This window comes from Magallana gigas, chromosome 8, assembly GCF_963853765.1.
Source record: "Magallana gigas chromosome 8, xbMagGiga1.1, whole genome shotgun sequence".
Taxonomy (NCBI): domain Eukaryota; kingdom Metazoa; phylum Mollusca; class Bivalvia; order Ostreida; family Ostreidae; genus Magallana; species Magallana gigas.
This window is the reverse complement of record NC_088860.1, coordinates 14004297-14292654: the sequence shown is the minus strand read 5'-3', so window position 1 is coordinate 14292654 and position 288358 is coordinate 14004297. Positions and strand designations below refer to the sequence as shown.

The 288358-nt window shown below is 33.0% G+C and overlaps 15 protein-coding genes and 2 long non-coding RNA genes across 33 annotated transcripts; 11 read left to right on the top strand and 6 right to left on the bottom strand.

Moving 5' to 3' along the window:
- The first annotated feature begins 9711 nt into the window (after positions 1 to 9711).
- LOC105329600 (nucleolar protein dao-5) lies at positions 9712 to 19753 on the top strand. The gene is made up of 16 exons (XM_066068532.1): positions 9712 to 9816; positions 10760 to 10842; positions 11152 to 11281; positions 11715 to 11817; positions 12375 to 12544; positions 13129 to 13256; positions 14323 to 14539; positions 15641 to 15696; positions 15834 to 15904; positions 16222 to 16450; positions 17065 to 17114; positions 17263 to 17379; positions 17901 to 18020; positions 18525 to 18666; positions 19052 to 19205; positions 19592 to 19753. Exons 1-16 carry the CDS (start codon positions 9764 to 9766, stop codon positions 19668 to 19670), a joined length of 1902 nt encoding a protein of 633 aa, XP_065924604.1. The 5' UTR covers positions 9712 to 9763; the 3' UTR covers positions 19671 to 19753.
- A 984-nt stretch (positions 19754 to 20737) lies between these two features.
- On the bottom strand, positions 20738 to 22610 carry LOC105329599 (transcription factor IIIB 50 kDa subunit). Its single transcript, XM_011430899.4, has 2 exons — positions 22522 to 22610; positions 20738 to 22365 (listed from the first exon to the last, which is right to left on the bottom strand). Exon 2 carries the CDS (start codon positions 22345 to 22347, stop codon positions 20842 to 20844), a length of 1506 nt encoding a protein of 501 aa, XP_011429201.3. The 5' UTR covers positions 22348 to 22365; positions 22522 to 22610; the 3' UTR covers positions 20738 to 20841.
- A 3969-nt stretch (positions 22611 to 26579) lies between these two features.
- LOC105329598 (uncharacterized) lies at positions 26580 to 34208 on the top strand. Its single transcript, XM_066069125.1, has 10 exons — positions 26580 to 26629; positions 27404 to 27423; positions 27555 to 27581; positions 28104 to 28204; positions 30940 to 31011; positions 31735 to 31891; positions 32227 to 32321; positions 32598 to 32666; positions 33655 to 33784; positions 34098 to 34208. The coding sequence occupies exons 2-10, from the start codon at positions 27408 to 27410 to the stop codon at positions 34154 to 34156; spliced, it is 726 nt and encodes a 241-aa protein (XP_065925197.1). The 5' UTR covers positions 26580 to 26629; positions 27404 to 27407; the 3' UTR covers positions 34157 to 34208.
- Positions 34209 to 40878: 6670 nt separating this feature from the next.
- On the top strand, positions 40879 to 46623 carry LOC105333981 (uncharacterized). 3 transcript variants are annotated; one of them, XM_034471435.2, is made up of 11 exons: positions 40880 to 40988; positions 41496 to 41513; positions 41621 to 41647; positions 41768 to 41862; positions 42377 to 42448; positions 42741 to 42864; positions 44096 to 44190; positions 44827 to 44895; positions 45261 to 45411; positions 45819 to 45899; positions 46485 to 46623. In XM_034471435.2, the coding sequence occupies exons 2-10, from the start codon at positions 41498 to 41500 to the stop codon at positions 45893 to 45895; spliced, it is 726 nt and encodes a 241-aa protein (XP_034327326.2). In that variant the 5' UTR covers positions 40880 to 40988; positions 41496 to 41497; the 3' UTR covers positions 45896 to 45899; positions 46485 to 46623. The 3 variants fall into 3 exon arrangements, with proteins under 3 accessions (XP_011435536.3, XP_034327326.2, XP_034327327.2); XM_034471436.2 differs by having other exon boundaries at positions 45819 to 45907; XM_011437234.4 differs by lacking the exon at positions 45819 to 45899 and having other exon boundaries at positions 40879 to 40988.
- A 9676-nt stretch (positions 46624 to 56299) lies between these two features.
- LOC105333979 (uncharacterized) lies at positions 56300 to 63379 on the bottom strand. Of its 2 annotated transcripts, none has more exons than XR_010708835.1 (3): positions 63261 to 63379; positions 62730 to 62881; positions 56300 to 56403 (listed from the first exon to the last, which is right to left on the bottom strand). It is a non-coding gene; the product is annotated as an uncharacterized lncRNA (long non-coding RNA). The 2 variants fall into 2 exon arrangements; XR_901050.4 differs by lacking the exon at positions 56300 to 56403 and adding an exon at positions 61904 to 62041.
- Positions 63380 to 63417: 38 nt separating this feature from the next.
- LOC105333980 (uncharacterized) lies at positions 63418 to 80406 on the top strand. 2 transcript variants are annotated; one of them, XM_011437230.4, is made up of 10 exons: positions 63418 to 63531; positions 64097 to 64115; positions 64776 to 64802; positions 64927 to 65021; positions 70993 to 71064; positions 72668 to 72788; positions 75193 to 75269; positions 75959 to 76027; positions 76985 to 77138; positions 80293 to 80406. In XM_011437230.4, exons 2-10 carry the CDS (start codon positions 64100 to 64102, stop codon positions 80349 to 80351), a joined length of 690 nt encoding a protein of 229 aa, XP_011435532.3. In that variant the 5' UTR covers positions 63418 to 63531; positions 64097 to 64099; the 3' UTR covers positions 80352 to 80406. The 2 variants fall into 2 exon arrangements, with proteins under 2 accessions (XP_011435532.3, XP_011435531.3); XM_011437229.4 differs by having other exon boundaries at positions 63419 to 63531; positions 75175 to 75269.
- Positions 80407 to 85290: 4884 nt separating this feature from the next.
- LOC105333978 (uncharacterized) lies at positions 85291 to 108084 on the top strand. The gene is made up of 10 exons (XM_034471441.2): positions 85291 to 85353; positions 86929 to 86997; positions 87693 to 87719; positions 87994 to 88088; positions 90054 to 90125; positions 93375 to 93498; positions 95712 to 95806; positions 96498 to 96566; positions 107595 to 107745; positions 107946 to 108084. The coding sequence occupies exons 2-10, from the start codon at positions 86982 to 86984 to the stop codon at positions 107984 to 107986; spliced, it is 690 nt and encodes a 229-aa protein (XP_034327332.2). The 5' UTR covers positions 85291 to 85353; positions 86929 to 86981; the 3' UTR covers positions 107987 to 108084.
- A 16802-nt stretch (positions 108085 to 124886) lies between these two features.
- Positions 124887 to 128155, bottom strand: LOC105333977 (galectin-3). The gene is made up of 5 exons (XM_011437228.4): positions 127998 to 128155; positions 127331 to 127729; positions 126892 to 126977; positions 125860 to 126043; positions 124887 to 125183 (listed from the first exon to the last, which is right to left on the bottom strand). Exons 1-5 carry the CDS (start codon positions 128001 to 128003, stop codon positions 125067 to 125069), a joined length of 792 nt encoding a protein of 263 aa, XP_011435530.2. The 5' UTR covers positions 128004 to 128155; the 3' UTR covers positions 124887 to 125066.
- Positions 128156 to 130811: 2656 nt separating this feature from the next.
- Positions 130812 to 135337, bottom strand: LOC105333976 (probable E3 ubiquitin-protein ligase DTX3). 4 transcript variants are annotated; one of them, XM_011437224.4, is made up of 4 exons: positions 135114 to 135337; positions 134362 to 134730; positions 134017 to 134234; positions 130812 to 132639 (listed from the first exon to the last, which is right to left on the bottom strand). In XM_011437224.4, the coding sequence occupies exons 1-4, from the start codon at positions 135135 to 135137 to the stop codon at positions 132531 to 132533; spliced, it is 720 nt and encodes a 239-aa protein (XP_011435526.3). In that variant the 5' UTR covers positions 135138 to 135337; the 3' UTR covers positions 130812 to 132530. The 4 variants fall into 4 exon arrangements, with proteins under 4 accessions (XP_011435526.3, XP_011435527.3, XP_011435529.3 ...); XM_011437225.4 differs by having other exon boundaries at positions 135123 to 135337; XM_011437227.4 differs by lacking the exon at positions 135114 to 135337 and adding an exon at positions 134972 to 135098.
- A 211-nt stretch (positions 135338 to 135548) lies between these two features.
- On the top strand, positions 135549 to 147254 carry LOC105333975 (tyrosine-protein kinase Tec). 2 transcript variants are annotated; one of them, XM_011437221.4, is made up of 13 exons: positions 135549 to 135786; positions 139571 to 139656; positions 139768 to 139896; positions 140010 to 140112; positions 140345 to 140468; positions 140940 to 140998; positions 141625 to 141755; positions 142257 to 142337; positions 143073 to 143137; positions 143262 to 143332; positions 143649 to 143712; positions 145004 to 145057; positions 146467 to 147254. In XM_011437221.4, the coding sequence occupies exons 2-13, from the start codon at positions 139593 to 139595 to the stop codon at positions 146599 to 146601; spliced, it is 1080 nt and encodes a 359-aa protein (XP_011435523.2). In that variant the 5' UTR covers positions 135549 to 135786; positions 139571 to 139592; the 3' UTR covers positions 146602 to 147254. The 2 variants fall into 2 exon arrangements, with proteins under 2 accessions (XP_011435523.2, XP_011435524.2); XM_011437222.4 differs by lacking the exon at positions 135549 to 135786 and adding an exon at positions 136212 to 136287.
- A 3866-nt stretch (positions 147255 to 151120) lies between these two features.
- LOC105347546 (ADP-ribosylation factor 4) lies at positions 151121 to 198105 on the top strand. 6 transcript variants are annotated; one of them, XM_066069165.1, is made up of 7 exons: positions 189137 to 189292; positions 190629 to 190812; positions 191120 to 191319; positions 192312 to 194646; positions 196084 to 196261; positions 196574 to 196761; positions 197434 to 198105. In XM_066069165.1, exons 4-7 carry the CDS (start codon positions 194581 to 194583, stop codon positions 197602 to 197604), a joined length of 603 nt encoding a protein of 200 aa, XP_065925237.1. In that variant the 5' UTR covers positions 189137 to 189292; positions 190629 to 190812; positions 191120 to 191319; positions 192312 to 194580; the 3' UTR covers positions 197605 to 198105. The 6 variants fall into 6 exon arrangements, 2 of the variants coding, with proteins under 2 accessions (XP_065925237.1, XP_034327336.2); XR_010708541.1 differs by lacking the exons at positions 189137 to 189292; positions 196574 to 196761; positions 197434 to 198105 and adding an exon at positions 151121 to 151184 and having other exon boundaries at positions 191120 to 191367; positions 196084 to 196228; XR_010708542.1 differs by lacking the exons at positions 189137 to 189292; positions 196574 to 196761; positions 197434 to 198105 and adding an exon at positions 165923 to 165955 and having other exon boundaries at positions 196084 to 196228.
- On the bottom strand, positions 155331 to 171176 carry LOC117689727 (uncharacterized). The gene is made up of 3 exons (XR_004601931.2): positions 171036 to 171176; positions 169206 to 169233; positions 155331 to 157619 (listed from the first exon to the last, which is right to left on the bottom strand). It is a non-coding gene; the product is annotated as an uncharacterized lncRNA (long non-coding RNA).
- Positions 170588 to 179303, top strand: LOC105347548 (homeobox protein Nkx-2.5). The gene is made up of 2 exons (XM_011456691.4): positions 170588 to 171167; positions 178325 to 179303. The coding sequence occupies exons 1-2, from the start codon at positions 170711 to 170713 to the stop codon at positions 178846 to 178848; spliced, it is 981 nt and encodes a 326-aa protein (XP_011454993.1). The 5' UTR covers positions 170588 to 170710; the 3' UTR covers positions 178849 to 179303.
- Positions 198106 to 198817: 712 nt separating the features above from the next.
- Positions 198818 to 202950, top strand: LOC109617057 (ADP-ribosylation factor-like protein 3). The gene is made up of 4 exons (XM_011456684.4): positions 198818 to 199042; positions 200311 to 200488; positions 200727 to 200911; positions 202536 to 202950. The coding sequence occupies exons 1-4, from the start codon at positions 198863 to 198865 to the stop codon at positions 202701 to 202703; spliced, it is 711 nt and encodes a 236-aa protein (XP_011454986.3). The 5' UTR covers positions 198818 to 198862; the 3' UTR covers positions 202704 to 202950.
- A 1075-nt stretch (positions 202951 to 204025) lies between these two features.
- On the top strand, positions 204026 to 238058 carry LOC105347544 (uncharacterized). 3 transcript variants are annotated; one of them, XM_034471450.2, is made up of 31 exons: positions 204026 to 204087; positions 204601 to 204808; positions 204927 to 205017; positions 205330 to 205437; positions 205918 to 206004; positions 206361 to 206452; positions 206773 to 206841; positions 207261 to 207340; positions 208305 to 208423; positions 208696 to 208748; positions 208895 to 208958; positions 209083 to 209253; positions 209607 to 209674; positions 209930 to 210040; positions 216205 to 216298; positions 216438 to 216557; positions 216841 to 216929; positions 218466 to 218634; positions 224109 to 224169; positions 224337 to 224466; positions 224736 to 224821; positions 225029 to 225144; positions 225427 to 225504; positions 225963 to 226097; positions 226494 to 226657; positions 227692 to 227868; positions 228068 to 228150; positions 233697 to 233780; positions 234318 to 234423; positions 234808 to 234955; positions 237153 to 238058. In XM_034471450.2, the coding sequence occupies exons 2-31, from the start codon at positions 204618 to 204620 to the stop codon at positions 237693 to 237695; spliced, it is 3687 nt and encodes a 1228-aa protein (XP_034327341.2). In that variant the 5' UTR covers positions 204026 to 204087; positions 204601 to 204617; the 3' UTR covers positions 237696 to 238058. The 3 variants fall into 3 exon arrangements, with proteins under 3 accessions (XP_034327341.2, XP_034327342.2, XP_065926490.1); XM_034471451.2 differs by having other exon boundaries at positions 237150 to 238058; XM_066070418.1 differs by having other exon boundaries at positions 204053 to 204068; positions 237150 to 238058.
- A 3285-nt stretch (positions 238059 to 241343) lies between these two features.
- Positions 241344 to 253417, bottom strand: LOC105347545 (cholinesterase). The gene is made up of 5 exons (XM_011456683.4): positions 253160 to 253417; positions 252783 to 252833; positions 245393 to 246941; positions 242451 to 242644; positions 241344 to 241531 (listed from the first exon to the last, which is right to left on the bottom strand). Exons 3-5 carry the CDS (start codon positions 246913 to 246915, stop codon positions 241392 to 241394), a joined length of 1857 nt encoding a protein of 618 aa, XP_011454985.3. The 5' UTR covers positions 246916 to 246941; positions 252783 to 252833; positions 253160 to 253417; the 3' UTR covers positions 241344 to 241391.
- Positions 253418 to 262773: 9356 nt separating this feature from the next.
- Positions 262774 to 287020, top strand: LOC105347543 (UDP-glucose:glycoprotein glucosyltransferase 1). Of its 2 annotated transcripts, none has more exons than XM_066068283.1 (41): positions 262774 to 262897; positions 264472 to 264584; positions 264803 to 264888; positions 265211 to 265341; positions 266273 to 266385; positions 266509 to 266683; positions 267022 to 267118; positions 268920 to 268992; positions 269261 to 269361; positions 269695 to 269794; positions 270120 to 270180; positions 270583 to 270742; positions 271168 to 271250; positions 271399 to 271518; positions 271915 to 272136; positions 272283 to 272414; positions 272809 to 272973; positions 273360 to 273483; positions 273595 to 273687; positions 273872 to 273966; positions 275665 to 275871; positions 276187 to 276318; positions 277455 to 277585; positions 278091 to 278186; positions 278279 to 278381; positions 278609 to 278688; positions 278815 to 279004; positions 279340 to 279391; positions 279743 to 279849; positions 280066 to 280151; positions 281312 to 281396; positions 281664 to 281746; positions 282098 to 282184; positions 282309 to 282393; positions 282863 to 282972; positions 283128 to 283200; positions 283606 to 283709; positions 283898 to 283954; positions 284274 to 284505; positions 284895 to 285063; positions 285201 to 287020. In XM_066068283.1, the coding sequence occupies exons 1-41, from the start codon at positions 262850 to 262852 to the stop codon at positions 285230 to 285232; spliced, it is 4593 nt and encodes a 1530-aa protein (XP_065924355.1). In that variant the 5' UTR covers positions 262774 to 262849; the 3' UTR covers positions 285233 to 287020. The 2 variants fall into 2 exon arrangements, with proteins under 2 accessions (XP_065924355.1, XP_065924356.1); XM_066068284.1 differs by lacking the exon at positions 262774 to 262897 and adding an exon at positions 263202 to 263223.
- The last annotated feature ends 1338 nt before the right edge of the window (positions 287021 to 288358 follow it).

Genomic DNA, 288358 nt, shown 5'->3' with positions numbered 1-288358 from the left:
CCATGTGATTTATCACCACGAAGTCTCATAACAATTACATTTTTAACTCGATCAATAAAATCATTATGAACAAAAATGTAATAAACCCTGATTCTTGAATTATTTTTAGCATCACATCATGTCAAGCCATTTTAGTAGGATTCTAATAAAACCATACATCAACTAAGTCTAGCTTAGTTTTAAATAGTTTGCTCACCTATTTATGGGGTTTGTTTTTGTCTTTATTTATGTTGCAGTTGAAGTCTTTAAAATTTTACTATCTTGTTAAGAATACTATTGTATTGTATTGTTTATTAGTCAACAGCTGTACAGCTCATAGACATATACAATTAATATACACGTTATAATACATATACTGGCAAGTTTATACATGAAGTTTTCTGATTACAAAAGCATTCTTAATATATTTACCTAAATTGCACAAATCCTTTACATTTTGTGTTGACAATAATAGAATTAATTTAAAGACAGAGGGTTTAATATAATAAAACTTCTTAAGGAATTTTTCTCTTAAGTTACAGTAATAGGGACATTTCAATATAAAATGATATTCATCTTCTATATCTAAAGTACATAGAGGACATAAACGTCTTTGTAATGGAACATTGTTATATCTGCCAGTTTCGATGGTAAGACAATGGGATGATAATCTTAATTTACATATAAGTTTCTTATATTGTAAAGGAATTCTTTTTGTTAGATATGACTGCAAGGTACAATGATCAACTAAATATCTATAGATTGTACATTTGGAAGAGGCATTTATGTCAGCTAGTAAAGACTGTTTAAAATTATCAAAAATACGTTGCTTGGCGATCGTTAAAATAATTTCTGGCTTTTCAAAAAATTGGTTTTCCCATAAGTTCATTAGCCCAATACTTGTTAACATATTCTTGATCTCTGCAGCCCAGTTTTTACATTTGTTTTTACCTAAAGTTTCATTATACATATTAACATAACATGAATTCAAAATGCAATTTCTTGATGATAAAAGTTTCATCCAGTATCTTAAAATACGTATCTTTCTGATACATTGCAGAGGCATTCTGCCCAATTCACAATAAATAACTGCATTAGATGTGCCCCTTTTAACATTAAGTATGTTTTTACAATAATTAAGATGAATTTTTTCTATATCTGGGGCAGAATGAAAGCCCCAGACTTCACAACCGTAGTAAGCAATGCTTCCTACATAAGTGTCAAAAAGGGACAAAAGCGTAGTAAAATTAAGACTCATATTACAACATTTCCTTTTCAGTGCAAAGAGAAAAACGCATTAAGAAAACTAAAACATGCAGACCTGTTTGTCTCTTTATTGGGTGCATAAATATTAATGAATGTATGAAAGTTGTTGTCTATTTTAGCATTGAATGATTAACAAGAAGTGTTTTACCGTCATTAGACTTATGTATATTAAGAATATCTACGTTACATTTTATGTTGAAGAAAACTGAAACACCTTTACAAAGAGGGGAATCAGAAAAAAACATGTACAGCTCTGCCGTTCCATTTCCTGTCATAATTTTCAGTACGTTTTCAACACTGTTCATGTACATGAAACATCTTTAATGATTGAAAGAAAGCGCAAGATGACTAGTAATCGCTCATCATCATTATCACTGTACGAAACAAACATCAATGAAATGTCATCTTTGACGTCAGAGTACAGTGTACATGACGGCGATTTGTTCACAATCCATTTCCTAATTTTACTTTTGATTTTCATAGAACAAATAAAAGTTGACTTTTTTTCGGTCAACATTATTTATGTGTCTCAAAAGATTGCCCTCAGTTTCGTATTTGGCAATATGTCGTCCAGTATTAACTCATATTATCAATGCTGCCCTCGATCCACCACATTTAACATTTAAAATACGAAAAACCAATATAATATGACGACTAAAGATAGTGATAATCATCTTAAATAGGATGAAAATAAAATGCAAAAACACATAGTTTACCATTGAACAATGAACACGTGAGTAGGCGGTGCTAAAAAGTGCTTTATATTATGTCCACTTTTGTAATTTAGAGTCATAGGAAAATTCGGTAAGAACACTGTAACAAATTTGTAATTTTTATCATTATAGCAATTATTCATATTATATAGTAATGTCAATCAAAACGGAACTCGTTTGAATAAAACAAAATTGTTACAAACCAGATCAGATTTCAAAGCATTATTTTTCAAAATGTGTCTTCATTCAAGCTCATTACAGCTCTTGAGAGCTTTATCACAGTTAGATGTATATAACCTAATTATAATAATATGATATATATACTTTCTATTGATTCAAACTAATTTGCATTACTCTTTTTGCTATACATGATCTACATTTAAATATTCCTTTTATGATTTTAACGAAACGTTGGTGACAACAATTGCGAATATGTGTTTTCATCTGGTTAAATAATAATACCCATATACACACATAGCTATGTAATTATTTCAAACTTGTTTTTGAATACGATATAAGATGATTTGGAACAGTTTACGCTTTTTAATAAACCGCTTCGCGGTTTTCAGGGTGTAAACTGCCCCAAACCATTTTATATCGTACAAACAAACAGATATTGAATTCATTCCCTAAATAACTCATATATACAATATATGAAGACTAGTTTAAAATGAATGATGAATATGGCGTACATGTACCTATACTACGTATACTACCAGTTAAGATTGTTGGCGCGGCCATATTGGCCGCCATAATTGTGCGATAAATTTTACGTATTTATGGTTTCCGAACCTCAGCCTTAAAATATTTTTTCATCATTCAATGTTATTTATTCTTCAAAATTTATAGATGAAATAAAATAAACAGAATTTCTTTATGGTTTCCATGCATTTTATGAAGTTATTGCAATTTTGGCCACGATGGATATAATGGAATCAATCATACAAATTGAAATCAAATTAGAAAAGACGGTTGTTCAGGTGCACCGGTCGCTCGAATCCCTTTCCTATAGTCAAGTTGGTCTCAGCGAAGCCATTACGTCAAACAGTTTGTTGTACAACTATGAGTAATATTCACACCACAAGACTAATTAAAGAAACAGAGCGTTCAATGCCTGTCAAGAAAACTTTTAAACGACTTATGTAATCTCTTATATACATTTTTAAAAAATCGTACATTTGAATATGTGCAATAGTATATGTAATGCTATAATATAGAACTTAATTGCCTGATCATTAACAGACATACATTTAATTTACTTTTCTTCTTATGTTTTGGGTTTTGTTTTTTTTTTTCGTCATGTGACAGGTTTAAAATATTTTCCAAAATAAATCTATTGTATCAAAAAAATAAAAAAAAGTTTATCTAAAAGGAAGCAAACACGCAGAAATTAAAAAAAGAAAATGACCACTATGATTCAAACACCCTCTCCGCCGAGAGGCGCTGTCTACAGTCCTCCACCTATCACACTGAGCTACATTGACACGTACTAATCAGTGTAAAAAACTTTAACAATTTGACAATTATATATAAAGTGTTCAGTTTGTGTGAAAACCACGAGTTTTTACCCATAATGGGTCTAGACTCCACTTTAATAAATCAATAATAAAAAACAGTGAAAACTTATCCTCTTATCAAAAGTATATTTAGGATGGAATCCAGACCCATTCATACCAAAATATAGCGCAGTAAATGATTAAGATTTATGCATTTAAAACGTCGTGTGGTCTAATTTGGAAACCTAGATCTTTTGTGTTTACAGAATTGAAACAAGTTATTGATTTGCGTCGTTAAATTTATGATAAAAACAATGTTTACAAGCCAAACTTTTGTAGCTCAGCAACATTTGATCAATTTTTTTTTATTGCTCCAAGATGGGGGATATATATCGCCTTGTACGCCCCTGTCCTTTGTCTATATTAAAGACAGGTTTATGGTACGAATAAAAAAATTCGGATAATATAGGGTTATCGAACATTGCTCGGAGATTGCTAACGTTAACATTTGTCCATACGAAGTAATGACTTGTTTTCAATAGCCATTACAGCATTTCACTATTCCGTGCACTGCGGTGTGAAAATAATAAGCTACACAAAAATTCATTTCTCTCAATTAATTTAAAAAATAAATTGGGGTCCACACATCAGATGGCAATTTAATAAATTGAAAAACAACAACTTGTCTCCGGGTATCCAAATTAACATACACATGTACACCTCCACTCTGACTGTGATATATTTTATTAATTTTAAAGTGCAATTTACCAAAAATGTTACATGAAAATATTCAGGCACATGTCTTTTTGTATTTTCCATAGATATGGATGCGGGTGAAGTAATGAAGAATGTGGTCGAACAGACAAACAACGTTACTACCGGAAATGAAACAAACAGTGAACTAGAAACGGTTCCTCCAAACCGTTTTACGCTTCTCTTTAAAATCCCTTGCATATACGACAAATGCTCATCCGATATGTACATTGTTTTTTGGATTGGCAATATAATGTTATTAATGGGAATCTTTGGAAACGTGTACACTCTTGTCAAAATCGTTCGATCTAAATTGTACAGGTCGACTATATACGCGTGTATTATTATGTTGGTGACCACCAACATGGTTGTCTTAGTTGTGCATCCTTTCAGGTTTTCTGTTTTTATAAACGCTCACCTTTATCACAAACCGAGCCCACCGCGGGTCTAATTGCTCTTTTATTTGGGGGAAACATGACGTATATTCCTGTCTTTTGGTCCGCCATGAATACGGCATATTTTGCTTACGAGCGATTCTTCTTAATCAGATATCCTCATCTATATTTTGTCCACCACACGTCCAGGAAAATTGTCAGACGTTCTGTGGCTACTTTGTTGATCGCCATAGCGTTATGGTCAACACTTCTAACCGGTGTACATTTCCTGTTCCGGGAATCGATTGAAATTAGTATTGCAGGCTTAGTGGCAGCCATTCGCTCCGTAAATCTTCTGACCATTCTTATTTTGTTACCGTTCTTCCATAAGTCCAAGACCCAGCACCTGCGAAACGAAGAGACGGGCCAGCAATATGAAGAATTGGCACGCTCAATGACTGTCAGGATTGTGATTATTCTTATTGTGTATATTGTCTCGCAGATTCCAGAATATGTCTATGTTTGGGTTCATTTTTACGACATACTTAATCATACAAAATATTCAAGACGGATGGTAACCATAGTAACCGGCTTCTATCAAATCAATTTTTCAATCAATCCGTATATCTACTTCATCATTCAAGCCAAGTTCACATGTAAGCCTTTTTAGTTGACAAATCATGTCACTTGGCGATTCGTACATTAAGATTTTACTTGTATGAAATAAACATTGTATCCTCATTTATTTTACATGTTCCAAAGTTATACTCCTTCATTTTTATTTTTTTTTAAATTGAAACCTATCTGGTAATATTTACATTTTCAACTGTCTTCGTCTGTGATAACATTACGAATCAATTTTGAAGCCTTTAGCCCAATAATTTCATAAAAGATGAGCGACACAAAATGGGCGTGTCTTATAGCATTATCGAACAACAGTATTGGCTGCACCGCTTAGTAATACATATATATATATAGCGTGTGCTACTTGAAAAATAGTGTTTTTAGAATGTTGCTTTAGAGAGTAGAAACTAGAAATAATATAAATATAAATAATAAGGAATCATTCATCTTCGGGCTTATTGGATTTGACCACGCTCCGACCGAAACTATCACCTCATAATATACTCAAAAAATGGTTCCTTATTACTATATTAAAATGTCCAGGTACTACTTATTTAGTCGTTCACAAGATATTCAGTTGCATGTGTGGGATAGTGAAATGTATAATTCATCAGAATGAATATTAACTATATAATTTTTGAAATCCCGTTATCCTTAGGAAAATACTTGAGGATCTGCCTATTAAATATCAGAACTTTTTTGGTATTTTTTAGAACTAGTTGTGCAAAATTGCCCATAAAAAGAGGTTGATATGATGAAATACCTCGTGAAAACCGTATATGTATGTACCATATACAGTGTATGTAACTGTAATGTGATAAGAGACGAATTTCATAATTTATTTCATTGTACAGATATAATATTTATAAAGATAAGAGAGTTTAATGCATACCGTTATATTTCTACGCACAACAAAATGTTTACAAATTGTAACAACTATTTAATATTAGTAATACAACAATATTGAATAGTCTTTGTAAATACGTTGAAATTATAATTGAGAGAGTTAGCTCTTTAGGTTAAATGTCAATTTTACCTTTTTATCTTGTATGTCTTTTTTTTTTCTATTTTCACCCTTCAGCCCATTTATTGTATTATATGTGTTGTTGTTAATTGGATTTTTCTCGATCAACACTGTAAACTATGCAGTTCAAAATTGGACCCCGAATCGTCTATGCCGACTTAAATTCAAAAGTGATTGCAAGAAAATTTGCACTTCGTGTGATATGCACAAAACTAGAAAACAGTGGAACAACCAACAATGACACGTCTCAATTACTCGCACCTTTGGAACACAGACATAATTTGCTATACCGAAGGCCTCAAAAGACAAATTGAATCTTGATTCGATCCATGTTCAAGGTAAAAGAAGCTCCATAAAATGAAATAAAGAAAAATCACCAGGTCAGGAGATTACCCCCGATCACGTGATCGAAAAACAAATCCTGACCATGCTCGTTTGATGAACGCAACTTTTAACAAAAGTGATCCCAGTATTTATACAAAATCAATTAATTAAAAACTCGGGAAACATATTTTAAAGCAAGAAATGGGTTTTGTAACCGTTTGAAAAGTACTTTTTTTTTATAAAGTGTTTTGTTTAAGTTTTTATTGGGTTTATCTTATTCGTCGAGCAACTTTTTGTGCATTTCTTTAATCTCAATTATAAAAAGGTTTTTGGAAATTATTTGTGATTGTTAAAAATGGAATGTTTCTATTAACTTCATTATGTACAGAGCTACCAATATTCTGTGTTTATATATTAAACACTAATTTAGATGTTTGGATTTTTGCCAGCGAGCCTTCTATTAATGATTCAAAGGAACCTAGACACGATTTAAGCACGCAATTATCTAATTCAATTTACCATTCTTAATATCTAAAATGTTTAATTTTGGATTTTGTAATGTCCAAATTTGAAAGACAGAAATCGAGTTATAGTGTATAGACAAGATACATACATGTAGTTTGAAGTTCTTTGTTATGTAAACAGAGCTCTCAAGTCTTGTTATTGTTTAATCATGTGTTAAATTGTTTTTGTATAAATTTAAATAAATATATCTCTTTCTTTTGTTAATTGATTATATGAACTTATGAACACATTGGATCATCTTGTCTTCCACGAGCTATCTTGTCAAAGAAATGGTAATCTGTCTACTTTACATAATTTGTAGACAAATGAAAGATTCCGGCTTTGTTTACCTAAGAATTATTTCCTACCACTGTATCTTGCTTGTATCTTGACTTTCAACATTCAAATTTTTGTCAATCTTTTTAAACGCACAAGTAAACCGTTTTAAAAAGAAATGGTAGAAAAAAAAACTCGTGTGTAGGTCCCGTCTATGAACATGCTAAAATACTTCTAAAAAATATACAATTTGTTATAATATTGTACTATAAAATAAATATTTTTTTTATTTTGAGTTCTTGTCATCTTTCTAAAAACTCCCCACATTGCCACTAACTAACAAGCCTCACTATGATACATTTTGCCACATTTGGTAAATACATCAGCCAGGGTCCTCAACTCAGATGCCATTCCACATAATCATTGATGACAAATTTTTAGTCAATATTCTAAATGAGTCTTGGGATATTTTAAAGAAAATTATTATTGTATTAATAGCATCAAAATTTCTACTTCACACTTGTATATTTGCCTCACGCGGGGCACTGAAGTTATTGTAAATATACATGTATTGTATGTGTAGATACAATATAATAACAAAAAATTCAAGTGCCAGTGATTTGCCTTGATTTTGCTACCTTCAATAAATCGTTGATATCGGGCTCGTTTAGGCCTAAAAAAAAATCCTTTTCTGTAATAACTTTTATCGATCCGTCCAAATACATTCCATTATATTTCCATATATACATGTACATGTAACCCTTTAGGCATTTTGGAACTCTTCTTATTGGCGTCTTAAAAGCTAAGTATTACCGAGAGCTATGATTTTATTTGTTTACCTTCTTTCCATGTAAGCCAAAAAAAAAACAAAAAAAACAACAACAAACAAACAGAAATTTTAAAAAAAACTAGATACGATCTCGTTACGAGTAACGAGTAGGTCTTCCGTTCAATTTTTTAAACGATTCGATTAAAATATCAATGAAATTTCAGAATTCTCCCTCAACCACCTCCTTTTAGATAATGTATACGATTGTCAATATCCTTTAAAATGCTTAACAAAGAGTTTTGCTTTTTAACATACAGCACATTAAAGATTTAAGATTTTAGTCCCCTAAAATCTCTAATTACGTCATCAATGGGTTTGAAAATGAGTTTTACAAACGGATATTGCTGCTATCAACAACTTTGCTTCTATAATACATTACAAAATCTTGATCATTTTTAAGGTATGAGTAATAGAGTTTGGGAGTCTATTGGCCCCTAATTTAAGGGGCCAGCCCCTTTTTCTTGATTTTATACGAAAGGTCTCATGAATACTAACATTTTTTGTTCTTACATCAATCTAAAATTGTTGATCACTTTTGAGATACAAATGATTGAATATTTTAGGGGCCAGCCCTCTAGATCCTTAATGGGGACAGAAATTTGTGTTTTGATAAGGGTAATCAATTTAAATCATTTTTTCAAACATTTTCTCTTCTATGATGTCTAACAAAATATGTATACTTCTCTAGTTATATTGCGTCCAAGTTTAAGTACTTTGGCCCCTAAAAATCCCTAATTACGTAATAAATGGGCCTGGCAATGATTTTTTCAAATAGATATTGGTACGATCAACAACTTTGCTTCTATAATGCATTACAAAATCTTTATCGTTTTTAAGTTACTTGTAATAAAGTTAACGGAGGCCTTGGCCCCTAAAAAAAGGGGCCAGCCCCTTTTCCTTGATTTGTTTGAAAAGGTCTTAAGAATACAAATATTTTTTGTTCTTACACCCATGTAAAATTGTTGATCATTTTTGAGATACAAATGATTGAATATTTTAGGGGCCAGCCCTCTAGATCCCTATTGGGGACAGACATTGGTGTTTTGATTAATGGAATCGATTAAAATCTTTTATTCAAACATTTTCTCTTCTATGATGTCTAACAAAATATGTATACTTCTCTAGTTATTTCTCGTCAAAGTTTAAGTACTTTGGCCCCTAAAAATCCCTAATTACGTAATAAATGGGCGTGGCAATGATTTTTTCTAATAGATATTGGTACAATGAACAACTTTGCTTCTATAATGCTTTACAAAATCTTTATCGTTTTTAAGTTATTTGTAATAGAGTTTATGACTATCTTGGTCCCTAATTTAAGGGGCCAGTCCCTATTTCTTGATTTTGTTGAAAAGAACTTTTGATTATCTACCACTTTTGTTATATATGTTTTAACAAAATATCAACTCATAAAAAGATACAGATCAAAACGTATGAAAAATTTGATTCGAAATTCGTACCCAATTTTCGAGCCTAGGCGAGCTCATAAAAACGAAAAAGCGCTTGTTCGATATAACCGAATTTTCTAAGAACAAGTTATTCTTCACATCTCCGTTCCTTCCATTTCCGGTTAGGTAAAATCGAAATTGCAGAGGAAGAGCGGGATGTACAAACGGTCGCTGTACACAGTAAATAATGCTGGTCAGAGACCGAAGAGGTATTTACGTTATACTGATATCTAGTGTTAAGGCTGCACATTGCACTGCTGACGTTTCGCTTTATAATCCGAAAGCGGAATAAGTATCGCAGTGAACAATCATGTTCAGTCTACAGCAATGTTATGTGTGTAAAATGTCAGGTAAAGTTTTATGTACATTCTACGGGTGATACTAAAACAAGTCCCACGGAGAAAACAAGTCCCACCTAAGTCCCACGTAAGTCCCACGGCAAATGCGGCTATATATCAATATAATTATGATTGAGTATGATTAAATGTGATAAAATAATCATAATTAAAAACAACAAAATATTTTTATAAGTTTTTATTACGGATTTAGAAGAAATCTGTATACCCGCCGTTTATTGATGGATAATTCAAATTTTCTTTAAAAAAATAAAATCTAATAGCAATAAAAAAAAATGACTTTATATTCATTAAATAACACAAACTAAGTAAAAGTTGGGTAAGTAGACAACTCCTACGCAGAATGCATTCGCCACCGAGAAAAGAGCACTCTTGCCGCTTACCTGATGGGTTATTTTAATGTTTTATATTTTTTAACTTAAAAATGATCATATTAATACAAATTTTTTATTAAGCCTGTCACCGAGGCTTTTATGATAAATTATAATACAGTGAAAGATTTAAGAACTAGTCTATACGAAACACACAAGCCTGAAGGAATGTACATGTGTACGCTTAAATTACCCTTGTCGAATACCTACATGTACCTATATTAACGGATATGATTTTTTCATTCTAAGAAAAGTATTATGACGTATTGATAGATAGTTTTATTCATGGTTATCAAATTCATTGATCAATACTCTTGGATGCATTTAAACTTCTTTGATGAAAAAATCCTTACAGTGACCACTTGTAATGAAAATGTTAAAGCATAAACATGATAAAAACCCAAATATTTGCCTTTTTTTTTAAGGAAAACTCTTGCACAAGGCCGACTAGTGAATGATTCAGGGCATTCTTCAGGGAAATCTCGAGGAGTTCTGGCACATGGAATAGGTACTGAACAGAGCATTGCTTACATAAACTAATGATAATGGCTAACTGTAAATTTCATACTTTGCATATGATTTACAGATCATAATGGGTTACACCAATTTCATGGCTGAAAAATCAAAAATTCAATCATGCAAATATAACTCTTTCAAAAAGTTATTTAAAATCTAAATACACGTACTAGTATTACTACTTACAAAACAAGCAGCTTTTTCTTACATGCCTTTAACAATTTGTGAAGATATGGAAAAAAATATTGATAGTGTAATAAATACATGTAAATTCATGAATGATTATAATGTGTATATTTAGATGTACATGTTAGAAGTGTTGATGAAAGAGTACCTCCACAAGTACACAATGAGATCCCTGCACGCAAGATGGTTTCTGATTCCACCAACAATGAGGAAAATGAACCAACAGCAAGCATAACACCAAGAAAGTTAGTTTGAATAGCAAGTTTTGTATTTTTAGTTTCCATCTCCATTATTTTAAGTAAGGAGATATTGGTTGTATTTTTTTTTTATAGTATTCATCATTATTTGTACAGGGTATATTCGGGTTGGGGACAACAAGATTGGGGATATTTGTGTTCAGTAAATTATGCACAGAAATTGATACAGTTCTTATAAACGTTCTACAGGATTGTACATGTATAAAATCCACTCATATTTTTAAGTACTTTTAAAGTAATTGTCCAAATAAAAACCCCAGACTGCTCATGATGTCATTTTTATAAAAGCAATAAAAATTAGATTTGTGTAGATAAAATAGTTGAATAAATCAATTTATTTACGTTTGCATCCACTTGTGTATTTGTTATGACTGTTGTGGGAAATGAAAAATGCTAATGTTTCTCTGAAACTCTATTTTAGAAAAGCACCATGCACCACTGAGCAAAACTCACCGGCACGAGTTCGAAAAACGGACTCGTTGGATCTCTCGGACAGTGACGAGGAAATTGATAATGGATCAAAGGTAGAACAATAACAAAAGTCTCTCCCATGAAGCTCTCAGTGAAAATGCTAAGTTAGATGGAATCATTTTCATTTTACAAAAGCAGTTTGAAGTGAGTTTTCTTATCACCATTAGTCAGTGAGCCAATTTCAATCAAAATTTGCATTGTGCAGTCTTTAATAAAGTCTCAGGACTATTAGATTATTTTGGTTTTTAGATAAAGGTGTGTGTGTGGGGGGGGGGGGGGGTAAGAGTAGGATTTGGATTGTTAGATGAAATTATATAAATTATATATAAAATTATGCAAAAAAAATTCAAGTTTGTTTGTCTCATGATTCTTGTGTGTCAAAAAGTAACTTAATTTACATAGAAAAACTTGGAGAAAAATTCTTTAAATTAAATGGAATTTATATTCGGTGAAACTGATACACTGTATATGAAACTTATTTAAGTAGATACATGTACCAAAGCTTGTCCTTGATAGTGATATTGGCATTAATGTTTAAATATGTGACTGTAAAATGACAAAGAGATCTAATTGTTAAATAAATAAGTAACTTTTTTGGTTCTGGTTTTAGATTGATATTTTGGGTCACCAGAAAATGACCACGGATGATGTAATGGTTCTGGATGCCTCTTCTCGCCTGGCTGACCCAGATCAAGTAGAAGTGGACACGGTGGTTGGTTACAGCAAATCACCCGCCCGTGTCATCTGTCACTCCCCTGCTGGGGCCAGGAGACAGCTCAGGTGCTTCTAGTGCTTCTAGCTAATTTTCTTCACATTTTTTAAATATCAAAACATGATAAAATAAAGATGTTTTCTAAGACTGATGTTTTACCATTAAATTGAAATATAATGTAGTTATGTATTTGATAAGTTGAGTCTATACTTTCCAAATCTTTTGTTCCTTAGTTCAATAGTGGCCTTCTTTGAAATTCTCACAGTGTAATCTTTGTAGGTTTTCACGCCAGGCTCTGTAACATTTTCATTCTATATTGGGCTATTCATTCTATTAGGTGTTCATCAAATAAATTGGCAGTTTAAAAAGTTCATTGTATTAAGATATCCATATGTCTTTTAACATGAAGAAAAAGATATCGTTTTCCTGTGGGCTGACCCAACAAAAGGGATGCAACTGAATTCTGATTTTGCAAAGCAGGGGTTGAATAATCCTTAAAGGGGTTAATAATCCTTAATCCTTGTACATGTTGTAAACCTAAAAAAAAACTGCACATAATTTTCCTTTATGACACTGTAGAATTGTGTAAAATTCAGAAAGATGGTGGGAAATCTTTGTAATATTCATATAGTCTAAATGTTGACATTTTCAGGAATGCTGCAGTAAAAGGTGAATCCAACAAGGTGCCAGTGACCAGTGTCCCAGCGGTCTCTGTCTCTGCTCCTGCGCCAAGTTCCCCCAGTAACCATTCATCCCCTGCAGTCAGAGAGAGACAAGCAGGTTTGTTGGTTTACTTCACAAACGAAAGGCTACATAGAAATGAGTGAATAAGATGAAACAATTGCCTTTTGTTTTAACCATAAAATGCAATTTCAGATTGCAATTTCGAATTCTAGAAGATATATTTGTAATGAGAGATTGTAAAGGACTATATATGATATGGGCCATTTTTATGGGCCTAAAATGGCCTCCTAAAATGAACATCATCATTTTACTGTAATTCTTTGTTTTCTTTGTACAGATATATATGTGATGTTTTTACATAATATTCATTTTGATTCAACTGCCCACAATTTAAAAATATGGCATCGTAAAGACAACCTTTTCCTGCCATTTTTGCATTTTTAGCATAAAACAGCTTGTTTTCAATAAGTTTTTCTTTCAGAAAACATAGAGCACATGCTTGAACAAACAAAATATCTAAATCAGAGATGTATCTAGCCAAGGCTAATAAGTGACAAAAAAAATTTTCTTGTTCAAGCATGCGCTCTATATTTCCCATTCATAAAAAGATAAGAAAAATGTCAATTTTTGACTGATTTTGATTGAATTATAGAAATAGCATCACTTCTGACGTCATATACTGCCAGTGAGTGCAAATAAATCAAATAAATAGGTGAAAAGTATATTTTACATCAACTCTTCTAAAATATAACAAAACATTTTATTGTGCCAGAAACACTTTAAAAAAAATGGCAAATTATGGGGGCAAAATTTAACTCATATCATATGTACAGTTCTTTCCAAGGTAATTTTATACTCAAGTCAGTGTTAATTTTCTACAAACATAAAAAAGAATCTGATATTTTTGATGGAACAAGTTCAATTTTTTTCCATTCAACTGGTATTGCATGCAATATCGACAGTCTTACCACCACAGTATCCAGAAAAACACTCTAAAAATTGGCGTTAAGTTTTGTTCTTATGTATAATACAAACACCCCACTTTTTATAAAATTTTGGTTGGAAAAAATGTGTACATTTCACGAGACTTTACAGTCACCCAAATACTATGCAGCATGTTATCCATTAAAGAAAAATCCATAGGGTTTGGATGTTGTTTTAGAATCACCAAAAAGCCATCATCATATGTTGGGATCACTTCCTGTTCTGACTCAGATGGAGAAGATGATGGGATTGTCACAGCCCAATTTCGATGATTCAGGTGATTCGGATGCTCTCCTGCAGCCTCAGGATGAGAAGTCTGATGTCATGTCTCTTATAAGTGAAAGTGATGCCTGCTCAATCTCAGACTTTGTCACAAAACCGGTCAACAAAAAAAAGTAGGTGTTGGTAATCAAATGCAAGGTTTTAATTATAAGACCAATTTTGTAAGAGTCACATGTCAAAAGTTAATTTCGTTTTGCTTTCTATGTCTAGACTAAGAAAAACTGTTTGTAGAATTGTTTTTGTTTTGTTACTGCATTTAAAAAAAAAAATAAATCCTTATTGAAATGGTTCCTCTCACAAGTGCATGTGTGTACACTCAACAACACTTCTGAGTGTTCACCCTGATAAATAGAATAATTTGAAAATTTCAAAATAAAATAATGTGAAAGGACTGTGTGTGGTATTATGCATTCCCGCCCCCAAAATCAAACTTCCATACAGTATTTTAAAAATAAGGTTAAAAATAGTTGAAATCATATTAAAAATAAGTATGTAAAAAGTGATCACCCCATTGATGTCATAATGTGTAAATGAGGTCATGAAGATTGTCTTATATTGATAAATTAATGTTATGGAGCTAAAACTGGGTTTTTTTCACATTTTTTGACTGGGAAACATCGAGCGCATGCTCGCTCAAGTACCATTTTTAACTGTGATGTGTATAATTACAAGAGCAAAAACATATGTAAAAATCATACTTGAGCAGACATGTCTGCATTGTTTCTATGACAGACTGTACTCACTCTAAATTTGGTGTTTATTTTATCATTGACATTGTTTTAAATATTAATCAAACTGAAGTAAATGCTATTTTTATATAATTTTTCTCTTCCATAAGTGAATGTCATTTCAATCGGCAACTTAAAAAATAATCCAAAAGCACTTAACAAAATTTAACCAAATCAGAAGTGTTTGTGATATTTAACAAAGGTCTCGGTCACAACCAAAGATCAAGGTCAATGCATCGTTCTTAACTATTTGGAAGTAAAGTCAAACTACAAGACAGCAAGACAAATAAATGTGCTCATTTCATATAGTAGATATATTATATTGGGTGACCTCTTGGAACTTTGGTTCAGTGTATATGAAATAATGAACAAACCACATTAGGCATAAATGTACATGTACATAAACCCACATGTACAATGTATTTCTTAAAACTTAATATAAAATTTCAATGATATGCAATTCATGAATTATAATTTTTTCTTCAGACCTGTTAAAAAAGCAAAAGCAGGACCAAACACTCCAGGCACTGCCAAGAAAAAAAGTGAGAATGACTGTTTTGATTTGTGTACCCATCTTGTAAATGTACATCTATTAAGTAATTTTATTGGAACTACATGTATAATAAATACATTTTTATTTAATGATGTACATTTACTGCATGTAGCCATTTTTTTGTAGCTAAAGTTGTGCCATCCAGATACATGCAAGCTGCTCAGGCCAAGGCCTCTGTGTCCGTTCTCATGGATAAGGTAAATAACATTATGTCTTTACATTATATCTTGACATACATGTACATTTAAGAACATCTTGTCACTAAGGGAACATTCACTTGTCAGTGCAGCTTGTTAACTTTTACAAATATGCTGTTTGCAAAATTTTATGTGAATTCCCTTTTACTTTCCAAATTTAATTTCCAATTTACTTTTTGTACATCATTTTAATTATAGAAATATTGCTTAAATACCATAATCATGAAAACAAATCCCATCGTATTAACTTATTCATGAATAAAATAGGCTTTACAATTAATTGAATTAAGCAGCTTTAATTGTCTATTTCATACAAGTCTTCAAAGGCAGACAGAAGTAAAGTAAGTCGGAGTCTAGAAGTACCCACGTCCCACCCCAGTCAGAGGGCAAAGAAACAGATTAAAGAGAAAAGGCAAATAGAGGTCCAGAAAAATCCCAGCACCCCAGAGAATTCCCAGAACAGGAAAACGGGCAAAACCTCCACCCCCACCTCAGATGTGTCATTCTTTTCCACCCTGCAGACAGACTTATCAGCAATATCAGCAGGTAATGAGCTTCATTAGTTATATTGTAGATGGAATCTATAGTATATGTAGTATGATAAGTAAATAGTCTCAACGATATCAGAAGATGTACAATTTTTAAAAAAGTTTGTTATACATGTATGTATTAAGAAACATTTCTTCCCCAGAAAAACAATTGACAGAAAAATTGAAATTATAATTAGTTACAAAAGTATGCAAGTACATGTAATATGTTGAAAAAAGTGTGCACTTGAGATTAATCTTTTTTTCCATTGTTACAACAGTCCAAAGAAATAGTCAAGTTTGAAATCTTCATGAAATTTGATCCCCTAATGTTATACCATTAAGAATTATATACGTGTATGTTACATTTCAACCTGTAGGATGATGAGACAGTTTCATAGCTTTTACGTTACAATCCACCGTCACCAACTTTCCTCAAGTCAATACTCAGCATTAAGTCTGAGTTTTTACCTCAAGTTCATGCACTTTTCTGAAAGTTAAGTTGCATAAAGTTGAGTTAAGGACTGAGTTGAATGATTTGCAAATTTTGGTGAATGTGGGGCCTGATGTAATGAAATATGTAATGTATAAAGATTGTATTCATGAATCTAATGCATTTTTATTAAATTTTAGCTGGAGATGTATCAAAATTGAATTCAGACTCACATCAATCAAAATCAAAGGTTTGTGCAAATGTACTTTTTACACAGCTTTTTAAGTACTGGTACATGTTTGTTAAAGACTTTCATATTTCATTGCAGCTGATAAATACTTTTACAAATTATCTACCTATTTGAATTGATTTTGACATATTGGTACACGAACTTTCAGCCCAGACCCAATATAACACAGCAGACTTTGGACTTGCTGTATGGCAGGTTTGTACAGTGGGAGTTTCTCGCTTGTAAGGCCAGGAGGATCAAAGAAGAACAAGAAAGGAAAGCAATGGTATAATATATATTTATTAAATGATGTGATATATAGAATTATTTAAACAATAAAATTCTTTCTTTGGTGACTCATGCAGAAATAAAGCTTAAGGTGGCAACATTGCAGAAAAAATACATAACAGGAAATTTTTTTTTGCAATGATCGCTACCTTCATAACTCGCATAATTCATCAAGGAAAGCATTTTATTGTTTATATTTACATCTTTCTTTTACTTAATTGATTGCAAACAAATTAACTAATTTACTAATAATATACATCAGTACGTTAGCTAAAAGAAACAGTCAAAACTTCTATGGGAATTTCAATAATAGATAGATAGGGTGTGTAGGTTTCAGTCCTGTCGGTTTCCATAGAGCTATGAATTAACAATAAGTTTCTGTATGAAATAGAGGGAATCATACTTGGTAGATGTAAACATAATGAGATAAAATAATATCTTTTACGTCATTTGGAAAAGAGGTTATTGATTTTTTTGTTATATATAATCTGTGCTAATCTTTTTAGGATTTTTTTACAGTCTCAAATGCTCTGGCTACAGGAAGAGTTGCAAAAACTCCGGAAGCTCAAACATGACAAAGACAAAGAATTAGCAAGACTGAAGCATTTAAATGAATTAGATGAACAGCTTGATATTCAGGTAAAGGGTGTCTTATGTACAGTTTACTTATAAATTAATATGCACAATGTGGAGCGTCACATTTTCTTTCAAATGTACATGTCCATATACATGAACATAGGTGTTGGGTGACCACAGAATCTTATTTCAAATTTTTAACGGGATTTTCCAAAGGTGAAAATTGGGTTTTGGTTGGGTGTGCATTCTGCTGCCAGGTGGATACCCCTATTGTACGGATAACTCCTCCTACAGGTCTTATGATAGGAAATTGTTGTTTTGCAGATCAATTATGCACATATTAGAGATGTACATATTACTGGGATTTTGATTTTTGGTTATTTATGGAAAAATACCAGCTGTTGAACATATTAATTTTTTTGCAAAATATTGCATATAGTGTACCCCCTTTCTCTGTAAAGGGAGTGTTTCTCAATTCAGGGTTGACAAATTGATTATTGATACTGTTCACACACAAAAAAACCTGGTAAGCTGTCACATTGACAGTTTTTCTATTCTTTTTATTAGAGAGAATGTTTGGAACCTGTGGTCAGTCATCTCCCAAAACTTACCAAGCAATATGAGACACTGGCACAGGCCTTGGATACGACTCGTCATCAAATCCCAACAAAGGGCATCTATATTCCACAAGATGAGGCCCTTTTCCATAGTAAGAGAGTTTTTCACGTACATGCTTACTAGAAAAGCTGTAATTTTATCTATGATATTTATGCCAATCTGGACTGATTAACTATATTTAGAAATTGTGATACATTAGTACTGATAGTATCTGATGTAAATGCAAATAAAAAGTCTGATCTAGTTCATCTACATACATGTGTGTATCATACACACATGTATGTACATGAACTAGATCAGACTTTTTATTTGCATTTACATCAGTAAATTCACTCTCTACTACCATTATGAAATTAGGAACTTTTCGTTACCCATTACAAAATACTTGTTGAATATTTGTGATTATTTAAATATTTCTTAAACAATCAATAACACTTGCTCTATGTTATAACATTGTTAATTTTATCATTATCTAGGTCAGCTTGAACAAATTTTACAGGAGAGTGAGTATCTCCTTGGAAACCTATCTGCCAGTACAGGGCAGCAATTACATAGTGCCACAGCAACAGTTGCTAGGCATGTAGCCTCCTTAGAAAAACACACCAACCAGCAGTGTCAGCAGTTAAAGAGGTGAGATCTCCTTGTGTTATATAAAGGAGTCCTTGTGTTATATAAAGGAGTTCTTGTGTTATATAAAGGAGTTCTTGTGTTATATAAAGGAGTTCTTGTAATTAAAATCCATCAACACAAAACATATTTACACGTATTTTGATACACAATGAAGTTGAACATGTGTATCTATTTTACTATAGAGAGACTAGAATATTAAACCACTGACAAATGTATTATAACAAAGATGTAGTTAACCTTTAAATGGAAAGGGATTTTGTTTATCGTTTTCAAAGATAGTTGCTGATCCTTACTTAATAGAGAATATATTATAACAATATTCAAATCGTAAGATCACTTGTATTATGAGATTTTATGGAATCATTACGACTTTCTTGTAATTTCAGTTGTAATGAAATGATTGCTGCAACACAAAGTTTGACTGTTGAAGAAAGTTCCCTCCTCATTCAGAAAGAAGTGATGTAACAAATGAAATCTAGGACTTTATATTATATACTTATAATTTATATACATGTATATTGCAAAAATAAATACATGTAAATGCACAATCAATTTTTCTTCCAATTATTTCTATTGGAATTTGTACAAATCTCAGAGAACGCCACTACACTGTACATAGTAGTTATGGACATGTGTACACATCAGAGTACAGGTACCAGTAATACAATTCCAATAACTAGGCTGTAAGAGCAACAGTTCTTTCAACCCATGTACTTATGCACATGTACAGTGCCTATGCTACCCATGCGTGTAGTCGAGATGTTAAATGCATCTATGCAATAGATTACCCAAAATTGCTTTTTCAAGATGCATTCATTTTATAAAGCAAAACTTTCAATTTTGTTAAAATAATAATACATGTATTCAATGGGAGTGAACCTTTTATCATGGCAACAGAAAATTGATTCAAAATTCAGGAAAGTGTCACCAAAGATGTCTTGTAGATGTAACACAGAAATTTACCAAATTTCAGTAAAAAAAAAAATATTGAAAGTGAATTCTTTTAATCTCTGTCAATGTAAAGGTTGTAAGCATTGCAGAAAAAATTGCTGCTTTATTGCCATATGTTTATATACAGTCATTCTTCTGCAATGATGGCAGCCTTCATATCTTGTATGTGTACACCAACAAGAGAGCATTTTATTGCCGATATTTATGTCTCCCTTTGATCTATAATATTGATCAGTGTAGTTTCCAAATATGTATTTTTTTTCATTCTCCTGACTGTAACAAAATCAAACTTAGCTTGTTTTTCATTTTGCATCATGTGAAAGAAGCTCATTCAATAACATGCACCTACCAATGTTCTGGGAATCATGAGTTTGAAGGTGAAAACTTGTGGTGGAACATGTATTATATGGAGCTCAAGATATCAATATTACCGGTACAATATATTGTAATTAAATTGGCATAAAACATTCCTCTAATTCAATGTGAAAATGTAAAAGCCCCAGAAAGTTTTGGAAGTCCGGACTTGCATTCAGAAAGGAAGCTGTCACTTTACAAGTTATTAGAGGAAATAAATTAGGTACTTAAAATATCAAAAACTTTTATTTGGCACGAAAATTGTAAAACAACATTTATACCACTCTTTTCAAAGTAACTAAGTTTTTCTGAACTTTAAAATTTGTTTAATTCAATGTTTGAGTTGTTTGATTTCCTTAATCTCTTCTTCTGATCGGATGTACTGATCAACGTCATGTTCATGGGCTTCTGACAGTTCATCATTACAATTCAGTCCTTCAGTATCTTCAACAGCTTCATAGTACAATCTTTTTCGTGGTTTTTTCAATATTGGAGGAATAAATATATTTTTCTGAAGGGTGGAATCACTCTCATAAACAACTTCATGAACATCTTTTGAAGCACTTAATTTTCCATAGACTCTGTCACAAGATTTACTTTCCATTTTACAGCCTGATGAACAGCTTTCTTGAGTGTTCTGAGAATGTTCGTTGTTGGGCTGAATATCTGTAGGCCTTTCATCAGCGGCTGAAGCCCCCTGGATATTATCATCTTTAGAATGAGAAAAGATTTTGTTCATGTCAGAGGTGTCTTTTACATTAGAATTGGAAAATGATACAGTTTTCTGGTTTGGACACAATTTCTCAGTATTGATGCTAGAATTATCAGAGTTTTCAACACCTTTTTCCTTAACATCTGAAGGACTTGTGTTAGATTTCATGTCAATTACAGGTACGAGTTTCTCAGTCACTTCTATCTGGTGATTGTAGAGCAGACTTTCCCTGTATTTCACAATCTCCAAAAGGTACTTCCTATTGAATAATTTCTTATCTTTATAACTGCCAATGACCCATGGCAAACTCTTTCCAAGCTCAAAAATTGTTTCATGAATTTCACTGCTTCGATCAGAAATGGGTCTTGAATATGAAAACTTAAATTCCTTGCAATAATCTCGCAGTGATGACTTCCTGCCTTTGTTCTCAGTCAGAGTATACCAGGCAATATGAGATGCCGCTATAATTACGGGGGAATGAGAACGACCACTCACAATCCAAGCCTTTTGACACAGTTGAATGATTTCAGCAGTAAGGTTCGTGACTTTTGAGCCTAATTTGGCAGGTTCCAACACAATATCAATTTCTGACTCTATGCTTGGGTAGTTCAACTTGATGTCCATGCATTTGAGCACAAACAGAAAGTTTCTTGAAAAGTCGTTAGCACATATGCCTGAAATCTTACAAAACCAACGAAGTGGAAAAGGAAGATCATTCTCACGCATCTTAATATACACACATGCTGCTGCTAGAAGGAGTTTGTTTGACATGGTCTTGTGGATAATATCTGGATGCCTAAACAACCTTTCATACAAATTCGCAGCATCATCAATGAGGGAAACCCCTAGCTTGAAGGTCTGTCCAACAATTGTTATGCGATTCTTGCCCAATTTCAGGCCCTGTGGTGTTGTTACTTGGAGAGCATTTCTCGCTGATTTAGACAGAGACTGTTTGAAGTCGAAAGCAGAGGTGTTATCGAATCCCCTGGAGAATGGTGTCTCATCGGAAATAAAATTCTCGTCATTCACTGATCCGCATTCCTGACACACTCGCATGGAGACAGATGGTGCATCATTTGTTGATATCACAGCATCTTCCCCACAGTATTTGCACTTAGAAGCCATCGTTATTGCTTGTTATCTCTGTAGTGAAACAAAACTTTAATTAGAAAAGGGGATTTCCAAAATTTATAACAGATACAAAAGCCATAAAAATCATGATTTCATATCAAAGTACACACAAATATCATCTACAACATGAAATAAGTACCGAAATAAGTTTATCAAATTAAAAGTTACCTGAATGCTACGTAAACACCAAGATCTGCTACAGTCGCATCGCCATCGTAAGCGCATTGAATTCTGAATTCCGCGAAACATACTTTTACTTTCGATTTGAAAAATGGAGACGGTAGCAAATAAAAAAAACCACTTATGACCGGACAAAAACGGAAATTGTTAAATACATTTACCCCCACCCCCTTTTCCGTTCTGCGGAACATACTATTTAATTTTTTCATTAAATAAAAGAATTATTTATGAACCGTAAAGCATCTATTCCCTCTGAAAAAAAATTCCCTAAGACCCCTTCCCGTTTAATTTAGGACGTTGGATCCTGCGATCATAGGTCTTAAATTTTTTTTCTAAAGTAATTTTTAAAGCTCTACATACATAGATAGACCAAAATTCAAAACAAAATTTTTGAGTCTATATGCTCCTTTCGGTGCTATAGTGTATTTAATATGACCTTTCTGCACTGAAAGTGCAAATTGCACATAAATCGCTTTTCCCTCTATAATTTTTAATCGGAATGCACCATAGCATAAAATACATATCAATATTATTTAAAATTAGTGAAATTAAAATTATCATAAAGAAAAAGTTTGCAATTTCTTCACCTAATTGATATTTTGACCTTATTGCACTGATAAACTACTATTTTTATCCATTAACGATTCAACATGCAATAAATTATTTAAAAGTCTCAAACTTTTTCTCAAATTTTAATAGACTTGTCAAAAATATCTTACAAATTCAGAAAATAAAACCAAAATTATGGGTCTATGATGTAAATTTTGAGATATAGCAGGAAATAAGCTAATTTTAGTCAAAAATTGGCATTAATTTTTTTGGACTTTTATGAGATATTAGTTAAATGTGCCAATATATGTGGATAGAAATATTGAAATATTGTTAAAATATGTTTTTGAAACAACACAAAGATACCCCAATGCATAAACTAGCTGGAAATTGGGTCTACACTGAAAATAAGAATGTTCATTTTCTTCTTAAAAACCTTCCGCCGCAAAATATAGTCCCTCACTAAACTCTTTAAATATGTAATTTTCCCGTCACTATTTTATTCAATATAGTTTATTTGGCATTGTAAAATAGGAATTTACAAGTATAATTAATATGTGACACAGAATTTCCAGACTAGAGGTGACCCAAAATGGCTACCCAAAATCAGAGGAACGAACCTCTTAAGAGAGTTCCTAAGAATTGGCATATTTAATCTTATAAGACAACTTCTGACTCTTTTTGGAAAGTACGTGTTTCTCTTTTATCTCTGACGGCCCAGAGAGACAAATTCATCACGTGGTATATAGAATCCGCTGCTATACAACACTGTTACTATCACCCGAACATGAAAACGTCACCGAGTTATTGTTTTTTATTCAGCATCCTACTATGTATCAATTTTATTCAATTTTATTATTGATAATTTCACAAGTACAAAATGTAGTTATGTGTACCACAAATACCTAGAAATGTACCCAGGTAAATTTATAGGAATTTAATTGATTTTCATATCATCGCATACATTTACAACAGAACGTCAATCTTTGGATTGAAATGCTGATGAAGAGAGAGGTCGGGGGACCCTGGATTTTGCAGAATTAATGAATTGAATATGAATATTAGAAACAGAGAAATGTGAGAAATAAGTATTGAACCCGGTAACTTTAGTCGAGAAAGACAGAAAGACGAACACCATTATATTTGGTAGGAAAAAAAAGAGAAAACTGTTAGTTAATATAGACATGTACATCACATACGGAAGCGTTTGTCCAAGAATGTAAGTTTAAAGAATTGAGAGAAGGAGAAAATGGGTAATGGTTGGAATTAGGGTACCTTAAAAAATCCTGGATCTCTGGGCAGGCACCTAGAGAGAGAGCGAGAGAGAGAGAGAGAGAGAGAGAGAGAGAGAGAGAGCACAAGTTATGTGAGTTTATCTGTATACCATTTTTTTTCACAGACAGTACAAATTTTCAGGGATGATCGATGGACCTCTGAGATATGTCTCTTGATTATTTGTCGCTCATTATTGAAAATCATTTTTTTTTAAATACAACTAGCTACTAGTATTTTGATCAACAGTTTTTATCGTTAATGCTTGGTGTCTTTTTTATATTTCAATTATAGGGAATACGGTAGGGATATCTACTTGGCGCGCGACTTATAGTAATTTTAAGGATACAATAGAATTATAGAGAGATTCTTAGTGTAGCCAATGTAATCTTTTCAAATACATATGTAAATTAGTTTAAAGGAATACTATAGTCTGTCCCAAGATATTTATGCAGCACATTTGGATGATTTTTATTAAAAATACACATACGTGTGAAAGAAGTGCAATTGAAATAGTTGAAAGGGATATTTTCCAAGATAATTTCATTGACACATTATCATCTTTCACTCGGAAAAATTCACAGGAACGAAAACAGATTCCTTACGGAGATTTATAATTGGGAATGTTTACATCTTTTCTCCATTCGGAATACACTCGGAATACATCGCGCAATTTTTCAACGTTATCATCCGGGCTTGCTGCATTACAAAATCTCCGTAGACATCACATTTTTTTTGCATTGTATTGAAACCTGATAAGCTAACAGGGGCGTTTCGACTGAGAAATCTTGGAAATTTTTCATACTTTTGAATGAACATCGTTTGAATCCTGAGGTACATGTATTTATAAATATCAACCAATTAAGCCAAATGTGAATCCAGAATATCTTGGGACAGAGTATAGTGTGAATTTATTAAACATATATTGAATCAAGTACAATATGATTCTATTAATTATACCTGTTTTTTAAAAACATAAATCATGATACTTATGATTTTAAATTTTAAAATTCTTTTTGTGTCTTTCTATTCTTTCTCTTTACTTTTCCTCAAATTAGTTCCATTTCCTTTAATGTTGCAAAAGCATGTTTCATAATCAAATTATAAATATTATGTATACTAGAAAAAATCACGGACTGCACGGAATAATCATATGACGATGTCAGACTCAAAGTCTCACAGGAGACGATTTGGCTGTTTCTTTTAGCAAACGTACTTACGTACATTGACAGTAATTTAGTGAATTTTACTTACTTTTCATAATCAATTTATCAATAAGCTAAATGAAAGATGTTAATATAATTGATCGCTACCTTCATATCCCGAATGAATCACCAAAGAAAGCATTTTATTGTTTAAATATACTTATTTTACATGTACTATTATACTTACATAGCTTAAATGTGGTTTAATATCAGTTGAAACTTTGATCCTCGAGGAGAGGACCTACATAGACCCTTCCTGATGTCCTATCCTTTTATGTATCTTTTTGCTTAATAAAATATTTATTAAATTAATTTAAAATTATGATTTCAAATTATCGTTTTCCACATAAAACACCTACCTGAATCCTCTCGGATGGCTGTTTGATTTTAAAAAGACGTCTTACTTTACGATGTTCCCAAGTCAGCATTAATATTCTCCCAAACTTTTCCTGAGATTTAATTGTGTTTGGAACATTTTTAGGGAGAATATTAGGACATTTTCGTGAAAAAGTATTTTTTTCTGCAATTTCGAAACCTTCATATCAAAGAAAGCACTTTATCGTTAACTCTTAATATCAGAGTGTAGCAGTATTGATATTCATCAAAATCAGACTGCACCAGGTATAAACCCTCAAAGCAGCTGAAGAAATTTAACTGAAGTACATGTTCACTTCAAATAGCGGTACGATAACTGTACGAAAAAATACATTATATTTTTTGGTCCTTAAAAACGACTCTGAAATACCTGATAATTTTCAAATAGAATTCTATTTGGCATACAGCCAAATAAATATAAGATTCTAACATTGAATATCAATACAATTCCAAAACAAAGGTGCTGATACACAAAAGTGAGACATTTGCCTCCATTTAATGTTAATAACGTTAGAACCGTGAACTGTCTTTGGCGGAATCACAACCTCTAGCCGATACAGTTGGATTCTTACATAACATCAGTGCATTAGTGGGCCGTAATCTACAGAATCACGCTCTTATTTGAACTATTATACAGATAAGAATGTGTTCTGTACGCCATGAACTTTTCTTCCTCGAGCCTCGTTCTAAATAAGGTAAAATGTTATGGTTTTCTTTTTCCCCTTTAAAAAAAATTGCATTATGCAACAAAAGAACACAAAGATAACATATATAGGCAAAGGTCCCAGGTTGTGGTTTGATCTTTTAAATTTTAATGTTAGAAGCTGAATTCAAAGAATACTAGGATTTTTAAGATTGAAAGGTAACATTGAGGCATGTTTCTCTTCTTGAAAAAAATTTATTTAAAAAAAATGTGGAAGAAGAATGATATAAAACCATTTTAACAAGACCTTGGACTTTCGGTAGGGTGTAACTATCTTTTTCTTGCGTCAAAACAAGTTAGAAATGACGCTGGTTTCAAGTGATATATATACAAATTGCGTAGTCTTAGCTCAGGAGTTTTTATTGCTCATTCCTCATTGAGAACCTTCTCTACTGATGATTCAGCACTAAATTGCTGATCGAACAGTTGTATAAGTCAACACATGTTTGTAAACACATTTCGTGTTTACTCGACTTAAAACCTGACTTAAATAGGAGCTGGGACTTTTGGAAGTTGTGTCAGGCAGCAATGTGACGTAGACCTTTCTATTTCATTGCTGGCCACTCAGTTATATTATGACTCTTTGAAATCAACAAGATTTGAATGTAACAAGTGTCTTCAAAACATTGATGATTATTTCATCATTCATTTTAAGCATGGAGAGTAAAAATTTTGATTCCTTGTATTGAAAAAAATATTACGTACATGTATGCTCTTTTTAACGCTGTTTTGTATATTTATTCGCCTTCATTATTTTTTTTTATAGAATTATGAGAAATTCTGTTGGTAAGATTAAAGAATAATTGTTCTTAATTTCTAAGAAACAATTATATATTGTATGAGAAATTCATTTCGTTCACATATCTAATGAATATACTTTGATGATAATGCTACAATATTTTTATTTGACGAAGCGACCCTGGTTGTCACATGCTTAACCTTTGGTGAGTTTTTACTCTATTTATTACAATGTATGTGTTATGCGAACATACCAATAGCTAGAGGAATTATTAAATTATATTTTGGTCTGCAATATTTTATTTTTTTTACACACTATTGATGAGAACAAAATTTATATGCTATATTCTTCAAAATGTATTGGATCTTTCAACGTTCAGGTCATTGTGATGTAATGGTGTACCTGTGGCATAACCACTCGATTTTCTCTATAAACCAAAAAAAAAAAACCCAATCAAGCTTTTTAATGTCAACTTCTCAATACTCATGCGTCTCATTAAAAGCACCAAATTGAATATAGCAATAGCTAACAAATAATATTGTTTAAACCACAGGGGCATCCTATCTGCTTTGCTCTGAATGACATATATATAAATTAATTATGTATAATTTATGTCACAGAGAGCAGAGGGGATAAGATATCCCTGTGCTTTAACATAAATCTGTAAGGCAACAATTCTTGTAAAATAATTAATACTCTCGCTATATAGCATAAATGTTCTTTAAAGGGTACGTCATTGGAGCTGGTCCCCTTTGCTTGAAATGCCAAGATGCCGCGTCCATTGAGGAATGTAGACAGCAAAGCAGAGCCCCTTGTGGAGAGAACGAGGTATGTACAGATTGTAAATAAAGACCTTATTGATTGGAGACTATATTATTAGGTTTCAAGTAGTTGTTATATTTAAACTTAAAATTGAATTTAATGGGTGGGTGATAATACAAATTTACAAAATGACAACTTTGTCATATTAAAAATTTTGTATTTACACTCACCGGGTGAATTCAAAATATACAAAACGACACAATCAACCTTTCTACAGTTTAACTTCTTTTTAATCAAATACTTTTCTAAATATACATGTAGTTACGAAAACAATTGAAAAATTTAAAATAATTTACTTAAATTGCCTCACTACTTTTTGAAATAGTTTCTTAAATCAGCGGAAAAGCACTTAATAATGATAGATAGCGCGATGTCCCTCATTTTTAAATAATTACTGGTATTTGCATTTAAACAAGTTCATAGCCAAGAAATCAAAAGACTTTACCAGGCTCTTTTGGGAGTTGGAATACTTTGAATTTTCTTTTAAAGGGGCATGGTTACGATTTTCGTCAAAAATAATTTTTCCGATTTTAATGTTTGCAATGCTCCGGTAAGGCATTTTTAATAGGCAATCAAAGATTGAATGCCATTCGTTGAGTTATACGCAAATTACAAAGCTCATTATTCTTTGCAATGTAAACAAAGCTTATGTTTACATTTTGAATGTTGAAGTGAAAATTCCAGTTTTAGACCTAAAACGAATGTGTTAAAAGTTAGGAACTGTTTAAGCTTAAAATAAATAAGACAGAGAAATCAGCTTTAAAAGATTTTTCACTGGTATGTTGAACCTATGTAAGTAAAAACATGGCAGGAGCCTTGTTTACATGACAAAGAATTGTGAGCCCTGTATTTTGCTTATAACTCTACGACTGAATCTCAAATTTCATTTGATAATTAGAAATGCATAAATTCTAAAGCACTGTAAATAATAAGAACAGAAAAATAAAATTTGACTAAAATCGTGACATTGCCCCTTTTATAATCTGCAAAATGCAATACAATGCTTATAAATAATTATTAAAGTCATGGTCTATTTGTTCAATTGAAACTACATCTATATTTGTTTTCCTTCGGACTAAAATGTCGCACATTCATTGGTTGAAACATAGCGCGTGACTGCTTGAGAATTAATATTCGGCAATAACCGTCATTGCCGATCCGACGCTTCGCCTACTCATTTCGACATTTAATATCATTTAATTCAGAAACTGCAAGTCGTGAGTTCTCAAATATTTAGAGTAGTTGACTTTTGAAATTCTTTAAAATTTGAGTTGTTGCCCTTTAAATTTCGACGTCTTATTGTTGTGTATGGAGCAGAACAAAATGAAAGCGTCAAGATTTGCTCAAATCTATGGTGGCATAGATCTGCCACCACTTGTCAGATAATTATGTCGACTTGTCAGATCTTGATGTCGACTTGTCAGATAATTATGTTCACTTGTCAGTTCTTTAAGTCGACTTGTCACTTATTCACGTGGTTAAGAATTCAACACTTTAACCTTTCCACGCCCAATTTGTGCCACCCATTTGAAATAATATTTTCTGACAAGTCGACATAAGGATCTGACAAGTCGACATAATCATCTTTTAAGTCGATATAATTATTTAACAAGTCGACATAATTATCTGACAAGTCGACATAATTATTTGACAAGACGACATAACATCTGACAAGACAACATCATTATCTGACAAGTCGACTTACAATATAAATGATAATTTTCTTTAAACTAGTGGCCATATTATTTTTTCTGTCAGATAATTATGTTAACTTGTCAGATCTTTATGTCGACTTGTCAGATGATTATGTAAACTTGTCAGATATTTATGTCGACTTATATGGTATTATGATGACAAGAAAATGGCAGTTGGTTGCACTATCACGCTTTGACAACAAAATGTTGAGTCTCTATAGTCACTATGGTTATTTTCTGACAAGTCAACATAAAGATCTGACAAGTTGACATAAATATCTGACAAGTCGACATAATCATATGAGAAGTTAACATAATTATCTGACAAGTGGTGACAGATCTATGCCACCATACAAATCTTTGCAGAAAAAAGAGAAAACATTTAAAATTAAATTGCATTAAAACATTGTAAGCAAACATGGGTGATGCGAAGATTTTCAAATAGTATTCGAACGGTGAGATTGATAATTTTGAAGAGTTTAAATGACTTAAATTGGGAGAGATGTTAGGCAACTTGTACATAGGTTTGCGAAGATCATTGCTTTATGTGAATAAATGTGTCACTTGATAGTCCACGGGAAACAAACACTTATTAGGTTTGTTACTGACTGACTACAGAAATATTTCGGGTTAATCAATCTCGTAGACGGCTTCGCCTCGCCAGATATGAAATTTACTAACCATGTATCATCCCGTTCCCAGTAACTACATGACTTTGTAACAATTATATCTTACCGACTGCCTTTATGTAAATGGCATAAAGATAATTAAACAATGAAAATCAAGCGTTTGATAACAAAGTTACAAGTTTCAATTCGGGTACAAAACTTGACGTCACAATACTCAAAGGGGGGTAATATTTCGTACTGAATGTGTATGGAATATACACGGTCTCCACGTGACAACTGTTAGCCAATGATTTCCTTACAAATTAGCAGGAGGTAAGATATTAGTATAAACAACAGTATGCGAATACACAAATGTTTAAATGCATAGCATACAGGAATATGCAAAGAATCGTTAATTACTATTTCTTTTTCTTTTTAGAATTGCTTTTTGAGGAAATATACAACAGATAATTTGGAAATCAGATTTGAAGCTGGCTGTCTTTCCAAAACGGTATGGTTTTAGTTAACATCGTCAATACGTGTATATGCACTCATTATAGTAATATTTTATATATCTTCAACGAATTTTAGAAATACAAAAGTTTAAGGTAGGCACTTTTTTACTTTAAATACTCAACCATTTATGATGGCTTATAACATCCTATATGACGATTATTTTTGAACAGATAGGGTATATATTAGCATTGTTATGCTGTATCTTATAAAATGGTAATGTACATACTAGTAGCTAGACCTACATGTAATATGTAATGATAACATGATACATGCAATTCGCCGTCTTGTTGCATGGAACGCGCAAGGTGCAAGTTTTATGAAACATTTTATCACAGTTTCCTTGCTTGATAACACAAAAATGCTGCATTTGAACAAAAAGGCTGCATGATATTAAATAAAAGGAAATAATGAAATAGCATGTCATCATGAATAGAATTGTTCCACTTTTGATTATTTGCACCTTGCATGTTGGATGCCAATTCAATGTTATTGAGGGTGTTTTGATATTTCTTTGTCAAGTTATATTTTATACTGTAAAATATATCTAACTACCTCTGTCAAAACACTTCACAAAACCATTTTGCTCCAAAAAAAATCATAATTTGGTTTCAAAAAATCATAGATGTTCAATCCCGTTTTCAAACTGAATATGATTATGCAAATCACGAATGATAATATCACAAATAGTTGACGCAGCCTTCCAATATTTCTTTCATAGACATGCGCACTTTTAAACTCTCTGACCACACTAGGGAGGAGAAGTGTTTGGGGACTAGATTTGGTGAGACCAAAGAAGGACGTAACCAACTGTTTCCAGTGTTGTGGAGCCTCAGCAACAGACAGCGGTCCTTGTAACTCTCACCTCTGTGGCCAAGGTCTGCTAATAAGATTTATTTCCCCCGACAACAAAAACATTATTTCGATACTTTGAAATGTTAACATATATAGTTTGAAAAAGTGAGTAGAGTAGGATATCAGACAAACAGTATTAATACTGTTGAAAAAGCTTTAGAATCAAAGGTGGCATGAATTAAGAATCATTGGAATTAATGGTAATCGAACGAAAATCACTACTCAGTATGCTATGCCGACCCTGCAAAATCGTTTATGAAATAATATTGAATTGTTTATAAATACAGTGCTTTGTAATAACACTATTTGCTGGATCATATCACTATTTGGTAAGTAGGTTTTTTTCTTTTTAAAATAGTTCCAAATACTGAACTGGTGACCTGTAAAGTTTGTGTTGGAGTGCATGATCACATAGCCAGTTGTTCTCGGGAAGATGTCTGTCCACCAACTGAGGTCTGTTTGTAATGTCGTATCATGTCAAAAGAACATGTTGAACCGTACTATAAGCATCTTCATGGCAGCATTTATCGTTATGTGAATGTAATGATTCTTACCAGTGCCTAATTATTGGCAGTAGGTGTGTAAATTACGACTTTTGATACTTCTTTGTTGCCTTTCATTATCAACGATTTGTCACTATATTTTAAGATCCAAAAGTGGAGATATTGAAAGAAAACCTAAGGAATATGTCTAGTTTTGGTGCAAATTTCTAAAAATGGGTTTTAACAGGCATGTTATACTGGTATCCGAGTCGTGGGGACCGAGGCAAAGTACGTCTTTGGATGCGCTAATAAACGAGTAAGTACGCTAAGAATACCTTTTAACATTTACAGTAGAACTGCACGAAAACTGGAAAATTGTTGCAAGATCATATCCCCAATAAGATATATGTTTCAATATAACCCCTTAAAAACAAACAGTAATCAACCTCGAATCTTCTACAAGAAACTTTTACTGAAAAATTGAAAGAAAATAATTACATTTCAGCGAATTACAGAATACCGGTAAAGTTTTCAATAGCTTGCTCAATAGGGTGTACAATTTGGTCATAAAGTAAAACATATAAGCAATAGCTGAAATTCTTTTAAAAAAGTAAAACCGAAATGCATTTCATCGAATTACAAAATACCGGTAGATTTTTCAATTAATCTTGCTGGAATACTCAATTGGGTTTACAATTTGGTCATGTTGTTGAAAGTTGAAATTGCATTCTCCTTTCATCTGGAACAGCATAGCTTCATCACATCTGATCGTAGCCTATAAGCTGACCAGGAAGTAGAATATTATTATTTTGAATGTAAAACTTTTTGAATGTAATTATAAAGAGGTTTTCTGCTCACTGCGTCTTACCAAAAACATTGTATGTCATCGCATCTGACATCGTCTTAATCGGATCATAGTGTATGAACATGGATAACATGGATATTTACAAGCAGACAGTCTTAGTTTTTAAAAAACAAAGTATGGTAATTCATTTTCCATCACATACACCCTCTGCATGTCTTGTTGGCACACTTATCATCAAACTTTCTATCTTGAAAAAAGCTAGAAGGTGCTATGAATTACAACGTTTGCTTACTCCACTAGCGCAATCACAATGCTAACACATTGATTTAAACATTCTCCAGCATTTTTTATTTTATTCATCTAAATTCCAATATACGTTGGCGCTATTCGTAAAAGTGTATAGAGAAACTCTGGTTTACTTATTAGTAAGTAATTTTACTATGTGCTATACTTTCTATAAATGCGAATAATGACGTCTGTAATAATATTAAATCCACAGATTTGCAGATCTTTGGCGATGGACAGCAAAATGAAGAGGGTAATACACGGCGATGTCGGTCTAAATATATGTGACGCTTGTTGTGTTGGGCGAAACTGTAATGAGGCAGAATGTTTTGCTTTAAAGAAAGGTAATCTACTCAATGCAAGTAGGGTAAACACCCATTGATCTATTATTTTATTTTTTACAACCTTGGAAATGAAACAAATTAATATACATCGTTACTGCTAACTTACTGTATCTTAAGATGGAAATTATTGTAACATGAAATAATCAGTGCACATTTACTAAATAGTAAATACCTACTTAGGCATTTTCTCATTTAGATGATCATGCAATTGATTTATAAAGAGAGGAGGAACTTAGGAATCGTACATGTAACATTTTTGTGTATTGTAATATCTTATGATAGTATAATATTTAGCGTTGTCCTTCTTTTATAGTGATGAAGCTCAGTGACTACCTTTCGAACATCACATCAACACAACAAGCTGTTGTTTAAGTAATTAAAACATTAATGGGTTTCTTTAAAAATAAAATCAAAATACTTTTAACGGTATTTCCTTTTTAGATAGGAACATATGAATTTTTGCACTTATCAATTATTTTTTGTTTGTAAATTTTATGATTTAATATTTATGATATTCGATGATACATTTTTGTATTTACCACAATCCATTTGACTTGGCGTAGGCCATTGAAAACCGCATGGGTCAAATTTCATTTTATTAAATCAATAACCTGATATAGAAATGCTCAATCAAGTTTATTAATCTTTAGGTATATTATCAATGCAGTAAGTGCGATAACTCAGTTGTACATGGAGACATGTACCTCTGAATAAAGAACAATAAATTTTTCATAGTTTATCACTGGTATTTGTCAACAACGAACTCCAATAACAGAATATATGTAATTTAAAAGTATACGAACAAGAGACACATGCAAGGTGTGATAAATATTTTGCCATTTGAGCAATTGTGCAAAACACTAGTAGTAAATGTGTGATCAAGCACGTTTCTTGTCAACTTTTGAAGCTAAAAATAACAGTGAAAAGACACAATGAAACACAATTTAAGCATACTTTTGTGCAATATTACCTTTTAGTCTGAATGGAGTTTTAAAAAATAGCGATCAGCCATTTTTTTAAATGCCTTACATAACAAAGTCTAAAGTACACCCTAAAAATTTACAACATTTGTACTTGCAATTTAGTGAGCTTTAATATTTACACAGTACGAAGAAAATGAAAGCAACATTGACATTTTTTGTTTGACGTTCCCTTTTTGCACTTTACTGTCTAAAATTTACTCTTGAGTATGTATATAATATATAATATAACACTCTAACTGTAAATTTTACACAATAATTTGAATTTTTAATATGTTATCAACTTCATTTTACACCTTAAAGTATTTAAATGTGCATTATTTATGCGGGTAGACGCATGCATATTTATATGCATATTAATTATTATCATTTTATTATTAATGACTAATGGTTTTCAACTTTTCCTTTTTATTATCCACATTCTTCTTTTTAATAAGTTATCTTTGTAAGCCAATGTGTTTCGGTTCATTCCTCTTTTTTAAAGATGATACCGTTGACAACTGAGCGAATATGTGTTTACCGTATCAATCATATTGACAACCAACCACCCTTCAGTAGCAAGTACTAGCAAATATATGATAAACGGATGACAAAAACAAAAGCAGAATGTTTAATTATATTTTCTATTCTCTGTATAACTAGTGTGCTTGTATGAATGAAAACAAAACATAAAAAACACACACAGCGAAAAATTACAAAGCACAACAGATAAATGATGCATTTTTAATGTTTGATCTTGGAGTGAATGTTGTTTTGAAGTTCATGTGCGTTTGGTATGGTTTAAGATACACATAATTTGCATTTCTAGCTACTGTAGATAAAACTATTTATGACGGTGGAAAGGGTAAAAAAAGACGTGAATGCAAAATGGACTTATTTTTAAAACCACGCTTAAATACAAAGCAGACAAGCTTAAAACAAATTCAACAGCCTCTTTTGCAAAATCAACAGACACCAATGCAGAACAGATTACTGATACAAAACCACCAATCATGTACTGAATTATCAATAGATGGCGTGCAACGAGGTATAACGAGAAAGCGCATTCTAGAGAAAACGTAACCGGAAGATAGGGTACGTTTTCTCCGAAAGAAAAGATACCTTTGAAAAAGATTAATATAATGATAAGAATATTGTGATGGTTTTGTGTATATTTGATCATGTGTATCCATTCATGTATACTCATACCTGTATGTTATTTGTATCTGTATAATTTATCTATTATATCTATAGTAAACATGTATATCCATTTAATCATGTTTGGCGCGCACAGGTCTATAGTACCCGGCCGGTGTAAGGCAGAATAATGACCCCCGTATTATAAAGACCGGGGGTCATTTTTCGACGTAGAATAATGATCTCCGGTCATTATTCTACGTTAAGAAATGACCCTTTTGCTTAAATGATAATTGTCATTTTTATGAAAATGAGCATATCCTGCGTGAAGAAAAGTGACCCCTGTAGAATAATGACCCCCTTAAAAATGAAAGTTTTTCATTGCCTTTTTTTTGTTTTAAATATTATGTAAAATAGTCTGTACTATCTTCTATTTTGTAATTTTGTTGCAATACACAGAAAGCAACAGAAATTATAACTAATGAGAGAATGTGCATATAAGAAGGAAAAAAAAGTTAACCCTTTTGTTATATTGAGATACGACGGTGGCTGCTACATGATACTAAAGCAGCCACCATAAGATACTGAAAAATGTCCCGAAGTATAATTCTCATCACAACGAGTAACATTCATTTTATTATTACGATTAATTCTGTACATGGCTGTTGGCTTTGGATCGGCAATCGGTTGCTTTAATTAGCACCGGTGTCTGTTGGATTTGCACAAGAGGCTGTTGATTTTGTTTTAAGCTGGTCTGTTCAGTATTTTAGCATGTTTTTAAAAATTAATTGTTCATTTTGCACTAACGTCTTTTCACCATTCCCGTTTATATATATTTTACTTTACAAATGAACAATTCATACCAATCAAGGTTTGCACGATGATAAAAGTTCAAATGAAAACTAAACATACAATATGTTCTACTCCCCTGTACGTTCTGTTTTTCTGAAAAAATGACACCCCCTTCCCCCCACGTTACCGTTACACCTGAACAGAATATGCCACGATTATTCATTTTACATAAGATTTGTTACGATTTGATTAATGCACTTACAAGGTTGATAATTTGTTAGACTGTTTTAATTATAATCCAAACCAAATCGTATATATTTTACAAATTATCCATATTTGACTTCTGGATTACCATGAATTTGGAATCAGCCAAATAGTTTCGAAGCGTTTTAGACTATTAGAAACATGCATTAAGTCCTCGAACCAATTGCCTACACAAAGTTTGAGTATCGCTGTCTTCCATGCGGTATACATTTTTGAAAAAAAAACCTGTTATAAATACCTACAAAATGCGTGATCTGAATTACTCCCGTCTCCGAAGCGGAGAAAATGACCCCCCTATACGGGGAAATCTACTCCCCTCTCCTTTTTGTCGAATCCCCCGCGTTAGTGGTTGTATGCAGTCCTATTGGGTACCAGTAATGTTATAAACATATTTTATTGGATGCGAATATATAGTATTGCATATGATTATTTCACAGCACTGTATTCCTAGAATGATAATTTTTTTCTGCTATCTAAATAACAGTGTTTATAAAAACTACTTACCCTTGCAAACAAGTACACTCCGTTGACCACCCTGTCTGAATTTCTTGCTGACTGCTTTCTTGTAACAAAGAAATTGAAGCAAAGGGTTAGGCCAATTAGGGAGAAGTCAGATATCAGTGATTTAATATAGCAAGAAGAAGGCATAAAGTTATTTACACTGAGAGTGTTAATAAAATATATCTATCTTTAACGCTAACCTTGTGTTAATCTACACTATATCGTGTCTAGAGTTCTATTACTTTCATTAATGTATCGCTTAGAAAACTAGATATTTATATAGACAATATTAAATGTTTGAAAATCTTCCCAGCTGTATTAAATAAACATTCTACAGGAACAGATGAACCAGGGACTAAAAGATATAAATGTTCAGGCCATAATAGAAAAAAAATACATGAGTCTTGTATTTTGTACCAGTCCAAATTAATGAACTTAATATTCAACACAGAGAGAGAGAGAGAGAGAGAGAGAGAGAGAGAGAGAGAGAGATCATTCTCAATTGGTTTATGATACTGGAAGTAATTTTCGAGCTTCCAGAAGTAATGGTTTGACAGTGCATTAATCTTTGCTTATAAGGGTACATGTCTGTTCCCTTTTCTAGAGAAGGGTGGGGATTGGGGTGTTAAGCACTTCTTAAAACAATAGATTGTTTTGATACTACTCAGATTATCCTGGGGGCATTGTGTGTTGATACATTCTTCACAGTAAAGAATTTATTGAATGCACAGCAAATTTCAAATGTTTCAAAGTTCTAAAAACAACACTATTTAAAGTGTTATTTAATGATGTTCTTATAGCTAGTTATATTGACAATTTAAAAATGGATTTTTTTTTTAAATTATACAACCAAAATATTTTATCTCAAGAATTATTTCTTTCTTCTTTAAACATTTCTAATCAAATAAAGTTTCAGTTATTCAATTCATTACAATTTTAAAAGTGAACATGCATAAAAAGGCACAGTAATGCAACGTATTGCCATGTAATGCCAGCATTACACTAGGTTTTGGAAAGTAATGCATTACATTACCATTACTTGTAATAATAAATTTGTTGCATTAAACATTACCAGCATTACTTTGAAAACATGTAATGCAGTGCAATGCATTATCATAACATAAAGCATTATCCCAAATCTGTTGCATACCTTAGGAACTTTGTTACTCTTAATCCCTAAATTGATACCTAAGTTTTTTATTAACATGAAAAACTAATCCTTCAATACAAAACCTCATTGCAATTTTTAATCATCAAAATCATACCATTTATAAATATCAATTATACTGAATGTTTAAAAAAAAAAATTGAGAATTTTGCCTGGAAAAATTATTTTTTCTTAAAAATCAGCCTTGTAATCATTTAAACTATAATATTTATTGAATATTATCAATGATTATAATTATTGAAACCTAAATAAGGACATTTTTTGAATTGTCTGATTATTATATTTTATGTCCAAGTTACATCCTTTTAATAAACAGAGTTAATTGCCCTACATTTGAAAAAAATCCACCAGGGGGCGCAAGCATCTATCCTAAAATTTTGGAGGATAAAATCTTTCCCCCCAAAACGGAGATTGCCTGGACCTGTTGAATAATTCAGGTCGATAAAGTTAAAAAAAAATAATTCATCACGTTATAAAAGTGGTCAGAAATAAGAATTTAAATAAAAATTAAAGTTGACTTATACAATTTGATGTGTAAAATTTATAAATTGATTATTGTGAAGTTTACAAATGGATGTTAAGTTCATAGATTAAAGTTAAAGTTAAGTTTTACAAATTACATGGTACATTTTACATGTACACATTAGGTGTTAATTGTGCACAAAAGTATGTATAATTTACTGACTGTAGGGTAATGTTTATACGTCTAAGTGTGAAAAAAAGTTTCTTGTGCCACGTATACTTTTTCATATGTAACAAATCACTTTTAGAAATAATAATGCTCGCTATTAGTGAAAGTCAGAGTGAAAGTCAGGGTGAATATACGTATAAAAGAGTAAAATAAATCCTTGGGTAATTGGTAACATTAAGACTCGTTTGAGTAGTGTGTTTGCATTCGAATTAAAATAATAATCTTTTTATGTTCTTTTGTCATTGTCTAATGTGTTGAATTTTCGTTAAATCATTTCTTGACAGATCACAACTAAAGCTACACTGAGAGCCCGAACTCTCCTGAACTGGACGACTTGAACTTACACAATCGAGTAAATGAAGCCATTGTGGTGACCTTCTGATGTCATTGTCTAATGTGTTGAATTTTTGTTAAATCATTTCTTGACAGATCACAACTAAAGCTACACTGAGAGCCCGAACTCTCCTGAACTGGACGACTTGAACTTATACAATCGAGTAAATGAAGCCATTGTGGTGACCTTCTGATGTCATTGTCTAATGTGTTGAATTTTCGTTAAATCATTTCTTGACAGATCACAACTAAAGCTACACTGAGAGCCCGAACTCTCCTGAACTGGACGACTTGAACTTATACAATCGAGTAAATGAAGTCATTATGGTGACCTTCTGATACATTGCCAATTTCGGTAGTCCTTCTATGTAGTGTGCTGACCGACGAAACTAAAATGACCAATATCAAATTCACCTTTCATGGGTAGTTGGTTAAATGCTATAAGAAATCATTGAGAAAAAGCATTTTTTTTCTCCAAAGCTAGTATCTTAATTCAAATTTCAACCAAAGAAAGCATTTTATTCTGAATAAGTGAAAGTTTATTAAAACAAGTTTTTCTAATTCATTTCCTTTTAATAATTCCATATTGACCTTTAAATGAAATGAAAGAATTACCGCAATAATTTATAAATACGATATATTTGTCAAGTTAATTTAAAAAAAAATACTAGGATGGAGTTGTATACATTCAGGTATGCACGATGTTTTTCTTATTATAATAGCAGAGATTTTAACCAGTTGTATTTGGTGTTGGAATTGTACTGGTTTACTCTGATCTTTTGCAGTGCTGAACAAAATATGTAACAATTCTTTCTTTCAACCCAGTCTTTTCCCATCTGTTTTAGTTGAACAATGCAATAATTTTTGACAGAAAACCAACTACAAGTACACATCATCTATGAATAATACAAAACAACCATTTGAATTTTATACCTTATCAGATGGTATAAGACCCTCTTTTCTTGAAACACGTTTCAGTCTTGCAAACAAAAATATGTTCATTTGGGATTGTCTCAGTCTCAAACATATCTCTATCATTTGTGTCATGAAATTCCTGAATAACAACGAGTCAAAACACCAGATTTTCATCCCCCCTTTGACCAAATCTGAACAAGTACATGACCTTAATGGTTTTGTAATGCACTGTATAATGGTCTGTAACGGCGCGCTTGATAGCTATTCAACTTATACGAAAGACAAAGAGTGTTCAGTGAACGAGTTCTCTATCGGGTCACGTTGATAACCTTTTATGACTGGTATCACGCGCGGGTCAAACTTTTCGTAACTTAGTCTTCGTAGATAAAAAGACACAAGCTCCGCCGCTTTCGTCAGAATTAATTACTTCAGTTCGGACAAGCAGTGAGTATACTACACAATACAGTTTTCGACTAAGGATAGTAATAAATTAAAGATCATGTTATTGAGTTGGTTATTTCGGAATGTTTTCTTCATTAACTGGAAATAAAGAGGAATATTATATATCAGATCTTGAAATACCGCATAGAAAGAACAAAATATGTCGTCAAATTTGTTTGTCGAATTCAGCTTTATAAAGATATCTTACAGATTTGTCATTAAAATTATAATAAAGGATTTTATTGAAAATGACGACCGCACAATATTTGAAGATTGATTGGATCCATGTTTTATTCACCTACAAAACCAGTATCAAAATGCAATATCGTTTATCAAATAGCACTTAATTGATCACTTAGAAAATAGAGTTATGTGTTAAGATTCCTCTATTTTTGACGATTTTCAGCTTAAACTACAATAAAACAAATCTCTCTAGTTAAATATATCAATTTCATTTTCTGTTTATAACCGTGGCAAATTCTTGATTTGTATATGGTTTCCTTTTAACAGGCATGAGAACAACAATACGTAAGTAATTTTCATACAAATATTTAATAAATGTCCATATCAATATCATCTCATTAACCTTCTTGTGATCCCAATTTTAATAACTTGTTACAATTATTTTTTTTCAGTATCTCTTCTTTTCATATCCTTGTTTGGTAAGCCATTTTGGATATTGCAAAGAACACATCGTAATAAACAAATGGATCTATAAAATTAGTTAAAACTAAGGAAATACCATTCTATATAGTGAATTCTTACTTTTATTTACATATTAGGCTATATTCGTGCCGGACCAACATGCATACGATGCACCGATGCCGCGGAAATTTCAGAATGCATTACAAATACAGCTGCCTGTGGAGATAATGAGGTAAACTAAACGTAACACTTACAACTTACGTGATAATGTTAAAGTGATGTTCAATGTCTTCAGCAAAATGATATTTACAAAATCAAAAAAACAAAACGATAAAAACCAAATCAACCCTAACCCCCCATAATTCTGCTCACTGATGAAAGTTATAAGCTACATATCATTTTAAACATAATGGTTACTTTGATAGTAAAACTGCATTTCCGAATAGAAACAGTTGTTTCATTTTAATGTATTGTTAATTTATGCTTGTCATAAACATGGAAATGTGGTATCGTGTTTCCAAAAATTGGATTTCGATCGATCTTACTATAAAATAATCTTACCTGCTTTTCTTTCCTAAAAAGTGAAAGACAATAATAGATGAATAATGCAAGATATGTCTACGTTCGTTTGATTTTCTGTAAAATAATATTTATTTTGTTGTTGTTTTTTGTGATTGTTTCAAAAGATGAACCTCTTTTTGTTTTACTCTTTATTTGATGCAAGTTTTTTATATTACAATTTATAGCAATGCTATCTAGAGAAGGTAACAAAAGAAGATCTCAGCATTAGATATAACGCCGGATGTCGATCCACTGCGGTATGTTGAATTTCAAAATGTGTACCCCATATCCATCATTTCTCACACCATATTAATGGTACGTTCAGACAAATTGTCAATTCAGATGGCTGGATGACTTTTAGTCGAAGAGTTTTGTACAAATATATATGAAAATGTTCAAATTTAAAGATATATTTTTTTTGAATGTTTTACTCAGTTATAGTTTATGGCAAAATATCATATTTTAAAATATAAGGCGGATCTGATGGGTACTTTATTGACCACCGAGCATCCTTTAAACTTGATATTTGAATTATTTGAATTATTCCAGGTCTGTCAAATAATGGCTTCATTAAATACTGGAAGGAAGAAGAGAGACTTAGTGAACTGTGCCGATTGTTGTGCTGATGCTCCGAATGAGAATGGTCCTTGCAATGCTGCACTTTGTGGACTTAGTAAGTTACCAACTGACTGAACAAACTGGGTGCAACCTTCAATTTACATGCATCAGCTTTTTCAATTACTTTTTGAAAATAAATACAGTGACGCAGACACTGTAATTAGATGTAACCTTTTAAGTAAATTGTCATTTAAAAAAATACATTAGAATATGGAGGGTAGAAAGCAATGTACACTATTCTATTATAGCTTATTGGCTAACAAATGATCATCTGAAACGATAAGTGTAAGTTATAGGAAATCTTGTGATTTTGAAATTAATGTCAGGGTCTCCTAACTGCAATTACAGCTTTTAAAAAGTAAAAATGCAAAGATAGTGTTTCAAGTTATTTAAGAAATGGCGGTCAGATATCAAATAGTAGAACGAATGCATCTAATCCCGATTTAAAACGGTATTTGTTTTGCGGGGAAATGGGCAAGACCACTTGCTAATACTAAATCTTATGGTAATGTTCAGCATTTTCATTCAGTTCATTGCGTTGAAATATTCCAGTTAAACAGGACAAACATATTTGTCTGGGGTCAGACATAATTCTATTATTATTTTTACAACTTCAGTTGATCGTAATTCTTTAAAATTTCATATTGATATCTGAGAAAGAAAGTGTGAATAAATTGTGACTTTAGAGACTAGATATGTATTTTGAACGTCACTTTAAAAATGCATTTTTGCAAAGAGTTGATTATACGAGAATGAAATATTGTTTTAAATGTTTCAGGTAAATATGAATTTGACAAAATTTATTATTTCATGGAGCAATCCATCTGCGAAATTATCGAAAATAGAACTGCATTGCCATAAAACTGTATTGATGCAATGATTGCAATATAAATCTTGAAATTCTGATAGTCCCATATTGCCTAAGAAATTGTCACGTAAATATAACTGTTGTCTAATACTCAGTACAGCAAATACAAGAAACAAAATGGTCTCTGCAATTTTCTATAGGACCTTAACAGGACGATAAAGACTGCGCAACATGAAAGGTTTAAAGCTCAATAATATTGTAGTTTTAGATAACAACTCTATAACAGAACGTTTAAGTCTTCTTAAAAAGAAAACGACCCTATCCTAGCTCTCGTGCTTTTCAAACAGCACTTTTATACCTGGTATAGGAGCAATTCCGACCCTGACGTTTTATTGGACCCCCCCCCCCCCCCACATTTATGAAATAATAATGCGTTTGAGACAAATTCATCATCAAATGAATATCTTCCAACTTGTAGAGCCCCAGCCTCTTCAGGCCACTTGCGTCGTCTGTAATGGTATCCACTCTGACGTAAGGTCCTGTACCCAAGCTGCCACCTGTCCACCAAATGAGGTAGGAATTGAGCGTTGCTAAGATTAACGACAATTCTATACCTTTTTCACCCAGCAGAGTTTTGGTATTTTGCGTAAAAAATGCAATATGCAGAAAAAAATATCTCCTGTTGTGTGCTTTTTGAGCCTTTTTAAATCCCAAAAAATGACTGTCACTTTAAAACAATTTACATATTAACCCTATATTTGCATATTCCAAATATACGATATCTATTTTTATATTTGATATTACCATATAAAATTGTTATCATTAAAGTCAATCAAATATCAAAGATGTTCATAGGGACATTTTGTCAACCATGGAGGTTCCTTTTTTGGAATCAAAATTTTAATACACTTAAAGTAGAAAATACCAGATATTTCAGAAAACGGTGATGCCAATGTTAGCTTTAAGAGCTATTTAGCCATAAAACAGTATCATTTAACAATGATTTACAGATCCGTGCAAACGAGAGAAAATCATATATTCAAAAATTGGAAATTGGGTAACCTATATTTGTTAGAGTTATATTAAATGAAAATGCGGACTTACATCAACAAACATTAAAACACACATTTCAAAAATATTATTTGAAACACACATTATAGATCAAATTTACAATATTGTGTTGTAATTCAGTATGCATATATTTAACAGGCTTGCTTTACTGGAATTCGTATTGTCGGTACAGCTATTCGATATGTATTTGGTTGCTACGAAGAGCGTGTAAGTTTATTTTTAAATATTTAAATAAAAAATATAATGCTTTGCAATCTTAAACTAGTATGTAAACCTTTTGACCCTTCAATAAATTCCACTGAAAATGCAAAATTTCATATATCTTCAATTGCAACTACATTGAAGCGTGAAGATTAATCATCAGATGTGATAAGTGAACAGTTATGAAAGAAATTCAATTACGTTCGGAAACTACTGTAAAATATCTGTCAATCGACAGTAGGAAACAAAAGCTTATCATTGATAAGTGGATTGAAATATTCGATATTTGCTATACCTAGCTATTCCTTTAAATACAACTTGTAAACAAAATGCATGCCATCTTCTGACAATATGATTTCTTGTTTCTACAGGTCTGTAAAGCTATGCTTGATAATGACAATACTAACTCGACCATTACCAGACAAGGAAGAATTATCCACGGAGACCAGGGGATACGCATTTGTGATGCTTGTTGTAAAGGAGATAGATGCAATGCCGCTGACTGTTTTGATCTTAGAAAGAGTAAGTTCTCTCTCTCTCTCTCTCTCTCTCTCTCTCTCTCTTTCTCTCTCTCATATTCAGAATCTTTATTTAAAACTTTTATTACATGAATACAAATGTAGTGGTTTTACACAATTAGAAATTACGGAATAATACAAAAAGCGTTTGCAAAAAAAAAAGCGTTTTGTATATCAGTTCAAGAAAATATTGTTATAAACCTTAACTTCTAGTACCTACAGGAATTGTCCAAGTTAGATCTATATATTTTTTCAAATAAAAGTTGCCTTTGAATAGTTCACAATTTGTATACAATGGGAATACTTAAAAGGTATAGGTACAAACAATTATTAAAGCACATGGATTTTATCGTTATTTCGGTCTATAATAAACACCACCACCTGAAAAACATTCTAAAAATGTCTATGCAGAAATGGCAGCGCAATTCACTTCCACTACACCAGGAGCAGTTGTAACCACACCACTTCCACCTCCTGCAACGACTTAATTTTGTACGAAGGCGGGTTTTAACTGCTGTAATTTTTTTGCACGCAAAATAAACTGTTCTGTGTCGTTCAAGATCATAACAACAACGATTTGAAAACATAAATATGTGCTTTTTTCGATGATTACAACATTTTGTAATAAAAAGAGCAAAAAGACGTTTGTCAGTAATGTCATAATGATAAACAAAGGGTAATTATGTAGATCTTGTTATACTTGTAGCAAGATTTGCTAGTTTTATAGTTCATGATTACCTAACACGTTTGTATTATCTATCTTTTTAATTGAATGTTATATTATCAAGATGACACGTAATGTAAAATTCAAAAGTTAAAAGCACTGTATAATTTAATAACATGGTGCATGGTTGCTTTTGCTTTAATATATGCTGTGTTTGTCTTCGTCTGTTTACAAAAATATATGTATGAAATGACCAAAAAATACACGTTACAATCAATTTTGCAGACGTATAATTAATACATTTAAATATTTTAAAACTTTTTGGTTGAGCGACATTTGTTTTTCAAGTCTCGCTTTATCTTTTTAGCTGGTCCTTTATGTTTGATTCTGCTTATTTTCTATTTTTTCGACAGAAATGACAGCTGGGGATTTTAGCAATGGTTCTACAACCCCTGTCCCGACAGGAAATCCTTGAATTTATGTTCAAAAAGTATAAATCATTTTGCGTTTTGTACATTTCTGTGAAGATAAAATAAACATGTTTATAAAATATTTTAATTCTTGCGTCTGAAAAAACTAAAGGACTGTGTTATTAATGCACATGACTACTTCTAAATGTTCAAAGGTAGTTGGCGGGTTTGTTGATGTTACAATAGAAATCGACGTAAAAAGTTGATTGTCCTAACACAATAAACTTTTTTTTCAAAGAATTACAAATGCTTTAAAGAATTACAAATGCTATAAAGTAACCTAGAATTGAACATTTCAAAAAAGCTTTAATGTTGTTTATGCAAACATTAAGTTATCAAGTGCGAAAATTTTCAAGATGTAACATAAATGGTCACATTTTATTGTACGAAGTATGAGTGTCCGTTGGAACTGTTCTATTTAAAATCCTGTATGCTCGTAGTTACATATACATGTATGTGCTCAATATACAAATGTAACTTGGTTTTAGTAAATTAGTGCCGTGTTAAGGAGGATGAATGTTAAACAAATTAACCATCAGATCTTTTTTGAACTTTTAAATATCATGAATTTTTTACCATGTACTTTAGAGTAGTAAAGAAAGAATGAATCCATATATCTAAAGGAACAAGGTCCTGATTTTGGAGACATTATTAGGGTCCTTGTTTCAAACGGAACACCCTATTGTTTTTGTAAGGTTTCCTTTTCTCTATTTTTCACTATTATTATTATTATTCTTTTTTTTCTTAACATTTTTCTTAAAACTCAAATATCTCAAATATGCTACAATGGATTTTTATGAAATTTTCAGGAAAATACAAAATTTCAAGGTCTTTTATCACGTACATTTTTGTTGATGACGTCACTTCCGGTCGGACGTTATATTCGTTTTTCTTTTAATGTAAAAAGTAATTTTGTCCTCCCTTTTTCTAAAAAACGATTAAAGATAGATAATTGAAAGTTTTAGGAATGATAGATTTTTGAATTCCTAAAGCCGATCAGGTAAAACCACGATCGTACGTCACTTCCGGTCCGCTCAGACAGCATTTTTTTTTTAAATTGTATTTTTAAAATTTTTCAATTTAAAAAACTTACAACTTTTTTCCATCAGAATATGTTTTTACCTTATCAAATTTTAAAATGAGCAGGTCGTCCGTCACTTCCGGTCGTCACCGTAAGTGATACCAAAAATTTCGATTTTTGCAAATTTATAGCATATACGTTTTGTAGACCTTTTTAGCTCACCTGAGCCAAAGGATCAAGTGAGCTTTTCTGATCACAATTTGTCCGTTGTCTGTCGTTGTCGTCGTCGTTGTCGTCGTCGTTGTCGATGTAAACTTTTCACATTTTCATCTTTTTCTCAAGAACCACTGGGCAGATTTCAACCAAATTTGGCACAAAGCACCACTAGGGGAAGGGGATTCAAGTTTATTCAAATGAAGGGCCACGCCCTCTTTACAGGAGAGATAATTGAGAATTAATGAAAATTTCTTGGTATTTTTCAAAAATCTTCTTTTCAAAAACTATTCGGCCTGAAAGACTTAAACTTGTGTGGAGACATCCTCAGGTAGTGTAGATTCAAGTGTGTTCAAATCATGGTCCCCAGGGGTAGGGCGGGACCACAAGAGGGGAATCAAGTTTTACATAGTAATATATAGAGAAAATCTTTAAAGATCTTCTTCTCAAAAGTTATTAGGCCAGGAAAGCTCAAATTTGAGTGGAAGGATCCTCAGATAGTGTAGATTCAAGTTTGTTCAAATCATGGTAACCGGGGGTAGGGTGGGGCCACAATGGGGGAATGGAGTTTTACATAGGAATTTAAAGAGAAAATCTTTCAATCTTTTCTAATGATCAACCTAAATTCAGCGTCAGTCTTAGAGTTATAAGCAAGATATAGAGCTCACAATTCTTTGTCATGTAAACAAGGCCCGTGCCCTGTTTTTTTTTCATTGGTTCATTTGTTTACATTAGTTCAATATATCGGTAAAAGTTCCTTTTAAAGCTGATTTGTATCTGTTTAATTCGTTAAATCATATATAAATTGTTCTTTAACGTTCATTTTAGGTGTAAATCTTGAATTTTCACTTTAGCATTAAAAACGTAACTAAGGCTTTGTTTACATAACAAAGATTTGTGGGCTCTGTTTTATTTGCAATGACACACAAGAGTGACTTTAGCACTATTTATTACTTGTTATATAAAAGATGAATAGACAGAAATAAGACATGTCGTTTTAACATAATTATTAACGATTTAACACCTATTGACAAACTTTGTTTTACAATCATATCGCCGGGGCTTTATCAGTCTGCAGAATAACTAGATTACATGTACATGTAGGTATGAATGTATCGAAAGATGCAAAAAAATTTCAAATAATGAAATTCCGTAAAGATGCACATCACTTTAAATTTTTTACGATTAACTTATTACTGATTTTTACCACTTACCATCGATCGGTTCCATAAATTGGCACTGGGTAACCGATAACCCGGTAAGAAATTGCTCTCCTTGATTTTAGAGTGGATGACAAAATAGGAAGTCCATATATATATATATATATATATATATATATATATATATATATATATATATATATATATATATAAAGGATGGGGTAATCATAATCAATAATCGTAATCAGCTGTAATCGATTACAGGTTGCTGAGTAATCATGAGTAATCAGTAATCATCCATTGTTCTGATTACAAGTAATCGTAATTTAATCGATTACTCTGTGAAAAAGTCCTGTAATCATGATTAATTTTTGATTACTTTTATGATTACAATAGCAAAATTCAACAGGTTGAAATCATTACTCATTGGATCTTATATTTAGTGAATAAGGTTCTGTCTTAAAGTTGGCCAGTATTCCTTTATTGCCCTTGGGCATGTTTAAATTCATGTCCAGTCACGATACAATGAGTTTGCTATTCAACAGTCCTTGCTTTTAGGTGCATTAGAAAACAGTTCACATACTGTGCTTATTTAATTGGGAAAATCATTTAAAGGGTCACTTTTAGTTGGACTTTGTTTAGAGAAAGATGTCTGCTGTACAACATTTTGAGTTTTCTGATGATCAACCGTCATCGGGTATTGTGAAAGTCAATTGTAGATACTGTTCTGCATACATATCGGGGTATGCAAAAACTACTTCAAATAGTAAATAATGCAACAAATTACACTGATACCAGAATAAAGAGTCCTGTCAAAAAATGCACTGGTTTTTTTTAAATGAAACATTTAAACTATGAAACAACTGAAAAACAAATAATGTAATCTAAAGTAATCACAAGTAATCATGATTACAATGAAGAAAAGTAATCGAATTACTTTTAAAAATGAATGTAATTAGCATGTAATCGATTACTTTTAAAACCCAAAGTAATTGTAATTCAATCGATTACTTTTGAAAGTAATCGACCCCATCCCTGAGATAGATAGATAGATAGATAGATAGATAGATAGATAGATAGATAGATAGATAGATATATATATATATATATATATATATATATATATATATATATATATATATATATATATATATATATATGTTCAGTGTATATTTTTCCTTATGTTTGCATTGGAAATCTGCGACGTTCAATTTTCTATGAATAAACTTTGCTAATTCATGCGCCATGAGAACAGAATCAAACGTCCTCACGTGTTTTGAGTATATTTTTTTTGGTAAGAATAAATGAAACTTTCAATCTTACATAACCAATCTGATACATGTTTGTACTTTTGAAAAGGAATCATTAATATACATCTACTCCCTAATAAAAAAAAAATGTCTCTCCACAAAGTTTCTGGTACTATATTTTAGTCGCGGAAGCTAAGTAAATAACATGTTTACATTGCTGTTCCATGTATGATTCATAATCTTGACAAAGAGTGCAAATAATGGCTTCATAGCGGCGATACACAATATTCAATACAAATAGAAATTGATCAGTATGAAAATATGAATATAAGCATTGAATGCTTATTTTTGCTAATGCGCGGTATTCAATTTGTCTGCACCGCTTGGTGTGTCATAGGACCGACAACATCCACAAATAAGCATTCAATGCTTAAATGCTTTTTTTTCTTTAACTGGACGTTAATGGTGTTATTAGTTTAATTTTGTTATTATTTTTTAAAATTAGTTATTAATTTAAAATGAAACATAGAACATTTGAATGAGTTATGAATTCCTTGGAAACAGTATTAAACATTCAAATCTAATCAAGAAAAAAACATTCAAAGATAAAATGGATGTTTCTTGAAATTCATTGGAATTGTCTGTTTAATTCTTGAATTCTGTAACCGTTTGACATGAATATAATTAATTTTGCTTTCAATTATGATATGGGTTACACCGTATAACGAACAATCAAATCAGTGGATTTCAAGGAGTTAAAACAGACTTATTTATGAAATACATCCTCTATTCCGCTGCTCAATTACAACTTTCTGAGATAATGTATTCAATTAGTATTGCTGAAAGATGAATCACGTAAATTTCCTTTCCTTGTCATCGGTCATTAACAAAAGTATTTGTTGCCCAGTTGCCCAGTTGCCAGAAGGCTCATTGATTCGAAGGCTGAGACATATAAAGTTCATTAGTCCAATGATTCATTAGGCCAAAATGCGAAACGGAATCATTTGAACTTATTGAATGAGTTTGTGTCTCCAACTTGGTGTTGATGTTTATTTATTTCCAGCAAAAGAAGCGGATAAGGGGTTGTAGTGCTTTATCAATATATATAATTTTAGTTGTTTCAGAAATGAAACTATTCTGATTTTACAAGCTGCATTACTGTAGCCTCGCTAACAATACCAATCGTTCTGCGATCGCCCGAACGAACGTTACAAGGCCATATTAGTAGGGGTGTAATATTAGCCACCATTCAACTTGCGTGCTTTAATACGAGCGTCGAAATTTATATGGACCAACCGACGATGGGAAATAAGGCATGTTTATGAATTGATGTCGGCTTAAGGATTATATGTAGTACATTACTACCACGTTGACGGTTCTATTTAAAAGTAACTAAACCAACAATGTTCAACTATCATATGAAATACAATACAAAAAGCCACCACATTATGATTACGAAAAGAGCAAACAGCCTTTCAGTAGAGGATTCTCACTCCTCTATGGTATGCACCTAGTTCTACCTCTAAATTTTGTATATGTCCGTGTTTGCTCTGCTCCTGTTTTGTATTTTTCCTTAAGACTTTTGATTTTGAACACTGTTCGTACTCACCACAATTCATTCCGTTAATAAGTAGTGCCATTCTCTAACCCTAGAGAGATGCATGATTGATACCTGTTATCTTTTTTTTTACAGTTGATACCCTGCATGTATGATAGTGCATCTTTTTTAAACAAGATTTGCATTCTCTCAATTGTAACGTCTCTGTGAATCGCTAGAGTAAAGTATGACAAAACTACTTTATGAAACTAGTTTGCTTCTACAATTCATTTCACAGTTTTTATCTACTTTAAAAATCGTTTTTATAATTGGGTAACAAAGTTAGCTCCTCATCAAATGAAATAATTCTTCAAATATCAAGAAAAGTACTGTTAGTGCATATATTATTGTGTTAGTTATGTCTTTCATGAAAAATGTAAGATTGGCAGCGACAATGTCTAAGAATATTTTGATTTACCCTCATTTATCATATATTTAATACAAAAAATTTTGAACATAAGCCTGCTTAATGAAACAAATTGTTGCCATTTTCAAATAAAAATATTTCAGTTATGAAAACTGTTTGACGATCTTAAGAGTCGTAAGATTGGTTTTAATTTTTTTTTTAATCCAAGAAATTGAAACCATTTTCATTTGTCAATATGTTAAAGGCGATACAATACATTGTTCCGTGAAAGCACCTTGATATACTTAAGTACCACTTTAATACCAGAACTGCTTCAGTAAACTCGAGATCAATCTGAGCAATTTTATCCCCAAATCAAAAAGTACTGAGACAAGTAAAATACTTACGGTATTTAATGACAATAAACTAAACGTTAAAAGACGTTTTGGTAGCTTTATGTACGCTAAGCAAATGAGGAGAACCCGCTTCTTCCTTAAGATATGCATAAAAGTCAGAATGTTATCAAAAGGTTCTTAATAACCTTGTTCCCATTAGTATTCTTGTCTGCAATTGAGTAGTTCTTATCTAAGACCTTTATTTGTGAAACCAGTGTATTTAGGTGCATTATATTTGTATATATTTTAATATCAAATGATTGTCAGTACTAAAATTAGATGGTCACTTACAGGCAACGAGTTCCATCACACCTTTAATTGGTATCCATGCCAACAGAGACTAAAAATGGAAATATATAGAACGCAAAATTAACATATTTTCAAATAATGATACATATCAAATGAGTTAAAGATAGGTACTTTTGTATTAATGATAGGTGTAAATAATTATTTTGTGGATAAAAGCTTGATATATCAAAGATGTAATAAAATGTTCTATAGTAAAACATTTATACTTTTTAAAATAAATGAAAAATAAAGTCCTTACTTATCAATTAGTTTAGTCAGTCTTCAAAATACTATAACCAGATATTCAGGCTATGACCTTGAATTGTTTGTATTACAAATTGGTCAGTATGATACTTATGTATACCTTGATACTGCGCAATTAATTGTTGCTGTGATGACTAAAAGAATGAACTTTGTGAGTCTTGTAGCACTGCGTGGTATTCCTAAATCAACTGGGTGCAGGATGCGGGCACAATAATATTCAAATCGGGAGTTAACAAACAAGTTGTTATGTTTGACGATTCTGTGTCTGCATCGATAGCTCTAGTACTCTATACTGGGTCATGTTTTGCATGTATTATATGACCTTTGTAACTTTTAAAACCATGTTCTCATGCATACTTCTATATGTGACCTTTCAATATTGTACATAAGCGATGCATCATACTCAGGCGGGAGACTCAAAACCTACATCACAATACTCTTAGTCCTAAATGAGGTTAAGTAATCAGGTACGAAATTAGGGCACAGTAAAATCCAATTTGAAAAAATATAAACAAGCAATCAACAACTTGTCATATTCGGCGATCATGTGTCTACGACGATAGCCTTGATACTACAAGATAGTCATGTAATGTTTATTCTATATATTTAATCTTTGTAACCTTAAAGCCATGTATGAATGAATGCCTATAACAATGACCTTTTGATATTTTACGTAAAGGCCCTGTCACACCAAGCTGCGTCCCCACGGCGTGTTCACGGCGTTGTAAAATTCATGGAATCGCCGTAGGATCGCAAGGAAAATTCAGAAAAAATGTACAGTTTTATTTGAAAATTTTACAAGTGGAGATGTCACGGCGTCTTGACGGCGACCACCGAGGCGTTCTTACGTAGCTCCAACAGCGTGTAACTGCGTTTCCACAGAGTTATACTTGGCGATTGACTGCGCTCTCGCTGAGTGTCCGCCGAGCGCTCAAGACGTGTTGGAGTTTTTACCACGCGTTCACGTCGGGCTCTGCGCGCTGACTGCGTGCACAAGACTTTCTTTACTTATTGGTAGGTTAATATTAATTTGTTCAATCGTATGGGAACGTTAGAAACGGAAGACCTTAATAACAGTTTGCTAAAATCAATTTGCACGAAACACAATTTAGAGTTATTTCCCTTAATATTTGATAACTCGAATTTACGTTTAAAATATATAAATACTAGGGAGGACATGACTTCCTCATTCAATATAACTGTGATTATATTACATTATACAAAACATTCTAAACTATAGGCCTAAATCCGATCATAGGATTTGCATGGTGATTCACTTACAGTCAGATTCATGAATTCATGAACATATCTGTACATGTTGATGTATATGTAAATATTTAAAATGTATATAAAAGCGGTATTATTATTTTAATCTTATATGAATCATGTCAATTTCTTTATTTTATCTTTTTCTCAAAATTATATATTAGTAATTGGAAATATATAAAACCAATGTTAAGAATATTGTCAAAATGTCAACTTACTGTCACTAAAGCAAATTAAAGAGACAGTACAGCTCAAAACACGTGTATGTGTTTAACTTCAAATTTACCCATTATATCGATTGGAAATAAAAAATGACGTTGAATGTGACAGTTAAAGAACATAAAAATCCTTTTCACACATCTAATTAATGTAATTAAAACCTGCCGGAAATTTAAGGGTCGTACAAACCGGATTAATCTTAAATTGTTAATTTGTACCACGTGGATCTTGATTGACAGTAATTGACACGTGCTGAAAACTGCAATTAAGATCTTCGCTCGACTACGGTCATCGTGAAATACGAGGTAAAAGGGACTCTCTATGCGAAGCACGTCATCACTTTCTCGATAATTTATAAATGGTTTACCAATTTCAGTTCATTTTAAAATGAACAGACAGATATGCCAATTAACCCCTCAAGGGGCCTAACTTAAAAAATGAATTTAGGTTAGCAACTTCTGTAATGAAACCGCAAAATACATGCTTACAAAATAATAATTCTGGGTTTTAAAAACTTTGATCAATTATTAGCTGGGAGAATTAGAAAAGACATATATCTATCAACAAACCTGTCCAGGACAATCTTCGCGAGCCCTGCATTTTTTGGTTTATAGCAAATGCGCATGAGTAATAGTATAGAAGGCGGAAACCCGTAACACGTTGCGATGTACAATGTTTATATTTATGGGTTATACGTAATTATTAATTTTAATGAAATAATTAGATTTATTTCATGAAGAAATTTGTAATTTTCTGAACACATTTATGAGTAGTACAAAAATAACGAACCCGATCGGAAACATTTTCAAAGTCGGGTTTTTTTACTGTCCCTTTAAATTCCATTTGATTATATTCAGAACACACACTGTGATACAACTTCTCTAAACCAGTGCCTTTCTACTACTGGCAGAGTAAGTATAAAAACAATGAAGGGTCAGTGGACATGGCGGAAAAATCTAGCCAATTAAATACTTGACTTATATTTTTTTTTAAGTTCAAAGGTTAAAGGTACTAAGTAATTGTGGTCAAAATACTACCAGATTTAAACCAATATATATTTATTTTTTTATTTATTTATATGGTTTAGTTGAACTTTATTTGTTTGATACTACTTACTACTTAAACGTTGAAAGATATTTCATAACTTTCAACAATACCGAAAAAAAATGACAATAATTAAAATATCAATTAATAGACACAGTATCACAAATATAATAATTTATTACATGTATCATCGCACATACCATACACTGTAGCATAAAGTGCAGTGACGGCATGACCTTTGGAAAACGGAGAGGGTTTATTTTTTAGAAACTGATATAAAACATTGTTCAGTTGTTAATTTCTTTGATTAACTATCGCTTATTTATCATGTTTGATGTGTTGCGTCCCGGGTCAACAATTTGGTGCTGATGTTTTGCACTCTACATGAACGATCCGCCAGTTCGATGTGCACGCTATGTAAGGCATGACAACGTTTATCGGTGTAGAATTAAAACGGATACCTTGGGGAATTCTTTCAAAGGATATATATGTACTATTTTTTTATTTTGTTGATTGTAGTTTCCTTATTTTCTCTTTTACAAACACATTACTACAATGAGATTTTCATGCATTTAAAAGTCCATACACCTGAATTAATGCCTCGATTGGAAAGCAACCGACCGTATTTATCTTGACCTGTACACATGTATATACCACTGAAGCATTAGAGAAGCGATCGAAACTAATATCCTTAATGCTTTTATGAATTAATGTCAATTTTAATTTTATTCATTGTACAAAGCTTATTTTGGGTTGGAGATGCATCCTCGCTTTAAATGGACAGGGTAGACATTTTTTTCTGAAAATAAGGGAAATAAAACTTGCAATATTTATGAAAGCTTTGATTAATTTAGTCATATCGATTTCATTTGTAACCAAATAGTCTGAACGTGTTTTGGGGGAATATTAACAACGGTTCCACTGAAGAAAATAGAGATATACTGTAGAGGAGTAAAACGGAAAAAAGAAAGTTTGAAGATTTTTCAGAATTAAACAATACTGTAACAATTTGGTGTAAGAGAGACTATTTTGTGAACTGGGGTAAATTCAGCTTTTAGGGTATGTAGAATATTGTTGCTCGGTTGAGTAATATCTTGTTTGATTCTTAGATTCGCCTAACAACCATTTAAGGAGTAAGTTAACAATCAAAGAATGGATTTCGCTTGATTAAGCAATACATGTACTTAACTTTTAAAAGTTATCATATAAGATATTAAAACTATTTTTATGTTGTATTTTTTCTTTCAGGGAATGGTAGCGGCAATATTTAAGTAACATACAGCTCATTTTTTAAAGCAAAAGAAACAATTTTAATTTTTTTACAAGGAAAACAAACAATCTATTAAGGTGTGTATTAGAGTACAAAAGTTACTGCTAAAGTATTCAAATATTAGGTTACCAATTTTGCTTAACTGGTTTTTATATATTATTTGTTTTCAAATAAGATGTAAAGCTAATTTATGTATTGATTTATGTTGCAATACGTTAAAAGTTGAAAGAAATTAATGAACGTTATCTTACTGTTATTATTCTATTATTATTTGTAAGAATTAAAGATTACTAGCATATGTATTATAATGCAATAATGAAACACTATGCATTTTAAGATACCAGTTACAGGGATACTTTTACTGTATCACAATGTTTCCCGTCCTATTGCGGTTAACGTTGTTTATAATATCAACATTTGTTTGTATGATTAAATTCGTGTTCTTTCTATTCTTGCTTTGATATACAAGGGTCCCTATCAAAGCAAAATTGGAAGACAGTCATATTTTTTTTCCATTTAAGTCATAACCGACACATTCACTTAAGCACCGAAATTTTAATTTTAAGTTTTAATTGATTTGCATGACACCTGAAAACTTATTGCTTCTGAAACATAAATACTAGAAAGTGATGACTGCATAGTTGTGGTTTTAAATGAAAGGCATTATTTTACTCGTTTTTACACGGCAAGGCCACATTACACATATAATTCGTTCACGACTAATTTACGCTTTATTTTAAAAAAAAGTGTTAATGCATCGAGCAGGTATTATTATTCACATTGCTAATCGATGATAATCAGTTTTTAGAAAGCTGTTTGCAGTTCCTAATGCAGGTTGAATCGCATTGTAGATCGCAGTTTGCAATTAAAGTGTATCATTTTATATGTATCTGAGCTGACATTTTCAGGGGCATGTTCTTGTGATCCACCACTACTTGTAATACTTTTGGGCGTTGGAAAATATATAATCAGAACGCTGAGTTCCTCAAACACGTGTGTCTTTATTGAAACACTCGGAAGTACTGTTTTACAAGATACGGGGTTCACATAAAACATAGCATGACCAATGTGACCTAACAGGGGCAATCTCAAAATACAAAATCAATATTATTACACTACTCCTGTGAAACATTGCTGATGCTACTACGTGTATATCTAGTTAAAAAGATTCTGGGGCCAACGGAAATACAATATTCAATAAAAAAGGATTTTTAACATCCGGCTTGGCAACATCGACTCGCTTGTTTGTGATCATTCACTCCTTTAATTAAATCTATATTACGCTGTTTTACTTTTTTGGATTTAACATCAAAGAAGCCTACCTTTATCTTCAATTTGTAAATTTGTATGTAGAGTATCAACAAATATTTCAAAATGATTTTAATCACGTTGTTTATATCATAATATTAAGGTATATCATTTGTAATTACTTCATATTTTGAAAACAAAATACATGAGTATTTAACTCTCAAACACTTACGATATTTCAGAAAGAGAAAGAGAGAAAGAAAGCGTCAGAGAAAGACAGATACAGAGAGAGATTATAATTTTTCTAAATCTTTTTTAAGTTTCTTGAATTAAAAAAATGGATCCGCGCCTGACCTATTTATAGCATCAATTATTAAATAAGCAGATTAAAGGGACTTAGACACGATTTTAGATCAAAATTTTCTTTTCTGTATAAAATGGTTTACTGGCTCATTTTGAATGATTGGCCAAAATTTGAATGGTAGAAGTCAAGTCTTGAGAGAGATACAGAGGTAAAAACTCATTGTTATGTAAACAAAGCTCGAGTCTTATATTTGTTTACGTTGTTAGTATGGAATTACCATTTCTTTGACCAAATGACTGGTGGCAAACCAGGTAAACTGATTCAAAGTGTTCATAGATAATATGATAAACAGAAAAAAAAAACATTTGATAGAGACTTATACCAATAAAAAACACATATGTAAACCATAACAAAGCTCGAGCTTTGTTTACAAAAAAAAAGATTTTCAAACTCTGTATCTTGCATATAACTCAATATTTGACTTTCAAATTTTGATAAAGCATTAAAAGTAACCATATTAGCCATTCTAAACATTAAAAGTGGAGAGAAAAAAATTTAAGCTCAAATCGTGTCCAATAGCAGTAACTGCATAAATCTCATATTCGTCTTGGGGCAAGTGTTTTGAATTTATTTTTTTTCGAACACCTCCTTATTACAGACTTGGCAACAATAAAGATAACATTTGCAGGGTTTTATTGAGGATTAACAAATTTTAACGCGATGATTGCCAGTCAGATATTTAAAATCCTCTATCGTCAATCCCTAATGGCACTATCATCATTTTTCACCGTTGTTGACCACTTTTGGATGACTGTAATATTCAGCCCCCAAAGTACATGTAGGAGAACGCCTGGTGCTAAAACTATAATTTTATATTAAAAACTTTACCTCCAGCAAGGCCTGAAATCTTTCAAGAAAGGAAATGTAACATATTTCAATGCAGAAGTGATTGACCATAAAATGATGACCCTGAAAAATACTAAAACCCACGGTTGATGACTTATATGTTTCTCAGCCTGATGTTTAAAATACTCTTACCAAATAGGGAATTTTCAATCAGGTCTGAATCTCTCAATTTCTAAAACCAAAGATAGTACCATCACCATTTTTACAGAGGTAGCGGATACCTATTTATAGATTTTCCGAAATTTGTCAACATATATAAATGATACATTTTAAATTTTGCGTTCTAGGGTGCATTTCACCCGAAACGCGTTCAAAAAACTGAGAACCCTTTGGGGATGTGAGTCTGTCACATAATGGAAGGATTACGGATGTAAAACGAGACAGTTTTTGAACTTGCATCATTCACTTGCGTTGACTAATTTTAAAAAAGTTTCGACAATTAGTAATAAAAATTAATTTTGTTAAAAGGCGTTTATTTCTTCTTATATTCGTCATTTAAGAAGAATACGGAAAACTTAATTGTATATAAACCTGAATAAAGATTTCCTAATTTGCAGGTGTGTTACACTGGTCTTCGAATTGTTGGGACAAATATTCGATACGTTTTCGGTTGCTACGAGGAAAATGTAAGTAGCCAAAATTTTTGTTAAGAAATTTGTTTTGTTGTTGATTTGTTCAATTTATCTGTTATTTTATTAGTTCATCTGAGTAGACGTTCCACCTATATAAGCTTTTCCGCAGTAAGCAGCAATGTTGTCGGCGTTTAAATCTTTGTAAATTCTATTTAAAATTAAAAAATCTAAAGGAAAGATGACATCCCTAAACATATTTATGTAATAGGGCTCTTTTTAGACAATGAATTACGAATAAATCTGCCATGATTTCTATAATTTTAAAACCTCATGATTAGTTTTGATAGCTTGACTCGTCTTTTTATTGTAATAAATCAAACATAATTGATGATCTTGTACACTCTGTAACAGTGAATTATTTTCTGCTTTGTAACCCTGTTCTTTCAATGAATGAAAATTAAAAGAATAGGCAGACTTTGGTACAAAAGACGATATGTATATAAAGGAATAAACAGATTGGACAAGACTTAACATATATCATGTGACTACATTTTTATTTGGAGCAGATTTTAATAATTGTGTGTTCGTGTAATTGTAATTATTGTGGCGTGAAAATGAAAATTTAAGGAAATGTAAGTGATTATTATTTTTGATAGGGCATTTTTATTGTGGCCATATTACATAGTAAAATATGATAATAATGTTGGGGTACCATACGGCTTTCCACAAATCTTAATCTAATTATAAAATGTTCACTTCAAACGCAAACTAGGTTAGTGTTGCATTGAAAGATAGTCAGAATTCAGCTGTATTAAATGACTGCATACATGTTCTTATAAAAATCACACCTACCTTTGATGACAAAGAATAAAACAAATAATTTCAAAATTAATATAAAAGTTATCAACGATTGTGTTGATTTTAAAAGGAGTGCTATAATATGGTGTCCAGTGGGAGTCGAGAATCAAGTATCCACAAGCCACAAGCGACTGCTATTCCAGGTGATCAAGGAATGCACATCTGTGATGCTTGATGTAAAGGATACAGATGTAATGCCGCTGATTGTTTCAATCTCAGAAAGAGTGAGTCAGTCATTGTTTCTTAGTCTCTTTTTACCTACCTTTCTTTCTATGACGTTTTCTATTGTGTATAATATTTGCAATAGTGTACCTCGGATACAAAAAAAGATAGATAATTCTAGTGTATCCAATTTTTTTCAAGCGTCGAGCTAATGCTCGGCAGCCTTCTAGCGATCGTCTTGATTGGCAATCGTCCAAAAATTCATGCTCTGCACCGCCTTATAAATGCGCATAAGAAATAAGTTTCTTAAAAGTATTAAACGTATTACAAGATTTTTATTCCGTCTATTCAGCTAAATTGTGTACAGAAAACCCAACTTTGCCTCCCTGGTTATTGACAACTCATTGCATAAGTATGAATTTGCTTAATCAAAAAATGGCGAATGAATACAATAAGGTGTAAAAATTCACTAAATATTATTTAAGTTAATCGATTACATTTTAAGTGGAGACCGTGACCGATAGAAATAAAATTTGATATGTAAATTTATTTGTTATCGGGCACGGTCTCCAAAATAAATGTAAGCGATAAACGTATCTAGTGATTTTGTTGCAATAAATTAACACGACAATGCAGTTGGTTTGGTCGAGCATTGCAAGATTGCACGTGTTGTGGATTTGTTTGTAAACAATCATACCATATGTAATCTTGTTTCAAACGGGAATTGAAATAAATAAAAGTATGTTTTATTATTATTATAAGGAACACACTGTTGATGTATTCAAATTATGAACCTGTGAAAATTGTTCAAAGACTGTTTAATGCAGAAAAAAAATAATTTATTTTTGAACTTTGAAATTTCTTCGATTTTTGTAATCATGATCAGTTATTGTATTATAACCGCATCACTACCTATTTTATTAGGAAATATACTGATTTTTGTTTTTAAAGTAACACAAAACATAATAATTCATTTACTTTTTTGTTTTTATATTACTTGATATACGACTATTAGTACAGAAATTCAAATTATTGATATCATTCTATATAAAAGAAAATGTCAGCTCGACGCCTTTGTGGCTGTTCCGGCCTTTGATTATATATCAAGTAATTGTAGCTGAAATAGGTATCAATATATGAATTAAAGGAATGTCAATTGATAACATGTTACTAGGTTACTCCGTCGGAACAAAGACACCTAGTCGCAAAATCATTGCACAACTGTAAACCGTGTTTCATTCGACCGATTTTAGCTAAACAAGAATGATTTTTCTTCGTAACGGTTATATTGCCATTGATTTTAGTTTCCAATTGTGTCTATTAAATAAGCGCGAAGTTCATTTACCCCACGGGTTTCCGGTGTATAATATTCGTTGTCTGCGAAATTTACCTATATCTGTAATTTGATAGTTTGAGGAAGGGTGGTTTTTTTTCGTTTTGTTTTCCTAAATCTTTGATGAATTATACCAATTTTTATTCAACAGATATGACGGCGGCTGAATTTAACAATGGATCTGATGCACCGTAACCCTTTAGTTTGTAACATAAGCACTATTTGATTTGGATATCAAATAAATATAGACAAATGTAACATATCTTTACAAACAAGAATGAATATATATGATAAATACAATTGTTTATTCATCCCCGGTTCCAAGAAAAAAGATTTACTGAATATATATATATATATAGAGAGAGAGAGAGAGAGAGAGAGAGAGAGAGAGAGAGAGAGAGAGAGAGAGAGAGAGAGAGAGAGAGAGAGAGAGAGCAATAAAAACAATTGTTATGCAAAAGACTATACTAACCAAAGGATTTTAAGTCGCCTCAAGCTCACTTAAGTGGGGATTTCTGATCACCTTTTTTCGTCGTTTTGCCATCTGTCTGTCTGTCTGCCCTATGTTTCTCCATCTGTCTGTCTGTAAACTTTTCATATTGTTTACTTCTTTTACACTGTAAACTAAAAGACAAGTTTAACTAAACTTAGTACAAAGCATTCTTATGAAAACGGAAGCTTTAATTATGAAAATAAAGTACCTTAACTTCAAACAATAGAAAATAAAATAGGATAACATTGTATTCTTTGAAAGATACCAAAAAAATTAAAATTACAGCATATTTGATAACTCTTTTGTCCAAAAAAAATTTATATTTAACAAAACATCAATTTATAACACTTAAATAGGCTCATTACTTGAAATATTTTGATTTGAACTGGTGTATTCGTACCAAAATCTTGAAAAAATGAAAAGAATTGCAAAACCATACCAAATTACTATAATCGTGATTTGAAGAGTTTTCAGAAAAAATGAACATTTGATATTTCAAAGAACATTCACCTATGAAATGTAATGGACTGTTCGCAGCCATCGAAATAGTGTACATATTTACAGAGAATTCGACAGATGCAGTTCTCAGATTACACCAACTCAGTTTTTGCATTCACAGAGATTAAGACGTGGGAAAACAAAGTGATTTAGGTTCCTTTCGATAGCCTTTGAACCATTGTGCAAATCGGAAGGACATACCAGGTTTTCGGTATTAATTTGCGCACTTGAAGATAAAGGACGAGCTTGAGTTTGTTGCCAATTGTCATAAAATCAGAAAACAGTAAGTATTTAATTGGAGTTGAAATATCTTTTGTATTTAGAGAAATTTAAGAGCTCCCCATCTGTTCGGGAGTAAAACATTGTTTAGTACCTTAAGCTTAGGCTTGTTCTTATACCACTAGTTTGGAGAGATGTCACTTATAGGAGAATCCATTATCCAATTTAAATTAAAGGATATTAAATAATAAGAAAATTGGTTCAGCTCGGCATTAATACTCAGGTAAATGACAAAAGGCCTCTGGGCTTCTTGTTTGATATCACAACTATACACACACAACAAACAATCAATACAATCAACGATTACTATGAAAATCAAATAATGCTTTTTTACACTTGATTTAGCAATAATTTAATCTTTTTGGAATACAATACAAAAATATTTGATTTCTCTTTACACATGTTTAGTTCGGTGTGCAGTGAGTACAAATTAACAAACATGTGATGAAAAGAATTTCGCATATTTTAAAATGGTATATAATTTTCGTCATACTCCCATTACGTTTTTTTTAAAATTATATACCATTGCAAAGACATCCTATATATAAATATTCTGCATTTTCTTTAAGGAAATGAAAGCGACAATATGTAAGTAACAGTTACTTACATTCATATTGTTTTAGCAAAAGAGACATTATTCATCTTTTTCATAATTATTTTATTCAACAAAAATATTCCATCGCTAAAGCTGTTGCAAAAAAAATATAGCATTGCCATTAGTATGTCTGTGGTATGTAAATATGTTTTATTTTTATCGGTTAATTATATCTTAACATATGCCATAATTTCGAATTGCGTGCGTGCGTGCGTACGTGTGAGACTTAACAATGCAACATAAATAGTGAAAGATAAAACCTGTACGATATTGACGCACTTAGTCCAACAATGTTTATTCGTGTTAATTTATTGTTGTAGACGGTCTATTCGAATAAAATGATAAGCTTAAATATGTGCTTGTATGTGGCAATGTATTTTTCGGTAAGTATGAGAAGTAATTGGCAAAAGATACCAATTTTTAATAATTTTTTTAATATTATTTACTGTTTAATAATTTTACCCGTTGTGAAGCTGGGCGGTGGTGTTCTAATAATCATATACAAACTAACATTTGTATTTAGAATAACTCTTTTGCATTGTCCATAAATATAAACAGATCATGAATATAAAAAAAATATCACCATGATTATCGAATATATTATCACATGTCTCAAATATAGCCCATCATGTTGTTAATTATTTTTTTTTCAGTCAGTTATATTACGTTATCCTTGGTCGGTGAGTCAACTATATTCAGTGTCTTTAGTTTTTTCTAAGGCTTTGAAAAAAAACGATTTTTTGCCATGCTATACAAAAGTAAACTTGAAAAAAAAAACAAGGATGATAAACATGTTTGCTGTAGGTTTGATTCGTGCTGGACCATTTTGCATTGAGTGCACCGATGCACCAGAAATCCGAGAATGTTTAAGAACAACCATTCAGTGCGCAGACAATGAGGTAAATCGATTTAGAAAGTATATAATATTTTATCAAACTATTATAATTCATTAATATTAAAACATGAATATTTACATTTTGTGGTTTGTTTTTCCTGTTCTTTAAACGTCTTTAACTTTCTTGTTTCATGTTGAAAGAAATATACATGTACATGTCTTAGATATATCAAAATAAAGATTATCCCATGATGCACTATTATTGATTAAACTTAAAACCTTCTTGATGCACTACTGGTCAACACTTGATGTGAAACGAATTTCTAGAAAACTATATATCATTCTTTTAACATTGAAAACATATATATTTAATAAATACGAATGTATTATATTGGAATTTAAGCATAATGACTATTCTAAGAATGCCGGGTTAGCACGTTGTAGATTTGTGTGTTCTTTCTGCTGACTGATGTTATTAAAGTTGATGTATATCATTCAATACTTGAGTTCAACCTAAGTTTCTTCGCTCAATCATGTTATATTGGAACAAGATGCACGAATATATAGAGTTATATTATTACATGCATAAGGAAAAGGAAGAAACAAGAGGTCCATACGCTACATCGCTCACTTGAACAACAGTTTCTTGTGTCATTCTTTATTAGTTTTTTAAAACACTTTTGTCTCTATATTGAGAGAACCTCTCTTGGGGCTCCAGTATTGGTCCAGGGGTCACGATTTTAACATTATTTGAGAATACTTGCTTAGTAATATCACGTTTGGAGTATTGCAGTTCTCGAGTTGATGATTTTTAAACATTATATTTCTTTATATTTCTACGTTAAGCTTTCAGCCTCTCTTGGGACCTTAGTATAAGTTCAGCAACCACGCTTTTAACCATTCAGAATCTTCATTAGTTGAAGATATATGCATAGTTATATTACAAATTAGAGCATTGTACCTTATGAGAAAACAATTTTTAAACATTTTCCCTGCGGTTCACGTGAGTAAAAAAGACTAAAAACAGCATCAATTTGCATAACAATCTGATATAAACTTTCTGATTAGGAAAATAATTGAGCAAAACAAGGACAAAGGATAAGTATTTGAATAACTACATATAGTTTTCTAAAAGATTTGGATTTATGACTTAATATGAGTTCAAACAAGAGGCCCAATGGGCCACATCGCTCACCTGAGCAACACTGGCTTTATATGGTCGTTCAAAGGATATTGAGCCATGTGCCCCCTGGGTAGATTAACCAAAAAAGGAATATCCGAATTTTACAATTATTTTAGCATATACTTAATCTTTGACCTATTTACCTTTATGGAATACGATTTTTACCGACAATAAGATTATATGCAATATAAATAACTAAATGTCCAGTCGGTGTTCACGGTTAACTTCCAGTTCCCTTTATTTTAGTCCCCCCCCCCCCATCACTTTATAAAAAGATTTAAATACATGAAAGCATAAAGGTACATTTTCTCCCTCCACTATTTACTAGTTACTGTATTTTATTTTTAAAAATCTTATATGTGTACTTCAATGCACCAGAAAAAATGCACTCAATTCCTCAAATTAAAAACATTGAAAAATTTAATTGGCCTTCTCCATTTTAAACGATTGTCATTTACCAGACATGAATTGATTTCGTATGACGTGTCATATCCTTACTCACTTGATTGAAGAATAAACTTAACTGAAAAATGTTGTCACATATGTTAAAGAGCTATAATTCCAATCAATGTATTGGTAGGCATGTCGCTCTATTGTACCAAGGCCCACCCATTATTTTCATCTTTATTAAAAAACAACAAATGTCTACAAACACAGATTTTTTTCCGTTGCAATAGTTTTTTAAGAACAGCGAAAATGCTTTTATTCTCATAATAATAATGTGTCATGACTACGGAAACTGTTTAAAAGGTGTTGTTTTCATATACTTGTGTTCGAAAAACTATCGAAAAGAAGATGGGGGAATAAGATGGCACAACTGCCCATTTGGTTTAGTCGTAAAATGCAACTTCAAATTTAACACTTTTTTCTATTAAATTTTTTGATATGTTATAATACAAGTTTACAAAAGGGTATTTTCTAACTATATTCAGTTTGAAATTTTTCAAAAAATAATAAGAAAAAAAATAATAAAACCTAAAGCTTTGGTGGTATCGAACCTACAACCTAAAACCTGCGGTCTAGAAAGTTACCTGATGTCTAGTGCTCTAACCACTGAGCCATTTTATTCACAACAAAGTGTGTTGTTTAAATGCTTTATGAAACGTTGGCCACGAATTTACGGACTTGTATTATTTTTCTAAATCGTTAAATTGTTGGGCTACAAAATGACATTTTTAAAATATAGTGGGTCATCTCTCCACATTTTTGTTCATTAAAATCGTTTTAAATTCCATAAACCGCATTTAGACTATACCAAAAATATGGAGCTCAGACCCACTCTATAAAAGAAAAGGCATTGAAGTTATATAATGACATTATTTGGAGGTTTTGAGACACAGGCGCCAGTTTGAATCAACCTATTACAAGTATTTAAAATAATTAAGGTTTACAAACCGATGTAACGTTAAATATACATTGTTTTTAATTATTTTAAAACAATTATTAGATTTTAATGATATTTTAATTTTGCAACATCTAATCATTCCTCATATGGGCATTTTCCACGCCTTATTCACCCATCTTCTTTGTGAAGATTTTATGCAATTCATCGTTGAAGAAGGTGCACCAGAAAGTAGTTACAGCATAACATCCTTTTGGCAAGACATTTCTATTGATCAATCAAAATTTCAGCATCAATCGTAGAATTTTAAGCAAGATACATAACTTTGCATTTCCTATTCAGAATGAACAAAAGCATCGCCTCAGCTCTGTCAGCAAAGCTTTGTATCTTGTTTATAATTCGAAACTTGACACAGCTGAATATGGTTAGTAAAGAGAATATTGTAAACAATTAAAACAACAGAAACATGCACTAAATTAAAAACAAAGAGAGAGCACAATTTATTTTTCATAATATATGTACCTAAAATATTTCTAGCAGCAAAAACAATCTCCGTTTAGACTGAAAATGCAGAGCATCTTAACAAAATTCGTTTCATTATAATCAACCATAACGTAGAGATCGTACCAAATTACCAATAGAATGTGTAGTATTCATAATAAAATATGTTGTTAGTGCATCAGATTTTGCTCATTTTGCGCAGGTAAACAATTTACTGTCTGATTAACCCAAGTCTATATTTGATTCGATACGTAATAATTCCAAAATACAGGCGATATTTCCATAAAGCATAAACGAAATTCAAAACAACGTAAAAACACTGTCAGGAGTCAAAAATGTCATCGCATTGAAAGATTAAACCTCAGTTCACTTCACGAAATCGGCACAAATATATTTAGCATGTTTCAAGTATCCCTTCGCACGTAAACTGTTGCACAGCAAGCAAATTCATCTTTGTCAGTTTGATCCGTTTGTCATGCGTCAACATTTAAACATAGCTGCCTTACACGGGACACCTTACACAATGAACTTCGATATGGAATACCGAACCCGAAGTTCTAAACTGATTGACGGCGATTATCTCTTTATCTTTATTTTCGTAAATTACTCAAATTTGAAACAGAATTCGCCAATAATTTTTGCAATTTAAATTTTCCTTCCCATAAGAATTATTTTTGAAAAATTTCGTTTAATTTGACTCAGTAGTTCTTGAGAAGAAGATTTTTTAAAATTCACCCCCCTTTTCTCACAGTTTTGAGGTTTTCTCCGCTTTGAAAAAAGATCGGTCTTTCATTTCTGCAATTTCTGCAAATCGCTTTCCTATAAGGCTGCTTTGTGCCAAATTTGGTTTAAATTGGCGAAGCGGTTTTAGAGAAGAAGTTCAAAATGTAAAAAAGTTTACAGACGGACAGACGGACGACGGACAAAAGGTGATCAGAAAAGCTCACTTGAGCTTTCAGCTCAGGTGAGCTAAACCTTAAAAACATTGAAACTTTGACAAGAGACCACAGTGTCTTCAAGGAGATATTCATCCTCAATCCTTTTTCTTGAAGAGATAATGAATGCGACCCCTTAAAGAAGAAACAAAAGGCCACTAGGCCTTAACGGTCACCTGAGTAGCATATAACCCATACACAAACTTGTCGAAGAGTCTCATTTATTCATCTGGGTTTCATTCTTGAGTAGAAAAATTATAAATTTGTAATCACGACCACCTCCTTGGCTGAAATCTTTCAAAAAGAACTATGAAACCTATAATTTTGGCAAAAAACTTAAAGATCTGGTCTACAAAATCAAGAATTTAGTTTTCCTTTCAGGTGTGGGAGTAAAGAAGATAATTTTTAAACATTTTATGCATTAACACCTATACATCCATTTTGGCCCTTCCTAGAGACCACAGTGTCTTCAAGGAGATATTCATCCTCAATCCTTTTTCTTGAAGAGATAATGAATGCGACCCCTTAAAGAAGAAACAAAAGGCCACTAGGCCTTAACGGTCACCTGAGTAGCATATAACCCATACACAAACTTGTCGAAGAGTCTCATATATTCATTTAATTGGGTTTCATTCTTGAGTAGAAAAATTATAAATTTGTAATCACGACCACCTCCTTGGCTGAAATCTTTCAAAAAGAACTATGAAACCTATAATTTTGGCAAAAAACTTAAAGATCTGGTCTACAAAATCAAGAATTCAGTTTTCCTTTCAGGTGTGGGAGTAAAGAAGATAATTTTTAAACATTTTATGCATTAACACCTATACATCCATTTTGGCCCTTCCTAGAGTCAAAACCCATACTCCATTGGACATGAAATTTAAAATTTTAGTAGAGGACATCCTGGTAAACATAATTATGAAGTTTTTCATACAGACGCGTGAGAATATCGAAGATTTTAAAGCATTATATGCATCAACATTATACTGCCATATCCCCCCCCCCCATGTCCTGAACCCCTGACCAAGGGGCCATGAGTTTCACAATTTTGGTAGAAGAGTAAGTGGACATCATAACCATTTATTCAGTTTTTTGACCACATGTTTGGGAGTAGAGAAAAAAGATTTTTTAAGATTTGATACATTTATACTATATGGCAATATTGGCCCCACCCTAGAGCCTGAACCCCTGACACAGGGGTCATGAAATCACAATTTTGGTAGAGGGCTTCATGGACATCATAATCATGCATTTAGTTTTTAACAAATATATATGGGGGTAGAGAAATATATGATTAAGATTTAATACATTTTTACTACATAGCCATATTTGCCCCACCCTAGAGGCTGAACCCCTAACACAGGGCTCATGAATTTCACAATTTCGGTAGAGGGCTTCATGGACATCATAATCATGCATTTAGTTTTTAAGAAATATATATGAGAGTAGAGAAGATTTTCTAAGAATCAATACATTTTTACTATATGGCCATTTTGGCCCCATCCTAGAGCCTGAACCCCAGACCCAGGGGTCATGAATTTCACAATTTTGGTAGAGAGCTTCATGGACATCATAATCATGCATTTAGTTTTTAACAATTATATATGAGAGTAGAGAAGAAGATTTTCTAAGATTTAATACATTTTTACTATATGGCCATATTAGCCCCACCGTAGAGCCAGAGACCCTGACCCAGGGGCCGTGAATTTCACAGTTTTGGTAGAGGGGTTCATTGACATCATAACCATGCAACCAGTTTTTTCTTCACATGTGTGGGAGTAGAGAAGAAGATTTTTGAAAATGTTGCATAGTTGGCCCCACTTGTGGTGCCCCGGGTGTGGTAGAGCCACGAATTTCACAATTTAGATTTCTCTTACCATATAGATGCCTTACACCAAAAATGGTAAAAATTAGCCTTGTAGTTTTTAATAAGAAGTTAAAAATGTAAAATTGTTGACAGACGACGTACGACACACGTCGCACGACGCACGATGACGAACGAAAACGGATAGCAATAGATCACCTGAGTTTACTCAGGTGACCTAAAAAGTCATATATAAATTACTAATTTCAGAAATGCTACTTGGAAAAGGTAACAAATGAGGATCTCAGCATCTCTTTTAATGCCGGATGTCGATCTACGCAGGTTTGTATAAAAGAAATTATCCATGCCTTATGTGAGATGTTATAAAGTTTTATTCCTCGGGTATTTTTGTAGGTAAAAGACACTTTTTATTGGTCACATTCTTGAATTCATTTTATTACTAGTAACTGTTTAAGAAGTATTTAATTTGACAGAGGAATCAAGGCTAAGTTTTACCCTATGTACGATGTCACATAAACAGGGTATACCATAAATACAACTTCAAAAAGTAAACATTTGTAACGGAATATCAAAGAAATTTATCAAAGAGATTATTAGACATATGTTGTAAAGTTTGAATTAACTGAGTAACCGTTCATTCAAAATTTACTTCATGACACTTATATTATCGATATGATTAAGATGAAAGATAAAAAATGAAAGGGGTTGATTTCAATTGGTATTGACAAAAATGAAACATTGAAATCAATGTTGTCTTTTGTCAAAAAATTATTTTGCTGTATATATGTCGCTGTAAAAAAATTGCATAAATAAACTTCGTTCAACACTGTGCCGGATAGTTATGCCAGTACCAAGGTGGCATTTATGCACCCCCTTGTAAGCTGCATATATCGAAAAATCCAATTATGCCATATGATAAACCATTGCTTAAAAGAGTTAACAACCACCTTTGTTACTATTGTGTCTCACCTGTCAAGTGAGATATTTTCCTTTCAAAAATAAATTCCTAGGGGAAAATAATTTTCCAATAGGAAAACGAATTTTTCTTTAGAAAATTTGAATTTCCTTTCAGAATACAAGAACTTCCTATAGGATTTTCAATTCCAAGAGGATTTGATAAAATCCTAAGGGATATCTAAATTTCGTATAGGAAAACTACCTGTCTGAATCAAATTCCTACAGGAAATATCATTCTCCTTTAGGAAATATATTTTCTATAGGATTTAAAAAAAAACCTATAGGATTGTCAATTTTCCCTGTAGGAGAATCATTTTTCCTATGGGAATTGTCATTTTTCTAAAGGATATTAATTTGTAAAGGTAGATATCTCACCTGTCAGGTGGAACAAATAAAAACAAAAGCGGTTATATACACTCTAAACAATGGTCTATTATTTGAAATACATGAATTTTCCGAAACTGCATCTTAAGCAGGTGCAGAAGTGCCACCTTGGTACTGGCATAATCATCCCCCACAGTGTTGTTAGTAAATTCAAAACTGACTAAGCGTTGACTGTTTGTTCTAAAGAATATATCACCTTACAAAAAAAAATGCTTGCACCGATGACAACTATGCAATATAACTTTAATCAGAGCCGTTTACTCACATTGGTAGATTTTTAAATCTTATATGTGTTTGTATAAAAGACTTGCCGATCTAAAAAATCCCTGATGGAAATAACAACTCACGGAATTTGAAAAACTAAATTGCTTATTTTGCTTGAAAATCTTACGCCCAGTTTTTCATGGTCAGTACATGTAAATCTCTGTTTTTACTTTTAAGTCTTTCACTGCTATGATTGTTGATAACTAAAATAAAATAAGTAATTTTTGTTTTCAGCAAAAGGGCAGGATAATATTTTTTTAATATGAGAATAAAAATTCCGATATTTTATAGCCAATCAATGCAAGATTATTTCTTTCAGGTGTGTGATATCATGGATGCATTAGCAACTGGTCGTAAAAAGCGACTGGTTAACTGCGCTGCTTGTTGTAACGATGCCCCTAACCAAAATGTACCATGTAATGCAAATCTGTGTGGACTAGGTAAATTGATAAATGATCTTAAATACCTTATTGATAATTATAATCACAATTATGATTTTTTTTTAATTAGTTGTTTGCTGAGTTGGATGTTAGCTTTAAAACCACAAATGTGATTGTAATGTTATTTTTTGAGTAAATTTATCCTTCCTTGTGATATTTGTATATATTTGAAAAAGTTGGTTATAAAATAAGAAATTATCAAAAAAAAATATATATATTTTTTGAAAACCCTTTACAATTCTGTTTGATTTCAATGCACTTGGTCCAACAATGCAAAAGCACTGTAAACGTATTACGAGAGAAGTATCTGTAAAGTTCCCCCAAATTCCTGAACATCATGAACGTATGACATCTGCCTTTTTCTTAAAAAAAAATTACAAGAATTTGCATTCAGTTTATAAAGCAGGATGACGGTAGATATATGTAATACAAGAAAGGTAGATGTAGCATGAATTCAAAGATACAGTTGACTCTCGGCTACCACAATATGGGAAGAGCGGACTGTTGCGTTATCACGAGACAATAGTACAACGGTCCCATCTTTACTCTATATTTTGAATTTATTGCCCTTCTAGTTGTTGAAATCCTGCTCTATAGCATTATTCACTGACAAATGTTATTTTTTAAAGAAATGATTCATTAATATGTCCAAGCAATCTGAAAACAAAACATCATCACCTTGAATAACATATGTTGTGTGATTGGTGTTTCTGGAGGAGAATTATATTATTTCCATCATTATTAACAAGGGGTCGGAAAAATCATGCAGCATCAAAAGTCCAAAGGAAAATACAAAACAGGGGCAGAACAAACACGGATCTCTAAAAAATCTCATTTTATCTACTGTTTTGCAAAAAGGATTGTTTTAGGTGTCGAGATATTATACATGATAAAATATTTTCAAAACTGCAAAATAATGAAATTTCCACATCTGTTATACAAATGGAATATTCCTCAGGGTGTTTTACACTTTATAAACCGCGAATTTAGCAGTCTATCCCAAGTTAGATCGTTTTAACAAGAGCTTGGACTCTGGGCTGTACGTGACAAACTCAAATTTGATGAAAGCGAGGTCTACTTATGGTTTACTTCCAGTCATAGGTTAATAGATCTGTGAATGCACTGAACGAAATGACACTTGTTCGACTTAATCCAGGGCTGCGTATTTTAGTTGAAACAACGTCAATATCACACAACAGAGCAGTTCTTGAGAAAAGAGAACTCTCCGGTTTTGACAGTCTATGAATGTTAATAAGCTTCTCAATGTCAACAGGACATAACGGTCTTCTGAGTATAATGGCCCTTAAATGGACCTGTCAGGGAGCCTCATGTTCGCATTTTAAGCGTCTTTTTTAATCAAAACCCTATATTCCGAGACTCCTCTGACCAGTTCCCCTATTTTTATTATTTGACGTTTGCAAACATCAATTCAGAAAATGGGAGGAGGGAGAGGACAAGAGTCAGAAGAATCTCGGATTATCTATTTCCCTAGTCCAGGGGATAAAAATGGGAAACTTTTAATAAAAAAAGACCTCGAGGTCTTTAATGGGCAATCTTTTATAATATTCAGCTTCATTTAAGATACAAACAAGCAAACAATGCTCAGAATTTGATATGACCAAGTGACAATTTTTCTGAAAGTTTTCAAATTAAAACGTAAATTTCTTCACAGACAATGTACGACCAACAACAATTGGGTACCTGAGTGTTTCAAGTGACCTAAAATATTATCATGTTCCCTAAATAGCCATATTTGTCACACAGCCCTCCCAAATATTAAGCCTCAACCACTGACCTATAAATACTATACTTGTATGCATTTACCTTCAATCTGCTGACAAGTGAAGCTTCAAAATTTACATCTACCAAGCATAATTTCCTCTATTTCTTACGGAAACTTATAGTTAATTCATAGCTCTATAGAAACAGCCATACTGAAATCTACACGACCTATTTATCGATTGGTCGAAATCTACAGCGGCTGAAAGTGACCGGACTGAAATTGACTCGCCCTGTTTATCCATTGGTCTGAACCTACAGCGACCTTAGTAAAATCCCGGACTGCACGAAATAATCATGACGATGCCAGACTCAAGTCTCACAGGAGACGATTAAGCTGTTTCTTTTAGCTAACGTACTTTTGTACATTAACAGTAATTTAGTGAATTTTACTAACTTTTCATAATCAGTTTATTAATTAGTTAAAGAAAGATGTTAATATAAACAATAAAATGCTTTCTTTGATGATTCATTCGGGTTATGAAGGTAGCGATAATTGCAGGAAAATTTTACATAACGCGGGTTATGTATTTTTCCTGCAATGTCGCTACCTTCATATCGCAAATGAATCACCAAAGAAAGCATTTTATTGTTTAAATAATTGCAGGCCCTGTGTTTTTGCCAGACACCTGTCTTGTTTGCGATGGTATCCATAGTGACGTAGCATCCTGTACTACTGCTGCTACGTGTCCACCAAATGAGGTAACTTCGTAATTCGTTTACGCATGACAGATTATCTTTAATACTTTCCGGAATATTGTACCAAAATAATAACCTTAACCGAGGAAGTCAAGAGAAACACAAATAAAGGAATAAATTATATTATTCTTCCTTTCGCTGTATGGTTAAATATTTTATAGCATTGTACAATAAATCCTTTATGACACTAAAAATAATTTCATGTTTAAAGCAAATTGACAAAAACTCTTCAAGTGGAATCGTAAAGGGGCAAGGTCTAGATTTTTGTCAAATGTTATTTTTTCTATTTTTATATTGTTTACAATGTCTTATTAATGCAGTTTTAATGATAAACGAAAATTTGAATGTCGGTCGTAGAATCATAAGCAACATACGAAGCTCACAAGTTGAAAAGCAATTTTACCTTCCTTTTATATTCTTAATTTTTTCCTAAATCTACCAATCTTTAAAAAAGGAACTCTATTTGTAGCAAGAATTGTGCGAAAAAACAAATTTATATAATGGCAAAGACATTTTTTAATGATACTTGTATAATATTTTAAGCAAAAAAGTTTAAAAGAAATAGTAAAGTTAAGAATTCTAAATCGAATTCCTTAAAACACATAAGTATAATTATTCGTCTATGTTTTCGACGTAGTGTATTTGTGTAAAATTCATTGTAAGATAAAGCTGAATAAAAATGTGGTTTGCAGGTGTGTTACACCGGTATTCGAATTGTTGGCACAGCTCTTCGATACGTTTTTGGTTGTTATGAAGAACGCGTAAGTAACCTTGAATTGTTTTATATATATATATATATATATATATATATATATATATATATATATATATATATATATATATATATATATATATATATATATATATATATATATATATATATATATAATCAAGTGAGTGTATTTTGCAACAAATTCGACTCCTTTATATTTCGTTCTCTTTCGCCTAAGTTGTTAGCAGGCGAGTAAAAAAGGTGAAATTCAATCTTTAACTATTGTGCATATTAGTAAAAGTGTATAACATAAATTTAATAGGAATTCTAGAAGGAACAAACCCGTTTGCAAGTATAACATGGCAAAAGAAAAAACATTGAGCCAAAATGACCTTGTTGACAGTCGCAGTTTTTCTTAAGTCGGTAGCATTTGCAATTTGTGATTAACCCTCAAATTTTTATTTGCCTTTTTTAAGCAGTTTTGCCAAATAAACAGACATTATGGTAAGCGATGTTGTCAATTGGCCTCTTGATTCTAGATCTGAGTAAAAACAAAAATATGAAAGATATGAAAAAAAAAATCACGAGAAGAGAAATACTGTATAAGAAAAGAATGAAAAAGAACAGAGATTACATAAGGATGATTTATGACTGGTCACAAAGTTTTCTTTCCCAACTTTTCTCATTCCTATTATCGTATAATAGCCATTTTGTGAATCTTGTGAATGCAACAAAGATTCATAATACTCAGATGATAGTTAAGGTCCTTTAGCCTCTTGTATTACTTATTGAATACATGGTGTGGTGCTCAAATCTGAAAAAAAAACATTTTGCTTGGTCTTTGGTTTTTTTAATATCATAGTTAGACTTAAGTTGTAAATTAAATAGATGCACCTTCGAACTGATACCTTTATATCCATCTCATGTGCAAAGGTTTGTTTTACTTTAATTTGAGAAACCGATCTCTATCTTTGTAAAATGTCTTAAGGTTGTTGTATTAAAAAAGGTATGCTATGGTATGGTATCCAATGAGAATCAAGAATCCAGTATCCACCACCCACGTGCGAGAGTTATTCACGGGGATCAAGGAATGCACATCTGTGATGCTTGTTGTAAAGGAGATAGATGTAATGCTGCTGACTGTTTTTATCTTAAAAAGAGTAAGTCTACTCTCTCTCTCTCTCTCTCTCTCTCTCTCTCTCTCTCTCTCTCTCTCTCTCTCTCTTTTCAATTTTATTTTTTGCTGTTTTGTTAATTCTAATACTAGTAATAAATTGAATTTATAAAATTAAAAAAATATTTTCTAATCATAAACCTCTATCACCAATATACTCGTGTGTATCATTAGTAATAAATTACGTGGCACAATACTTTGCGATAAAACTTGTAGAGGGAAGTAAGAATTTGGTTAGGCTGTTGGGAAAGATGGTCGCAGTATCCTGCTTAAATGGAGTAAACTTCTGCATATTCGTATTATAGATTAATTTCCGTTACAACATCGGATTAGATTAACTGTTTTTTGAGGGGGGGGGGGTTCTTCGTGTCCTCATTTAAAAATAGGATGGTAGAGCAAAGCAATTTTATCGAAAATGTGCACATTTTATGTATCAGTTTTTAAAAAAGTATGTTTTTAACTTGCCCAAATATGTTTATGAAAATTAATATTTGCGGTCATTTTGAATTAGTAGATTCCAGAATATTGTTTCTAAAAAAAAAAAGGGCAATGGATTAATATACCGATGAAAATAATTTGTGAATTAAATGTCATCAAGTTATACGTGGTGATAGAATTGAGACTCTTAAGCCATGGATATCAACTTTTCCAGATATTATGATTTTAAAAAATGCATTTTAATTGTACAGTTATCGTGTATTTCTTTGAAAAGGTTTTAAGAGAAAAATGTCTAGCTGAGCTTATGTTTTTAGGAACAGTAAAGCAGTGAAAATATCACAGGTTTGGCGAATTCGTATAGTATAAAGATATTAACCTGTACAGAATGATTTAGTTTGACGCCATTTATTAAAAAATCACAAACTGTTTTCAGGCGAGCAGATGGATTGGTTAATGCGCGATAGCGCGAAATGCTTATTTATCTTCTCGCCTTGTACAATTATTGACGCGAGGAATACTAATATCAATTAGATAAGCATGGCTATATTTAAGCATTGGATCATTATTATAAAAGTAATATAGTTTCATTACTACAACAGTGTGTGCATATAATTTGAGTAACGCGCGTTTGCGATTTATTATGATTTGTTTGCACATACCGTCACAATAATGAGACTATTTTTTTTAAAAATAATAAAATGCTTATATTTACATTTTACCTGTCACCTGAGTAAACCCAGGTGACCTATTGCTATCCGTTTTCGTCCGGCGTCGTGCGTTAACAATTTTACATTTTTAACTTCTTAAAAGCTACAAAACTGATTGTTACCATTTTTGGTGTGAGGGATCTGTTTGGTAAATGGAATATAAATTGTGAAATTCATGGCTCTACCACCCACGGAATGCCACATGTGGGCCCAAATATGCCCAAAAAAAGCCAAATTTCAAAAATCTTTTTCTCTACTCCCACGCAAATGAGGAAAAAATTGGTTGCATAGTTATGATGTCCATGAAACCTTCTACCAAAATTGTGAAATCCATGGCCCCTGAGTCAGGATTTCAGGCTCTAAAGTGGGGGCAAAAGGCCATATAGTAAAAATGTATTAAATCTTAGAAAATCTTCTTCGAAATTCTCTACTACAACATATATTTGTTAAAAGTGCATGATTATGAAGTCCATGAGGCCTTCTACAAAAATTGCGAAATTCATGACCCCTGGGTCAGAGGTTCGGGCTCTGGGGTGGGGCCAATAGGGCCGTATAGTAAAAATTTTTAAATCTTAGAAAATCTTCTTCTCCACTCCTACACATATGGACAAAAAACTGAATACATGGTTATGATGTCCATGAAACCTTCTACCAAAATTGTGAAATTCATGGCCCCTAGGTCAGGGGTTCAGGACATGAAGGGTGGGGGGGGGGCAATAAGGTAATAAAGTGTTAATGCATATAATGTTTAAAAATTTTCTTCTCTATTCTCACACATCTGTATAAAAAACTGACTTATAATTATGTTTACATGGAATTCCTCTACTGAAATTTTAATTTTATGTCCCCTGGAATATGGTTTTTGACTCTAGGACAGGGTCAAAAATGGATGTATAGGTGTTAATGCATATAATGTTAAAAATTATCTTCTTTACTCCCACACACCTAAAAAAAAACCTGAATTCATGATTTTGTAGACCTGATCTTTAAGTTTTTCGCCAAAATTATAAGTTTCAGAGTTCTTTTTGAAAGATATCAGGCAAGGAGATAGTCGTCATTACAAATTTATAAAATTTCTACTCTAGTATGAAACCTAATTAATTAAATGCATAAATGAGCCTCGTCGACAAGTTTGTGTATGGGTTATATGCTACTCAGGTGACGGTTAAGGCCAATTGGCATTTTGTTTAATCTTCAGTCTTGTCCACAAATGTGATATATGACTCAAAATTGCTGTATTATTTTAAAAGTCAGTTAAAATTAATGAAAGCCCCAAGCGTGGAGTCGCTTGTGATATGCACTTTAACAGCGTTCAACGTTTATGACGTCATAATAAAACTTACATTGTACAAAGTCTGTGTTATAGTATTATTCATGTATCTGCAGAAGCTTTCCACACACTTTATACAAATAATTTATCTGGAATGTAAATATCTACGTTTTATCATTAATTTGAAATATTAGCATAACAACTTTTTATATAATTATATTAATTAAAATACTGTCAACTTTAAGTTGAAAACTCCGTACTATTTTGTTTCAAAATGTTTTCAAATTTCATGTGATTTTGGTACAACAAACGTGGAAAGACTTCTGTCTTACAAATTAAGAGGAAAGAATGGCTCTACCGAATTTTGGCACATCAAATGACATATATTACAATATATGTTAAAATATGTCAAGTTATTGCCGATCTTGTTTTCTTTGCATGAGAAAAACATCAGCATTTCCTTAAACGTTAATCAAATGTTTTGCATTTGTTAAGACAATTTTCAATGTATTTGGGAACCTAAGTGCTAAAAAAATAAACGTAGATCATTTAACAAAATATTTTTCTTGTATACAAGAAAAATCAATAAATAATATCAAGTCTACAAACTTTTCTAACAAAGCTTTGCCAGTTTATTATGTCAATTATAATCATGATTGTAAATTAATCAAGTATTCTTCCTTTTCATGAAAATGTTTAGCATAAATGAACGTCTTATTTTACAGATATGACAATTGGTGATTTTAACAGTGGAGTAGTTGCACCGTCTGTAGTAACTCTATAGTTTGTGAGATACAACACAACACTTCCTGCTTTTGAAATAAAAAATATTAAACATGTTTCTTCAGATTTTTGCCCAAAAGAATAGTATAACAATAGTTATATTAAAGACCATACGTGATAAAGAACTCTATTCCTGACTTTAATTTTCTACTAAATAAAAATTATTTTTTGTAAAAGCTGATGAAAGTACATAATATATGTATACTATTATAAACTATCTTAACTAGTTCCTGTTAAACTGCACCTTGTCTAGTTGATCATTATTTGTCAGTAGATACTGACAGGAGATTTTGTTTCGCTGTTGCCAGTCAATTTCTTAAGACTTTGAGACTGTGTTGCTCTGTTTCAATGAGAGTGATGCAGTTCTACGGGGTCGGATGAGAGATACTACTTAATTTTGCTTGTGACATCAATATGAAACTGTTGAATTTGAAATTTTAAGCCAATGAAAGAAACGCTACAAATCTCAACGTTTGATCCTTATAATACTGAAAGAGATTATAGTCATGCATGGTAAAATGATATATCGCAAATATGATGACGTTATATTTATTATTCATACTGATAATACTTAGAAAGTACGAGAAAACAAAGTAAATATTTAGCAACAAAACACGAAGATATGATGATAAAAAAATTAAGTATCAAACATGAAAAATGCCACAAAACTCAGCTAACAAAAAGGTTATTAAAAAAATATACATATTATCACCCTAAAAAACAAGAGGCACAAGGACCACATCGCTCACCTGAGCCACAACTTTGATCAAATAAGCATTAAAGTATCAAAACACTTGACAACTAAGTACAGTAGATCATGCTTTAAAATTTTTAAAATCTTCCAATATTCATCCATATATTTTTATGGTAAATACCAAGCCCCATTTGTTGTTGTACCTGTAAAAAGATTTTTCTCTTTTCCTACATACCCCCCCCCCCCAAATTTGTGGCCCCACTTTTCCCTAAGGAATCATGGTTTGATCAAACTTTAATCTGCACAACTGTGCTTTCACACAAATTACTGCCTTTTGGACTTTAAAGATTTTCTCTGTATAGTCCTACGTAAGACTTCGAACCTCCACTGTGGCCCCGTCCTACCCCCGGGGACCATGACTTAAACTAACTTGAATCTACACTATTTGAGGATGCCTCCACACAAGTTTGAGCTTTTCTGGTTTAAAAGTTTTAAAGAAGAAAAATTTGAAAGATTTTCTCTATATATTCCTATGCAAAAATTCATCTCCCCATTGTGGCCCCACCCTACCCCTGGGGACCATGATTTAAAAAATTTTGAATCTCCACTATCTGAGGATGCTTCCATTCCAATTTGAGTTTTTCTGGCCTAATAGTTTTGAGAAGAAGACTATTAAAGATTTTCTCTAAAAATATTCCTATGTAAAAAGTCACCCCCCCCCCCAATTGTGGCCACAACATACCCCCGTGGACTATGCGTTAAAGAAACTTGAATCTTCACTACCTGAGGATGCTTCCACACAAGCTACAGCTTTTCTGGCCTAATATTTTTTGAGAAGAAGATTTTTGAAAAATATCAACAAATTTGTTATAATTCTAAATAATCTCCCCTTTAAAGAGGGTGTGGCCCTTCATTTAAACAAACTTAAATTCCCGTCAACCAGTGATGGTTTGTGCCAAGTATGGTTGAAATCTGCCCAGTGGCTGTTGAGAAGAAGATGAAAATGTGAAAAGTTAACGACAACGACAACGCCAACGACGGCAAAAAAACGAACAAATATTGATCAGAAAAAGCTCACTTGAGCTTTCAGCTCAGGTGAGCTAAAAATGTGATTTTTTTTTTTTTTGTCTTTTTAATTATTTAAAAGGAATTAATATAAACTTGTTGGGGAAAACATATACATATTTTACTTAATATCTTTTTGAGTGAGAAGACGTGGAAACAACACATCTCCATTAAAATATGTCAAAAATAAAAAAAAAAGTTTTTGCATCCTTTGCATTGTGTTGCTATATCTTTACACATTCTGATGAATCCAGCTGTATTTAAAAGATCTTCACCCATTTCCAGGTTTGAAAGAAACCACATAAAGAAAACAATTTGAAAATTATACAACGTATCAATATAAAGTTTTTATTTTTATTGTTAGCAGCAGGTCTTTAGCTCCCAGTGAAAAACAATTTAATTGGCATTCCTTGGAGGTATATTACTGTTTTAAAACACGTCATTGCCTGCAAAAAATGCTTTAACTGGAAGGAACATTTTCATGCAATGTTGCATAATTGTTGGCATATGAATCAAATTGTAAAAAAAACCCCACTAAATGTCACACTGTGTGCACATATACTTTTTTAAAAGAAAAGTTTAGGTTCATTTAATTTGTTTCATTTTTTCAAATTGCGAAGAATAGCAAAAAACACGTTTCTAATGTTATGAAACAAAGGCTTGTGGGTGCTTTTTCAGATTTATTTTTCAAACAGAAACCGTTGCAAACCCTATAGGGGTCAATTTATTAAAAAAAATCACACTAAATGAAATACCACATTTTTGTTGTGTATGTCCCCTATTATCGTTTATAAAGGCAGTACAATACAATACAATTTTAAAATCTATAATGCTAGCCTTGGGGATTTTATTTCATTTTAGGTGTAGGGATGGCTAAGCTGGCCGATGGTGTTTGAAGGATTAGTTCTTTACTCCTGCCTTCCCTGTTAATCCCCAAGACGGTCTTTTTGGTTCAGATCATGTGAATTTGCCTGTTTTCTCTCTTTCCTAAATCGACAATTCTTTACAAACGATTTTATGCTGCTGAATAAAATCATTTATTCTCGTCAGCGATGGAGTCTGATATTTTCTTTGAGAGAAGAAGTCCCCATCATTGTCCCAAAAAAGGGAATCTATGCTTCAATATTATAGCGTTGAAATTTTACCTTCCCATCAAGAGCATAAAGGTGCAATCTTCCGATAGCAATAACAATCGGCCAAAACAGTTACCTACTACCGCTGTATCGATCAAGTTTTCTCAAAGTAGGGCTAGAAAAAACTTTTTTTTAAAGAAGGTGGTATATTGCTGTCATTAAAACAAGGTAAAATCTTCCCTCATCACAGAAGCAGATATTAGAGTGTTGAACATGATAACACTATTAACCAATGTCTCTATATTGCATATGTGACTGCAACATTCCTACAGCCCAATTTTAATAGGTGACAACAAAGGTCGTTTACTCATATAGAAATTAACGTCTTCCAGCAAAACGTCCGTATTCAATTTTGATTCTTGAATCCTGTAAGGTGTTATTAAAGGTTGCCCGGCCATGATTAAAATAATAACGATGTCAGTATGCCCTTTATATTTATATTGTATTAAACTTTTATTGTTTTAATTATTTGTATTTTGTATTAAACTTTTATTGTTTTGATTAAGGTCAAGAGCTTGTAAATGAGTCCAGACGTCTTTATGGTGCTAAAACCATCAAGACGTCATAATATTCACGTGCTGAATTATGTAAAAAAAAAAAAAAAAGAAAGAAACAGTTTTTTGACATTTAATATTGAAACGTTTTCCGGGTTCGAAGATTTGGTTGCTCTCCTGAGCAATTATAATAAAACAATCAAAGCTTTAAATCAGTAATATATACAATTCGCTACTTTCTACTACAGCGCACGCGCTTCCTCAACAGAAAATATTCTGTTATCAGCCGACACAACACATGCAATAAAACCTTGAAAGCCTTATACGAGCACGTTAGGAATTTATTTGTGTCCTATTTACTGCTTCCTTTATAGCTTCTTCTCACCTCGGCTGTCTGTTCAGAACTCCGACTGAGAGCTCAGAAACTCTCCTTGTATATCCTAAGTCACGTGATACTTGGGGATCTAGAAACAGGAAGTAGTACTCTAGTATGAGAAGCGAATATGATTTGATTCCGACTTTCGTTTCAATTATTGAAAAAAGTAATCCAAACAAGTATACCTAGTTTGACATCATTTTAAAGAAGATGTCAAGAGCTTGTTTAATAATGGTATGTGGTTTTTTGTTTTGTTTTGTTTTTTCCTTTGGAGAGATTGTAGGCGTTCTAGAAATATTTCATTAGTCAAAAATGGACAAATTGCCAAGATTAATTACCTATTTACTTCATATTTCATAAAGAACGACTTTTTAAATTTGAACTCTGGCACATCCTATCAAACACAACTATTGTGTAAAAGCATCATGAAAGAATTTGTTTCTTGAATTTCATAAAGCTGTAGGCACCTTTCATTTTCTAAATCTTTACCTTAACTGAGATATTTGCAACAGCTTATTTTTGCAGAAACGATTATAATACAGTTGATTCTAAACTTTTAACATCATTTAATAAACCTTTCTATAAAATTAAAACATGAGTCAATTAGAGAACCTTAGAATAAGGAAACATTTGCTATATATATATATATATATATATATATATATATATATATATATATATATATATATATATATATATATGTGTGTGTGTGTGTGTGTGTGTGTGCTTTTAATACTTATACTGATGGCAGGTTAGAGAGAACGTTGATTTTAAATAAATCTTTATCCGTCAAATCTCTTCTTCTAAGCTTCTAAGGGGGGGGGGGGGTGTTTTCCTCTTTTTTGTTTGTGTGTGTGTTTGTTTGTTGTTGCTTTTCTTACTTTCTTAGTAAGAATTGAATACTTGCATCTGAATTTTAACAATGCCACAGGCAGTGACATAAATTTCGATGCGGAACACAACACAGAAGAAGCCATTTCCATATTTTTTCTTTGCATGGTTAAGGTTCTTTGTGCTGAATTCTTTTCTGTGATCACATACGAAACACCTTGTATACCTAAGATGACCAAAACATTAATTCCAATTATGGACACAAGCAGTTTTACTTGTTTTCTTATCTGAGTCGAACCCAAGTCGGTGTCTACGATATATGTATTTGGGACATACAGATAAAATAATGAAAATCTTATCATCATATGCATCTGCAGAAATAGCCACGCTATTACCCAGTCGTTTGAAAAGTAAGTGTATGTAATATGATTAAATATTCTATTCTGAAGGAATCAAAGATAATTGTACATGGTTGTCTTTTCCAAACTGCATCTGTCATAATACTGTTTTTCAATAAGTAAATGAATAACATTTACTTTAAAACCATTTAAAGTAGTTTGAGTATCGCACCATGTCACAATTGGGATTTTACAATATTTGTTTGAATTTTACATAGCGTTTAATACATGTATATCCAGTGTTCTTGTAAACAATGTCAATAATAAGCAATTAGAACGGTTATGTATGCACTGATTGAGAAATAGAAATGCACGAAGTTAAGAAACTCAGTTATGTAAACAAAAACAAAAAAACGACATTTCTGGGGATAAAAAAAAACCTGATCGATTACCTAGATGTCAAGTATTCTTCATTAGACAACCAGTTTGAGACTAACATGTATACATGTTAGCTAGATGTTTAATGCTTGCTAAAGAGAAATTAATGACAAATGACAAATTTAATTAATCATTTATATAACATATATTTAATTTAGTGTATCATTTTATTAGGATACTCATAGCGTAATGATCCTTATCCCCTGGTAAATGAATGATTAACAGTTGTATAATACATCTGTTTACATTTCAGAAAAAAGATGAAAGCGATTGGATTATTGTAAATTAGTAGCATCACAGTGATCCCTGATACATAATTTACATAACTTAGTTATGATCAAGCATTTGAAAAAAATGTACATTGTTTTCGTTTTGATTAAACGGTGGGTGCCCCCCCCCTTTTCCCTTTTAAAAACTAAAACCAGTTGAATCTTAGATACAAAACCTATTTGGTATTTAATCAATCATTAATCAAATAATGTTTTTTAAAAATCCCAAAATTGTTGGCGGAAATTTACTAGTATAACAAAATATGTCTTTTACGGAAACATTTCTTCAGGGTCTACTTGCTTTAGAGGTTATTTCGTGAAAAGTTATAATTATTTTACCAGATCTTTTGTGTTAGATCTATAAACTGTAAACCAATTATCATTCGCGACGACTTTATTTCGCGATTTACCTGAGATGAACTGGTTCGCGTCGACTTATTTCGGGACCAAGTCTTATCCACACCTGGTTTTTTTTAAATACAACTACGTATATATGGCAAAAACTGGTCCGCGTCGAGAAATATTTGAGACAATATGGATCTCACAATCCTCGCAAAGATTTTCGATCGAGATAAAAAGTTGGTTAACAGTTATAAATATCATTAATTTAAGTAAATAAAAATATTTCTCGTTTTGTATTTTGATATACCAGGCCCAATTAGTGTAGAATAGCGCAACAATATTGTGGTGATATGGTTTAAACAAATGGTTACTAGTATAATGTATTTTATATACCTACTTCTAATTTATCAATAACTGATATAATAATATTTTTTTAGAAAAACGGAAAAATTTGCTAATTTTCACCATTTTCACTCATTTTTAGCAAGGAATACAGATTTCTTAGAGGCGATAAAAAACTAAGCATGTAAACATATAATTTTTTAGTGTTTATGTATTGTTTGAATGTATATCTACATTGTGTATAATCTAAAACTAGGATTTCCATGATTGAGCTCATTTAGTGCCGAGAATAGTACTACCTTAAAGGACATGGAAACAGCTTTATGTAAGTTTTCATTATTTTAAACCAAAAAGAAAGTTAAATGTAAATATTTGAAGATTGATTATATTTTAAATCGCACATTCTATTATTTAGAAACTTGTGTTCTTTTCCTTTGCAAAGTGTATTTCAAAATTTCAAAAAGATTCTTAAATGTACTTCAATATATATGTGGCGTTGTTTCACGTTGTGGATGAAGTTTTCAAAAAGTCAGAACATTCATATGACAAATGGTAGGCGATTGCTTATAGAGTATAATATCTTTTTTGAAATCTTAAATCGCATACATTCTATAGTCAATAGTTTATCGCATGATATGTCTTAATTTACAACCTTGGCACTGTTACACTTATTTTGCACACACACACACACACACACACACACACAATTTGAAATTTAAAAAAAATGGCCATTTTTCTAATTTAATCGATTTTGATCCATCTATGTATTTTCGTTCCTCATTTCAAAATCAAACAAATCAGAATCATTTATCGTGAAGAGTTGACAGAATTATACATATGAAATTGAAATAATGATTTGAAAATCCATTGGTGTACATTAATTATTGAATTTCTAGAAAGTAGAATTTTTTGGATCTTAAAAACATTTGTTACTAATGTGAACGTAAAATGACATATATTGAATATTTTTTTATCTACTTTATTATTCAGTATTTGTATCAATGTGATTTTGTATTTCAGCTTTTGTTGTCAGCTTGTCCTTGCTTGGTAAGTCGTATTGGCTTGCAATTTCTAACGTTCAACTTTCGTCTTGTTTTAAATTCTTCACACCAAACTTCCGTTGAGAATTTTTTAAATTGTATATATTAACCGACTAGTTTGCGAAGTTTTTTATTTCCTTATAAACAACTAATGTGAATGAGGCATGTATAAAACCGGTTACACATGTCAATTTACACTGTGTTTATATATATGCTAGTTGATAACTGTTTCTTTTTATTTCTAAAAAAAACGAATAAATATTAAACTTATATATTGACAGGCATTATTCATGCCGGACCAATCTGCATGCGATGCATTAATGTGGCTGACATTTCAAATTGCGTAACAAACACCATTCAGTGCGGTTACAATGAGGTAAGCAGATTTATGAATGAATTAATTTAAAATATTTCAAACATTCTGTAAAAAAGATATGATTCGTTTCACTAAATCATCTTCTTGATTTATATAACAATGTGACAGATAAGTTTTTTATTGATGTGAGAAATTTATCACTTAAATGATAGAAGAATTGTTCTCGAAACTGTTTTTTTATAAAATACGAACCAATGTTAAGAAGCATAATAAATTGCAGGGAGAAAATCTTTAAAAAAAAATTCTTGCCTTATTTTTTGCCAAAACAGTTTTGTACACATCTTTGGTTTATCAAAAAGTTAAAAAGGCGGGAAAAGTTTGAAATTTTTGGGATTCAAGAGAACATGATTGCAACAAATCTCAAAAAGTTGATAAATGACAATACTATAATAAAATCAGGGGGATGTAAAATACGTTTGTACATACTAACGAATATGAGATCGGTGCACTTTTCTCAGAATTCCTTCAAACAATTTTGATTAATGCATACTTCCTGGGAAAAGATACCAGTGCATATTCTAGAGGTATCAATAAGTTCATTGATTTGATATGAATTTGATCGTGGTATATTTTTTCAGAGATAGTTGAGTTATCATTTGAGACACTTTTCATCTTAATATTCATAATATGAAACAAGATCTTGAATAGATGTTAAAATAGTCCGGATGGATTGATTTAGTTTTAACAGCGATATGATTATTTAGTTATCAAACAATTAATGGATTTGCTTTTTCATAAGCATGCGTTTAAATATGTTATTTTTCAAAATCAGTAGAATATTTTTTGCAGATTACCAATGTAGTTTTGTTTTGATAATAAAATTTGCTGAATATCTAGAGGATGCGCACATTAAACTTGACCTTACTTTTGGCGGTATTGTTATTTTATTATCACCGATAACTTTAAATGAGAAGAGTTTACTTAAGGAGGCGGACTTAAGTTTTCTTTGCAGATGTTTTTGTGCATTTTAGTAAAATACAGTGTAGTTTTTTCGATACCATTCATTGAATTGCACACAATAAACAAAACAGAAAAAAAATAATTAGATTTTTTTAAAGAAAAAAATAATTTCTAGACGATTTTTTGTTTTTGGTAGGTGAGCGTTGCCATTGTGCTTTCATGACGTTATGATGAAATAAGGCTTTGTTGGAGTACTTTATAAGAAATGACATGAAAGAATAAGTAAAAAAAAAAATGCGTACGCTTTTGAAATTTACAGACAGAATTATGCTATCCCAAGGCTTATCGTTTTTAATTTTTGAATGAACGTATCGTACCAATCTTCATTTGTAATACTAGTACTCAAACAATTGCCAAATTTGGTCTATTTTGATAATTCGAGATGACCCCCACTAAATACCAGACGATAAAATTTAGTATGCTTTACATATAATTTAAAAAATGATATTACTAATCACATATTACAATTTAAGGAAAAACGCTATAATTATTCAATTTTCTTCGAAGTGAAAAAATGACATATTCCTAAAGTAAATGTACCCAAACTTTGATATGGCTCCTATAAAGAACGAGATCGCTTTTCTTGAAACTTCGCAAGTAATCTAGAGTTTATGTTAATTACACTTGGTTAAAAAAAAAAGCAGTTTTGATAATGTAGTTTTTATGCACCTAAATCGACATTAATTTTTAATACGGCTTTCTTTTGCAAAATCATACAAATAAAGCGCAAACAATTATTCATATAGGTATAAAAATCCAAACAGTATTCAAGTTTGCTGTATTTTTTACGTTTTTACCCTTTGTTGTTAAAACGCTTAGGAATTTTTTTTTTGTAAGGAACTACTTTACTCCAGAAAAATTGTGACTTAATATAGATTGATTTTAGTTAATATTACATCATATAAATCTACAACTTTTTATGTTCTAAATGTTCTTAAAACAGGTACAAATTGCAATGAAGTTCCACTATTCAAGATTTTTATGTAATATTAACTATTATTTTAGCAATGTTACCTGGAAAGTGTATTAAACGAGGATCTCAGAATAACGTACAATGCCGGATGCCAGTCTAACACGGTTTGTATGGTTCTTTTCTTAATCATTGAAACTTTAAAGTCATAAAAGACGAATATTTTTATTCAGAAATAGCTTCAAAAAAATAGTACACAAAGTGTTTTACAAATCAATTGGATATATTCTATTTAATGAGTATCTTACACCCAGTTGATCAATGCAGTATTTTTTTAAACCTACTCAATGATATCACGAGCAGGCGATGGAAATAAAACTACTGTAGATTCCTTTTTTACGCGAGTGCTTAATTCCGTGATTTAATCGTTTTCCATCAAATCGCGAGAACGAAAAATCGCGAATCCCGAATTTTTATAATAGTTTTTTGTTGTTTACATATTTCCAAAAAATAAAAGCGATATTTTGAAATTCGTGATATGTATTTTTCGCGATTTTACGCGTATTATAATTTCTCGCGTTTAAATAGGAATCTGCGGTATATATATATTGATGGAATTTTTATGTTAAACTAGATTTTTGGTTTTTTTTGGTCAATATTCTTGATTTTTTTATTCAAATATTTTGTAAAATTAAAATAAAAAACAAAGAGGATAGTTAGAGGAGCGGGCAAGTATGAAAATCTAAACTGAAATTGATTACATATCTATGTGGCCAATATTCTTTTTGTTGCAGCTGACTGGAAAAATTACAACCTTTTTGGTGTGATCCAAATGCAGTTTATTGTTGTACTGAAAATACATTTATAGTTTTTGCATCATTTATTTGATGTAAAAAGATCAATGTTTAATTGCATATACATTCATCAGAACTTTTATTTCAAAACGGGATAGGCGTATAGTACGTCATAAGTCAAATTTCACTACATTTGTATAATTTTTCACACTGCCCCAAAAAGAATATAGGATAAAAACATGTTTTTTAAAAAATGGAAAAAGGGGAACAACCCCACCCCACCCAGCTCCTGCTCCTTTGCTTACAAACCTTATCAATATATAAGTAGATTTGTCAACAAAATCTATTCATGGTTTACTTATTTTTTATAGAATATTCAAGGTGTACCGTCTATCTGTCAGTGGTTTAAAAAGTTGTGCAACCTAAAACACTAATGCATGCATATCTATTGATATAATTTACACCACAGTTTCACGAGCTAAGGTATCTGCCCGATGCACGTTGAACTTCCTCAAAATTTTTCATAGATGTTATAAAGTTAACCTGCGTTTTCGCTACCCCGTTCTAGAAAGTTCGTTACATCAAAACTTAAATAGCGCATTCAAAAAACGAATAGCTCAGCTTATTTATTCAACATTGTTAAATCTTATTTCTGTCATACTCGGAATAAGTTCACTCTTATGTAATTATTCAAATATCATTTCAATTCAAGTATATATTTTGATGCAAACTCCCACTAACTTAGATCCGCCAAAGCATTTCCGACACCATACTTTCATTTTTGCTATTTCAAGCTAGTTTATAAAAAATGAAAGTAGGTTCTTAATTGATTTTACAATGAATAAAAATAAATTATATTTTACGGACATCATTATTGATCTGCGTGATGTTACATTAAAGTTTTATTCAAATTAATGTTATTTTATCAAGTAGTGGGCCTTATTTTCTGATTTTAGTTGTAAAAATTAAATTATAAGGAATGAATTTAATTCCTACTTCCGTTAAAGGTAGATATTACAGGTAATTTCTTAAGGTAATGATCGATGCATCATAAAACAACGTCTGACTTTTCTCGTTATTATTTCTTGTCCGTGCCCGAGGCACAGACAATATACCTAACAAAGGAACCAAGCTGATTTAGAAATTCATTCATAACAAATCTATTAAAATTACTGGCGACTGTAATTAGATACGGAATGAAAACAACGCCGGCTGAGTCAAATGAATATTTTAGATATTGATCGTTTACTTATATTTTTCTGTACAAATTAATTTGAATCTAAACCTGAATGATTGTTTTAAATTGTTTTTGAAAAATGTTTACATTTGCAAATATGCTCTCTTACATAAACCTACACAATAGCAAAACCGTTTTCTGTATGAACGTTTTAGTGAAGTCACATTAATTATTGCACGAGCTTTTTAGTTAACGGTTGGATTATTGAAAATATAAGAACACGGTTATGTTAAAAATGCCTTTCTCAAACGTAAATATGTCTAATTAACAGTTATGTTAAAAAGTTCACCAGGGTATATTAACATCTACCGAGTATGATTCCCTCTTTTTTACGGAAACTTGTACATGTAGTTAATTCATAGCTCTATAGAAACAACCAGACTGAAATCTACACGCCCCATTTATCGATTGTTCCAAACATACAACGACCTAAAAAAAGAAAAATCACGGCCTTTAAGAAATAACCATAATGATTTCAGACCTAAATTCACATAGAAGACGATTTGGCTGTTTTTTTTAGCTAAAGTACTTATGTACATTAACAGTAATTTAGTAAATTTTACTTACTTTTTACTATTAGTTTATTAATTTGTTAAAAGTTATATGTAAATATAATCAATAAAATGCTTTCTTTGGTGATTTATTATGAAGGTTTTTTGCAGAAATTTATTTTACATAACCCGCTTTCCTGGTTTATGTGTGTTTTCTTAGTGTCAATTGCCAAGGGCTTTAAAGAGCAAATTTAAAAAAAAGAAAGAAATTTCTAAGTTTTAAGAAACTAAAAGTTATGATATATACTGTAGATTTTTTATTTCTCGCGAGGACTTACGAAATTCCGCGAATCAACCGTTTTGCATCAAATCTGAAGAATATAAAATCGCGAACGCCGAATTTTTACCATAGTTTAATCTACTTTACATCTGTTCGTGAAATGTGTTTCTTGCGATTTTACGCTTATATTAATTCCTCGCGTATAAATAGGAATATACAGTACATGTAATTACTAAGATGCATATTTCATTTACAAAAATATGATATTAACACATTGAAAGTTATGTATATTAATATATAATGTAATTTGTCATAAACTTAACAATTACATGTAATTGTTTTTAGAATTCCAGCGTTTTGAAAATGCCTCTCTTTTAGAGCGTATATACCTATGGTCTGTCTTATCATGTGACTGCTGGGTTTTTTTACTGTTTTTATAGATGTACATATAATATTTTTTTAGTCCTGTTGTATTATGCAGATCGCTATTCTTTGTAAAGTGTTTAAAGTTTTATTTAAAATAAGACGTTGTATGAATTTTAGTATTATTTTATTACTGTTTAGATATTTACGATGGTAGGGTCGTTTATTGATTGACACTGTCCTATTTGTAGGTTTGTTCTACCTTGGCCCCGACATATGTTGGATATAAAAAGAGAGGGCTGGTTAACTGTGCCGCTTGTTGTAACGAGGCCCCGGGAAAAGATGGTCCATGTAATGCACACTTATGCGGAGTCTGTAAGAATTGGATGATTCAATTCTATATAAGAATCATACACTAGAATAAGGGGTCCGGCCACCCATAGTCACTAATTTTCTTTCTATTTCATACATGAATACAAATACATATAAAAAGTCCAATGACACTAAAATCTTTATGTTTATGAGATATGCAAACCATTAATTTTAAAATTATTTAACGATGTCAAATGTTACCATGAAAACCACTAAATATTATAGAAATATATTGGTTGGGTTATTTCTTCTTTATCAAAGTAAATTGATTTCAATCAAAACCTTTATTTCTTGTCAATCTATACTATATACATGTACACATACTATACACACGATTAATAAACATCGACACCTCTTCTTATGCTAACAAAACCAAGAAAAAAAGGAAAGGAATAAAGGTGATTCTGATTGATTAACATTATCGACTTTTAAGATTTGGATGTTCCGTTCTGGTTAGATTGTGTAAAGAGCTTACATTTTCATTTCATATCGAAAGAAATGTTGTTACACAACTCAAAAGAGATTGCTTTTATGGAAATATGTAGAATAAAAAATAACCCAGAGATTCCTACTTTTAAAAAAACTCCATAGCAGCGGCAATTATCGTCAGAAAAAATTATGGGTTTTTAAAGCTGCGTTTAAGTTAAGAATTAAGGTCAGTCAGACGACACGTTCCTCGAGCATTTTTTGTGTCTTTTTTGTATCTCCTTGTAATAAAGAGTTGTAATAAAAAATTATTACATGTATTTTTATAATGATTTTTAAAATGATTAAAATTTACTTGTATATGGATATACATGTATGCCTAGATGGCTCATTCTGCCAGGAGCGAGGTTCTAGAGGTTGTGAGTTCAAAACCCGGCCCAATAGTTGTGCTGTATTGAATTCTATATCAGCAATTCAAGTGTATTTTCAAGAAGATTATATAGGAACTTGCAATCTCTAGTTTTTTGCAGAAATGCCTGGTACGGTATCCTAATTTTTTGCAAGAAGGCTTGTCAGAGTAGTAGTAAACCATTAACAAATTCCTGGAAAATGTTATATGAAATTGAGGAACTTGTCGTCTGACCTTGAATTTGTTTTCTTCAGCAATGAAATATCAAAATTTCAAATTCTATATTTAGACCTATTTAAGAATGCATCAAAACAATAGCGTTTTCCTTATTATTCTGCTTGTTATCTTAGCAACGGCCAATATTGCGCAGTCAACATAGTGGGTAAAATAGTTTTGGAATGTCATTTCAATTTCAAATTTAATATTAAAAACCCAATTTTTTAATTAATATTTTTAATCCCAAACGAAACACTTAAGAATTTTTTTCCTATAGTTTAAAATAATGACAATTTATTCTCATAAGATATTTTACTTTGTTAACCCCAAGTTATTTCCATTACTCATGATGGATTCTCAAACTGTAACATCCTATTTTCCGTGTTTACCCTTGGTTACTATGGCAACAGTATAACAAAGCAACAATTCAGTTATGTTAGCTTTTTTCACTTAAAGTATATCAGAATGAAAAGGATGAAAAAATCGGTGATATGCATGACCATCGAAATTTGATTCTTACAGAGTTGATCTTACACTTTAAACAGAATAGAGAAAATGAATGCATAACAATTCCTTCCATACACGTATACATTATCCCTGTGTTTGCAGTAAAAAATATTTTCATTTGTACTTGTTTAACTAATAAAATCAGGGACATTCATTATTGCAAAAAATAAAGTTTGATGTCCAATTGAATGAAGGACTCTTGTTATACTTTTTATCAAATCATTAATCTATTTTCTGAAAACATAAATCAGTCAGTTTATACGAGTTTACCACCCAAAAATGTTAGTTGGTGTAATCCGATATATCTGCGAATGTTATGTCAAAGCCATCAAAATGATGTCTTAGAATTAATAGAATAACCTGTATCGAAACAAACATGCATGAAACATGCATGAATGGGATAATATATGATTTATTGTAGTTTTTGCAATTGAAAAAAAGATGTTTTAATCCTAATCATTCTTGTAAAGCAACAAATAAGTAGATATGAAAGTAATAAACCACAAAAAGCAGCAGATTTCAACTGGATGACTGTTCTATGTTTACGTTAAAATTGTAACATGGTTACATGTTCAGCGGTACAATTTATCAAGAAAACCAGTCTCTAGAAATGATAATGTTTTCTAATATCAAAATGAAATATTTTGATTCATTTAAGCCCCAGGGGATTTACAAAAAACCTGTGTTGTATGTGATGGTGTCCACAGTGATGTAGCACAGTGTACCACGACCGCAGTGTGTCCACCAAATGAGGTGAGCGGAATGTTTGCAAAACAACGTTAGGATATTTACATGTAAAATTATGTTTGATAAAGATAAAGAATCTTTGAATGTTTGCAAAAAACGTCAGGATATTTAAAATTTTGTTTGATAAAAAAGTTTAGAAGACGAAGATTATTTATAAATTTTGATAACTATTTTTAACTGTGAGACATTCTTATTAGATCAAAGCTTTGATCAAACAAAGGTTTTTGTCATGTATTTGTCGTTGATAACAATAAATATTTAATGTCTTGTTGTAAGGTGTCATTGGGTGGGTGTGGGAGGGGGTGTGTGTGGACGGTTCTGTAGCAGTCGTCAGCTGTTTACAAAAAATGGCTAAACATATCTTTAAACCAATTTATAACAATCGATTATATAATAAGAGTAATGAAGTAATGAGGTTTTTTTTACATAAGCAAAGATTAGACGTGTTCTTTTTTTTGTAGAAATTTCAATCAGACATACTGAACCCGTATGTAAAAAATTAATTTTGTATTTATAGCGTCTAGATCCGGTACATGTACAGATAATACAATAACATTTTTTAATCATATATTCCACCAATTTTATGATTTTTCATGATAAGGCCGATTTGGACCCTTTAAGGGCCTAGCTCTTTGTAAAAAAAATTATTAACGCTAATCAAATAAAATTCAAAATCTTCTGACTTTTGCATTGACAGCTTTGCTTTAGTGGAATTCGAATTGCCCAATCAGCTATTCGATATGTTGTTGGATGTTACGAAGAGCGCGTAAGTTACAAATTACTTTACTTTCATAGAAGTAAGAAATCATGATTTTATCTAACGTGGTTAATGTTATGCATGAATTCGTATAGGAAAACCAACTGATATTCTTTTTAGATAAGTACACGCGTGTATCAATTTCAAAAATAAAGAAACCTGTTTGTAAGATTTATCTATGACAACAATTTGATAAATAAGTGGAAACCGGTTTGTCAATAACAACAAATCTCTACCATTCAAAGATGTATGGTCAAACCTGACAAAGATGTATGGTCAAACCTGAAGTGCAAAATTAAAATTAGATGTTGTCAATGGACAACAATACCCGCACCAAGTGTTTAACATTATCAGTAACATTACCTTTTTCTGGAAGTTTTTAAAAATTATGAACTTTTTTATTTATCAATAATCTTCACAATTCATGTCATAGAAATGTGTTTTTATATGCAGAATAGGATAAATTAACGTGCATTAACCTTTCTTTTGTGGTGATCAGCTTAGATAATTCATAGTGTGCTATAATTGGAATTATGATGTTGACCAATAAAGGTAAGCACAATACATGTACATTATGTAGTATCGCAATATTATAAGACACTGGTATACATAAGTATTACTTTTACTTTTTAAATAAGTGATCTCTCTTTGCAAGCATACTGTACCATCATCTTTTTATATCTAAATAAGCTTTATCTTGGTTACCTCTCCTATTGCATTTGTACAGTTTCTGTCATTTTAATTGCAAAAGTCATTTTTGGGAGTTGATTTTAATCAACTCTCCTATGCACTTACTCGGGCAAAGCGAAAGTGAAACAGTGTTTGGACCTAAGCACAAATCAATACCGCTGATAACACTTAGATCTTGAAAATAATCGATAAATTCGATGCTATGTATTCTAAGCATTGTTTTTCAAGAAAACTTATTTATTAATACCATGAAAATACTAAGATTTTAAATAGTACAAACAGTTTAGATATTCTTTAAAGTCGTATGTATTCCTACGGAATAAATACGGAATTAGGTCATAAAACAATTATTTAATGCCTGAACAGTAAATAGACTTGAATTTTTTCCCTTGGTGCAGGCCGTTGGCCTCGGGCAATAGATCATACTGAGCTGTTCCTGCACCAAGGGAAAAATAGGGATGAAGATGATCTAGTAAGCCACAGAGGTGAAACTGATCAAGTCTTAAGCAATTCACTTGATGATGTTATTGATGTTCACGAGGACAATCGTTCAGAGTTTGATAACTCTGTCTTGGGTTCAGTACATACGCATGACACAGACTCTAATGGTTCATGCATGGTAGACTGGAAAAATTTTGTTAAAAAAGTGTCTACAGAACTGAACATCAACTCAGAGCCGAGACTTCAAATCATACATGTCAAATCGTTTGATTGGGACAAAATCATCTACCCCACAACAGTCTTTGCCTATGGATGGGTACATTTTGAACACATTAACAGATGTTGCTGAAGAATTCCAGCGAAAAGATGCAATTCGGACTTATAAAGCATCAGATGATGAAAAATACCGAGTCACTTCCTTCGACTTTGACAAGTACTGCACAACGCCGCGCCTTGATGACAACATTGAGGACAGCAGTTTTACAACAGGGAGAAAAGGAAACAAAAATTCTTACCATTTCCGCAACCCTATGTTGGATTCACGCAACACTGAGTTATGGAAGATAGATCAAGGATCTCGACTTCTTCTTAGAGAGTTGACATATGCCTCTCTAATTACGTCCTACATTGATAACGTTGTATCTGATGAGGACAAAACAGAGGCCCTACAAGCACTCATGCAGGTGTTCAAGTCAATGGCTGATGTTACTTCCCGCATGTTAGTGGGCGCAGTTGCAGCCCGCAGATCCATTCACATTGAGGATTTGGCTTTTAAAAACAAAGCAACTGAAAACAAACTCCTTGTACAGACAACTCTGAATCCTAAGCTCTTTTGTGGGAAGTATTTTGATATTCTTCACGCAAGTGCAGAAAGTATGCGCGATGTTAAAGAAACACAGCACCTGAGGGGTTCAAAGCAGAGAGATGGTTCAGCCCTTAGTTCTGCGAGGAAAAGAAAGAGAGATGATTCAGTGGGCACCTCGGAACTGAAAGAACAGCAGTCATCCTTTGCAAAGAAGGGAAAGTTTGCTGCAGAAAAGAATCAAAAGACTACTATAGGAAGAGGACGAAAATTTTAATTCGATAGGTTCCTTCAGAGGTCAAACTCGTGGCTCTGCACAATATCGTTTGGGGTTTCGCCCCCCAAAGTAATTTTGGCGGATCAATTAGAGACTCGACTCGAGTTGCAGAAATCAACCAAAGTAGGCTGTCGGATCATTTCGTACCACAGGGAGTGGATGAAAATTACATCCAACGATTCGATTTTAAAAATAGTCTAGGAAGGACTCAAACTTGTTTTCATAAAGCATCCTCCAAATACAGGAGTAAGAATAACAAATATACAAGATGTCGTCCAAAGACAATGTATTTTAGAAGAAATAGAAAGTTTATTAGGAAAGCATGCCATAGAGATTGTTCCCAAGACCCAGGAAGGTCAGGGGTTTTACAGCACCTTTTTTGTTGTTCCAAAACGAGACGGAGGTTAACGTCCGATTCTCAATTTGAAACCGTTAAATATATTTCTCCAAAATCAACATTTCAAGATGGAATCTCTAAGGTCAATAATACAGGCTCTGAATGTAGGAGACTGGGTGGCATCAATAGATCTAAAGGATGCATATCTACATGTTCCAATTTATCCAGAAGACAGGAAATACCTCAGGTTTTGCATAGACAATATCCATTATCAATCCAGGTCAATGCCCTTCGGTCTAGCAACAGCCCCAAGAGTGTTTACGAAATTAATGGGGGCAAAAGGTGCACATCTAAGAAGTCAACAGATTTCCATTTATATGTACCTGGACGATTGGCTTCTCAAAAATGCAGATCGAATGACATTAGTTCATCAATTAAGGAGAACTTTGTTTCTGCTGATGGACTTGGGCCTGGTAATAAATCAATCCAAGTCAATTCTGCAACCAACGCAACAGATAACGTATCTTGGAGCACTATTCAACCTCCAACAGGGTATGGTCTACCCCAGTTTTCTCAGTCTGCGTGGGGCAATTTCTACCATGGTTATGGAATCTTTTATCCCAGCACGTACATTCCTCAGAGTCCTTGGTTTAATGGCAGCCTGTATAGATTTGGTACCTCTTGCCAGACTCAAGATGCGTCCCATTCAGTTCTGCCTTCTGTCCCAGTGGCGTCCACATGTGGACGAACTGGATCATATGATTCAAATCGACAGTTTCCTCATCCCACATCTTCTCTGGTGGATAGAGAGAGGGAACGTTCTGGCAGGGACGTCTATTCTGAGCTTCAGAGCAGACCTAACCTTGTGGACGGATGCATCAACTTACGGGTCAGGAGCCCACCTAGAGGATCGCAATGTGTCGGGGAAATGGACGGTGATAGAACAGTCATCACATATAAATCTGTTGGAACTCAGTGCAGTGGAGAATGCACTTTATCACTTAAGGGACAATGTCAAACACGGGCAAGTCTTGCTGAGGACAGACAATTCAACAGTAGTGTCTTACATCAATCACCAAGGGGGGACAAAGTCTGCAGCCCTATGCGTGATGACATGGAGGATTCTGCATTGGTGTCACCTTCTCGGGATACAGCTCAAAGCAGCCCACATTCCAGGGAAAAAGAATGTAAAAGCGGATCAGTTGTCCAGAGGGCGACAAATTCCCAAGATGACAGAATGGAGTCTCAACCAAGAAATAGTTCAGCAGATTTTTCGAGTTTTCCCCACTCCAAACATAGATTTATTCGCAACAAGGGAAAACCAGAAACTAGCAGTGTTTTGTTCTCCGTTTCCCGACCCCTTGGCATGGGAATGCGATGAGCTAGCTGTAGATTGGACAGGAATGTTTGCATATGCATTTCCTCCTCCCATATTAATTCCGAGAGTACTCAGGAAAGTGGAACAGGAGTCGTGTGTTCTTCTCCTCATCGCTCCGTTTTCACCAAGACAGTCATGGTTTCCAGACCTACTACATCTATTGGTCGACATTCCAAAGGAACTTCCAATAATAAGAGACATGTTGACTCAAAGAAGAGGGCAGTTCATTCATCAAAGTCCATAAAGTCTGCATCTGGCGGTTTGGAAAATTTCAAACAACAAAGAACAGAGAAAAGATTTTCTGAGAAAGCTAAGTCATTTATCTTCAACACCCGAAGACAGTCAAAAAGAAAAATCTATGATGCTAGAATACGAATCTACAAGGAATGGTGTGCCAAGAACCAAAAGGATTCAGTTGAGGCCACTGTAGCTGATTTAGCAGACTTCTTCATCTATTTGCATGAAGAACGTAATTGTAAGCCAAATACTTTAATGGGTTATAGGTCAGCGATAACATCTATGCATAAGGGTTGGAGCAATAGTTCTGTTATTAACAACACTGATCTGTCAAAGTTAATAAAAGGAATATACAATTCTGAACCTAATGTACGACCATTACTTCCAAATTGGGATTTGCCGACTGTCCTTTGGAAGTTGTGTGACTCCCCATTGGAACCGATGAATTCATGCGATATGAAGTACCTTACATGGAAGACAGTGTTCCTTGTAGCTCTGGCAACAGCATCAAGAGTAAGCGAAATTCAAGCTCTTTCAATTGGAGAGTCACATTTACGTCTTGAGCAGAATGGAATACGTTTATTACCAAATATACAGTTTTTAGCCAAAACTCAGAGATTAGGAAAGCCATGGAAACCAATATTCATACCAGATTTTAATAGCTTTGCAACAGACAGTAGAGACTTGCTTTTGTGTCCTTGTAGAGCACTTAAAATGTACCTAAAAAGGACAGAGTCTTCTCGTGGTGATGAAAAGTGTTTATTCTTGACTTACAAATCGGACTCACAAAAACCATCATCCAAGAATTCAATTTCAAGATGGATTGTGTCACTAGTAAAGTTTGTGTATGAACATAACAGTGAGACTTTATCTCATGTGCGTGCACATGATACAAGACGATTGGCAACTTCATGGGCCCTTTCAGTGGTGCAACTCTAGAAGAAATTCTACAGACAGCTCATTTGGGCAACAGAAAACACCTTTACTTCATTCTATATGAGAGATGTTCCTCAAGGAGAAGCTCGCTTTGCCAGGTCATCAGTCCTTGATACATCGAGATGGGCAAAAGAAAAAGAACAAAAATAGAATATCTTTTTGGGTGAGTGTATTCTTTATTTTACTATTATATGATAGTGATTGTAATCTCCCGCCCAATATTTCTGTTACAAATTCTGCAAAAAGTTGATGCAGGTAAGTATAGATATTGATGTAAACTTGAGGTTTTTAAAGGTAAAACCCCTGTTTACGAAATATCTATACTTACCTGCATCACCCACCCCTGTTCATTGGGTCCTAGTTGTGTAGGCCCTCACAAAACTGAAACGGAAGTATGCTTGTGCATTATGGGTAAACACTAGATGATACCACAGGGGTAGTCTCAAAAGTTCAGGCATGATCGTAGGCAGCTCGGGGAAAATGCAAAAAGTTGATGCAGGTAAGTATAGATATCTCGTAAACAGGGGTTTTACCTTTAAAAACCTTCAATTGTCTAGATCCGCGCATGTATATCCCTTATTAAACTTCTAATGATATAACTTTTTTTAAATAAAAAACTTGGATCTCTTTTTGTTTGAAATAAAGAAAAAACCCTTCTATTTACACTTTCAATTGTTGAATGATCTATTAAAACCAAAATATAATTTGTGGCATAAAAAGTATAAAAAAAAATTAACTGGTAAAAAATGCTTAATTAACAAACGAACTATTGAGGTATGATGAGAAGTCTTATTTTCTACCTGAAGTTAAAACTAATAACAATAAATAATTAGAATTTTTTAAATGTTTATCCTCCACCCACCCACCCCAAATCAAACCTGGTTTTAAAGATTCAAAGTCTTCTAACATTCTTGCATGTGTACAGTAGCAAAGAAGAAGAGTTTACAATGCCAGTCGAATCCCCAGCACCTGGGATATTTTAACAACTTATGTGCATCTCCTATAAAGGAATCTTGAAGGTGTGCACCAGGACATGTATAAAATAAAATTACATTACTCATTAACAAACATACATTCATACTTTATACTTGTCTTCTTATTTTCATTTCCATGGATGTTAAATTTTTTTAATCATTACAACGTGATCTCAAGCAATCTTTGACTGTGCTACCGCTGTTGTTTATTAAACATTATTTGGAATAGACAAGATCATATTTGAGGAGGGGGCGTTATTTGAAGAGTTTTAAAGCTTTTCCAAAATAATTCTTAATTAATTACATAAAATTTTTAAAAAATATGTTTTACCTAAAAGGACGCAAAAGCGCAGAATTTAAAAAGAAAAGTCAACCATGATTCGAACACCCCTCTCAGCCGAGTGGTACTGTCTACAGTCCTCCGCTTACCACACCGAGCTACCGACAAATATCAATCGTCTTGAATAACTTTAATTGTTTGACGATTATAAATAACGTTTGAAGTCTTTGTAAAAACCACGAAATATGACCCATTATGGATCTAGACTCCACATTAATAAATCAATAATAAAAAAGAATGAAAACTTATCCTTTTAATAGTACTTTTAGGATGGAGACTAGACAAATTCATACCAAAACACTGCAATTTATCACAGTAAATGGTCAAGATTTATGCACAAAACGACGTGTGGCTTAATATGGAAATCTGTACCTCTTGGGTTTATATAATAAAAACACGTTATTGACATATTGCATCGTGAAATTTATAGTAAAAATAATGTATACAAACCAAGAATACATATTTCATTAACATTCGAACACGTTCTTTTTGCTGCTTCAAGTGGGGGATATGTAACGCCTTTTACGCCCCTGTCCTTTGAAATAAATCATTTCTTAATTGGTATTTTTCTCTAGATGCACATTAAGTTTTTGAAAATTGCTTTTTAATTTTAAGATAAACAAAATGTTATATGAGGGGCAATTGTAAAGTCTCCTAAACAAAGCAGAGTCATCATTAAGCTAGGAATTATTACCCACATCGGTCAAGCACGACATATGAATAAGATAAAATTTCCAGTTCTGGAAAGTCAGGGTGTCTCCAAGAGGGCATCACCTATGTACCATTTAATGCGTAATGACACAAAAAGCAAGAATAAATATGGTTTAGGGATTGGGATCTCAAAAGTTATCAAAATATTTCTCCACCTCCTATTTCAAAGAGGGGGTGATTTAAAGGCAACTTTAGGGGGTCATGTACTTCACACCATTTAATGCATTATAATGACATTAAGAATGATAACAAAAAACAAGAATATATATGATTTAGTGGTGGGGATCTCAACAGTTTTCTGGATATTTGGTATTTTCCTGTTTCATAGGGTCAGAACAATCCAATAGGGTCATGGCCTACATTATTTTTGATGCATCATAATACATAAAGAAAAAAGCCCTTCCTTCCTATTAAAACTGATATAAACATGATAATTCTCTGTACTTGCTTCTTAATTACATGTAATACACAAATTTAATACAAAATGTCATAGGGTCAAAATAGGGTCAACTCAATAGTTGTAAGTTTGACAAATGAAAAGAATAACTTTTGCAATTAAAATTACAAAGACTGTACAAAAGGTGATAGAATAGGGAACGATGATAAGCTTATTTAACGAGGCCGAGTACAGATCGAGTACGCTCGATTTCGCGCAGCGTTTCATTTAAATTGTGACGTCATCTTTTTGCTTGGTTGACGCCATGGCGGGATCGTTTCAAGATATTTGTTGAAAATAGCTCATTTGGTGCGTAAAATTGATATTATATTGAGGAAAAAACATAAATGGCTCGAAATATAAGCTATACTGTGGTTTCATTAATATTCAAGGGTATCAATTTTCGTGGATAAAGTGGAAGTCACAGTTTCAAGGATACGTAAATTCGTGACCAATGACCCATTCAATACAAAATGTAAAACGAAATTGCATTTCAATGAACATTTAATTTCATGGATCAACTCAACAACGAAATCCACGAAAATTGGTATTCAACGAATATAGATGAAACCACAGTATTTGGGCTCTGGTCGAAAACGGGAAGAAGGTTCAGCAATCCTAGCCCTCTGTCACGTTTTCTTAACCCCCCTAAATAAAGCTTAATTCATATATTTCAAGACAGTAACTATGTTTTTTACATTAATGAACCTTAATATGTGATGTTATATATTTATTTATTACTTAAATATGTCTGAATGTTTTAATAATACTATAAAGATCACCATTCCCGCCTTTGTCAAATAAAAAATAGCTATTATCTGACAAATCTGGGAAATTAGGCTAACAAAAAACAACTTTAATAACACCAATGTAAAAACCAGGAGGTGAAAGTGGGTTTTTTTTTACCATTTGATGCCTTTAAGCGATAACTTTAATATGTAGAACAGAAAAAGAAATCCCTAGGGCAGAAGTTTAAAAAAAATGTAAAAAAAAAAAAATTAAAAAAAATGCACAAAATCGATACATTTCAAGCAAATCCCATAGGGTCCTATGTTAAAAGTTAAAAAAAACTTTGAGATGACCCCTTAAACAAACGCTGTTGTAAAGGTCTTGTTCTTTTTATCTTAAAATAATAATTATATCAGTAGAAATTAATGTAAAAAATTTCATTCAAAAATCAAGGGCAGAACAAATTATACCCGGCCTCGTTAGATATGAAAAGATAATGATACACTACGCTGAGAAGTGGCATAGCCTACATCAAAATAACTGATCTTTGTGTGCAATTACGTACCAAACACAGGTCTACAGGTCGCATTAGCGGGTACTAGTTTTGCCCAGATCGTCGTTTAGATGGTTTCACGTGGTGTACATACCGGTGTTACAAAGTGCCTTTTCCCCCTTGGAAATAGCAGGGAGTAGCAGTTTTTCCCCTCGGAAAAATGACTATATAGTAGAACTTCCCCTACGGAAGGTCGGCTATATAGTTGTTTTTCCCTTTTTATCACAAGATTACCACCACGGAATACATACTTTAAAGACGATTAACCCCTGTTTTGCATTCCAGCATGTTTACGGCGGACCGTTCGTGGCAATAGTTTGCAATATCTGAGATGATATTGATTACTCAAAATTTAGGGTAAAATGCATTTATGAATTGATAGTATAAAATACATGTTTTTTTTCATCAATGATATGAACAAAGGCACGCGTTTATCACATTTCTTATCACCACCCTTTATTTTACCCTTTGTTATGATTTTTTGGAACACTTTTGTAGACTATGGCGTTATAACATGGAGGTGTTTTTTTAAAGGACGTCACAATACGTTTGAGCGTCAAAAATGCACCGGTTTTGAGATGGGAGAACTAGGATAAAGCTGAATAATGTTTTTCATATCAAAATATAAACGAGTTGTTTATTAAAAATATGATATTAAAAACAACATCACTTGGCAAAATCTGGATCACACTCGAATCAACTCTCAGCCAATAACAGCCCCATGGCCTTCGTTCCCCCAGCTGATATTGGAGTTTAGGGTGATAAAGGATGTGATACAGATTTTGGCATGTATTATTTCAAATGTAATAAGTTCCAATCAAAGAAAATAACTGATACATCTTGAATACATTTTGCAGAGGGATTAAGGAGTGTAAATTTATTACCCCCTTTGTCTCCAAAGGCTATTGATTTAAAGTTAATACCTTTAGAATTGACGATCTTAATTGTAATCATATAATAGTATCTTTACTTTTAAATAATTATCTAACGGGAGACTGTGTGCAAAGGTTTATTGAAAAACTGAATTTGTGTACTTCGCTTGATGGGGTTCTATTTCAAATGAAATTTTAGATTGTGGAATGTATTTCAAACTATACAACTTATTTCATTTCATATACTCAGAAAGGTATTCTTTTTTTTCAACAAATAAAATTCTCAGATATATACCATCACTTGAAACTATATGTCAATGTATTACAATGTATATAAAGACTAGAATACATACAAGAACATTTCCTATGAAATATATACTATAAAAGGTCCTTAATACGTGAAGTTTCAAGTTTTCAGTTTCGTGGAAAACACAGAATGTTAAATAATGGTTTAAATGAATTCTTTCCTTCAGAGATAAAGTTTTAAAAAATGTTTTGAATAGAGTATAAAGTTTTTTTTATTATATTGAACCATCTCCGAGAAACATTTGAACGTATGCATTATATTTGTTTACTTATTTCTTTTTACAAAATCAAAAAGGTAAAAAAATTGCAATTCGTCAATTTTAAGATAAATTCAAAGAGAAAGAGACTTTAGTTATTTCGAATTAATAAATTAAACAATTAATCAAGTCATTGGGATTGTCGCTGGGAAGCATTTGGTTGTACGTATATCTTGTCAAATCATTTGATTTATCAGATAATTACCTAAATAAATTCTATGTATGCCATGATACATTTGTTCAATTTTCAGAATTGTCTAAAAAATAATAAATCGGTATACCAAAACTTAACCTGTATAGATGAAAGCAGGTACATGCAAACTGAGGGTTAAAAACATTGATTTTTAAATCCTTACTAGTTTCAATAATTGTTTTAATATAGAATTTGAACCAAAAATATAAACCCGTGGGGGGGGGGGGAACCCTACTATGGGAGAAAAGCTACTATATAGTAAGTACATGTATTACTTAATTTCACTATCTAAATAAGTGATCTCCCTTTGCCCAAAAAAGAATAATGTATTATGGGATGGGATATCATCCTTTATGAAAATTATAATTTTTGAAAATTACCAGAAATGGCCTTCATTTTTACTATAACTGGTACAAAACAGATGTTATTTAGGGGCAAACACTTGTTGCGGGTATTACTGTCTAAGACAATTTCTACAGATCATTATTTCTTATCAAATGGTTTTTCTCTTTTTCAATTTTACTTGTTCATTTCACACAGGTAGTAGTATTAACGCATTTCTCCACAGGTCTGTAAAGCTATGCTTGACAATGACAACACTAACTCAATCATTCAAAGATCAGGAAGAATCATCCATGGAGACCACGGAATAAACATCTGTGATGCTTGCTGTAAAGGATATAGATGCAATGCCGCTGACTGTTTTACACTTAAAAAAAGTACCCATCTCTCTCTCTCTCTCTCTCTCTCTCTCTCTCTCTCTCTCTCTCGCACTTGTTCTGTAGAGCTTGACTTGATATGGTATCAATAATTATCATTCCAAAAACATTAATTCATTTTCTTTATATAATGTAGTACCGTCAATATTACTAGGATATTGGGCATAAAATTTACATATTTTTAATTTATTGTTTGACAGATATGACAGCTCTCTTTGACAGCGCTCCAAGAACTGTTTAGGCAATTTACGACACACGGATATACATACATTATTGTAAAAATATATGTACCTACTTATAAAACTTTCAGTTGATAAAATATATCTGAATATTACATAATATTAACATCCCCGAATAATTAATGCCTTAGCTTTTTAACAATATACAAAACTATTAAGAAAGACAAAATAATATTCGACATACAATAGAAAAATTATTTCATTGAGTTCACAGATATCTTTATTAACAGAAAAAAAGTTTCTAATGACATTTTTACCAATATCCAGCTGCACTTATGTAAACCAAAACAAGACTTGGGCTTTGTTTACTAAACAAGGAAAACAATCTGAATTTTTTGAAGCGAGTGGAAAACGTTGGTGAAAAAATGTTAATTCTTCATTAATCTGTATTAAATTTTTAGATGAAAACTATTTACAGCCTCAAAATGGTTTGTTATGAATAATTTGAGTGTAATGCAGCTTCATTACTTTTCTCCAAAATCGTTTCGGAGCAATTCTGCAATTTTTTGCTACATTACGGGTATACCGGGGTATGGGAGGCATTTTAACTGTGGTGAAGGCCTGTCCCGAGACACAGATAATTCTAACTAATCAGAGTGTTGTGAAATTAAAAGCATTATTGTAGGCTTAAAGCTTGGTTATGTAAATGTCAACGATACGGTGTGTCAATGTTTCTATTTTGTAAATTTCCGATATCATATGCAATGTCAACCCAATGCGCGCACGGGTCAATGTTTAGTTACATTTATTTTAGAATCATTTTAACAAGAGCTTGGACTTTGGGTGCTGTGTCAATCGGCAATGTGACGTATGCCTGTCTATTTCATTGCTGGCCACTCAGTCATGGCTCTTTGAAATTAACATGATTTGTCTGGCTTTTGAACGAAGACTACGCAATCGGTGTATATTTCGCTTGTACTTCGTCAGCGTCATTTTAAATTGTTTTGATGCAAGAAATAGATAGTTTCATCCTACTGAAAGTCCAAGGCCTCATTAAAATGGTTCTAAAATCTTTTTAAAACTGCATGGTCCATAATATTTTTGTTGTTGTTGTTGATATTGGGTTTTTTTTCGGTTATTACATTATAAAAAAAATGTTCATACGAACCAGTTGTAGACTTTCGCCTATGTACACCAGCAAAATCTCCTTTCAAAGTAAGAAATATTCAAAGTTAATAAAAACAATTTCATTATGAGAACACAAAAAACCAAATCAAATGTATAGTGGGGACGTTCCGAAAAAGGAATTGTTTAGTCTAGTCCCCCGATTGGGTTTTTAAACCCACATGCTACGCATCTATTGTAAACAAAGCAAACTTCAGACATATTACTAAACACAATGAACACAGGTTGACTTTCGATTTGTCAAAACATCTTAAGTTATAGACTGCTTAAAGATAAAAATTGTAGTTATCTAAAACGTATCGTAAAAAGATACAAAAGAAGATTAAATGAATATCTCACTTATATTTGTGTATTGTTCAATTTTAATATTTTCATAAAGATACAAAATAACCAACTACATTGTACATTGTACATTGTTATCAGTTAAGATGGTATCGGGCACTTCCATATCTTGATTTTCTTTCAAAATAATTATTTCATGCACTTCATGTATTTTTTCACTATCTCAATGTGGAACAACAAAAACAATAGGTTAGGAGATCAGCTACTGACCTGCAAGACATCAGCTTGAAATACAAGGGGGAAAGCTATACATTTTACTTTTAAAAGAATTTTCAAAATGCACAATTGTATATTTGGGAAGTCTTTTAAATGTTATACTTTTTAAATGAGATATACCGTTCTGATACCGAACCCGATGGTATGGGAAAACGCTTTAATTCTAAAACAGCCTTGTTTATTTTTTCATGAAACACTTGTTGTTGAGTAGGACGTGCTCTCTATCCACGTAAAATAGGTATGTACGAGGGTTGTTCGGAAATTATTGAGACAACTCGAGTATTTTCTTTTCTAATTGACGAATTTTGGTGAAAATTGGCATAGACACTGAAGAAACGCCAACAAATAATAAAACAAAGTAATATTAAAAGAATATTTGATATTTTGTTTGCGACGGTAGATAAATAAGTCGGTGGTCGGGGTACCCGGCGCAGCCATGAACTCGGAGATTTAACAACTTAAACGTCTACTTTATAAGTGTCCGTAGAATTACAGTTAATGATAAAAGAAATCAAATTAAATATCTTCATTTTGCTATTCTTTGCGACTAACTTTCGATTTAGTTTCACTGATGTTCGAGTTGAAATACGGATATGGTACACATATATTTACCAAACAATAGAAATCTGACAACGACTTTACATTGAATTTTGACGTCAAGGCGGCGCATTGAAAACTGTCAAACTGGTGGAAATCTCAGAACAAGACCCTTTAAGGCCACGCAATTTCTTAAAAAACTATACAATGACAAGACAAGGTATAGAGCTTCAGTTCATTACATTTTTTTTTACTGATTGTTTAACTAGAATAAGGCCAAAGGGATTAATTATCAAGTACTTTTGACACACTAACTGTTGTCAACAGTTCTAAAATATATAAAAAATGACCACAAGAGACATTCACAGTAATTCGACTTTCGGGTAAAAATAACTCGATTCTTTTTCTAAAAAAACAAGAATGAGAGAAAATGCAAATGATGACAACTTGAAATGAAAACAAAAGATGAGAAATAAAGAATAATTCTTATTTCCATTCGTTTGTAAGGTGTTTAAAACACAGGAGCAATAAAAAGCGTTAAAATGACGTTGCGAAAAGTTTGCAGTTGCGCCGGGTCACCGGACGAAGGCACGTTGGTCAGCTTACCAGGAATGATCTATTCATGCCATGGACAAGAAACTTTTCACATTGATAATCTCTATCCTGATTTACGTTTTGGTGAAATTTCAAGAGTTTATCTTTTTTACTAAAAAAAATAAGAGAAAATGTCTCAATAATTTCCGAACAACCCTCGTATATCGACAGTCAGCCCAAATCCAGAAATTCAACAACTTCATTACCCTGTAACCCGAATTATCTCCGTCAGACCATGCTCTTCGAAAATATACTAAAAAATATATATATTTTTAAAAATTGTCATGCTTAAGCTACCAATAATTATCTAGAGAACTATATACTGGCAAGCTCACGGCCAGTAACCTGTGCTAAGGCCAAAAAAAGCTTACTTTGAACAAATCAAACCCTATCTGTATGTGAAGGATGCCTAGATTGCGCTATTTTGAGTTGAACGAAACATGATTCACCCCTACATTTCTGAAGAATTCTGAAGAATTTGACGCCAAATTCTACGATGTAGCAGAAAGTGGAAACTTCACTGGGGTGCAAATCAATGGCAGGAACCATTCAAATTCAGGGAATGAACTTTCTCGTCAACAAACATGTCCATGCTGAACCAAAGAAGACTAATAAAAAACAACTCGAGAAAGCAATGGGGTGCAAACAGATACAAAAAAAATTAATAGTGAAAACCCCCTCATGAGTACAGTGAAATTGATACATGTAAATTTAAAAAAAAAATATTCTGACAGACAATTTATTTACTAAATCAATTATTAGGCAACATTGTAATAAAATACAATGACATTAATGAACATCTCAAGAAGACTCAGTAGCACAAAGGAGAATATATATCTACGGAATTCAGTGACATCAAAGTAATACTAGCCGACGTTAAGGAAAGATGTGGTAAATGTGACCCGAAACAGGACACTTCAGACCAATAATAATTAGAACATAACTCAGTTATTCAGCCAATCAAATTCTCGCTAAGAATGCAGTCTTCGTGGTGAAGAATTTTTCATTTTCTCCAACACTGAAGAGTTTTTGATTGGTGGAAACTTTGAAAAGAGGCGTTTCGGAAACTCTCTGTTGCGTGACTTTATGTAAGCCCCCCCCCTTTCCACATACACAAATCAAAGAAAGGCTGGCCGTGACATATACTATTTTAAATCACAATTTATTTATTTTTTTCATTTTGAATTGCACAATTATTTATTACCTTCACATGTTCCGTCACATGAAAAATTTCCAGCATCTTCTCTCAAACACAGTTGTTGTTTTGAATAGCAGATATTAACTGTGTTAAAAAAATGTTTGGGCATAGTTTTCGACGTGATGAGGGGTAAATTTTAGTGTATTTGTTAATAGTGATTTATATAGAGTAATACGCTGTACAGACAGATCAAGCTGTGTTTGGGTAATTAAGAATGGATTAATGTCTAGAGTGGTCAAGTTTTATGGGCTTTTAATTATTGGAGCTATGGGAGCTATTGTAAGTAGAATTGGGAGCCAAGGTCAAGTTAAAGTTCAGACAAGATGATTAGAATTTTATAGAGATAAATGTAGAAATGGAGCTTATTAATTAATAGATTGGAGCTAATGATTTAAGATAATCATCAATTGGAGCCTAATAGTATATATATGATGAGCTTTAGAGATTAGGGAGATGGGTGTAGAATAGAGTAAGGAATAGAGTTGGAGATTCAGAGGTGCACATGGATTAAACATAATATGTAATGTGACTTTTCTTTGGTGATGTGAATAAACTTGTAAATAGTTTCAAGCCGACTTTCAAATATGTGTAGATATAAAGAATTGCCGGTCACCTCCGTGACATTTTTGGTGTCAGAAGTGGGATCCTTATTCTGATTCTGTGGGATTAATTAGGAATCAGGATATGGAAAAAAATTAACGTTCATTTTGGACCTAATTTGTTATCATAAAAATGGGAAGAAAAGGAAGACAAAGAAGCTTATCACCAATACCATCACCGTCTCCAAGGATGGTAACTATGAGAGAAGCAACGGAAACAAAATCAAATGTAACTCCTTCTAAATTCTATGGAGATGTTGGCGAAGATTTTGAGAACTGGATTAAAACTTTTGAAAGGATAGGTCGAGCTAATAGATGGGGACCAGACAGAAAAGTTGAATTGCTACCTGCATATTTGAGAGGCCGTGCAGCTGATTTTTATGAAGATTTGGATCAAGATATTCAAGAAGATTTCGATAGGTTGGTTGATCGTATGAAGGAGAGATTTTTTCCTAAAGAGTTACAAAGAATGTATTACACCGAGCTATTCCAAAGGAAACAATTACCTAGAGAAAATGTTGAAGATTATGGAAGCTCTATTCTGAAGTTAGCTAGACGTGCACATGGAGGGGTTTCTTTAGATGAGCATGACAGGCTTGTCATGGAACATTTCTTACAAGGCTTACGTCCCGAGTTAAGAAGATATGTTATGATGGCCGACCCCCAGAGTTTTGAACAGGCTTTTAGGATAGCAAAAAGAGAAGAATGTAATGAGCAATTAATCACCAGCAGTCAGCCAGAACCTTCCAAAGTTAACGTAGTGGCGAGCGAGATGAAAATATTAATGGATTCCTTTGAGAAGATGACAGGGAAGCTTGACAAGATTGCAGAGAAACTGGATGGTCTAAACAACACGAATATGAAACGCTTACCATATACCCGAAATGTTCAACCACAAAACAGTAATCAGATAAGGAATCGTCAGACCCGGAGTTGTTATGTTTGCGGACGACCCAATCACCTTGCTAGAGATTGTCAATTTGCACCAAGCACTACAAGAAAATTCACAAGAGCTCCTCAACGTACTGGTTTAAACTAAAACAGACCCCCTTAGAAGAGGGTAAGGTGGTCAATGGTGGAAAAGGAAGAAATACCTCTGATAAAAGTTCATCAGAAAAAGACAATGAAGAATCAAAATTAAAAGTAAAAATGGAGGAAAATGTCAAAAACATTGGAAAAATAACTTCACTTGTAAAAAGTGACTATCAGGGGATTCAAATTCAAGGGAAAATATTTGGAATTGATGCAATTTTAATGTTGGATACTGGAGCAGTTGTTTCTTTGATAAGTGAAAGATTTATTGGTCCTGACCTCAGAACTAAATTAACGTCAACAGATAAACGAATTGTATCAGCAACTGGACAGGCAATTAATGTTGAAGGAATAGTGGAGTGTGAAATTGAAGTGAACGGTGAACTGTTTAAACATAATGTGTTTGTTGCAAGGAATTTGTGCTATGATGTGATTATAGGAACTGATGTTAGGAAGAAAGTGGGTGCAATTCTTGATATGAAGGATGGTTCTGTGAACTGGAATGGACATTATGTGAAGTTTTGGAGTGACAGTCAAGATATAAGGTGTTCCGTACATTTGATGGAAAAGATAGAAATACCTGCAAGATCTCAAGTAATGTGTGTTGCAAGAGTTAGTTCGGAATTTCATGGAAAATTGGGAATTGTGGAGCCGAAGATTGAGTTCATTGAAAAGTATAACATAATGCCAGCAAGAGTGTTAACAAAAGCCAGTGACCAGATGGCTATTTCCGTTGTAAATTCGTCAACTAAGCCTGTAATTCTACATAAGAAGGTGAACATCGGGAGTTTTTGTGAAGTAGATGAAATTCGTGACAGTTATCCAGTGAATGAAATATTAGAATCAAAGGAAAGAAACGATCCTGATCTTTTAACGGATATAGATATAGACAAGGAAGGTATGTCCAAGGAACAGAATGAGAGACTTACAAGGATGTTTAGAAAGTACCAAGATGTATTCGCCAAAGATGATAATGATCTGGGAGAAACAAGTTTAGTTAGTCACCATATTGACACGGGAGATGCTCATCCCATAAAACAACGCCCATATTCAATACCATTTGCACAGAAGGAAGAAGTAAGAAAACAGATTAAGAGTATGTTGGAAAAAGAAGTTATAAGGCCCTCAAGTAGTCCATGGGGATCACCAGTGGTTTTGGTGAAAAAGGCTGATGGGAGTTATAGATTTTGTATAGATTACAGAAAGTTGAATACAGTCACTAGGAAGGATGTATATCCCTTGCCTAGAATAGATGAAATGTTGGAAGTGTTCCAGAAAGCAAAGTACTTTTCTGTTATGGATGTATTAACAGGTTATTGGAATGTACCTGTTCGTGAAGAGGATAAAGAGAAAACTGCATTTGTAACCTCAGAGGGGTTATATGAATTTAACTGTCTTCCGTTTGGATTGTGCAATGGGCCTGGTACATTTCAGAGGCTGATGGATCTGGTTCTATCAGGAATACAGTGGAAAATGGCGTTGGCATATATTGATGATATTATTGTTTTCTCGGAAACCTTCGATGAGCATATAGAAAGAATTGAAGAAGTGTTTACAAGATTAAGGGGAGCGAATTTGAAATTGAAAAAGAAAAAGTGTTCATTTTTCAAAACTGAAGTGGAATTTCTTGGACATATTGTAACATCTGGAGGAGTAAAAGCAGATCCAAAGAAAGTAGAAGCCGTGCGTAAATTTCCGAGACCAACTTCCGTGAAGTTTTTGAGAGCATTCCTTGGATTGGCATCATATTATCGAAAATTCATTCCCAATTTTGCGAAAATTGCAGACCCGTTAAATAAACTGTTACATAAAGAGACTTTATTTGCTTGGAATGAGAAATGTGAAGAAGCTTTTCAGAAATTGAAAGAGTTGATGACCAAAGCTCCTGTGTTGTGTTTTCCTGATTTTGAAAAACCATTTAAGCTCTGTACTGATGCAAGTGATCAGGGTTTGGGAGTAGTCTTGTCACAAGACACAGATGTTGGAGAGCGTCCAATTGCATATGCCAGTAGAAGTTTGAAGAAGAGTGAACTTAACTATCCTGTTATTGAAAAGGAAGCTTTAGCTGTTGTGTGGGGAATTGGAATATTCAGACAGTATTTGTTAGGGCACAAATTTACTGTTATAACAGATCATAATCCATTACGATGGCTCATGGGGATAAAGAATCCAAGTGGACGATTAGCGAGATGGGCATTGGCTATACAAGAATATGATGTTGAGATTCAGTACAAACCTGGAAAGAAGCATGGAAATGCAGATGGGTTGTCAAGATCGGGAAAAGAGACACAAAGTATCATGACTCTTGAGGAATTACCAGAAAAACTACAAACAAAGAACATCAGTGAAATGCAGATGAAGGATCCAAAGTTACGTGATATAATGAACTACCTGAAATGCAATGAGCTTCCTACAGATGAGGAGAGAGCTAAAAGAGTTATGGCTTCCGTTTCATTTTATGAGATGGTGGATGATGTGCTTTATCATATATGGGCTCCAGATGCTAAAGGAAAGCGCAAGGAGGTTAGAAGGAGATTAGTTATTCCAAGAACATTGATAGATGAAGTTTTAACCTGGTGTCATGATGACCATACAGCAGGACACTTGGCATTTCATAAAACGTATTACAAGATAAGAGAAAGATTCTTTTGGGAAGGAATGTATAGAGACATAGATTTTTGGTGTAAATCTTGTGTAAACTGTGCAAGTCGAAAAACACCTAAGGGAAGAAAAAGAGCTCCAATGTTACCTATACCTGTGGATGGACCATTTGACAGAGTGGCTGTTGATGTTTTAGGGCCATTACCACCAAGTTTGAAAGGAAATCGTTACATCGTTGTGTTTTCAGACTACTTAACAAGATGGGTAGAAGCGTTCGCAATTTCAAACGCAGATGCAAAAACCACAGCAAAATTGTTCGTAGAAGAGATAATTTGTCGACACTCAGCTCCTCGCACATTACTTTCTGATAGAGGACGTAACTTCACTTCGAGTTTGATGAAGGAAGTTTGTGAAATAGTGAATACAAAGAAGATATTTACAACTGCTTACCATCCTCAGTGCGATGGATTGGTAGAGAAGTTTAATGAAACCTTAGCAACTATGTTGTCAATGTTTGTGAATGATCATCAGCGTGATTGGGATGTTTATATTCCTTATGTGTTATTTGCGTATAGGACAAGTTTACAAGAAACTATTCAGGAGACACCATTTTATTTAGTTTATGGACGTGATGCGCGACTACCGATTGATGTGGCATTGTCTGAACCAACAAGACTATATACTGATGTTGATGACTACAAAAGTGTTATAATCCAGAGACTGAATGAGGCTTTCACCTTAGTAAAGAACAATATTGAACTTGCGCAACAAAAACAAAAACAACATCAGGATAAAAATGCAAGAGAACCAGATTTTAGCATAGGAGATCGAGTGTGGATTTATTTACCAGTAACAAAGCCAGGTCTTACAAGTAAATTGATACATCCTTGGAATGGACCGCATCGTGTTATAGAGAAAACATCTCCTGTGAATTTCAAAGTGGAAAGTTGCGATAACAAAAAGAAACAGCAAATTATACATGCAAACAGAATGAAAATATTTGTTGATCCTGAAGATTTACCGCCAAATTTACAATATTGTGAAGATCAATGTGCCGATGAAGATAATTCTTTAGATGAAAACGAAGTCTGTCATCAGGAAGAAGGAAACAGAACAAATGATGAAATTGAAGAGGATCCTGTAAATGAATCAAATGATGAGATTGTGGAAGTTTGTGATAAATTGTGGTCTAGAAATAAAAAGGGAAGAGCAGAGGCAAAATATTTTGTTAAGTATAAGAACGATGAAAAGGAAAGTGCATGGGTAGATTCTTCATTGGTCCCAGGAGATTTATTAGAGGAATTTGAAAGAAATTATAAAGGTCGAGGTGCTGCATACCGTCAAAGAAGAAACTAATGAAATGTTATTTGAATAAGAAGAAATGTAGTAGAAAACTGTGAAATTTCTTAATTTGTTGAATGGATATGCAGATAATTTGACAGGAACCGTAACTTGTATAATGTACATTAAAGTGACCAGTGCTCCAAAACCATCTGGATGGCTCCAAGATTCATTGTGTGTGGCTCCCAAAACACATTAATTTTGAATTTGACATTCGACACTATATATACTGAAGAACTTCATCAGAAAACTCAAACTTACATTTGCCTTCTTCGAATACTCATGGATTATCCTCATTCTACTGAATATTGTTCACTTTGTGATCGGAAATTTAAACATAGAAAAAATCTTTATCGTCACAACAGAGAAATTCATGGACATGGAAGATTCCATCATCAATGCCCTGTAACAACATGTAGGAGAATTTTTGGAAGAAAATATGCCTTAAATCAACATTTGAAAATGGATCATTGCAGTCTCTATGAAGAGCCAGTATTTGTTACTGTTACCAATGATCTGTATTCAGACATTTCCGACGAAAATGACAACGACTTTGAAGAATTTTTTGACAATCCATATTCACCTGTAAGTGAAGTATCCTTAACCTCATTAGAAGAAACAATGGACCGTCTGCAGTCTGGGAACGATAACGATATGGAGGAAGAGGAATATACCCTAAACGCAGAAAATTATGAAGACGAAGAATATATCCTGAATTTAGGAGAGGATGAAGATACTGTGCACCGCGAAGACGAAGAAGAAGATGTCATGATTCAAGAGGATAATGGAATACCATCAGATAGTTCATCAGATGTCCCTCATACTAGTAAAATTGACACTCGTGAAATAATGTGTATCACTTTGACTTTAAAGAAATTTCAACATACCTATCTGGACGGGCACCAATCGATAGAAAGAGAGACAGAAATCAGTTACAGTGAAGGACTTGTACCTGAAGAAATTGACTTCTCCGCCGTAGCCGAAAACATTTTAAATGAAGTACCAGAACATATGGACAATTTAAGAAATCGATTTGTATCCGCAGAAAATATTTGTTTGTGATTTGGACACTTAAGTACTTCGATTAATTGGATTATTATTTTCGTGAATTGACAGTTAAAGATATTATTTTACTATGAACAGTTAAAGATATTATTTTACTATTGTATAATTGATGTTTTGTTGTTTAATTCTTTTGTGCACTTCTTTTAATATCATTTATTAGTAGTACTGAGATCAAAAATTAAGGTAGTGGGTAGAGAATTTTGATCATTAATTTTTGAGGTGTATATACCTAATGTTTAAGTAGTTTAGTGGAGTTTTTTTATTATTTCTAATCGTGTATTCTTAGTGGTAGTTTTTTGTAGTTTTAGTTTACAGTTATTGTAGTCATAAACTGAGGACAGTTATATAAAAGATGAGGGGGAGGAATGATGAGGGGTAAATTTTAGTGTATTTGTTAATAGTGATTTATATAGAGTAATACGCTGTACAGACAGATCAAGCTGTGTTTGGGTAATTAAGAATGGATTAATGTCTAGAGTGGTCAAGTTTTATGGGCTTTTAATTATTGGAGCTATGGGAGCTATTGTAAGTAGAATTGGGAGCCAAGGTCAAGTTAAAGTTCAGACAAGATGATTAGAATTTTATAGAGATAAATGTAGAAATGGAGCTTATTAATTAATAGATTGGAGCTAATGATTTAAGATAATCATCAATTGGAGCCTAATAGTATATATATGATGAGCTTTAGAGATTAGGGAGATGGGTGTAGAATAGAGTAAGGAATAGAGTTGGAGATTCAGAGGTGCACATGGATTAAACATAATATGTAATGTGACTTTTCTTTGGTGATGTGAATAAACTTGTAAATAGTTTCAAGCCGACTTTCAAATATGTGTAGATATAAAGAATTGCCGGTCACCTCCGTGACAGACGCATTGATATTTACTGAAGAAAGAAAAGGCTTTTACATGTATTAATTTGGTTACCTTGTACAGATTTAACGAGGCCGGGTCTAATTAGTTCTGCCCTAGATTTTTTAATGAAATTTTTTACCTGAATTTCTATTTATATAATTATTATTTTAAGATTAAAAAATAAAACATTTACCACACCGTTTGTTTAGGGGGTCATCTCAAAGTTTGTTAATCTTTAACATAGGACCCTATGGGATTTCGCTTGAAATGTATCAATTTTGCACATTTTTTAAACTTCTGCCCTAGGGATTTCTTTTTCTGTTCTACATATTAAAGTTATTGCTAAAAGGCATCAAATGGTCAAATAAAAAAAACCTTTTACCTCCTGGTTTGTTCCAGGGGTCTTATCAAAGTTGATTTTTGTATGCCCAATTTCCCAGATTTGTCAGATAATGGCTATTTTTTATTTGAGAAAGGCGGAAAAGGTGATCTTTATAGTATAATTAAAGCATTCAGACATATTTAAGTAATAAAAAAATATATAACATCACATATTAAGGGTCATTAATATAAAATACATGGTTACTGTCTTGAAATATATGAATTAAGCTATATTTAGGCGGGTTAAGAAAACGTGACAGAGGGTTAGGTCTGCTGAACCCTCTTCAGGTTTTCGACCCGAGCCCAAATATAGCTTATAGTTCGAGACAGTTATGTTTATTCCACAATATAACATTAATTTTACGCATTAAACGAGCCATTTTCAACAAATTTCGCTGAATATCTGCAGTTGAAACTATCACGCCATGGCGTCAACCAAGCAAAAAGATGACGTCACAATACAAATCAAACGCTGCGCGAAAGCGTGCGTACTCGTTCTGTACTCGGCCTCGTTAAAGACCTAGTATATTTTTAATCATATGTACCGATTTAACAATTTAACACAATTTCAATATCCCATTTAATTAAAACCAATATCCTTTAAATCATATTCATTCTAAGACGTTAAAATACGCGTGTCCGATTTTCACGTAAATAAATACACCGGCCTCCATACGTGTCAATTAAGGCACGGCAATATTTGGACATAATAGGGGCGGTGTATTTTCCTCAAATATTTGATTTTATTTCTAAGACAGTAAGATCATATGAAGAGAATCTTTCTCAAGAAGAATGGGCTACGCTTCGCTTCGCTCCGCTCCGCCCATTCTTCATGACGAAAGATTTCTCTTCATATGATCTTACTATTACGATGAGCACGAAGTAAGACAACTAAGATAAAATGTGTTCAAACTTCAAAAAAAACAATAAACCGATATACAATGTGTCAACTCTCGAATATCAAAAATCAATTTTAAAGGAAAAATACAAAAAAGTAAAATGTACTAACAGAAATATAAAATTAAATCTCAACAAAGCATGTGAAAATGCCCAGAAAGAACAATACCTCTTGGTTCGCATTGTTATAAAAAAAACGATGAAATCAAGTCACTTTTAAGTTATGTTTGATCCTTTACAAATACGATAGAAAGCCAAGAGATAGGCTGTACAGAATGAAGCTACTCATTGGCTGTACAGAATGAAGCTACTCATTGGCTGTACAGAATGAAGCTACTCATTGGCTGTACAGAATGAAGCTACTCATTGGCTGTATCACAAACTGAAGCTACTCATTGGCTGTATCACAAACTGAAGCTACTCATTGGCTGTATCACAAACACAAATGCAGGAAATTTCAGCGAGACCAGAAGGAAACCTAACTGAAGATAGCCTGAGCAAACGAGCATTCCAACGACCAATTCTGGGAATGCTCATATAGAACAAACATCACACAATAGTGGGAATAAATCTCTTACCAAGAAACCAAACAATTCCTATTCTACTTATAGTATCAAACATAAATCATATTGAACAGTATTCAACACAAAAAGAAGAAGCTTACAAAATAGAAAATGACAATATTGACAGCAATGCCCCTGACATGAAGTTTGCTGTGGTAAATTTCCACTCTGTAAAAAATAACATCATTTCCTAACTTGATACAAAAGGATGTGTCAAAATGATGGCATCGCTTTTTGACAAAACCATAAAGAAATTTCGAACCACCAAAATTGTTCTCTACTTAGCTAGACAACGGATGGACTGAGACGAGTGGAATGTCAAAAATTAAGGTTTATTGATAAATGCAGTGCTTAAACAGAATTTCAAAAAATCAGAGAACATATTTATCGGTGTCAACAGCAACCTAGTAGAGCAATCTGTAGAGAGACTTTAAAAGTGATGGCATTCACCTCTCTAGAGATACAACAGCTGTATTAACTTTAAATATGAAGAAAACAATCGACACTATCTGCAACGCATCGCGCAGAAGCCAGGAGCAAGGTTTCAGACATAGAAACACTGGTATCAAACACCGCACCGTAGGAAATTACAGAGACCACCAAAGGAACAACAGAAGTTTGTACGGTCATCCAGAAAACTCGTACAACAAACGCCAAATGAATACCTTTCACACAAAAAAGGCCCTTACCAAAAGACTGGACATGGCGGGACTTGAAGTTAGTATATTTCATTATTTGGTTAAGGTATTCGATCCAAAAGAAGACCTTGACACGTTTTCAGAATGGACTAAAAGCGTTTGATGCATTAAGGAGGTTGGCACCTGAAATAATAGTAATGTCAATCATCCAAAAAATACTTGGATGGGGACCTAAAATGTTCATTTGTTTTATTTGTGACCCATGTCATATGCCATTTTTTGGGGGGGAAATATAGGGCCCCAAACAGAAATGATAAGAAAATGGGGGAATAAAATGGCCCAAATGCCCATTCGGTATAGCTGTAAACTACAATTTTGAATTTATTTTTTTTTTCAATTAAATCTATTCAAATATATTATTATTATCACACAAGTTTACAAAAGCACAATTTCTAACTATATTCAGTTTTAATATATTTAACAAAAGATAAGAAAAAAAAATATTGTCTGAAATTTTTGTGGTATCGAACCCATAACATAAAAACCCCAGATATACAAGGTTAGCTTAAGTCAGGTACTCTTAACCACTGAGCCTTTTCAGACACAACAAAGAAGGCTGTTAAAATATTATGTGTGACTTTGACCACGAACTTACGGACATGTATTATTTTTTCAAAACGTTCAATTGTTGGGATAAAAAATGATAATTTTAATGTATAGTGGGTCATCTCTCCACGTTTTTGTTGATTGAAATCGGTTTGTTTTCCAATAGACCTTATTTAGACTATGAGAAAAATATGGAGCACAGACCCACTCTATAAAAGGAAATGCATTGAAGTTCTAAAAAATTACAGTATTTGCAGGTTTTGATACGTATAAGTCTGTTTGAGTCAACATATTCCAAGTATTGAACATATTTATAGGTTAAAAATCAAAGATGTGAACACTGTGCCGGATAATTATGCCAGTGCCAAGGTGGCATTTTTGCACCCGTCTAAGCTGCATATATCGAAAAATTCAAATATGCCATATAATAGACCATTGCTTAAAGAGTTAACATCCACCTTTGTTATCATTGTATCTCACCTGTCAGGTGAGATTTTTACCTTTCAAAAATAAATTCCTATAGGAAAATAATTTTTCCCATAGGAAAAACAATATTCCTATAGGTAATTTGAAATTTCCTATCGGAATACAAGAACTTCCTGTAGGAATTTCAATTCCGATAGGATTTGATTAAATCCGGTAGGAAAACTTAATATCCTATAGGAAAACTACATGTCTGAATCAAATTACTACAGGAAATACCATTCTCCTATAGGAAATATAATTCCTATAGAACTTTTTAAAAATCCTACAGGATTGTCAATATTTCCTGTAGGAGAATCAATTCTCCTATGGGAATTATCATTTTCCTATGGGATATTAATTTTTAAAGGTAAATATCTCACCTGTCAGGTGAAAAACCCTAAAAACAAAAGTGGTTATATACTCTCTAGACAATGGTCTACCATTTGGTATATATGGATTTTTCCGAAACTGCATCTTAAGCGGGTGCAAAAATGCCACCTTCAAGTTGGCACTGGCATAATTATCCGGCACAGTGTTTGTGTTAAAAATATATTGCTTTAAATGGTTTTTTTTAAGTATCACATTTATTGATATTTTAATTTTTCAGTAGCTCGTCCGACCGTGTATGGGCATTTTACATGCCTTATCCACCCATCTTCTTTCTGAAATTTTTGCTAACATTTGACATGGAAATTGATCAAACAAATATTTACAGTTTGAACTATTATTTAATTATAATTTTAAAGCAGTATGAAGTTGAACACATGTAGTGACTATAAAAGTAAAATCTAAGTCAAAGTTTAAAGTCTTGCTTTACTGGTGGCTTAGAGACCAATACATAGTGAACACAACAACAGATGTTACAAAATTTTGGAGTGGTCAAATTAAAACGCTAAAAAAAATACAATAATGTCTTCTATACAAATTTTTGCATACAAATAGACATATATTTAATGTCTTATCTTAAAGGTAAGAAAGGATTACATCTCAAAAATTTGAGATATAGCATGAAATAAGCTAATTTAAGGCCTAAATTGGAGTTAATTTTTCTTAACTTCTATAAATTAAAATATAAGCTAAATATGCCAAAACATATCGATAGAAATATCAAAATATTGTTCAAGCATGATTTTTAGTACATCATGTATAAATCGTTGAACACAAACTACTCTCGAAGTTTGGTGTGCGCTGAAATTTGGAATGCTAAACTAATCGTACTCTAAAACTTCTGCATGAGTTATGAAAATTGTTCATTTCCTTCCTCAAAACCTTCCGCCACAAAATATAGTTTCTTACTAAACTCTGTAAAAATGTAATTTTTTGAAACAATTTTATTCAATAAAGTTTATTTGGAATTGTAAAATATAGATATACTACTAGAATCAATATGTGATACAGAATTTTCAGACTAGAGGTTACCCAAAATGGCTACCCAAAACCTAAGGAGCGAACCTTTTTAAGCAATTAAAGCGTAGTATGGAAACGAGCTATCCTTCTATATTTGGTAATTAAGAAGTGAAAAAAGAGTCTTATTCTTTATATTCAATCTGTCCTTTTATCAGTAAACAAGAGTTGATGAAATAAATCTACTACGTTGATAACACTGGATACAATTGTGTCATGATTACTCGGAGGAATCAACACGACCCCTCTCATTTTTCTTTGTTCTTTTTAAATTATTTCAATGATGAACTTAACCAAGAAACTCCTGATACAACCTCATAGAGGAGTGAGCAACCTTAAAATGATGATGATAAAATGATGTGCGCATTGTCAATAGGTACACATTCGATGCATTTACAAGTAGCCTAATACTAACTGAAGTAAGCAAAGCCAATGGACTATGGGTAGTTATATTAACCTTTATTTGATCTATAACTCAGCTAAATTTATGAATGCACAAAAATGTGTCCACACTTTCTTATCAATGATTATATAAACCACATTAAGTTTAATGATAAAATTGTAAAAGTCCAAAACATTAGCTGTTATTCATAGTGATTGTTTAAAACACAAGCAGACGGTCGATTAGGAAAAGTTGATCTCTTGGACGTTAACTGAACCTCCAATCTGTATTAGTTCAAACTTCTCTATCGGAAACATCCTTGCGTTAAAACTGGGAAAGGGTTGGTGGTTAACAAAAACCTGCAAATAAAAACATTGATTGTGGATCAATTTATGATTAAAGTAATTTTAAAATGTTGAAACACTTTATTCTGATATTCATGTACTTGAAGCGAGAGATAAGTAGATTCATTTCTCCAGGCCTTCCAGTGCAATGGGTTTTTTCCCATTAATCGGTCACGCTCAATTTGGATAAACAGAACTCAAGTGTGAGACTTTAACAAAACTTTGGATCAGTGAAAAAATGTTTTTCGGTTATTTTTTTCCAAAAATGAAAGAAACCTTTAAGAACAAGCCCCTCCCCTGCCCTGTTATGATAGGTGCTTTGTCGGGCTAATTTAGTTGCAGAAGTGTAGCTCCACAGGAAATTCTGGCTGACTGACCGTGTACCGTATTTCCTGTGGAGCTTCAGTTCTGCAATTAATTTACAGAAATCTCTCAAAGTAAATAATTATCCGTATTAACGTAATGTTTTGGGATTTTTTATATCTTAAAATTTCAATAATTTCAATAAGAAACAACGAAGGTCAAAGTTTTTAAACATGTGTCCGGTCGTCCCAGTAATATATTTGTAAAATGTATAATAAAGATGCATGTAAATTCAATCTTAATCATCAAATTCCATCAAATTTGGAGTCAGTGGACAGTAAATTGAAAATTTGTCCCGATATCCATATAATAATTTGGAGTCGATTACCTTATACTGATTTGGCTCTATGGTGATACAAAGCTCGAACGGTTGTCCGGGATGGAAGGGATTCTGGTGCCGCTCCTCGGTACCCCACCCATGCTGGTTGTGATTGTAAACGACACAGCCCTGGTTTGGACGGGGGTTAAAATGAAAGTTGTTTTCTTCTCCACACTTGAAATTCAGCGTAAATCTGCAGAATGCGTTACCATACATTAACAACGAAGATGTTCAAAGGACGTCAAACATAAGATAAATATAAGTAAAAGATAAGATAAAATATAAGTAAAAAAGTGTTCATGTGTAGAGAGATAGTCTTATTCTTTTAGTAACACAATTCATTTACATGGTCGTAACTCTATACCTTTATACATATATACTTTTTCGCTTAGTTCTTCTGATTTTGTGTCATTCATACATGTAGTAACTACCAATCCCCGACTTTCGTAAGTCGTGTACAATCGAATAAAATCAAAGTACTGAAGTACTGACGGGAGTTGATTTTATCGATTATCATTTATTCAAAATCAACGATATGTGATTTTGCATGGCAAGTAGTATCAGTAATCGAAATATTTCTGAGAATTTGTGTGGATCCAGGCAAGATTGAAATCTTGTCTCGTTCAACCAAACGCTCGGCTGTCTCCGTTTATCTCCGACAAGCAAGAGAGACTCTGTTTTGTCGGATATTAACGGAGACAGCCAAGCGTCTGGTTGAACGAGACTACATTGAACTCTAGCGTAGGAATACATACGACTTTAAAAATTTCTAAATTGTTTGTTCAATTTAAAATCTTATTATTTTCATGGTATTAATGAATAAGTTTTCTTGAACAACAATGCTTCAGAATACATAGCATCGAATTTATCGATTATTTTCAAGAACTAAGTGTTGTCAGCGGTATTGATTTGTGCTTAGGTCCAAACACTGTTTCACTTTCGCTTTGCCCAAGTAAGTGCATAGGAGAGTTGATTAAAATCAACTCCCAAAAATACAAATACTATCAAACTTGACTTTAATGACGGATTTTTTAAGCCTACCCATCATCTCCGGTGATCACGCCTTTGACGATTATTGATCTCCCTGGGTGGGCCCCGCCAGGGAAGGGGGCCTGGAAGGGGATTGGCTGTAAATATTAACGTAATTTAATATTATATAGAAAAATAACATTAAATTTCCATTTTTGGAATTTTCTCTTTCTTGCTGGAATTTTGTTATTTTACTTTATTTAAACTGGAGATCAGTTTATTTTTTATATATATCTTCAAATTTTTTATTCGTATGCTGTATTGAGTTTTATTGGAAAAACTTCAATAAACTCTTTATACGCTGCACCCAAGAACATTTTTATTTTATATGAATGGTACAACTTATTTTAATTCGTGAAGTTTACAAGTAAAAGAGTAAGGTACAATCTTTACGTATCTTATCAAATTGCGTGTACATGTACGTGTACATATTATGTAAATGTAAAATTACCGGGTTAAAAATTGGCCCAGTTGGCTGTGGTCCAAAATTACCCATGTTGCCCATCGGTGGAGGAGCATAGCCACCTGGAGGATGGCCAACCGGTCCAGTGCCGGGGGGTGGTCCATATCCTCCATATCCTCCTTGAGGAGCCCCATACCCGCCAGGTGGCGCGCCATAACCCCCAGGGGGCGCTCCATATCCACCACCAGGCGGCGCTCCGTAACCACCGGGAGGGGCTCCATATCCTCCACCGGGGTAACCGGGGGCACCGCCAGGGGGCGGGGGGTAAGCTCCCCCGGATGGTGGAGGGTAAGCTCCACCGGATGGTGGGGGGTATGCACCATATCCGCCGCCCTGGGGTGGGGGATACTGACCTCCCTTTTCTGGAGGTGCGTGACTGCCGGTCGGCTGCAAAATGTTAGTCAAATATAGTTTAATTAAACTGATGCATGATAGCTTTTTTCAGCTGAAATTAGAGTGTGCATTATTATGTCAAAATTGTGTCGAAATAACCCGACTTTACTGACCATATTCCAAGTTTATATCAGTTCGTTCATATAATCATTGCATTGAGCTCCCCTCTATATATGTAAATTGAAACACTTCGATTTCGTTTTTTATGACTTAAAGCAATAATACGAGGAAAATCAAGAGTAAAAATGAGCCGAGTACTTACATACATGGCGAGGCCAAAAAAAAAACTAGACTGCCTACGATATAAATAAACCGTTACGAACAACAGCCTAAACGCTGAACAGAAAAATCCAAAACCATTCGAGCTTGCTATTTAAACGCGTATTTCTAAATACCTATTAAATCTTGTGAAATTGTGAATCTTACAGATCAATATGTATAGTCCAGACGTGTACGAACGAATATGCTCTCATACATTTAAACCAGCGGTCGAGGTTAGAAGGATATTGTCTAATTTAGACGGCTTTAACAAGACAGTCACATTTCTTTTTCATACAGGCTGCACGTCTTTGTCATTGTATATCGATTAATTGCGTATGAACTGCTAGTACATTTGGACGTAAGCAATCAAGTCTTAACAGCATCGTACTCTCTCTCTCTCTCTCTCTCTCTCTCTCTCTCTCTCTCTCTCTCACACACACACACACACACACACACACACACACACACACACACACACACGGACACACACACACATGAACACACACGCACGATTTAAGACAACAAGTTTTTTAACTTGTATAAAGGAGATTTTTTGGTCATTCAAGTATTGTGTGTTTACAATGAATTAGAAACTAGTACAAAAACGTATTCTAATATTTTTACAAAAGATCATCTACTAGTATTTTCACTATATAATTGTTAATATATATGAAAAGATGATTAGCAATCAAAACAGTCTTTCAATAAATGGGGGATTTTTTATATCAAATTTCTAAAAGTTTTTTATTTAGAGAAAAAAATATATAATTAGTCTTTAATTAGGAATTTGCCTAATCAGCTGTGGATTTTGAAATCTATTCATTTTGATTTATTAGTATCCTTTGCAGATACATATCTGAAGTGCATTTTATACATACACTTGTAATATGATTTACGTAAGTATTGACCAAAGCTAACAAACTTAATTTTCCTGCTTTTTATTTCAATTACAATAAAAATCATCACATAAACAGTTAAACTAGTATATGATAAGTCACTAACAAATAATATATTCAATCTAAACAATGGAAAGATACCAACAATACAAATCAAATGTAAATCAATATAATAATATGTATACGTTATGTACAATTGATATAAAAATCATAAAGTCGTGTTATAAAATATTTTCAAAAGATACATGGTATATATGATAATTCGTCTATATTGCCGACAATTAAGAAGATGCGGCATTGGATGGGTATGGAATCTATTTCAGACATACGTACACCTTTGTCCATCTTTCCATGTTGTATGCAACACCGGATTTCCAATAATCAACTTGGCGAGTGTACATGAATAAACATTGTTCTGGTGATGCACCACTTGTTTTTTTACCTTTGGTTTTCTGACAGTAGTAACATCGGTGGACATTTTAGCATTTACGTAACATCTATTGTTTCCACGAACGGACGATGTTTTCGCATCAGACTGTTTTGGGGGTGTATTCACAGGACTCCTGGCTAACAGGTCGGCTCGCTTTTGAATAATTTCAAGTCTGTCTTTCAGAGCTTGGTTTTTTTCGCGCATCTTCTCCGTTTTCCGGTTTAACACCTGTAGACGACGCTGCCAAATATGCAGATGATGACTTCCGTGTTTTGGCATCCATAATTGGGGAAGTGACATTGCATGATGCAGTTTTTTCACTTCGGGAAATTCTGGTTGTCCCGGAAGCTGGGGCGCTGACATGACGCGCTGTAAGACTTTAGCCGAAGCACCGGCCCACAATGCATCTTCATCCAAATCCTCTTCTAAAATATCTTCCACCCCCTTAGGCGTGCTGTGTTTAATGTCCAAATGGTCACGGTTTGCATACAAATACGGTGTCATTCCTGAGTTCACAGGGGTGGTGCATTGATATACTTCTTCTGTTAAAAGCTGCTGACATCTCGTCAATGGTTGACTTGCTAGGCTTGACGTCTGAATTCCAGTTCTCTTCGAATTTGTACGGTGCTGGTCATGGCTGGCTTTTCTCTTCTTTATATCTTTCAAAGTGGCGCAGTTTATCATCCTTTTATCTGCTGCAGAAATATCAGTAGCGATTGTTTTATATGTCTTCTCTTCCGTCGGTCTAAACTTCGTTTTATCCTTGCATAGGTAGTTATAATGGGAAGTGTTGTGGTCTATTACACTTCTGCTGGTACATTCTTTTGGTGTGCTGTGATGAAAGCTAAACTTATTTTTGAAAAGCCGACATTCGTAAGCACATGACTGCTTAAGCATAAGCTCCGAGTCGCCAGCCATCATACATTCATCGAATTCCATACTTGTTTTTCTTCTTACCGTTTTTATATAAGGATTACACGTCAAAATAAATGTACACTTGTCTCTGGTTAAGTTGAAAATAAAACTATCAAGGGAAGTGATCAATTTATATGTGATAACCGAAACTGACAGGTGACAGAATGACCTCTGACCTATTCTGAACTGTCGTCACAACCGCGCAGGCGTCAAATTATGATTACGCTCATTTTGGTGACCGATAATTATTTACACGCCAATTATTGTCACGTTTGCTAAACGTTATTTTATATGCCATAAATAAACAATCAACCGGTTTTTTGAGAGGAGATGATGTGTATATTTGTGCAAAACACACAGCCATGTATGTAAGATAATAATTTGAGAACTCTTACATGTACTTCATATATAAGTTGAAAATTATAATTATCCGTTACTGATTATAAAAATGTTTAAATTGATAAACTATTTTCTAATTTTATAAAAAATGAACAATCGTGAGCCGAGAAAATGTTTTTAGCGTTTTTTCAAACTTGCGATTACAACTAAATCAGATGAAAATTTTAACAGCAGATATCATGCATCAACATTTATTGTAAAACATTTTGAAAATAAACAATTACATATAAAAACTTTTTGACAATTAGAACATGTACTTTTAGTCATATTAAGCTAGCCGTACATTCACAAAAAACACAAAGTTAACGCTTACTGCCGCATCTTTTGATAAATAGGAGCAGAGTGTTGAATTTTCATATACATGTAACTACTTATACTTCAAATATCTTTCAGTTATTTTAAATTATATATTAAATTGATTTTTCAGTAAATATAAATTCATTTTGAAAAAAAAACACTATATTTTCAACTGATCAAGGCCAACAGCATAAGATGGCACTGGAAGATGTTATAAATGCAAAATATTGACCAATAAGCAAAACAGAATAGTAGTAATTTATTCTTTGATGAATGAAAATTAATCTAAATTACATGACAGAATACCGGTATATTCTTAATAAAAATAAAATTGAAATACTTTATTTGGTTATATTTTACGAACATTGTTATAATTATTAATCAACCAAGGCAAGAATGATTTTAATTGTTCAAAAATTGTTCAAAAAAATGATAGTCTGAACAAAATCTTATGAAGTTACATGTATTCAATCTCCATAAAATCTAATCAACTACTTGGCAGAATGAATTTCAATGAACCTACTGTTCTGCAGTTTTACAAACCTAAATCTAAATTAAATCCATGAGTTAACTTTGCATTTTTTAAGTACATAGTGTAAAATTACATTTTCATTTTTGTAACATTTTTCTGATGGATATGCAAGCCAATCAACATTATTACATATAATATGTATATGCGTATGTGAAATTTTCATATTTATCCACTTGGCACACTAGGGTGTTTTTTTCAGTCAGGGAAGTTTAAATTTGATATATGGTTTTTACTTCCATAGAACACCAACCAAATTGTGACTGACAAACAAAAACAATTAAATTATAAGCTAAAGAAAAGTGGTGTGGTCCTTTCATATCTCAACAATCTCTAAACATTAAAATTCGTGAAAAATCCAATTATTGACCAGTAAAAAATAATACTGTAACTCAACAAATTCCGCAGTATATCCATTTAAAAAACACATCAAACAAATTTTCTTACATTCGAGAAACAAAATTAACATGTACAGCTGTATGTGAAAAATTCATAAATATTCATTAAATATGATTGACTGTAAATGTTTTTCCTGTCTCTCTCTTTTTTTTGGGGGGGGGGGGGTTCTTAAATGTCATGTCACAATACATATATATTTAAACCTGACTTTTAATTAGGATCTACAAATATACGTTTACATGTATCATATGTACTGGCAAGTAGCAACTATTTCCTCTTTTCCCTTCCTACCTTTTAATTTATTTGTGCACCCTTATTTCAACTATTAACAACATGTAATATACTTCTATATTTTCCAAACACTTTTTATTTTTTATCTGAAAAAAGAAGTTGGGAAAAATGAAGGTTTTTTATCAATACAAAACAGTCATTGATATTGTCCTTCCCTCAACCTCCCCCCACCACCCCCCCCCCCCCCACAAAAAAAAATAAAAAAAATTATTTTACAATTTGTTTTAAAAAGTGATTAGTGTTAAAACCTATAAATTCTATGTTAAGAACCCACAAACTCATTTGTTTCCAACCATGCCACAATAAAGTTCAGTTTTAGCATATGATTAGTTTCCATTCAACCAGTGCATAGACATAAACGATGACATATGACATTGTTCATTTGATGATGTCTTCGGACACCTCCACGAGATCGTCCTGTGTTACTCCCTTGGCAGCCAATTCCTCCAGCACTCGGTCAAGGAATGTGGGGTCCGGGTAACCAAAGCTAAAATCAGAGAATGTTCTTCATTTAATCTTTATATAATTTACAAATCACCATAACTAATCCACCCCCTTCCCCCACCACCCAATCTACAACGAAAATACAAAGTCCTAAATATGAAAATTTGTTATGAAGCACTGTTCTATAAAAATATCATTTTCAATTCCAAATATGTTTAAATGATAGGAGTAGACCAAAAAAAAAAGAATAAATAATCAACCAATATCATTTGTAAAAGTCATTTGCTAAATATAGAATATCACACTGTTGTTTTGATCTCGGCCCTGGTATCAGCCCGAGCGGTTGGTATCGGCCCAAGCCCGAAGGGCGCGGGCCGAAACCATCCGAGGGCTGATACCAGGGCCAAGATCAAAACAGCAGTGTGATGTTGTTTATATCATATATCTAAAATCAAAGACTTTTATTCAAATTCAAATTCCAAATAAGGAATCTAATTTATCATGAAGAAGCTATAGATTTTTTTTCAGATTTATGAAACTCGTTCGTTTTATTCTTTTTTATATGTGTTAAGAACTGTATGAGTTGTCGGACTTTGTTGACAAACTATATGTCGTTTGAAATATACAGTAGAAGAGAGTCTATCGTCTGAAATGAAGCACTATCTATTATTGAGAGAGAAACTTCCATCCTTCGCAACGTCGTAATGATTCAAATTCCTTCACTGGGATTTCGTAAGTTTCCTGTCAGATTCCATTCATAAAAATCCATACTGTTAGACCTATAGGGCCTAGCAAGTTGTTTGAGAACGTTCATAAGCACGTCCATTACTTTAATCACTTAATGTTTACAGTCTAATCTCTGGTTTTCTAAGATTAAGTCTCGTTCCATCCTTCTCTATATCCTTCATGATTTAAATGTTGAGATATTAAATATAGCGTGCTATTGTTCTGAATACACAACCGTTGTGTAGGTTACCTCCCCTTGCTTAGATACATATCACTCTTTGGCGCTATTTTTGAATTATTATTTTTCAGTTTTCAGCAATAAATAAAAATATTCAGACCTGTAAGGTGATGCTTTGTATTATTTATTTGTTATTCTATCGTTATTTTACAAACTAGTCTTAATTTAAAGCAAAGATATTTGGGAATAAGCGATTTTAAATTTGAGGGCAATACACCCCCTTGACGACGGGCTGAGACAGAGAAATATCATCCCCGAGGGCGATACAGCCCTAGCTTCCAGTTGCTGTCTCACCTAGTCCAAAACATGTGCATCAGGGCTGATACACTACTAAGTATATGATATAAAGGTAAGAATCAAGATATCTTAAAAGTGTATGAAGAAAGTTGAATTGTTAAAGGGTATCTGATATAGATTCTATTTTTTTCCTGAAATAATTAATCTAGTTAATCTTACTTTTCTGGGCCTCCTGATATGGAAGTTTTATGATGAATGTCATTCCACGTAACACAGTTATCCACCCCTGTTGTTCTGGAGCGTCCTACTGTAAATACTAATTTCCTGTTAAATGCCACTCGTAATAGTCTCGCTACTATGCGACCCTTTTCATTGTCAGGAAGATAACCTGTTCGATTTGTTCCATAATATCTTTGTCCTGGGTTTGGGTGTTCAGACTGAAAAAAAAAACCTAGAAATCTGCCGTGGTCTGCGTTCAAAAGAGAGAGAGAGAGTCAGAGAGAGAGAGAGAGAGAGAGAGAGAGAGAGAGAGAGAGAGAGAGAGAGTGTTAATCATTAACATACCCCTTGTGTTCCATCAGAAAAGGAGTAGTACACACGTATGAGTCCTTTCTCTACAAAGCCAGGAAGCTTTTGGCGTTTGTCTCGATTTATTTCCATGTGTCCATCTGGTTGAGTTCCTGTGATTTTCCCATAGGCAGTAAAGCATATAGGACACTGAGGCCTGTACTTAAATTGGATATCAATACAGTCTTTACAAAATTCGTGAGAACATTTTTCTAAGGTCTTCTTATTCTGCACAATGTCCATGCAAATAACACATTCTACAATTTCATCCACTTCCATTGGTTCTTCTTCAATTTGACACTGGTTTGCTATAATTTTATCTGATTGCTCCTTTGTTGTCTGTTCCTTTATCATGCCTCTGGTTATCTATATAATTAATCAAAATATATGAAATACAATGTAATCTACATTAAATAGCACTTTAATTTTACAACCCAGAAACAATCTCTTGATTTACAATATATGCTATAAAAACCAGTAATTTGCATTTGTTCATATGTGATTTACCGATAGAGAGTCATTTTGCTTTGACATCCGGAGTCTTTCTACTTTCGATTTGGTTAAAAGCATTTATTATAATATGTCGTGAAAAATATTCAATACGCACCTATAACTTTCCCATGGAACTTCAGAGTTAAGAAATAGTATATGATTAAATAAAATAATTTGAGTTGAATTTGTTTTATATGTGTTAACGTTGTGAAATACGCAGGGACGGCTACGTCATATATGTACATATTAACTCTTACCATGCTTACCTTGATCTCTGACATTTTAGCAGCTGATTATTCAAAACGTCTGCTCTTCGTTTTACTTTCCGTCACCTTAAGCTATTATGAGTTTTGCATTTTTAATAAATGAATTCAAGATAAATAAATTAGGTCATTTATTACTTTTACCAGCTTTTTTCAACTGTCATTTTTTTTTCATGACAACACCGGATGTGTACATCAAGAAGATAAAATCCGGGCTTTACGAACAAATTAATTTTATCCGAAATCTAAAAAACTTCTTATTTTTATCAAATATATATATTTTTAAATCCACCGATTTTTAATTTGAAATTGAAATCAAAACAAACAAATTAAACTAGTTTCCAAAACTAGTTTTGTGAAGGAATTGCGTATTGCAGTTTTAATTAATATCATCCGTTCCATTCCACTGGTGTTCTAAAAATAATGTCATGCACAGTGAATTCATATTGTGAACCTAGTTTGATTAAAGTGAACTGAGAGAAGGGCATGTATCCGTGATTTCAATCGAGTAGAAATATATGTCTCTGGAAGATACTCGACGCGTTCTTAGATCTGTTTACATCCAGGTAAACGGTTTAAAGTTCACCTGTCAGCTATTGAACTTTTGGAAGAGGAAGTAAATAAACCCAGTTGTTACCTGAACGGACGAAAAATGTCCATATGAACGGTAAGCTTTTCAAATTTCTTCTCTATTATGACATCTCAAGAGTTGATCATTTATTCTTGATTGATATGTGTTACATGTAATGTTCGACTGTATTTGATCTGAAAATTAAGGGAATACATGTCGTGAAAACCGGTAATCTCAGTAATACTGTGTCATTGAAGGAATCAATGTTCATACGTTCCCCTATATCAATTTGATATCAATCAAACATAACGAATCTGCATTTCAAGTATATATGTACACATGCACGTGTGTAGATCGTGCATCTGATGACCACCTTCCGTATGATTACATATCATTTATTGTACATGCAGATGTGTACATTCATGTACATAACGTTAAGAATGTTTTCTCACAGAACACGGAAGAAAATTCCTACCAATGTAAACAGAGAGCATACACGCACAAAAATGTAAGGTAATGGCGTATAGTACCGTTATTTTCCTATACGTGTTTACAGGGTTTAGGGAGTAAAATCATGTCAAAATATCCACTCATGCGGTAAGCATTGTTCATATAAAATTGTTGGTTTCCTTTCAATTGAGAGAGAGAGAGAGAGAGAGAGAGATTTGGGTGAAGAACAAATTGGTCTTTCAAAAGCACTGGCGTCGGAAGCAAATTGAAAGTGGGGGGGGGGGGGGGGGCTAGACTAATCCTCAGAAATATTGAGAAGAGAATAATTCCCAAAATCATGGAAATCCTAATCCGTGGGGGGAGGGGGGGGGGGGGGGGGAGTATACCTATCCTTCCAAAAGAGAAAAAAAAACTTTCCCAAATGTTTTTTTCCAAAATCATGAAATTCCTAATCCGGGGGGGGGGGGGGGGGGGGGGCTAGTATGCTTCTGAATCCAACTTCTCAATCTTTCAAGGTAAATTTAGGAAAAATAATCTTTCCTGCGTGAAAAAGTTGGGGGGGGGGGCGAACCCTCTATCATGCTATGTTTCTAATGGTTAGGTATAACTTTGCAAAAAAATGGCCCCTCTAGCCCCCCCCCCCCCGGTTCCGACGTCTATGAAAAGAGTATCGATCTTGTTTTTGTAAATCATGTAATCATGTATTTCATAGTTGTGTATAATAATGAAAGCTGTCTATGAGTAATCAAATTTTTATTTTAAAAAATTCAATACACCGTATAACTCTGGAGTATAGTGTATTCACAAAATTATAGTTGAAAGACTTTATTTTTCCGTTTTTCGTACTTTAACAAAGCTACGGAAACAAAATCTCTCCTCTTTGTATGTAAAATGCGGTAAGTTGTGTCAAGGATTTTTTTTTTTTGTATTTTGATTTGGGATTTCATTCAAAGCATAAAAAGATATGAAAGTAGGAATATGCTGGAATAAAAAAATATATATTTACTAAAAAAAAAAAAAGCTGTTCTCGAGAAAATTGCATACTTACGGCATCGGAATTGATTCAGTTAAAAAAAAACTATTAACAAAATCGATCGTGATACGTTATACATTTATTGCATGATGGTGAGGGAAATATGGAAATTATCCCTCCCTCCCCCTCCCCCACCACGAAAATCATATATATACTTTCCGAGAACACCGCCCGAGGAAAATATGGTTTTTCTGGGAAAATAAATCTTCATATCTCCAGAACGTTCATGCAATAAGTTGTTTATTATTCCGAACGACAGGTGGTAACTTAGAATACACCAGGTTCAATTCGTTTTTCAACTCTTGTAGAGCAAAAAAATACTAAATGTAACCGGTTTCTTTCTATGTTATATTAAAGAATTAAAATTTATTGATATAGGCTCTAATCCTATAATATTTTGTAAATTATCATTTTATTACATCGTATGTTGATACTCGGGATTTTCGGTATGCATGGAATGAAAATTCGTGTGGCTTCTGAAAGTGTGGAATATAAAAAATACGACGATTACAGAGAAATATGAAGTTTTATTGCCCTGGCACGTGATTGTCTAGAACCAATCAGATAACGCGTTATATAGAATTATTATAATGAGGTAAGGGAAAGCGGTTTATTCCATTCCTTTAGAGAAGTGAAAAATCAGTGCCCTCTACAGTATACTTCGCTAAAGAGAAAATGGTTCAGCCATAAGATCCATTCCAAATGCGAAGTAATTAGTAATTTGTAATTACATGTAGTAATTAAGAAATACCTGGTTCTATAATGGTTAACAAAATCCATTGTAAATCCCAGTTATCTTTGGCATAAATCCTGAAAGCATAAGATAGCTAGCTTTACTATTATACCTATCATACAAGAAGAAGATATACATAGGCTATGCCTGTTGTCCAATCCTATTGAATTTATTCAATAAAATATGCTTTAAAAAGAATTATCTTTACTATAACTTAATGTAAATACTGTTACGGTTGATTTATTGCCGTTATAGATCCTAAAAACACGTCTGTTAATTTGATATTATTTTAAATCATCGGTTGAAGGATATTTTCCTTATTTTATTATTTTATGCCTGAAACTGAATGTATTGCTAATCCAGACACTTTGAATATTGCATATATATTTTTTCTGGTTTTAGATTTAATAACACACCAATATTATGCAACATGGCCAAATTATCGGTTTATTGAGAAATGGAACCGTTTTTTAAATACTTAAGGCATGATGTAACTGTTTACATGTAGTTTACGCATTTAAATGAAACAAGTTTAAAGTGACAAGAGATGCACCGATTGCATAAGCACAAAATGTTGTTGACTTCTAAATTGCTAACAACGAAACAGCCAGACATAGGATGTCTATAATTGCTGTTTGGCACAAATTACCCAAAGCTTATGTCCTTGTTAAAATGATTCATTTGAAGGATCATATCGCATCAAGTCATTGGATAATTTGTAACTGTATATTTGATATGAGTGGTTTGATTGCGGTGGAATGTGAGAGTGGTACTGCACATGTATAAGTGTTCTTAGTAATATTTCTATAAGTTTCCATCATTAAGTACTATATTCATACTGTTATCATTTTAAGAATAACCATTAGCACATAATGATATTATGGTTATAAGTCAGATGTTGTATATTTAAACTTAAGCGCATGTTTGAAAAAATGAAATCCATTCATCATATTTGTTATGATGGATTGATTTTGTTCCATATTGATTTCGTTTTGTTTCGGTATTATTTTTCAGATACCCTTGTTTCATTTAAAGAGACACGCAGTGCAAAAAAACTACATACGTGTATTTACCATAAATAGAAATTTTACACAATTCCAAAAAAAAAATGTCTAAATGAAAAAAATTGAGCTTTTTAGAAATTAATACGGTCAAAAGAAAATAAATCCAATTTAAAAGAGTTTAATGACAAACAAATTGGGTTTCCATTTTGCTTTAAGATCACGCAGACACAAAGGGAAGGACACTAGCACAGCGTGATATCATGTATTACTATATAGTTGTGCTGTCTTCCAGAAGAACCAGATATGATATATACCGTGTACAGATTTTTTTTTTCAAGATGCAAATACTAATTGCATATCTCTGACCATAATTATCAACTTACCTCAACTGCCATTTATGAAGAATACTGTAATCAGAGTATGCCATAAGAATTCATTATAGCTCAAAATTTCCCGTAAACTTTTTTCATTTACATATACACTTTTTTTACATATACCTGTTTATGTATCAACTTATTTAAGTTGTCAAGAGTTTTCAAATCAGTGTGTTATGATACGAGAGTGCTAACCATTCCAGAAACTGAGATCATCAAATATCAAAAGGTACAAAATGGTTAAGGACAGAGATACTTTGTACATTTTTATGTAATTATCTTGTAGATAATGAAGAAATTTACACAAGATGAGCGGAGGAACACTTAACACTAGGAGGAAGGAACCTTTGTCCGAGCCTCATCGACACATCGGTACATATATATGAATCAAAACTGTTAATTAAACAACATTTAGATATATTTTCAGATATTGCTTGTCAAACTTTGATTGGGATCTTAATTAGATATAATTTGTACTTGTAGGCGCTCAAGATCTTTTGAAACAGAAAGATAGCGTTTCCCACAGTGGCTTTTTGCGCAAGCGCGGGAAGTTGGAGCGTTTGGTTGGATCAAATGGACTGTTCACAGCTATATTCTCTGAACTTTCTAAATGTATGTCAGGTTATTTAATATTTTGATATATTGCTTCATTTTGATCTGGTCTCAAATATGGTCTCTGTATACCTGCTACCTTTTTTAATGTTCTGTCGGTTTTCATTGGACAGGGCGACAGCGTTTTGTGATTGTTGGGAGGGGATGTCTGTATGTATACGCAGACGAGCATGGCAGATCACCTTTACAGTCAGTTTCCCTTAAAGACTATACCAGGTAAGAAATCGAAGAAATCAAAGAAAAGGGTGTTTTTTTCACACCTGTCTTTGGCCTTGGAAAATCATATGTTGTTCATAAATTGCAATATATATAATTTGCTGTAATAATCTAAATAGCATGTTTTTTTTTTTTTGGGGGGGGGGGGGAGGGGGTTGCAGCAAAAGGAATTTAAAAATAAAGAGCTCATATTGCTTTACTGTTGTAAGACGATTTTATTTCCATTTTCCAGGGTCGAGCGCCCGACTTCAGGAGGGTTAGAGATAGACACAAGGAGATGCTTCCGGGTCGTCCCATCCAACGAGAGAACCATGAAAACCTTCGTCTTTGGTTGTGCAAAAGATGGCGAGAGAAAGGTATTGTTTACATTTGCACGAGTAAATGGCCTTCACTTAATTATTTATTTTTATTAATTTAAACAATATTTTATAACAAAAAACGTGAAGGGTTTGGACAGTAGGCACTACCTATATAAGTCTTCTCTATAAGGCATTCGCTTATACATGTATCACCTTTGATAATTTAACCCTTTGATGAATTATTCACAAAAGTAGTCAAGCAATATTAATGTTGAGAATGCCTTAAGTTTGTTACGTTTGAGACTGAACATGTTTAAACATGACCATATGCATCTCTATCAGTGATACGTTTATTCATATGAAATTAAAATTTTATTGCTGTACTCATGTATATTTTGTCGTTTTTGTTGTTATGTGGTTATTGTTTTGTTCTGCTGTCAATTTTATCTTACACCAGAGTGAATATGTATATTGTATAACCACCTGTTTACATGTATGTATGGTAATTTTCGTTCTTTTACCTTGAAGGAATGGATGTACAAAATCCGTGAAGAAATGCTTCTAGCTAATTCTAAAACGGATGAAATGTAAGAAAGAAAAAATTAAAATAAATGTACATGTATTTGTTTTCAGTCTCCAATACATTTAATAATTTTCAACAAGTGCTAGTTTCATTAGTATTAGTTAACTTTGATAGTGTAAAACAAACTAATTGTAACAATGGTTTAGAAGTACTTGCATGAAAAATCAACCATAAACACTGAATCACAAGTAATTAAGTGTACATTGTAAAAACGGTTTAGGAGTTCTTGCATGTAAAATCAACAATAATCACTGTATCACAAGTAAATGTGCATTGTAAACACAAGTAAATGTACATTTTAAAAATGTTTTAGGAGTTCTTGCATGTAAAATCAACCATAAACACTGTATCACAAGTAAGTGTACATATTGTAAAAATGTTTTAGGAGTTCTTGCATGTAAAATCAACCATAAATATGTCATAAGTTACGTGTACATATTGTAAAAATGGTTTAGGAGTTCTTGCATGTAAAATCAACAATAATCCCCGTATCACAAGTAAATGAACATTGTAAACATAAGTTAAGTGTACATTGTAAAACTGTTTTAGGAGTTCTTGCATGTAAAATCAACCATAAATATGTGTCATATGTAAGTGTACATTCTGAGAATGGTTAAAGCTTACTTACAGTGAGGTTTCCGGGTCGGGGTCTGACGAGTACGTTTACCTGGAAAAACCCATCATCGAACCAATTATCCAACCACCGACCTACAGCAAACCGGATGTGCCGAATAGAAGACCTCCTCAAGTACCGGAAGAAGGTATACGTCACTAACATCATTCACTAAGGTTAATCTGTTTATTTCTTGTGCCCTAGAAAATTTCTGTGTATTTTTAAAAGGAAGAGGTAATTGGTTTAGTTTTTTTTTTACCAACGCATTTAGACAAAGGATTTTTCTTGTTTAATCAATAAAGTAATGTTAAAAAGTTGTAAACGGACAGTTTTTTTGTTAATGTACCAGGTAGATTTAGAAGGTATAGATATGCTGGTTTCCTTAATTATTGAAATAATTCAAATAAAATACATGTATGCATACTAGTAATATAGGTTTTTCAAAAGTAAACACACGTATAACACTCAAGCATCATTGCGATTATTTAAAGTCTTTATTTGAAAAAAAAATCCGTGATTACGATTACGTATTAAAATATTGTAGTGCACGCAAAAGGTACAGAAAGACTTGGTTGTTTTTTCGAATGAACAAAAAAAAATTAAGATTCATTGAATAATTCATTCGATTTGATTTGTATTTGGTTTACAGATAGTAGCGATTCCGAAAATTCAGACTACGATATAATACAAGAGGAAGATGTAAAACGACTTCGGGGGAAACCTCTGCCAGGTAAAATCATCTTTAGGTCAATGGAAAGACTCAGGTGACCCCCTGCCATTGGCTTTCATTTATCGCCGTGTGTCATCTGACCTCCGTTTAACATTGAACAGGGTTTTTTTCTGAAACTACACTTTCCTGGTTGATCATGACAAAAGGCGTTTATGAACCCTGGGGTTTGGTTCACTTTGGGAAATGAGAGAAATTTGGTGGAACCCATTGTTTATTTTGTAAAAAAAAAAAAAATAAGTGCATTTATGCATTCAACACGTGTCCCTTCTCTTCAGTATAAACAAAAAACTTGATTAGCACATCTGCACAATACAGTACAACGTATCTCTGCTTTTACACCAATAAGGTAATGGAATAGATATTTAGGATCAAATGTAAATCAAAATGCCATTCTTTGGATTTTCCATTAAGCTTTACAAGGGGGCTGTTTAGCCCCACTTTTTTGTGTTGATAATATTTAGTTAATATTAAGCATTAATAAAATATAAAAATGTATTCTGCTTTGCAAGTGTCAGTTTGGCCCCCATATGTTATCCGACCATAGAATTCGCAGGTATACATGTATTTCTGTAAAGGTTCATAAATCTTTTACGAAAATTTCTAGTTTATATGATATACGAGAGGAGGAAAACATTGCCATAATGTATATTATATAAAATGATTCAATATAATATACAAAAGTATTCCGCATACTTACAAGCCTAGCACCTGAATCTATTTTATATCTCCATCTAGAAGTCCCCAAAGAAGACAACCACGTGGTGAGGAGACCAGAAAAGCCAAAGAAGCCTCAGTATTTGGTAAACTATAATTTCAAACTCCAGAAGACTGCCAGTGACTTGTTCTATCGAACAGTTTGTAGATTTAAATTTTCCGTTGATGTTGACTATAGAAGATATATTGTATTTTAATTTTGTTTTGTAGAAATCTAAGGACCAAGCTGCCGACCCGAACGAGTATTTGTTTGATAATTCTGACAGACAGAAAGCTATTGAGTGAGTAGAGTAGAAGGCAGCTCTCATTCATAGGAACCGGTGTGCTTTGCTAAATTCGTATTCACTATGCGATATAAAAATACCAAATATGACGAAATCTTAATATAGCATCAGTTTTGGTTGTTTCGTGGGGTAAACTCACGAAATTCGTCTTTCACTGATGATTTTGTCAATTATTAGAATTTTTTAAATGTTTTAATTATTAATTGGAAAATGATTATATCTTTTTTTTAATTATACCATTTTAAAAATGTTTAAAAATACCAAAATTCAAATGCTTTGAAATGAGTTTTAAAACAAAGTTTTCTTCAATTAGTATTTTAGCCCGCCGTACAAGTGGGACGTTTTTGGTGCGGAAGTCAAGAATGGGAGATCAGCAGGTATGACTTAAACATATTTTATTGATTAAATCAAATGGATTAGACACAAGTTCTAAATACCTTAAGTAGTCTTCTCCTATCAATAACATTTATTAATATTGCCAATACAGTCATTTCATTTCATGCATATCTTTTACAATTTAAAGTTATGCTATGGTATGCGATTTTAATGATATGCTATGAGATTTCAATGCAATGCTATGAGATTTGTATGCTATGCTATGAGAAATTCACATGAAGGGCTCAATGATGTGGTATGCTATGCTATGATATGGTATGCTATAAGATTTAAAAAAACGCCTCCATATACAGAAGAGTTCCACAAATTTGGGAGTTAAATGATAAAAAACAAAAATTATCCACTAATCTGCAATGTGAACATTTATTCTTCCACATAAAATCATGTAATGTAATGCCAATAGCTTATTCATTAAATAATTTCGTGCTTTTGCATGCTTTGTTCTAGTAAGCAGTTGCATATTATGTAAACACTGATGCAATGAACATCAATATTGCACTTGTATGGAAATAAACCCAGTTGTTCTAAAAGTGTATTACGATATTATGAATAAGTTATATTATGAACATTAATTACCAAAATTACCTTTTCGTGATCAAGTTAAGATAAACAGTTACAATATTCTGGTATTTTTTTACCCCCCCACATTTTAAATTTTAAGTATCTTTGTTCTAGCTTTAAGAATTGAATTATTATTAGAATATAGTGTCCTGTATGATAAAACCTTTGGATTCCAATCGATCAAGAATTCAAACAGGAGCATGTAAGGTGTTAGTTGTACCCATCTACGAGCAAAGACGACGGACAATTTTCAATCTCATAAAATTTACATGTACACTGACTAATAGTAGTAATCTAATCTAAATTTTTGACGTAAGTCAATCCCAGCTTACAAAGTTATTATTGCAAGTTAAGGACATTAATTAGTCTACTCTCTTATCCTAAAATATAAGAAATCTTTAAAAATTCGTATGATGGAGTCGCGAACTATTATGGATTAACAAAAAATGTCTAATTTCGTAGAAATAGTAACATCTTCATTGCAGTTCAATAAGACCAAAAGGCTGAATGCTCAAAACAATTATAGTCATTTGTAGTTCTTTTTTTTGGGGGGGGGGGGGGGGGGGCTTGGTTGATAGGCCCTGTCCGCTTCTTAGCTATAGCCAATTTTGAGAAACTGATACGATATAGATTTAATATCATGGTAAATCTATCAAGAGATTTGACAAGTGGTGCAAGCATGCATTATATTTACTTATTTGATCGATTTAGGTTTTGTCCGTTCAAACAGAAGAAGGAATGAAGGAGTACAAAATATATGACAAGGTTGGTGAATTTCTACATATAAATACATTTAAACTATATTACGACTTTACTCGTTCAAACAGTTTTTGCAATAAATTAAGGATTTTTCTACAAATTAATATGGAAAGGTTGTTTCAATGTGTGATTTGATTTGAACATATTTTATTGCAAATATACATTGACATAAATGGATTAGGCAGCAGGCAATGCCTATGTAAGCCTTTCAGTGCGTGCAATACTGATTGAATTTACTTAAAGTATCTACCAAAAAGTTAAAATTAAGATAGTAACTTTATCACGAGATCTCGAATTTCTGACATTTATTTGACATTTTAACACTTTTCTACACCTAAAATATACTTTTTCAATAATTTTGTCTAATTGCTGCTTGACAAACACTGTTCGTTGTCACCACATGTCATTATAATCATTATCTTTGAAATGCCACTTTTTTTTTACAATTTCGATATTATTTTTTCCTCAACAATACTGTAAAGCGATTTAACTTAGAAATATGAATGGTAGGAAACAACTTCTGATAAAGAGCATTTAGAAGATGTACAATAATTCTTTATATTATTTGGAAAGAAGATTTACAGAAGTTCGGTTTAAAAAAAAACTGCATTCATTAAGATTGTGATCAATATTAAGTTCAATTTTTAAAACCCAGATATTCAAGGAGATTTTTTTTAAAAAGATGGTGGCAAAAGCTTGCAAGAAAGCTTGTATAGCCATTATAACTCTTGTGGATACATGTACCAGAAGGGACCACAATGTGGGAACTACAGATTTGACACACATCTACATAAATTGCACAACAAATTTCCACTGAAAAGAATGGTTACGACAATTTGAGAAATTAATAAATTATGAGCAAGTTTCAATGTACAGTTACAAATTTTTTTAAACGTAATCCTGAAAGGAAATCGATGCGGTCCGAGTTTGCATTTTGAAATTTATAATGAAAATAATTTTTCATTAGACTATGATTGTTTTTTAAAAACTAATTTTATTAGTATGTAAACGTTAACCAGTACATTTTTAATTTGATTTGATTCTGAACTACTGGATCAGGATGAAGTCGGTTGACACAGCAGTATTTATTAATATAAAATATCTAAAATATTTTGATAAACAGATGCCGTGATAGAAGACTTAATACCGATATATAAACTTGCTTTCATGTAAATGTACAAACTCTATTATTTAAGTATAAAATTAACATTTCAGACCTCAAAGGATAACTTACGATGCAACTTCTTATTGCTATCCTTGGTCTACACATTTTACACTAATTTTAATACATTTTTCCAATGGAAAGTTCAGTGGCAGAATGATCTTAATCCAAATTCATCGTTATAATACTCCCAACAAACATAAACTGATGTTTTTACAACAAATATATGTTGTTTTTATGTGTCATTATGCAGCCTGCCGGTTTGACTATCGACAACAAAACTTACTTCAAATCTGTAGAAAAGCTGATTGACAACTATAAACGCCAAAGTCTCCCAAACAGGCGGACTACTTTAATGCGCGGATTCAGTATCACTGAAGAACAGTAGTGAGAAAATTTTTATGGTTTTCTATGAGAATGTTAGCTTTTTCCTGACTGTTAAGTTACGTATCACAGGATAAAGCAAATTCTATACTTGTATTTGTTAAAATTAGCACATAAAGCAAGCGCAGATAGGTTTTTGTTTAGAATGCACAATCATATACTTTATTACCTCTCATGTTTAGAATACGCTTGAATAGTATTCCGTCATGATAACTGTGCATTGTCTTATTAGCAATGAAAGAATATATGTCATCAGTATCATTATAGATGTATCATATATTCAACCATAATAGTAGTGTGTTAATTAATAGATTTTATAGATTTTATAATTAACTACGTTGATGATTTCGATTTGTTTTGATTACTTTATTATGTTATTTTATTACCAAGAATATTGATTATTCATAATTCATCATGTGAAAGACCTTGGAATCATTGTATGCCATTGCTTCCATGACATAATTAATATTCATACAATAAGTGATTGCAAGCCAATTTAAGAGCATGTTCACCAAAAAATTAATGTTCACAAATGCATAAGAATACGGTATGCACATGTTTTTCCACTATGTGAAATGAAATGCATTTAGTGTTACAATTTTTCTGTTAATTGGTATCTTAATAATGACTTTTGATGATTAAATTGTTGTTTTTAAATGATTTCTGTTTTAATCACATCATAATGGTTTAATTGTTTTATTTTGACTATGGCTTTATGATGTATTATTTATTTTAGAAGGGAAATGCTTCTGTAGCATAAAAAAGAAACAGATGAAAATTGGAGTTATTTCTCTTTACCTTACCATGTTAATGTTGTTTATTCAAAATTCGATAAATTTGTTTATTATTAGATACAAGAAGATTAGGTAAAAAGCTACAAATATTTGTAGTAAAACATGACCTTTAATATATCACCACTTTAAACCTCGAAAAATATTATGCAATGTGATAATTATTGTAAATTTGAAGTGTTTAAATTGGAAATTACGTAAAGCTTAGTATTTCTAATATTAGTGCCAACAAACATTTTATTCGTAACCATATCATTCGGTCATTTCACATACATACATGTATATACATTACCAGAAACAAAAAGGTGTAGATATTTTACTCATATTAACAAAAATGTGTATCAAACATGGAGTAAAATGATATGCTGAACTTTAAAAAGCTCATCGATCTGAACTAAAGGATAAATACGTGTTCTTTTAAGGCCACCTGTTCGCAGTTGTCTGTCTGTCTTTTGAACAATCTGTCTGACTGCTAATTCTTTTACTTCGAAGAATTCCTATCTCAAATCGCCTAGTGAACCATGTCAAACTTGGCTAAAAATACTTGAGCAAATCGATTTCAGAGTGTTATTTATTTGAGTCAAATTCAGGTTCATTATATTATATTATGTAGTCTTTTTGGAAAGGAAAACATTTAATTGTTTTCTTTCTTTGATTTAATTTTTTTTCATTAACAGTATATGACGTCATTCTTGATGCCATTTTTCTTTTTCCAAGTAAGAAATATGAAATGCAGCTATAAACAAAAAGTTTTGTCTGTATCTGTTTTGCATTGATAAATTTTTGACAAAAATATTTTGTTTGTTCAAGCAGGCGATCAATGTTTTCTAAAAAAAATGCTTTAAATTATACATTTTCATGGTAAAATTTTAAAAAGGCGGGAAATACTAGTAATTGCTTTTATGATGTCATATTTCTTATTTGAAGGCATTAATTTGAATCTAAATCAAAATTTTGAAGAAAAAAATGTTACATGCATATATGTGCAAAAAAATCAAAGAGTTACCTTAAAATGATAATGTTCATTTAAGGGAGCCATTTAAGGCCCTTATTTATACAGTATTTAGTCCTTTGTTCAAAGCGAATCATGACTGGAGAAGTCCAATACCCAGAATTGCACTGTAGGGGGGAAATCATTTAGAATATTCTTACATAGAACCGAAATAAATGCATGTACTATTTGACCGATCATTACTAAGACTAAAAGGAGTTGATCCAGTCTCATTATAAACGGATAATTAAATATGACACAAGCATAATAAACGGATAATTAACTATAATATAAGCATTTTATATATCGTAGATTCAAGTTTGTTCAAACCATGATCTCCATTATCAGAAAGGGACACATTTGGAGTTTAAGATCCATCATAAAAATAAATGAAAAAAACTGAGGTGGTCTCACCGCTTTGTAAAAGGCCCCAATGGTTGACATTGCATGGTGTTTGATCTAATAATCAATTTTCTTTGAAGATGTAAATTCTGAATGGAATTTTCTTACTTAGATCAATCGTAGCTAGCATTCATTTCCTATCCATATGGAAGTTATCATATGAAACCTTAAATTTGTTCGCATTAAGACAAAGATGCTAAAAAATTTAAAGTTATTTTACAAAGATGATATGTAAATCATTGTATGAAAAGGATCTTCCGACATAAAAATTAAAAAAAATATATGTTTAGAACTTTTCTCGCGAGAACATTTAAATCAAAAAGTGAGTCTGTCTTCATAATGAACACTTGATTTTTCAAACATATTTTGGACCAACCACGACAGAAAATCTTTAAAAAAAAAAGAAACGTCATTGCGAAAATGACAGGATTATTTTTAAAAGTTTTATTCTAACTTTAACAATCAAAACAGTAATTTTTTTCAGTTGTTAAGCAGGTTCTGTTAATGTAATAAATACAGTTAAATGATACTTCCATGAACAAATTTTATGAAAATAATAAGATATACTTTACAGAATATAAAATTGTTGATTGGATAAAATAATAATCAAGTGTCAGTCGTTGGTTATAGCTGACACCCTGGTTGTTTGGTCTTGAATTGTCTCACAAAGAAACTGATTGTTTCTATAGTCATTCTGCTGGAGATCGAGAGGGTGGGGCTCCGTCGAAATTATCGAGACACTGCGCTAGTCCAATAGGTATTTTTACACTTTTTTCGACAAAATTACACGTTTCTTTAGTATGTTCATTCGAAACATGAAATTTGACAAGTAAATTAAAAAAGACATGTATTTCGAATATAAAGGTTTTAAGTTATGAGGGGAATTGACTTTTTCCTCGTGCAGTATTTCCATGTTGTGATGTAACATATGTTGTAATATAGAAGACATAAGTGTATTCATCGAATTGTAATGCCAAAGTTGGAGCTAAAAGACGTAATATCGATTATATCTTTTTTCGCACTAAAATTATCATGCAGCCGCTCACATCACGTTCGATCGAAAACCTAAAATCACTACCATAAACCCTGGAATTTTAACGTTGGGGAATGTCGAATTGCATTAAATTAAATTTAGTACTTGCGTTGATAATAACTAATTAACATGCCTACTAACGCATTTCATTCCAAGGGAGTTATATGATTATCCTGGAAATCGTATCTTTAATGACTTTATCTTTCAGTAACTAACACCATGCAGAAATGCGTCTACACCAATGCAGTGAGAGTGGGCGAAATTAAGATACGTAAAGGTATGAGCAGCTAAACAAAGAGAGCTGATTAATTAATTCACTGTGTAAGGTGATTACTTTTTATGTGTGTTGTACAATTTCCTCTGCTGTCGTGCAACTTTATGCACGATCTATTCGGCTTTGCAGAAGGCAAGTCAAAAGGGGTCATTTCATCTGGGAGGAAATTGTAAAAATATTATAATATTATTTATGATATTAAAGTAAGCCATCAGGGTGAAGTTTAAATGGTTTATAAAAGTATCATTTTCAAAAATCAATACTGAATAGAGTAGATAACATTGTTGTAAATTGAATTAGACTTTAAATATATCTTAAACATAAGTTACTAGTGATACAACACTGTAGTTCAAACTCGAAAAAGACTACAAAAAATGATTATTTTTGTCAAACTGTCTAAAAAGCAGGTTCGAGTTAATAAAACACGGAAAAACAACATTTACTGCTTGTAAGACGACAATGTTTGAGTTTACATGATATCAAATGTATTTCACCCGTGTTTGCAGTGTAGTTTATTTATTTTTATAAGCACACTACTCAGGGCAGTTGGACAATACATTGCTGCATAGCTGAGCGATGAGGGTCGTGCGTTTTGATTAAATGAGTATGAATTTCGACATGCGCTTTACGTGTATTTGATTCAATAAAATGGTAAACTCCTTGGACTATATAGTTGGTTATTTTTGTCCAGATGAGCGACATGTCTCATGGACCTCGTTTAGTTTTTTATATAGAATTTGAAGTGGTCATGGCTTTCCTGCTAGTGCTTATTAAAGGTTTTATCGATAAACTTAAACATTAAACTTTGAATGCGGAAACTGAAAATGAAACTGGAAATAAACCATACAGACACAACACCTGTTCGTAATTAAGTACTTCTTACCGCGAAGAACCTTATATTTAGTATCATGATAAAGATGTATACTTCATTCCTCGTCAATGAAAAACTTTACATTAACGAAAGTTCAATTACTTCACTTAGACTCATTCAAAGACCTCTTAAATATATTCAGAATTCTTGTATAAATTCTATACTTCATCTTGTTTAAGTAATTCTGTGTCTTCTTGCATGGCTTATAAACTGTATGTAACCAAGGTAGGTTGCTTTCTTTTTCTTTTCCTTTTTTTATTTTATTTGTAAGGAGTCCAATTTAAGATAGATAGATACTAGATAGATAGATAGATAGATAGATAGATAGATAGATAGATAGATAGATAGATATGAGTAATCGATTCTTAATTCAATGAAAAATATTCTAATATTTTTATTTGATATATACAGAATAAAAGTTTGAGACAAGATATTAGCAGAAAGGGGTTTCTCATATTAGATAAAAACATTCAGCACAAAAACGGCCAACTGACTTTGGTCGACGAAGTAAGCGAAATAAGATAAATTTTTCAAATATCAATTATTGAAGATCTTATATTTTGCTCAGATACCAGGGAATAACCTTGCGGTATATACCATTCATTACTTTTGTACTATATTTTGACTTTATGGACAAAGATCAAAAAGGGAAGTTATTAAAGGAATATGAAATTTGTTTATGCAAACAAATTCACGAAACATCTTAAGTGTGTACTTCAAAAAATTGATCACGGATAAAAAAATCAATTTGGAAACAGTTTTAAAGTACTTCCTATTTCTCTCTCTCTCTCTCTCTCTCTCTCTCTCTCTCTCTCTCATCCAAATTCTTTTACGTTTTTGGAACATTTTCAACCTAACACCTTACAATTGATATATTCAACTATTTCATCAAATTCATGTCTTGGAGTTGTGTATGTCTATTGACCTACTATAAAACGTAAATATGCTGATTATGTACATCAAGTAAATTTTGCATTGACTATTTGACATAGCACTCGATGTACCAATTATAATAATGAACGCAAATCAACTTTTAAAATACTCTTTAATTAAAAGAATATAGATTGTAATAATTTATATAGAAAAGGGAATACGCCCTTAACATTCCGGGAAATAAATCTTTTACTAAATTTCCTAAATTATATATTATTTTCCTATTTATACAGATTGTAGAATTTCTCAATTTTTTTTTAATTTTGCCGACATTCAAAAAATTTTCTATTAGTGAGGGTTAGCAGGAATGCCATATATTTACACAGTTTTTGTATATTATTTAATTCTGATGAATTTATTTTCTATTTACACTAGGATGTATATCAAAGTTTTTAAAGTTTAAGTTTGCAATTTGACGTTGAGATTTTATCCATGTTCAATGATTTGAAATAAGACCATACGAAACATTTATAATGTCTTTGCTTTAACAATTATCATTCCTGCTTGTACGTACAAACAAAAGTTAGATTTAAACTTACAATTTTTCTTATATCTTTTGAAAAATGGGTGTTATCATTTGTTCGGTCACTGAATTTGGTAATTGATCGAAACATAATTCTTTCAAAACAATACAATCCTCTCACATTCAGGTATTCTATAACTAATGATAAACTTACCTACTTTTCCTTAAATTAATATTACAAATTATGAATTTGTATATCAAACATAGGTATGCAATGTATATTTATGTTGTGTACGTTGAAAAAAATAACATATAATTAAAATAATTGGGCTGGGTTTTTTTCAAAAAAGTATTATCACATTCAAATGAAGTATAATTTTTATAATTTTGGGAAAAAGATATTTGATTTTTGTTGATGTGTCATACTATCAGATTCTCTTTTAATTTTCGGTTATGTTTACGGTTTCAAACGCTATTCTGTTGTATATCAATAATACTGTTGTTGTATTATGTGTGTCTGGGGATAAAGAATATTCATTGTACATTCTTTGAAAAAGGGTTTTTATTGAATGTTAGTATGCCATATACATTTTCGATATCCTTCATACAAAGCTTTCGTAATTATGCAATTCTATTGTCAGGTTTAACGCCATTTATCTATTTGGAAAAAAAACAATGTCTAGATAGGTAATACAAGAAAAATATTTTAATTAAATCTAAATAAGAATAATATCTCATTTCATGTTCAGAAACATTTAAAAGAGAAATAATAAATAATGTAACTGTTCAATTACACTTATCTCACTTTTTTGGGTAGAAGTGTCCTAATAAGAACTATTTAAAGTTTCGTACAATTACTAGTTTATTCATAGCAAAATAAAATATATAAATACTGAATATTATTGGAAAAACGTCGTAAAAAATCAAAATAATTGAATCCCAAAATATTCACCTGTTAATATTTTAGCAATTTGGAAGTCAAAAGCTGTCAATTGATTATGAATGTTTGTTGTGTTTTTACAACACCTGTATTCTATGAAATTGGGGGGGGGGGGGAGGGCGATTCTTACTTTTTAATATTTCTTGAACATTTCTTAAAATAGATAATATGTTCGATCAGTAACAAAAATCAATCTCCCACTTGACTTGTGTATTGTTTGATTTTTATATTAAAAATTAGTGAAGATACGGAACAAAAAAAATAAGATGAAAATCAATTTAACATTGCATGAACTAGACCATGCTTTCCGTTTTGGTCACTACATAATCATTCTAAATAAAACGAAGGTAAACTTAAAGAAAAAACAACAACAGGTGAGTTGTTGATTGTCATTCTCTGTAAAGATTATTAAGCAACTGAAATAATGGTTCCTCTCTGAATAATATGTATTATTTCCAATTTGGTTTTAATATAGATGAAAAATTGTAAAATTGCAAAAATATTATGAATGATAACAGATAAAGTTTGAGATTTTTAAATGTTTTTATTTACACTTTTGATATAATCTTATTGTTAAATTGCAATATATTATGAATGATAACAGATAAAGTTTAAGTGATTTTTAAAGGTTTTTATTTACATTTTGATATCATTTTATTATTGTTAGATTGAGCAAACTTAACATAATGATTTTATTTTTTTTAATAGTGCTTTATTTAATTTTTTATTTATTTTAAAATCAACAACTTATCTTGCATGGCAATTAGTTTCTAGTCTGTATTTGAATTACGCACTTTTTTATAATATGAATTTTAGACTTTTCCGACAAGAATTTCTAGAAACCCCATATGAATCATGTTGTGTAATATTTAAAGATAGATTTCAAACTATGTATTTATAATCGTAGCAGTTCTAAAAATTGTATGGATCCAAGCACTATTGATATCGAACTCTAGTCTCGTTCAACCAGACTCTCGGCTGTCTCCGTTAATCTCCGACAAGTAAGAGAGTTTCTCTGCTTGTCGGAGATTTACGGAGACAACCGAGCGTTGGGTTGAACGAGGCTATATTAAATTCTGGCGTAAGAATACATGAGACTATAAAAATATCTAAATTGTTTGTATTATATAAAATCTGACTATTTACCAAGTGTTTATTGATAAGTTTCCTTGAAAAACAATGCTTCAGCATACATTACATCGATTTTTTCTATTATTTTCAAGAACTAAGTCTTAACAACGGTTATGATTTGTGCTTAGGTCCGAACACTGTTTCACTTTCGGTTTGCCAGAGTAACTGCATAGGAGAGTTGATTAAAATCAACTCCCAAAAAGTATAGTCATGTGTGCAAATGTTCAAAATACCTTGTGGTATTATCTGCACATTAGACATTGGCCAAATTTGCATTTGATTTTTAAATGGTTAGTACGATAACAATATTGAAATTTTTTCGTTTATAAGTTTGAAAAAGGCTCTAAGTTTTTATCTATTTGAAGATACGGAAGAGTTTTTGTGCCATGGTGACAATTTTAATCATTTAAAGCTAGCATATCAAAATAACACTTTAATGTCTAAACTTGGCATTGACCCTCTTGTGAATAGTTGTAAAAACGCATTTGTTTCTCTTTTCTTCGTAAATAATTATATTTTGTATATACTCAAAAGGTTTGAAGTATTCTGTGTCAATATCTACCGAATTCATAATCTTCAAAGGCCAGAATCTAAATCTGCATATGTAATGTATCCGTTTATCGGATTTGTAGGAATATATAAGAAAAAAATGACATTGCTGAATACTGTCAACCTTTAAAAGGCCATCTTGATATTACAGTGAACTTTTCGCATGTATATACACTAAATTTAAAACAACATTTTCACTCTCACTTGTTATGATACTAATAAAAAAGACAAACATTGTTTGTTTACGTCTTTTCTTGATTGATGACAGTTTAGAATATATATTTCTTTAATTTTTAATCATAAATATCATAAATATGTATCTAGTTTCTTTATTAAAAACATAACACCATTCATAAACAGAATGCATGAAATATTTTTATTTTCTTTCACTACACAGAACACCAACAAAAAGAAAATTTAAAACACTGTGTTCATTTTTTTCCTCCATGCCAAAAAAATATTTTTTAACATGTAACGTAATCTTGATGACAAAGTAGATAACATTTTCATTCCCGAAACTGGTTTATATCGCATCTGTAGCCTTTTTCCGCCGGAACTGTGGAGCAAGACTTGGCTTTCTGTGTGCGTTTTGTAAGAATTGCGTTAGGTTTTCAATTTGTTCACCGGAAGGGCACGCTAGGTTCCCGCTATATTTCATACAGAAACGGTAATTGCTTCTTTATTATCGTCCGATCAAATCATTAAAAACTATCCACGTAGGTCGTAATAGAGCATGATTGAGCTTTGCGTCTTGTAACATTTTCTGTCATTTTGAATCCTTGTAAACGACCTGCAGTCAGCTGTCGAAATCTCAAGAGAGAACCATTTCTCTCTGTATAGTAATCAAACACAGGCGTCACCCCGACCCCACTGTGATCTCTCAAGTGCTTATGAAACATTTGTACCCAGCTAAATGCTTTCCTTTCTGTCAGGGGAGATGTATATTGTCTGTTCTTCTTTGACTGAGCGCTTCTTACAGAAAATACACGGAAAATATCTTACGAAAGTACTTTTTTCTAATATTTTTATTAGAGGGAACATATGTCATCTTCTAATCAAATGCACATTTTTTGGTACCGATTGGTTTTAGAAAAAAAAACAGTTTGTTCGGCACTTGTGAATCAAATCTATTTCCTAAGTGGTCTGGGAACGCTCACATGCCGCTAAGAGACGGAAACAAACATCCCAATTGAAATAAACACGACACCCCGATACATACACTCTCCCCCTTTTCCCCATTCCTTATTACTTTCGATGGCTCTTATGTTAGTTTCAGTTTTTAGTTTTTGACTTTTGGATTTTAATGAAATGATCAAACCACACGTTACGTGCACAAAAAGTTTCATAGGGTCAAATCGCTACAGTTGGCTGACTTTTTTCCGGAAAATCCTATTTTATCTTACTTTTATCAATTGACACACCATTGATTTGAGAGAAGATAATTTTTTTTGTATTTTTTGAATATATCTAACTTTTATCAATTGACACACTATTGTTTTGAAAGAAGATAATATTTTTGTATTTTTTGAATACATAAGTATGATTTGTTTTAAATAATTTCATAAATCGTTAATCGAAAAACGTAACAACATATGCATTTCAACATGTATTTCCAATCCTCTGTTTTTGAAAAGGTTGTATTCCATTATTTAAGAAAATATGATAAACGAAAAAGACCTTACAAATAAAAAGAAGAAATAGACCCCTGTCTTAACTTTACATTTTCGTTTATTACCAAATCATTTATCAAACTTTCTCTTCAATTTATATTTTTATAATTAGTAATATTCGATAATGATTAGATAAAATTTAGTCATCCATTATGATTTATAATTTTCAAATTTTTATTACCTGAAATTTAAAAACATTCAATACCAAAATAAAACAGTCTTCCGACTCTTTCTTGTAGATATTTTATATCGGATGCTGGTTGCAACAACAAAAACCATGAATCATATGATAATAAAGGCATACACCGGTTTATTGTTCGTCGATTTTCACGTACAGTAAAGAAATAACTCTATCATAGAAGGCGAATAGATGCTGTTTTCAAGTCTGCATGTGTATACTTAATTACACTTAATGCTATCTTAGAACGGGGCAGGAATCCCGATAAGCCACAAAAGGTCTTCACGCGATCGCTTTGATAGACAAGGGTTTCACCGGGGGTTGGCGAAATTCTCGTCAAAGAACAAAATAACATCTTAATCGTGTTTTGTTAGTTTGCATATCACTATATCACTACATTTATAACGCTCTTCTTAAATGAGATTCTTTTATTTTGATTTTATCGTGGAAATTAGCATAGACTTTTATATAAAACAAGATAATAAATAGATTGATCCGTTTCATCTTTTAATTCACATTTCTACCTCCCGTCGAAAAGAGTTCTAAATTCAAACATTTTGGATCGCTTTGTATATGAAACATTTAATTGCAATGATAACATATGGTAATTAGAGTGGAAATTAATTTGGTTATGTTATTAAATTTTTAATCCAACAATGTCGATTTCAACGGGGGAAAAGAACATCAAACGTTGGCTTATCAGAAGATGACTGCAGGGTTTTAAGATTTCAAACTTGACAAGCAGAAGTAGACTAATTTTCTTTGCCACAGTAACAGTACAACATATCAGCAACCCCTGCAATGAAAAAGAAAACTACTGCAAACCAATTGTGTAATATTTTCTAGCTTTCCTACGTTCGTTTGAAATCCTGCTCTCTCGTCTTTGCAGCATCAAATCTGTAGTGATTCAAACATGTTAGTTTTTAATCTGAGTTAAAAAATTTAATAAATTTTATATATTTTAACTTATTAAATGATATCTTTTAAAAAGTCGAACAAAAAATGATACTAAAATGGGTTTGAACTTTGAAAACATAGTCAAATATAAGGAAACACAATGTATTAAATGTAACCGCAGTTTTATATACTGTTGGTTATTTATTTGTATAATTGTCAGACTTACACAAATTAATACATATACAGTGTAAATAACCATGTATGTTACCTGATTTGCATTGAAGTTTATTTCTAATTGCTGTGTTTTATTGAATTATTTAAAAAAAGAACTTTGCAACTTAAATAAAATATATACATGTATAGACTTTTTTTGAGATAAAATACGACATTTCAGAGATTGAGGGCGAAATACAAGTAGATTTTGTAATGAATATTTTTACAAAAAAATTTTATGATATATTAAATGACTCTAATTTCTAATGTTGAACATGAATTCTTTGTGCAATATTTGTGCACCTGGTATCAACAACAAACAAGTGCAAAAATCGTGCATCTGTTGTTGTTTTTTCACTATAGACTCTATCTGGTGAATCAGGGGAGGTTTTTCCTGGGGCCATTAACATGCTGTGGTTGATTTACATAAGGAAAAAACATTTTAGATATCGCTTCACCCACAAAACAAATACAAAAAACTTTAAAAGAGATTGTGGACTCTCTGACATGGTCAGTGTTTTTCTATGTGCATTTGCATTTGATTTGTTTTTTATCCAAACGTTGCCGTAAAATTAGAGCCAACTAAACAATTCGCACAAAAATTTGTTTAACATATTCTTATTCTCTCTTTCCCTTTTTTATAGACAAAGCACGTAGATTGACGAAAAAATAGAAAAGGACTACAATTTCTAAAACTTCAAAGTAATAAACATTGTTTTGGGGGAGTGTTATGTTTTTTGTGGATATTGTTGTTGTTCGGTTGGGTTTTTTGGGGGTTTTTTTCTTTGGTGGGGTTTTTTTTGGTGGTTTTTTTTTTTGGGGGGGGGGGTTGGGGGTTGGGGGGAAGTTGTTTGTTTGGGTATTTTTTCGTTTTGTGTCTGGTGTGTAAACACGAAATTTATCGTAGTTTAAAAGAGTGTATTTATAGACTCTTCTTTATAAAAACAAAAGAAAGAAACATCTTAGTTATCTAATTTGGTCTTTTCTACCTGGTCAAAACCATCATCTAACAAATCATAAAATTCAGCCTTATTTGGTATAAAGAAACATTACTACACAAACCTATTACACGTACATGCATTTTGAAATTTCGTCTTATGAAGTAAGGATTTGTTAGTGAGTCAGACACTTATAAAGAAAAAGACTGCAGAAAACCAGAAAGGAGGTGGCAAATTGTATCACAATACGTAAAAAACAAGTGTATGAGATCATTTTAGATACAAATTTTAGAACTCTTGTTATATGTGACATTATGTTTTCTATTCCTACTGTTGCTTTTGGTTTTTAGTTTTATAGGGGCGGTAGGGGTACGGAAACATTTTTTCCTTTCCTGACTAAATTTGCTTAACATCTAAAATAAGATAAATACTATATTTTTTTAAAAAGGTTATTAACGGTTATATTATCTAAAATGCTACATTAATTTGTGGAATGAAGATTTATTTTTTAAAATTTTATGATTATGAAAAAGGATTAGATGACAAAGTCATTGATATGATGGCGAACTCTTGACAAGACTTAGATCTACTCTTATGTTTCCTATTTTTAGATGAAGTATGTTAACCTAATTTTGCAAATTCTATTTAGTTCATCCATATTTATATGTCCAAAATGCGCAAAAAAGAAATAACGCTCTGACTCATACACTGAGTGTACACAATATTGAGTTCAGGAAAAGTCATTATAGTTTAGCGTACTCGTATTTTTTAGCATCTTAGTATTTTGTATACTTTCTGAAATGAGACAATAGATATTCAATTTGCATTGTTTCCAAATGAAGAAACACAATATTTATATATTGTTTCGAAATGGAAGTTTCAATAGCACGTTAGATATACAATGTTGCTAAAGCAGTTTAATGTTCTTTCCGGAAATAAACTAATTGAAAGGGCGGCGGACATCAACCGAGGGTACTTCACCGACAATTACTTAGGAAATGTAGTCTAAAATTCTATCACAATGAAGTAAAAAAGAATTTTGAAATCCGTCGATTGTTATTTATCATCCATAAATAATACAAGACATTTATTCATGTCAGAATTTAGCAAGCTAAATCCTTTGTGATAACATGTCAAAAGGAAGCCAATTTTATTGGTCTTGTTAAAACTGAATCATACCCTGCAAAACTTGATTAACTACAGGTGCTTTCGTAAAAAATTAATGTAAATCTCTCTCTCTCTCTCTCTCTCTCTCTCTCTCTCTCTCTCTCTCTCTCTCTCTCTCTCTCAATAATCCACAAGATGTACTGATATAAATTGACTCTCTATTTTGAACAATATGATAAGTTATTTATAAAAGAGGGGAGAATTAAAACTGTCTGCTTTAGGGAAAGATTTTCAAGTGTGGTTTCCGACCCTAAGTGAGTAAGATTTGATGACACATTTTCCCGTGATTTGCTTGGTTTCATCAGGATGGTTACTCTATCACACTTCCTAACACTTTTTAGAAAATCATTGAAAATTGTTTAAAAGTTTGTATGACCAGTCCACTTGATATTTCCATGTTGATCGAAAGTGACAATTTCCGAATCTGAAGATATATGATAGCAGGATGGTAGATTTCACCAATAGATTTCTAAATGGAAATATTGAGCTACCCAGCGCAAACGAGAAAGAGAAGTGGAGTTAAATGTTGTCCAATTAAGCATATTGGAACTCGAGTTATATACTTTAAATTGATTTAAATCTCAATTAGAATTATTTACTGTTTCAATGCGTAATGTAGCATTGGTTGATATTTACGAAATATGGATAGAGGTTTTCAAGGTCTAGGGGGTGTTCGAATTAAATCCCGGTTTGTTGAATAAGTATCAAAATATGTGTAAATATTCTTCACATTGTTGCTTAAACTTTGCATATGGAAAAGTTTGTCGACAAGTTAACTTATTTAAATCTCTTTAGCTATGAATAGAGGTTTTCAAGGTCTAGAGGGGATGTTCGAATTAAATCCCGGTTTGTTAAATAAGTAACAAAATATGTGTAAATATTCTTCACATTGTTGCTTAAACTTTGCATATGGAAAAGTTTGTCGAAAAATTAACTTATTTAAATCTCTTTAGCTATGAATAGAGGTTTTCAAGATCTAGAGGGGGTGTTCGAGTTAAATTCCGGTTTGTTGAATAAGTATCAAAATATGTGTAAATATTCTTCACATTGTTGATTAAACTTTGACAAGTTAACTTATTTAAATCTCTTTAGCTTGGATATTTAATTTGAAACGCTCAACTGAATGTAAAAAAAATTTAAAAAGCAGAAAGAAGTGATCTGTGTAAAAATATGTTTTAAACAATGCAGGTGTAATTTCGCCTAAATGTATAAACGCGTTCAAATGCGTACTACTACACATATTGTAAACGTAAAGATAGTATCGGGCGTAATTTTGCGCATGTAAATCTCGAAACTTGCCAAAGTTTTCTCTATCCTTGTGCGAAGTCTATATTTAGTCAGAAGGGTTGCAAATAACTTTTCTTATTACTTTTTGTGTCCCTGGGGTATTGAAGTAATTTGAACATACAATTAATTATGAATTATTCCAATAACTTTACATCTGCAAAATATACACATGTTTTCCAAAATATTAGTTAATACTTTTTTACACAGTTGTTATTGCAAGTGCATCGCAAACCTCAATAACATTCCTGGGGTCTTATTTGCATGTATTAGTTCACCTGGGGCCATAAACTCATTGGTATTTATCTTAAATCATAATACGTATTCCTCGGTATAGATAGAAACAGACATTTGAAAGGAATATACATTTAACTTTTTCAATGCATTTTATTGATAGTTTTTTGCTGTATGTATAGCAGATCTATATTTTTTAAAAGCATTTTAAAGATTGAAACTTCTTTGACCATAATCTTCTTAAACAAAATATAAATTTGAACAAACGTTAAAAAATTGGTCAACATGAATATTTCTCATACACCCATTAAGATAAATGTCCTGCTATGTTAACATATCTGGAGTGAAGCTAGACCAAAAACAACTTATATAACCAGGCATGTAACAAGCGAACTCATTTAAAAATTGGATGAATAAGTAATTAAAAAAAACACTGTGATTCTTTTTAAAGGCTAGATATATCAGTGTAAGTGCAGAGTAAAGTTGTCCTCTTAGTAACCACAAGGTCAAAACTTCAGTTCAAAGTTAAATGTTCGAGTGCTTTAATGATCAATCATGATTTTCAAGTTTGACTCAAAAATATTCGTACCTTACATTAGTTAACGAAACTATAATCTGAAAAACTTTCAAACATTTTTATTTCTAAAAAATTCAATAAAATTTGATCTTAAACAAAGTTTTAATCTGTAAATCTGCTGTATTGTTCATGGTTACATATGTATGTCATTGGGTTTTTCCAAAATGTTATTTTTATAAAAAGAAGGGGCAATTCTCAACAAAAAAAAAATAAAGTGTCACCGTAGATGATACGGTTGCCTCTGTAGGCATACGATAATGGCTCTAAACAAAATGCTCTCCAACTTAAGTGTTGTTCTCTACAAATCCCTGATGACAATAGAAGCACCAGGCACATCATTGTCTGTTACAAGAGTCAATTACGGTTTGGGTGCTTCTGGATGCATATTGCAGAATAAAATGTACTTACATCACATGACAATGAGTGTAAATTGTAGTCCAACAAATAAAACTAGTGTATGGTTTCAAAGGTTATCCTAAAAGGAGAGGGTTATGATTCAAAGTCATAAAAGTACAAATAAATGAAACATTATACTCCTAAAAGACAGTTTTGGATACAAATCTTGGTTTTAGTTTTCAGGTTCTGCATAGTTTTAGTTACTTTTGTGTAACTTGTATGTAATTAAGACAGGAATAAATAGTTGCTGTAATTTTAAAAAATTTCCTTGCTACTTTTTATATTAATTAATGCAAATTAAAGAAAAAAGCCCTTTTTCGTTTCATAATTCGTTTTATCTGTACATGTATATGGTTGTTGCTTAGAAATTACACATTTCTGCAATTTTGTAACATTTGAAGCATCAAATTGTACTTACTTATTACTTAGGCCTGTCGATGGAGGAACATAGGCCATCGAGAACAAAGTGTGTATAAAAATTAAAAATATTTGCATCTGATACGTTTAAGCACATGCACCAAATATTTGCGTGTCTAGTATTTGTCGTTTGTATTAACAATTCATTGTATTTATATTATATGAGACTCATTTTAATTTAAGCCGCGTCTTTGAACAGAAGAAGAAGATAGGGGTACATGCATTTCAAAACAGAAATATAAAGCTTTTATATTCTAGTAAATGGATATTTATTTGGCCATGGGGTTTTTATACATATCGAACTAATCAACTAAGACTAATCGAAATGGTATGTTGGGTCAGAGTAAATAGTGTTTTGTGTGCATTTAGAACCATTTAACAAGAGCTTGGACTTTGGATAGTTGTGTCAATCGGCGTTGTGACGTAGGCCTGTCTATTTCATTGCCAGTCACTCTGCCATAGCTCTTTGAAATCAACAAGATTTGTCTGGCTTTTGAGCAAAGACTACGCAATAGGTGTATATTTCGCCTTTTTTGTCATAAAACTCGTTTGATAAAGACAGGCACGCATAAATACCATTCTTTTACATAATAAAACTAGGTCGTGCTGGAAAACTACATTTATTATATAATTGAGCCGCGAAACAAAATAACGGCATTTAAGCAGGAAGATAAGAATCACCGACTCACACCCTCTCCCCTAAAGATTTTCTCAAATTTGATTTTAAATCTGTTAACTTATGAACATAATGGGTGATCCATTGTTAAAAATAGGATGCGTCTTGCAAAGGAAATTGCCAATTAAAATTAATTTTCAAATCAAACTGTTAAACACGTTTAGCCCATTTTATTATTCATATTAATTATTTATTACATTTTTATAACAGATAGAACAGATTGATCACATGTCACTAGGTTGTTTTTTTTTTAATATATACATATAGGTGATGTGACTATCAGCTGTTATGGGGTCAGTTTATATTGAATTGTAACTTTGGTACAAAGTCAAACCCCATAAGATTATCTACAACTATTGCTACACTACTGTATTTTAAAATGGTAAAATTTTAATAGCCATGGGTTTAATTTGTTGAATATTTCTTGATATTCTTATTAAATTTGTTCATGTAATACTAGTACACGAATTGTCGTGCTGTTTTGATAAGAATACATGTAATTGTTTTATACATTTTAGACATGTAGTGTTATTCTACATTTACAAATGATTAAGCCTAATTCTCTTGCTATCAGTTACAACCCTTTATTACATGTCTGCTAATAATTTATCAATCTTAGTTGTAGATCTTTTTCTTCAAAATGTAAAATAATTATGTCAATCAATATAGATATTCATATTTGACGTCATATTTGGAACTAAAATTATTTCTTTTGGCAAATTTATTTCTGCGAAATGTTTTATCTAAAAATATTTAATATCACGTTTATAACGTCCATAATGAACGTATACTGCTTTTTAAAAATATTTATAAATGCAATATAAATGCTCATGATTATCGAAAAGAATGATTGCACATATATTGGCATCCTTGTGTGTGACAACTTTTACAATTCCTTAACTAGGCAGTTAAAAAAAACTTAAATTCGTATGCACTGTATCGCTGACAATAAAAATAGTGCCGAGTAAACACATTACTCCATTATTACCCAACATGGAGATCATGCAGCTATATGAGGATTATAGTCATTATACACAGTCTTATTATAGTAAAGGATTGGTAAGTCTGTGTAATAAACTAAATTTGTCATCACTAATGTTATGCAACACATCAAGATGTAATATTTCTCAAGAAATAAATGCATTACATGATGAGCAATTTCGGTCAAACTGTATTCACTTAGAGAAACTATTAAATTTACTGATAAACACGCAATTATCTTGGAGGCGTCGGTAAGCTCAAGAAAAAGAAATGTGTGGGAATGAAAACGAAATTTTAAGGTCTTATGATGTACACTTAAAACTTGTGGATTACTTCTTTTAATCGCAAAAAAAATATAGATGTATAGACACTTGAGTGGCCTTTTGCTTAAATGCATAACTTTCGGGATTTTTGCCTTTAAAAAACATACAATATCAAACAAAATATTTCCAAAATTTGATATTCCTTATTGATATCATATGTACATGTATGTTCCCACGACTTAGTACTTATGCCTATGTATCAAAGTCAAGGATTTCCAAAATAAAAGATGAAAAAGGTAATTAAATTTGAATACAGACTGATGTCTCCATGTAGATACCCACTTAATCATATGATGACCTAATTTTTAACAGTAAACACGAAATCTTACTACCAAAGCTACGGAAAAACACCATCGATAATAGAGGAAATATATGTGTCAACGAAATCCCCAAACCGGAAACTGCGCACAGCTAAACCTCTGATCCGCACTCTCCTAAACAGGAAAATTAGTCCCTAGCAAGTTATGGTGAGGCCCTCTGATCAAAGCTAGATATAAACTGCGGTCGTGCCCTCACTATTTGTCCCCAATTTAAAATCCGGTAAACAGTCACACCATTAACTAGTTACATGGTTAACTGGTACTAAAGGTCAAATCTGTATCAATACAGAAACCGAATAAGAATGTACTAATGTACCTACAGTGTAGAATTTCAAACTAGAATTGACCATCAAAACTAAACGGGTACAAGTTATTGACTTCTTTTCCTAACGTAGATGTGATATTTGAAATTATATCCCTTCTTTCTTTCAACTGTATATTCTTTATTTGTATGCTCTGTTTTCTTGAGTTAATTTCAAAATCAAATATTCTAAACAGTAGCTATCCATAGATGTTTACAAAGAGCCATGAACCTCTGAACTGTAAATATAAGAACTTTTTAAAAAATTTAAAGATTTAGATAATCCAAGAAATCTTTTCGTGGTTTTGAAATTCCTTTTAACAGAACTCAAGATGATTCATGTTTCAAAATGTTCAAAGAACTATCAACAAAGAAGTAAGTTCAGAAAAAATGTCACACAATAAGAAGGTGAGACAAAGATGGTGCACAATCTTGCACAATAAATAATTGCACCCATGTTGTCTTCTATGATCAAACTAGAATGTTTGCTTTTAAGATTCTTGTGTATACCGCGATATGAAGCAGATATTAATTTGCTCCCTTAAAAACTAGAGTAAAAGCCTTGAAATCGACCTGTAAATTTACTGGGTGCGTGTAAATACATTTATAGAATTTACCCACGAAAAACATTTAAATTTACAACATGACAAAATCATTTTAAAAAGTTTCATTCGGTCATAGACTTTTAACATTTTCTTTCTGAATTTGCTATCTCTTTTTTATTATTAATATATTCAGATTTTTTTTTTTGCAAATAATTATTACTAGTATTAAGGGGTGATATGAAATAGATATGAATTTCGAAATATTTTTATTCATAAATTTAGTTTCAATCTTGAGAATGGAAAAGATAATACTTGAGAATCTGGTGTGCGGAAATGAATATCTGCTTTGAAGTGAAACTAATTTAAAGTTTATATATATGTTTGTATAACTCTTGGCTAACAATATTTGTTTCATAGTAAGATGAGTACTCTTTATTTTGTAACAACATGTATTAATTTCAAGGCTAGATATTTTTTAACATTCCAGAAGGATAAAAATATTATATATAATTATTCATCAATCCATGTTTTTTAACTTGCTCGGGATAAATTATCATTGTTCTTAAGATTATTTGAAAAAAGTCAATATACACTTTCTTTAAAGACCCTTTCACGATAACTGCGGTACTGTTCTCTTGCAGGGCAAATTGATATACTTTCCCGAAGTTTCAATAGGTAGATAATTAAATGACGTAATTGAAACAATTGACGTACGCCATATTTTACCAAACATAGTAATTTTGCCCTGCAAAAGAGCAATACCGCAGTTACCCTGAAAGGGTGCGTGTATTCATTTATTATCAAACTGAAATTCAATCGATAGCAATGCTTCAAATTTTAAATTACTTCCCATGTGGGTTCTTTAAAAATATATAACAAATTGAAGAAAAAAGTAGCTGTCGTTATTTATATCAATCTGAAGTGCATCTCACTAGGACAAGATACTTCTTAAGTGTCTTCCCATGCAGTCTTTCATCTTATTCAACCAAAGCATTGATAGAAGTTGTTGTTACTCACTTAGGGGCTCTCTTAATAAAGTGTGGTTAGGTTTTCGTTTACTACTTATGGTTGTTTACTGGTAGGTTTACGTAGATTTCCCCCTCAAATCGATTACGTTTATCAATAAGATACAAGTGAAGAATGTTAATAGTATATCTTGCATAGGAAACCAGGGGCTGTCCGATTTAACTGATTAAGAATTCTCTAGTGGATTAACGCCTTTGATTAAGTGTTATCATTATGACTTATCCCGTTACTTGAACCTGATCCATTAATTTGGCAGTGGTAAACAGAATTTAGAAATTATTTTTAGTCCAAACAGAATTTTTTTTCAATCAATCATAAACATTTATTTCTCTTCCCACACTCCAGTAAATTTTCCCTGGGCGTTTTTGTATGCCGAAAATATCTTACTTTTATTCAGATAGAAATTTGCATTTAATATTTAGTGTAAACACTAAATTCAATAGTTTTGAGAATATTTTATCGAGTTTCTTGAAGTATACAATAATGTCAAAAGTGGATGTGGGATTTTTAATAATATTACATTCTGACAGCTGACTGCATTTCAAATAACAATTCATCGTTACTTTTTATAACCAACTTTTATAACCGTATAAGAATTCTATTAGCATCAACCCATAGAACTAAATATAATTGCTTTTGATGAGAGAAGTAAATGGAACCAACTTTTCCGTAAAGTTTTTATTTTTGGAAAAATGTTCCCATACCGTACCAAAAGGCATCAAGTGGACATTAATTGCTAAAGTACTTTGCATCAAAAGGCTCTCGTAAAACAGGTGACAATTTTCCTGAAATTTAACGAAACACGCAAAAGGGTAATTTACATGTGACTATTGCAGATTGAGACACTTTGGAACTAACTTTTAATAGTGCATACATTAAAACTTAATTTGATTTCAAAGTTAAATCCACATGAAATATTTTTAATTAATTTTGGGTTGGAATATTTAAAACTTCCACTTTGTTTTTAATCATGTAATTCTACAGCATATTTTAATTCTTCATTTCTAAATTTTGATAAAAAAAAAAATAAAAAATAAATTCATCTGAAGAACAGTTAATACATTTCAGTTCATTTCGCCATAAAGTTTACAAAGAACAAATAAGAAAAACCATGTTTAGCAACAAAATCAACAACAAAAATATCAGTAAAAGCTTTTGAAATCAATTTAAATAAGTGCAAAACTATGGATTCTATAAAAATAATAAATGCTTTACTTACATAAGATTTTATAGAACTTAAGATCCATGATGTTTTATGTAAAATGATAAACATAGTAAAAGCATATCTTCACATCTTATCTGACCAACTGCCAAAATCTGTACATGCTGTATTGTGAATATCTTGTTATTTTAAGTCTTGCTCTACTGACAATTACCAATTATCAACTCTTGATGGCAAGAGAAACTTCTGTAGAGACCGACGCGATAACAGTAGCCTGTGTCAAGTAGACTAAGTTTGGAGCAAAGAGGCAGCAACCGTTACTGGGTGTGTTTGAATGGACCCGACGTAATCATCAATTTGTGATTTACCTTTTGGTTTTTCCCAAGAAGTGTAGTGTTAAAAAAATGTTGTGTTCGTCGACCAAAAAATAGGGGGGGGGGGGGTAGAGTTTTTGTCGTATGAGAGAGATAGAGGGGGAGGGGGGCACTTGGGCTACAAGGTTTTATAATTACATTATTTTTTTTAAATAATGTTTTTCCAGTATTTAATTTTTAATGTAATAATTTGAAAAATTTCATTTCACTTCATTGCTTTGCCATTTTGTGTATCACAATGTTATGAAATAAAACTAATCTAAAAATAACTCATTTGATTTTGATTGTATATGTCGGTATATCGAACACAGCTTTTTATTTAACGCACATATTTTATAACGTTATTAGTGCGATTTAAAATTGTCATTATAATAATTATCAAATAAAATATATTTCTGTTGAATAAAAATTTTAAAACACTAAATAATTGGAAAACAAAATTTAAAAAAATATCATTCCTCTGATATTGACAAGCCGTATAATTTTATCAATATAAATTGAACAACGTGGTTAAAAAATAAAATGAGAAAGGAAAAAAATGATATACTTACATTCATTCCATGTGTAAAATAATTTAACCTGTAAATAAATAAGATTGTAATGCTATTAGGTACTCATGATATATCGATATTCGATAAGTACTAATCTTGTTTTACTTAAAGAGAGACGGAAAATCTTCAATGCATCACTTGTATCGCAAGTACTTCTTCTGCACTCAGGTTTACTCGCTTACTAACTTCATTGTACCGTACTATTCTCTTTTTCAAAATTAAAAGATAATTTGAAACAGGACAACTTCAAAAAACCGTTAACAAAATCCATGTGCGGAAAATCCTTCATGCCTGTGTCATGTAACAACTGTTTCTCTGGGTCGCAAATTGAGTGAAAACAGTCAAATTTTAAGGATGATTTAAAACCCATACATCTGTGTAACAAAATGCTTAATAAAACTCGCCAAGATATACTAAAACATGCATAGGAGATATAATAAAGATAGACCGGGGCCAAACAAAAACCAGCATTCGCGAGGGAGAGAGAGTGAGAGAGCGAGGGGGTAAAAAGATTAGGGCATGTGGATTTTCGCAGTCAGAAGGGGTTTTTTTTTCTTTCGAATAATAGGAAAAGTTGAATGAGACATTATTTGTGGAAACTAAAGCCTCTTTTGCCATAAAGCATACGAGCTGAATGTAAAGGCCCGACGACAGGCTGACTGGATTTTGTTGTTATGCTCTATAAACTAAAACACGACATTGTGGCGATCTCACATGCAAGCCATGTCGGGCAGTGTACGATCGTCGGGTTTGAGAATAACCACCCCCTCCTAGCGGGCGGTAAACGACTCGCTCCTCGGTGATTCGGGGCATTAATCTACGTGCGATATCGGGTTTTATCGAGAAAAATGTCGTTTCACTCTTTTCCAAATGATTTCAATTTCATACAAAACAGTACTCTGTGTAAACATCCTATTCTGAAGAATAACATTAAGCCACATTGTTGATACGAAAATTGAATCGTTTAGTAAGCGCAAGAGCTTAAGAGTAATAAATAAACTAGGCTTCACACGTTGTTTCAGTTTGGTATTTATAAAGACAATGATTTCAATGAAAATAATTACAAAATAACTGACATTTTTTCAATGAGAGAAAAATTGAAAAAAGAAAAAATTTAAAAAGCCAAAAAAATTGAGACATCTGTTACAAAAATAAAGCTATTTATTACTACGTGACCATTTTCTTACGGATTAGAAATTTTGCGACGAAGATTATGTAAAATGTTTTTACAATAATAAATGCGACTCTAAGCCTTTGTGAAATACTGGAGCTCACGACGAGGGGGGAGATTCGCCTTTTCCTGCTTGAATTTTACAGCAGGAAATTCGCCGTCATTGGCAAAGCGCGCGGTGATTGGACGACGCCTGAGCATAATTTGAGATGCGGAGGTCTCTCTATTATCGTATGGAGCAAACACTTGGTCGTGACAAACAGGCTCTACACAATCTGAAAGAGTTTTGACAAGAGAGTGTAGCATAGTGAAGTGGATTTTTGGTAGTGTGGACATGTCTATGCAATATTCCAATCATTCCGTAATGAACTTGTTAAGCCCCGGCGGTCCACCTTGTTGGCCCGAGCACCAGACGATGCACTTGGACTATTACAATGGCTATGGGATACCAATGGACAACAACAGGATGGACCAGCTGCATATGTACAACAGTAACCAGGCCTGTATGTACGGAAAGTCCCCGTCTCCCACCCTGCATTCTCCAATACAGCAGGGTTACACTTTGACAAACCTATCCTCTTCTGTATCAAACGGTATGTCTTTACCTGTGCAAACTGGCGACAACCCTAATATCAAGACGGAACCGGACTCTCACGTACCTGGAGATATCCGAACCTCACAGTCCTCCCCGGATCTGATGTCTCCCGGATCTTCATCGATGTCCACAGAAAACGGATCCTCCATCACTCCCAAAAGCGAAAGCAACGAAATCATGGAAAACCTTGACAAACGTATGTATATTGAAAAATAACATCTTCTTCTGCGGTGGCAATGTTTTTAAAATGTCTGGACTCATTGAGGCTGATCAAGAGTCTCTTGTGGCACAAGGGGTACTTCGAAATCTCCTTCTGTCTTTCAAAATTCGTGATTTGTATCATCAATATAGGTAGCTATGAAGTGGTCCACTTAGATGGTTAGGGGGGCTCAAGCATGCTTTTAATGCACGTTGATAGGTGTTACATAAATCTTATCATCTACAAAAGGTGAGAACCATTTCCAAATCTCTTGTAATCTTGAGACGCGATTTGAAATTTGATACTCATCTTAACAACACATCTTCTTCATGTTGAAAAGTGTCTTCGTCATCTTCGTCAATTGCAACACTTGGAAACTCTTTAACAAACATTACTTCGCCTATATTTGATTATTTTTTATTCAGCATCTGTTACGTAATATGAAATGGATAAATAATATTACAATAACCACCCTCTAATTTACTTGAAATATTTCTCAGATAAAAAAATATTTCTATCACGTTACTTGATCCGAAACAGGGATTGACTTGAAAGCGAATGCGTTGCATCACGCCATGTTGTGTAAAATGATGATGCATTTTAATAATTCAACATTGTGTACGTTTTGTTAAAACGGATTTTTGTTGTAGTCCCTGAATCTAATGTCATTTTTGTGTCAATCCCTTATCTATCGGAAACAGAATCGGATGTTTCACAAACTCTGATCATAAAATCACTGGTTGGAGAAAAAAAAAAACTTTTTTCCAACGATATGATTAAACCTCTAATTGCGTAAACTAAAACTATTAGACTTGTCAATCTTTAATTTAATTGGGTTTTTATTCTTCAAAAATTTAATTTGTGAATTCAATTTACATTAGTAATGGCAAGTTTTTGAAAAGTTTGATAATTGTGTGGTAGGCTTTTGTCATTAGTTGTTTTATTTTTATTACTTTTATTTATTTCTTTAGGTTTATTTAAACTTTTTTTATTCAGTCATTAAAATCATGGTTAAAAAGAAAACAGATACTGAACAATATATATTTATCATTATAATAAAAAATTTTACAATCAACTTGAGATATAGACTTTTTAAAATCCGACCGTGTAAGCTCATCAATTTGCATTCAATTTATTTTGGTTGTAAATGTTTAGCTAGAAATTGCTTCGTAAACAAATAGAAAAATGCAGAAGGCAAAATGGTAAAGAACGTGGGGCGAAAATTTTCCTTGAGAAAGTTAGTATATTAGGGCGATATCAGGGGTTGCGATATTGAATACATATGTACATACACATGTCGAAGCGAATTTGATGGGAAGATATACGACAGAAAAACGGTTTTATCACACTGGTCTCTGCAAATTTCATCCCCGTCTCCGTGGGGGCTCCGGAGCGCGGTCGAATTCACAAACATTATTTCTGTCATAATTTTCAAGTTCAAAGAAGACATACAACCCAGACCAGGGGCATTTGGGTGGACACGGGGGAGCATTTTTACCGAGATATACGCCGTGAAACGGCTCGCCACAGTTTCAGAGCGTGCAAAATTCACAGTCGCACGAATTTTAATTTGGATTTAAACATTTTTTTCGGTTTACGGTTTCCGCAAAAAACGGAAGCTTGGCTGGATGATTAGAGCTAATTATGATGTATTCAAGTACTAATGTTACAGTTTATATTATAATTAATATCTCGAGTAAATGTCTGCCAGAAAAAAAAAATTGTGCGATATGTCTTTCTAATTAATGGTTTTAATTTTCCGTTTGACTTCTTTGTTTCTCAAGTGCTTGCCTTTCTTGAAAGGCTGCTATTTGTCTATGATTAGATGTACAATTCAATCCATGCTAAGACGGTTCTTCAATCATTGGATAATTTTGGAGGAGATTTTAAGTATATTCTTCTCGATATTACTATTGCACAGTGCGAATAAAATAATATTTCCTTGTTGACTTTTTTAAGATGTAGATTGTTTAAGAGGTCCGTTCCATGGCGTACTTCCTTCAGAACAGATAGTTCCATCTTTAGATTTCCTTTATCCACTATGTGACGCCCTCTATATCCATTTTACACAAGTTTGAGAATACAGCTTTTTTTCTGCCTGCATGGTTGGTGTTTTTTTTTTTCTTCGACGTAATATACACTGATAAAAATCAAATTTTGGAAGGAAAAACTGTTAATTCTTATTTCAACATTTTCTAATTTAGAATGTTACTACATTTATCAGTTGGAGATGTAAAAACCTGCGGACATGTTTGGTTGCTTGCTCAGTTAGCGGGGCTTTGGCTGGGTAAAACCGATTCGGGCTTTATTTCTTCGTTAATTTTGTGATCTTATCACTTAACATTACCCACAATTTGCGATACATTTTTCTAATTACGATGTGGAACTTTGGGCAATCAGATACGGCAGCAAAAATACTTCAAAGACGCGAAATCTAGAAAAACTACGGTCCCCCACCGGCCGCTAATAAGTCTTTTTATTTATAATCCCCGGTGGAATCAAAATATATCATTTAATTTAAAGATAATTTTTAAAATATACATGTGAAGATTTTTTTCAGTTGATATAGAAATTCAATTTTAGTGAGAAGTCTATAAATATGTGCACAATCTACAAAGCAAATTGCATAACATTTAACGACACCGAACAAATTTAAAACCTATTTTTGAAACATATTAATTTTTAATGGAAACAATTAATTTTCTGCTAACCCCTATTGTTAGGAGTCAGGAAATAACAAAATATCGAATTGTTAGTAAATTAGTTCTAACTTCTTCCTGTCCCTAAATAAATCAAATCCGTGGCAGATTTTTGCATTTAATTTTTATACACCATGCCGCAGAATCACAGATATACCGAATTCCAACGATCATCTGTGTTTAAGAAAGACAGAGTTCATCGGGTTCAGGGGATGTTAAAAAGGGGGGAGAGGGAGGAATTGATACCTCCACGATAGCTGTATTTATCTCATAACGTTTACGCTTGGTCGTCGAGCTCAAAACTGCAGAACAAGATCACTAGATCGCCATATTTATTGGACATTAAATACTCTTGTGATGTTTTACTCCGCGTGGTGGCGCACTGTCATGCTAGGATAAAAAATGTCGGGTATTTCACGTGCTCCCGGGGAGGAATTTAACAAATCAATTAAGTTTTATGATAAAGTAATTAGAATATTATCAGCGATGGGCCTAGTAAAGTAAGAATAAAATGGGGGAATTTGAGGTGATGGGGAGCGGTATCATATGTAAATTCATGTATATCGATAGCGCGTGGATAGGAAAAATTTTCATTTCTTTTATAATTAATATCCAAGTTTAAGTTATAATTCTTACATATTAATAGTGAATGAAAAATTTGACCGAAAAATCTATTTGCGATATGAACATGTATACCAGCTCTCGTGTTCTGTATAGAATGGAAAAATCAGATTTAAAAAAATATAATAATACATAGAATTATTTTAATCCTTAATAAGAAATTTTACGTGTATTAATGAAAACAAAGAAAGCTTTTCCTTGACTGGAGTTTCATAAAGATACACACCGCACACTATCAGAACCGCTGATAAATCGCGCTATTTTCTATTTTCCTTTCGGAGGAAACTTGGGGAGTTCGTGAACAGGGGGATATCCGCTTATGGGGGTCTCGTAACCGGATACATTTACAGATCAGGGAACACGCGCGTGTCGCAAAGAGTCGCGCTAAAAAAAAAGGTTCACCCGTTTAAGCACTACTCATGCTTCCAAAGTCTGCGTCAATCTGTTGAGTAAACAGATTTATTGATTGAATGAAGACAAACTTCCTTTGTTTGTTAATATCTATAGCCTAATCCTCTTATCAGTGGGGTAAATTTCTTTAATACAAATAAATAAAGTCCGGAAATATGGTACTTTGGGGTTATTTTTACTTTGAATGTATATATTATTTTGAAACAACAATTTCAAAATTAGTTTGATAATATTTATAGTACATTCTTAGACACAAATAATACATGATACTTAATACTTATTACTCAACTGCTGTATAGGATTTTGTAATAGAAAAACATAATGTGCATAATACATTTTTCTTCCAAAAAAAATAATAATTTGTAATGTTAAATTAATTAATATATGATAATAAGAATATTTTTCATATCAAAAGGATAATTTGGCATAACCTAACAAGCCAAAAGCTATGCATTTGGACGTACTCAATATGTTTTGGAATTTTGTATCAATTATCGTTTGATTTCTTTCATCAAAGAAAAATAATTATATTAAATATATAAAAGTTGGAAATTGTAAAATAGATAGAAAACGTATTTGTTATTGCCGTTAAATAAGTTCTTCGATATTAATCAGTTTTATCAGAAAATAATGCTGAGAAACATGGATATATTTGACAATTTATCTTTTGAACAAACGGTGATTTGATTCCTTTATCAAGAGGAACATCGTCAGTAATTTCACCAATAAGGAGAGATATTTATATTTCAAGATAGTCCACACGAACGCCATAGATTCTTTGCTTAGTTGTTCACAAATCATCACACTGCGTTTTTATTTATACTCCGATAAAAGAAAAACGATGATATTTTGTCATGTGGTTGGCTTCTCTTGAAATAACGTTTACAAGAAAAACAAGCATAAAAAGGGCGATCAAAAAATAATGAATGCGATGATAGTCTTGAAACTGCATTTATTTTGTAGCATTTTTTGAGTTGGATAAATAAATGGCCAATGTAAAATATTTTTAATTGTTATTCATCGAGAACCCCCTCTTCTTACAATTAGGAAAATTGAGAGAGTTTGGATATATTATTTTTTAAAGACTTTTTAATAATTTGAATGGTAAAAGGATTATTGTGTGGCATTCTTCATATTCATGTAGAAACTTGTTATGAAAACGAACTTTTAAGTAAAGGGACGCGTCTTTTCTGTTCACGCTCTTCTGTCGAAGATGAAAAACACTTCTTATTACATTGTCAAATTTATGATAATGTAAGAAATATATTTTGATAGATTATACAATGATCATCCAAATAATAATGATACGAGTCAATTGTATAAACCGTTAAATCAAAATTACCAGATAAGATTAGCCAAATTTGTACATACAGCCTTACAATAGAAAAAATCTTTTGCATGTGTAAAATATATATAATTTAATAGAAAATGTGACTTATTGGCTCAATGCAGTTTAGTTTAATGTTTATTTTGATTATATACAGTATAAATAACATTGTTTTTAATACATACTGTCACTATATTAAACGATTACTTACTAATTTGCTTACTTATTTACTATTGTTCATAGACCTATGTGTATCAATTTAAACGTATTAGTTTTGTCTATACAATAGGCGTAAGAGCTTAATGTACCAAGAAATAAATACACTTCCTTTTAAATTCTATAATCTGCTTATTTCATAACTATTCTCGAAAAAAAAATATATTATAGAATTTTCCGCGGAAGACGATCAACTAAAAACTTTTTTCAAAATGTTGGGGAAAAAATCTCTCGCCATTTTTTTTTTGTTAACTTTGTAACCGACAGTTAAACGCTGCTTTCATTATTCATTTACCAATTTCTGTTTGCCGACATTTTAAAACTTGACAAACTGTTGCTATTAATTACTTGGAAGCATGGGGTTTGTCTATCTTAAGACAGCGAAACTTCCCACAAGAAAGTCAGAGTTTCAGATTTTTTTTCTTTCTTCCTTACCATTTTTCCCGGCATATGTTTCGTTTTGCTAATAATAACTTAAAATATATTAATTGAGCCCCAACACTTAAGTGTGTCTTGCGACTGTTGTGTGAAGACGTGCCTTTAGAAAGGGATAATTTCGTCGGGAAAAGAAAAATATTATTGAGAAATGATATATAAAGATGTTGAGCCTCCACGGGCCTGCCGAGAAGCAATTATCACAACTGTTGTTTTCCCTTTATGCGGGTTTCCGCCCCCTGCAAGCAATTGAAGATTTTCTTTAAGTATCGGGTGTAAATCATGCCGTTGTGGGTCTGTATGTTGAAGCATAACTTCTTAATAATTATTGTTTGTGAGCTGTTAAACGCTACAGGAGGAATGTCGGGGTGGGATTGATGCGCGCGTCAATCAGAATTCAAAAAAAGAAAAACTGAGGGAAAAAATCCTGGAAGCACTTATGAAACGTGTAAACGGCATCAGTCGAAATAGCGACAGCATCATTAAACAAATGGTATCCATTAGATGAACAACTGCTCTTACTTTTAATACACAAAAAAGAAGCATTTGATGAGTTACATTTTTCATAACGAGAAGATGAGAGTTGTTCATTTTTCTTAAGTGACATATACAAACGGAATTTGAACTTTGCATTTTTGCGTATTTATAAGAGACGTAATAATTGTTTTTTGTCGGAGAGACGAGTTCACGAGTCAATTAAATGGATTTTTTTCATGGCCCTTTTTTCTATTTTTGCATTTTACATTGATTCTAGAGAACAAAATATTTCAAACGCAGTATTTATACTCTTATTAGTTTTATACGTTGAAAACTCTGAAAATATATGCCACGAGACCTTGAGCAATGTATTTTCATTTTTAGTTCTTTGAAACAATTCTGTCAGTTGTGTTTATAAGTTAATTGATTTGTGTTGACAAGATAACCAGTTTACGATAGGTTTCCTCTAAAGACATGGTCGCGCGCGCCTTTTCCCCGTCACTCCCTTTCCTAAGAGGATTACAGCGCGTCTCTCTTCCCCCTTTACTTATTGCAAGGGAAGCTGAATGCTTTGATCTTTGTGCGAGTTGTGCGTGGTCCTCTCCCATTGTGACACAGGAAACGCTTTGTCATGTAGCGACAACAATTATTTCAGAGATAGTTTTAATTGTGTACATACTTATAGAATAATATAATTTAATGAATGTATAAATTTTAATTAAAACTACAGTGCAAACCAAAAATATATTAGATTACACCAAGTTTATTAAAACGCTGCTGCCAGTGACACACTTTTATCAGATAATTTTGTTGCGTTAAAATCTTTAAATAATTCCGTCTTTTCTCAATAATTTTGGTGGAATTTTTTCTCTGCCTTTTCTATATCTTAGAATTGTGTATAGTCCTTGAAATTATCGTATGAACATTGTATAAATTGTATTTAATTTCTTGATTTTTTTCTTCTTCAGATAATGGAAACTGTAGCCAAGCCCCTTCGCCATTAGATGAAAACGACAACGACAAAACTTCGGAAAAGTCCGGAGAATGCAATCTTATGAAGCAGCGTACCCGACGAAAACCCAGGGTGCTATTTTCTCAGGCGCAAGTGTTCGAATTGGAAAGAAGATTCAAACAACAGAGATATCTATCCGCGCCCGAAAGGGAACAACTCGCTAACTTACTCAAACTGACTTCAACACAGGTGAAAATTTGGTTCCAAAACAGAAGATACAAATGCAAACGTCAAAGGCAAGACAAGAGTTTAGAACTGTCTTCAATGCCCCCACGACGAGTGGCCGTTCAAATGTTAGTACGTGACGGTCGGCCATGTTTGCCGCAGAACGTCCCAGGGGCCCCTTATTCCGCGTCATCATATAGTTCCCCCTATTACCCTTCTCTGAACAGTCATGTCTCGTCGGCCGTTCCTATTAACCCCATGCAGCAGAACCCGTATGCAAACTCACAGATCGCCCAAGGGATACGGTCTTGGTGATTTTTTTTATATTTGACATCTTTTTCGTTGTAAATATATTCTATTGTTTGTAAATAAGAGTTGTATTTTCATATAAGAATTATGTGAAAAGGGAGTTGTGTTTCATGCCAAGTCCATTTCATTTTTTCTGATTTTTTTTAATGCATCGACTAAAAATCTTAACGATTTTTTGGAAACATGTCATGAACATGAATTGTATCTCGTGTGAATGGAGAGTGCTGCAAGATAAATACGACTGAATATGAAATGGATTCTTAAATGCTCTTTTAATTCTTTGAAATTAAGAGAAAAAATGGATCATTTATATTCATTCGAAAATTGTTAACAATTTGGATTATTTTTTTATTTTACAATTTTATACCTTCATATATTGATGCCATGTTTTTTGAACAAAAGAATTGTTTTAATTTGTACAAATGATGATGAAAAAAAAAATAAAGATTAACAAACCAATATCAATCTTTCATCTTTTACTGGCTTGTCATACAAAATTGTAGTATGAAAATTAAATACATAAAAAAGGGTGGGATAAGACAAAAATGTGAAATGAAAAAAATAACTCATCAAATAAAAAAAGACATTCCTTTTTTTAATTTGACTGATGAAAAAGATTCACGTTTTACGAAAAATAATAATAATGTAATAAAGTGAATGTAGTAACAAAGGATAATGTAATCAGGTAATGATTGTAATAAAGCATGGTAGTTCTTAACAGCTGATTATGAATTCAAGGCATGGCAATCACATATCATTATACGTGCAAATATATGCAGTAAGAAAGATGGAGCTATTTTCTAAAGAAACAGTCTTTGTTTTGTCAAGCGAGAAGTGCAAGTGCCCATATAGCATACTGTGTATCCTGCAGCAATATACAGTACCTACCAGAGAAAAGTTGAACTCTTTTCCTGACCAAATCTAAAATTTTAAATATGGAAGAACGATGGCGACAGGTTTTGCGGCAATAAAAGGAGAGGACCCAGCACTTTGTATTCTCGGTCATTACTTATTTCATTGTTTCATTACTGAAAAGGGGTTTATAGCTTGCTTAACAAAAGCTTTAGAAGGACAAGAATTGTGTTCTTTGGATTATTTTTTCATTTCATTGCTGAATAGGGCGTTCATAACTTCCTTAAAATTATTTTAAACGGAACAAAAATTCTGTACACTGACTTTATAGTTTATTTTTTTCATTTCATCACTGCAAAGGGGGTTCATAGCTTACTTAAATAAGCTTTAGAAGGGCAAGAATTGTGTACACTGGTGTTATGAATCTAAAACAATGTCGAGTCTGTCCTTAAGTGGTGCACACAGTTTCTCATGAGAATACTTCAGCAAATATTGTACCAGCCTCGTCATATTTAGGCGGAGTCACCTGTATAAATGAGACTGAGATATTGAATCATATATATTACACATGCTGTAGAACAACTGTATACTTGTATAAGTCTTGCAACCAGGTTGTTTCTTATACGACAGCTATACTTCAATCAATTAGAAAGCAATTAAGCGCTGGTAGTGGATGGTTTTATTTCGTTGATAAAATTACTTCAGATAAGATGGCGCGATCTTAACATCGAGTGCCCCCTCTAGGGACTTGGAGGACCATTGTCAAAGAAACAAACCCACATTGTATCAAGGGACACATCCTCTAAAAATAGAACAGCTGTAAACAATGACGTATTACTACGAATCGTGTTTTGTTTATTATGCCCACAGCTACTTCCCCTTTATTTTTCTATCAATTTTCTAAAATCTTTATTTGGGAAGTAAATTTGATCTTGAATGAAATCAGGAAGATATCCATGCTCTTACATGCATTTAATCTTCTGACCATCAAAACATTCGTAGATCATTTATTCGTTTATCATTGATTACTGTATTTCTGCAATATGCAATCACTATAGACATATGAATCTTAAAGTATAAATTACACTACAATTAATTCAAGTCGATTCAATTTATTGACCAATTAAGGGCCCTAAGAGGCAACAAGATGATTATACAATTAACACGATGCACAATTAACATACACAAGAAGGAAAGAGTTTGAAAGGAGATAGACAAACATTTGCATACTTAGCTTGTATTTTTATATACTTGATACGTATTAATATATATTACACTCATATATTACATACAAATCTTAAATAATTTATCACATGACGAGAAACCTATGTTTGAAAAATAAATAAACGCAATGCATTTTGTAATTACCAATAGATGTCTAATTCTTCACAGTTTAAAGATATGAATGAATTATAAATGAAATTGCACTTGTCAGTCTAAATGACCAGTGGACACGTGAATCAACTTTTTTTAACTAAATGCATAACAAAGATTTTTCTGGTGAAAAGAATGCTTATAAATAAAAAAAAAAGGGGGGAAATTTAAGACTTGGTATTTTCTTTTTTTCTTTATCGCGTTCATTTACTGATTTCTGTGTTTTCTGAAACTTGGAGAAAACGGGTTTCATTGTCTTGGTCCCCGAGTCATTAGGATATGACTGGCCGTGAGCCGGATACGTCATATTATAAATATTCCCGTCGCTGCATGGAGGACGGAAGTTTGCGGGACCGCCATTAGTACTCACTCCCACGTTTACATTCTCAGCAGATGAATGGTGACCACTAAATTGGGGGGGGGGGGGGGGGGCTCTCAGCAGAAATATATATACATATATATCTCAAATAAATAAATGTCGTTGTAATGGGCGGAATCTGTGAGACGCAATATGCTTCATACGTACAATTAAAATTGCTGAGAAAATTCAGCGCACGCTTTCTGCATACAAGAAATATAAATGCAAATGAATGCAGGTCTTTAAAAGTGTCTGGGTTTTTTTCGGATTGAAAAATATAATGTGAACCTTTATTAATCGTTTAAACAGTCATCAATTTTAGTTATGAGTTTATTCATTTATTATTTTTGTTTCTCTCTCTCTCTCTCTCTCTCTCTCTCTCTCTCTCTCTCTCTCTCTCTCTCTCTCTCTCTCTCTCTCTCTCTCTCTCTCTCTCTCTCTCTCCTCTTGGCGGAATTGACACTCAATTTAAAAAAATGAAATAAATAAACCTGATAAATTGTAAACCACAAAACCCGGATATGAAACTGAAAGTTGTCTCAATAAGTATTTTCTTGAGACTCAATTGTAAATGTACTTGAGAAAGATAAGTCGATTTCCGATGTTATAAGCACAAAAACAAATTGCTTTGATTACTCCTTCAAAAATACCGGGTAGTATCTTTTTTCTGAATGTCATTATTGATATATAATGCTCATGCGCGTTGTCAAAAACTGCCGCAAAGAATGCAGAGGTTGTAGATTACAATTAAAAACAACAATTGTTGATTTTTTATGTACGATATATTTGTGAATACTTTATTAATACAAAAATGCATTATATTATATCATATTGTAAATGTTTCAGACTTGTCTTTATACGCATTGTGCTATGCTTTGCACTTTAAAATGATTTTGAATTGCAATCATCAATGCAGTATGATCTTTTTTTTGTCTGCAATACGGTGCTATAGTAATCATTTTGTGTTTTTGAAACCTTAATGATTAATTTTATGAAAAATTCCTAAACAGTTGGACATGTTTAATTTACTTTATGTATAGGAAATCAATTTGTGATAATGCTATAATATTGAATTTGATTAAACAGTTTTCTCAAATTGTGAATAGCAGATGTTGATTTAAATTGTGTCTACATGTATATATTTTTTCCTATCACTAGAATATAGATTTACATTTTTACAAAAAAAAAATATATTGGTCATATTGTTTTACACATATTGGTCATTGCATATATATGTAGTTTAAAATCATTGATTCCAGATTTCTGAAAATTAATTGAAATAAACTTAACAGATTTGATTAGTGACCGAGGAATAAAGAGATGATCGGTCATCGGGTTTATTTATTTATTTATTTATTTATTCATTCATTTATTTTCATTCATTTTTGTATTTTTATGCGTTTGTTTCAAATCTTTTCTTTCCAAAGCATTAAATATCACATTGGCCAAACTTTGAAAATGCGTCGCTTAAATATGATAATACATCTACAAAAAAAATAGCACGTGATTGCTGAAAATCACGAGGTCGTTTAAGACGTTTTGGCGATGTGCTTTATCAACTTTGGACTTTGTCCGTAAACTGAATCCTCCGCGAGTTAATGACTGTTTATGATTTTTTTCTCCTTCCTTTCTGTATTTCTCTCTTTTCCTTCACATAAGTACTTTCCCTGAATGAAAGTAAGCCCAAAATTTATATCATAAGTGTCTGTCATTTCTATTCGTTAAATTGTTGTAAGTGTTTGTTCTAGATGCTCCGAGTTGTCATTCTCTGGGGAACGGGTGTTGAATTTCGCTGAGTGATCTACCTTATATTGTGGTGTTCCTAATTGGTTTATCTTAAACTCGTTGTCACGTACTCAAAATCTACTCAAACCACGGTGAATGTGCACTTCAAATGAAAGGGATTATTGACACATTTTTGTAAGGTTTACCCCATAAAAAGTAAAAATGCTGAAGCACCCAACTCTTATGAAATATACACAGAGAGAAAAAAAATCCCCTTAAAATTTCATCATCATCCTCTGACCACTTTAAGGAAGTAATTCCGCACCTCCCTCTTTTCTCTGAATCGTACTCACATTTTTACAGAGCTAAATTGTGTTTTTAATGTGTATATACACATACGTACATGAATACATACCATCTCGCACATTTATTTATACATCTCTAATAATGGAACGAAAGATATAATTTGTTAACAGCCGACTACAAGCGAAGGTCGGACAAGTTGTAAATATTTCTTTTCGTCGGGAGACGTTCAGACGGTGAGGTATGGCTGCCTGTATAGGGCACCCCCCACCAGATGGCTAGATGGCAGTAAACGTGCCGCTCACTCTCTGCCCTGCGCAGTATCAGGTCTGTACAGCGCAGACCCAACACCACGCCGCCATATCTCCGCTATAGGTTGACAACCAGACAGGCCATTACATTCGTTATATAATGAGTCACAGAATTAAAAGTAAATCAAAGTGTCATCGAATCTTGATTGTATAGTTTGTGTATATATATATTCATATTTTTTATAGCATATTTTTTTAACACCGAAGTTCGATACAGTAACAAGTGTCGTGTTGGGAAAAAACTGATACCAAATGCATACCTGTATATACAGAATATTTTAGTATCAACGATTCTGTAGAGTTTGTTCACCCCTCCCCCCCCCCCCCCCCCCCAAAAAAAAAAACAAAACAAAAAAAAAACCAAAAACTAACGCGCACACACTTTGCAGTTTAAAAACTCCTGATTATGTGATTGCAAAAGATATATATACTTGAGCGGAGAAGGGACAAAATATATTTTTAAGACTTTCTTCATTTAAAATAGATAATGGTAAACAACTTATACTCGTAACGACAACAAAAAAAATAAAAATAAAGGATCTAATATTAATCAGATTGGTATTCAAATTCAATAGATAATATTATAACGCTGTATAATTTGTAATTTATTTCTATTCAGGATAATTCATGGTTAGAAAACTCTTTTTAAAGTTTTAAGGTGGCTCGACACACCAATGCATTATTTGATGGATCGATGAAGAATTCTCTTTGAGAAATGATTATTCAAAAATGACACCTATATCGGCCTCTGATTATTTTATATGAATTTTTTTGTATTTTTTTATAGAAACCGGAAACATCGTTTTAGCTGCGAACAAGATATATTAGAGCTAGAAATTTGTTATCAATTAATGCACAATACAATTATCTATAAATACATATCAAAAACGGCCAGATAAACTTTGAAATATTTTTGTAAAAAAAATATTTATGAAAATGAAAAAAAAGGATTGTAGATATTTTTTAAATCTATGGATAAAAACTGCATATAAACTGTTACTAGCATTTAACAATTGCTGTACAATCATATTTCAACAAGAAATTGAAACCAAATAGTGAAATTAAAGTATAAATGGAAAATTTTAAAATCGAACCGATCCCGATTGTAATTAAACTGACCCCGAACGAAATCACATAAAGTTAGAATGAATCAGAATTTTGCAAAAATTTCAGGTTGTTTAGCTGTAAAATGGTTTCATTTACTAACTTTATAATTCATATCAATTACTTAGAAAAAAACTGCAGTTTATTTGTAAAATTTCAATTTTAAAATAATTCTGATCGGGATCAGGTTTTTTTCAATCGGGATCGGTTCAAATTTGATAAATAGCAATTTTTCCAAAATTTCGCATTTTCATTTCAATTTCTTTGTAAAATATCATTGTTTAGTAAATAGTTTATGTGACTATATGTTATTTTTAAAATTTTATCCATAGATTAAAAAGATATTAAAGAATTACAATTTTGATTTTCAGAAATATTTTTTTAATTAAAAAATTAAACACTTGACCAAACGATCTTTGGCATGAATTAATTTATAATTATATTACACATTAACTGACAACAAGTTTTAAGCTCTAATATATTCTGTTTGTCTGCAAAACAGTTTTTCCTATTTCACTGAAAAAATACAAAAAAATTCGTATAAAATAACTGAAAGCCGATATTGATCTCTGTTTTGTGGAATCATGTTTCAAAAAAGATTCTCTATCGATCCATAAAATAAAATTTTGGTGTGTCGAGGAACCTTAAATGCGAATCTTTTGGGTAATTTGTTGCTCAACCGGTCTCCTTTACAATTTTTTTTTGAATGTCAATTTCATACATTAGGATACCTTTAGATATAGAGATATGTGATTCCGTGCAAGGGTTTGGGATGTTTTTTATCGAAATAACTTTTTTTAACATTCAGAATGAGGCATACGTTTGATATTAAACTTTTAATTACGTTTGCTTTATTTGACATTGCAAAATGATGATCTGCTCTGATGTTACATGAAATTTAGAAGTCGGAGAGCCCGATTGTGGGCGGAAAAACCAAGACAAGCTGGGGCTATACCGCATCCGTGTCTGAAAGCATGCAAGGCCAAGTGACGAATATACATGTCGCTATTGATACTAATGTTCATCGCGGCACGCACGCGTCCTTACATAGGTTTATGCTATAATACAGTATGCGCGGATCTAGAGGGGATCGGGGAATGGGATCCAGAACTCCCCCCCCCCCCGGGAAATTTAAACTGCATTTCATGTCTCGTTACCCCACCCCCCCCCCCACCCCCCCCGAAACAAAAATTATCCCTCGGAACGCCCCAGTCCCCAACATTTCTGAATCTGACTATGCTGTAAGCACAACATTGTACACTGCATTCAAGATGGTAGAGCTACGTAGCGACTACGCTAATGAGCGGTAAGCTAACCTAGCCACTGTGTAGATATTCGTAGCCTAAATATTTTATACTAAGCATCAAATTCAACTTAATATAAATGAAATTGGTAAAAATTTTGAATAACTTCGGGCTCGGGTTCCAAATATATAAATATGACGTCGACAGCAGAACGCTGTTTTTAGTGTATTGAGACGAATGAAAACTCATTTCAGGTCAAACATGCTTTCTACGAGACTTTCAAGTCTCTGGGTACTACATGCGTACAAACAGTGGTCTATAAGACACAGACAAAGTCATTGACTCTTTTGCGAAGCACGAAGACTGGGCTACCTCTTTGATAATGATTATTGAATTTATACCATAAATTTGTCATGTACAAATGTTTCTTTTTATTTGTTTGTTTCGTGAAATGAAAAAAAAACCATTTATTGGCTTGAGTCTAAAGAAATTAACAATACTAAATTACATATACGCTGCATAATTTTTATAGAAAAATATCGCATGAAATGCTTGAATTTTGCACAAAAAATATATTTACAATTGAAGAAAAATGTATATTGGAGAAATTTAAAAAAAGCTATCGATATTAATTTTGAAAAATGCGTCAGCTTCTACCCTGGACCATTGCGGGCCCCCAAATCCCCTGCCCTGCTGTGGCACAGTGCTTCCATAATCATCTACCCTAAGCTACGCCACTGATTTCCAACTTCAAATCAACAGACCTAGATATCTACGACCTGCGGCTAGGCTAGTTGCTACGATCTTGAACGCAGTCCTGCAGCTAGCGCAATCGCAACTTCTCGGGCCTCATAATAAAAGAAAGACAACTTGTTATTAAAAATAATTTGTCTCTTCCAAAGGATCGATGACATGTATTCGTATATTTTCACACTTACCTGCAGATCTGTAGCTCTACGAGAAAATTCAAGTTGACAGACTTAAGAGCTACAGTTTCTCTAATACAAAAGATGTAATTTACGGCGCACAAAAACTTGCGCTGATTTTAAACACCTTAGCTTTCAGATTCGGAAACCCTTGGCTAGCTTCATCCATGGGTAGAGTGACCATTGGCGGATCCAGAGGGGGGGTTCCGGGGGTCGGAACCCCCCCTTTCTCTGGGACATATGAATTATTTGGAAAACTTGTAATGCCTATTTAAAGGCAATTTTTCCCATTTATACCATAATACTTTAATTATTTCAAATAAATGCTTTTAAAATTGCTCATTTAAAGAATTTCTTATGCAGGTTATGCTATTTTTCTGGAATGCTAGCTACCTTAATACCTGAATCACAAACGAAGCCCCCCCCCCCCCCCCCATTACAGAGGTCACATCAAGTTCCCTGGGACGACTATTGCTTGTACCATTGTATTACACATGTACAATCTATTCAGCAGATAAAGTATCCCATGCATTTTTTGTCATATCCTATCATTTAGACCTTTATTTAAGAATGCAATCAATAGAAATCAAAATCGATAAATAGTTCAGAATTTAAACATCATAGACATAAAAAAAATTACCAAAAAATTCATATTTATAATAGCTTGTCGTAATAAGTCTGAATCATTTTGTTGTTTTTTTTTGTTTTTAGTGTTTCTTTCTATTAAGCATAGACGCACGTTCTCATTGCTGGAGACTTGTTTTTTTTCTAAGGCTAGAAATTGTGCAAATCTTCCTTACCGAACCCAAAACGCTTAATAAATGCAGTGCACTCTGATATTAAAATAGGTATGAAATACATGTAGATATTGACGAGATAACTGTTAATTAAATTTACGCATGGAAAACGTTCAAAAGGCCTTGTTTGTTGAAAAATAATGAATTTTGCACGTATTGATTATCATTAATTGGAACCCCCCTTTTCCAAATTGCTGGATCCGCCTCTGGAGTCTAGTGTAGATTCAAGGTTTTCCAAATCATAACCCCCGGGGTTAGGAACCACACTGGTTGATCGAATTTTTACAAAGAGAAAAATCTTTTTAAAAAGTTCTTCTCAAACACCAATTTGCCAGAAAAGCTTAAACCTGGTTGAAGATCGAGAAAGCTGTCAATGTGACAGCAAACCGGTTTTATGTTTTTTTTTATTTTTGTTTTTTTGTAAACAAGGTATCCTTATTAATACATTTGTCGATTTAAAAAAAGTCAAAGTATAATCCTTGTCTCTATGCTGCATTTATTGGAAATAACCTCATACATGTATTTAGAAATCTGTAGGAGGAGTTATCTGGGCAAATAATACACACCCTGTGTATGGAAAAAATACTTTAGTATATGCACATACATTAATTGTATATATTTACAATTGATCTCCAAAAACAAAAACTTTAATAACCTATCTCGAAAACTGTAGGAAGGGTTATTCGTACATTAGGGGTAACCTTTTTAAATGCAATGACTAAGTTCAACAGCTGGTATTTTTGCATTAATTATCAAAAATCAAGCAATATGCATATCTCTGATATATGTATAATTGATCTGAAAAACAAAAACTTCAGGGGTACACTATATGCAATATTATGCATTAAAAAAAATTGAAAAAATGTTTAAAGATATAGGAAAATGTTCAAGTTTTAAAGTTGTAGTATTTGGATTTTTTTCTTTTCTAAATGATAGTTTATGGCCAAAAATATCATGTTTAAAATTTTAAGGCTGATCTGATAGTTAATATGTTGACCACCCAGCCTCCTGTACAATTTATGAGCAAAAAATTGAAAATCAAGATATACTCTACTATATTAGTTATTTGTATTTGAGTTTTTAAAGATGGACTAATTTAAAAGCTTATGACGGCTATTGTTGCTCAGGTGAGCGATGGGCTGTTTACGTATTTTTTAAATCCTTTCATTAATTCATCTACTATGTTTATTATTTTTCAATCATTTCATATTTCTTTTTAATTATTTGGGGTAGAAGAGAAATAACGATCAATTTATGTTTTAATAACTCTGTAAGGTTAATTATAAGATTTTTCGGTGATAAGACAAGCCCGGTAAATATTTGAAAACAAACCAGTATTTACATGTTACGAAGCCTATACTATTGATCTTAAAAGTCAACAAAGTAGGAAATGGCGTTTAATGGAAACGTTGCCGAGAATGATCCAGACGAGTACTTTGAAAACTTTGAAAAATCGGTAGGTTTATATACATCAGCAAGTACTAGTTTATAAAAGAAAGTATTTTCTGATTTCGGATCAATACAAAGTTGATATTATCATAATATTTTACAAAGAGTAAACCTTGTTCCGACAACATAGAAGAACTAAAAACAATTATGCTATCGAACTGATGTGCTCCTTCCTCATCATGCTTCGGAAGCTGCGCTTTTCTAAAATACTCCGCCATGTTGTTGTTGGACGGAGAATGGGTCACGTGATTTTGGTTGCCATCGATGGGCGGAGGGTGAGGCGTGGATCTAGAGAGGTTCTGTAATAATCCGTTAATCGTGGTGTGAAACGACTTCTCCAGTCGGCGAGAAACGTTTGGACGCTGTTCATGCAGAAGTAATTAATAAGTAAATAACTATATTTGATTTTGTAGTCCTGAGAGAGTGGCATTTTAAAGCACTTTCTCATTGCGTTTCGTGTAAAAGCGAAAATGTTTGCAATTTACGGAAGGTGGTACTGCACGGAATTCGGATTCAGATACCTTTAGATACATTGATTTGGTATCATGTGATGTCATCGTACATATAGATACATATTGTACGTAATACGCACCAATAATGTTATTTAACAGGAAATACTATTTAATAGTCATCATGTATCCGTAGCATCGTTTTTAAAAGGGGACAGACTCCTCCGGAAAATCTTACCTATGAGTTTTCACTCATTTTTTTTAAATCAACATTTTCGACATAATCCATTTGAAAACAAGTTTTATACTTGAAATAGTGAAGTGGAATACACAGGAAAATCTTTGAAAACTAGGTCACTGAAGCTAGGGGATGTGTCAGTTCGGACCGAAAGTTTTTGATAAAGCATCTCCCGTTAGTTTGATAAACCAAAGATTTATCACACGGATGCCTATGAGATATATGATAATGATGAATTCATATACATAAGATGATGTGCAACCATGATATATTTCATATAGACATATAGACATGGTTGAGTCTAAGCCATCGAACCCACACAAGTGCTTTGTAATTATTATTCTTGAGTGGGGGGTGGGAGTGGGGGTTGCTTAATTAGAGCAAACTTAGTCACTTTTCAATTACCCTATGAGAAAAGAAACGTAACTCGTGAACAATTTGAATAATTCGTGACTGCTTAGCCGGGGAGGGGGGAGGGGGAGGGGGAGGGGGTCCGTGGCATGTGTTATTTGAACTGTACAATTACATCTTCTCTAAAACCTGAAAAATCATTTTTTTTAAATGTCTGTATTTCTTTTAAGTGCAGTAAGTACAAAGTGAAGTCGATGTTCAAATATTCTATGTACTAGGCTCTGTACTAATTCTTTATACCACAGACCGATCCAAATAGACCAAATCTACGTATACTTGTGGTGGGATTGGATGGGAGCGGGAAAACCGCGTTCATTGATTGCATGGAGAAAGGCAAAAAGGAGAATGTGGAACCAGAACCGTCTGGGCCTGGGAGCTTGGGAATTACCACTGTCACCATTGGAGACACTCAATTCGACTTCTGGGACGGTAAAAAAGAGTATATTTTGCATTTCATGATTTGAAGAATATTTGTGGAATTCCTAAGATTCATTTGAAATATGTGCGTTTACAGTTTTGAATCTATTGCCGGATTATTTTGAACAATGTTGGAGTATGTAATTGTTTAAACTTTATTTCTCATGAAGAATATTTTGAATGTACATGTTGCGAATTCATTTTTATCGTGTTAATATTTTCTTAGCTTTAAACTGTAGTGTATATTCATCTTATCCATAAAGCACTATCTTCATTTAAAGAGCGACAATACAGTCTAAACATGGTTATTCTTTTCTAGTGTCAGGGTCGGAATCTGCCAGGAAAAAATGGGGAAATTATGTCAAACAAGACCCCCGTGTGATTGTTTGGGTGGTGGATTCAACGGTTGATTCAACAGGCAGTGAGGCGCGTTTACAGGAGAATTCAGACGCCCTCAAAGAGTTTCTTAGTCTTGAAGTCACCAAAGACATCCCGGTCCTGTTCGTAGCAAACAAGCAGGTATTAAAAAGAAAAAGAAAAGCTAATCCACCTCACAAATACACACTTGTGAGTATAACCCCCTCCGAAAAAAAAAATTCTGGTTGATCTCAGTTGCCTATAAATAAAAACTGGAGCACATTTTCCCTAGTTAATTGATATTATATATTTATAGATATTTCGGGGTTCAAACGATATTTATTCACTATGATTAGAAAAACGTTTGACGCACGAATTCAAATCTTGACAGATTGAAGATCGGCTAAAAATTAAACAGTCTACGGCAATAATACACTGCAAACGACGAAGATAGGATGAAAATTGTGGGAAGACGTATTTTGATTATTTTAAATGAAAGAAAAATATTAGATTGCTTTCTTGGTCTAGCAGCCAATAATACCCGCAAGTGAGAAGTACTGGGTAGGGAAAGAGTCCAAAAACAAACCAGGGTTTGAAATTCCATTACATTTCTCCGTAAGAAGTATGTTTTTGCTCTTGTCAATTTCTCAATATACGAGAATCATATTAAAATGAGATGATTAAATGTCAGTGAAAAAATATCTCGAATTTTTTCACGCGACTAATTCTGAAGTGGCGAGGGGTACGGGGCAATAAAATTCACTTGAAAAGGGCCAAACTTACAGCTGAATTGATGTGAGGATTTTGCCACTGTATTAATAGAAATACCTGATTATTTAACAAGCGGACAATGATGACGATGTACCTACTAAGAGGACCACATTATAAGTACTAATATTTATTTAATGATATATTTAAAATAATGGACAAGATTCTACAGTTTTACATCAATTTTCTTTTATTGAAATATATGCAAATTAGAATATTTTTGTTGATAAAAAATGAGAGTTGGTTTTAGAAACATACACAAAATGCTTGTGATATATCCAAAATTGAAATTGCATATACATGTATAATAAATTTAAAAAATCAACTCCCATAAGTTGTTTCACTACTTTGCTTCTATATTCATAATTCAATTTAATTTTTTACAGGATTGCAAAAATGCACTGAGTCCTCAAGAAGTGCTGCAAAAGATTAAAGCAAAAGACATCATTAACAATAGTCGTCAATACAAAACAGTTGGCACAGAAATCCCTCCAGGACTGAGAGCTAGAAAAGGAATTTTCCAGGCTTATCAATATATAAAACTCTTGTGTTCTTAGATATATAATGTTCAATTCATTGTATTAATGAACAGTTATTTTCTACGGTAGCTCAGTGGTAGAGGAATCCCTTTCTGAAAAGTACATGTAGGTTGAGGGTTCCTCAATTGCGACAAACCTTAGTCAATATAAAATATATAGCAATTGTACTTTCGCCAAGCACAGGCATACGATAAAGAGCCATCCCTGTACAATGGCCCTACATGTTAGAGCCGAACATAGGTATAAAATTGAAGTCCTTCACTGGCATATGGTAACGACCCATAACATTATGATATTCTTAACGGGACAAAAAACAACAGACAAACTATACATTTATTCACTTTCTAAGAGTTTTTCTCGTTTTTTTTTTATTTCGAAGCAGGTAGATGTGTATATAGTGCAGCTTCACTATTACAAACATTCTTTATTACTATCTTTTAAGTTATCTATATTTGATTTAATTATCTATATATGCTTTTGCATGGTTTTTAACGTTGAGGTTAATACAATGCTCATAAAAAATATCGTGCTTTCATTCTGATTGTATTTTTAATACCTGATTTATAGTAAACATTGTCGGATTCCCCCCCCCCTCTCTCTCTCTCTCTCTCTCTCTCAAGAGAGGAAGGGAGAGAGAGTGATTAGCGCTGGTTATATTAAGATTCAAGCTGGGTTTTTTCACTTACTACCATATCAACGCAGTAACGTAAGGCCATACACTTCATTACCCCACCCTTATGCTTAAACCTTATATGGTATGACAATGCACATGAAGTGTGGTATGCTCGACCACAATGGGGACAGAGGAGGTTTCTTGGCTCTGTATGGACATTTCTAATGTGAAGATTCAAGTAATGTCGCGTGGCAAATATTTTTGGGCATTGATTGCATTTTTGTGAGTATTCAGGTGTCTATACAAGGACGATCTGTGTTTAAATGACTGAGCAAAATTCGCATATAAAGGATTCTTCTTCATCATGAACTTCCTCTGTATGATCAATTTCTATCTCCATCTACAAAGCAGTTTTGGACTGATTTAAAACATTTGATCAAAAGATTTATCAATATACACTGTTGAAAGTCTGTACCTACCGTGTGTTGTGCTAACCAAGCTCTATACATGATAATCAAGAATGACCCAAAACAATATAGAGAGCTACATTATCAAAATAAATAAGCATTAAACATTTTCCATTGATATTATGCACTAGTCTCTGCAAGAAAAACCGATTGTATCAACCCTTGTACAACACGTTGTATACACCCCGTGTACAACATCACTTTTTCGCAAATTTTTCTGAATTCGATTGCTTTTATTTACAGAAAATTTATGTATAATCAAACACAGATGGTATGTAATTGTTAGTAACAAAACAGTGATGATAAACGGAACCTTTGTCCAGATATTTGATCATTAACGAACGTCAGGGTCAAACTCACTCTGACTTTCGGAATTGTGTTGAGGTGTTTGAGAAAACTAGAACATGTACAATGGAATAAAACGTGTCTATATATTCCTTAATTCATGTTTTAATTTCTTCCGTAAGCATACTCTTTTTGGCAAAATAAGTTAATTAATTGGACAAATATAGTACCTTCGACACCGTTTTCTCGCTTCGGAAGCCTACACCCAGTGTACAACATAGCATACACCCCGCATGTTGTGTTATACATTGTACTTGGTGTGATCTGATGGCAAATTTATTGACCATCCAGTCTCCTTACATTGTAACTTAGGAATACGTTGCCACGGAGAAATAAAATGAAAATCAGGATATACTCTAACTTGTCTATAATAGTTATCTGTATTTGAGTTTTAAAAGATGGACTAAAGCTTATGCTGGCTATTGTTGCTCAGGTTAGCGATGTGGGCTGTTTAAGTATTTTTTAAATTCGTTCATTAATTTATCTACTATATTCACCATTTTTTAATCATTTCATATTTCTTTTTAATTATTGGGGTACAAGAGAAATAACGATCAATTTATGTTTTAATAACTCTGTAAGGTTAATTATAAGATTTTTCGGTGATAAGACAAGCCATATTTGAAAACAAACCAGTATTTACATGTTACGAAGCTTATACTATTGATCTTAAAAGTCAACAAAGTAGGAAATGGCGTTTAATGGAAACGTTGCCGAGAATGATCCAGACGAGTACTTTGAAAACTTTGAAAAATCGGTAGGTTTGAACTTATAGTTTATTTACACCAGCAAGTACCTATTTTCACACACAAGTTTATGAATGAAAGTATTTTCTAAATTCAGATCAATACAAGGTTGATATTATCATAATATTTTACAAAGTGTAAACCTTGTTCCGACAACATAGAACAACTAAAAACAATTATGCTATCGAACTAAGGTGCTCCTTCCTCATCATGCTTCGGAAGCTGCGCTTTTCTAAAATATTCCGCCATGTTGTTGTTTGACGGAAAATGGGTCACGTGATTTTGGTTGCCATCGATGGGCGGAGGGTGGGGCGTGGATCTAGAGAGGTCTACACACAAGTTTCTGTAATAATCCGTTAATCGTGGTTTGAAACGACTTCTCCAGTCGGCGAGTAACGTTTGGACGCTGTTCATGCAGAAGTAATTAATAAGTAAATAACTATATTTGATTTTGTAGTCCTGAGAGAGTGGCATTTTAAAGCACTTTCCCATTGCGTTTCGTGTAAAAGCGAAAATGTTTGCAATTTACGGAAGGTGGTACTGCACGGAATTCGGATTCAGATACCTTAAGATACATGGATTTTGTATCATGTGATGTAAACGTACATATAGAGATATATTGTACATACTACGCACCGATAATGTTATTTAACAGTAATAGTCACGTACGTAGCATTGTTTTGAAAGGGGACAGACTCCTCCGAAAAATCTTACCTATGAGTTTTCACTCATTTTTTTTAAATTAAATTTTCGACAAAATTCATTTGAAAAGTTTTATACTTGAAGTAGTGAAGTGGAATTCACAGGAAAATCTTTGAAAACTAGGTCACTGAAGCGAGAGGATGTATCAAAAATACCAGTTCGGACCGAAAGTTTTTGATAAAGCATCTCCCGTTTGGTTGATAAAGCAAAGGTTTATCACACGGATGCCTTTGAGATATATGATAGTGATAAAATTCATGACATGTATACAGTAAAATTTATACTGTCTATAGTAAGATGTCACTCTCTTTTTTTAAGTATACATAAGATGATGTGCAACCATGATGGATGTTATATAGACATATAGACATGATTGAGTCTAAGCAATCGAACCCACACAAGTGCTTTGTAATTATTATTCTTGAGTGGAGGGTGGGAGTGGGGGTTGCTTAATTAGAGCAAATTTAGTTATTTTTCATTTACCACCAAAGTGGTATAATTCTAGATACCTTATAAGAAAAGAAACATAATTCGTGAACAATTTGAATGATTCGTTACTGCTTAGCCGGAAGGGGGGGGGGGGGTGGGGGTGGTCGATGGCATATTTTATTTGAACTCTACAATTACGCTAAACCCTTTAAAAAGCAATTTTTAATGTCTGTTTTTCTTTTAAGTGCAGTAAGTACAATGTAAAGTCGATGTTCAAATATTCTATGTAAGCTCTGTACTACTTCTTTATCCCACAGACCGATCCAAATAGACCAAGTCTACGTATACTTGTGGTGGGATTGGATGGGAGCGGGAAAACTGCGTTCGTGGAGTGCATGGAGAAAGGCAAAAAGGAGAATGTGGAACCAGAACCTACTGCCTGCTTTGGAATGACCATTGTCACTATTGGAGACACTCAATTCGACTTCTGGGACGGTAAAAAAGAGTATTTTTTGCATTTCATGATTTCAAGAATATTTTTGGAATTCCTAAGATGCATTTAAAATATATGCGTTTACAGTTAAAATTGAATCTATTGCCGAATTATTTTGAACAATGTTGGAGTATGTAATTGTTTAAAGTTTATTTCTTATGAAGAACATCTTGCATGTACATGTTACAATTTCCTTTTTATCGTGTTAATATTTTCTTAGCTTTAAACTGTAGTGTACATTCATCTTATCCATAACGCACTATCTTCCTTTAAAAAGCGACAATATAGTCTAAACATGGCTATTTTTTTTCTAGTGGCAGGGTCGGAATCTGACAGGAAAGACTGGGAAAATTATGTCCAACAAGACACCCTTGTGATTGTTTGGGTGGTTGATTCAACAGGCAGTGAGGCGCGTTTACAAGAGAATTCAGACGCCCTAAGAGAGTTTCTTAGTCTTGAAGTCACCAAAGACATCCCGGTCCTGTTCGTAGCAAACAAACAGGTATTAAATTAAAAAGAAAAGCTAATCCACTTCACAAATACACACTTGTGAGTATAACCCCCCCCCCCCCCCAAAAAAAGGTTTCTGGTTGCTCTCAGTTGCATATAAAAACTCTTAATTTTAAGATGCATTGGAGCACATTTCCCCTAGTTATTCGATATTTTATATTTCGGGGTTCAAACGATATTTATTCACTATAATTAGAAAAACGCCTAAAGCACGAATCAAAATCTTGACAGATTGAAGATCGGCTAAAAATAAAACAGTCTACGGCAATAATACACTGCAAACGACGAATATAGGATGAAAAATTGTGGAAAGACGTATTTTGATTATTTTAAATGAAAGAAAAATATTAGATTGCTTTCTTGGTCTATCAGCCTATAATACCCGCAAGTGAGAAGTATATAAAAAACACTTGAAGAGGGCCACATTATAAGTACTAAAATAATGGGCAAAATTCTACAGTTTTACATCAGGTTTTTTTTATTAAAAATGCAAATTAGAATATTTTTGTTGGAAAAAATGAGAGTTGGATTTAGAAACATACACGAAATGCTTGTGATATACCTAAAATTGAAATTGCATATATAATAAATAAAAAAAATCAACTCCCATAAGTTGTTTCACTACTTTGCTAACATGTACATATTCTAACTTCATTTTTTACAGGATTGCAAAAATGCACTGAGTCCTCAAGAAGTGCTGCAAAAGATTAAAGCGAAAGACATCATTAACAATAGTCGTCAATACAAAACAGTTGGCACAGAAATCCCTCCAGGACTGAGAGCTAGAAAAGGAATTTTCCAGGCTTATCAATATATAAAACTCTTGTGTTCTTAGATATATAATGTTCAATTCCATGTATTAATGAACAGTTATTTTCTGCGGTAGCTCAGTGGTAGAGGAATCCCTTTCTGAAAAGTACATTTAGGTTGAGGGTTCCTCAATTGCGACAAACTTTAGTCAATATAAAATATTTAGCAATTGTACTTTCGCCAAGCTCTAGGCACTTTGAAGTGGAAGTTGTGGGTATTTTGGAGTATGCCACAACAACCGGGATCCCACATCGGGACAGGCATAAGATATAGAGCCATCCCTGTACAATGGCCCTACATGTTAGAGCCGAACATAGGTATAAAATTGAAGCCCTTCACTGGTATATGGTAACGACCCATAAAATTATAATCTTTAATACAAAGACTTGATGTTTTTCTCACGTGGTAGTTTTGTAGATCTTTTTCTCATTTCATAATTATGTAGTTCTTATTTTGTTGTCCTGAAGAATGGACGGGTTGTCCCGAAAAATTGACAATATTTTTAATAAATTAAAAATTACTTTATTGTTCGTGTCGTTGGTAGTTGTTTTATATATATAAGAAATATAAATAGATCTATAAGAAATATAAGATTAATGTCACGATAAATATGCATGTACATGACTCTATCCTTTGTTGTTTTTTTTTTAATCAAATTCACCGCTTCTTATATACTTCCATCTCGAATAAAACACAACATTGACACCCAATTTTTCTTATATATTTATTATTTTTAACATTGGCGTCCGATACAACTAGTCGGTCATCAAAAATATCCTTTACTTTCAAAATACCGCATGCCGCGATTCGCCAAAACCAATTTGAAACCAATCGCCAAAACTTCACGACGTTTTGTCTACCTGACAAGCACCTTGTCAGTTACACTAAAATTGTGCATGATATAAACATCTTTGCTACATTCTAATATGTTCAACATCTTTAATTCTGAAATTTAAAAAAATCTACTTTCTCGTGTTGTCCGGAATCCTCAAAATGAATACTACACTCGAACATAATCTACGTACCCGTATAATACCTGCGAACCCGTTCTATCACATGAATATTCATCATTACCACAATACAAAATATTTTCAATCTAAATCACTGCGTTCAAAGGAAAGAAAATATTGTTTTTATGGATAGTCATGTTTAACTAGTTCTATAAGGTTTACGGCAATATTTCGGTGATTAAACGCATAAATTTTCAAACGCTGTAATGATTAAGATACCAAGACAATGATCTGCGTTAAACTTGATCTTGAACGTCAACAATGTAGATAGAGATGGATTCTTCATCAAATTCATGGGTTAAATACATATTGGAGACACGGCCAAGCTCCATTATCGTGTCTGGGGTCGTCACCACAGCTTTTGCATATGGAGTCTACAGACTATTCAAATGGTTGAACAACAGACTTACTTATGTTCAGTTTGATGAATACTTTGAAAACGTCGAAAACACGGTAAGATTGATCATTTGATGTTTATGCACACATACATGTACAGACCTATGCATGGAAGTATTTCGTTTTTGGTGGACCAATATTGTTTTAAGATATCAACACATTTTTTTTAAATATGTAGATCTGCAAGGCAGAGATCACAGAAGGCTTGTGTAGATTTTTTTAAAAATACATGTAGTATTTGCTATATAAAGCAATATACATGTATAGTATCCGCAAAAAACGTTTTGATATTTACATGATTAAAAACAGGCAACCTCTTTTAAAAGGAACGTATATATTTTAGCTATGTTAATTCTTGCAAAATCGTTGTATATGCATTCATATAGTCTTTGAAGTGTTATTATAGGTGCTAATAACCGAAACATTGATTGCATGGATCCATAGGGGAGAATTTAGGGAGTCCAGACATTAGACACTTTCAAATAATCAGACTTATTCGGTTCATATCATAAATAGAGGATATTCAATGCGTTGTAGTTAAATGCGGAAGTTGCTTCACGAGTGATCTCAAAAGATTATTTTTTTTAATAAATATATTTTCACAAGTGCGGAGTACATGTACGAGTGAAAATATAAAAATAACCTGTCCCATGAGTAAAATAACTTCCGCATAAAACTACAAAACAGTGAATTTTCTGTTTATTGCATTTTCCCCGATTTTTGTTTACCCGTATTAGCCGTCTCCTGTTGAGGCCATTCAAAACAATACTGCAAGGTGAATATACAGATGTAGGTCCATAAGAAAATTATACGAAGTGATCAACACAACATATATAGACAACTTTATAACTTTTATATATAAAAATTATTAGAATAATTTCATTATTTAAATGTTGAAGCTACAATAATAAATAGATCGCGCATGAATATCTTAAATTATTGTCTCGGTAACCCAATACCATTTTCATTTATACTTTCACAGTGTGGAAGAACAATATCATCATTTTTATTCAATGGATACTAGTAATTAACAATATTTCACCGTTGAAAATGTAATAAAACAGCAAAAATAGGCATTGATTACTCAACCCAACAAAAGCAACCCCTCCCTCCCCAACCCAGGACAAATAATTACAGGATCGAGGTCTGCATGATTGAACATATACATGTTAGATAATTTTATAGAAAATTTTAAAGCTTGCTACTGCAAATTTGTTTGTGCAAGAAACGCGAAACGGAAATGAAATATTAACAAAAAATACTAATTATACACGTACAACATAAATTACTCTCTAATTGTCACTCTCTTTCTTTGCATTCCACAGACGGCTCCGAATCCGCCACGGTTACGAGTGCTTGTGGTGGGACTGGATGGGAGCGGAAAAACCGCGTTCGTTGAGTGCTTGGGGAAAGGCAAGAAAGAGAACTCCATGCCCAGACCTACTGTCGGCTTCAACATCAAGTCTGTCACCATTGGAGATACTCTGTTCGACATCTGGGATGGTAATAAACCAGTCGATCTTTTTAAAAATAATATCTGGTTTTAATCGAATTCAATTACTGTTATCATGAAAACAACCTTAAGAATAAATAAGAATTCATAAAATATGTGTAACTTACAGCTTGATACATTTTCTGATTATTGAGACGTTGTTGTGTTTAATGCGTAAACACCTTCTCCGTGAATAAAAAGAAACAAAGCTTCAATGACTGTAGACTAAATATAGCTGATTGTTTGCAGTGGGAGGGTCGGAGTTATGCAGGAAATACTGGAAAGAATTTGTCAAAGACATTGACGTGATTGTTTGGGTGGCGGATTCAACGGCCGATGATGCGCGGTTACAAGAGAATTCAGACGCCATAAGAGAATTTCTTAGTCTTGAAGTCACCAAAGATATCCCAGTTCTGTTCGTAGCAAACAAACAGGTATGAAAAAAACCCAAGTATTTTGCTTTTATACCAAATTAAATTTAAATTAAATTTGACGTGATTTTATCAACAAGATCATTCCCCATGAGAGTTGAGGTTCCTGGCTTGGTGGGTTGTTTTTTTAAGAAACCTCTTCACACTTACATGTATTAGAAATGTTTTTTTTTTAATTTTGTGAAAATATCAACACGTTTGGATGTTTGTTTTGGCCTAATCCAGTTCATTTTCATCGTTGGGCATTCGACGTTTTCCACAAAGAATTAATTGGGAAGTTTCGATGAACAGAAATCGAAGTTTACATTTTCACTGATTATAACTCTTCTTAAATTGCAATTGTTTTATAAAGTAAACTCTGTTTGACATTATCGATAAAGGGTAGATTAGGCAAGTATTGTATCGCGGCATTTGAACTCATCGAGTATAAGACTGAATTACGTTTTGACGATTTTAGACCTAAATTATTATTTGCATTCTATAGAGCATAAAATGCCCAAATTATCCTTTAAATTGGTAGATATTTCATTGATTTTCACATTCCTTTTTTTTATCTTCATAATAATGACTTGTGCGAGTAACGATTGGCAGAAAGTTGCATTATAAACAATAAATTCAATAGCTACCGAATGTATTTAAATTTTGAAATGCTTTAAAATGCTGGTAGGAAGGAAGCTAGAAGAATTGAATAACCTACGTCAGCTGAGCGTGATAGAAGTAAAACTTATTTCTGCAATGATCACTACAATCATTTGAACTTTGTTTTATTCACTTCGCTATCCTATTTGAATCTCTCTTTAATTATTCATAGAAAGTAAGGAAAAGGGTACATATATCGTAAATGTCGATCAGTACATTGCATATAAATATTTACATTCACAACGTATTTCCCCGCTATTTCTTAGGAAAATCGATTGCAATTCAGAGACCAAAAAGTACGTGATCCAGTAAAATGACCCCTCTGCGTATGAACTAACGCATTCCTTAGACAACTCTTTAAAACTCCTTTCGAATGCATTCAGAACTGAAATAGCTTTAAAAATGGTTTTTTTGCGTCGTTCATTGATGTCCTTTTGTTCTTTAATGTCGACGTTGCGTTCCTGGTTGATCGATTTATGAAAGCTAAATTTATTTGAGATCACGGGCTGATTAAAATCTCAGCAAGATTCGTCGGGACTGAAAACGTTTTACTGACGTTTCTTTCGGTCAATTTTTTTCAGTCTCGAGGAATCTCGCTGCGATGAGGGCTTACCTAATGCTTTTAGATTTTGCAAGATTAGTCGTGACTGAAAAATTTTGACTAACGTCTCTTCCGGTCACCATTTTTCAGTATCGATGAATCTCGCTGCGATTATGGCTAGCGTAATGTTTTGATGTTTCATGTGCTGGCTATGAAGTTAGCGATCAGTACAAAAAAATACATGTACATAACAAGCTAACGTGGACTGTGTATTTTTCTGCAATGCAAGCCACTTTTATACCCTTAAGAATCACCAATTTGTAAACTGCCAGGGGTTTTTTGTGATCGATTGAAATTTTAATGATATTAAAAGCACTTACTAACTTGGATGTAAACAAATTAATGAAAAAAAAAATTGAAATTGAATTTCATCTGCTTTTTTTTTAGGATCGCAAAAATGTGCTGAGTCCCCACGAATTGTTGCAGAAGATGAAAGTAGGTGCCATAATTAACAAAAGTCGTCAGTATGTAGCAGTTGGGACTGAAATTCCTCCAGGGGGAGTGAGAAAGGGAATTTTCCTGGCATATCAAAATCTCAAATTCTTATCTTCTTAGCTATATACATTATATAAGTGAAAATGACAATTTTTTGCAAAAATATTCTAATTATTTTGTAGATTTTTTTACCCATATTCTTTTACTGTAGAACAGGTAATATGTTTATATAGCTCTGATATTATTATTATTCATTTTTAGATCAACATATGCTGTTTGCTTTTTTAAAACTTATAATACTTATGCATCTGTTTTAAAGTTTGCATACTTTTATAGATTTGAGATTAATAAATGCTCATAAAAAATATCCTTCTCGTTTTTTCTTCTTTTTTTTCTTTTTTTTTTTTTTGGTTTGTTGATGAAAACTTGAAAACTAAGATGGAGAGAGAGAGAGAGAGAGAGAGAGAGAGAGAGAGAGAGAGAGAGAGAGGATATATAAAGATAGATAAATGCGTAAATGCAAGATTGGAGTATGGACAAAATACTGTAAATACATATGTAATAGGCGTTAAACTTACAATTTTTTTAGTAGACAAATCCACATTCGTATTATTTTCATGTACGATTTCGCCTACTAAATTGCGTTTACAATATTACACAATATTCAATAAAGTTTTTTGGGTTTTTTTAAACCCCAAACTGGACAATTACCTGATTTCGTGTACGACATCAATAAAATCTTCACGGTTTGTAAGGAATATTTATATAAATAGTTAGCATGCAATAAAGTTAGATATTCATTTAAGTATTTGAACCACTTTCATTAAACTAATGAAATCGTGTTAACATTATGTTCTGTATGCAGGTATTGTGGTACACGGTTATATTGAATATAATTCCGGCAATAAGTGCCTTTTCTTAAACATTCGTATATTAAAAAGACATTAGAAAAATCAGGGACGTATATACGTCCCTGGAAAAATTGGTTGTATGGTAATACGTGTTTTTGATTTCGTGGTCGCTGGACGATTCCCAAATGAAGTAAATAAAAGAAGGTTTAAATTACAAAACATGTTTTATCTGATCTTTTTTTCAAATCCTCTTTTATATAAATTTTGAGAATCTAATAACAAAATAATAATAAAATAACAATATACTCTGTTCACACTAAATTGCACTGCATTTCGCGGTTCAGAATATCAACTATATGTACACATAGTTCTAGGTTTGCTGAATTAATGAAAATTCAATGCTTAATTACAGTCTCCATTATAAAATCAAAAATCATAATGCGACAGGTACCTGGGGTTTTTTTTCAAAGGTATTTTTTTTTTCGTTCAAACACGGATGAAGACGAAATAAGTTGAAAATGAGCAATATACATAAAAGGCGCTTGAACACGAATATCTTTGGAACGAGTTATTCATTTATTCTTCGAACGACTTAACTAACTGGCGGGAAAAAACTTTGCTTACTTGCAAAAATGTAAACTTTGAAGCGTTTTGTAAGTTTTCTTTAGGTTTCATGCTCCTTTATGTGTTGCTTTGTGAGAGTAAGATATTTGATTCACTGAAAAGAATCAAGTTGTATGAAACACACGACCCATCGTTTCCGATGAATTCAGTTGTCCTTGTTGATTGATGACAGTTGTCATTATAATATCGCTCTCTGAGAAAAAAAGACGCCAGTCAAAAATAGTTTTTAGTCTTGACGAATAAGACTATATTCATTCTTCTCATCCTTGACTTTTTATATTTTTCTGTGCTGTAAGAGTAGAGTATTTATTGTTACATTTGTTGGTCTATTAGTTTAGTTTCTGAAATGATACGTCTGAAAGTTTCACAAATACGGGATTGAAATAGAAATCATATGATACGCAAGATAATGTGGCAAAATTCAAACTTACCATACTAATTATTATGTTATTTTAATAATACCAAATAATGAAAAATAATTAAAACTGAAACAACCCCACATGATAGATATTGGATGTGTGTTTCATCATCTTAATATCCAGGTCCAAATGAAAGTAAGATGGCAACGCCATACCAGAATATTATGGCTGGGACTTCTGTGCATCCGATCTTACAGCAGATAGACCAGCTTAATGCTTTGTACCAACCAGCCATCCCAACACAGACAGGAATTGGACCAAGCTCTCCAACAGCCAACAAAGAGAATGAGGAACTTAAGCTCCAAGATGAAGGCGTTCAAGAAGCAGTCAGGTACAAGATAAGTTTCAGAATAATGTCTCCTGGATACAAATATAAATGGCCCTTAAACTTTCAGATCTGTTTTTAATGTTAGAGTAGACTATTTTGTTTTTCATTAAATTAATTGCAGCTCAGAAGTATTCTCAGTTTACCAGCATAAAGAGATCGTGAAAGGCTGTTGTCCACACCCTGGTGATATTGTGGAGGCTGGGCCATTAGCGGTAACTTAATTTGTATATTTAAGTTTGGGGAAGTAGATGTATCCCTTGTTTAGATGCAACATAGAAAAATGTTAAAGATTAAGCACCGCATTCATTCAGCATCTGGAGTTGCCCGAAATTTTTGAGGAGCATCAGACATTTGGTCTCTTTAGCAGTTCCGTTCACATTCTATCTTTTTTTTTATGCCATTTTCTTTATGGAATTATTTTATTTCAGATTGAAATAGACTCTATGGGTTTAAAAAATCTATGTATCCATTTATCATAATAATCAAGTTATACATTGTTACTGAAGATTAGAATTGTTTTACAGGCGTTGAGTCAGCCGGACCCCATGTACCCACTCACAGAATCCTTGCCAGAGGAGGTGATCAAAGAGGGCAAGCTCAGCAGTCTACAGCTAGAAGGAGTGCTCTATGCTGTATGTATGCATGTGAACAGTTTGAAGGGAAAGGAGGAGCTGTTGTAAACATTTATTGTTTTGCATCTGGGTAGTTTAGAAATAATAACTAGTATTAAAAAAATAATAATAATTATAATAATATGTGTATTTGTCTGCATTTTATCACATTTCCAAGAAATAAATAAGCAAAAATTACACCCAAATTTATTGTTGTCGTCATGGACTTGGTAATTGATAACCTCACTCCCAGTAAATCAGAAACAGAGATATCTATGTGTCATTGGGTGGTTGAGTTCATTATAGCAAATAAAAATCAGTTCAGAATGTTTACTATCATACAGACAGGGGGAATAATGTTTAGTTTTAATAAATTCTGGTAAAATGTAACATAAGTATATCCAAAGAATGTATTGACAAACTGAAACAAGTTGAAAGGTCATGCAGAGTAAACAAATAAAAAGAGATTTTTACTGAAGATGTAGTGGGCTTCTATTTTAGTGCCAGCAGCATATGAGAATATTGCCAAGTGGTCAGAGAGCAGGCTTCTTCATAGGGGATGCAGCAGGTGTGGGAAAGGGGAGACAGGTAAGATCAAGTCATGTCAGGGGTGTTGGCAATTGTTTTGTGGTTTTGTTCCAAATGAATTTCAAATCCTATACGTACCAGTAACTTGTATGTAGCAGTACTGTAACTTTATGTATACATGTATAAACTACTTTTATATGTACCAGTAACTTGTACATTTATAATTCTTAAAGGAGAAAATAGAAATAATCTGAAGCATCTTTGAATTCTTTTATTACTGAAAGCAAGCCATACATTCATGAGATTTGCTTGGAATGAGATGAATTCATTGTGATGCTGTTTTGTCTAACAATTTTCTGTTATATGTATACCTGTACTGCTTTTAACAATGATTTCTTTAATGCATGTGATTTTAGATAGCTGGAATTATACTAGACAACTATGCAAGGGGGAGAACCAAGCACATCTGGTTCACAATCTCATCGGACCTGATTGTAGACAGTAGAAGGTGAGGAGTCAGAGCACCGGTCAAGATTTAAATGTTACAACATTGATTGTGCTTTATTATTTTTAAAGATGTGCATTTCTGTAAAGTATTTTCTTTGGGTGATCTATCTGTCAGTTGTTTATTTAGATTTTTATGTTGATCCCTAAACAAAGATGATTGGCCAATATTTAGTTTTGCATCTTTTATATCTCTACTAAAAAATAAACTTTCAAAACTACAGTTAATGGTCTTAACTTACTGATAACTGAACATGTGAATTGTTGACATAAAATATGTGATATATACATGTATATGTATCAGTATTGTTAACTTAATTGCAGGGATTTAACAGACATTGGTTGCCATGTTAGAGTTATCGATGGATGTCAGGAACTGGACAGAGAAACTAGGTAGGTATATCTAAACAACTAGATATTTGTATTTAGATAAAAGATGCATAGGTACAAGAAAACTTAGACATACATGTAGAGAACGTAGGTTTTTTTAATGTATAAAAATTACTTGTGTATCTATACAGATTAGGTGTTTGTATATAGAAATACTAGGAATGGAATGTGTTTATGTACACAGAGAAACTGTTCTTTGTACTATTAAGTCGTAATGGTGATTGAAAATTATTTTTCACTATGGGCTAAAACTTGATCTTGAAACATTTTGTAAGTCTCTGATTATAGAAAGAATTTATTATTATAAATTATATAGTTAAATTCAATGTCCTAAGTATTACATTCATTTTTTGGTGGTACAGTACATGTACTCAAACTTTATCAAGTGTGAAGGAGGTTCATGTTCTCCATCTATGTACCAGGGTTCTTGGATTGCCCGCTGATTTTAAAGAAGGCGTTGTGTTCAGTACTTATGCTACACTGGTGTCTTCAGTCCAGAGAGGTAAGATAATTCTATGGAATCATTTGAATTTCTAAAGGTCAATTTATTAGTGATTTTTTATTACTGAAAAGTATGTTGAAAGGAAATTTTAAGGAACTATTCATACAATAAATACAGATTGTTTTATCATTTGTTTGTGGTGTATTAGTTGTGTGTGAAAAGTCATCGCAAATTTTAACGGTTCCACACAGTCTATGCAAAAGTTTTTTGGACCACACAGGACTGAACCAAATTTTGTCAGACCGAGAAATTTGATTTTGCGACCAGAAATTGAGTATTTGACATTTTCGTGACTGAGTAAATTCTGGTCAGCGATCGTCTATTATCTGATCGGGATCAAAGTTCAAGTTATTTTTACTAAACTCTCAGTCAATATTATCTTTGTTGAAATAAACTTATGAGTAAGTAGTTGAATAAAGTGTCCCTGGGATTTAGATAAAACAGTGAGAGCATGGCGGAAAATTACGATTAAAAGAGAGCTTAATTTATTGAAGTTTGGATTTAAGAAGAAAAGAAAGAAACTGGCAGCAATAAAAAAAATTGGAGGATAAAAGTAAAAATTGTAAAGCTCAAAACCGGACACTGAGACATTGGACATTCTGGTCTGGTGTAAAAAATGATTCATTGGACCAGAGGCACTGCACATGGGTCAGGTCCGACGGCATAGACTGTCCACAGTATGCAACTGTTCATGTGTAATTTCAGAGTACAAATATGTATGGGATGAATGTTATGTTTTGTTTTTCTTTATAAAGGGGAGGGGGTGTAGATTTCAGTCTGCGGTATTTTATAAGAATGTGAAACTGTAAATCTGATATACATGTTAGTCATATTAAGAGAGAGTTCTTGTACATGTATCTTAAGTTGATGTCAGTCCAGTATAGGGGAATGATAATGCCTGCGTAAATTTTTAGGTACATCAAGTATTCAACACGGAATTGATGATTTGTTTGCTGATTTGTAGGAGTCTTCAATGGCAGCAAGCAAAGCCGTCTACAGCAGCTGGTGAACTGGTGTGGAGGAGAGGAGTTTGACGGATGTCTGGTGTTTGACGAATGTCACAAGGCCAAAAACTTTGTTCCTGTATGTACAAATTATACTATTAACTCAGAAACTTGTCATTTTACTTGTTGAAAGAGGATTTAGTCTTCTTTCATTTGTCAGTTTTATTTCTTTAAAGTACCTGTACATGTAAAATGTCTTTATGACAGGTTTGCAAAAAAAAAAAAAAAAGTCTGCATCAATGTTTTCCCACTTGCCTCTGGTTTAAATTGTGTACATGTATGAGCTAAATTTTCCTGTTTCATACCATTTTATATTTTATTTACATGTATGTACTCTATGCTTTTTACCAGGGAAAAGAACAGGCCAGCACCAAAGTTGCTTTAGCTGTTACAACAATTCAGAGGTACAGTTTTGCCATGAACGAAAGAATATTTTCACATTTGCGTTTGTTTAGATATCTGACAATGGATTTTATTTATTTAAAGTATTACTATTGTAATGAAACATTGATATACATATAATTTATATATGAAAGTATTTTCTTCACAGGTTGTTACCAAAAGCTAGAGTTTTGTACTGCAGTGCTACAGGAGTGACCGATGTTAAAAATATGGTAAGTATTCCACTGGTCCTGCCAACTTTGCAAGTCACAAAACACAAATGCAGATGATATAAAGCAGGTCTTTCAGTGTCAATTGAAATACCTTTATCATTGAAGTATGTTGGATTTATTCCAGGCCTTCATGGAGAGACTAGGACTGTGGGGTGTGGGGGCACAGTTCCGCTCTTTTGAGCAGTTCATCGAGTTTGTCCAGAAGAAGGGGCTGGGTATGGCGGAGATGTTGGCCATGGAGATGAAGATGTCTGGGATGTACGTGTCCAGGGGACTGAGCTACAAACAAGCTGAGGTAAAGATCTAGAGTGCATGTCTGTAGACTGTAGTGTAGGGAGAGGTACTCTTAATATACAAATGAAATTTAGTTTGCATCATTTAACACTGGTAGATCTAGAGTGCACATCTATAGACTAGTGTAGGGAGAGGTACTGTTTAAATACAAATGAAATTTTGTTTACATCACTTAACACTGGTACACATGTAAATACATTATAAGTATGTCAGATGATTTTCATCTTGGTCAAAAATTTGATTTTTTTCTTTTACAAGGAATGTAAAATATATTTGTATAGTTATCTAGATAGTTCAGTAATGATCCCAGGAGTTCATAAAAGTTTAAGACACAGTTGTTTTGAATCTTGATAGTTTAGTACTGTGGAGATCCCACTGACAGAGGAACAGAGGAAGGTCTATGACACTGCAGCTCATGTATGGTGGGTGCTCATACAGAATCTAAGTAACCTTGATTTTAAAATCTTGATTCTCAGTGACATGATGTTAAATGAACACAAGTAAATGAAATAGCATTTATCTCAAGAGTAAGTTATTATGTGCAAAGAAATTAATTTTCTGTCTTTCCCTTACAAACAAGCTTGGGAAAGCCCTGCATTGTATAACAATGATTTAAAAGATTTAATACTCATTAGAATAATGTTAAACTTATTGACAGTTTCTCGTCTTTTCTTCAGGAATGAGCTAAGGAAGGCGCTGGAGAGTGCCATTGTGCAGACTAACTACAGCGGCAGCAGGATCTGGTCCCAGTTCTGGTCCTGTCATCAGAGATTCTTCAAACACCTCTGGTCAGTGTGAATGATAAACCATCACCTCCCTCCCTGAAAATTTTTTTGAAATGAGCCACTATTCAGATTCCTGTTATTTCATTAAACTTGACAAGTTATGCAGTGTTTTAATCATATTTAGGAAAGGTGTTGCAATATGTTTACCTGATGAACAATGTGATTCACCTTATCCTATCTTTTTATTGCATGATTGCATGACATGTTACCTGACCAAGTAAATGTGTCAAGAATGCATACAGTAAAACTCTTTAGTACGAACAAGGATATATAGCGAATTCTCGGATATAGCAAAGTTTTTTTGAGTCCCCGGTAAAATTCTTAAGAAATCTTTGTAAAATTTTACAGTTATAACGAATTCGGATATAACGAATTTATGGATATAGCGAACTGATTTTGAGTCCAGGGAACCGTTTCACAAAAGCATCGTAAATCGTACGTAGTACGTAAGTGGGACGTAGGTAATACTTAGTTAATTTTGGGTGTTTCACGAAAGCGACGTAAATTACGCAGCGTCGTATGTAACGTCGTAAATCTACGTCACCTCGGAGGTGGCGTAAATCTACGTCTTAGCGTTATAATCTCAAAATGTCAGCGATATGAGGTTTGATGACGAACAAGTGCTTTAAAATGTACATATGAAACTGTATTTAAGGGACAGACAGTCCCTGGGACCTCCACGAATCGCAAAAGTTATATATATATATATATCCTCTTTTTCTTGATATTTCGACAGTGTCAATCTAAGGGTCTTTATTATAAATTTAATGAGCAATTTATATAATTTTAAAATCAAAAAGGTTTATCATGAATAAAGATCATAGCTTGTCCTTTAAAAAAAGTTAGCTGATTATTTTTTTTGGACTTCCATTGACAAAGTATTAATCCATTGACAAAATTACTATGGCCTAATTTCAACTTTCAACTAAATTGCATTATCAGATAAATCTGTGTTCATAACATTACTTCTTTTTCATTATTAAATCCTCAGTTTTTGCAGACGATACATCATATAGTCCGTCATAACGATTTTACTTTTGTTGTATGATGATTTGAAGTCAGAATTATGTATTAACAAAATTTGCTCTTGTTTGTTTGAAAAACTAAATGAATTAAACAACGAGTTAATCTAATAAAAATGTAATAATTCGTCCATGTAATAATATCATCTTTGTCTGCCTTTTTTGTTTGCCAGATTAGCTATTGGTTCGAAATACCCGGAAATGACACGCAATACACTAAAAGGTGGTGTCGGAAGAACCCGTATCATGTTTTCTGACACAATCTTCTTTCTGTTAATACCAAACAACTTATTGTAAACATATATTACATATTTTACAACCCAAGTTATAAATCGTGATTCGAAATACCTAAAATTACTATATCTATCCATCTTTTTTTTATTTTGTTACAAAATTAAATAAAATCTAACACCCCATGATCACAGTCAAAAAGAGGTTATTTCACTACAAGAAAATATGGGCTTAGCAAATGAAGGCAATTTACTAACAAACTTTAAAATAGTAAATATTTGCAAGCAAATACAATAAAAATATACATCTTACGTAATGTTACATTTCATTACAATGTTGCATAACATTACAATGTTGCATAAATTATGCAGAATTATTGAGATATGCCTGTAAATTGACGGGTTGCTACTTGGCAACTCTAAGAGACATTAAACGACAGTGAACAATTCTAAAGGCGAGAACAGATATGTAACAAATCAAAAAAAAATTATTTAAAAGCAACTGATCTTTAAAAATTTTGTAAATGCCGATCCAATTAGAATTCACCTTGCATAATATATTTTTGAAATCTTGTTTAAAAGAACAGTGATGAATTACTAGTATATTGAAAGCGGGTTCCATGGTTAATCCGTCCACGATTCAGGAAGATGTTTACAACTTGCACATCTTCTATGTGACAGACTATTTTCATTTTCTTGAGAGAGAATGAAAGAAAGATAAGTAAATTGTTTTTTTTGTATTCAATGCATAACGATTTAATATCTATTTTATGTAAATGATGCAAATAATTCAATCGCAGAATCGCTGCCTTTTCCCAGTTTTTCATTCAGCTTTTTCAGAAGTTCAATTTGTAACTTGTTCTTCTGAAGTTCCTGCTCGAGCACCTGGCACTGTAACTCGTGAACATCATCCACATTTCGCTTCCTTTTCAGATTATTCTTCCTATAGAACGATACATGAAATTCGGTTTACTGACGTGATTAAAAAAACAAGTCTTAAATTCAAAACGAAAACATTATGCATAATACTGTTTGGTTAATAAATTTTATCAATGTAAAAGTTCCTATGTTTAGAGTTACCCCGATGCCTTTATTTTCATTTCTGCTTCTCCCCCACGCGATGTTTCTTCCTTCTCACAGGTAGCTTGGGATGGCCCAGGAGACTGAGACAGCATTGGGGAGGGGACAGCGGCTTTCTCTGAAGTGATTGTGTTCGGTGTTGACAGCCATACATCTTCAACTTTGAATAAATCTACGTCTGAAATTAATCCATTGTAAATTGGACATATTCGCCGCTGGAATTACATTCATTGGTGCTTACAAACGTGTTATCACAATATTATTGATTGTCAGCTTATGAGGAGAGAGAGAGAGAGAGAGAGAGAGAGAGAGAGAGAGAGAGTTAATGTACCCAAATTTTCCAGGTCAGTGTCAAAACCACCGTCAATCCCTTCAATGGAAGTTTTTCCTATTATTGCAACAACCTGAAATAATTATCGACACTTCAATAATAAATTCCTAAAATGGCGTAACTTTACAATTTAATTTAGCAATATATACGAGCCAGTGAGAAACGCAGGATTTTTTCTGCTTTCTGAAATAGAATTTATTTAATCTTTTGTTTAAGGAAGAAGGGGTTGCAGTATCGAGTATGTTATTTTCCCTTAAGCTGAGCCAATTAAAAAATTCAAGTAACAGATTTCGATTTTCTTTAAACGTTACGTTATACATATTGCTCTCATCGATTTAGAATTATATTGAAAATTTATTTCAACTTAAGACCATTTTAAATAAGAACCCAGCTGGGAAAAATTTCTTGGTCTGCCCATGGACAAATTGAAATAATAAGATTTTTAATTAAGACATGTTTATCTCAGGCACGCAGCATCGTTTTTTAAAGGGGGGGGAAGGGGGGGGGGGGGCAACCTAATCCCAAAAATCTTGACAAGTCACAAGTGACTCCAACTTCTCAATCTTTCAAGGTAAATTTAGGAACAATTTTCTTTGCTGCGAGAAAAAGTGGGCGGGGGGGGTGAACCCTCTATGATGCTATGTCCCTAATGGTTAGGTCTAACTTTGCAAAAAAAATGGGGGGGGGGGGGGGGTAAGCCCCCCCCCCCCCGGTTCCGACGCCTATGCAAGTAAAAAACAAAAAAGGGAAAATTTTTGAATCCCAAAATCTTGAAAATCCTAATCCGTGGGTGAGGGGGTACTTAATATTCCTTTCCCTTCAATTTCAGTCTTAATTTCCTTATTTTCTCTTCCATTTCTTAAAAATATACTCTGCCTGTATCAATGTGTATACTAGATTGTTTTCGACACATACTTTAAATATCATACAGTCACATGTGTATGTGCATAGCTGCATGCTATGTGTACACATTGACAAACTTTTTATGAAGATTGTTTTATTAATCCAATATTATCGATTTGTTTCAAATTTTAATTTTGTTTAATTGATGGTAATAACTTGTTTGCAAGTCTTTAACAAAAATCAACTAGACATTATTCACGAACCTTCTGACTGAGATCACTTGTGTTGACTGGGGTGGGGGCTGGTCCACCTCCCGTCTTGGACCTATCTCGCCGAAACTCCGCCTCCTTTTTCTTGGTTTGTGAAGACAAATCCCTCCACTTCTTGCATATTTCAGCAGGCGACCTCTCCTGGACAGAGACACTGTTGATTCTGTTCAAGTTGTTAAAACATTAATATTAACACAAGTAAATTTTGTCCGAAAATTGATATATCCACCCCCACCCCCCCCCCCCCCCCCCCCCAAAAAAAAATCTATGTCGGTCCCAAAAGTAAACTTTACAATAAAAGATCCCTTTTTGCTGTACTAAAACATTTTTTTAAATGGAAAAGACCGATACTCATAGTATTTAATGCATCAAAATTTAGATTCAGTCCTTTCTTAGAGATTATTTTAATGACGCAATGGGTAAACATTGAAGGTCAAGGATATATCATACAGTTTTTGTAAACATGCAGACGCTATAAAAAAAAATGTAAGTGTTTTAATCACTGAAATTAAGGTTAGGTGCAAACAAAGTTTCCTATAGATTACATATTGACATATATTGATTTTGTACCACTGATTTAGCACATTTGTCAGCCCATGTTACGAACTTTTACATGTACCGGTACATGTAGATCTAACATAAATCCGAGATTCATTTGACAATATACCCTCTTTTATAATATAAAAACGCAAATAGGTTATTTGTATATGAGATGAAATCACTGAAATCAAACATTATCCATATAGATAAATAATTAATATAAATCGTGAAACATTTTCTGTGAGATACATACGAGGAACAAATGTCCTTCCAACATTTGTTTTTCTTTTGATTTGTGTTGACATCTTTGTGAGAGGCAAACAAGATCGCTCGATTCTTCTCAACTTCTTCCACCAAAATTTCAATCTCCTTGGCAGAAAAATTCTTTTTCCTCTCCTTTTTAATTTTATTTACGAGTTCGTCTGCCATATCAAAATCAACTTCCGGTAATTTAAGACGGACGTAAATACGAGAAAGTTACGTCGGAACTAAGTACCTTTCGTGAAACGGTCTTAACTAAGTGCGTACGTAGTACTTAAGAGTGTCGTAACTCGTTATACCCCCCGCAAACGAAGTTTGGGGGGGTATATAGGAATCACCTTGTCCGTCTGTCCGTCAGTCTGTCCGTCCGTCAGTCTGTCCGTCCGTCTGTCCGTCCGTCTGTCTGTGCAATAGTGTCCGGTCCATATCTTTCTTATGGAGAAACATTGGAAGTTCTTACTTCACACAAAGATTGCTTATGACCTAAGGGTGTGTCATGACCTTGACCCAAGGTCATTCGGGCAAGGTCAAGGTCACTGGCAGAAAAAATACAAAATTCGTGTCCGGCCCATATCTTTCGTATGGAGAAACATTGGAAGTTCTTACTTCACACAAAGATTGCTTATGACCTAAGGGTGTGTCATGACCTTGACCCAAGGTCATTAAGGCAAGGTCAAGGTCACTGGCAGAAAAAGTGCAAAATTTTTGTCCGGCCAATATCTTTCGTATGGAGAAACATTGGAAGTTCTTAATTCACGAAAAGATTGCTTATGACCTAAGGATGTGTCATGACCTTGACCCAAGGTCATTTGGGCAAGGTCAAGGTCGTTGGGGGGAAAAGTGCAAAATTCGTGTCCGGTCATTATCTTTCTTATGGAGAAGCATTGAATGTTCTAACTTAACACAAATATTGCTTAGGACCAAAGGGTGTGTCATGACCTTGACCCAAGGTCATTTGGGCAAGGTCAAGGTCACTGGCAGAAAAAGTGAAAAATTCGTGTCTGGTCATTATCTTTCTTATGGAGATGCATTGAATGTTCTTACTTCACACAAATATTGCTTATGACCAACAGTTTTAAAAAAATTGAGCAGTTATTTAAAGAAATAGACGGTGAAATAGATTCATCCAATATTTTCTATAATTGGAAAAATACACGCATTATGATTTTTATCTTAGCGGGGGGTATCAATTGTGAGCTTGCTCACAGTACCTCTAGTTAAGTACTACCTAATGTACGATGCTTTTGTGAAACGGTACCCTGTAGAGATAAATAATAATGAAATTTAACACTTTTATAACGAATTTGTTTGCAGTTAAAAAAGTTTGCACAACCATTTAACAAAATAGTTTGAATGAATTTATTTTCGCATGAATTCTTCAATTTAAAGGTACCGAAAGAATATTTTTTCTTTCTGAGCCCCAAATTAGCAAAAATTGTAGTCTGGTTATAACAAATTCGGATATAACGAAGTAAATCCATTGGTCCTTAGGACTTCGCTATAACCAAGTTTTACTGTACATACATTTAACAAATCTATAAGGTGTTATTTTTGGGATAATTTTGGCAGTGGAAAAACTTTTTTGTTTCAGCATTGGTATGAAGATTCCGACCATTGTGAAGGAGGCCCAGACATCGCTGGAGAATGGCTGCTGTGTAGTGATAGGACTCCAGAGTACTGGAGAGGTACAAGAATTTACTATAATGCAAGAACTCCTTCCAATATCCAAGAAAATTGGAAGAATGAATTTTAATGTGTGTAAAGTGGAGGAAATATTGACATGTAGGTTATACAAGTTTTCTTTTCATCTGTTTGATTTTTTAGGCTTCATTTGAGAGTGAATTTAGCAAAAACAAAGGAAAAGTGACTGGATTTGTTTCCCTTTGTAAGGAAATTTTTTCCCGATTCGTTACTCAGCATTTTCCAATTATGATAGAAAGTCAGGTAAGTATTTACATCAACAGTTTCAGATTTATACACATTTCATGTATTATATTCAATCTTTTTAATTAGCTGTTTGAATTTTAAGATAATTTTATTTGATTGTCCAAGCACGTTATGGACATTTTCTAATTAGGTATATAGCTAATTCCTTTATTTTATGTTGAATACCGATAATGTAAGTGTATTTTTTTAATGTACATCTATTATTTATAAACTCTTTTCATTTCATTTAAAAATAACATTAAAGTGAGTTGTGTGTTACTGTATGATTTTGTCGTGACAGAACAAGGAGGAAGTGTTGGTGGACGAGTGGAGTAAACAGGCCAGGGATCTGCTGCTTGGATTCGCAGAAAAAATCAATCTACCTAACAGGTATTGTCTGCATATTCCAGACAGTGAGGCATTAAAGGGTTATGAATGTGTTGTATTCTTGAAAATTTTAATTCATTTAATTGCTATTAATTACTTAATTAAATAATTAATTGCTGTTAATTGCTATCCGTTTTCGTCCGTCGTGGTGCGACGTGCATCGTGCGTTAACAATTTTACATTTTTAACTTCTTCTTAAAAGCTACAAGGCTGATTGTTACCATTTTTGGTGTGAGGCATCTCCATGGTAAGAGGAATCTAAATTAAGAAATTCATGGCTCTACCACCCCCGGGGCGCCACATGTGGGGCCAAATATGCAAAAATAGCCAAATTTTCAAAAATGTTCTCTACTCCCACACATGCGATGAAAAAACTGGTTGCATAGTTATGATGTCCATTAAGACCTCCACCAAAATTGTGAAATTTATGGCCACTGGGTCAGGGGTTCAGGCTCTAGGGTGGGGCTAACATGGCCGTATAGTAAAAATGTATTAAATCTTAGAAAATCTTCTTCTCTACTCCCATATGTACATGTATCTGTTAAAACTAAATGCCTGGTTATAATGTCCATAAAGCCCTCTACCTGAATTGTGAATTTCATGACCCCTTTGTTAGGGGTTCAGGCTCTAAGGTGGGGCCAATATGGCCATATACATGTAGTAAAAATGTTTTAAATCTTAAAATCTTCTTCTCTACTCCTACACATGTGGGCAAAAACTGAATACATGGTTATGATGTCCACTAACTCCTCTACCTAAATTGTGAAATTCATAGCCCCTGGGTCAGGGGTTCAGGACATATGGGGGGGGGGCAATATGGCAATATAGAGTTAATGCATATAATGTTTAAAATTGTCTTCTCTATTCTCACACATCTGTACAAAAAACTGACTTATAATTATGTTTACCAGGAAGTCCTCTACTGTAATTTTAATTTTCATGTCCCCTGGAGTATGGGTTTTGACTCTAAGGCAGGGCCAAAATGCATTAATAGGTGTTAATGCAAATAATGTTAAAAAATTATCATCTTTACTCCCACAGGCACACACCTGAAAGGAAAACTGAATTCATGATTTTGTAGACCAGATCTTTAAGGTTTTTGCCAAAATTATAGGTTTCACAGTTCTTTTTAAAAGATTTCAGGCAGGGAGGTGGTCGTCATTACAAATTTATAATTTTTCTACTCCAGAATGAAACCTAATTAATTGAATGCATATATGAGACTCCTCGACAAGTTTGTGTATGGGTTATATACTACTCAGGTGACTGTTAAGGCCAATTGGCCTCTTGTTCTGAATTTAAATTCATTTATCTTTTTCTGAAGTTCTGAAAATGTGATGGCAGATGCTTCTCACTGCTTTTGAAATTTTCTTAACCGTTTGACTTAAACATAAAAAAAATTAGTAAAAGACACATTCAAAATTGTTTGATACTGCTATTTGTAAAGGGTGAATTGCAAGAAAATGTTATTTGTACAATTATATCTAATAAATTGTGAAGATAAACAGCATTTTAAGTTTCCTAGTGTTATAATTGTAGTCCCTTGGATGAGATAATAGACAAGCTGGGGGGACCACACTGTGTAGCAGAAATGACAGGCAGGAAGGGGAGGATCATCAGACACTCTCCGGAGGAAACGCCTCGCTATGAACTACGCACTGCCAATGCCGATAGTTACGGCGGAATCGAGAGTCTTAATGTGCAAGAGGTGAGCGACTGTTCGAGTCCAATTTTATGTACTGTAGATTCCTAACTAAACACGAGGAATTAGAATCTGTGTTAAATCACAGAAATCACAATTCACAGATTTTAAAATCTCCCTTTTATTAGCTCACCTGAGCTGAAAGCTCAAGTGAGCTATTCTGATCACTTTTTGTCCGTCGTCCGTCCGTCCGTCCGTCCGTCCGTCCGTCTGTCCGTCTGTAAACTTTTTACATTTTGAACTTCTTCTCTAAAACCGCTTATCCAATTTCAACCAAATTTGGCACAAAGCATCCTTATGGGAGGGCGAATATAAATTGCAGAAATAAAAGTCAGATCTGTATTCAAAGCGGAGAAAACCTTAAAACTGTAAAAAAAGGGGGGTGCATTTTAAAAAATCTTCTTCTCAAGAACTACTGATTCCAATTCAACGTTGTTTAGCATAAATTATCCTTATGGGAAGGAAAATATAAATTGCAAAAATTAAGGTCTAATTATGTTTCAAATCTGAGTTATTACGAAAATAATAATAAAGGAAAGGCGTGTTTCAATCAGTTTAATAGCTTCGGATTCGGCATTCGGTAAAATGGGTAGACAAGACTTGGCCTGGGCAAAACAAAAGATTGGCAGTTATTAATCTGCCAATCTCATTACAATTTCAGGATATTTGATGGACCAGTATATTTGTATTTGCTGTAAATATTGCTGCAAAATAATGCGTATTTGGAATTGACGATTGCCGATCTGCCCCGGCTTTTATTTTGCCACGGCCCAGGTTTGCGTACCCATTTTACCAAGTCTCGTATTCCATACATCTAAAACGAGGTTCTTTGTTTAAAGCAGCCATGACATTATACGAAAAAGGGTCGATCTGACTATGATGAATATGCTTGTTGTGCAACAGTTCGCGAATGAAGGGAGAGTTTTGAAACATGCAAAATGTATTTGTGCCGATTTTGTGAAGTAAAATGAGGCTAAATATTTCAATGCGTTGACAGTTTTCACACATGACGTTGGTGTTAGCTTGTTCTGATTTTCGTTTCGTTTTCATTATTTATGCTTTGTAACCTGGGAACTATCGTCTGTATTTCGTGATTTTTACGTATCAAATCAAACAGAGACTTCGGTAAATCAAACAGTTAACTGTTTACCTGCGCAAATTAAGCAAAATCTGATGTATCAAAAAAGTACTGAAATACAATTCATTCTATCGGTAATTCGGCATTATATTTTGCGTAATGGTATATTAATGCAATAGGTTTTGTTGAGATGCTCGGCATTTTCTCGAGTTTATTCAGTTTAAATAGAGTTTGATATCGCTGTCGGAAATATGTAGGTATATACATGTACATGTATATATATGATTCATTTCGAAAAAATAAATTGTGTTCTTTATTTGTTATAGTGCATGTTTCTTGTGTTTTATATAATTGTTTACAATTTCTATTTACTAACCATATTTGAGTGTTAAGCTTCGAATTATAAGCAAGATACAGAGATTTGCTCACAATTCTATGTTTGTACACAGATCTTAAAAACTAAAGATTAAAAAACTAAAAAAAAATTCAATATTTATTAAGAAAATTTTCAAAGTCTCTTCTTCCAGAAACCAACTTTAACAACTTATTGCATTGTAAACTTAACCTTTTTTAGCTCACCTGAGCCAAAGTCTTCTCAAAAACTATTAGGCCAGGAAAGCTCAAATTTGAGTGGAAGCATCCTCAGATAGTGTAGATTCAAGTTTGTTCAAATCATGGTTCCCGGGGGTAGGGTGGGGCCACAATAGGGGGATCATGTTTTACATAAGAATACCGTATTTTTCGGGGCATACGCCGGTATTTTTTTTCACCGATGCGCGAGATTCGGCCTATCCCCCATATCGGCTTATCGTAGTCCCAAAGTTAAAAAATCAGACAGTAAAATCCCAAATCCACTGCTTTTATCCATCATTTATTATGAGAGGTTGTTTTTTTTTCATCCATTTAAACTATTGTTCGATAGTTGTCTCGTTGATAATTTTCGTTAATATGTAACATAATAAATAATAAAATATACGCGATATTTTCATTGCGATTCAACAAAATATACGCTATATTTTCTTTACAATCCAAAATCAAAAGAATGTCTTTTTTCCATATCCATGTTTCATTATATAAACTAATCCGAAATCGCTCGTGTATGAAACGAGGAAACTATTGTCGCATACTAAAAAAAGAAAACGAAACCGTGTAGAAAGTAATATTACGGAAGACTGTGATATAACGAATATTGCAATCCCCGGTATTATGAATGTGTGCAGTTTGGTTTTAAAGTGAAAAAGTGAAATTAAGAATAGATATTTAAGAATGACATCAGTGCATTCACTACTATGCTCGTTGATTCATGGTAATAAATTGCATCATCTTGATTTTTGTGATTCTTTCATGGCAGCGTTTGTAGGAATCAGTGGTCTTGGGTGTAGAATAAATCAAATACTTTATTCGGTACAATTAATCTCCTGTTAGTTGAAATAACGGTATTCTGGTGTCGTGTGTATACAAAGGTGTGAAACCCGTGTCTTAGACACAGCCTGCGGGCACAATAAATGATAGCGTAGTGTATACCTCAGACCAACCGTTACACTTTGTTGCATTAACTGTGTTTGTTAGGAATACAACTTTCTTGCAAAACGACAAGTCACTTCTTAAGTAATTTAAAGAAAAAAACATAATTTAAATAATTTTCAGGGTATTTCCATTTCTCATTATTAACGATTACGGGAGATAACTCTATTTGAAAATGAAACCACGTGTTTGAGATAATGGACGCCATACCCAGTATTTTACGTATAGCTTTCAAAGTATAACATGATCAAATGAAAATTAAATGTAGCTGTTATCAATGAAATACAAAATGTTTAGAAACATAGTATACATAGTATATTATACAAGTTCATGGGGGTAGGTGTTGCAATAAAATTATATTATGTGAACTATACGGAATACGGAAATACGGAAGAGATCAATCATCCACAAAACACAGACGTGATTGAGCCAGATTGTTCTATTTTTTAAAATTGCTAAAAATATATTCGTTTAAGCTAATTAAATAATTATAATTACTCTTTTAACTTTCTATATTGATATTCCTAAGAGTGTTTATACCGGCAATGGTATAATAATCAGCGGTCATACTTTCACTATAGTAATCTTTGATTGAAATTCGGCCAATCCCCCAAATCGGCCAGTCTAAGGATTTTTTCTGAATTTTGTCTAAAAATGAGCAATTCGGCTTATGCCCCACATCGGCGTATGCCCCGGAAAATACGGTATATAGAGAAAATCTTTAAAAATCTTCTCAAAAACTATTAGGCCAGAAAAGTTCAAATTGAAATGAAAGCATCCTCAGGTAGTGTAGATTCAAGTTTGTTCAAATCATGATCCCCGGGGGTAGGGTGGGGCCACAATTGGGAGATCAAGTTTTACATAGGAATATATTGAGAAAATCTTTTAAAAATCTTCTTCTCAAAAATATTTGGCCAAGAAATCTCAAATTGGCATGTAACCATCCTTAGGAAGTGTAGATTCAAGTTTGTTCAAATCATGGTCCCTGGGGGTAGGGCGGGGTCACAATGGGGGATGAATTTTTATAGATAGAGAAAATCTTTAAAAGTCTTCTTCTCAAAATTATTAGGCCAGGAAAGCCCAAATTTGAGTGGAAGCATCCCCAGATCGTATAGATTCAAGTTTGTTTAAATAATAGTCCAGGGGTAGGGTGAGGCCACAATGGGGGATGAATTTTTACTTAGGAATATATAGAGAAAATCTTTAAAAATCTTCTTTTTAAAGAATTTTTGGCCAGAAAGGGTTTAAACTTGTGTAGAGGCATCCTCGGGTAGTGTAAATTCAAGTTTGCAAAATCACAGTCCCTAGTGGTAGGGCAGGACCGTGATGGCGGTTTGAATTTTTACATAGGAATATGAAGAGAAAATCTTTAAAACTATTCTGGGAAAGTGTTCGGTTCAAAACTCAGTACTTAGTGTGAAAGCAAAGGTTATGCAGATTTAAGTCTGATGAAACCATGATTCCCTAGAGAAAAATGGGGCCATGAAATGGGGGGAGGGGGGGGGGGTATATAGGAATAGAGACAAATCTTCTTACAGGTACAACAACAAAAGGCTTGGTATTTACCAAAAAATAAGAGGTTGATAAAAATTGGCAGATTTTCAATTTTTTTTTAGCAAGATCTACTGTACTCAGTTGTCAAGATATGTTGATACTGTAATGCTAATTTGATCAGAATTAAGGCAATTGTTGCTCAGGTGAGCGATGTGGCCCCTGGGCCTCTTGTTTTCAGACAGATGTAAACTAAATGAAACTGTGAAAAAATTTGGCTTTCACGATTTTTTATCCTCACAATTTGATGAAAACTGTTGAATCACAGAATCAAGTACTCCCTTAAATATGAAATCTACAGTATTACTTCAGAAACAACTATTTGACTTACACAATAGATTAGTGAATTTTACTGTTGTATTAATTAATTATGCCTTAACCTCATCTGAATTAAAATAACAAAATCTGGATAAATGTGTATTTTTTTTAAGTACATTGAATAATAATGATTATTTTATGCAATATACAAATAATCAAACTTAATTGACGGAATATTGGTAAACAACACAGATAACGGTGTTACAAGTGTACAAGCTATCACAAGGTGAATAAACTTGGTATCAACTACCAAAACATGCACAGGAAGTAAAGGTAATTCTTGGTACAAACTATCAAATTCCTCAACTTCCTTTTCGGGACATGTCTGGCCCGTGCGTTTTCCCCCATCTGTCAATTAGGCGGAGTGCTGGTATATATGTGTTGGGAAATCGGCATCCCATGTGCTAATGATTGGGGTTCACAAGTATCACGCCATACTTGGGACCCCCTCCACCTCCTAACAAAGGGGGGGAGGCTCACCTGGTGTACTCAAGGTTAGCAAGTACGAGTATATACCAGGGAGCAATCACCGGAAAACAGGGTAAACAGTCATGTCCCGAGTCATCCCCGTCCACATGTCATTCATCAAGCATGGGACATCTCTGGCACTTGTGATCAACACAAGGCCCCCGTCTTGCCCGTTGTGCACCTTTTTGCGTGTTGGTATTTCGGTGGACCCCCAGACCTTTCCATAGCAGAGCAAGGACAGTGTGGCCTTTCGCCAATACCCATGGACTTTGTGGATAACATGTTTGTGTTTTGACATATAGTCACTGATCTGTGTATTGATTCTGTGTTGGCAAATAATAAATTGTGAACTGTTGCATATCTTGTTCTGTACTCAATAATAGCAAACAAGCAAAGCTGTGGGATTGTGTTCCGTTGGAACACTGGTGCAACTGCATAAATAGCAGGATTACTGATGGTCAGGCAAAATATCATTGCTATCGCGTATTATGACTGTTCAATTAATGCTGATTTAGTTTCAATTCAAAAAATTTTTTTTTAGAGAAACTTGTTCATGGAAGGGAAAAAGCTTGTGGCTATAATATCTGATGCTGCTAGCACAGGTAAGTGGAAAAAGGCTCTCTTTGACTTAAAACAATTGTACAACAATGAGGTATTTTCTTTAATAACTAAGTGTTTGTCTTGTTTTAAAAAAAAAGGTTTTCTTATTAAATCTTTGTTTATGAAAATTTATCAGCTATAAGATAGTTTGTGTATTCAATATCTGCAGGGATTTCTTTGCATGCTGACATTCGTTGCCCCAATCAAAGAAGAAGAGTACATCTTACAGTGGAGTTACCGTGGAGTGCCGACAAGGCCGTACAACAACTGGGAAGGTCACATAGGTCAAATCAGTCAAGGTCAGTGGTTTAGTTGTTTCATGCTTAAGTATTAAAAAAAATATAAAGTAAGAAGGATTGACATAAAATCACCCGTTTTAGAGAAGACATAGGTTTTATACAGAATTTGAAACATTGTTTAAGTTCAAATTAGAGAGGGTGATATTGAGAAAAATTATTCTAGCAAAATCCATTTGTAAGCGGGTTACAAACTTGCCCCCCTGGGAAACTGTACCATTTTCCTGTCATATGTATGGGGGTAATATATATTTGTTGTGATCTTCTTTTAGTGGACCTTTATACAAGCTTTTGACTACAGACTTGGGAGGGGAGAGAAGATTTGCGGCTGCTGTGGCACGTAGGTTACAATCTTTAGGTGGGTAGCAGACTTTTACTTTTTCTTAAGGACTGGTTAATTAAAGTACCTGTGCTGATTTGAAATGTTTTTTATCAATCACCCGGATACAATAAATGTGTTTGTTGGTTGTTAAAAGAAATGGAACAGGATTTCTTTGATGCAGAAATGGAATGTCTTGACAGAAGTTGTCTTTCTTTTCATGATCAATTGTATTTCATGTAACAGGTGCCCTGACTAAAGGAGATAGAAGGGCTGCATCGGGAGCTGATCTGACAGAGTTTAACTTTGATACACCCTACGGAAGGAACGCCCTGAGAGCCATGTATCAGAGTGTTTGCACGGTAAGCCGACTTCTGGTTCTATAGCCTATGGTCAGCCTAAACAGTTTCAGAAATATTGTGAAAAGGTTTGACAGAAATTTACATGTATTTCATTACTTACTTCTCCATATTTTTCACTGCATTAGTTATAGGTGTTTCTTTCTCATGAAGTGTTGTGTTTCATTTAAACATAAATTTTTATAGATTGTAGTTTAAAAGTAATTTCCCTTAATAAATTGATTGATCAATACTTCGGGGAAAATGGTGTGTTTAATTTCATGTTTATTCTTTTATTTTTATCAGAGGAAGCTTCTTCCTGGTATAAACATGAAGAGTGTATCTGAAAAATATAATGAAGAGGACTTTCTGGCTGTCATGCAGGTACAGTAAAAAATATCAGCCAATAATGCTACTAATTATTGAATGTAGAATTATGTTTTTGAGCAGACTTAAAAAATCAAGTGTTTATTGAAGCAAGAAACATGAAAACAATTGTACGTGTATTGGAGTTAGGCAGTGTCAATGAATCTAAACCATTGACTATAAGATACCCTGAAAATGATGTCAAAGAAAGATTATGAAACCACAGTCTAACATTAATGCCCACATCCTTCATCTTATTACATCTTTTATCTGAATGTCAAATTTTATGATGTTTGAGTATATTGTCAATGTGTATAATCATAATGCCTTTTATCTATGATGTTATTTCATTTACAGAATGCTAGAGTTAATTCCTTTATTTTTACACATGTACTGCATACAATGCTCCTGTAATGTAACTCCCCTATAAAACCAGTTGGTCAGAATAAGCTCAGGTGTTGTGTCTTGATTTTCAGGAGTCCCTGATTCTGATGGGCCTGATTGATGTTGAGGCCTTGAGGGTGGGGATCCAGATCAAGGACAAAGATGCAGGGGACGTCTCCAGATTCCTGAACCGCATCCTCGGGCTCTCAGTTGCAAAACAAAACTGTGTAGGTACTTCATGACTGTCTATAAGTCAACAAAGCAATTTATTTTTTTGAGTTGTTCTTAAATATGCTGCTGCAGAACTTAGATTTGTCTTTGAAATGGAATTCAATACTTTGTGTCACTGCATATTTAGTCATTGTTTGTCTTTGTTTTGCATTTACCCCATTCACCCATAATTAGGCAAAATTTGAATGAGACCTTATCTTGTATTTTGATAAAATCGTTTAATCAAAGTAAACTAGTTTAGAGCTATTGGGTTATTTTAGTGCCATTCAATGAAAGTACATGTATTTTGTGGGGGTATTTGACTGTGTATTGTTTGTATCGAGTTGCAAAACAAGTAATTTTAAGCAAAGGTTTGATGTTACTTTTGTATCATCTGTTCTATTTTAAACCAGATATTTAAGTACTTCATGGAATGCATGACCGTATCCATAGAGAATGCCAAGAGTGAAGGTCGTTACAATGAGGGCTTGTTAGATATCACAGCTTCCTCGGTGGAAATGGTGGGCAAACCTAAAGAAGTGTTCACAGAATTCAACAAAAACCATGCAGTTACAACGTAAGTTGTACATATTGAGGGACAGTATATATGTAGCTGGATTTTCATTAACAGATTATAGACTGAAAAACTTTCCCCCTGCAATAATTATAAGAGGAATGTTTGTCATCCAATTTGTTTAATTTTAGAGAATGAAATTACAATGAGTTAATTGGTAACCTTTAAATGCATAATGTATTTTCAACATTTGAATTTGATATTCGAACCTTATTCACATCTAAATGGATATGCATGTAAAATGTACTGTGTTTATGCTTTAACCATATCGAGGTGATATCCAAAGTATACTGGTGTAAGATGGTATGGGACATATGTGGATATTAATGTGGATTGAAGAGTACTTTTACTGGCTTTCAAATATCACAATATTCACTGTGGAATCATTTAAATTCATGGGGGCAAATTTTCTGCTTATTAGTGGGGATGTAATTTTGTGAATGCGTCTTAACAACTCTTTCACAATATGTTTTTGTCGAGGATTTAAATTCGTGGGGAATGGCTACCCATGAATACCACAAAAATTCATCCACCACAAATTCTAATGATTCCACAGTAACCAAAAAATATGTTTTTAAAAATATTTGAAAAGGTAGATATTTTAATAGCACCAGGGATTCAAACTCATGACTTACAGATTTGTAGAGATACCTCCAACCCAACTTTGTATGCGGTTAGGTGACAATATTGGAAAGGAAACTGTAAATAAAATTACACCTGATTCTGTTGCTTAGTTTGTCACAACATGGAAGTGTCCAATACCATCTTAAGGGAATATACACAACTGTATTATATCAAATCTTGTGTTCTTTGGAAGAAGGATAAGAGTTCATATACGAAATAAATGCCAGCATCAAAATGATATCGACAGTACACTATACACAATAGTATAATCCTGTATATGGTCCATGGAATGGGGGTTGAGAGTTCATGGGAAGTAACCACCAACAAACAATTTCAATTCTAAATCATGTGTTTATCATTCTAACTCCACTCCATTGTACGCTATCCAAGAGAAACCTTTCTGATAATTTAAGATCTGTTGAGCTGATGGTGGACAGAGGGATGAGTTGGGAAATGGCCACCACAAGGGCAGACAACTTCAAGGGTAAATACGACGGGTTCTACGTCTCCAAACGAGACATGTACGGAAAGAAGATGTACCTCCTAGCCACTCAGAAAGAAGGCTCATCTCATCTCTTCACCATTGCCAGGCAAGTAGAGCATTGTAATTTATTAACAGTGCACATATATGATTTGATTGGTTACAATTGGAATTTACCCAAAAAGTTTTGGGCCGATTAAATGACATTTTTCATATAAGTTTGGGTTACTGGTAGGAGACATGCATTGCCTATATGTACCCGCAGAATGCTTGGTTGTATTCTCTATCGTTATGAACATTACTTACAGACCCAACACAGGCCTCTCCCAGTTTGATGAGGAGAAGACCGATCTGATGCACAGATACAGCCCAGTCAGTGCAGACAAAGCAGGTGGGTCAAAGGGTTCTGTAGAATCCAAAGTATCTCTGTAAACGTATTACATTTTAACAATTTTGGTGGAATGCAGCTTCTGCTAAATCAAGTGCATCATCAAATGTCAAGCTTGTAGGTAAATAGATGCATTAAGAAATGTGCTAAGTGTTCAGACAAATACTGTACAAATATTATACCTATACAGTATTAGGATCTCAGAGAGCTGGGCTTTTAAGTCATCTGACCATGGTGAAAAGTAGGATAATGAGCTGTGCACAGACCAGACATTGAAGATTGTGAAAAGTTTACCGATTTTGCAATTTACAATACATGTACCAATTTTTAATAGATAAGAAAGAATTTTCTTGAATTTGTGGCAAGGGCTAAAATGAATTTTGTTTCTCCCATTCCAAAGAACATTTTCCTTGTAACATATCAATTGATACTCCTTAGAAACTTATTTTATATGAATTAAATGTTAATTTAATATAAGGCCCACCTCCCTCTTCAACATTTAATAAGGGCCAAATAAATCTGTTATCATGCCTTGTTTCTTTAATTTGTCAACAAGATTTGGCGAATGCACAACCCTTATATTGACAATATTTCAATTCTGTTGGGAACACTTCCAAGCTTTCTACATTTTGAGTGGGTTGATATTGTCTCGTTAATTGAAAAAATTGAAAATAAAATCCAACATTAGTCAATAACAACTAACATATGATACAAACTTGTAATTAGGAATCTAACACTTTCAATTAATGCCAGTACACTGAGTGGAGCATATTGCGTTACCTTACAATCCTTTGCCATTCCCTTGTAGAGGTTTTTAAAACTTTGCTATGCTTGCAGATTTTGAATTGGATTTTAGGTGGCCCAGGGGAAGTTAGATACTTTGCTGTGTGTGTGAGGATATTGTTTGTTTTTAGCTCACCTGAGCTGAAGATGTTTTGTTCAAGGCATTGGAGTTATTTTTAGGTTACTGAGTCACTTGTATCCTTTATTCCTTGGTATCTAGCAGAGAAACTCAGTACATTGTTATGATGAGCAAGGAGGACTTTATTGAATAATTATGCCCCCTTTCGAAGAAAGAAGGGCATATTGCTTTGCTGCTGTCGATTGATCCACCAACAGTCTCCGTTTATTTTCTATGCAAAGGATGCACATATTGAAATGAAATTTGGTATACAGGTTTATCATAATAATATCTAGGTCAAGTTTAACTTTGGGTACCATCAAGCAATTTTCGTCAGAGTTGTGCCTCTTGGACGTAGAAAATTCCAATTTTTTGCAGTTTCCGTTCATTTTCTTTGCAGAAGATGTACATATTGAAATGAAAATTGGTATACAGGCTTATCATAATAATATCTAGGTCAAGTTTAACTTTGGGTACCATCAAGCATTTTTTGACAGAGTTATGTGCCTTGGACGTAGAAAATTCCAATTTTTTGCAGTTTCCGTTCATTTTCTTTGCAGAAGATGTACATATTGAAATGAAAATTGGTATACAGGCTTATCATAATAATATCTAGGTCAAGTTTAACTTTGGGTACCATCAAGCATTTTTTGACAGAGTTATGTGCCTTGGACTTAGAAAAATTTCAATTATTTGTAGTTTCCGTTCATTTTCTTCGCAGATGTTTCCAAGGGAGGGGGGCATAAGTGTTCTACAAATATCTCTTGTTTTTAATAATATATATTGTAGATTCCTTATTTTACACAAGTACTTAATTTTATAATCTCGCCATTGTGTATGAAATCGTGAGAATATTTAATTGGAATATTAATTCCTGGTGTATAATTAGGAATATACACTAGTATTATGTACATGTTTATAATTTTACACGTAATATGCAACTTTTTAGAAATGATTTGATCTATAGAGAATGTTTTTCTGAAATTGTTTCATCTATATGCAGGGGAACAATAGCTAAAATTGCTATTCTGTTTTCAATGGAATCCTGATATTTGGTACTTTTGTTTACCTGGTATTCATTTAAGTAGTCATAAGCAATTTCCACTGGTCTCTTTTAAGTCATCAATGTTTTGAGAAGTACCTAATTAAGGTGCCTAGATTGAGAGAGTATTGAAATACCTGGTACACGGAATACTTTGTCAGGAAGTTAATTGAAGAATTTTGACTGCTTTAACATTGACAAAGGTCAAGGATGATTGGATTAATCATGCATTGCCCATGAATAGACTTTTGGCAAAATGCCAGAATTTTATTAAGGTGCATTGCTTACCTTTTAAAATGCAATATTTGTTTTCTTGTAGATAATGTAAGTCATTCACATTAGTTTGAACAAGGTTTCTTCCTTTTTGCTGAATGCATTTGAATGTAGGTTATTTGCCTTGCTCTGCAAAAGTCCCATGATGCTTTGTACTGAAATAGTATTTCTTCAACAAAATTTTAAAGAAATTTTATTACAAATTTACTAAGAGAAAGCAGTTAATGGAAATTTGCAATGGTGCAGAGCATACAGTTGCAAAAATTGGAACACGAAAAAGATACATATATCGTGTGATTAGTGATTTCTTCAGTCTCAAAAGATGATTTTTTCCATTCAAAATGAAATGGATATAGGTCAAGGTATGTGCATGTACAAAGTTACAAAGACAAATATATAAAAATCCATTATAATGACACCAGACAACTATAAACAGTCATTTACAGATGATTTTAAATAGGAGGAGAGTTGTAAAATATTTAAAAAAAAAAAAAAAAAAAAAAGGTATTTGAAATTAGACAAAAAAAATCATGTTATTCTACAAAGAGTTCTATATAAACATGTACACAAGTATCACAATTGTAAGTGTTAGTGTATAATTACAATACATATACATATATATAACTCAATGTGGTATAATTGACAATTAGTAAATTATTATAATCTAAAAGGAAGTGATTATACAAATCTATGCAAATTATTACGTGTACACAAGTATCCAATATATTGCACAATGTTATCAGCAGAGATGTATATATACAATCAAATGCAGTAATGCATATATCCCTGTTTGAAAAGTTGACATTGTGAGACCTAGAATGTAACATTTGCATTAGCTTCACACCATCACATAAACAATCGAAGAAAAATATTCCACATACAAGTATTCCATGATCTGGTACATTTTGTTATGTATCTACTGTAAACAGAGAAATATTCACCCCCATTTTATTTTTGCCCCTGCGCCCTTGTCAGCTGGTGAATTTCAGACTGTGTTAATTCCAATGTCTCATATTATCTCTCTTTAAACACAACTGTGTCTGGGTGAATTCCAGAAGGTGCGAAACTGTTAGCAGGTGTAGAAGGGCGAAAATTACCCTGTATACAGTATGGGAAAACAAAGGTGGTATTGTCAAGATATATCATTTCTTCACAGCTTTTGATAATGTTCAGTCAGTGATTGTTTTATTAACTTTCACAGCCAGTTGGACCTCGCATGAGAAGATCTTTCACATGAAATTTTCTCACATGAATTTCATTTGATATTTTTTGCACTAGATATTACCAAATCATCTCAAATGCACTTTAACACAAAATTTACTTCACATTAGTTTCAAGTGAAATTTTCTTGGTTGCAATTCATTCGAGTGATTTTTTTTCTTCTAAATTTTCATGTGAGACATAACTGTTTGCATGTCATTGTGATTTTGTAAGCAACAAAGAATTGCTCGTCAATTGTCTATCATGATCAAATCTTGGAAGATAGACTTTTTAATCTATAGACTTGTGAAAGCATGTGGCCACTGGCCAAGAACCAAAGATATTGGATTTCATAGAAATATAAAATCTTAATAAAGTTTCCAAGTTATGCATTTGAGCACAGATTGCCAAGATTATTGGAATATCCATATTGCAATGCTTATTTAGGTTATTGGCAAAGTTGGCGTGATCAAACATGCTATAAACCAGGCTATATAAAACTGTACTAGTCAATAGTAGGCTAATGATCAAGAAATTTTTTTAACCATAGTCTTTCAATACAAGATCTATGCTATGTCAGTAAGTAGAACTGTGTCCTAAGATACTCTTATATTGGGGCCCAGGTTTGTGCAGTCATCTAAATTGGTCGATTATATACAATGTTAATGGCAGAACTGTAGGGAGATTCATTTGTTTACCAGACCTATTAATTACAATGGAATCCAAAGTATGATGGAGCTACTTGAAAGAAAAGAGATGGCCATAAAATGATGTACTAAGCATGAGGAAATTGATTAACCCCTAGATTACTATCGATTGAGGTAATTAATGCATTTTCTATCGATGCAAGTCGTCGGAATGTAAACTTAATTTGACAGAAAAATGACATATGTCGGGAGAATAATGGTGAAAATTGCAAGCACAAACCTAAACGATGCAGAACTAATGACACCAAACTTTTTTTTTTCAATATGTACAGTGATTTGGCAATATGGATTTTGTGGGGGTAAAATGCTGTGTTGCCATGGTTTTGTACTCCTTGTGTGCACTGAGCATGCCTGCAGATACATCAGATGATATAACGTAAAGTCCTTTGCATATTATGATAAAATGGGGAAAAATGAATATTTATAAATATTAAAATCTGATTGTATTTCTTTCTTACCCACGGAGTTTGACATTGGTCTGCCAGTACAACCCAATCAATTGCCTTTTTATTCAGTGACATTATGAAATGAATTTCCTTTAGTGTCTTAAATAATTGAAAGTTTGCAATAGTGACTGATTAGATTGCTTGCCGCCAAAAAATGACCATCAAGAAAGATTTTGAATTGCATGAAGTGAAATGATTTTAAAGTACATTTCAAATTCAAGATGATAGAATAACCTGGATGCAAAAACTACCATACACTCAATATTGACGTGCAAGTTTTCAAAATGTATGATTTTTACAGATAATACAAGTATATCATTGAATATGATACATATAATCTACAGATCTAACAGTATGACAATAATTGAAAAATTGGCCATTGTGTACTACTGTAATAAACTCTATATCATTCAAATATTAGAAGAAGAAAAAATCTGAGGCCTTTTGCTACAGTGAAATTGAATGTCAGTCACCACTCCATTGTCGTTCTTTTTCCTGTCACTCTGCTGGTCCCTGCAACGACTCTTGTTAAATTGACCTTGGAAGCTTTATCCAGAGGTAAACCCCCTCATCAATGTTTCCACCTGAATAAAACCCGCCATGATTTTATCATGTGATCACGTTTTTATCTGAACGGTATTGATTCTCTACCTCCCCGCGGGTAATCAGGGAGAAAAAATAAATTAATACTTTTTCCCCCTGGCCGTAGATGCTGCATAGAAATGAGTGATGTCCCTCTCTCTACCAGCAGGAGGGTAAAAATCTGTTTCTTTCAGCACATAATCTCACCAAAAAAACCAATCCTCCATAAAAAAAAAAAAAAGTACTGGAGTTGGTGCGGTTTTTCAATCAGTCAAATTCCTTATTTTATTGCAAGAACCTAGGGAATAGTACTGGGTTCGAAACTTTCCCAAATGTCAAAATACTCACATTGTTAAAAGAGAAGACAAAGTTACTGATTTTCCATCCATTACTTTCAGAGTCGCCGTGGAAGGAGCAGTACGAGAAGTCCAAGAATCAGTGCATGCACGGCCGAGGATGTAAACACGGAGCATCCTGCAGAGGTACAGGAGGGGGAGGCCTGGGATAGGTTACACACGATACAGGACGCGTTATTGTAGTGGCACTGCTTCTTCACAAACTCCTCACATCTCTCTTCTGTCAAAATAAAATTTGAAAAAACTCCATTTTAACATTGCACTTGGCTTTATTTAGACACATTTTATTAATATACCAGAAAGTATAGTATAAACCAACTCTTATAAATTTTCGCAAGTTTTACGATATCATAGATTCCTCATCGCTAATTTATCTCGCTGTGAACCAGTTATTGTTGTGTAATGATTAAAACAACATAAATGTTGGTAAGGCTTGGCCGTGACTAACGATGTCATCTCTGGTAAATTACGAAATAAAGTGGTCGCAAATTAAAGTTTGTTTAATGGTAAATCTATGTGACTCCAATATAATATTAACAACAACTAAAACAATTTTTTAAGCTAAAAAAAATGTTATGGGGAGGAGGTGTTTGAGTAATCAGTCTCATGTTTCTTTTACACATCTTCATAAAAGTTATTAGAGACATTTTCTTCTATTGACAGTTGGTAGCAGATGCTACACCATCCACTTGTTATGTGGCAACATCCTGAGCCACATGTCAACCTTGGAGAATGCCTTGAGCAGCAACGCCCACAAGTTAGGACTCAGGTAGGATGGTTCATGGTAATTTCAAGCCAAAGGAGAAGTTTCAATAAGATTTTGTGTTGGTTAACATGTTTTGGTTTTTTTTCAAAATATAGATTTAAAATACTCAATTTGAAAGTTATTTGATAATGTCTAACATGTCAAGTTTTCCATTATGCTAAAAAAAAAACCTCTAAAAATAGGATTTTAATTTATGCAATGATCGAATGACAAAAATGTGGTACCCTAGATTACCTTTACATTGAGTATATGATGGAATGTTATACTGATTAACCTCTAATATAGCACATGTTGCATTGAGTACCGGTAACAAAACCAGACTTTGCAATGGAAATTTACATACCCAATTCATTAAAGGTTAACTGTTGGGGTTTTTTTTCAACACAGCAAGTGGGAGTCTACCATTAGAGTAGTGAGAGTCAAACTGAACAATGGAGAGAGGGTGGTGGGGGTCAGGTACCCAGTGGCTCTGATCAAGTTTGTGGAGAGAATGATGAAGGAGAAGAGCGACGCGGAACAGCTCATTTTACAGGCAGTGAGTATATACACATACAAGGTTTATTAATGTTGTGGTTATTTTACAGGCAGTAAGTATTTACATATACAGGGTTTATTTGTGCTGCTTATTTTACAGGCTCTAAGTATTTACACAAAGGGAGTTTGATTGTGTGGTGCTTGTTTTGGCCATAAGATCCAAAATTTAAGCTGCTAAAATGCAGCTTAAAAATATATAACATGAAAGTTCTGAAACTTAACCCAAATTTAATACTTAACAAAATATCAATTTATCCTTGTGATGCCCCTCTTGAATTTTTGCATATACAAAATATATATATGTACTGCATTTACCCATGTAATGTGAACAGATTTTATTTCAACTAGCATGCTTTTAAGATACATGTATCTTTAAATATTACATGAACCTCCATTGAATTAGTATGAGGAGTAAAGTTTGAGACATAATGTGATAAGGTGACATAATGTGATATGGTGACACAATGTGATAAAGTGACATAATGTGATATGGTGATATAATGTGATATGGTGCCATGTGATAAGGTGACATAATGTGATTTGGTGACATAATGTGATATGGTGACACTTGAAATCTCCCAAGTTTTTTAAAGTTCTCTATTGTATTTGACATATTGTAGATGGGTTGGGTGGGGATAGATCAAATCAATACATGAGACATTTTCATCATGTTGCTTTATGAGTTGTCCTCAAAGAATTTGTTTGTCTCAAATACAATATATCAAGGTCTTACAGTGCTTCAAATAATGTGTCCGAGTTTCTCCTAGTCATGAAGGTCATTTGAGTAGAAAAAGTCTATTCCCTTATCAGAAGAATGTTAATTTCATTTTCAGTTTACTTTGTTCTGAGCATTTTGTTTTGACTGCTTCTGAAATCAATTTAATCAATATGTAAGAACAATAATAATTTGAGTTGAATAGTCTTTAATCATAATATGAACTTTTTCAGGTCTGGGGGTTATTTTTTTCAAATTTGTTGTAACAAAAAGCAAATAAACCCCATATGGAGACGGAAAACTTGAGACAATATTTGACCAGGTTTAGAATTCCTGGCATTCTGGCCTGTTGTACTGGTTGCCAGTGCACACACTAAATGCAACCTTTACTGGGTATTATTCTTATTTTGAATAGCCACCATCTCAACCTTGATTATTTCAACAGATGACAAAAATCCAAAGCCCTTCTTAATGATTGTATAGGAAATCCATATAATTGCTTATGAACAACTTTCTTGAAGACAGTTTAATGAGAGATTTATTGATTACAATGATAAACAGCAAAGTAATGAGTTCACCACAAGTCTGCACAGTTCTTTTAGGCAATTAGTCCAAGCCCCACACGGTTAATGCTCAGCAGTTCTGTGTTTACATACCCCAGAAATCCACCGAAAAAAACGCCAAGGTGATAAAGACCTCAAGCAAAGTTGATGCTCTGCTGATGTATAATAGAATACGGCAAGAGAAAAAAAAAGGACTGCACTCTTGTTTACCGCCGAGATTGATTGTGTAGACCAGAGAGTGCAAGGTCTTTGATAGGGTTCTCTGCTGATCAATACAGAATATGCTGGACAGCCAATTTCTTGGTAGTAATAAAAGGATGAAAGGGTTCTATCCAAAAAGCAGTCTGCAATAGCAAATCTAGATCATGTAATTTAAAGAACGATTGACAATAATCGGGGGTTTCTGAATCTTGATTTCTTTTATCATCGTCTGTACAATAACAAGAAGAAACTGTTTTTTAATGAAAGAAAAATGCTTAAGTGTACTGAAATTTTCTTAGTTCAAGGTTGCAGGAATGTTGCATGTTTTGACATTCAAGTAAAAGTAGGGTATTTGTAGGTGATGAAGTGGAGAATGAAAAGATTCGATCTGAAATATGGAGCAATGATTTAACTAGGCATTCATTGCAAACCCAATTTCAGTTAGGAAAAGTACCAAAGAAGTTTTAATAAGATATGACAAACAATATTTAGAGAGAAAAAAAATTAAATTGATATTTGAAGTTAGGTTTTAAACTAGTGTAAATAGATATTCATTTGTTAGCTGATCAAACAGCAAATATATGTGCATTGATTGGTATGGGGTTCAAATGCAAGCACGTTCATTATTGATTAAGAATGACCATTTGTTATTTTTAAGCACATGTATACAGGTGTTATAATTTGTTTGAATTAAAACTTTATTATACATGTATTAGCAGAATGGAGCCCCAGGGGCAGGATTGACCTTGAGCCAACCAGACCAGGGTCAGGTCAGACAGCTTATTGTGGAGGAGGTGACTCCTGTCAATCCCAAGAGCAGGAGCAGGGCACTCAAACCTCCCGTCACCCTCAGGAACTTTTTCAAACCAGCACTTAGTAGTACTGACCAAACATGCAGAGAAGGGGCACCTGCTACTGAAAAATCATCAGACAGTGCTGAAAGACTTTCTGAACCAAGCAGAGGAGATTCTGAGAAATCTGTGTTAAATGAGGACTCAAAATTGAAAGAGCCAAACAAACCCTTAATCCCAGTTTCAGATTCATCAAAGATTTCCAGGAAGCGGGCACTAAATGATGTGGACTATTCTCCTGTGAGCAAGAGGAAAAAACAGTCTAATTTGGCTACCATGTTTGCTAATGTGACTAAAAGGAAGAAAGAGGCGAGCAATAAAACCCAGCTTTGTCCTATATGCAAGGAAGAATTTAAGGATATATCTAACGCGGATCTTAATGCCCACATTGATAATTGTCTGATTGAGTGATAGTGCGAGGAAATTAGGATAGAAATGGTACAGAATTCAGTGTCTTATTGCCGTTTTGCGGCTAGTGATTTTAAAATTGTCACCGAAGGTTCACTGCTTTTGTCTGATAGTGCTGATGCATGTCTTTGCATGAAATAGATTTTGATGGGTTTTTTTTTTAAATTACATAAAATAAGACTTTTTAATTATATTTCAGTTTGAAACTGATATTTTTAGATATGATCTTTATTGACATTATGTGCCTAAAGATAAAAATTGTTTAGTTTTTAATGCACGTGAACGTCTTTTTTCAAATTCCTTTATTTTAATCTGGTGTGCAGAACTTTTCAAAATTTAACTTGCATTAAAATATTTTCATCCTAATGCTATGGAGTTTTGTATCATTTCTGGGTGTATCAATAGAATTGATTTGAAATATTCTTTTTGTCCAAGTGCTATTGAATGGATCAATTGTTTTGAAGATAACTGTTTGGCTGACAGGTGTCTACAAACAAATGTTTTCTGACAAGGCATGGGGTCAAAAACGAGTTTTCAGTACAAGTATATAGTTAATTGAATACCGATTACATTGTTAATGTATGGAAGAAAAATAACAGAGAGAGAGAGAGAGAGGAGAGAGAATTTCGTGTACGTTGTTCGTGGATGAAAATAGAACTTCAAAAGAGAGAAAGAACGATGGAGAGATGATTACGTCTTAAACCATGGTACTTCGGTGAACCATCTAAAACTTAAACAGTTAATGCAGAAAGCACAAAAATATCGAACAGATAACAGATGGTTTTTTGATGATTGAGTAACTCGAGAACTGAAGATCAAAAATGAAACTAAACGCTAAGCTTCTGATACAGTGATTATAGACTGTAGTATTTGAAGTGGAGATCATATCGAGGTAATCCTCAATCACGCGCAAAACCATAGCAATTTCCTAGGTTTGAAGGCCAAGTTGCCCGTTGCAGACGGTGAAACCAATACTTGTTGGAAAAAATGCTTTTGCTGATACCGTGCTTTGAAAGATGGTTATATGTGATGTAGATAAATAATATTTTAATTATCAAAAAAACCGAGAAACCTAATTGTGATAAACTTTTAAATGTGACAAATATTATTTAATGATTTAGAATGTAAGAATACAGTAAAATGAATATATTCGGTTTTGGGGTTTGTTTGTTTTTTTTAGAAAAAAAAATATTTTTTTTTCGAAATTAAATGGGATGTGTCTCAGAAACATGAGCAGATAGATTTTAACGAAATGATTCGACCCAGACCCTCAAGTATTTGATGCGATAAGTTGGGGTGTTGACGTCTGCAAGATTTCACGTGTTGGAATTCACATCTCGCCGTTCCACGTTATCACTATCTCAAAACGAGGTCACTGATAGTTAGCCCGCTATAACTGTGATGTCACACTATGAATTAAGGAGCAGCATCAATACACACTTTGCAGCGGCGCGTTTCGCCCCTAGGTTCTATCGTTTCAATGATACATCCTGTCTTGTAAACGATGATTTGTGTGAATGTTTACGTTATGTTTCATTTTTCCGAATTGATGTAAAAAAAAAAATGGCCTATATTATATTGTTATTTCCAAAGAAAATTCCGAACATGAGAAAGCGATTAAGGATTGCGATAAACTGATAAAGAACGATAGGATTGTAACTTTTTCCCCATTTTAACCAGTAAATTAAGTTAACGTTATTTTAGATGATGTCTATAAGTTACCCTTAATAAACAAGATTGCATTGTGCCTCTATACACTGTCACAAATACCAGTCATAATTATCAACTTTTTAACAGAGACCCAAGGTAATACCAATAGTATTCAATCAGCCTCTTGCAGACATTGACCTTAGTTTGTTTTTATGAAACGCGTATAGATCGCTGTTTGGTACCATTGGTGTCTGTGAAACATTGGGAGTTTTACCATTGCAGGGCGCTAACACCCGCCGCATTGTATAAGTTCCATTCGAGAGTATATCGGGGTCTTCGGTTTATCAAGGTCATACAATTTTGACCTTTAGTTGATTCTGAGTCCTAGAGCACAAATTTAAAAAAAAAAGGTTTATTTGGGTTTAGCTTGTAGTACTTTTCATGCACTGCTATACAAACAATTGCTTCCTTTTTGAGCATGGTGGACGAGGGAATCTGTATAATAACCCTCTCTTTCTTCTTTACCCTATACACGAAACAAGCCTAGCTTCTACTGATAGAGTTTCCGCATCATCTTTCTGGGATAACAAAATTCACAAGACTGTCGAATTTTTGAACTGTGGGTAAATGTCTCGTCCAAAATAAGGACAACGAAAAGATAAATACATATGTAATTCGATCTCAATCGGATATTGTAATATTTTCACTTATATTTGCAATCTCAAGTGTGTCTGTGATTACACTACTATAATTAAAGTAACATATAGTCCAATACAATTCACAAATGACGTAATATGGGGGTAAGCGGGGTTTGCATAATTATACGAAATTAAAATAATTTAACTATTGGTGAAAATTATATAGTAGTAAGCAGTAAGGAATCATTAATTTTTTATATTATGGGGTGATCAAATTTAGTCGGGCATGGTCAAATTCATCATAAAGCCCCCCCCCCCCCCCCAATACTAAAAGGATTATTTCTTATTCCTTGAAGAATAAAGATAGAAGAAGTACGAGGACGTATTCCATGACATTACATAGGTATCCCAAAGTTGAAACGCTTATTAACCAACAAAGGATATGTGTTTTTCCACTTCCAGGTGTTCAGACAGGTGTTTGATATACCATTAAAAGGACCTTTGGTAGAAAAAGGCAAGCATGATGGGAAAGTGGTAAATGCTATTACATGTTAATGGCTTTGTAAAACTATATTCTAGGTTGTGCATTAATATTGGGCGAAGCCGAGCTATCTATGAATTTTACCAACCTGACATATTTCCGTAGATAGTCAGTTATAAACATAATAAGTGCTCTGCTTTGCGGTGACCCAAACTTTTTGTATATCTTATAATAAATTACAGAACGAAATACATTGTGTATAATGAAAAGGTCCTTGCGACCACCATGTTGCTGTCTATAGTTTGCTTTTTGTCGACAATAGTCATAGACGACAATCACGTGACGCGTTTTATCCAATGACGCTGCGTCATTCTAATCCGAAGCAAAACATTTTTTTTTTAAGTGGTCTTGCAATTACTATACTCGGTTGTGCAAAACACATGCGCGGATCCATATTTTTATTTCAGGGATAATTGTGTTTGGCCGGGGGAGAGGGGCCCGATGCTTTTTTCACTCTGAGAATTTAATAAACGTAGATTTTTTCAGGCTGGGGTTTTGACCGACCCCTTGTAGATCCGCGCATGCAAAATATGGCGTAAACTACTTAAACGAGGCGAATGTCCTAACTCTAACCACTAAATAATGAAAGATGTCAGTTATTTGAATGAATATCATGCTATAACAAAGTATTGTGTTTTGTTCCCAAATTGATCTACAGTTCAGACACACGCACACTGATTGTGAGTGTGCTTGGACTTGATGCGGTATCGTCTGTATTAGAAAAAAAATGGACGTAAGAAATTGCCCGCTACAATGTAGTGTGCTTGGTAGGGCATCATTGTATGGTTTCCGAGAGTCGAATTCTTGACAAAAACGTAACAATGAAACTTGAAAATGATTTATTATTTGACTCATTAATTAAGCCCCTGTCTATGGAGCACTGCACGACTGAAGCCGGTCTTCGTAGCTTTTGACGAAATTTTCAAACTGTCTCTGCCACTGGACCATGTAATGTGTTTTCCATTGGTAAAACTCTAACTTCCATTCTCGCTCTACGTCCGACATGTTGGCTGGAAGAAAAAAAATGAAAGGCTGTTTTAAAATACCTTAAGACTTCTCGGTTACTAGAATTAAAGCTATTGTATAGATCTCTTTTTCTTTCTAAAAACTAAATAGATTATGAAATGTTAACGTTTAAAGATTTTATTGCATAATATTTTTTGTTCTTTGTATTTGCTTGCTGCTTCTTTTCTTTGATATTCTGTACAGAATTTTACCCTACCAATGAAGTCGATAAGGCACGTTATTACATACATTTTTGTAGAACTTATTATTTAAAAGTATGTCTTGTTTATTGCTATACAAGGGCAAGATTGTTTTTTAAGGAGGCTGGTGGTCAACAAACTAACCATCAGATCTACCTTGTAATTTTAGACAAGGTTTCTTTAGCCATAAAATACTTTTTAGTATAGAAAATTCCTGATATTTTATATTTGAAATTTGAACGTTGTCCTATTGATGTAGTCTAAAAATAGCCACAACCGCTCAGTCCTCTTAAATTGCATGGTGTTTCTATACTCGCATACTGAAAGCTAAAACTTAGACAACCGTTGAATGCAGTAGTATGCCATACATATTTAGAGTTGAATACTGTTGTTTTAACAGTTTTCACAGTTAACTAATTGAACTTACCTTTCCGGCAACAAAATCTTCAGCCAGTGTTAGTATTCACTCCAAATCACACGACAATCAGGAAAACAAAGCGTTAGTTTGCAAACGGACTGTTAATAGACCAATATAGGATAAAGACGTGGTCTCGGGCAAAAACTTTTACCGGTATTATTGGAAATTCTTAAATTATTCAAAAGGTGTATTACTAGCATTCAGACCAGCCGCAATCAGCATTTCTTTGAATAAATCATTTTCATTTCAACATAACGTTAAAACACTTTTCGGGTTATTTTTTTAAACTAGAAAGCTCTGCAATACCTGTTGTTTGCATAAGAGTGGGTACGTATTCCAGCCAAAACGCGCACTTGTCGACTTTGAAAGCTTTGTCTACAGTGGGTTTTCTGTTGTGGTCATGGAACGCTGTATCCAACACGATGTACTCTCTCTCTTTATACGTGTGAAGGGGCCAGTCATCCAGACCTCTCTCTTCCCCGGGCTCTTTGTTGGGATCTCTATTGAAAAAAAAAAACAGAGAAGTGAGCTGGATTCTTTAGCATAGTGTATATCAATTCATTTTTGTAAATAGAAAAATTGGGGGTGGTGTTAAAATTCATCTCCCTTTTCTTTACTTAATGTGTGTATATGTATTCGAAATTACGTATTAAGAGAACTTTGTTAAATTATATTCCAGATGTTCTAAACAAGTTGATCTCAATGTATGCTGAGGTTCAAACCCTGTCTGCAACCAACGGAACATTAATTAACTTACAGTCAAACTAATTAATTATGAAATGTATTCCCACCCCCCTACCTCAAAAGTCATTTTTATAGGCCATGGATAGCTATAAAATCGATTAATATCCTTATAATTTAAAATAATCCCAGCAGTTTACTTCAGATTTAAAATTAAAGCGATGTGATTATTTGAAGATAAATCGTTGATTGCAGATGTAGTTTGACTGCACAGACTGTAAAAAATAATTAACTTTGATATGGGGTGTATTTTAGAACTTTTATTGCTAGATTTCCTTTTGATTTTGTTTTTTGTGTTCCTACAGTTATCTTGAGATTTATGGCCTTCCCGGTAGTTATTAACAAGATTTTTTTTCCGCTTTGATATCAATTTGAACAAACTCTTCGTCAGTTTATGCAATAAAATACATGTGATATTAATTTTATATCTTGTGAATAATGATGTTTTGATATTATTGACATCCTTGAACATAAGTCAACGGGCCCTTTTCATACTTAAAATAATAAAAAAAAATCTACCATAATTTTGATATTTTTCAAATGCAAGTTAGAGTGAAAAAAGTGACACATTTATATAAGTGTGAATAGCTTTGATCGCGCTATACTTGAATAATCGACGCAATATCGATGATTTTGTAGATCGCCAAAATCTCACCAGTAAATGATGCTGGGTGGTCAACAAAGTAGCCAACAGACCTACTTTTAAAGTTTTAGATATGATTATTTTAGCCACAATCTTTTATTCAGTAAAGAAAAAATTCATATATTTTAGCTTTAAAATTTGATGATTAGTTTACTGAGCTCTTCGTTAAGATATCAATGTTGTCCAAAAATGGCCACGGCCATTCATCCCTCTTAAGGGAAAACTGAGCCATCAGAAATAACATCCACTGAAAATACCAAAATTTTAAATAATGCATTCGCGTAATGAATTTAATTGCATATATAATCACATCGAACACGCTTACCGGTATGGATGTCACGTGACACGCGAAGTACAGACATGTTAAGCGAGTTCACAACAGGTAAACAACATCAAGTTATTATGAGAAAAGCCACCCGGACGTTTGAATTTTGTTAAAGTTACATATGAACGCATTGAGGTACATTTTTCTCCTTTCACATATAAATAGATTTCGACAAAATACACCGGCCTCCTAAAGGAGAAAAAAGTACCCAAATCTACGGGGATTGAATGTAAGCAATGTACCTCTACTATAATATTAAGGAATTAGGAATCATTCTTTAAATTCATTTTTCTATTTTTAATGTTTTTAATACTTTAGAAATGCATTTCTAATGATCAACCGAAATGTGAGTGCCAGTCGTAGAGATATGAGCAAGATATAGAACTCACAATTCTTTGACATGTAAACAAGGCTCTGCCCTGTTTTGGGGTTGTTGTTTTTTTACATTCGTTCAATAAACCGGTAAAAAGATGTTTTTCAAGCTGATTTCTCTGTTCTAATCCGTTTTAAGCATAAATAAAAAGTTCCTAGTGCTTATCGCGTGCATATTGGGTCTAAAACCGAAATTTGAATTTAACATTCAAAACGTAAAGAAATCTTTGTTCATATGACCAAGAATTCCGAGCTCTGTATCTCGCTTATAACAAGACGACTGAAACTCAAATTTTAGTTGACAGTTGGAAATGCCCCATTTACGCATTGTAAACATTTAAAAGGATAAAATAATTTTTTACCAAAATCGTGACCATGACCCTTAATGTATTATGAGGTGATCAAATACGATCGAACGTAATCAAATCCAGTAAAGCCCGAAGGGCTTTATGGTAGATCTGATCACGCCCTACTGTATTTGATCACCTCATTATATTCAAATGATTCCTTATTACCCATATTGATAAAATTTTCAGCAATTTTACGATTAAATATTAAAATAGTCATTGGTGAAATGTATTGGATCAAACATTAAAAAATTGATTGGCAGTATTATAACAGACAAAGCCACCGAAAATGTTAAAATAATGACGTATTCATTGTGATTGTTTTATCTCGGATAAAAAAGGGATTAAGATTGCATATAATACAAAAGATTAAGAACGGGCAAAATTAAACAAAAATTTATTTTTTGTCAATTTACTGGGCCGTATTTCACATTATACTTTGTAATGTAAACAAATTTTCTTGAAATCTTTAATTTTGTACAGGTTCGGTGGGGGGGGGGGGGGTAGAGGGGGGGGGGGGGGGGGTGGGGGTGGTGGTATATTTGTTTCTTTTAAATAAATGCATAGAAATACTGGGGTTTTTTTTTAGATTCATTAGCTTATAACGTACCCGTGTAATCAATAAAATTTGGTCTTGTGTATTTTGGGGAAAAAATGCAATTTTCTAAATCCTGTGTACAGTTAGTACAAATTTACCACGCCCAGTTGTTTTTTTTAACTTTAAAATATTAAAATTATTAATTGACAATATTTTTAGTGATATATTTTTGCATAAATTTACATTCTAGGAAAAGATTAATCCTTATACCCAGATTATTACCCTGTTTTGGCAAAGTTTGTCCAATACTTCATCATCTTCTTGCTGAGTCTCTTTTCCTTGGTCTCATAATTAAAATTATTGTCCAAAGGTTGACCGAAGATGAACATGATTTCGTCCCCGTGCATGACCCCCATCCACTCACCCCAGGGATTCACGGAGGAGCGATGATTGAATAGGTAGAAGTATACATTCTGCCCGACTTGTGCGTACTCACGAGCTAGATCAACGGTGGGACAGGTAAAACTGTAATCACCCACGGCCGCTTCGATCCCGTCTCGAAGAAGATACGGATCGTTCGGGTCGGTCCAAGGAGTATACTGGAACGCTATGGCGTCTAAAACAAATTTATTACTTTCTGTAGGGTATTGGGGAAAATGTCTGAATTGTTTATCCAGCTTTAGCTTGAACTCGCTGCTTTTTACTGGACTGCTGTGTGATTTGTTGAAACCTTCCGCGCCATATACAAGGAAATAGGACCCTTCGTTCTTGTTTGCTCCAAGAAGTATTGGACAGCGTTTAAAATTTCCGTTATGAAAAGAATCATCTGGACGTTCTATGAGAAAAACCCCATCAATGATGGGAACAAATGGAAATTGTAGTATGTTAGCATCAAGAATGAAATCATTCGGTGGAAATTTATTTGCGGGAACCTGTCTCAAACATTCCAGCGTGTCCACATCTGAATCTTTTGTACAGTTGAGTTTCCTAACTAATACTTTTCCTCTTTCAATGGCCTCTTCTTTTGTTATAGTGGCCCATGGGGCCTCCGGGCCTGCACTTTGTAGAATGGCTCGTTGAAACTTAAAACGACTTAGAGGCGAAAGGAGGTGTAATCCAATAGATGCAGCCCCAGAACTTTCGCCAAACAAAGTCACATCATTCGGCGAACCTCCAAAATAATGGATATTTCTTTGTACCCAGTCAAGTCCCATCAGCTGATCAAATAGCCCGCAATTCCCCGGTGCATCCGGAGAGTTGCTGACAAAAAATCCGAGGGACCCTAGCCTATATTGTATAGATACGACAATGATGTCATTTTCTACGGCTAAATATTTGCCATTATAAACGTCTAACGATATAGATCCATAACTAAATGAGCCACCGTAAATCCACACCATCACGGATTTGTTTCTGGATTCGGTGGCTTTTGGCACCCATACATTGAGGTATAAGCAGTCTTCATTCACTGGAGTGTTGGGATTCCACATTTCGGATCCCGTAAAGTTCGGGAAAACGGTATCGTGTATTTGCTGACATGCTGGCGGGAGTTCCACCGTCTTTTTAGCTTCATTCCACGGGTCAGGGGGATGTGGATGTTTAAAACGATATTGTTTTGTAGGGGGTTTTGCAAATGGAATACCATAAAAAGCGTCTAACGTAAATCCTTTAATACGCGTCCTTACACCTATGACTTTCCCCTTGTCGGTTTGAACTGGTTCTGTAAACTCATGGTGAGTGGCCGAAAGTAAGTCACATGACCAAAACATGGACACAATGAAGAACGTCTGGTCCCAAATTTCCATGACGTCATCACAGTTTTCACTTTGGTCTAAAACAAAACAGCAGTCAATTTGTTAACAAGTAGCTGATAAACTCAATGCTTACAGCCAAAAAAAGCGCTCCTTATGTGCTCTCAAATCTCTGTGAATGAAAAGCACACATTCAAAATGCGAAAAAAAACCTCATTTTTAAAGCAGATGCATACTTACCTAGAAGATTGTTTAACGACAGGTATCATTTCCCCTTTTTAAATCACTTTTAAATACCTTCCATCAAGGAGAATCTCTTTTTACATTAATTTAACGTACGCCTTCAGCGTAAAGATTTTCACTTGACCTAATCCTCAAACGTGACACCAAAGGAAGGGAGAAGAGAAAAAATGGAATTGATCATTAAAATTTGTTAACATCCGTTTTAATATGCTAGCGGTAGCTGCTTTGTAATTAAATCTATATTATTAAGAAAATCGTTAAAGATCCGTTTCGGAATAGAATCAATGGTTGAAAAGAGTTTCACCTCCTAAACAAGTATAGTGTTAGTTAATCAACTGCGAGAGGGAGAGAGAGAGAAAGCTCCGAAGATCAGCAGTGCTTGTTTCTTTGTATAACACTTGGATCTTTGCTGCCAGGCCTATCGATAAAAACCAATGTAATTTATATATACCTCGACTTGCATTCGGTATTTAAAGAAATAAAGTACATTATATATGAAGCATGACATGGATTTGACCTTCATTATTGTGTATTGTGTATTTGAGCTTGTCTGCGCGTGATGGGGCCATGCAGATACAGATGCTAATATTGATTCCAAATAATTGATGGCCGAAACCATGTGTGCAGAAATCATGTTCAATAATTTTTGACATCAAAAGTCCTGTAACATGAAAAAAAACGTATATAACACCTACTTTCGATTCATTGTAATAAATTGTTAAACTTTTCGTAAATGCTGCAAACACAAATGTTAAGATTCAATCTTATAACATTTTGCATGGAGGGGGAGGGTGTTGTTTCCTTTATCATGCGGTATTAAAGAAATATTTATACATCGACTGCAGCTGATATTACTGCAATAAAGAGGAATACAATGGAAGAACTGCAACCTTTGTTACTCAAGATCTAATAATTGCCTGTGTAACTGTACTAGCTGCCAAGAATGACGCGCGCCTCGCTATATTTCTGGCGAGGCCACTGTTGGTATCATTAGGTGACTGCCAGAATATTGAGAAAGACAGACGGAAATACTATTACGATCGCGGGCGCGTTTGCGTAAAATATCTTACGTTGAAGAAAAATTATATAAACAAACGAATACAGGGAACACAAGTCAACGATGTGAGCTGTACAAAATGAGGGGCTTATTTATTTATGTATTTTATTGATGAATATTTTTTAATTTCTACTGCTGAATATTTTTTTATCTTGATCATCAATCCGACGCAACTACCTCAAAAACACATCCTTCTGACATTCAAACTAGGATGATTTCATTGTGATTCATAGTCCTTGTATATGTAAATTGTGTAAAGTGTAAAGTTAGGGCTTCATTGTTCATCTATTCCATTTACAGATTGAAAAGTTTTTATGAGGTTCAATTAATATTTTTATGGGAAAAAATATTTAGATCACATCCAAAAGACGTTCAACCATTGCAGCCAACCCATTTTACTATTATTCATCACTAAAACATTCTATTTCATTACTTTTTTCTCATAAGATAATCCTCATTCGTAAATGTGTTTCTTGAAAATCAAGAGGGGGGGGGGAGGAGTCTTTATAGTTTTACTGCAAATTTGATAGTAAATGTGTGTTCTTTCCACTACTGTGTCATGTTGTAAGTTTTGAATTTATCGGGTGGCAGTAAATACAAAATTTACAACATGACAAGGCAGTAAATACAAAATTTACATGACAACTGCAATGTTTTGCGTGTATAAGAATCGTGAAAGGTCTAGATCTTTGCCAACAAAGTCTTGCTACAACTTCTACCTCTGATTTTACTGCTTCTCATTTTAAATTGGATCAGTGCACAGTTGATTCCTTATTCGGCAATGCTTCAGAGAAAATTATGAAATGTCTCTTCTGAAACTTATAAATAAGCCACGATATGCAATATATTTGATTTTTTTTAACATTCATTTTAATATTTTTCACACTCACTGAAACTTAACTTTTCCTCCAAAGTTTTATTAAGAAGGCTGGATAGTATTGATTATTTTTAAAGACTATTTCAATCTCCCGGATGATAAGAATTTTGTATTGAAATATATGTATGGGGAAGTATTACATTTTTTTTTTCCCGCAAAAACATTTCTTTTTGGCTTTTTATTTCTCTGCAAATAAAAGTTTAATGCTAGAAAAGTCATATTTAAAATAATTGATGGACCTGAAGGGTGTTATATACCGGTATCTGGACCAACGAGCATCTTTAAGGAAAGAAAGCTCATATCTCTAGCAGTCTTATATCTAAATTGGTTCAGGACTTCCATGCATTTTTTTTTTAAGAATTTTTATCAATATTTACATTATATAGTCATAATACAGGGTCTTTTCCACGAGTGAAACGATTTTACATTATTTCGTTAAAAAAATAAACAAGTTGATATGTTGATAAAACAAATATGAATCCAAAATCAAAGCAAAGCTAGTGGAGAAATTCGAATTTTACAACTGGGAACGGCTCAGTTGATGTGCCGTTGTAATCTAAGCCCTTGAGTGATCATTTTATCTCTAGAGAATATTGATTAGCTAATAACAATTATTTGGGTTTCATTGTCCTCTGCATGTGTATATGACTCCATGCTTTTGATTTCCGAGCTTACGTTGCGTTAAGTAAAACTAAGGAGCAAAGAAAAGTTTGAATGTGGAAGATCTGACATGAACTAGTATCATCGTATTCATCTTTTGAAATCGATAATACCTTTTATATTGGGGAATTGTACAGTTTATTCACATGTCGGTCCTATATGTGGTGTGAGTGAGAGATTTATATGTACTTTTAATTACTTGTAAAGATTTCAGAAAGTTAAGCAATTTTCTTCAATATGATCTCTAGAATCATTTAATTGCTGTCAAAAAGAAATTTGACATATTGCTTTGCGTCTTAAAAAGGAAAAGAAATAACACCTAGTTCGATTTTTGTCTTTTGTCATAAAATAAAGCGCACTTTTAAAAGTGTTTTCGCCCTGACTGAGTTTTACGGTTTGGTTTTTATTAGGCATGATAGCATGTTCACAGCCTTCAGATAGTTTTTCTGTCGATGACAACAATTAGACATGTAAGATAAAACCAACCACTAGTAATGATAGCGTCACCGTCTTCTCAAAAATAAAATTGACATGCTTTTTCAAAGCGAAGGAGATATGGATCTTTAAAAATATAATTGTCAATAAAAAGTAAGCCAATAACAAAGAAAGCTACGAAGTCATCTGTCTCGAAGCTGTGAAGATTTACCAGAACCAAATCGGCAACGAGGATGCGAGAGTTATCGCAAATAATCTCTCCAAAAATCATTGAACTGGAATTGCAACTGTTCAGTGGTATGGCACCTGTCATAACTCGATAATACGAAAAGCAAAAATATTATCACAAAATTCCATAAATACCTTCTTTAGAAACCCTTCGCGGTTAGTTTCGATAACGCTCTATTGCTACGTACAACAAAGCAAACCAGTGACAATTGTCTATCTTGTGTCTACGGGTGTTTCTGGGACATAATCGTTTGAAGTGGAAATTCGGATCGACTAACGGATTGGTGTTGGGAATTGAAATATGGTAGCTAGGGGAATTGTATCATAGGATGATATGGAATGGCTTTATATCTTGCCAATTATGGGACATAAAAAATCAATTAATTAGAATTGTTTCTCTTCAATTTGAAAGGCGATTAACAAATACGTGTACGCACTGACCAAATGAATTTTTGAATAAGAATTTCAGCGTTGACTCGTTATTTTTAAAAGGTATAGTGTCATATAACTGCAACAGTGTGTGCACTTAAATTGAGCGCGTTATGAAAGTTGTCCTCATCACTTCCGTGTACCATTCACTTTTTAAAAAAAATCTGTTATTTGTATTGATATAATGTGGAATTTAGAGTATAATTTCTTTAAATTTTCCGCTGAAATCTCGTATGAGTATATATTAACTTCTTATTTTGGAATATCCTATTTTATATACTGTGCATGCATATGTATTGATTAATGAAAAATTTATGAGGGGGAAATACCGAACAAGGCAAGTATAATTTCAACAAATGAAAGTAATTTCTCAAGTGCTGCAGGGATATGGTCCCTTTTAATGGAAAATTGACATATTATTGAAAACGACAGTGGTTCTCAATGACAGACCCATGAATTGAAGCCATACAATTTTGCCGCTCTCTTTTGGGGCTCTACGAGAATTCAGACAACTGGAGGCAAAATTAACAAGACAATGCATATCATGATATGGTTAATTTGGCCATATAAAACCAATAAATTAGCATGCCGTCATTCAAATGCGCCTTTTTGGCCCGCCGTGGCACATATAAAGTTGCCCGGACTATTGGAAATCTTGATACTTGGAACAATTAATGTCGATTTTACACGGTGGGAATTGGTTCCAAGACATGAAATATACATGTGTTTCGAAATAGAAAAATAAAACTACTTGAGATATATCAAACAGAATAGCAACTGAAAGAGATGCATGGGAAAGGGGCGGATTCTTTGACAGTCGGAAATGATAGAACATTTTTATATATTTCGATTATAAATATTTGTTTGAATTTAATAACTTAAAAAATTGGGGCCCTAGATCTCGATTAAGAAGAAAAAACTGTGTCAACTACTACTCTCGAGATTCTAAGGTAAACTTCTGATCAAATATGTATAAAACTTTCGTCTTCAAGTGTTTAGCTTTGTACTGTACATTCAAACAAAGCGAAGGAAAGCACTCAATAAAAATTACACACAATGACATAATGCAAGAGAAACGCCTCCATGTCAGATAGAGAAGTGTCAATATTTTCCGCTTTTTAATTGACGCTTTGAATTTCAATGAAGATAAGAAAGCATTATAAAGTACTTCAAGTGCATCAGCAAACATTATTATATTTAATCAATATATCTTATCGTAAATACTGTAATATCGCAATTAATGAACATGAAATGAAAACTAACTTTATGGCACTTTTATAGATTACCTTAGGACTTTCCAGTTAATCCGGCAAACGGTACGCAATGGTATCGTAGCATGCGGCGGTCGAGAACTGCTCCAGAAACAAGAGTTATTATCTCTCGGCACGATAAAAGACATGTTATTAAAACAAATATATTTTTTCTCAACCTCTTAATTCTTTTCAAAGCTCGGTTACAAGTATATACCTAGAGCAATCCGAAACATATGTTTTACGTTTAGATTTTTTTCAAAGTAAATATTTATACAAAAGTCTCCCAGCCAGGAACCTATCTTAAAGTACAGAATATTATTACTATGGAGAAAAGAAACCACGCTCTGTCGTCTGAAAACGTAATTTCATTTTTCCCCTTTTCATGTTATAATACATTGGATCTGTTTGTTTTCTTTAATATTTGAAAATCAGCTACGGAAAATAGGATATTGTCGGCTTGTTAATGATTTCGCTTCAGTTTAGTGTCAAACATCTCTGATACAGGGATATTAGGATAATAAACGGTTGTTGGAATGAGTCCTCGCGGTTTGCGGCATCGATAAAGGAATCTATTATAACTAATATCAGTTCTCTATTTGCGCCGGAATGCTTTGCAGATTTTGGGCATGTTCCTTTATAAAATCGGCAAAACAGGTTACCTTTGCATGATTTTGTGTAAATACTTAAGCAAAATCATTTATTTTTTGCAATTCAAGTTATATGAAAAATGATTACTCACTTAGGTTGTTTTTAAGTCTCCAGAAAGTCCTGTTCCTGAATACACTTCATTCTGAAGAAACAAATGGAAATAGATGCGGCAAATTCATTTCGGCCGTTCAAGATTGCAGGTGATAATAAAAATTCAGTTTTTTATTCATTACAGGCATCGCAAATGAGCTTCATTTGATAGCATTAAAAGTTAAGCGGTTGCAAGTTTCTTTTCCAAGTTTCCAATTTCGTACTAAGGTCAAGAAAAAATACAAGTATTTCAAATTAATTTACCCTATACTCACCTTGATAAGTAAGATTCTCAATTAGTTGCAGGTGTTTTAGGACTTTATCAAAAAACCAAACATGCGGCAATAATCATGATGAAATATAGCTCCAAGGTCTTACCTCATTGACGGGAAAAGTTCCAGGCTCATTTGCGCTCTCCTGAGAAGCTTCCTATCGACTTCAAACCTTTGCCAGCCCCGTGGACACACTGGCACACTCGGTTCTGTTTGGGTTTGTTTTCCGGCCTCCCCGCTAAGGCTCACTCCACTGCTGACAATAGAGAATACACCTATAACATTTAAATCGTGTTGCGGAAAGACATTGGCACCATTTGATTGGTTATGATCATGACCGGAAAATTTGCGATATTTCTCCTTCATCATCATCATGCGAGTCGCGTGCCCTCTCGCTCTCTCTCTCTCTCTCTCTCTCTCTCTCTCTCTTCTCTCTCTCTCTCTCTCTCTCTCTCTCTCTCTCTCTCTCTCTCTCTCTCAATCTCTCTCTCTCTCTCTCTCTCTCTCTCTCTCTCTCTCTCTCTCTCTCTCTCTCTCTCTCTCTCTCTATGTTTTTTAATTATTAGAGAGGTATTCAAAGAAGAACTCATTACTACATCGAACCGAAGATGAAATTTACAATGTACGTATTACTCTGATTTTTAGAATAATTATTCATATTTTCAGCTAGCAAGATTGGTGATGTAAACAAATACTTATCAACAGAGCTTTACCGGGATGTTTAACTGTGCGAATAAAACGTGAAGAAGGGAATTTTCTTTCTTTATTACGCTATTAACACAGATTCAGTTATTGATAAATCTATGTCTTTCGACTGTGAAGGCCAATCGCAATTCTATTTGCAATGATTCTACGAGACTCCTCTACTTGCGTTTCTACTTGAACACAACTCGAAGAATCCGGGTCGACGCTGGGGGAAATCGGCTCTTTATTTCCATAATAAAGATGATTAGCGTTTGCCTTATGTCTTTACATCAAGTTGATTCCCCTCTAAATGGGTACTCATTATCATCCGAAAATTATTTAAACGACTAAGGAAGATTCAATTAGATACCATCGCCGAAGAAGTCAAAATTGCAGATAATGAAAAGGAACCAACACAGAGACATCAATCACTGTATTTGGGTTTCTTTTAGTGAAAAAAAAAAAGAAAAACACTTAACGTCTCAGACTTTATAAGGCGATTGTATATCGTTTGCAAGACATGTTCCGGAGAATCCGATACTGTTTTACTCAAATTTGCGTCTGTCTTGATTAAGAATGCACTTTTTTTTTGCATCGTATGACAGTTTTTATATACGTAGTGTAAAACAAGTATAACAAAAGATGCAGTTAGTGTAGCAAGGCTTAAACCGCCGTTACTTTCTTATTTTTTTTTAGATGTGAGAGTCAGTTTCTTTCTTAACGTTTGTGGTATCGTTCAATACATCTGAAAAGACCAGAATAATCAAAGCTTAAATTTGCAAGTAAATTTCTGTAGAATATATTTGAAAATGAGATAAATTGCTTGTTGTCCGTTCATTAATTTCTTAATGCTCACTAGATTACAAAAATAGGGGGCCACATAGTTAAACCCTCATAACGGTTTTATGGGGTTTGTGTTTCCATAAGAGGTATTTTGTTTCCTTTTCATCTATGAACGTCATCGATGCCGGCTAAGGATTTATTAATGTGGTTCCAAAGTCATAAAACTGGTTCTTAGACTCACTCCTCCATTCTATACATTTATAGTAATACACACATATAAATATAAAGTAAGACTTGCGTTATAATTGAGCACGTCAGAGGTATTATAATATTGCCCCTATATAAACCGAATGTGTCGTGCCGTGACATAGTTCTCAATCGCAGCTTTTCGGGCCTTTCCGGCATGCTCGGAAAAACACCTCGAATGTATTACATAGGCATCCCTGACAACCCCCCTTTTTAAAAATCTTGAGATCAATACAGCGCATTTTACGATCTGTTGAGATGTGAGCTTAACTTCATTAAAGTCAATCATATATTTGCATTGAATCATTATTTTTTGAAAGATATAGTCTCATAACTTAAGCGGTGTGTGCATACAAATTGAGTAACGCGCGTGTGCACACACCACTGCAGTTATGAGACAATATCTTTCAAAAACAATGATTCAATGCTTATATTTACATTTTTTTAACTTCTTGCCTTGTCTGCAAATGTGATTTATACGTCAAATTTTCTGATTTATTCTAAGGGTAAGATCATGGAAGAGCCACTGTAACAGCCACAAGCGTGAATTTTGATTCTCGCTTGTGACGTTGCATATTTCAGGCGTTCAACGTTTGTGACGTCATAATAAGACTAGTCATTTTAACCTTTTGGTATCCTGTGTGTGTTACGGCCTTATAACTGCAGTATCTTTTCACACACTTTACATGCAAAAAATATTTGGAATGTAAATATCCTAAAATATACCGAAACGACATACAACGCTGTCTGGTCGATACTTATTCTAATGGGAAGCGGCTCCATTTTGTATAAAATTCTAACATCCGGTATTGTTTATACATTCGAGGTTTTTTCCGAGCTCTGTCGGAAAGGCCCAAGAAGCTGCGATTGACATAGGGCGCTTTCCATTAATGTTGCCTCGCCGGCGACGTCATCGGAAAACGGTGACGTTAATGGAACGGTTGGCAACGTCACAACAATTCCAATATGGACGATTGTTCTTTGACATCTTTAGCTGTTTATATTTTGATATTTTCAACTGTTGTCCTCCCAATCAGGCACTCTTTATTTTATTATAATGAATGTTTTAATCTTAAAGAAAACTTTACCGACTTCTTTTGGAATGACGTAAATTCTACGGCGAACCGTACGCACATAATTTACGCGCATGTAATAATTCGTTTTGTTACGGAAGGAGTTTTCTCGTTATCAAACATACTTCTTATAATTTCATGAAATTTGAACACAGTAAAACAGATCATATCAGGCAAGTAGCAAAATTTTTTGGATGAGTCTGCCCCCCCCCCCCCACTTTCAAAAACGATGCTACGTGCCCGCATATAACCAAATGATTCTATCAGTTTAATCAAATTACATATAACCTCTTTGTTTTCGCATAAAGGTCAGGTCAAGGTCACTACCTTTTTCATCAACTTAAAGGATGATAAAAATAAATGTAGTTCTTTGCAGTGATGTAGATATCTGTTTAAGATATGAGCATTCTATTTTTCAATGAAAAATGATAAATTATCAGAATTTGCATCAGCTTATGCTACTAAATTGGAATAAATATTGAACCTAAAATTTAGCTGGCATTTCCTCTAAGTTCTTAAATTTTGCAGATATTTTGATTATTTTATTTATGCTTCCAATATTAAGATATTTCTGATTTTTACGTTTTATGAAGACTTTTATATAAAGATATAAATTGACTGATATGCTAATATATATATTGATTATTTAATTAATACGAGAGAAAAAATTATTTTAGTGATTTTTTTTTCACACAAATCAATGTATAAAATGGGCGCTTTAAAAAACTTATAAAAATGTAATTTGGTAGGCAAATCTTATTCTAAAATCAAATTCTGAGACCCAAGTATCTGAGCATTAGTTCAGATTAGTTTAAAAAATCCAACATCTATGTTATTATTTGAAAAATGCTAAAACAGAGTCATAAATCTACAGCAATTCTGAATTGCGAAACATGTGATTTTTTCCTACGCCAATAATCCGCCAAAAATATAGTCCTTGTTAGAATCTCAACATTGATTCCTATTTCTATGTCAAGTTGCATGAGAGTAATAAAGAAAAAAATATACTATTTCAATTTCCTTTCATCTTGATTTAATGAACAAATAATCAAATTTAAATTACGTTGGACAAGTCGAAAACCAGAAAAGACTCCTTCCTTAACCTTTGCCAAGTGTGTTGCTAAGGGTAATATAACGTTGCTGAGGGTAATAAAACGGATTATAAACGGCGTCCAAACCAATCAGATTTGGTTTTCAGTACCTCCCAGCTTTTTTTCTCCTGCTACTTGCGCTCACGAGCTAGAACCAAATGGACTTTCGTAGAATTAATTTGAAAAACTGTTGTCCTATTTTCTTGTCCTTTATTGGTGCTTATTTGACTTATGGCGTTGTCCAAAACTCTACTGATTTTTTAGTCACTTCTGTCCAAAAATATTGGGGATCAAAAGAAAACCCTCCCCCGTTCCGGATGTTTTTAGAAACACATTGTCTATAGTACTATCCATCGAAAAATAATCACATTTAAGGTAGTTAACGCGAGTAATGCAATATCTTCGTGCTGTGTTAGATGTGTTAGCACTATGAGATAGCGTGGGTGGCGCATCAATTATGTATCGTTAACCTTACACTCGCGTAACGCAATCAAGGTATGCATATATAGTAGGCCAACAAAATGTATCCGTAAACAGATAATTGATTAATTTATTTCATACAAAAGACAAATTGCTTTTTCTGCAACATCGTTTACTTTATTTGATATATTGCGATGGTTTTCGCCTCCCGGCTACTTCACAAATTCATCAATTTCCATCCTCCCACGATAATTCTAAAGATTTATTCAGTTACATAGAATCTGAAAATCTGCAGGATGGGGGGGGGGGGGGGGGGGGGCTCACCTTATATTGACTACGAGTTAGTGTGGAAATGTTCGTAGAACTTTGATATTTAACTCCATGCATTGTCAGTACAGTAACGTCGTGCGTCAAATGCCGCCGGTCATTATTAGAGAACAGAGGAAAAAAGAAAACGAAATCAAACGCTCACGAGGAGAGTCACAATTTATGTGGGAGTGTTTTCTCACAATAAACTATTCCTCAATAAACATTTTAAACGCAAACGGTTAATTCGCCCGAGTGTCAACTTTTGGTAATTATTTTTTCCCATTTGACAAGGACGTTACAGCTTTATCAATAGACCATCACTGACGCCTGTGTCTGGATGTAGGTGTATAATTCGAACACACGCTATACAGTGAAGATAAAATACTTACTCCTAAGAGTTCCCAAGACAATAACCTTGTAATTAAGTGTTGCATGTCGCAAGGTTATGCTCATCACGATTTCTAAGATACGACCCTTTGAATCTGTTTTCCAGTTCCTAATTTGGAAATGATGGGGTATTTGTGTGATCTGCAAATGTTTCCATTTCATCATTAGTTCTAAGTTAATGTATGAACTGTCTTGTTATTTTCATCTTTTGTAATCGTTCTATTATCATAACTGATAATCTTTTATATTGCTGTTTCATTTAACTTCTAAAAAATTTTCTGAATAGATATATACACAGTAAATTTAACTTCGTTATAAGCGTAATTCGTTATATCCGTCAGGTTTACAACATAAAATAGAGTCTTGAGGAATGAAATTCACTTCGCTGTAAGCGTCAATTCATTACAAGCGTTTTCGTTATAACCATATTTTACTGTACATGTATTAAAGACTTAAAAAAAATTATACATCATATATTTTATATTTGATTATAAGCAGGTATATTTTTATCATATCTCTTCGTTAGATTCATTTATGTACAGTATCATCTTCACGCAAAAATATTTCTCAAGAATCTGATATCTTTTAAAATTGATATGATGATTATTTGTTACCATATTAAAAAATTACCAGGCTTTAGAAATTACCGGTATATCACAGGTAATCTTTAAACATTGGATATTACATATGTTACCAAAAGTACTTCATATAGGGTATTTGCCATTTAGTTACAAAAGAATGTTTCGATTTTCATGGTATTTATCGATGCATTTGATAGGTAGAGTGCTTTATACAGGTAGCATACCAAGGATAAATGATACAAGGGGTTATAAATGGTACCCCCCTTCCAATGTTCGCGAACATTTCTCGCCGCGAACAGTTCTCAATAGTCTCTTGTATATCATTTTCAAGGCAATCTATAGCGACTTACCTTAAACGCGAAAATTTATCACCACAAACTAGTTTATCTCCTAATACATAATGTCGAAGCGAATAAAAATTAGTTTACAGTATGTTATTTTAAAAAGAAATCGATACATTGAGAAAATGCCTATATATTATTGAGAATACTTTATAAGTGGAGTAACCGTTACATCATGGTCATCACCAGAAATTATATTTATTGGAATATTCGATATGTCAAGTTTTACTGAGGATACACAGTACGCAAGATAAATATCGGTACATTTACTCTACTGTGAAAACTTGATAAGTAGAATTCGAGGTGGCTCAATTTTCGTGGTATTCGTGGGTACCTCTCACCCACGAATTTACATCCTCCACGAGAAATAATTATAAAAGATTTTAGTTTTCCTTCTGAAACTGAAAACCGACGCATCCACGAAATTACGTCCCCACGAATAAGCAAAAATCCCACAATCCACGAAAATTGGCCCCCACGAAATTACATGATTCCACAGTATCGGAAGTAAACCGAAGATATTTGATGCAATGTGTTGTAACCAGTTTTTTATGAGTAGGATAACTGGTATAGTACCGAGAATACTTATGCATGTAAGTATTGTCATTACCGATATATTGCCAAAAATACTAATTATGTAGAGTAATAACTTTTATGGTATATTTATGAAATTACATGTATGATACAAAAATGATTGATTCATAGAACAATATTATTATCAAAATCATCAGATCGAGTCCGCAAAATCCTACCTGTTTTGTTAATATCCGCACTCCGTGGACCCCTCTGGAAAAGCCAAATGGAATAAACAATTGATTAGATGAATATTTGCCATGATATTTACAAGCAGTATTATACCCAAATGCAACGAGTTAAGGTGGATATTTTTTACTCTCCTGTCAGCCGAGACAGCGAATCCGTTCGTCGGTGCTGGGTTTTTTCAGTGCACATAATGTTAAGATTTTTATACCCTTATTTTTCTGGGAATTTCACCCCTTTTGTACATAGAATGTTGACCATTGTTGAATGCACTTTTGAAACAGTTTTTCAGCACGACTCATCTGAAACCGTTAAATAGAATTTTATGAAAGTTTGTAGTAATAAGAACAAGATTAGCAACTTCGCATATTTACAGGATATTATTTTTTGGTAATTCTGTCCCCGTTGTTAGAAATGGATCTTAAAAACATGAGACTTTAGTAATATTTCACACATTTTATAACAAAATAAACAATAAAATTTATCGTAACTTTATTTTCATTATCTTCAAATTGCGGTATCGTCTTGATACAAGTGAATACTTTTATACTGCTTATACCCGGATTCCGCGATACTAAATTTCGTGGAATAGTTAGTACGCCCGTCTGCCAAAACGCAATACATTGTCACTAAATTTTAATGCTTTTTGTCTCAAAGGCGTTGCAAAATGTTATAAAAACAAAAACACCATGTATATTCCCTGCTTCCAATGCGGTTTTGCATCCTAGGGTGATGAAATAAGACCGTTTAAATGAGTATGATGGAATTCAAGCGTCAGAATGAGAAATCTGTATCGTGTCAAACTGTTCGTCATCGTCTTTTTCATCATTCAGCTATCAATAAATTTACGAGCCGAAAATTGACTTGTTTCGTTGTGATCTATTCATTTTCAATAACCCTACTGGGAAATTTATAGATTTAAGGATTCGTATTAAACATGATCTGCTCTAACCCAGTAGGATATGCTGTAATGGTATAAATTTTCATTTTTCGTTCTAATTTATTTGTATCCCCGTTTGATGGGATTTTGAGAGAGAGAAATTCCCATTTATATGAAATTTTAATAATCTTGCTGGTGTTTAACACGAAAATACCTGATTTACGAAATATAAATCAATTTAAAAGATTGTTTTCGTATCTCGAATAGTGTCTGAAGATTTTATATAAGGGTTAATGTCGATTTATGCTATGAATCACTGAGTTCCGTTTTTCATTTGTAGGGATCTTGTGGTAGGAGGGGTTTAATTACAAAGAAAAATTATAAACACAATTCTGAAAAGCGTTTCTGGTGAAAAAGTCTTGTACAAATAAGCTTGAAAAAAAAACCCCTGATTAAATTTCCTAGAGATGGGTCTCTGAATGGGTCTTTGACAGATTAAGATATTCATTCCCTTGTGTCTTCCAATGCACATTTGTAGTCTTTAGATTAGTTCAGGCTTGGTTTAGATTGTTTATTGAAATACTTTTTTTTGAAAGGGGGGGGGGTTAGATTAATTAATCGAGAGCGACTATTAATGTACCGATCACTGCAATTGTGGGGCTTTTTTTTTTAAGATTGAAACACGCCTCTCTCTCTCTCTCTCTCTCTCTCTCTCTCTCTCTCTCTCTCTCTCTCTCTCTCTCTCTCTGCTTCAAAATAATTAGCAATCTTAATCTATTTGAATTAGATACAGTCAAAATTTTCAAAAGAATGCAAAAACCAATGTTTGAGTATCCTTATCGTCATGCTCATTTACTAGTACTTACAAATAGTATCCTGCAAAATAATTCGAATACCATTGAAAATTTAGCCCTCTCAATATATCTATTTCTATTTTAAGGCACCAATCGAAAACAACAATCGTGACAAACATGTTAATTTCAAACTTTTCTGTTTGAAGCATGAACTTTTAACAGGTTGAATGTAAGCAGAAAGTAGCTGATTAGGTATGGGCCAAAACTACTCTCACTGAACTTAAATACTTTTTGTTTTATCAAATGCACTACGCCATTCAAGTAATTTCAATCGAGAACTCGATTGGTTCAAAAGAACAGGTCCCTATAAATTCTTTTAAGTGTTTGGAACAGGCGCGTCGTTACGGCCATATTAATAAGTAACTTGGAGAACTCGAGTGATGATGCATCTTCTGATACATATATTCTTGACAAGCTTGGATGCCATACATGAGCTGTAGGTTTCGGATGCTGGACGAGGTTGAAGTTTTTGGACCTCGGGACCAGGTTTAAAGGGTTTGGAGCAGCGCGTGCCCTGCGATAGTCATATCTAGGATATTACTGCTCCATCTTTTATCAAATTTGAGTGTAAAATGCATCTTGTAATACTTGTAACATGTATGCGGCATTCGATATAATTTGATGCTAAGTTTTGGGTGCTGGAGGAAGTTCTATTTTGGAGCAGGTTGAAGATTTTGGAACAGGTCATGCACATATCTAGATAAATAATTGGTCCTAATATTTTCAAACGTGCATGGTGGATTTAACTAAGATACCACTATGTTCATGAAATAAAGCTATTTCATAGATAATGTTCAGGAGATTAATCTCGATTTTCCGGATGCCACAATATTGACAGGCAAATAAAGTATTTGAGTGAAATGCTAGGTTTATAAATTATAATAGTCTTAGAGTGGGTTGTATGTTAAAGGAAATAATAGTCCTTAATTAGCTATGATCATCAGACTTGCAGGAAACTATGAATATGTATTATGAATTGATCTCGATTCACAATACTGCTAATACCCCCCCCCCCCCCCAGGCCTCTTTCGAAATAGGGGGGTGGGAAGGAGTTGACACTCACCACTTTCCCATTTAACAATGCCGATGTGTCCTTATGTGCGGTGAAAATAATTACAAGCATCGGCAGCAATAACATCGTTTGTTTGTGAGAAAATTGTAAGTTTTTACGACCAGTCGAAAGCATTGTGTAAATTTTGAATTTCCCGCCATATTATAGGAAAAAATGACAAATCCATAAATTATCTCATACAGTGAAAAACCAGTAAGCTTTCTTTTGAATATCAAGATATAAATGTTTTTATTAACGACACTTTCGTTATATTGCGAGAAATACGTCTTGTTTACATTTTATTCAGAATAATCGGAAAAGAATTTTGACCAATAAAATGGTACCACATCACCAGCGGATCTACAACATGGCGGCCCCCATTAACGTAAGCAACTGACTTTCTATTTCCAATATATTTGTGAATATTTGTGAATAAACTGACGATTCTGAACAAAATACCGTTTTTGGTATTCGTTATTGTCGTAGATTTCAGTACGATTAATTCTGAATACGCTTTATTTATATCTTAAACGAGGTAACACAAAAGCGCCGACAGACAGTTCAATTAACAATGTTAATCATTTGTTAATTACTGAGTGCTTTATGAGAGGACGTATATACTAACGGGATACCTTAATTCTTTATCACAATCTTTTCATCCTGAAATATCTGAGAACCCTTGACAAGTTTTGCAGACTACGTTTGTTCATGGTAAAATATTGTGAATCCATCTCTTCCTCTTTTGAAAATCCTTGAAATAGTTTTTGGTAATCTCAGCAAAACTGTAACTGTCATCTTCTGAAAAGACGTCAGCCAGAATTTCAGCCTCAACGAATCTCGCTGAGATTAAGTTTTTGGATAGTTTAAATATGTAATGGAATGGAAGCAATGATGACAGCTAGACCAACCTTGGCCCTTGAATCACTAAGTAATTGAGTTACTGTATACAGGGTTATATTTGCCCCAATGAAATTAATTTTTGCTCTTTTACAACACTTGCAAGCTTTTTTGCCCCCTCTTGAATTTGCCCAGATGCAGTTGTGTTAACAGAAATATCATTTGCAACATAGAATTCGCCCAGTCTTAAATTTGCCCTCTGACAACGAGGGCGAAAGGGGTGAAAATAAAACGGGGTGAATATTTCCCTGTATACAGTATCTGACACTTGTGATCAAACTTGTCTGACTGTCACATATCCCTCCCCGCCCAAAAAAAAGTGCCTGACTAATTGTTGATATTTCGCAAAGTTGTTCAATTTATAGTTGATACTACATGTATTTACAAATTGAAAGTACTGGACAGTTTATGAGATAATATTTAACTATGATTTTGTTTTTAAAATTAAATTCCTGGAAACAAATTCTACAGCAGTATTTCAACAAAGCCTGGTTTCCCCACTTTTGAATCATTCTCGCAATCCCTTTCAATGTCTTGTGACTTCAAAGTCTCTGTGAAGTTGGGTAATTGTTTCAGAACATATTTTATTAATTTGCACCATTGAAAATATAATGCCACTCAGGAAATATATTTACAACCCCTGATACACAAGTATAAGCATGTGCAGATATAGAGGGAGGGTCACCCCCCCCCCCCCCCATGGAAAATTCAATTTTTTAGAATTTACATAGTAAAATTACCAAAAAGCTATCCCTTAGACTCCCCCCCCCCCCCCCCCTGGGAAATTTCCTGGATCCGTGCATTTATAATAGACCTGATTATAAATGTACATGACAGTTTTGATTCAAAATATTGAGTTATCTAAAATTAAAATTGATTTGAAATCATGTACAGAGAGACCTGCCATTGTTTCTTACCCTGTTAGTATACACATCCCTGCATTAATTAATTATGTATTTAGGTCTTTAAAGAATTTTAAATTAATTTACCAAACCAAGCTGAAATACCATATTATAAATCAGTTAAACTACTCTAATTATTTATCATACAATTTTTTTTCAGATGTGGTGGATATTTATTTGGGCCTGTATTACAGTGGCGTTTGCCAAACAAAAACCTGTTACTGTGTCCCTCAATGCCAAATGGTCTTCCACTCCTCTATTACTTGAAGCCAGGTAAAACAAGTTAATATTTCACTTTATTAATTTTCTTAGAGAGCAGTGTGTTTTAGAGAATACATTTTTCCTGATTTGATAAAGAATTAATATAGTCCATAGCTTTGAGATTACTTTTGCAAAAATCTACTTGTAAGCATATTTTTGATATTAGTTGAATACATTGTACCTCTATGTTAATGAAGTGTGATATTAATGTCCCCATGTTCACTTTACAGTGAATACATAGCAGGAGAAAGCAATGACAAGTTCTGGGAATTTGTGGATGGTGTTTCTGCCTTAACTCCAGAACAAGTTCAATCAGGTTTGTATTCTGAAACCCAATTCTATCAATTGGAAATGATACATGTAAATATTAATGATTTCGAAACTTTTCCACTATAACCAGAGTCATGTAAAGATCTTGCACAATGGTTTGTGTGAACTGAACTGACCTGACCAGATGTTGTTCAAATTTTTATTCACCTCATAAGCACAATAATTTCTTGACATGATTTTTTTACTTTAAATAATCTATATGTGGACATATGGAAGAATCCAATATGATATGACTTTAGTTTACCCTATATAAGAGTAAACTTTTTCTTGTTAAACTATTTTTTGATTTTTTATTATTTGATTGACAGACACAGAACAGTCCAATTACCACTTAGTTCAAAAGTACGCAGCTAAAGTGTTGTCTCCCTTGCACGTACGACTGATGAAATTCTCCCTGTCTCTACGCAGCTTCTCCCCAGCAATTGAAAATTTCCAGCAGGTACAAATACTTGCTTTTATTAGTCAGTGGTTGATAGAGTTCTATAAGCCAACTTTTACTTGCTTTGACTATTAATTTAGATTGATTAGGGATTAAATGATCTTTCACTACAGAGTTTCACCTATGATGCTTAAAATTTTCACAAATAAAGACATATTATGTTTACCATTGCATGATCATGTCGAGAAATATTCATGATAACAAATTTCTTGCGTATTTTGCAAAATTTTCATGATAACAAATAAATGTTGGTTAAAAATCTTCTTTTGAGTTAGCTATTCTTAAAAAGAATTTAATCTCCAATCAAATGAACTAGGTACAGTTGCATTCATATTTGCCCTATTTTAGAGGGATTATTGAAAATATCACATGAAATAGAAATTTAACATTTATTTTCACAAAAATACCCATAAACTAAGAATCTATAAAGAGTTACCTGATATAACTTTTATAAGGGAAAGTGTGGCGTCATAAACGGTGCATTTTCCCATAATTTTCATAAAACTGAGCAGAAGATATCAATTCTTCAGCTGTTTTTTGAAATGAAAACTATATCCACAGCTGTTGCCCATAATGAAACTCTCAATATAACTTTATCATGTGATATCACATAATAAAATATATTGATTTCGTTGTGGGCGACAGCTGGGGACACATTTTCCTCTTCAAAAGCTACGAGAAAATGTGCCATTTTTTATCATATTTGATTAAGTCTTAGAAATATGCCAAAGTGTTGAAGTCATAATTATTTTTTGAAACAAGATAAAAGTGTAAAACTTAATAATATTTTATATATACACATATTCAGGATCACATATGTTTATTTTCATGATATTTAAACAACTTTTGAATTTTAGGGCATATATTGGAAGAAACTGTAGCTTCTTTGTATTATGAGCCTACCTAAGATTATCTTACTGTTAATTATTAGATGTCCAAAGAGGAACCAGCCCCAGAAGAATGTGACATGTATGTCAGCATCAATGGAGAAAAAACTTGTGATGTCAGCAAGGTTGATGATGTCATCAAAACAGCAGCAGACAAGTAAACCTGAAAGATTTTTCTCCCACTTTAGCTTTTATATTTTGTAGCTTGTAAGAATTGAAAATAATTTTTTTTTTATTCATTCACATGTCATATATTGAGCAACATTCACTGGCATTTCAGAACAAAGACCCCTGTGTACAAGTTTGACCATGTCTACCCAGGAACAGCAAATAAGGATGTAGTGGCTGCCTTATATGGAGAACTAGGAAAACCTGGCTTTAGTGAATTGCATGAAAAACTAAAATCCCTGTCAAAACAGAAGAAAGTAACATATGTGCTACGACATTTTGTGAAGGTAACTGGCTTTTGTATGAATTGTTATTAATTTAGAGAATTACAAAAAAAAAACCCAAAAATTAAAATTTAGTGTGTTTAGACAATGACGGTCACGTGATATGCAGGTTTCAGAAAGAGTCATATATAAAGAGGTACTGCTCAGTAATGATAAGTATCTGTACATGTATATCTTAGAATCATAGCCTTGATAGGTTTTTTTCCATTTATGTACATGTAAAACATTAAACATATTATGATTAAGTACAAGTACTTACAATAATTTTCTACCTATGTTCATATTGATTTTGTACTATGTTAGTTTGTGCATACAATGCACTTTAACCTGTTTTTTTATAGAGTCCCTCAGAGAAGAAAACTCGACTCTCAGGGTATGGTGTGGAACTTGCCATTAAGAGTACGGAGTACAAGGCAAAGGATGACACCAAAATAGAAGGTAAATGTGTGTGTGTGTGTCTTTGTAAGGGAAGATCGAGATGTGTGGTCCTTGAAGATGTGTCAAGTTTTTACTTAAAGATTATTGCATGTAAAGAAATTAGATTTTGTACTGTAATTTTGTTAATTTGTATTATCACGGGTTGTCTCTAAAAAATTGAAGTAGAAGGAAGAAATTAAAAGTAGTAGAAAGGGGTCTAGCTCATAGCTAGAACATGTTTGAAATGCAAATATAGCTGGGTAATTACGCCACTTTAGGCGGAGGAATCCCCCCCCCAATGTCTTAGAGACAACCCTGCTATCAATATGAAATGAAAAAAAGGTATTCGTAATTTATTATATACTGGAACCTTAATTTCATTAAATCACTGTTTTCCAATGAGGAGAACATTGATTTTCAATAAATTTATCCGACATTATGATAGATTTACATATAATATAAGACTTGTAGAAAACTTAGTATGCAAAGATGTATATGTGTGTGCATGAAAAAGAAACTTGCCAAGAAGAAAGGCATTTTCACTACTAAGCTAAAACTCAAATAATTAAAGCCTGTCTAATTAATCAAATAAATAAACGACTTAAATAATGAATCACACATTCCTTTTGCATGTGCATGCATACAATAAATATCACTTTATCTTTAGAATGTATAGCTGTATTTAAGTTGTTTACAAGTATGATATTTTCAATTTGATATCATAATGTTATATTTTTTTTCTCTTTAGTAAAAGGTAAGGTTTGAAGGATAGACAAAATTTTTATAGATAGAAACTTTCTTCAATATGACTCTGAAATTGCTATAAGGAGATGGTGAATATACATGCATACAAGTATCAAACACTTTTACTCTATCTCTATTCGATGTATTGGGAACTGCATACATTAACCTGCTTTTATTTACACAATACAATGTACCTTGAAGCATTGCATTTCTTTTCACTGCTACCACTTGGCACTTATCACTTTTCTAAAAAGACCTGTAACATTCAAATGAGTTTTATAAAGGTGGAAGGATGGCTCAATGTAGGTACCTTAACCAGTAGTCTGATGCTATATTATTCCCTTAAGTCAATTATAGACCTTTTATCACCACAGAGGAACAACGATCTGGCAAAAAGCCAATTTTGAGTGGAAATATACCTTTTCTAAATCTTCTGCCATCTTCTTTTAATCAGAAACATCAAGTTCATATGCATTACTTGCTTTTTCTTCAATAGAAAGTTTTCCAAAGGATAGCCGCATCAGCTCTAATTTAATGCTTCATCATTTTTAGTATATGTACATGTATTTTGATACATACCAGGTTTTCCTTAAACTTTAAATGGCTTGGGATATCAGATATCATGTTCAATACTTGCTTTAATTTTCTTCACCTAGAGTTATCCAAAGGATATTTAAATGCATATTAGCCTTAAATTGATGGTTCAACATTTTAAGTTGTTCGTATATTTGATGCCAATTTTTTTTCTTAAATTTTAAATGGCTGGGATTTAAGTGATGCATGGTTTTTTTTTTATTTGGAATGGTTTTTTTTTTCCTTTGAGATAAAAAATCGTGATTTACATACATAACACACATGTAAACATAACTATTGGGTAAATATGGAAAAGCTACAGTGTTTGTTTGAAAAAATCTAACATTCTATTATAAAACTATACATTACTTCTCGTTAGTTAACTATATCTGTGCCAGGGAAAATCAAATTGTGGTTAAATAAACCATTATTGGGCAAAAAAGTAACAATGTACCGGTAGAAAGTATTTTACAGCTTTTCTTAGTTTCTGAAATATTGATTTTAGGGGATGGAACCAATGTAGATGAAGAGGACCAGCTAGATGATGAAGTTCAAGGATTTGACTTTGCTAAATTGAAGTAAGTGAATCCATGAACTTAGCTTTAATATTTACAATTGATTAATCCATGAAGAAACTGGTCGTTTTTTAGAGAAGTTGTGATTTAAGTTAAAACTGTAACAATTCCATGACAATTCCATTCATGATAAACTGTTGTCTGAATACGAGAATTAAAAAATATGGATAGTTAAAAACCTGTAGTTTTAAACATTTATTGTGTAAATATATTAACCTATATTTTGTTACATAAAATCTCTTTGATGATCCATGTCCTGTCTGTTTTATAGAGAACTCCATCCTGATCAGAAAGAGGACTTAAGAAAATTGAGAAATCATTTGATTTCTTCCTCATCGGAGTTAGCAGCACTCAAAGTCTGGGAGCTCCAAGGTCAGTTCTTAACTAGTGCCAACAACACAGTTCAGCTGTGATTTGATTTTGGGTCAAGAGATTTTTTTCTTCCCCATTTACATTCTTACAAAAAGCAGATTGGGGATTATAAACCAATACAAAGACATGTACTTAGCTTATTACATATATTACATATTACCTAAACAAAAATTGATTATTTCATCTGTAAAAGAATCAAAGAGGTTTATTGCTAGCAGTTTTTTTTTTGTTTTTTTTTGGGGGGGGGGGAATTAAAAAGAAAAAAATTGATTCAAAATTATAGAGTTTGGGGTTTTATGCCAATTTTCATTTTTTTTCATTTGTTGATGGCAGATTTAAGTTATCAGGCTGCCCAGAAGGTTTTGAATGCTGACCCAGAGGAGCAGATAAAGGTTCTCCAGGACTACAGCCAGAACTTCCCATCAAGAACTAGGTACTCTAAGACTCACACTGATGGACAGATGTTTTAAAAACTTAAAAGTTATACGATTTGTCTATTGAACTCTGAATTGTTTTCTGGAAAGTTTACCATTCAGAAGTTTTTCAAAGTATATTTTACTTCATCTCCAAGATACTTTGGAATCATGAAAATTCATTGGGGGGGGGGGGGGGCCACATTTTCTGTGGATGGTCAATTTATATAAGGAAACATATTTGCAAACGTAAATATTGACATATGTTCTATCATTCTGGTAAAATTTCATGCATCATTACTGCTCTTAATAAGTACTGTTGTTATGATGACTTTTTTTTTGTAGATCTCTGGTGAAAGTTCATGTAAAGAATGACATGAAGAATGAAATCAACCAAAATAAAAAGGTAATACCAGCTATTAAATTATAAGTACTTGAGGAATTTGTTGACTCTGCTTTTTGCTTGTTCCATGCCTTTCTATATTTAATAGGGTTTTGGATTACAATAAAGATGTGTAAAAACAAAGAATATCAAATCCCTCTCAAAACTGTTAACCACAGAGCAAAAAAAATCTATGAATACAGTTTTGTGATTTTGACAACTTGTCAATGCCTATGGATGGAGTACAATAAAAAGGCGATAAAACAAAGAATACGTGTATGAATATATCTATATAAACCACCAGGCAAAATATCTTATAAATTTTTTTTATACAGTTTCTAAAACTTCCATTATACACTGTATGATTTTCATCCATTACAATGTATATGATTTTGACCACTTTTTCAAATTTTTCATGCATTGTAGGTATTTGAGAGTGCCTTGAGCTTGGGAGCAGGAGAATCAGCCATGTTGTTGAATGGTATTCCTGTAGAGATGGAAGTTTACGATGTTTACACCCTCCTCGATCTTATGAAGTCCGAGGCGAGGCTAATGGAGGGACTGTTCTCACTAGGATTCAAGGCAGGTCTTCTAAAATCAAACTCTGTCCTCAATTAGTTATAGGTAGATTTGAAATTTAGTCTGTGGCATTTCTAAATCAATAAGTGACAGTTGTTTTAGTAGTCATTTTGAAGAACATTCTAATGACAGACTGTAAGCTTAAATAAAGGAATGATGCATTTGTTCAATTAAAAATACATTTACTCCAGGATAGTTATATTGTATTCACTTGGTCATTACTTTAGTTTTGATGAATGTATTATATGATTATTTGTGATTTTGAGCATTGTAGGATTAAATCTTAATCAAAGATATCCCTACCTTTCTCTATCAGTTGCATCCAACTGCCAAAATAGCTCCACATAGACACTTATAATTTTGTAGAAATATGTAAAGCTTTGTCTGTTTTTTAATTAATTGTAATTTCTTTTTATTTGCATATCTAGGGAGCAGAGTTGGAAAAGTTCATGCGGTTAGACTTGGGAGGCGATTCAAAGGAGTTTGCTTTAGACATACGACACACTGCAATCCAGGTATAGTAAAGACCCATAGTTATCATTGTAACGTTAAGACAAAGAGCTACGTGTATGTATCCAAGTAGTTATGTCAAAAAGCTAAATGTACTTCGTATCCTTATAAAAATTGTGTACATGTAGGTGTATCTCATTCTCCTTTGTGCAGTTTTTAAATGACCTTGAAAATGACCAAAAGTACAAGAACTGGCCAAAAAACATACAGGACCTGCTCAGACCGACCTTCCCAGGGATGCTCAGACACGTGGCCAAGAACATATTCCATCTGGTATGTATATCTCAACATACTTCATCTAGTATGTCTAACAAAATGTAAATCTATAAGTCTATCCCAACATACTCCATTTAGTATGTCTTTAGCAAAACATACTACATCTTGGATGTCTATAGCAAAAGGATGGCTTACACAACATGTAGATATTCCATGTTATGCTTAATTCGACCTTGTACATGTATGTCTTATGTAACATACTCCATCTGTTAAATACAACATGCCCCATATGGAATTTCTAAGCATATAGCGTTAGCATTTTCACCCCACCATCAATTTAGCAAAAGCTCTTTTTGTGTCTTGTTTGTGTTGATATAAGACAAAAATGCAATATTATTTTCTTTATTCTTTTTTTTTTAAAATCAAAAGTTAACATATGTATTTCTATTTAAGGTCTTCTTTGTGGATCCAACAAGTAAAACAGACATAGAACTGATCAAAATGGCTGAAGCTTTCCTTGTTCACAGTGCTCCAATCAGATTAAGCGTAGTATTTGTGGTGAACTTTGACCAGGATGCAGATCCCAAGGAAGATGCCAGCGTTGCCATCTCCAGAGCGTTTGACTACATCAGACAAGAACATACTTTCCCCAAAGCTCTATCATTTGTCACAGATGTAAGTTTTTGATTCTGATATCTTTGTCCATGATTTCAGTATATTATTGTTCATATGGAAAAAGTTTTACTGTATTGATGAATTTAGCATAAAGATAAAGCTGAAGATACATGTATATATTCTTTACATACATGGACTATTTGCAGATTTATGAAAAAGCAAAGGGAGAGGAAATTACTGCAAAGATGGTGATGAAAGAACTGAAAAAGAAGTATTCCGACACGGATGTTACGGAAGTGTTCGGCAAAGATAATGATGAATATGATGTCCTCAGAATAGTAAGTGCAATCATAGAGCATCAACAGTAAACGTATTACTAGTATATTTGGCATGTATGATATTTGGCATAAAATAGTTTTTTGAACATGTTGGCATGGATTTGAATAAGCATATTCCTAAATGTTCCTTTTTGTATACAAACGGTGCACACAAGTACCCGTATATGCATAGCATTTAGCTATGCACTTCGTTTAGCAGATGCCATATTCCTCCAAAAATTCCAAATAGAATAAACGGCCAAATTTAATATGTTTACATGCAGTTACTGGCTGTGTGCATTTTATCTTTGTTTTTGTCCATTTTTTTTCTCAAAAAGATATTTCTGTTGGTTTCAGGGAATAAGTTTGTTTTCATTGAGATTATAACTAAAAGAAAATGTTCTTCTTTTACCAGGCAGCAAAAGATTACATAGAGAGGTCCGGACTGGCAGATTTCCCCCAGGTTCTGCTGAATGGCATCCCCCTGAAGAAGAATTACCTGACAGAGGATACCTTTGAAGAAGGCGTGGTGTCCCAGATAATGGCCCAGACCCCTGACATACAAAGGGCCGTCTACCAGGTAACAGGAAACATATTTGAAAGATTAGATTTTTGTATCTTTCTCATTTAATGTGATTTTAGTTCAAAAGCGTTTGTACATCACCTATAGGGGTTAGGTGGTCATTGTCTTTAATATATACTACAGTGTATTAAAACCTTCTGGAAAAAAAGTCCAAAAAGTATTAGATTAACCAAATATTTGGGAAATTTTTCGGCTAGAAAAATAAACTGGGGATTGGATAAAAGTTCAAGTTCTAATTTTAATTAGATTGAAAAATCAAAATTTGAAATCCAATTGATCTGATAAGTGATATATTGACAGTTCAGCACGAATTACCACAAAATGTACATGTATATTGTAGATAAAATGAAACTTTGTTATCAGCTTTTCAATACTAAATTCAGGGAAATCTCCATGACTACATGAATGTACTGGAATATTTGATGGAAAAGGAACATGTTCTACCAAGGCTGAACTCAAGAGTTCTCTCCCCTCCCACACAAACCTTGGACTTCTCTTCATCTATAGGTAAGTAAAATTTCAATTGACTTATACTGTAGCAACAAGTATTTAGTTGTGTTGTTCTGAGAATTGAGGGTTATACAGCATCAGATTTTGTGTACTTTGATACTTTTACAGATGACTCTCTGACTCTCGATAGTCTGTACCAGAAAACCTCAGGCCAAATCACAGCCATCACAGCTCGAGATATGAAATATCTCAGAAGAAAAGGTGAGATTCTTTGGTTGATGCAGATTAATCAAAAATCTTGATCATCTGACATTCATCTTGAAGAGGTCACTTATGAGAAGTTCTCAGAGATATATATTTGTATGTAGCTGTGAATTATGTATGCATGCAACAGTTCTTTACAATTTATCTACATGTATTTCAATTTTTCTTCCCAAAAAATCAGACGAAGAAAGCCTGACACCTGTCACTGTGTGGGTCGTGTGTGATGTGGAAACTCCCAAAGGGAGAGAACTGCTATATTCCGCCATCAGACAACTGGTAATTTTATCAGATATGGTGTGTTTCAATCTCCATTAATAAATGTGGAGGCATGTCCATACATATGGACATAAAAGTTTAATAAACTTTTCAGTAAATATTTGCATGTACATTAAAGCAACATAGACAAATAATTTTAAATCTTTATAAATGTGATTGGTTATATCTGATGTTAAGTTTAAATATGTTTGAAGACTAGGGGGAATGAAAGTGTCTTCACTGTAAGCTTCAATTCATTATATTAAGCATGTTTGCTGTAGCCATGTTTTACAGTGTAATTTGATTTACAGTGCTGCTATCCTGAAAGTTGACAAGGATAGGATAGGATAGGATGCAGGATGTACGATACATGATAGAAATATAAAAGTTAGGTTCTATCCTATCCTATCCTATCCTTTCCTGCATCCTGTAGCCAATCAGATTCAAGTATAAATTTCAGAGTTATTTTGCGAAACGAAAATTGGCTAAACAATGTCAATTTAATACGTTTTACAAGTTAAACCATTTAAGAATAATTATTTTATCAAGAACGCGGTGCATAACATTAATGCGTGCTAAAATGTCGGCGCTACATCTTTGTCAATTCGTACGCAAGTACGGAGTTACTGCGAGAATTCGTTGCAACATTTGACAACGTCAGAAATAGATTTCTGTATTTACTTCATTTAAAGTCTGCAAATTAATAAAAGCTTGAATTTATAAACGACTAATTTGGCATTTTAAAAGATAAACATGTATACAAGAAACAGACATTGCTTCACGTTTCATATAATTTCTTAGATGCCCAATAACAGGGACGCATATTTCTGTCCGATATTAACCTGAACATATCGAATTAATTAATGTCAGATAGCTATAAAGGCTTAAGAATTTATACTTTAAAAATAACTCCGAGTGGTTTAACTATAAACGATATAAACTTCCTAAAGGAATCATTTATTTTCAGATCGTGTTTACATTTATCGCCGAACGAATCGCTCGAATAATGAGAATTACGCTCAGTTATATGTGATAAGAAAATAATTTGATAAAAATATGTGACTAAACAGTTTCTCAATAAGTGCATCGAAGTTATTTATCTGTTTTTTATGCATAAATATAATTAAATCAAAAATCTAATCGCTTACTTTGTTTGTTTACGTTATTGTTTCCATCCCGCGTACGATTTAATTTTACCGTAGCACAGGTAATTAAGTTATCCCGCTCGATGTATATTCGGTTTTAAGATTTAATTATTCATTTTGAGTACTACATAAATTGATAAAATCATTTTATTTTTAAATTTCGTTTCATTTAACTTGCATTCCTATATTTTGAAAGTATGGGATAGGATAGGATAGGATAGAGCTTATTTGCAGGATAGGATGCAGGATACAGGATATAGGATAGGATAGGATAGTTTTGTCAACTTTCACGATAGCAGCACTGTACTAGGGGTTCAATCCATAAAAAGGAAACAAAACCAAAAGATTGACGTCTGTAGCTTTTTTTTTCAACTTGGTTGGAATGTCTTTGTGTCTTTTTGTCTTTCTTTTGGAAGTCTTTAAGAAATGGTTTTGTTAATGATTATTTTACTTTCGTCAAACTGGTTTTTGTTTGAAGGCGTGTAAAAACAGTGTATTGATTTTTTTTTTTTTCTTCTAAATATTATCAGAGAAGTTAACTTGATTAAAGTTAATATGATTTTTTTTACTACAGAAACATTCACATGAGATGAGACTGGGGGTGGTATTCAACCATGACTCGGTGCTGACCAGTGATCTGGCGGTGACTAAGGCGGTGTATGTTGCGCTGCAGAGCCTGGACAACAACCATGCCAAGAGTCTGATCACCAAACTCATCAAGGAGGAGAATGTGGAGGCACTAAAGTCAGGGGACAAGAAGATAGAGGACCTAGAAGTTCATGTAAGACACTGATTTCTTTTTGTAATCTTTTGTTAAATTCAGTATTTTTAATTTATAGGTTATGAATGTTATAGGTTATGGCCCTTTGCATTTTGCACCATTTTATAGATGTGATCATAGTCAAATGAATTTCCTTTTATTGTACATGTACATTATACACTAAGTTATCAATCTTCATTCATCCCATATGACCCTATAGTTATACATGCACTGATAATTGTTTGTCAAAATGAATTTCATTTCATACACTTAAAAACTACAAGTTTACTTATCAATCTTAATTTCTTCCGATGATTATTTCTGTGGTTTCCTTAGGGAATGGACATGAAGAGCTACATGGCGGCCCTGGAGAAAGAAACCACGGACTTCCTGAACCACCATGGCATGTTCGTCCGGAACGTCTTGGGTTGGGGGGAGGGGGATAGGGGTCTGGTGGCCAATGGAAAGGTGAGTGGACCTTTGAAGTGATATTGAAAACAAAACAACAACACTGAAAATTATGTAGCAGAAAATCTTTGTATTGTTTTAGAAAAACAAAAGGTTGTTAAATTTGGTTCCCCATTTTGATAAAGTTTGACCTGGAGTCTTATTGTGTACATCTTTGCTAGCCAAGGGTTTTCAGTCCTCTTTGCTCCCCATAAACCCTTGGCGGATTGCAATACGAAAACTCGGTGATGTGGTGCGCTATCTAGCGAGCAACTTGAGTTGCGTCCCTTGCATATTTACATTTTAATCAAATTAAACAATGGGTTACATACACATCATGGCATTAATACAACTTGAAAACATATTGACTACCGAATATCGGAACATAATTAACGATGCTATTAAATACGAATTAAGTTATAACCTAGGGAAAGCACAGGATGTTTTATTCATAGTGTTTTGCGGGAGTGAAAAAGTCGTCGATTTATATGTACTGTGTATGAAAGCTTTTATGCCATAAAACCAGGTATCGTTGTCATGAATATTGTGGACTAAAGAAATTAAATAAAACGCAGCTCATTGAACCTTTAAAAGCAAAAACCATAAGCAGGAACTTATATACAAACGGGATATGCAACTTCTACATTCGCCATGTTTACTTCCCATGCTATCATGCAAACCTTGACAAGTTTGTAGAACTATGTTCAATCCCAGTAAAAGCGATCTGGTTTGACCATTGTTGGGGAGGCATTGTATTCGAGAACTTGTGTCTCAACTTGTTAAAAGCACCCAATGTTTACCAAAGATCACACATGTGTTTTCTTTTAAAGTTTATATTTACAAGCACTGGGATTGGATCAGCTATTCGCAGCTGCAGCCAATCATAAAACGGAGCTTGTCACCAAGTTTCGTAATGAAATCCGCCAAGGGTTTATGGGGAGCAAAGTGGAACGAAAACCCTTGGCTAGCGAAAATGTAATGTGTAAATCTGACATAACTTGTTAGGCATCACATAAATAACACACTGCATATTAGATTTTTGATGAATGAATATTTTTGAATGCTCTTATACAAATACACCTCCTATATCTGCCTTAAAAAGAGTGATATCATTATAAGTTCCCATTAATTCATTTTATTCACTTGACCCTCCCTAGGTGTGTGGGCCATTAGATGAGGATGAGAAATTCACCACTGAAGATGTGGATCTGTTGACGAAGGTGGAATACCAGAATGTGGCCAGGAGTATCAAGACACAGATGTTGCTGATGGGCATCGACGGCAGCAGGTAAAATATAGAGATCTAATGATTGGAGGCAAGATGGTTAAATGTTGATGGGCATTGACAGCAGGTAAAATAGAGCCTTTATGAATTGTGGCAAGATGGTTCAAATCACCAGATGTATGTGATACTTTGACATTGTGCAAGAAAAAGAGGTGGGAAAGTAGAGGTAGTTGATGGAGAGAAAGGAAACAAATTAAAAAAGGATGGCACTAATAGGGGGAAATGAAATGAGCAGATAAAAATGAAAGAAAAATGACAAATAAAAATATAACTTAGCAATAACAAAGCTACCAATCACCACAATTTATATGGTTTATTTGTTAGCAAAAAATCTTCATGAACATGTATTTTATTGCACAGAATAAAATTGACCCAAAAACAACTGTCATGCACATACATGTACATGCACAAGTACAGACTGGTACATGAAAATTACCAGTCTTCATTATCTATTCAGTTTCAGTTGTTATGTACATTGTACTTGTATGTTGTTGTTGGACTTTTTCAGAGGAAGTGAGCTCATCATGAAGATATCATCACTTTTGTCATCTAAAACCTCCACAACAGAGAGGAAGGAACTAAATGAACTGAAGGATCAGCACAGGTAAAACAAGAGTCATGTTGTACTTTGTATTAATATTTTCAATACATCTTATTCATTGGATGGCTTTTAAGTGGTTTGCATCATTGTTTCAGTGCAATAAAGCTCCCAGCAGATCCAGACACGCCCGCTTACCAGATTGAGGTTGTCCTTGACCCAGTCTCCCAGGAGGCTCAGAAAATTGCACCTATGATCAAGGTATGAAGCACTGTCAAGTTTGATGTACTAAATTGGTTCAATACAATTGTTTTACAAAATGCTGAAAGGTTAAAAAAATATTACATTTTATATATACCTGTAAAGATGCTAAATGGAGCTTCAGATTCTTAAATTGACAAGGATAACTCAAAAGCTGACTTTCTGTATGTGATTTTGATGGTGTTTGTTTATATAGAAATTTAAAAGTTCTCCATTTCATTGTGTAGGTGCTGAGAGAAGTTGTCAATGTGGATGTGAAGATATACATGAACTGCAGGGACAAGCTTTCAGAGATGCCTGTGAAAAAGTACATTCTGCAAACTTGTATAATTAAAAAATCATAATATATGATCCATATTCTGAATTCTGAATACAATATTCCATTCATTGGTAACAGCCAATAATAATCTTATGACATGTTGTATTTTACTAGTTATTATCGCTATGTGTTGGAGCCAGACCTAACCTTCAGACCTGATGGTAGTTTGACCTCTGGCCCAGTGGCCCGCTTCACTGATCTCCCACAGAAGTCTATTCTGACCATGGGGGTCAATCCCCCGGAGAGCTGGCTGGTTGAGTCAGTGAAGGCCCCCCATGACCTTGACAACTTGTTATTGGAGGAGGTAGGGAGAATGAAGGAAACTAGTCATCTCTCAGAGGACTTCTTTCTATCTGTGTGTGTGTTGGAGGGCCTATTCAGTATAAGAATATTTTTAATTTGCTTTCACAAAAGAAGCAAAAAACACATTCTTTTTTGACATACTTTTTGTTACGGTAATTGGAGAATCCCTCCTACAGTGAAAAATTATCGTACCCTTATACATTGTGCAATCGTAAGAATCCAGTTTAAGAAATCTATTCAGTTGGATTATTTAACAAAATCTGTTACATATCAAGAATTATAAATACACTGTAGTGGAAGTTTAGATAAAGCAAAGTTGTCTTTTCCCAATAACAGGTGGAAAGTGGAGTCAATGCAGAATTTGCTTTGGAGTATATATTGATAGAAGGTATGTACAAGCATGAACTTACTTGAGTTTAATTCTTGAACATACATGTAATTCAAGAAATGAATAATTTAATGAATATTTGGAGAAAACACCACTCCTGAAATGTCAGTAAAAAGATTTCAAACCTCATAATAGGAATTTTTTGTACACACCTAATGACATTGGACACAACATTACTCTATGATCGGCCATATTGCATTGTGTCAATTACTGCTACATCATGTTGTTTTGTATGAATTACATCAACAATACAGATATATTGTGTTCTGTCAAGAACATCATGAATTTAGCCATATTGTACAAATACCCTGGTATATCGTATACACCTACACTGTCTTGTGTCATGTACAGGTCACTGTTCAGATGTCACCACTGGTCAGCCTCCCAGAGGATTACAGTTCACACTGGGTACTAACGCCTCCAAACCATCCGTGGATACCATTGTTATGGCTAACCTGGTAAAAATATAAATAAACTGTTCTCTCTCTCTCTCTCTCTCTCTCTCTCTCTCTCTCTCTCTCTCTCTCTCTCTCTCTCTATTAAAGAAGAATATGATATTTTGCTTCTATCATGTGTGCCCCAGTTTGCATTGTATATCACTCATTTATTGCATGTTTGTTTTTGACATGACAACCTCAAAAATAAATCATTAAAATCAATATCTTCTGTCACAGGGTTACTTCCAACTAAAGGCTAACCCGGGAGTGTGGTTCCTGACCCTGAGAGAGGGAAGATCCAGAGACATCTATGATATTGCAGGGTAGGGCCAGAAACAAGCGGAGGAATTTTCTTTGCTTAAATTTTAATACAACTTACATGAATAATTAGGCATCAGTATATGGGTACATAAACCCTTTGATTTCATTACACTTGATTGTACACCTCAAATTCACAGATGACATGTATTATTCCTTACACTGATTTAACTCTGTTTGATTATTTGCGTGCTCTTTGGACATTTCAGTTAATTCATAATGCATTGACCCGTATTTCTGATGTTTCTTTTCTCCTGGCTTTGATGAAGTGCATATAATTTTTAAAATTTTATTGCGACTGAGTAACACAGTGATATAAGATATATGTCCAAACAGGTGAGACCTGTACAGCAAAATACTTTGAACTGTTAAGAGATCTTCCGCATATGAAGAGGTTGTTGCTAAGCGCAAAAGTTATTATGAACAAACAACCATGTCAATTAGTTTTTCACTGAAACAATGCAGGTAACATTGAGTAAATATGTCGACTTTCATTGAATCTAGATTTTCATATTTTTATTTACATAAAGGTTACATTTAATGAAGTTAAAATCTCAAAATATAGCGTGCTCTTTGACGATATAGTGCTGTCTTTGACAATATGTTAAATGCTTTCTTTGATAATATAGCACAGTCTTTGACAGTATAATGCTGTCTTTGACAATAAAGTACAGTCTTTTACAATGTAGTGCTGTCTTTGACAATATATTTATGCTGTCTTTGTCAATACAGTACAGTCTTTGACAATGTAGTGCTGTTACTGCTGTATTTGACGATGTAGTGCTGTCTTTGACAATATGTTAAATGCTTTCTTTGATAATATAGCACAGTCTTTGACAGTATAATGCTGTCTTTGACAATAAAGTACAGTCTTTTACAATGTAGTGCTGTCTTTGACAATATATTTATGCTGTCTTTGTCAATACAGTACAGTCTTTGACAATGTAGTGCTGTTACTGCTGTATTTGACGATGTAGTGCTGTCTTTGACAATATGTTAAATGCTTTCTTTGATAATATAGCACAGTCTTTGACAGTATAATGCTGTCTTTGACAATATAGTACAGTCTTTGACAATAAAGTACAGTCTTTGACAATGTAGTGCTGTTACTGCTGTATTTGACGATGTAGTGCTGTCTTTGACAATATAGTGCTCTCTTTGACAGGCATGAGATGACGGACACTCCACAGGAATCGGACGATGTAGTGGTGTCCATCAACAGCTTCAAGAGTAAAATCATTAGGGTCAAGGTAAGATCATTAAGGTCAAGGTCACAATTCAAGTCGGTTATAAAATGTTAACATTGTTTAGCCCAGTGTTACAGTAATACATGTATGCACTACAATGAAGTAATTTTACCCAATATGCCATTACATTAAATATACTTCGAACCTGTGCCAACTTTCTTTACCAATCTAATTGCATATCATTTGACTGATTATATAGGGATGAATTTCGCCATTTTGTAAATATACATGTAGGTTTATATTAATTGACGTGAATCATTGAATTTTCAGGTGGAGAAAAAGAAAGATAAGATGTCAGAACAGCTTTTAAAGGATGAAGATGATGACAAGAGTATCTGGGATTCCATATCCAGGTAATCTGGTTCTACAAATCTCAAATGCCCGTCAACTGTCCTGTCCATTTTGATAATTTGTAATTGTCTGTTACAGCTTATTTATAGCTATACTGTAGTTACAGATGATATTTTATAGTACATGTATTTCTCTATTTCCACAAGTGCTTTCCAGAAAGTATCATTGTACTCTATTGTAAGCAAGAAATTAGAATAAATATTCACTAGGTAAGAAGGATAGCATAAATATTAGTTATTTTTAAATTGATCAAAGATTTCCTCCTAATACATGTCATCTTTGTCATGATGACACAAGGATAGTGATACACATTCATTGTAATGTTTTTCATTCGTTTTGAGTTTTTTTTACAGCTCATTCAAACCAAAAGAAGAAACGGAAGAAAAAGTGTTGAATATTTTCTCCCTAGCTTCAGGACTTATGTATGAGAGACTGATGAGGTAGTGTAAAAATTGAACATTCGCAGTGATTCTTTTTGAATGTGAATAAAACTTACAACAGAAACTTATGAAAGATGATCCAAAGAAATAGCCTTTTGTATCTTTATCACTTTTTCATTGACAGAATTATGATGCTTAGTGTCATAAAACACACAGAATCCAAAGTGAAATTCTGGTTTTTGAAGAATTATCTTTCACCCTCTTTCAAGGTATGCAACACAAATGCTCAGATAATGGGGAGTTTCTATAGTATATGTACATGTATATTATATAAATAGTGCCTGTTTGGGAGGGTAACAGTTGAAATTGACACCCCGAGAAAACCATTGTCAACCGACGCGAAGCGGAGGTTGACAATGGTTTTCGAGGGGTGTCAATTTCAACTGTTATCCTCCCAAACAGGCACTATTTATTTTGTTATACTGAATGTCTTTTTTAAAATTTTTAAGAAAATTTTACTGCTTTTATATAGGAATAACGTGAATTCTACAGCGAACCGTACGCGCATAATTTTCGCGCATGTAACATTTTTTAATTTTACCCGTTGCCAAGTGCGTTGCTAACGCTGAGGGTAATAGTAAATATTATTAACTGCGTCTTAACCAATCAGATTTCAGTATTTAACATGAAAGTATAACAATACAATATATTCCACATAAACAAATGTCCTCTTTTCAGGATTTCATCCCTAAAATGGCCAAGGAATATGGCTTTGAATATGAACTTGTTCAGTACAAATGGCCAAGATGGTTAAATCAGCAGAAAGAAAAACAGAGGGTCATGTGGGGGTATGTACATGTTAAAAGTGAGAAATCAGTGTTTTCTGTAGAAGCAACTGTTTTGTTATTCATTCAACACCGAATCCATTTAGTACTTTTGATACTTTAGTATATGGCATATACATGTAGGTGATTTAAATAGTCTGAGGTGTGTTTTATTGCAGATACAAGATTTTGTTCCTGGATGTGTTATTTCCCTTGGATGTTAAGAAATTCATATTTGTTGATGCTGATCAGGTAAATAAGAGAGTTTCCAGTAATTTTAGAATTTTTTTCTATGAAGTAATATGCTTTATTGTTAAGGAGGCAAGGATGTTTTCTTTTTCTTCTTTATTTACTTTTCTGTCAGTAAAAAGTAAAAGGCAGAAAGATACTCCATACTTTAAGATTGTGAAGGTCAAAATGATTGGTAATTGACAGATTGATTTCAAGACCATAATGTCAAGGTCTTTACATGATTAGATTGGTTTCCATTTGTTGTGAGATGATTAGAGCCTATTGATTAACTAATATTCAAGTTGCCTTTTAAAGTTTTAGAATGCTTTTATGAAGAAAAAAAATAAGTAAATGGAATAAGATTATCCCAGACATATATGCTTAAAATATATTTCATTTTCATATACCTAAGTTTTGCATTGACAGGTTGTGAGGACAGATTTACAAGAGCTGAATGACCTTGACCTGGAAGGGGCCCCGTATGGATACACACCTTTCTGTTCAAGCAGGAGGGAGATGGATGGATTCAGGTTCTAATGATTTTCATTGTCTTCATTCTTAATAATAAGCTGCACATGATAACTAGAAGTACCAGGACAAAAAGTTCTTGTTTTAATTTATTGTTCTCCTATCGCAGAAGTAATCTCTAAAGTAGAAAGCTGATTGTTTCAGGATGAAGATAATAAAATGTTAAATGTTTTGTTATTTTTATCTGCAGGTTTTGGAAATCAGGATATTGGGCAAGTCATTTAGCAGGAAGAGAATATCATATTAGGTAAGTTTATTTGTACATGTACTAGATAAAACTTGAAAGAAGGAATAATTTTATAGTGCTGTCATGTTGAAAATGCGAGAAATTTTTGCAAGGTTCGCGCAGAAATCTTCATCACGAATATTTCTCGCTGTGAACCATACATTGTCGTATGGTTATTATAACAAGACTGGTCTGGAGAAGGCTTGATCGTGAACATTAGTCATTGCTAACCAATTCATCGGAAGTAAATTGAGAAATAAAATCATCACAAATTAAAGTTGGTTTATAGTATTTCAGTATTTCCAGTATACAGAATTTAGAGTCAATATTTCTTGTTTAGTGCCTTGTATGTTGTGGATCTGAAAAAATTCCGGCGCATTGCGGCAGGGGACCGTCTCAGAGGCCAATATCAGGGACTGTCTCAGGACCCAAACAGTTTGTCTAATTTGGACCAAGATCTGCCTAACAACATGATTCACCAGGTGGCGATCAAATCGCTACCACAGGACTGGTTGTGGTGCGAGACCTGGTGCAGTGATGAGTCCAAGAAGACGGCCAAAACTATAGATCTGGTAAAGAAGAGAAAGAGATCATTAGTACTGTAGATTCCTAATTAAACACCAACTTGAAGAATTTTTATCCAGTAGTTAAAATAAAGAAAGCAAAATGCATCTTTCAGGGATTTTAAAATCTGGCAATCATTTTTTGAGTAGCTGAACTATATAATATTCTAACAAAAGTGTAGTAATTGCAATTTAATATTCTTGTGATATAATACAAATCAGAGGAGTAGAGTAATGTTACATTTGCATAAATAAGGAATCTACAGAAGATGTATTTAATATAAAAATAATTTCTATGATCTAGTAGCCTTTTGGCACCATTATTTAAATGTTGTTTGTATTCAACTTGATCAGTTGTATAGTATTGTAATTGTGTATTCAAATGTTGTATATTTCAGTGCAATAATCCTCTAACAAAGGAGCCCAAGTTGAAAGCAGCACTGCGTATATTACCTGAATGGAAGGAATACGATTATGAGGTGAAAGTGTTATGGGATAAAGTGTATAATACAAACACGAGGCTACAGGTCGAATACGAGCCGCCAAATATAGACGAGACCAAGATAGGTAAGAGTTTTTTTTTCAAGATGAACATACTTTAAAAGTTACTTTTTGAATTTTCTTTGCATTTAGATTTTTCTTGAACAAAAGCCATTTTTCAGATGTCCTCATTCAGTATTAAATAGATTTCCTTCATTTTTCAGGTTCAACATTACATTCACATGATGAGTTATAATAAATGTGTCACTCTAGTGACATTTGTTTGAAAGGTCATATTCCTTACACTTAGTACTTAGAGGGAGGAAAAGAATGGACCACATTGTTTTTGTTACAAACTTAATAATTTCCAAAAATTGCAATTACTGAGTAATTCTTTTTAAGGTGATCTCGATGCTCGAAAGAAAGTGTGTCATATATTTAAAAGTTTCTTCAAACTGTATACATATTATTGTTTGATACAATTTAGTTACTGTGGGTAATGTGGTTAAATTATGTGAGCATGATGGAAAAAGGGATAATAAATAATCATGATTGTATCTACATAAAATGAAAATTAAATGTCATGAAGGTGTGTTACATGTACTTCAAGTAATGTAGTCTATATTCATCAAGCCATGTAAAGGATATTTGATTTGGGGATGCATTAATTTTCATGACTTTTGTCTTGGTTTTTACAAGAAAATTGTGTCATTTTCTTTCATCTGATCTGTGTTTGTGATATCAGATTGATATGTACTCCATATTTAAATGTGGCTGAATGAGTGTGAGAATGTGTTGAAATTCATCTTCCAGTGCTGTACATGTAAGTGTGAATGAGTCTTAGTTATTGTCTTTTGAAAACTACATTTCATGTCAGCTTTGTCCAAAGTCATGCAAATTCACAGAAAATTGTAATATTTTTATCATTATGGTAAATATTAATGATTTTGAACAGTTTACTTTAGGAAGAGTAAGGTTGTTACTTGTAATACCTAGTAGAAATTTTTTACTTTTTACTCCAAATACATTGCTTGATAAACAATCCAATTCATACGTGGAAAAAATGATAAATGATGGTGTAAATACAGAATGAAAGGAAGAGGTAAATGCAGAAAGAATGGAAGAATATTGTAGCCTAAACTGTTGGTATGTGGTTGTACATGTTTATGCGGTGCTTTGCAAACAGACTTTGTTGTTTACAGATATGTACATAACCATGAATACATTATGTTAAACCTAAAAGTACATAATATTTGTACAGTTTCTGGAATGACATTAGGTGCTAGAGTAAGATGTCTTATTTACCATATACATTCATTCTGTTTGCAATTTTAGGGGAAGCTATAAATTTTTTTTAATTTTTTTTTTTTTTTGTTATTTTTAAATTTAATTTGATTATTCAATAGCTACCGGGGTATCTGTTTAATCTGAAGTTTTAAACATCTGACAATGTAAGAAACATTAGACAGTTGCACATTTTCTGTTCAATGTAGTATGTTTTTAAAAAGATGAAATTCACTGTTACAGTAAAACATGCTTTTAACAAAGTGCCAGGGACGGGCAATTTTGCTTTGTTATAAACGTACATGTAATTTGTTATATCCATTAGTTTCACAATATGTTTAAAACTCACGGGGAATGAAAATAACTTCATTACAAGCGTCAATTCATTATAAGTACATTCGCTTTAAGCATGTTTTACTGTATTTTGTTGTGGCAATACTAACATGTAGTACACATACTGTACCTAACTGTAGAAGACTGCATTTCAGTTAGAATTTAGTTTTTGAAATGTCTCAAGGTTGCAAATTTGGCATAACATGTATAACACTAAGCAGTAAGTTGTTCTTATACTTCCACAGAATTTTCAGGTTTATCATATTTTGCCATTTTCAAATTTTGTCAACATTAACCACATTTGCTAAAGTATTTCAAATTCTTGCATTTGAGACAAATGTTTGCATGCATCCACAATTTCACGTTGTGAGAAAGAGGTGATGATGATCATGATGATGACAGTAAAGATTTATTTTGTATGAAAGTATTCAGTGTTGTCTTTATTTTAATTAATTTGGTACTTTGGTATTGGTATCAAATATTGTTTTCATTGTTTTTTCGTTCTTCAAAAAGTACCGAAGCTGCGGATACATTTTCCTTTCAAGGATAATTAAAAATGAACCAAGTTTGGAATAATTTCCCTGGTCATAAATTGATTTACTGGATGCTCAAAATATCATCAGTAGAGAATTGATCCATGGACAATCGATGATCTTTTTGTGTTCTTGAAATAAAAAAAAAATGCCCCGTTTTCAAGGAATTGCATAAAGGGCGTACTTTATAAGAAAATGTGCATTGAAACCCCATCCTGTAGCCGCTAGAAACTGTAAAATTATTGTAAAATGTTCTGAACTTGATGAATAATTATCGACTACGGTGACTGCCATAGAAATATGCACTTTTTTATCTTTGATTTATGGTGGCATAGATATGCCACCACTTTTAAGATAATTATGTCGACTTGTCAGATCTTGATGTCGACTTGTCAGATAATTATGTTGACTTGTCAGTTCTTTAAGTCGACTTGTCACTTATCCACGTGTTTAAAAATTTAACACTATAACCTTTCCACGCCCAATTTGTGTGATCCAGTTGAAATAATAACTTCTGACAAGTCGACGTAAGGATCTGACAAGTCGACATAAGCGTCTTTTAAGTCGACATGATTATTGGACAAGTCGACATAATTAATTGACAAGACGACATAACATCTAACAAGTCAACATCAATATCTGACACCTCGACTTATAATATGAAGGATATGGTGACATAGTATGGTGGCATAGATCTGCCACCACTTGTCAGATAATTATGTCGACTTGTCAGATTATTATGTCGACTTGTCAGATATTAATGTCAACTTGTCAGATCTTTATATTGACTTGTCAGAAAATAACCATATTGATTAGAAACTCAATAGTTTGTTGTTAAAGCGTGTTAGTGTCACTAACTGCCATTTAATTGTCATTATAATATCTGCCAAGTCGACATAAAGATCTGACAAGTAATAACATGATTATTTGACAATTCGACATAAAGATCTGACAAGTTAACATAATTACATGTATTCGTGATATTTTTACTTTTTTTATCACCTAATAAAAAATTGTTTCCAATTTTGATTTTTGACACATTTCTCTATTTTGTTCTTGTACTTACATCTCATTTTACACCTCTCATTTCTGCAGTGTATGCAAGAGGCCTATGGCTTGTGTCCTTTCTGACATATATTATTTTTGACATAATATTGCAGATATTATTCAGTGGCGTCGGAAGCAAATTGAAAGTGGGGGGGGGGGGGGGGAGTATACCTATGGTTCCCAAA

Bases quoted from the DNA above. Each gene is read 5' to 3' on its own strand.
- LOC105329600 (XM_066068532.1), top strand. From the start codon at position 9,764: ATGTACAAACGGTCGCTGTACACAGTAAATAATGCTGGTCAGAGACCG. The intron at 14,540-15,640 runs GTAGGTGTTGGT...TTTTTTCTTCAG, and splicing joins AAACCGGTCAACAAAAAAAA to ACCTGTTAAAAAAGCAAAAG. The intron at 19,206-19,591 runs GTGAGATCTCCT...TTGTAATTTCAG, and splicing joins CAGTGTCAGCAGTTAAAGAG to TTGTAATGAAATGATTGCTG.
- LOC105347546 (XM_034471445.2), top strand. From the start codon at position 195,211: ATGGATTTTGTATCATGTGATGTAAACGTACATATAGAGATATATTGT. The intron at 195,301-196,083 runs GTACGTAGCATT...TTTATCCCACAG, and splicing joins TATTTAACAGTAATAGTCAC to ACCGATCCAAATAGACCAAG. The intron at 196,262-196,573 runs GTAAAAAAGAGT...TTTTTTTTCTAG, and splicing joins TCAATTCGACTTCTGGGACG to TGGCAGGGTCGGAATCTGAC.
- LOC105333977 (XM_011437228.4), bottom strand. The intron at 126,978-127,330 runs GTAATTTTACAT...TAATATTTACAG, and splicing joins CTGGGCCAATTTTTAACCCG to CCAATCCCCTTCCAGGCCCC. The intron at 125,184-125,859 runs GTAATCGACTCC...TTTTATTTGCAG, and splicing joins TAGAGCCAAATCAGTATAAG to GTTTTTGTTAACCACCAACC.
- LOC105347544 (XM_034471451.2), top strand. From the start codon at position 204,618: ATGGCAACGCCATACCAGAATATTATGGCTGGGACTTCTGTGCATCCG. The intron at 209,675-209,929 runs GTGGGTGCTCAT...TCTTTTCTTCAG, and splicing joins GACACTGCAGCTCATGTATG to GAATGAGCTAAGGAAGGCGC. The intron at 234,424-234,807 runs GTAGGATGGTTC...TTTTCAACACAG, and splicing joins GCCCACAAGTTAGGACTCAG to CAAGTGGGAGTCTACCATTA.
- LOC105333978 (XM_034471441.2), top strand. The intron at 90,126-93,374 runs GTTTGTATGGTT...TCCTATTTGTAG, and splicing joins CCGGATGCCAGTCTAACACG to GTTTGTTCTACCTTGGCCCC. The intron at 93,499-95,711 runs GTAAGAATTGGA...GATTCATTTAAG, and splicing joins TGCACACTTATGCGGAGTCT to CCCCAGGGGATTTACAAAAA.
- LOC105347548 (XM_011456691.4), top strand. From the start codon at position 170,711: ATGTCTATGCAATATTCCAATCATTCCGTAATGAACTTGTTAAGCCCC. The intron at 171,168-178,324 runs GTATGTATATTG...TTTCTTCTTCAG, and splicing joins CATGGAAAACCTTGACAAAC to ATAATGGAAACTGTAGCCAA.
- LOC105329599 (XM_011430899.4), bottom strand. From the start codon at position 22,347: ATGGCTTCTAAGTGCAAATACTGTGGGGAAGATGCTGTGATATCAACA.
- LOC105333981 (XM_034471435.2), top strand. The intron at 41,863-42,376 runs GTAAACTAAACG...TACAATTTATAG, and splicing joins CTGCCTGTGGAGATAATGAG to CAATGCTATCTAGAGAAGGT. The intron at 44,896-45,260 runs GTAAGTTTATTT...TTGTTTCTACAG, and splicing joins TTGGTTGCTACGAAGAGCGT to GTCTGTAAAGCTATGCTTGA.
- LOC105329598 (XM_066069125.1), top strand. The intron at 27,582-28,103 runs GTGAGTTTTTAC...TGTTCTTTAAAG, and splicing joins TGTCACATGCTTAACCTTTG to GGTACGTCATTGGAGCTGGT. The intron at 31,892-32,226 runs GTCTGCTAATAA...TTTTTAAAATAG, and splicing joins CTCTCACCTCTGTGGCCAAG to TTCCAAATACTGAACTGGTG.
- LOC109617057 (XM_011456684.4), top strand. From the start codon at position 198,863: ATGGATTCTTCATCAAATTCATGGGTTAAATACATATTGGAGACACGG. The intron at 199,043-200,310 runs GTAAGATTGATC...TGCATTCCACAG, and splicing joins TTGAAAACGTCGAAAACACG to ACGGCTCCGAATCCGCCACG. The intron at 200,489-200,726 runs GTAATAAACCAG...GATTGTTTGCAG, and splicing joins TCTGTTCGACATCTGGGATG to TGGGAGGGTCGGAGTTATGC.
- LOC105333975 (XM_011437221.4), top strand. From the start codon at position 139,593: ATGAGCGGAGGAACACTTAACACTAGGAGGAAGGAACCTTTGTCCGAG. The intron at 139,657-139,767 runs GTACATATATAT...TTGTACTTGTAG, and splicing joins CGAGCCTCATCGACACATCG to GCGCTCAAGATCTTTTGAAA. The intron at 143,138-143,261 runs GTAAACTATAAT...TTTGTTTTGTAG, and splicing joins CAAAGAAGCCTCAGTATTTG to AAATCTAAGGACCAAGCTGC.
- LOC105333980 (XM_011437229.4), top strand. The intron at 71,065-72,667 runs GTTTGTATAAAA...TATTTCTTTCAG, and splicing joins CCGGATGTCGATCTACGCAG to GTGTGTGATATCATGGATGC. The intron at 72,789-75,174 runs GTAAATTGATAA...AAATAATTGCAG, and splicing joins TGCAAATCTGTGTGGACTAG to GCCCTGTGTTTTTGCCAGAC.
- LOC105333976 (XM_011437223.4), bottom strand. From the start codon at position 134,934: ATGCTTTTAACCAAATCGAAAGTAGAAAGACTCCGGATGTCAAAGCAA. The intron at 134,731-134,871 runs GTAAATCACATA...TTAATTATATAG, and splicing joins AGCAAAATGACTCTCTATCG to ATAACCAGAGGCATGATAAA. The intron at 134,235-134,361 runs GTATGTTAATGA...TTTTTTTTTCAG, and splicing joins TTTCTGATGGAACACAAGGG to TCTGAACACCCAAACCCAGG.
- LOC105347543 (XM_066068283.1), top strand. From the start codon at position 262,850: ATGGTACCACATCACCAGCGGATCTACAACATGGCGGCCCCCATTAAC. The intron at 277,586-278,090 runs GTAAAATATAGA...GGACTTTTTCAG, and splicing joins ATGGGCATCGACGGCAGCAG to AGGAAGTGAGCTCATCATGA. The intron at 283,955-284,273 runs GTAAGTTTATTT...TTTCTTGTTTAG, and splicing joins GGAAGAGAATATCATATTAG to TGCCTTGTATGTTGTGGATC.
- LOC105347545 (XM_011456683.4), bottom strand. From the start codon at position 246,915: ATGGAAATTTGGGACCAGACGTTCTTCATTGTGTCCATGTTTTGGTCA. The intron at 242,645-245,392 runs GTAATAATCTGG...TTTTTTCAATAG, and splicing joins ACAAACTTTGCCAAAACAGG to AGATCCCAACAAAGAGCCCG. The intron at 241,532-242,450 runs GTATTGCAGAGC...TTTTTCTTCCAG, and splicing joins CACTCTTATGCAAACAACAG to CCAACATGTCGGACGTAGAG.